We start from the raw sequence: 288,358 nt of genomic DNA, 5'->3' as shown, positions 1-288,358 counted from the left end.
ATGATGTTATGTAAGTTAACTAGGTTGGCTTCAGTTTCCTCAACTACAAAGCAGAGATTTCAATTGAAGTATCTGCTTCAATCAGTCACTTTGAGGATTAAATAAATAAGCATGTAAGAATCCTCAGAACAGAGTCCAGCAGGTTTTAGAATTCAAAAATTTTAGCTACCATTATTATTTGTCATTTCCTTCAAGATTTCTTTGAGCTAGAATGGGTTTCAAAGACCAATTTACTCATTTTAATCATTACTCTTTTCACATTCATTTTCTAAGACTGAAGAGTCCTAATCTTCTGGTTTTTCATGGAGGCATTCCATCATTTTGGCCATTTAAATTACATCTTCCTGAGCGGCTTCTGTCTACATTATATCTTTCATTTCACTAGCAATCACAAGACAGAATATTGCAGATGGGGCCTTGCAATAATTTCACAGTAGGATAAGCTTATGTTTGTGTTAGTTCCCTACCCTTCCTCATGCTTCCCAACCTTTTTGGTCTTTTTGTGCACATTAAAGGGGGGAAAAAGCTAAATCATTCAGTTTCTTTTTCCTAGATTGGAACTAAGAGCTCAGAACCCATCATATAAAAAAAATAGTGCTTACATTTGTTTTTTCTAAATGCATTATCCTAATTAAAATAATAACACTTTATATTCTCTTAGTGCTTTATGATTCATAAATTCCATTTGATCAGAAGCCATAAAGGTACCATTTCATTATGTATTTTTACTGGTATATAACATTTCTTAAGCACAATAACCACCCACACAGACATAAAGCCAAACCAATTTTACTCCTCATTCCAAATCTTACTCTACAACTAATATGAGGTATGATTTAGAAATGGCTTCTCTAGTGTGTATAACTTTTTATATATATAAAAAAGAATCTTTGCAGTATTTTTGAAATGTTAAGAATCAAATGTAATAAGTATCATCAACTACCAGTTTGGATTAAACCAAAATCTCCCAATAAACAGTTTCATTTGAAAAATTGTGCTCAACTAAGTCTTAGTAGAGCCATTGAGACCCCCCTGGACAGTTCAGCCAATATGGGTGGGTAGAGCAATGAACTCTGAGCACCCAAGCCCTCCAGCCCCTTTATCAAAACAGCCCAATTTCAATTGTTTTTATCTGGCTTGCAATTTTGCCTGAAAAAATGATATCATGCTTAAAACTGGATTGAAAACTTCTGTAGTGTATAATAGGTTTTTAAAAAATCTCCTTCCACAGAAATTAACAAAATCAACAAAAAATTTAATAAATCTAATTAACTGACAACACTAAATTCTCAGGGGCTTAAAACCATGAGATATATTCATCAGAGGGCTATTTTCCATTTTGCCCATGTTTAGAGATCTTCCTACAGCATCTATGTCTACTCTAACAGAGAAAGTGTTAGTCACTCAGTCACGTCTGACTCTTGCAACCCATGGACTGTAGCCCACCAGGTTTCTCTGTCCATGGAATTCTCCAGACAAGAATACTGGAGTGGGTAGCCATTCCCTTCTCCAAGGGACTTCCTGACCCAGTCTCCTGCATGGTAGATGGATTCTTTACCATCTGAGCCACCAGTGATAGGTGAATCTAACAGAGAAAGATAACATGGCAGAGTCACTACCTTCTAGGGATGACACTGCTGAGCACATCTGTGGGCTTTTCATAAGCCAAGCAAATAGCACAATCATGCCTAACTTCAAAGGATGTGAAAGTTGGCTCCTGTTCTGTACTATGATGGATGAAAACTGGGGGTATCAGCAAACAGAAATAATGACCACCACAAGAGCCAGCTTTCAGAGATTATGCTGAATAAAATGGAAAATATAAACGTCTTCACAATCCCTAGCCTCATATATCTTAGAGAAGTAAGCAATTCTGTTTATACAGGATTTATAGTTAAATCATGTGCATTTAATTATAACATGGACATATAGAAGCAGCAGAATATCAACTAGAGACAAGATTTTTGTTTTAAACAAGTGCTTCACTAGCTTTAAAAACCACACTCATGTTAACAATGTGTGTCTTAAGCAAGAAAATAATTGGCATTTTTTTCATACTGTCTATAAGCCTATTATTAGTCATTTATCATTTCCACAGATCTGAACCCAATGAACATGTTTTGTGATATCCAAGAAAAATTTTTAAGAGTCATTCATTGATCGAAACTTCTTCCAACATTCTTCTAATTACCAGACTTGAGGCAACAAATAATATAATTGAGCATGATGGATTTTTCTTACAAACAAATATCTCACATGAACTTACTACAAAATTTTAAGAAAGGGAAGTGTGATCTCAGGCAGTAGAGGAAGGGTACTTCTGCTGGTAAGTTTCAGCAGAACTTGAAGATTCAACTCTTTTTAGACTTGTCTATCTTCTCAGGGTTTCACATCCAAATCTTTGGGCTCCTTCCATGGCAGTGCCCAAATTTTAACACAAAAATCATGGCAAAGGTGAGCATTTTTGAGTTAGGTTTTAATTCCATGATCAGCCTAATTTAGTGGTGTGTCAGACTTTGAGTCTTACCTGCCTAACAGTGACAAACTAAAAAAAGATACTTCTTTAAGGCCACAGTGGAAAGTCTCTGTTGTTCTCCAATTTCTTGAGGTGAAATTCTGGGTTTATCTTTATCCTTTTTAAGGTCTTCACAATTGTCAGAAGCAGCCAACAGATACTTGACACCTCAAAGCTTTTCCCCATATTGACATTTAATCTTAAATAACTAAAAGTAATAATATGTGGCAAGCCATAGATAATAGCATTGCATTTTCCGTTAGGAAAAAAGCTCTTATGTGATCAAGCTCCAAGAGGAGAGAAATCCAATCTCCAAATCCCATGTTGAAAATCTCTTGTGGAACTATTCCTGGTACTAGGTCTTTATTAGTAAAGGCTTAATTAGCAAAACAGCCCATCCTAAGTAGCTCAATAGGATGAATTAATTACAAAGAGATAGATGTGCTGGAAAGCTGAAGGATGGTGAGGCAACCAAAAATAATTAACAGCAAGAGACCACAATCTCTTTGGATTTGGAGAAGCCAGAGCGGGAGATGGTGTGACCAGAGTCAGGGCCAGCTAGTGGAAACTGGAATTATGGTGGAGGCTGCTTGAGGAGGGCTGGAAAAAAGGAGGAGAAGCAGGAAGTACCGGCTATTTTCCCTCCTCAGATCCCCCAAACTCCTTGTTGTGTTTCTATTGGCCAAACGCACCTAGAAACCTCTTGGTAAATGATCCTTAGAGAATTTGAAGGATTCAGTGCCCATCAATGAAAATTAAGTTAGGACAAGTTCAAGAAACGGATTGAAAGCAAATGGGGGAGTTGATAGGCACACTCATTGTCATGACCATTCTTTGAAGAAGATAATAAGGAATTTGAGTTTGTAAGAGATGCCCAGATATAATTTTACATTGTTGTAAAATTATAATAATTTTATTATATTTTAATTATAAAATTAATAATTTAATTTTAAAAATCATTTCATGCTAGAAGGAAGATTGCTTCAAAACTTTCCTTGGTACTTAGTTACATGGTCTAATCACAGCTCCTTGAATCAAGAAGTTCTTAGTTCCATTTCTGATCCCTAATCATTTGAAACCAGTATCTATTATTCTCAGTTAAGAAAAATGATTATGAAACACAGCCATGTTCATTTTTATCCTTTAATTCTTTGTATTGGTACAGTAGTACTTTGCACACTTCCCTGATGTATGTGTCATATCTTAATATTGTGGAGGCTCCCATTTTCTCTCTAATGCTTTTCCTGAGCTATCTTTGATTTCCTATATTGATTCTAAATTAGAGTATCTGCCTTTATGAAACAGACATCACTTGCATGAAAATTTTCAAATGGTAGTTTCAGCTGGTCTTGCAACTTTGGAACATGGCAAAGCAGACTTACAACAGCTCAACATAATCATACTTTATGACAAGCCATCTCACTACTCTATAATGTTCATTAAAAGACATGTGAAAGGAAGCTCATAGCAGTGTTATTTGTGGTAGCTCAAAACTGGAAATTATCCAAATGTCCATTAGTGATAGAACAGATAAATTGATTTAGCAACACAATTTATTGTTCAACAGAATGAGTGAATTATCTATAATGATACAAAGCATGATAGATGAAGTGAATTGAAAGAAGCTGTAGATGAAAGAGCATGTGATATATGATTCCATTCATATACAATACAAGAGGAAAATGCTCAATCTATGCAAATAGAAATTAGCATAGATTTCCCTTGATGGTATAGGGGTAGTGGCAGGAAGGGAAAATAAGAAGGGTTTCTGTGGTGCTGGCAATGGTGTAGCTGTGCGTGAAAATTTTACTAAACTCTTCATATTGTTATAGACTGAATGGTGCCCCCTGTAAATTTATATATTGAGGCCCTATAATCTTTAGAGGTCTCAGAAGAAACCAAATCTGCCAACACCTTGATCTTCTAACTTCTAGAACTGTAAGAAAATATTAGGTTGTTTGAGCCACCCAGCCTATAGTATTTTGTTATGATAGCCCTAGCAATCTAATATACATGTGTTATTCTTTTATATTATACTGCGCTTTTAAAAAACTTATTATGACATGTATATCATTTACTATGTATTAATAATATTCATCAGAGTCTAGGGTAATACTCTGTTGCCATATTGACAAATCTATAGCAAACCATATAGCTATTCAGACTAAGTGGGATAAATAAAAATTACGAATAGCTTCACTTCTATTTGTGTCAGATTTAGCTGATCAGTGAGTTTTGGCATCAAACAAACAAAAAAAATTCCTTCAGTTTTAGAGCTCTGTGGTTTTGTAAATGTGGATAAGTCATTATGGAACTGATCTATAATAATTTAAAAATGTACGGTAATGTCTATTTCTAACTGCCGTTCTACACTACAGTAACATTAGTTGCCTTCTAAAATAATCTTGAAAATTTCACATTGTCATTTGAACTCCAGGACCTTTAAGATGTTTTGCAGCTTGAATTAGAGCACAGTAAATATAAACACAGGGTCTTTGTGAGGACTTAGGATCTACTGTGAATCTCATAGTGTAATACAGCCAATATATTAAAAAGGCCAATAAAGTAAGGTTGAAAGAATAAAATAACTTATGAAGTACCATGACATATGCCCTTGGAAATTATACTCCTATGAGTCCAACTTCAATTCCTAGTAAAACTGTGCATTAACATAAAGTTGTACTGGGATTACTAAATAAGTTTTAAAATATCATGAGTAAAATTTGATAGTCTTTCATAAAATTATAAAATGAAGCTGATAGAAAAATAAGACTTTTATACTTTTTCAGAAAGTCACTTGATGATGTCTCAGGGCAAATGTCCTGATCTTATTTCAGGCTAAAGGAGGCATATGCCATCCTAAGCACCAATAATTAATAAACCTTCTAGTTTTATTTTCACCTTACATGGTCAAATCCATGTGATATTGAAAACATTTTTAACTTTTTATTTACTTGACGTATGGTTCCTGTAGAAATAAAAAATTTCCACAAATCAAATCAGCATTTTTAACAAGATGCCAAATGCCTGTATGTCAGCTCACAAACTGTGTACTTTGCATTTCCTCTGGGAGGTGAGACAGTGTTGTAAATATCTGTGAAGACTATTCTAAAATAGACTTGTGTTTAACATGGGAGGAAAATACTAGAAATCTAAGTTAAAGAAAGTTTCAAGGGAGCAAATGACCTTTTGAGGAAGGGAGATGATATTGTGAAGTTTCATCTGATTTTTGTGACATTTTATTGAGAAGTTTATCTGCCCTCTTCAGTTCATGCATGAGACCACCATTCTTTGTAATAGGCATCTTTGAATGGCAAAATCAGAGTGTATGGTTATAGCAACAAATTTTTGGCTCAGATTTTAAAAGTTGAGCTCCAGATATAATATAAAAAATGTTGGGAGAATACACGATTAGGCAGAATCAAATAGCATATTCCTCCCGTATGTTTCATTTCGAACGGGGAAAACTTGACAGGAGTTGCCCTCCATACCACATAGATTGCTAATAACTGAGAAAGTTGTGAAGGCAGAGAACATTTTCCATCTTGCCCTGGTGAGAGAACAAACTACACATCTACAGTTGTATTCCCTGTTATGTGTACTATGTACTGTGCGTTGTGCCGAGAATTTACATAGAATATAAAATTTTATTTACATATAAAATATGGATATTTCAAATAATTAAGGCTTTGTCCATGTTTTCCAAGACTGTCACTGACAAATCTGGAATTTGAGCCTGGTTTTACTGTCTTTAAAACTCAAAAAAAAAAAAAAAACAAAAAACAAAAACTCATGATGAGAATATATATAAGAGGAGGAGGGCTATTTTTAAATAAAAAGCAGCTTATGGTACTCTGGAAAAGATAGCTATGGAGTCAGTTCTAGCAAAGTGAACAAGAAAGAAAATTCAAGTTGAGAAAACTCAACATCAGACACATTTGATCTCTAACAGAAACATTAGATCTATAAGAGTAAATTGAATTTGAAATGTAAAGATAATTGAGATATTCTTGACAATAAGGATTGCATCCTGTTTTATTCTATTTTTTCTGATACTCTTTGAATATTTCATGTTCTCGTGGAATGAATCAACAGGTTAGGAGTATTTCATTGGAATATCAGGCATATATTATAAAAACCTCTGGAGATGCTAAATATTAGACAATTTTAATGTTTCCCTTCCTTGGGATGAAATGCATTCTTGTTATTGTTAGAAATCAGAACATATTATTTCATGGTTTGAGTCTCTGAGAAACCTCACAAACCCCCAATTATAAGCTTCACTTATTTCTATATAGGTATCTAACGTCTATCTTAGCCTACTCTGTTTGGTGTCTTTTCTTCTATGTTACACTTTTGCCATCTCATTTATATTCCTAGTATGTAGAATACTTGCTGTATAGTAAATATTAAAACTATCCAGAATATGGCCTCTACTTTTTAAAGTATTCTCTTCCATATTTCCAGTTTATGGTATGGAAGAGGGGCAAGCGTAAATCTCTACAGAACTTCTGATTTGAAATGCAAATATAACTAAAAGAGGAAATGAATGAATTTGCTGAAGCCCTCACTTTTAGAAGGCTCTAGAAAAGAAGGAAGTACAAAAGGGGACGGGAAATTCTGATAGTGCGACCAAGAGAGGGAACTCCCAGTAGAGTGACAAAGAAGGTGGTGTTGGGAATTATAAAATCATAGCACACTGCCTACATTACAAGTATTTTAGAAAGTTGAAATATCTAGCTCAAGGTTATTAATGGATCATATGTTAGACTGCAAAACAAGTCTTAATAAATTTAAGAAGATTGAAATCATATCAGTCATCTTTTCCAACCTCATTGTTTCATGTTCTTGCAAATCTGTCCAACATTCAGCTTAATAGAAAATGAATAGAATCTCATATCTGCTTCCATCTCTTGGAATATCACACATCATAGAGTCTCAAGAAAACTCCATTATACATTTTTAGAAAATGAAAGATAAAATAGCAAATGACATCTCAGTACTTTTGTGAAATTAGTTTTGATTTATAAAAAGTTTTTACAGGCCCCTAAGGAACTCAGACATCACTTTGAGAACTACTTCTGTAGCAAATATTTTAAATAATTTTCTGGCACTTTTCTACTGCTCCTGGAGGAGGTTGTAGTCAAAAATGTTTTTTGTCTATATCTGACTTGTTTTACTTAGCTCAATGCTTGTAAGGTTCTTTCTTTGCACTTGAATTTTAGCAACTTCACCAAGATATGCTTTGCTGTTTTGTGTTCTTTATCAGTTTATCACTGGCTAAGCTCTGAACTTTTAAACAACAGTTGAAGGCCCTCTTTCATGCAAAACAATTATTCCTTTATTTTTCAATGTTATTCCTGTTCTGTTTGTACTTTTTTTCCCCAGGGACACAATTATATTTATGTCAGACATTCTCTGAATGTCATAGTTATTTAATCAAGAATTTCTGTTGATCTTTTAAATTTTCTATTATAATATTTTCCTCAAGTCTGTCATCTGTAAATTTGACTTTGCTGGCCATACATGTCTCTTTGCTTCTAGTGTGTGCTCATTTTGAAAATGAGGATGTTGTAATCTACAGTTTGATGAGCACTGGTTTCTGTTCTTGATCTTATTATGGCACTAATTTTTTTTGAAAAATATTTTATGGAATCAAAGGATGTATTATTTTCTGTAATTTTAAGAATGTAGGGTATTATATCTTTCTAAAATGTCATCTTTCCCTGGAAGAACTTTCTTTTTTTTTTTTTTTAAAGTGGTCTGTAATTTACGATCGACTTCCTTTTTCTCTTAGCATATAGTAGTAGGTATCACGTTCAATCCTTATGCTTATAACTCATGTACAAATAAGAGGGGTTTTAAACCAGTTTACTGAGATACCATTGAGGTATTACACAGGTAAAATGCTGAATGTACAGTTAATGCACACAGTCAATGACTTTGTGGATAAGGGTGTGTGTATGCGCTAGTGGCTCAGTCGTGTCCAACTCTTCGCAGCTCTTCTGTCCATGTGATTTTTCCAGGCAAGAATACTGGAGTAGGTTGCCATTTCCTTCTCCAGGGGATCTTCCTGGCCCAGGGATCACACCTGGGTCTCCTTCATTGTAGGCAGACTCTTTACCATCTGAGCTACCAGGGAAGCCCAGGGATAAGGATATGACCATAAAGTCATCACCACCATCAAGGCCATAAACACACATCACCTGCCAAAAATTTCTCCTATTCCCTTTATCATCATCCTCTCTATTGTTTCTGTGTGGTAAGAACACTTAACATAAGAAAGATCTATGCTCTTAAAACACCCATTCTACATGTACAAAACAACATTATCATTAACTATTTATCTTGCACAACTGAAACTTGTACCCTGTGACCATCACCTCCCCAGAAACCCTCCCCACAGCCCCTGGCAGCCATGATTCTAATCTCTGCTTCTGAAAGAAGCAGATTCTACATATAAGTAAGATTATGGTGTCCCTCTGTGTCTGATTATTTCACTTAGTATAATACCCTCCAGGTCCATCCATGCTGTTACAAATAGCAGAATTTCCTTCCTTTTAAATGTTGAATAATACTTTAGTTTCTCCTATTCCTCCTCTTATTATCATTATTAATATTATCATTATATTAATATTTCATTGTATTGTGCATGTAAACGTAAAAAGGTCTACAAACAATAAGTCCACAGATACCATCTTCCTCAACAGTGAAAAACTAAGAGATTTTACTCTAAGATTAGGAACAAGAGAAAGATACCCTGTCTGGCCACCTCTTGGTGTTCTCTGACCCACTGACTTGGATCAACAGATCAACAGGTGGGGGACTGACCACGTTTCTTTCTGTTTTGTACCTTTTTACCTTCAGCCTGATTCTCATGAATAACCATTTGAAGAGGGGAAAAATAGTATACCTATAGCAGTTCCAATTTTCAAGTTTGCAGTGAATTTAGCTGTTTTTCACCTAACTTCTCTCTCATATATCCCTACTGCTTATATCTAAAGTTATCTCTTTATATTTTTCAGAAATTAGTTTTATAAAAATTTCTAGACCTAGAAATCAAAGTGAAGTATATATTTTTATATTGATAAGATTGAATACACTGCATGTCTTTGTCTTTGCAAAAATTGTCAAACTATTCCATATGTCTTAAGGACAAGAATTGTAGTTATAGACACTTGAAGTCTACAAATATTGCAATTATTGAAACATAGTGTTTTCCTCTTGTTTGTTTCCAAAGTTCATTGCCAATGAGAAAATTACCTATCTATAACAGGGGTTAGAAAAGTACAGCTAATGGGCCAATCCTGATCATGCCTTTTTTTTTTTTTTATAGATAGGTTTATTGGTACACAGCAACGCATTTATTCACATGTCATCTATGGCTGTTTTTACTTTTACAACAGCACAAATTACTAACTGTGACAGACCCTATGGCTAGCAAAACCTACAGTATCATTATTTGGCCTGTAACAGAAAAAAAATTTGCTGACCCCTGATCTATGAAAAGTGAAAATGAAAAGTGATTAAAATTTCACACTCTTCTTATGCTCTGTTGAGCCTAAAAGTTTGTATGTCTAAGAAAGAGGAGAGCTTAAGATTTAGGGAAAACTTTTTAATAAAGTAAAAACAAGTAGACCGTTATAGGCAAAGATTCTAAGCATGCTGGGCAGAGATGAATGTATGTTGGAATTAAATTTGAAAGAATGTGCAAAAATAGAATATAAAAATGACTGAAATGTACAAATATAGCCAAGGTCAAAATGGAATCAGTGAGCTCTGAAATATCATCACAAAATAATTTTTTGTATAAAGAAACAGAAATAGCTAAATAAAATGCACAAAACATCTCACATATAGGATAATGTTTCTAAGACTTTCCTTAAGTTTCCAATGTCTCCTTAACAAACAAAAGCAAATTTTATTTCAGATGGAAAATATTTCAGAATTTTCCGAGATAAATAATAGGATTGTTTACAACAAAAAAAGGAATTCAATGGAAATGACAGGGTAAGTTTATTGTTTAAGGAAACAGAATAATTCTGCTCTTTAGAGGCTAAGTTTATAATTCATTCTTATTTTGCATGTAAAAAGCAGGAAAAAATAAAGTAAAATTCACATATATTTTATTATTAGACAGCCATGCCATATATGCATAATTTATAAGAACAGCAAAATATATTTTAAAATTCCAATATATGGGTATCAGATTGAAGTTTTTACTGAAAACAAAAGGCAACTTCAATGTTTTCAAAAACAATGTTGAGAACAAAAGGTGTTAAATGCTATTGGTGATAAAAACTCTGAAAACTTGGACTGCAAATATATATATTTAGCACAATTGATAATGCCAATATCAAGTTGCAATTACAGAAAAAATACCCAAATTGAGTATAAAAAATAGTAACCATTTACCAATGTGTTAGGAGACATCATTCTGTTGTATACTACAGAAATCCGACTCAAACTACTTTAAGCACACACAGAAAAAGATTCATTGACATGTAAATAAAATAACCCAAGATATTACTCGAAGTAATATGAAATACTGTAATTCTAGTGATGACATCAGAATTTAGATTATGTCTCTTTGTGTTAGATTTATTTTGCCCCCATAGGGAACCCTGGCTACTAAGGCTTATATGGCCATCTTGTTCCACCATATAAGAGAGCTTCTCCTTGTCAAGTTCCAGACAAGATCCTTACATTACTATAATTCCATCAAATTCCTGAAGTTTAAAGAATTAAAATTCTCAGTACTGGCTACAGCCTAACAAATTTCATTGTTTATGAGAATGGAAATTGGCGGAACCATTGCAGAGAGTAATTTGTCAGTATCTGAGAAGGAGGAAGGATATTATGAGGAATATGAGTAAATTTTTTGAAGTCAAATAGTATCTCTAAACGTAAGAATCTCTGGTCAAAATATCCAATTTCTGGAATGTAATCTTAAGAAATAATCAGAATAAAAATATTTTATTCATCAAAAGATTAATCAAAACCTTATTTATCATTAAATGAGAGAGTTTCAAAGATGTTTTTACTATTAATATTTTCAGTTATGCTTATAAAAAGTTATAAGCATCCAAAGTTATAAGCAAAATGTTATAAGCATCCAAAATATTTTTAACTTTATAAAGAACAAATAAATAATCATCTAAAATAAAAATGTTAATATCTTTAAATAAAATACCTCTAATTTCAAAAATCAGAAGCATTCAATAATATGAAAACTTTGTAGTATATACTTTCCAAAAAATCATCATAGCATTAAATATTATTTATCCTAATTTTAATTTTGCCATTTATCTAAATACATAGATATAGGTATATTTGTGTTGCCTTTTAATCCAATTCTGTAGTGTTATTTCTTTTATAACCTCCTTCCCTCTTGTGAATTTCTTTTCCCTCTTTCCCATATTTTCTGTATTATTGTATATTATGGAGCTCATCAAACAGAACTTCTTTTCTATTTAGAAGTAGATTATATTCTGAGATTTTTTTTTTTTTTAATATAGATTATCAAGTGCTTTGCCTGACATCTTTCCTCATAACCGTGGCACTTTTTGCTCAAGGACCATATGTTTTGTGTTTTTTTCTTTTCACTCATTATCAGTAAAGACAGTATTTGCCAAGAGAAAGCATGAAGAATTTTTTCTTCATCAGTCTTCACTTGTATGGGGGTCCTTTTTCAGAGCTACAGTTGAACTACTCAGTGGTCAGTCCTGCCACTTAGCAATTGCTGATTCAAAATGAGAAGCTTTTCTGGGTTTGGTTTTGTTATTTTTGTTTTTTAATTTGAAGTTTCTGCATGTGTGCGCAGTCATTTCCATGAGAGCTGAAAATAACTGCAGAAGGTTCACCATCTTCACCTAACAGTTGTTGAGGGATAGAAAGAAATACTTTGTTTTCCTGAGTTAAGAATTGACTCCCAACCATGTACAATATTTCCAGGTAATCTCTGTACATTAGTCTGTTTTTCTATGAAACAAACTACCTCAGAATCTCAGTGGTTTAAAGTAACATTTAATTCCCTTGCTCCTTGATTCATTGGTCAGCCGGGTGGTGCTGATTCAGGTCTGTTTCATCCTTGTACCTGGAACATGTCTTTCTCATGAGGACTAGTAGAAGTATAAAAGGAACAAGTGAAAACAGTATATTTCATAAGATCTAGGTTTAGAAGTGTCACACTGTTGTTAACTGTCCATTCACTGGCCAAGGCATGTTACATGGCTAAGTTTAAAAAAAAAAAAAATGGGGCAAAAAAAGATACTTTGACCATTCTAGTGAGAGCTACCTACTGCAAAGTCAACTAGGAACATGCATCAATTAATTCTATTACAGAGAGGAAGTGAAGAATTGGTAATAAATTGGCAACACCTATCACATTCTGTTTCATGAAGCAAACCCAGAGTTTATCATGTATTGAAGCATAAACAGATCTTATAGTTAATAAATTCAATCTGCTTTATAATGTACGTCAGTTTCTTTCATATTCTCTCATTAAATTATCTGTCAATCTGGGCTTTTTGCAATACAAGTTTTTATCTTATTCTGTGTCCAGTGGTATATTGGTGAGAAAATGAATGAGATCTTGTTAGAAAGCCATAGCTTGAACTGATAACTTGCATTCTGTTTTGCTTTTCAAAACTAAAGTTGAATTAGACTTCTATTTACAAAGGATACTAAAACAATTTTCAAGTTATATGTCAAAATATATAACTTTAATCCTATTGATAGTACAAAGCAACTTCGTAAACTTGGATAAGCCTGGATTCTCTCTCAGCTTCAGTAGTTTCATCTGTAGAGAAACAAAATTAGTTCTTAAAGTCAAACCTTGAATAACGGCATATTTTTCAGTAGTAAACAAAATATTTTACATGTGCTATCAAACAAATGAACAGACATTTTATCCTATATCTTTGAAAACAACTCACAATTTTTCAGTTAGGCTAGTTATTAAAATGTATTGAAATTAAAATTCTAATTAAAATTAAAATAACATTTCTGATTTATCTCATCTGGGAAGGGGCTGGAGAGAACCCTATAGGGTATGAAAATATTCTATGTCTTGATAGAGATGTGGGTTACATAGGTGTATGCATTTGTCAAAAAAAAGTACATTTAAAATTTGAATATTTCACTATCTTTAAATTTTACCATTTTAAAAGAACTACAAACAATTTAGAATGCCTTTAAAAGGCATTTAAAATTAACTTAAAAGTCTAGGATATTTTGAACATCAAAATATATAAATAACAATAAGAAATTAAAGTCCATTGAATAAAACAGGAATCCATGGTGCCATGCAGACAGGAGAGAAGGAAGGGTTATTCCTTGAAGTAGCCTGTTTACAAATAGAGGAAGTGATGGTCCAGAGGCAAAGGCATACTTGGCGAGCTTCACTCAGGCTACTGGTGTAGACTGTGAAATCCTGATTAGATGAAGTGAAGGTAAAGAGGTAGATAGTAGCCTAAAGTGTCCTATAATGTAATGTAATGTAAGTCACTTCAGTCGTGTCTGACTCTGTGCGACCCCATGGACTGGAGCCCACCAGGCTTCCCCGTCCCTGGGATTCTCCAGGCAAGAATACTGGAGTGGGTTGCCATTTCCTTCTCCAGTGTATGAAAAATGAAAATGAAGTTGCTCAGTCGTGTCCAATTCTTAGCGACCCCATGGACTGCAACCTACCAGGCTCCTCCGTCCATGGGATTTTCCAGGCAAGAGTACTGGAGTGAGGGGGCCATTGCCTTCTCCAAAAGTGTCTTATAGGCTGAGTTAAACATCCTGGACTTGTTTCCTTTAAGAGTCATGGAGACCCACTCTAGGACGTTAAGCAGGGCATTGGCATGATTAAGCCTGTACTTTGTTGTCATACAGTTGCTCAGTCGTGTCTGACTCTTTGCTAGCTAGCCCATGGACTGCAGCACACTCGGCTTCCCTGTCCTTCACCATCTCCCGGAGCTTGCTGAAACTCATGTCCATTGAGTCGGTGATGCCATCCAACCATCTTGTCCTCTGTTGTCTCCTTCTTCTCCTGCCTTAACTCTTTCCAGCATCAGGGCCTCTACTTTAGGATGTACAAATCTGTACTTTAGGATTACCATATTCATGTCAATGTGAAGCACAGAATATTTACTAAGCAGCTATGGCAGGAACATTGCTGATAGATGATAATGGCCCAAGTTAAACTAGCGGCAGTGTGAATGGGTACGTGGGGACATACTTTATGGCTGTTAGGCAGCTGGAATTTATAGGACATGGCATCTAATAGATGTAAGATAGCGGGAGAGATGTTAAAAATGTCTTTTGGTTTTCTGGTTTGGGCAGCTAGATGGACAGTGGTTACTACTCAAAAGATAAAAAACAGAGAAAAAGGAGTGTGTTTCTTAATCTGGTGCTTAATCTATAAGTTGCCATTGTTTTAATCATCTTGTAGGGTTGCCTGCACTACACTGAGACCTAAATCCCTGGCACAGAGATGTTTAATAAACAACCATTAGTTCTATGTACAAAGTTGCAGAGAAACAGGTAGCTGTAGGTGGTAGGAGACAGAATGGTTACTAAGCATGCCAGAAAGGCACGGAGTGCTATAGACAGGTGACAGGAAACCAAGGTGGATGCTTTTCCTCTGTGATCTCATAGTACCTAGGCATCCTTTCCTCTTTTCCTGTGAGATCTTTAGGACCAGGGTCTGTGGACTTACTCACTGCTGTATCTGTACCTAACACAGTGCCTCCACAGAATAATAATATGCAATAATCATTTGTTGAATGCCTGAAATGAATGGATGGATGAAAGCAAAACTAAAAATGCAGCTTGAAATATTACAAGAGAATGAATTTAGATCTTTATCATAGATGACTGATTGCCTTTGTCCTTTAGGTTAAAATACATTGTCCTTTCAATTCTCCAACAGTACCACACCTTCTCCAATTGCAGGGCCCATGCACCTGCCTGAAATGCTCTTTCCTCTCCCACCCAGAATTAATGCCCCCTTTTCCTTCAGATTTCAGATCAGTCATCCTTTCAGTAGGGAAGGATTCTTGCTAATGCAATCAGCCCCACTACTATATTACCCTCCTTGCACCAGGCATCTGCCCTGTGTCATTCTCACTGAAATAAAGCTCTATATTTATGTCTGTGACTGTTCATTTAGTAACCATTTCCTTCAGTAGACAGAAAACTTCAAAGGATAGAATCATGTCTGTTTTTTATTCACTAATCACCCAGGACCTAAAGTATAGTGCCTGACACACAAAATAGAAGTTTGTTAAATAGATACATTAATTTAAAACTGCCTCATCAGTAGATAGTTGGTTCCTCTCAGCACTGTGTATACAGTCGGGCTCAATAAGTAAGAGTTGCTTGTTAAATGAAAGGTTAGAATTGATTTTCTTTCTCAAGTTTGTAAACAGTTGTTGACTAGTATGCTTGAAGCAAATAAATTCATTCCTACAATTAAAAAAATAGAAATAGTGATGGAATTAGAAAAATCAGTGAGTATTTAAGTGATTGAGAGTACAATTTTGCTAAGAAAATGACATTAACATAATTTCAAAGTACTCCCCACAAAGTATTAATTATGAAGGGGAAAGGGAAATACAGTGACTTCATAGTAGATAAACTTTGAAGATAACCTTTTAACTATATAATCAAATTAATATCACATGCCTTTTACCTTCTGTGATATTTTGTGATGCCTTCTGTCATATTCCTGATTCCTGTGATATTCCTGACAAAAATGTAATAGATGAAACTTATCATAAACATCAAATTAATACTGAGATATTTCACAAGAGAATGACATATGTGTGTGTATAGGGAAGTATGTAAAATGTTAAATATCTTGGTCTTGATCATTAATCAATCATTATATAAGGGAATGTTTTTATTCTTAAGTTTTAAAAATTGAAGGATTTAGTGGTAAAATAACATGCTTTCAATGGATAAATAAGCTCTTACTTTATAGCACGGGGAAATATATCTAATATCCCATGATAAACCATAATGGAAAAGAATATAAAAAGAATATGTGAATATGTATAACTGAATCACTTTGCTGTGTAGCAAAAATTAGCACAAATTGTAAATCAACAATATTTCAATAAAAAAAGAACATGATTCCAATTGACACAAATACACCTGATTTATTCTGCTCTCCATGTTAGACAAGACCCATGGCTTATGGAATTTGAAGTAGTAGCAGAAACACAATTTACAGTTTCATTCCTCCTTTTCTCTGCAACTGGCAAGAAATGATCAGAAAGAGGGAGATGATAATGGTTGGCTAATGGTTGAGTGTGCCAGGGCTCACCATGTAGCCTTTTAACAAATCCTAAAAAGCAGTTATATCTCCAGCTGTTTGTTGGTCTCTTTAGAATATCTCTTTTCAACTGGGGCCCCATTTATCTACTAAGGAACAAGAGATAGCCCATTTATCGTTCTGTGATATCTTATGTCTCTAACATTCAAAATCATAATTATATCCTTATATAGTGTGGGTAAATATAGATTCTTTACTATCTTTACAATCTTGAACTCATTATTTACACTGACCGTTACCTAAACATCATTCTGCATTTCCTATATATGGATAATCAAATTGTCATCCTTGGACCTAGAAATGCTTCCTGAATTCTGTGCATGCAAGCGTGCTCAGTCGTGTCTCACTCTTTGCTACCCCATTGACTGTAGCACACCAGGCTCCTCTGTCCATGGGAATTTTCTGGCAAGAATACTAGAGTGGGTTGCCATTTCCTTCTCATTATACAAACATAAAAACAGTAAATCACATAAAAATGATTTAAGCTCTGTTTACATATTATATGCATACATGTGTGTGTGTGTGTGTGTGTGTGTGTGTGTATGCTTTATTTTTAAAATATACAACCTGGGTCTGGTATTTGAGTCAATTAACTCTGCTACTAGAAACCTTTATTCAGAAATGTATAAAGCAAAGTTTGTGCTTCTCCATAGACATTACATTTCCCAGATATTCTCATGGTCCTTGGAGAGCCGCTAGCAAAAAGCATTACAAAGTAGGAAGAAAGCTAAAGAAGTCACGAAGCATAGTGTCAGAGAGCTCTACATAAACAAGGAAAACAAAGATTTATACAGTAATTGTGGAAAGAGAATATGTGGGTGTGAAGAATAAAATTGGCCCTGGAGGTTTAACTACAAATATATTACCATCAATTTTTCTGGAGATAAGGTAGAAAATTGTCTGATGACATTAAAATGCAGTAGAGATTGAAAACAGCAAATGTGTAGGAGACCAAAATGACCCCCAGATAAAACTTTACCCCGTTCATAATGTTTATATCTATATAGCTGTGAACCAGCAATTCTCTTGCCAACTGCGTTTTCCTTTTGTAACCAGGTGATGTGTGTCATATAGACATCAAATTCCACCCAGAATTAAGTTATGTGACTTTACAATCAAATACTTAATATTTAGAGCAGAAGAGGTTATGTTTGTCTTACGTACAAAGAAAATAATGTTTCCCTGAAACAGTCATGCAATCATTTAGTATATAACATACAACAGCCATTGTGAAGAGAAAATGTGCTAAACAAATAGCTATTAAGGCAAGCAAAGTAATCTTTGAATTCTACCACTCATAATCCCAAGGTTGTAAACAATTAGCATTTCTTTCTCTTAGTACACTTATTTGTAAAGTAAGACAATATTTAGGGTCATTTTTGTCATTTCTAACAATTTTGAAATTCTGATTTCAAATACTTGTAGAAAATATCTTTCAGAGCCATATTCAAGAGAGAAAAACAGTTGATTTAAATTTTTTATGTCATCATTAGTCTACTACAAATAGAAACTGGTTTCTTCAAAATGTAAAATATGCAGACTCCTCAAATGCTGCAGTTACCTTTAAATATAATTCTGCCATTCTTAAAACCTTACTTTTCCTTGTTTCTAGAGAAATAACTAGGGGCAAGTCTCTGCAAGGCCTCACTAAAGAAATATCATGTCTAGGGAAGGGGATGGGTATGTAGTTATTTTCTTTTCCTTGCTCCATCTGTTGAGGAGATCTATAAGCAGTTATATACCAATAACAATAAAAACATATACAGGTAAAATATTTTGTTTAGTCCCTAAATTGTGTCCAACTCTTTGCGACCCCATGGACTATAGTCTGCCAGGCTCCTCTGTCCATGGGATTTTCCAGGCAAGAATACTGGAGAGGGTTGCCATTTCCTCCTCTAGGGGATCTTCCTGACCCAGGGGTCAATCCCAAACTTCTCTGCTTCTCCTGCATTGGCAGGTGGATTCTTTACTGCTGGGCCACCAGAGAAGCCCTACAAGTCAAATATTTGTTTCTAAATATAACTCTCCACTAAAAGGAACCTAGGCTCATTAAGGGGAAAAAACCTGATTTTAGGGCTGAGGAAGGGAAGGTACATGAGACTGGAACATTTTGTTATGCTAGAAAATAAGAAAGTATCCTGAGAATGATGTGGTGGTGGTGGTTTAATTGCCTAGTCGTATCTGACTCTTTGTGACCCCATGGACTCTAGCGTGCCAGGCTCCTCTGTCCATGGGATTCTCCAGGCAAGAATACTGGAGTGGGTTACCATTTCCTTCTCCAGGGGATCTTCCCAACCTAGGAATCGAACCCGGGTCTCCAGCATTGTAGGCAGATTCTTTACCAACTGAGATATGCAGGAAGGGACATCTCAAAAGGGCCCACCAACAGTGTAAGAGGGTTCCCTTTTCTCCACACCCTCTCCAGCATTTATTGCTTGTAGACTTTTGGATAGCAGCCATCCTGACTGGCGAGTAATGGTACCTCATTGTGGTTTTGATTTGCATTTCTCTAATAATGAGTGATGTTGAGCATCTTTTCATGTGTTTGTTAGCCATCTGTATGTCTTCTTTGGAGAAATGTCTGTTTAGTTCTTTGGCCCATTTTTTGATTGGGTCATTTATTTTTCTGGAATTGAGCTGCAGGAGTTGCTTGTATATTTTTGAGATTAATCCTTTGTCTGTTGCTTCGTTTGCTATTATTTTCTCCCAATCTGAGGGCTGTCTTTTCACCTTGCTTATAGTTTCCTTTGTAGTGCAAAAGCTTTTAAGTTTCATTAGGTCCCATTTGTTTATTTTTGCTTTTATTTCCAATATTCTGGGAGGTGGGTCATAGAGGATCCTGCTGTGATTTATGTCGAAGAGTGTTTTGCCTATGTTCTCCTCTAGGAGTTTTATAGTTTCTGTTCTTACATTTAGATCTTTAATCCATTTTGAGTTTATTTTTGTGTATGGTGTTAGAAAGTGTTCTAGTTTCATTCTTTTACAAGTGGTTGACCAGTTTTCCCAGCACCACTTGTTAAAGAGGTTGTCTTTTTTCCATTGTATATCCTTGCCTCCTTTGTCAAAGATAAGTTGGTGGGAATGCAAACTAGTATAGCCACTATGGAGAACAGTGTGGAGATTTCTTAAAAAACTGGAAATAGAACTGCCATATGACCCAGCAATCCCACTTCTGGGCATACACACCGAGGAAACCAGATCTGAAAGAGACACGTGCACCCCAATGTTCATCGCAGCACTGTTTATAATAGCCAGGATATGGAAGCAACCTAGATGCCCATCAGCAGATGAATGGATAAGGAAGCTGTGGTACATATACACAATGGAATATTACTCAGCCATTAAAAAGAATTCATTTGAATCAGTTCTAATGAGGTGGATGAAACTGGAGCCCATTATACAGAGTGAAGTAAGCCAGGAAGATAAAGAACATTATAGCATACTAACACATATATATGGAATTTAGAAAGATGGTAATGATAACCCAATATGCAAAACAGAAAAAGAGACACAGATGTACAGAACAGACTTTTGGACTCTGTGGGAGAAGGCGAGGGTGGGATGTTTCGAGAGAACAGCATCGAAACATGTATATTATCTATAGTGAAACAGATCACCAGCCCAGGTGGGATGCATGAGACAAGTGCTCGGGCCTGGTGCATTGGGAAGACCCAGAAGGATTGGGTAGAGAGGGAAGTGGGAGGGAGGATGGAGATGAGCAATACATATAAATCCATGGCTGATTCATGTCAATGTATGACAAAAACCACTACAATATTGTAAAGTAATTAGCCTCCAACAATAAAAATAAATGGAAAAAAAAAAAGGACCCAGGGTTTAGATTGGGGGGCTTACACTGGTCACTTTAGGAACATCAGAAAATAGTGATAACAATAGATTTTAACTTATTCAAGAAACCATGGTCCAAAAGATTGTACTGATTTACATGCAGGCATGGATGTGTATTTTATTAAAGCTAAAATGTCAAGTAAAAATATAGAAAAACTTGTTGCTGTGAGACCTCTACTTTTCACAAAAGTCAAATTCAGAAGAGATAAACCTGTGGAACTCTTTCAGAGTAATGGAGACTAAGTAGAAAGAATACCTAAATGCAATGTGTGTTCTTGCATTAGATTCTGGACTGGAAAATATAACAGCTATGAAAAGTATTACTGAGGCCACATTAAGAATAAGAAATATACTTATGGTCTCTGGATTATATAACAGAATTATATTACTGTCAATTTTTATTTTGAGAGTTATGGTTATTAAGAGAATGTCCTTGTTCTTAAAAAAAATAAACATCTATCATACCCAGAGTAACATAAATATTTTATCTCCAACTTACACTTAAATAATTCAGAAAAATTTCACACACACGGAGAGAGAAAGACTATAAAAATTCAGTGATAGCAAAATATAAACAATTGGGACAAACAAGAGAGCTTTATACCATCCTTGTAACTGTCTCTAAATTTTAAAACATATGTCATGATTTTAAAAATCAAAAGAGATCAAGAATGTAGATGATATATTTCGCTATACTAGAAAATAATGAAACCCTCCCCTAGTATTTACGGTTGTCTCTGTTCTCAGTTTGAGAGCCAGTCAGTTAAAGGGGTGGCTGGGTTTTCTGGAGGAAGAGCCCTACAACACCCAGCAAGTTTATGTAATACTGATCACTTCAGATTTCCCTAAGGGACCTACGGCAGTTTACCAGAGTAACTGTCTCTTTGTGAAAAGAAGATTGATCAGATCCTTCAAAGGCTATTGCTTATAAGAAATGAAGTGCTACACACACACACACACACACACACACACACACACACACGTGTATATATGTGTATGTACTTTTAAAAGGAAGAGAACAGGCAGTGGTGTACTGGTAGGCTAACTCTCAGGGGGAAAAAGAATCCTGATTTATAGTGTTTGCTGATTTCTGAGGCATATATCCCCTACCACGGCCAATTTCAAGCTACCAACAGTTTGACTTATGAATTTTTAAATGTTTTTCTAATTTTTCAAATGTTTTATTATTGAGGTATAATTGATGTAAGGTCTTCCCTGGTGGCTCAGTTGGTAAAGAATCTGTCTGTCCATGCATGAGACATGGGTTGCACGTCTGGGTCGGGAAGATTCCCCTGGAGAAGGAAATGGCAACCCATTCCAATATTCTTGCCGGGGAAATTCCATGGACAGAGGAGCCTTGTGGGCTACAGTCCACGGAATTGCAAAAGAGTTGGACATGACCGAGACTAAACAACATCAATAACTGACATAAACCACTGTTAGGTTCAGGTGTATGACATTAAGAATTGGATATGTGTAAATACAGCAAAATGATCCCCATAATAACTATAGCTGACATCCGTCTGCATACATAGTTCAAAGTGTTTCCTGTGATATCTTTTAAAATTAATTTTTACTAGAGCACAATTGATTTACAGTGTTGCATTAGCTTCTGCTAAACAGCAAAGTGAATCAGTTATACATTTACATATATCCACTCTTTCCTAGATTCTATTCTGATATAGGTATTATGTATTACATTACCTATATGTAATACCCACATAGGTATTACAGAGCATTGAGTAGAGTTCCCTGTGTATACAGCAGGTTCCTATCAGTTATCTATTTTATGTATAGTACTCTGTATATGTCAACCCCAGTCTCCCAATTTATCTTTCCCCCTCCCTTTCTCCTTGGTAATAAATTTATTTTCTTTATCTGTGAGTCTATATATATTTCCATTTTGTAAATAGATTCACTTGTAACTTTTTTTTTTTACTTATTTATTTTTTTTGTCATACATTGATATGAATCAGCCATAGATTTACACGTATTCCCCATCCCGATCCCACCTACAACCTCCCTCTCCACCCGATTCCTCCGGGTCTTCCCAGTGCACCAGGCCCGAGCACTTGTCTCATGCATCCCACCTGGGCTGGTGATCTGTTTCACCATAAATAGTATACATGCTGTTCTTTTGAAATATCCCACCCTCACATTCTCCCACAGAGTTCAAAAGTCTGTTCTGTATTTCTGTGCCTCTTTTTCCATTTTGCATATAGGGTTATCGTTACCATCTTTCTAAATTCCATATATATGTGTTAGTATGCTGTAATGTTCTTTATCTTTCTGGCTTACTTCACTCTGTATAAGGGGCTCCAGTTTCATCCATCTCATTAGAACTGATTCAAATGAATTCTTTTTAATGGCTGAGTAATATTCCATGGTGTATATGTACCACAGCTTCCTTATCCATTCATCTGCTGATGGGCATCTAGGTTGCTTCCATGTCCTGGCTATTATAAACAGTGCTGCGATGAACATTGGGGTGCACGTGTCTCTTTCAGATCTGGTTTCCTCAGTGTGTATGCCCAGAAGTGGGATTGCTGGGTCATATGGCAGTTCTATTTCCAGTTTTTTAAGAAATCTCCACACTGTTTTCCATAGCGGCTGTACTAGTTTGCATTCCCACCAACAGTGTAAGAGGGTTCCCTTTTCTCCACACCCTCTCCAGCATTTATTGCTTGTAGACTTTTGGATAGCAGCCATCCTGACTGGCGAGTAATGGTACCTCATTGTGGTTTTGATTTGCATTTCTCTAATAATGAGTGATGTTGAGCATCTTTTCATGTGTTTGTTAGCCATCTGTATGTCTTCTTTGGAGAAATGTCTGTTTAGTTCTTTGGCCCATTTTTTGATTGGGTCATTTATTTTTCTGGAATTGAGCTGCAGGAGTTGCTTGTATATTTTTGAGATTAATCCTTTGTCTGTTGCTTCGTTTGCTATTATTTTCTCCCAATCTGAGGGCTGTCTTTTCACCTTACTTATAGTTTCCTTTGTAGTGCAAAAGCTTTTAAGTTTCATTAGGTCCCATTTGTTTATTTTTGCTTTTATTTCCAATATTCTGGGAGGTGGGTCATAGAGGATCTTGCTGTGATTTATGTTGGAGAGTGTTTTGCCTATGTTCTCCTCTAGGAGTTTTATAGTTTCTGTTCTTACATTTAGATCTTTAATCCATTTTGAGTTTATTTTGTGTATGGTGTTAGAAAGTGTTCTAGTTTCATTCTTTTACAAGTGGTTGACCAGTTATCCCAGCACCACTTGTTAAAGAGGTTGTCTTTTTTCCATTGTATATCCTTGCCTCCTTTGTCAAAGATAAAGTGTCCATAGGTTTGTGGATTTATCTCTGGGCTTTCTATTCTGTTCCATTGATCTATATTTCTGTCTTTGTGCCAGTACCATACTGTCTTGATGACTGTGGCTTTGTAGTAGAGTCTGAAGTCAGGCAGGTTGATTCCTCCAGTTCCATTCTTCTTTCTCAAGATTACTTTGGCTATTCAAGGTTTTTTGTATTTCCATACAAATTGTGAAATTATTTGTTCTAGTTCTGTGAAAAAATACCGTTGGTAACTTGATAGGGATTGCATTGAATCTATAGATTGCTTTAGGTAGAATAGCCATTTTGACAATATTGATTCTTCCAATCCATGAACATGGTATATTTATCCATCTATTTGTGTCCTCTTTGATTTCTTTCATCAGTGTTTTATAGTTTTCTATGTATAGGTCCTTTGTTTCTTTAGGTAGATATACTCCTAAGTATTTTATTCTTTTTGTTGCAATGGTGAATGGTATTGTTTCCTTAATTTCTCTTTCTGTTTTTTCATTGTTAGTATATAGGAATGCAAGGGATTTCTGTGTGTTAATTTTATATCCTGCAACTTTACTATATTCATTGATTAGCTCTAGTAATTTTCTGGTAGAGTCTTTAGGGTTTTCTATATAGAGGATCATGTCATCTGCAAACAGTGAGAGTTTCACTTCTTCTTTTCCTATCTGGATTCCTTTTACTTCTTTTTCTGCTCTGATTGCTGTGGCCAGAACTTCCAACACTATGTTGAATAGTAGTGGTGAGAGTGGGCACCCTTGTCTTGTTCCTGATTTCAGGGGAAACGCCTTCAATTTTTCACCATTGAGGGTGATGCTTGCTGTGGGTTTGTCATATATAGCTTTTATTATGTTGAGGTATGTTCCTTCTATTCCTGCTTTTTGGATAGTTTTAATCATAAATGAGTATTGAATTTTGTCAAAGGCTTTCTCTGCATCTATTGAGATAATCATATGATTTTTATCTTTCAATTTGTTAATGTGGTGTATTACATTGATTGATTTGCAGATATTAAAGAATCCTTGCATTCCTGGGATAAAGCCCACTTGGTCATGGTGTATGATTTTTTTAATATGTTGTTGGATTCTGTTTGCTAGAATTTTGTTAAGGATTTTTGCATCTATGTTCATTAGTGATATTGGCCTGTAGTTTTCTTTTTTTGTGGCATCTTTGTTTGGTTTTGGAATTAGGGTGATGGTGGCCTCATAGAATGAGTTTGGAAGCTTACCTTCATCTGCAATTTTCTGGAAGAGTTTGAGTAAGATAGGTGTTAGCTCTTCTCTAAATTTTTGATAGAATTCAGCTGTGAAGCCATCTGGTCCTGGGCTTTTGTTTGCTGGAAGATTTTTGATGACAGTTTCGATTTCCTTGCTTGTGATGGGTCTGTTAAGATCTTCTATTTCTTCCTGGTTCAGTTTTGGAAAGTTATACTTTTCTAAGAATTTGTCCATTTCATCCAAGTTGTCCATTTTATTGGCATAGAGCTGCTGGTAGTAGTCTCTTATGATCCTTTGTATTTCAGTGCTGTCTGTTGTGATCTCTCCATTTTCATTTCTGATTTTGTTAATTTGGTTCTTCTCTCTTTGTTTCTTAATGAGTCTTGCTAATGGCTTGTCAATTTTGTTTATTTTTTCAAAAAACCAGCTTTTAGCTTTGTTGATTTTTGCTATGGTCTCTTTAGTTTCTTTTGCATTTATTTCTGCCCTGATTTTTAAGATTTCTTTCCTTCTGCTAACCCTGGGGTTCTTCATTTCTTCCTTCTCTAGTTGCTTTAGGTGTAGAGTTAGGTTATTTATTTGGTTTTTTTCTTGTTTCTTGAGGTAAACCTGTAATGCTATGAACCTTCCCCTTAGCACTGCTTTTACAGTGTCCCATAGGTTTTGGGTTGTTGTGTTTTCATTTTCACTCATTTCTATACATATTTTGATTTCTTTTTTGATTTCTTCTATGATTTGTTGGTTATTCAGAAGCGTGTTATTTAGCCTCCATATGTTTGAATTTTTAACAATTTTTTTCCTGTAATTGAGATCTAATCTTACTGCCCTTTGGTCAGAAAAGATGACTGGAATGATTTCAATTTTTTTGAATTTTCCAAGACCAGATTTATGGCCCAGGATGTGATCTATTCTGGAGAATGTTCCGTGTGCACTTGAGAAAAAGGTGAAGTTGATTGTTTTGGGGTGAAATGTCCTATAGATATCAATTAGGTCTAGCTGGTCCATTGTGTCATTTAAGGTTTGTGTTTCCTTGTTAATTTTCTGTTTAGTTGATTTATCCATAGGTGTGAGTGGGGTATTAAAGTCTCCCACTATTATTGTGTTACTATTAATTTCCTCTTTCATACTCGTTAGCATTTGCCTTACATATTGCGGTGCTCCTATGTTGGGTGCATATATATTTATAATTGTTATATCTTCTTCTTGGATTGATCCTTTGATCATTATATAGTGTCCTTCTTTGTCTCTTTTCACATCCTTTATTTGAAAGTCTATTTTATCTGATATGAGTATTGCGACTCCTGCTTTCTTTTGGTCTCCGTTTGCATGAAATATTTTTTTCCAACCCCTCACTTTTAGTCTGTATGTGTCTCTTGCTTTGAGGTGGGTCTCTTGTAGACAGCATATATAGGGGTCTTGTTTTTGTATCCATTCAGCCAATCTTTGTCTTTTGGTTGGGGCATTCAACCCATTTACATTTAGGGTAATTATTGATAGGTGTGGTCCCGTTGCCATTTACTTTGTTGTTTTGGGTTCACGTTTATACAACCTTTCTGCATTTCCTGTCTAGAGAAGATCCTTTAGCATTTGTTGAAGAGCTGGTTTGGTGGTGCTGAATTCTCTCAGCTTTTGCTTATCTGTAAAGCTTTTGAATTCTCCTTCATATCTGAATGAGATCCTTGCTGGATATAGTAATCTAGGTTGTAGGTTATTCTCTTTCATTACTTTCAGTACATCCTGCCATTCCCTTCTGGCCTGGAGGGTTTCTATTGATAGATCAGCTGTTATCCTTATGGGGATCCCTTTGTGTGTTATTTGTTGTTTCTCCCTTGTTGCTTTTAATATTTGTTCTTTGTGTTTGATCTTTGTTAATTTGATTAATATGTGTCTTGGGGTGTTTCGCCTTGGGTTTATCCTGTTTGGGACTCTCTGGGCTTCTTGGACTTGGGTGGCTATTTCCTTCCCCATTTTAGGGAAGTTTTCAGCTATTATCTCCTCGAGTATTTTCTCATGGCCTTTCTTTTTGTCTTCTTCTTCTGGAACTCCTATGATTTGAATGTTGGGGCATTTCACATTGTCCCAGAGGTCCCTGAGGTTGTCCTCATTTCTTTTGATCCTTTTTTCTTTTTTCCTCTCTGCTTCATTTATTTCCACCATTTTATCTTCTATCTCACTTATCCTATCTTCTGCTTCTGTTAGTCTACTCTTGGTTCCCTCCAAAGTGTTTTTGATCTCATTCATTGCATTATTCATTTTTAATTGACTCTTTTTTATTTCTTCTAGGTCTTTATTAAACATTTCTTGTATCTTTTCAATCTTTGTTTCCAGGCTATTTATCTGTAACTCCATTTTGTTTTCAAGATTTTGGATCATTTTTATTATCATTATTCTAAATTCTTTTTCAGGTAGATTCCCTATCTCCTCCTCTTTTGTTTGACTTGGTGGGCATTTTTCATGTTCCTTTACCTGTTGGGTATTTCTTTGCCTTTTCATCTTGTTTAGATTGCTGTGGCTGGAGTGGGCTTTCTGTATTCTGGAGGTCTGTGGTTACTTTTTATTGTGGAGGATTTACCCCGTGGGTGGGGTTAGATGATTGGCTTGTCAAGGTTTCCTGGTTAGGGAAGCTTGTGTCAGTGTACTGGTGCGTGGAACTTGATTTCTTCTTTTTGGAGAGCAGTGGAGTGCCCAGTAATGAGTTTTGAGATGGGTCTATGTGTTAGGTGTGTCCTTGGGCAGCCTGTATGTTGAAGTTCACGGCTATGTTCCTGCGTTGCTGGAGAATTTGCGTGGTATGTCTTGCTCTAAAACTTATTGGCTCTTGGGTGGTGGTTGGTTTCAGTGTAGGTATGGGGCTTTTGGACAGTCACTTATTACTTAAAGTTCCATGTAGTCAGGAGTTTTCTGGTGTTCTCAGGTTTTGGGCTTAAATCTCCTGCCTCTGGATTTCAGTTTTATTCTTCCTGTAGTCTCAGGACTTCTCCAACTATACAGCACTGATAAGAAAACTTCTAGGTTAATGGCGAAAATATTCTCCCCTGTTAGTGACACCCAGAGAGGTTCACAGAGTTACAGGAAGAAGAGGAGAGGGAGGAGGGAGATAGAGATGAGCAGGAGGAGAAAAAGGGGGACTCAAGAGGAGAGAGACAGATCTACGCAGCTGTCTGTTCCCAGAATGTTCTCCGTAGCCCAGTCACCTACAAAGATTCACAGAAGTGGATTGGGAAGAGAAGGGGAAAGGAGGAAATAGAGGTGTTCTGAGGTAGAAAACAGAGAGTCAAGATTGGGAGAGAATAATCTTCGGTTTAAAAATAGGGCTTCTCTTCTTTTTTTTTTTTTTGTAAGGTTATAGTGTATTGAAAATGAAAATTAAGGAGTAGTAGAGGAGTACTAGAGGACTTTAAAAGAAATAAGAGAAAAAGAAAAATAGAAAATAGAAGAGAAAAAGGAAAGAAAAAAAAATAAGAAAAAAAAAGAAAGAAAAAAAAAATTTTTTTTTCCCTAGTTAAAAAAATCGTAAAAATCTATGGAAATGAAAGTTAAGGAGTAATGGGGGAGTAATAGGGGATTTTAAAGGAAAATAAAAGAGAAAAAATAAAAAATAAAAAAAAGAAAAAAAAAAGATAGAGAGAAAAAAGTAAAATTATATCTAGGAGTTTCTCTGGAGCTGTTGCGGTCAGTGTGGGTTCGGCTCAGTTTCAGATAGCTCCTCGTTCCAGCTTACACTTCTCGATATCTATAGGCCCCTTCCGGTGTAGTCGGTGTTTTCTAGAGGGATTTTAATCTGTTGCACCAGTTCCTTCTGAGGCGGTTCCCTTTGTTTATTTGGCTTTTGTTTGCCGGTCTCTTCAGAGCCTCATTTCCGCCCTGACACAGGCGGGCGGAGGTGGACTCTTATTCAGGTAGCTAGTTCGGTTGCGCTGCTGGGAGGGGCTGACGCTGCGGGGAGGGGCTGGTGCTGAGGGGAGGGGCTTGTGCCGCGGGGACGGGCTGGCGCTGCCGGGAGGGGCTGGCGCTGCCGGGAGGGGCTGACGCTGCTTTCTCCGTCTGCGCTGCTCAGGCTCCCGGCTGTTCTATATGGAGCGCGCCCCGCGCTGCGCGAGGTTCCAGCCCTCGGGTGTTCCACAAAAGCGCGGAACGAAAAGCTGCGCCTGCTCTCTGTGCCTTCCCCGTCAGAGCGGTCCAGGCGGCCAGGGGCTTGGTGGGCGCACTCTACCCAGGTGCGGCGCGCCCACTCCCTTCCACGGACCCAGTTTCAGTTTCCTCTGGCACCAGTCGGGTGCGCGCACCTTCCGCCCTCCGCGTCCCCAGCCCCAGTCCCCGCCCGCGCCGGTCGGGTGCCTGCGCCCTGTGTCTCGCTGCGACCTTCCCCTCCCCCCTGCCTCCTGCCTCCGGCGGGGCTGGGCTGGTCCGCAGCCTGCGAGCTCTTCTCTGGATTTTCTCGGTCTCTTTGTTCTGCGAACTGCCGGCAGTGAGTTCCGGCCGGTTAATTTACTCTCTCTCCTTTGGTTTCCCACAGTTCAAGTTGGTAACTCACAGAAGCTCCCTCCGATTGCCCTCAGGGCACTCAGGCCCAGACCCTACTCCAAGCAATGCCGCCTAAAATTCCATTCTCGGGACGGATCTCCGTCCTTAGCTCTTTTGTCTCACTTTTAATCTTTTATATTTTGTCCTACCTCCTTTCGAAGACAATGGGCTGCTTTTCTGGGCGCCTGATGACCTCAGCTAGCGATCAGAAGTTGTTTTGCGAAGTTTGCTCTGCGTTCAGTTATTCTTTTGATGAATTTGTAGGAGAGAAAGTGGTCTCCCTGTCCTACTCCTCCTCCATCTTGGCTCCTCCTCCACTTGTAACATTTCTTTAGCATCCATTCTTCTTTCAGTCGCTCAGTCGTGTCCGATTCTTTGTGACCCCATGAATTGCAGCACGCCAGGCCTCCCTGTCCATCACCAGCTCCTGGAATTTACTCAAACTCATGCCCATCAAGTCAGTGATGCCATCCAGCCATCTCATCCTCTGTCGTCCCCTTCTCCTCCTGCCCCCAATCCCTCCCACCATCAGGGTCTTCTCCAATGAGTCAACTGCTCGCATGAGGTGACCAAAGTATTGGAGTTTCAGCTTCAGCATCAGTTCTTCCAATGAACATTCAGGACTTAGCTCCTTCAGGATGGACTGGTTGGATCTCCTTGCAGTCCAAGGGACTCTCAAGAGTCTTCTCCAACACTGCAGTTCAAAAGCATCAATTTTTCGGCACTCAGCTTTCTTCACAGTCCAACTCTCACATCCATACATGACCACTGGAAAAACCATAGCCTTGACTAGATGGACCTTGGTTGGCAAAGTAATGTCTTTGCTTTTTAATGTGCTATCTAGGTTGGTCATAACTTTCCTTCCAAGGAGTAAGCGTCTTTTAATTTCATGGCTGCAATCACCATCTGCAGTGATTTTGGAGCCCCCAAAAATAAAGTCTGACACTGTTTCCACTGTCTCCCCATCTATCTCCTATGAGGTGATGGCACCAGATGCCATGATCTTAGTTTTCTGAATGTTGAGCTTTAAGCCAACTTTTTCACTCTCCTCTTTCACTTTCATCAAGAGGCTTTTTAGCATCCATAGACAGGCGATATTATATAATATTTGCCTTTTTCTGTCTGACTTGCTTCACTTAGTATGACAATCTATAGGTTCATATATGTTGCTGCAAATGGCATTATTTTGTTCTTTTTTACAGCTGAGTAATCCATTGTATGGGAGAAGGAAATGGCAACCCCTCCAGTATTCTTGCCTGGAGAATCCCAGGGACAGAGGAGCCTGGTGGGCTGCCATCTATGGGGTCGCACAGAGTTGGACATGACTGAAGTGACTTAGCAGCAGCAGCAGCAGCAATCCACTGTATATATATACCATATCTTCATCTGTTCCTCTGTCAATGGACATTTAGATTGCTTCCATGTCCCGGGTATTGTAAATAGAGATGTAATGAATATTTGGGTATATGTATCTTTTCTAATTATGGTTTTCTCTGGATATATACCCAGGAGTGGGATTGCTGGGTCATATGGTAGCTTATCTTTAGGATTTCTTTTTTTTTGGCTTTTTTCCCCCCATTTATTTATATTAGTTGGAGGCTAACTACTTTTCAATGTTGTAGTGGTTTTTGCCATACCTTGATATGAATCAACCATGGATTTACAAGTCTTCCCCATCCTGAACCCCCCTCCCACATCCCTTGCCATCCCATCCCTCTGGGTCATCCTAGTGCACCATCCCTGAGCACTTGTCTCATGCACCAAACCTGACTGGTGATTTAAAACAAATTACTTATTTATTTTAATTGGAGGATAATTGCTTTATAATATCATGACAGCCCCTGCCATACATCAACATGAATTGGCCATAGGCATACCTGTGATCTTCCCTCCTGAAACCCCCTTCAACCTCCCTCCCTTCTCCATCCCTCCAGGTGGTCACAGAGCACCAGCATATGGTTTCCTATATCATACCTGAAACTTCCCGTGGTTATCTATTTTAGTTAATTAGTCTTAGTCACTCAGCCATTTCCCATTCTTTGTGACCCCATGGACTGTAGCCCACTAGGCTCCTCTGTCCATGAAAATTCTCCAGGCAAGAATATTGGGAGGGAGTAGCCATTTCCTTCTCAAGGGGATCTTCCCATCCTGGGTCTCCTGCATTGCCTCAGATGCTTTACCATCTGAGCCACCAGCAAAGCCCAGGGAAGTTATTTATTTTACATGTGGTAATAAGTTTCAATGCTATTCTCTCAAATCATCCCACTCTCTCCTTCCCCCATTATGTCCAAAAGTCTGTTTCTTATGTTGTGTCTCTTTTTGCCCTGCATGTAGGATTGTCAGTATTATCATCTGAGATTCCATCAGTTAAGTTCAGTCACTCAGTCATGTCCAACTGACTCTTTGTGACCCCATGGACTACAGTACACCAGGCTTTCCTGTCCATCACCAACTCCCAGAGCCTACTCAAATTCATGTTCATTGAGTCAGTGATGCCATCCAACCATCTCATCCTCTGTTGTCCCCTTCTCCTCCCACCTTCAATCTTCCCCAGCATCTGGATCTTTTCCAATGAGTTAGTTCTTCACATCAGGTGGCCAAAGTATTGGAGTTTCAGCTTCAGCATCAGTCTTTCCAATGAATATTTGGGATTAATTTCTTATAGAATGGACTGGTTGGATCTCCTAGCTGTCCAAGGGATCCCAAAAGGCTTCTCCGTCACTGCAGTTCAAAAGCATCAATTCTTTGGTGCTCAGCTTCATTTATTCTCCAACTCTCACGTCCATACACGACCACTGGAAAAAACATAGTTTGACTAGATAGACCTTTGTTGGCAAAGTAATGTCTCTGCTTTTTAATATGCTATTTGGGTTGGTCATAACTTTTCTTCCAAGGAGCAAGCATCTTAATTTCATGGCTGCAGTCACCATCTGCAGTGATTTTGGAGCTCAGAAAAATAAATTCAGCCACTGTTTCCCCATCTATTTGCCATGAAGTGATGGGACTGGATGCCATGATCTTAGTTTTCTGAATGTTGAGTTTTAAGCCAACTTTTCCACTCTCCTCTTTCACTTTCATCAAGAGGCTCTTTAGTTCTTCGCTTTCTGCCATAAGGGTTATGTCATCTGCATATCTGAGGTTACTGATGTTTCTCCTGGCAATCTTGATTCCAGCTTGTGCTTCATCCAGCCTGGCATTTCACATGATGTACTCTGCATATAAATTAAATAAGCAGGGTGACGATATACAGCCTTGATGTACTCCTTTCCCTATTTGGAACCAGTCTATTGTTCCATGTCCAGTTCTAACTGTTGCTTCTTGACCTGCATACAGATTCTCAGGAGGCAGGTTAGGTGGTCTGGTATTTCCATCTCTTGAAGAATTTTCCACAGTTTGTTGTGATCTGCACAGTCAAAGCCTGTGGCATAGTCAATAAAGCAGAAGTAGATGTTTTTCTGGGAACCCTCCCCTTCCAATAATCCAATGGATGTTGGCAATTCGATCTCTGGTTCCTCTGCCTTTTCTAAATCCAGCTTGAACATCTGGAAGTTCATGGTTCATGTACTTTTGAAGCCTGACTTGGAGAATTTTGAGCATTACTTTGCTAGTGTGTGGGATGAGTGCAATTGTGCGGTAGTTTGAGCATTCTTTGGCATTGCCTTTCTTTGGGATTGGAAGGAAAACTGACCTTTTCCAGTCCTGTGGTACTGCTGAGTTTTCCAAATTTGCTGGCATACTGAGTGCAGCACTTTTACAGCATCATCTTTTAGGATTTGAAATAGCTCAACTGGAATTCCATCACCTCCACTAGCTTTGTCCTTAGTGATGCTTCCTAAGTCCCACTTGACTTCACATTCCAGGATGTCTGGCTCTAGGTGAGTGATCACAGCATCATGATTATCTGAGTCTTGAAGATGTTTTTCATATACTTCTTCTGTGTATTCTTGCCACCTCTTCCATATATGTGCATTAATATATGATATTTGTCTTTCTTTTTCTGACTTACTTCACTCTGCATAATAGGCTCTAGTTTCATCCAATTCTAAAAACTGACTCAAATGCATTCCTTTTAGAGTTGAATAATATTCCATTGTGTATATGTACCACACTTTCCTTATCCATTTATCTGTTGATGGATGTCTAGATGGCTTCCATGCCCTAGTTATTGTAAACAGTGCTGCAATGAACAGATGAACATCAGGGTACATGTGTGTTTTTCAGTTATGGTTTCCTCAGGGTATATGCCCAACAGTGGGACTGCTGGGTCATATGGTAGTTTGATTCCTAATTTTTTAAAGACTCTCAATACTGTTCTTCATAGTGGTTGTGTCAGTTTACATTCCCTCCAACAGTGTAAGAAGGTTCCCTCTTTTCCACATCCAGTCTAGCATTTATTATTTGTAGACATTTTTCTGATGGCCATTCTGAGCAATGTGAGGTAATTCCTCACTGTAGTTTTGATTTGCATTTCTCTAGTAATGAGTGATGTTGAGCATCATTCATATGTTTAGTCATCTGTATGTCTTTTCTGGAGAAATTTTTGTCTAGGTCTTCTGCACATTTTTTTATTTGGTGGTTTGTTTTTCTGGTATTGAGCTGCATGAACTGCCTGTATATTTTGGAGATTAATTCTTTAAGTGTTTTGTTTGCTATTTTCTCCCATTCTTAGGGTTGTCTTTTCGCCTTGCTTGTAGTTTCCTTCATTGTGCAGAATTTTTTAAGTTTAATTAGTCACATTTGTTTATTTTTGTGTTTATTTTCTTCACTCTAGGAGGTAGATCATAGAGGATTTTACAGTGATTTATATTAAAGGATGCTCTGCCTATGCTTTCCTCTAAGAGTTTTATAGTTTCGGTCTTACCTTTGGGTCTTTAATCCATTTTGAGTTTATTTTTGTGTTTGGTCTTAGGAAGTTTTCTAATTTCATTCTCTTCCATGTAGTTGACCAGTTTTTCCAGCAAACCTTGTTGAAGAGGCTGTCTTTTCTACATTGTATATTGTTGCCTCCTTTGTCAAAGATAAACTGTTCATAGGTGCATAGGTTTATCTCTGGGCTTTCTATCTTGTTCCATTGGTCTATAGTCTGTTTTTGTGCCAGTACCACACTTTTTTTAAATTTATTTATTTTTAATTGAAGGTTAATTGCTTTACAGAATTTTGTTGTTTTCTGCCAAACGTAACCATGCATCAGCCATAGATATACAGATGTCCCTCTCCCTCTTGAAACTCCCTCTCATCTCCCTCCCCATCCACCCCCCCCCCCCCCAGGTTGTTACAGAGCCCCTGTTTGAGTTCCCTGAGTCATATAGCACATTCCCATTGGCTATCCATTTTACATATGCTAATGTAAGTTTGATGACTGTAGATCTATAGTATAGTCTGAAGTCGGGAGGCCTGATTCCTCCAGTTCCTTTTTTTTTTTTTAATTGCTTTGGTTATTCAGGGTCTTTTGTGTTTCCATACAAATTTGTGAAATTACTTGCTCTAGTTCTATGAAAAATACTGTTGTCAGTTTAATGGACATTGCATTGAATCAGTAGGTTGCTTTGGGTAATACAGTCATTTTCACTATATTGATTCTTCCAGTTCAAGAACATTGTATATCTTTCCATCTGTTTGTGTTGTCTTTGATTTCTTTCATCAGTGTCTTATAGTTTTCTGCATACAGGTCTTTTTTCTCCTTGGGTAAATTTATTCCTAAGTATTTTATTCTTTTTATTGTAATGGTAAATGGGATTATTTCCTTAATTTCTATTTCTGATGTTTCATTGTTATTGCATAGGAATGAAAGGGATTTCTGTGCATTAATTTTATATCATGTGACTTTACTATTTCATTGATTAGCTCTAATAATTTTTGGTGGCATCTTTAGGGTTTTCTGTGTAGAGAATCATGTCATCTGCAAAGAGTGAGAGTTTTACTTCTTCTTTTTTAATCTGGATTCCTTTTTTATCTTTATCTTCTCTGATTGCTATGGCTAAGACTTCCAAAACTATGTTAAATAGTAGTGGTGAGAGTGGGCAACCTTGTCTTGTTTGTGATTTAGAGGAAATGCTTTCAGTTTTTCACCCTTGAGGATGTTTGCTGTGGGGGGTTGTCATATATGGCCTTTATTATGTTGAGGCATGTTCCTTCTATATCTGTTTTCTGAGATTTTTTTTTTTAATCATAAATGGGTGTTGAAATTTGTCAAAGGCTTTCACTGCATCTTTTGAAATGATCATATGGTTTTTAACCTCTCAATTTGTTAATATGATGTATCACATTGATTGATTTGCATATATTGAAGAATCTTTGCATCCCTGGGATAAAATCAACTTGGTTTGATGTATGATCTTTTTAATATGCTTTTGGATTAATATGTTGTTGGATCCTGTTTGCTAGAATTTTGTTGAGTTTTTTGCACCTGTCTTCATCAGTGTTATTGGTCTGTAAATTTTTTGTGGCATCCTTGTCTGGTTTTGATATCAGGGTGATGGTGGCCTCAAAGAATGAGCTTGGGAGTTTTCCTTCCTCTCCAATTTTCTGGAAGAGTTTGAGCAGGATAGGTGTTAGCTCTTCTCTAAACTTTTGATAGAATTCCATTTGTGATGCCATCTGGTCCTGGGCTTTTGTTTGTTGGAGATCTTTTATTACAGTTTGGATTTCCATGCCTGTGGTTGGTCTGTTCATATTTCCTATTTCTTCCTGGTTCAGTTTTGGAAGGTTATACTTTTCTAAGAATTTGTCCATTTCTTCCAAGTTGTCCATTTTATTGGCATATAGTTTCTCCTGATAGTCTCTTATGTTTTGTATTTCTATGTTGTCTATTGTAACTCTCTCTCTTTTTTTTTTTTTTTCCTAATTTTACTGATTTGAATCATCTCCCTTTTTTTCTTGATGAGTCTGGCTAAACAATTTGTCAATGTTGTTTACCTTCTCAAAAAACCAGCTTTTAGCTTTATCGATCATTGTGTTTTTTAAGGTATCTCATACTGTGCTCCATAGTGGCTATACCAATTTATATTCCCACCAGTGGTATAATAGTGTTCCTGTTGCTCCACATCCTCTTCAGCATTTCTTGATTGTAGATTTTTTGATGGCCATTTTGACCTGTGTGAGGTGATACCTCATTGTAGTTTTGATTTGCATTTCTCTGATGAAGAGTGATGTTTATCACCTGTTCATGTGCTTTTATGGTCATCAGCATGTCTTCTTTGAAGAAATGTCTGTTTAGATCTTCTGCCTATTTTTTGATTGGGTTGTTTGCTTTTCTTTGATATGGACCTTCATAAGGTGTTTATTAATTTTAGAGACTAATACTTTGTTGGTCACATTGTTTGCAAATATTTTCTCCCATTCTGTGGATTGTCTATTTGTTTTGTTTATGGTTTCCTTTGCTGTGCAAAAGCTTTTAAGTTTAACTACGTCCCATTTGTTTATTTCTGTTTTTACTTCCTTTTCTCTAAAAGGTGGGTGAAAAAACAGCTTGCGGCAATTTATGTCAAAGAGTGTTCTGCCTATGCTTTCTTCTAGGCGTTTTATAGTGTTCAGTCTTACATTTAGGTGTTAAGTACATTTTGTGTTTATTTTTGTGTGTGGTGTTAGGGAGTATTCTAATTTCATTCTTTTACATATAGCCATCCAGTTTTCTGAGCACTACTTATTGAAAAGTCTGTCCTTTCTCCATTGTATTTTCTTGTCTCCTTTGCCATATATTAGGTGACCATAGGGACAGGGGTTTATCTCTGGGCTTTCTATCCTGTTCCACTGATCTATTTTTCTGTTTTTTTGCCATGACTATACTCTCTATACTCTTTATAATATTTTGAGTACTGAAGCTTTGTAGTATATCTGAAGTCAGGGATTTTAAGTCCTTCTGCTCCATTCTTTTTTCTCAAGATTGCTTTGGCTATTCAGGGTCTTTTGTGTTTCCCTACATATTGTAGAATTTTTGATCTAGCTCTGTGAAAAATGCTGTTGGTAATTTGATAGAGATTGCATTGAATCTATAGGTTGCTTTGGGTAGCATAGTCATTTTGACAATATTGATTCTTCCAATCCAAGAACATGGTAGATCTATCCATCTGTTTGTGTCTTCTTTGATTGTTTCATCAGTATCATAGTTTTCTAAGTACAGATCTTTTGCTTCATTAGCTAAGTTTATTCTTAGGTATTTTATTCTTCTGATGGTAAATAAGATTGTTTCCTTAATCTCTTCTGTGACTTTTCATTGTTAGTATATACAAGTACAAGAGATTTCTTTGTATTATTTTTGTGTCCTGAAACTTTACCAAATTCATTGATGAGTTCTAGTAGTTTTCTGATAGCATATTTAGGATTTTCTATATAAGGGTCATGTCATCTGCAAACAGTGACAGTTTACTTCTTTTCCAATTTGGATTCCTTTTATTGCCTTTTCTTCTGTAGTAGCTGTGGCCAGGACTTCCTAAACTAAGTTGAATAAAAGTGGCAAGAGTGGACATCCTTGTCTTGTTCCTGATCTTCAAGGAACAGCTCTCAGTTTTTCACCCTTAAGAATTACATTTGCTGTGGGTTTGTCCTGTATGGCTTTTATTATGTTGATTTATATTCCCTCTATGCCCACTTTTTGTCAAGTTTTCATCATAAATGGGTGTTGAAGTTTGTCAAACACATTTTCTAGGTAAATATTTTTAGATCCATCTCTTCAGTTCAGTTCAGTTGCTCAGTCATGTCCGACTATTTGAAACCCCATGGACTGCAGCACGCCAGGCCTCTCTGTCCATCACCAACTCCCAGAGCTTACTCAAACCCATGTCCATTGAGTCAGTGATACCATGATCAAGTTGGTGATGGTGATCCAACCATCTTGTCCTCTGTTGTCCCCTTCTCCTCCTGCCTTCAATCTTTCGCAGCATCAGGGCCTTTTCCAATGAGTCAGTACTTTGCATCAGGTGGCCAAACTATTGGAGTTTCAGCTACAGTATCAGTTCTTCCAATGAATAATAAGGACTGATTTCCTTAAGGGTGACTGGTTGGATCTCCTTGCAGTCCAGGGAACTCTCAAGTGTCTTCTCCAACACCACAGTTCAAAAGCATCAATTCTTCCATGCTCAGCTTCATTTATAGTCCAACTCTCACATCCATACATGACTACTGGAAAAACTATAGCCTTGACTAGACGACTTTTGTTGGCAATGTCTCTGCTTTTAAATATGCTCTCTAGGTTGGACATAGCTTTTCTTCCAAGGAGCAAGCATCTTTTAATTTCATGGCTGCAGTCACTATCTGCAGTGATTTTGGATCACCAAAAAATAAAGTATTGCACTGTTTCCATTGTTTCCCCATCTATTTGCCATGAAGTGATGGGACTGGATGGCATGATCTTAGTTTTCTGAATGTTGAGCTTTAAGCCAACTTTTTCACTCTCCTCTTTCACTTTCACCAAGAGGCTCTTTAGTTCTTCTTCACTTTCTGTCATATCTTAGCAACATTCTTTGCTTTCTGATCCATCTCTTAGGAACATTCAAATATGGTATAGCATATGGTATATACTATATATTGTATAGCATTACAGAATATTAAGTGAAGTTGACTCTTCTTGAACAACACAGTTTTAAAATATGTAGGCCTACTTATCCATGAATTTTTCAGTAGTAAGTGGAACAGTACTATGCCAATCTGCAGTTGGTCACATTGAAGAATGAGGAGCTAGGGATACAAGGAGCTACAGATATGAAGAGCTGAAGGCTATATGTGGATTTTGAACTGCATAGAGTTTTGGCACACATGCCCCCCACACTGTTCAAGAATCATCTTTTGTACTGTCACCATGCTATGCATTACATCACCATGGTTTATTTAATCACTGAAAGTTTCTGCCATTTGACTCTCTTGCTCTATTTTACTTAACCCCTATACTCCACCTCTGTGTCAGATGTTTGGTTTTTTAAGATTTCATATACGAGATCAGAATATATTTTTATGACTTTATCTGACATATCACTTGGCATAACACTCAAGGTCTATCCATGTTGTCACAAATGGCAAGATTTCCTTCTTATTATGACTGAATAATATTCCATCATATATACATGTCATAATTTTCTGTATCCATTCATAAAGTGATAAGTAATTTGTTATCTTGGCTCTTGTAAAACTAATACAAATTGTGACTGTGCATGTGTCCTTTAGAGTTAGTTTTTTCCATCTTATCCTGATACTCAGAAGTGTAATTGCATCATGTGGTAGTATCTATTTTTATTGAATTCTCATACTATTTTCCACAGTGGCTGCACCAATTTAAATTCCCACCATCAGTGCACAAGAGCTCCTTTCCTCCACATTTTCACTAATACCTACTGCTTCCTGATAGTAGCCATTTTAACCGGGTGAGGTAACATCTCATTGTGGTTTTGATTTGCATTTCTGTGAGGATTATGGATATTGAGCATCTTTTTTATGGCCCTTTTGGCCATATGTATTTCTTCTTTGGAGAAATGTCTATTCAGATCCTCTGCCTAATTTTTCATCATATTGTTGCTGCTGTTGATGTTATTGACTTAAATGAGTTCTTTGGATATCAATTCTTTATCATTATTTTCTCTCATTCAGTAAGGTTAACTTTTGAATTTGTCGATTATATCCTTTGGTGAGCTGTCTCAATTTCTTGAACTGAATATTAGAGCTATTATGATACAAAATCCAAGTGGAAATCCTTAAAATGGACATATTCCCTTTACCAAATAGTGAGTAAGAAGTACATCTGACTCTTAAACACCACAAGGGTTAATCCACACATAATGTAGAACTGGCCCTTCATATCTGCAGTTTCTCACATTTGCCAATTAGACCAACCACGGACTGTGTTGCACTGTAATATTTACTACTGAAAAAATCTGCATATAACTGGACCACGCAATTCATACCAACATTCAAAAGTCACCTGTGATATCATATTCCAGATATAATGGCAGAGATTTATCACCCTGTAAGGTGTCACTAATTATACATGGATAATTGTCCCTATCATCATCCTCTTAATTTGCTAGTATAAACCCTGCCGAAGCCAGAAGAATAATGGTGGTAATGGTGAACGTGTTAGATATTTACTGCTGCAAGGCAAATCTCCAAAAAACTAGTTTCTAAAACAACACACATGTATTATCCACTATTTCTGTCAGAAGTCTGGGCAGTTTAACTGGGTCTCCTGCTTCAGTCACAGGAGACTACAATCCACATGTAGGCTAGAGAATCGGTTGTGGAAATATCTGCTTTAGAGCTGCTTTAGGTTGCTGGCAATATTCAATTATTTGCATTACTGAGGTTTCAGTTTCTTGCTGGAGAATGCATTTGCACAAAAAGGCTACCCAGAGTTCTTTTGACATGGGATTTCTAACTTGGCCTTTACTTCATGGCAGCTTTAGGGTCTCTCTAGTACATTGGTTAGGGTTAGGGTTAGCCATGAAATTAAAAGACACTTTCTCCTTGGAAGGAAAGTTATGACCAAACTAGACAGCGTATTAAAAAGTGGAATTACTTTGCCAACAAAGGTCCTTCTAGTCAAGGCTATGGTTTTTCCAGTAGTCAGGTATGGATGTGAGAGTTGGACTGTGAAGAAAGCTGAGTGCTGAAGAATTGATGCTTTTGAACTGTGGTGTTGGAGAAGACTCTGGAGAGTCCCTTGGACAGCAACGAGATCCAACCAGTCCATCCTAAGGAGATCAGTCCTAGGTGTTCATTGGAAGGACTGATGTTGAAGCTGAAACTCCAATGCTTTGGCCACCTCATGCAAGGAGTTGACTCTGGAAAAGCCCCTGATGCTGGGAAAGATTGAATGCGAGGTGAGAGGGGATGACAGAGGATGAGATGGTTGGATGGCATCGCCGACTCAATGGACATGAGTTTGAGTAAACTCCCGGAGTTGGTGATAGACAGGGAGGCTTGGCATGCTGCAGTTCATGGCAGTTCATGGATGAACTGAACTGAAGTACATTGGTTAGTAAGATGGAATTCGCATACATCATAATTACAGTAGTGACATTACAATATCTTTGCCATGTTTCATTGATTATAAGCAGGTAGTGGGAAGAGATTGTATAAGATCATGAATAGCAGTAAGCAGGAAACACTGGGAGTCATCTTTGTGTCTGTTCCTTAGAGTGGACATCTGAAAACTTCATTATTCATAGCTGCTGTCATACTAGCTACAGTAAATTTACTCAAACAGATAGGGATATTTCAAAATAATAAAGGAATTTTCTTTTAGGAGGACGTTATTGTGCTAAATCTTTATGTACCTGATAACATAGCTTTAAGCTGAAACCCAAAATTCCTATAAACAACAGAATGGCTAAATTATGGCATAGTCACACAATGGAATACTACAATGCAAAGAGATTGAACAAACTCCAACGTGGCATACTTCAAAACGCTTCTAGAAACCTATCTAGAATTCTCACACATGTGTATTTTTATAGAAATGAGAGAACAAACACATTGACTTCATATGAAACAGAAATACAGACAAAAATTACATATACTTTATTTTTATTGCTAAAGTGATGGACTACCATGAATATTTATGTTTTATGACTCCAAACAGCTTCATGAGGACAGCAGCAGATTCAAAACATAATAGCTACAAGTACACCAGAATAAAACCAATTTGAATTTTAATTACTAGGATAATTTTAAAATGCTTTTAAACTTTTGGTTTAACAAATGGAAAAAAGAATGTTTCCTCACACATTGTCAAGCAAAACATACAAACAGAAAAGATAAAACATTGTAGAGAATATAGTAAATAATCATAAAACAAAATATCATGTTAAAAAAATAGTATTGTCACTTTCATTTAACTAAGAAATAAATGTTGAAATTTATTCTCTACAAATAAAGCATATTTAATTTATATCTTCCACTTAATGTGAGATTTAATTTTATAGTAAAACCACAAAGAAAATTTATGTCTAACATTTGAGCAGTATTTAATATGGGAGAAATTAAGTTGCATCCATAGACAAATATTTATAATATTATTGACAAATGTAATCATGAGCCCTTTAAAAGTGAAAATTATATCATGGTAACTACTAATATAGACGCTATAATTAATGGTATTTACATTTATCTTTTAAATCTTTTTCATATGGTTTAAAGCTATAAAAGAGTACACTTTAATCCATTATTTACTTAGTTTAATAATAGGTGGAGAAGAATAAACATAAGCAGTAAAAGAAGAAATGTAGGAGGAAGAATTGTGCTATGACTGATGCCAATAAACATCGCTCTGATGGGTACCCACACTAGGTCAGGCGCTGCAGCTTATGTGTGTGAATGTGATTAGTGAAAGTGTTAGTCACTCAGCTGTGTCCCACTCTCTGTGACCCCATGGACTGTAGCCTGCCAGGCTCCTCTGTCCATGGAACTCTCTAGGCAAGAATACCGGAGTGGGTAGCCATTCCCTTCTCCAGGGGATCTTTCCAACCCAAGGATTAAACCCAGGTCTCCTGAATTGCAGGCAGATATTTTACTGTCACCAGGGAAACCCCCAGTGTAGTTAGGGTCCCCCTGAAATGAGAAGAGAATGCCATAAGTATATAAGTTCAAACAAATATGCAGAAAATGTTAAATATCACTAGCAACGTAAAAATAAATACTAATATTTAACTACAAATAAGAACAAACTGCCTAATATTTCTATTTCTGTGAAAAATGACTTGGGGATTTTGAGAAGAATTGTTTTGAATCTGTATATTGCTTTTGGTAGTATGGACGTTTTCACAATATTAATTCTCCCAATCCGTGAACTCAGGATATCTTGTATATATGTCCTCTTCACTTTCTTTCATCAATGTCTTATAGTTTTCAGTGTACAGTTTTCATCTCCTTGGCTAAACTAATTCCAAGGTATTTTCTTTTATTTATGATGCAATGGTAAATGGAACTGTTTTCTTAATTTCTCTCTCTGATATTTCATTATTAGTATATATGTATGCAAAAGATTTTTATATAATGACTTAATCTTGCAACTTTACTGAATTCATCTTCTAATAGTTTTTTGCTGGAGTTTTTCTATATATAATATGCCATCAGCATAATGCTGGTTTTGTAAAATGAGTTTGGAACTGCTCCCTTTCCTTCTAATATTTGGAAGAGTTTGAAAAAAAATTGCTATTAATTATTTTCTAATGTTTGGTATAATTCATCAGTGAAGTCCTCTGGTTCTGGGCTTCAGTTTGTTGTGATAGTTTGATTACCAATTTAATTCCCTTACTAGTAATCAGTCTACTCAGATCTATTTCCTTATGATTATCTTGATAGGTTACATGTATCTAGAAATACACCTATTTCTCCTAGATTGTCCAATTTGTTATATATAATTGTTCATACCTGTCTCTGATGATCCTCTGTATATCTTTAGTGTCAGTTGTAATGTCTCCCCTTTCATTTCTGATTTTCAGTCTTATCTTTCTCTCTTGATGAGCTTAGTCAAAAGTGCCAATTTTATTTTTGCAGGAACCGGCTCTTAGTTTCATTGACCTTTTAACTGTCTTTTTAAAAAATTTGCACTGTGATCTTTATTTCCCTGATTAGTAAAGTTTACAGTTACCTTTAAATTTTCTTCCCTATCCTCACTCTCTTCTCCTTCTAGGACCCCTGTGGTGCAAATACTGTTTCATTTGACGTTGGCCCCTCAGCCCCTTAAGCTATTTTCACTCTTATTTTTTCCTTTTTGCTTCTCTGATTAGGTAAGTTCCCTGATTAGTTAATTGACAATGTTGAGTTAGTTTCCATTGTACAGCAAAGTGAATCAGTTATGCATATAGACACATCCACTCTTTTTCAGATTTCCTTCCCATTTAGGTCAACACAGAGCATTGAGTAGAATTCCCTGTGTTACACAGTAATTTCTCATTAGTTATATATTTTATATATTGTTCTTGTTGCTTAGTCACTAAGTTGCATCCAACTCTTTTGCCGTCTCATGGACTATAGCCTTCCAGATCCCTCTGCCCATGGGATTTCCCAGGCAGGAATACTAGAATGGGTCACCATTTCCAGCTCCAGAGGATCTTCCCAATCAGGGACTGAACCCACATCTCCTGCATTTTATATATAAGTAGTGTGAAGTGAAGTGAAATTTGCTCAGTCGTGGCCAACTCTGTGATCCCATGGGCTATACAGTCCATGGAATTCTCTAGGCCAGAATACTGGAGTGGGTAGCCTTTTCCTTCTCCAGGGGATCTTCCCAACCCAGGGATTGAACCCAGGTCTCCTACACTGCAGGTGGATTCTTTACCTGCATGTAGTCTATACATGTCAATTCCAGTCTCCCAATTTGTCACACACCTCATTCTCCCTTTGGTAACCATAGGCTTGTTTTCTATATCTGTGACTGTACTACTGCTTTGCAAATAAGTTAAGCTATACTACTTTTCTAGATTCCACATATAAGAAACATTGAATAATATTTGTATTTCTCACTCACGTCAATCTATATCGCAATCTCTAGATCCATCCATATTGCTTCAAATGTCCTTATTTCATTCTTTTTTTTTAATGGCTGAGTGATATTCCTTTGGATCATTGTACAGCATCATCTTTATTCCTACAATGATGGACATTTAGGTTACTTCCATGTCCTGGCTATTGTAAACAGTGTTACAATGAATATTGTGGTTCACGTATCTTTTCGAATTATGGTTTTCTCTGGATATATGTCTAAGAGTGGGATTGCTGGGTCATAGGGCTCTGTTTTCAGTTTTTTAGGGAGCCTCCATGCTACTCTCCAACAGTGGTTTAATGAATTTACATTCCCACCAACAGTGTAAGAGAGTTCACTTTTGCCCTTTTCCTTTCCAGCATTTATTTTTTATAGATTTTTAATCATAGGTATTCTGATAGGTGTGAGGTATTACTTCTTTGTAGTTTGATTTGCATTACCCTAATAAATGGTGATGTTGATCATAATTTCATGTTTTTGGCCATTTGTATATCTTTTATGGAGTAATGTATATTTCGGTCTTCTGTCCATTTTTTGATTTTTTGTTTAATATTGAGCTTCATGAGTTGTTTGTATATTTTGGAGATTAACCCCTTCTCAGTTGCTTTGTTTGCAAATACTTTCCCCCACCTTGAGGGTTGTCTTTTCATTCTGTTCATGGTTTCCTTTGTTGTGCAAAAGCTTTTAAGTTTAATTAGGCTACATTTATTTATTTTTGTTTCTATTTTCATTATTCTAGGCACTGGATCAAAAAATATCTTGCTGTGATTTATGTCAGAGTGTGTTATGCCTATTTGCTTCTAAGAGTTTTATAGTATCCAGAATTAAATTTAGATCCTTATTAGATTTTAAACTTATTTCTGCGTATGATGTTAGAGAGTGTTCTAATTTTATTCTTTTACATGTAGCTGTCTAGTTCTCCCAACACCACTTATTGAAGACTGTCTTCTCTCAGTTATATATTCTTGCTTCCTTTGCAGTATATTAGGTGGCCATAGTGTGTGGGCTTATCTCTGTACTGTCTATCCTGTCCCACTGATCTATATTTCTCTGGACTGTCCATCCTGTCCCACCGATCTGTATTTCTACTTTTGTACCACAGCCATACTCCTTGGATTACTGTAGTTTGTAGTCTGAAGTCAGGGAGCCTGAATGCTAAGGCGTTCAGTCCTTTCATTCACTCCTTTCTGAAGATGCTTTGGCTATTCAGGGTCTTTTGTGTTTCCATACAAATTGGAAAAGTTTTGTTCTAATTCTCTGGGTGGGGGGGGGGGGGGGGAATGCCTTTAGTAATTTGATAGAGATTGCATTCAATCTGTAGATAGTTTTGGGTAGTACGGTCATTTTCACAATATTGATTCTTCCAATCCAAGAACATGGTAGATCTTGCCATCTGTTTGTGTTGTCTTTGATTTCATTCATCAGTATCTTACAGTTTTCAAAGTATAGCTTGTCTCCTTCAGTTCAGTTGCTCAGTCATGTCCAATTATGTGCGACCCCATGGACTGCAACATCTGTCTAGTATTCCCATCTCTTTAAGAATTTTCCCCAGTTTGTTGTGATCCACAGTTAAAGGCTTTGGAATAATTAATAAAAAAAAAAAAAAAGTAGATTTTTTTTCTGAAATTCTGCTTTTTCTGCTTAGGTGGGATTATTCGTAGGCATTTTATTCTTTTTGGTGTCATGGTAAATGGGATTCTTTCTGTGATTTCTCTTTCTGATATTTTGTTGTTAGTGTACAGGAATGCAAGAGATTTCTGTGTATTAATTTTCTATCCTGCAACTTTACTAGCTTTATTAATGAACTCTAGCATTTTTCTGGTAACATCTTTAGTATTTTCTATGTATATATTGCATGTCATCTGCCAACAGTGAGAGTTTGACTTTTTAAAATTCTTTTACAGTTTGGATTACTGGCTATGGCTAGGACTTCTGAACCTACATTGAATAAAAGTAGTGAAAGTGGACATGCTTGTCTTGTTCCTAATTTTAGAGGAAATGTTTTCAGCTTTTCACCATTATGATGTTAGGTGTAAGTCTATCATATATGGTCTTTATTATATTGAGGTATATTCTCTCTATAACCATTTTCTGGAGGGTTTTTATCATAAATTGGTATTGAACTTTGTCAAATGCTTTTTCTGCATCTATTGAAGTGATCGTGTGGTTTTTATTCTTCAGCTTGTCAACTTGTATTACACTGATTGTTCATATATATTAAAGAATCCTTGCATTCCTGGTATAAATCTCACTTGAACATGCTATATGATCCTCTTAATGTGTTGTTGAATTTGATTTGCTAGTATTTTGTTGAGGGTTTTTGCATCTATGTTCACCTGAACTCTCACTCCTGTGGGAGAACCTCTGTGATATGATTTTTTTTCCAGTCTGTGGGTCACCCATCTGCCAACCGTTGTGAAAGCACCCATCCTATCATCTTGTTGTGGTTTCGTCTTTGCTTTTGGATGTAGAACATATTGTTTGGTAGTTTCCAGTCTTTTTATTGATGGTTGTTCAGCAGCTAGTTGTGATTTTGTGTTTTCATGAGTGGAGGTAGGCTCAAGTTCTACTCTGCCATCTTATCTCCCTTCCTCTCTTCTTTGGTACTCTCAGATTTTCTTTGCTAACCAACTTCTGCAGAAGAATGGATGAACTGTTTAATGGCTGTTATTTTAAATTTTTTGTCAGTTAATAACTTCTGTTTCATTGTTTTTTCTCTAAAATTTTATTCTCTTTCACACTTGATGATATATATGTTTCAATGCTATTCTCTCAGATCATCCCACCCTCACCTTCTCCCATAGAGTCCAAAAGTCTGTTCTATACATCTGTGTCTCTTTTTCTGTCTTGCATATAGGGTTATCCTTACCATCTTTCTAAATTCCATATATATGTGTTAGTATACTGTACTGGTGTTTATCTTTTTGGCTTACTTCACTCTGTATAATGGGCTCCAGTTACATCCATCTCATTAAAACTGGTTCAAATGTATTCTTTTTAATGGCTGAGTAATATTCCATTGTGTATATGTACCATAGCTTTCTAAGGGTCATTTTTTTATCAGTTGATTTTCTGTTCGTGACTTTCATTTTTCTATAAAATATTTGGTCTCTTTTCCTTCTATTTAAAAACTTATATATTAAGGATATTAGTCCTTTAATTGTGATATATATTGCAAATACTTTCTTCCAAATCCATTTATCTTTTTATCTTGCTTTTGGTCTATGTACAGATTTTATATTTATGTAGTTAAGTGTGAAACAGATCGCCAGTCCAGGTTGACCCAGAGGGATGGGATGGGGAGGGAGATGGGAGGGGGGTTCAGGATGGGGAACACATGTAAATCCATGGCTGATTCATGTCAATGTATGGCAAAAACCACTACAATATTGTAAAGTAATTAGCCTCCAACTAATAAAAATAAATGAAAAAAATAAATAAATAAAATTTTATTCTCTAGTTTGGAACACATTCCTCCATTTACTTTTCTTGACTTTATGTGGCTTATACGCATTAGTTAAAAGAGCCACCTCTCATAATTGAGAACAAGTGGTTTCATGTAGGATATAAACTTACCTTTCAGTGGCACCCTAGCTCTTGTTTGTCTTTTAAACCTCTGTGATTTTTCAAACAGTCCATTTATAGTGACTCCTAGTAGATGATGGTATGCCAAGACCTGTCAGTGTCCCAAAGGAGAGGATCTCAGTTAGTACCTAAGTTTCCTTTCTATATTTTCAAACTTATTATCAACAAATATTTACTATTAAAATATTTATTCCTTTAAATATATTCTTCCCATACACTAAATAAGATCTTCATTTTTGCTTAAATGCAAAAGACATTCACATACATTTACTGCTATTTTAATCTCAAACTACAAATAGTAATGTCTGTTTAATATAAAGATAATTATTGAAAATTAAAAGACACTTGCTCCTTGGAAGAAAAGCTATGACCAACCTAGACAGCATATTAAAAAGCAGAATTACTTTGCCGACAAAGGTCTGTCTAGTCAAAGTTATGGTTTTTCCAGTAGTCATGTATGGATGTGAGAGATGGACTATAAAGAAAGCTGAGCACTGAAGAATTGATGCTTTTGAACCGTGGTGTTGGAGAAGACTCTTGAGAGTCCCTTGGACTGCAAGAAGATCCAACCAGTCAATCCTAAAGGGAATCAGTCCTGAATATTCATTGGAAGGACTGATGCTGAAGCTGAAACTCCAATACTTTGGCCACCTGATGTGAAGAACTGACTCATTGGAAAAGACCCTGATGCTGGGAAAGATTGAAGGTGGGAGGAGAAGGGGACAGCAGATGATAAGATGGTTGGATGGCGTCACTAACTTGATGGAGATGAGTTTGAGCAAGCTCCAGGAGGTGGTGATGGACAGGGAGGCCTGGTGTACTGCAGTCAGTCTATGGGGTCGCAAAGAGTTGGACATGACTGAGTGACTGAACTGAACTGAACTTATTGACTCAAACACAGGTTTGCTATAAATGACTACATAGCACCTGACTTCTTTAACATAATATTCACTATGAAACTAAATTAACAACAAAACAGGACAAATTGGTTCATATCAGAAAGTACTAAAAATATCTAACATTATACTTACAAGAATGAGAACATTTCAATGTCACAAAACAACAGCCTTTTTTATTTGAAAGGTTTGCATTCTAGTAGGTAATTTATAAAATAAGTTATTTTCACCGTTAATAATATTTCCTTCCAAAGATATATCATTATCTTCAATATTCTTTAAGTACTCTGATATTAAAAATCCTTATCTATTTGGCTACAATACTCACTTGAGGAAGTGCTCATAGAATACCTTTAGAGTATTTAGCTATCAATAGGAAACTCAGGCTGAGCCCCTGAATTTCCTTTCTGATATAAAATTGTCAAGTCAGCAGGAGTAAATTTATGTCAACTAGGATGTGCCTTTATGCTTCCTCAGGGAACAGAAATAAAGACATCAAGTGTTAGCTATTTAAGGTATGTGAAAGAGAAGAATACTATCAGAGTTCCCTTTGACTCACTAATGGTTGCTTACATAAAAAAGATCTGATATATTTAGCTGCACAAAAAATAGATTAATTAGTCACATAATCTTGTTTCTAATACCTCACACCCAAAGGTAAGACACCAGTAACATTTTAGTTAAATCAATTGGAAAAACTTCAGTGGAAAACTCTGTACTTCAAGGAATATTAGTTATATTAGAGCAGATTAGATTCACTAGTAAAAATAATAATACTAATTATAGCTAATATTTGAGTGCCTACTATCTGCAGACATGATTATGTCTTACTATTACTTATTTAATCATTATCAAAAAAAGAAGAAGAAGAAGATATCATCAAGGTAAAAGGAAGTCAGAATCTGTCCCAGGTCACACAGCTTCAAACCTGAGCATATTCATTCCAAAGCTGGGTCTGAAAATGGGAATCCTACATACAAAGCTACAAAAACAGGATTATAAAACTTGGGTATAGAATAATATGATTTTTTCCCCTCAGTCTAATGGATTTTATATAGGGGAGTTGAAGATATAGGGATATAAGTTTGGCTGAGCTAACATTATGGTGAACCAATTATGGATTCTGGAAAATAATAGGGACCATGGAAAGCTTTCCAGCAGAGGAATAGCAAAACCTAAATGCCGCCTTAAGGAGAAAGAAGATTAACATTTAATGTCAACTATTAAACAGCTGTTAAACTATAACTGTGGAATTACATAAGATGTGGGAGTATTGAGTTTGCTTTAGAGAAACACCATTACTCCATGGTTCCACTCATAGATTTATAATGAGTAATGAATCCAGTTTTGGCATTTGTTAGGCATCTCATGAATAATCTGGGACTGTATAAATTACTTGGATGAACTGCTTGGGTAAGCAACATATAGTGTAAATTCAAACTAATAATAATATACTGATAACATTTTAAAATTTTTCTTAAAAAATTTAAATGTCCTAAAACTCCTATTGTTTTTCATTTCTATTATAACTAACCTAATTCAGGCTGCTACAACCTCATTCACCAAAACAGTGCATCAGTCTCCCTAGTAGCCTCTAAGGTTCAATTTACTATTTATCTCTGCAACTAAAAATCACACCATTCTCCTCAAAAGTTTTCAGTGACTCTTAATAACTTAACAGTGCAATTTAAAACTTGTCAATCTGGCATTTAAGACTTCCAAAGTGTCCCTCAACTTGTCTATTTAGTTTAATTACTATGTCATTGCTAGTTTACTCAATAAAGATGTTATCTTGCTTTCACTCCACAGAAAGGGAAGAAGGATAAAATTTAGGAATATACATGAGTTTGTTTCTCAGATATTTAACTTCTTGAACCACAGTTTGCCATTTTGTTAAAACAGGTTTTTCATACCTCACTCAACAAGGTATTATAAGGATTAAAATAAATTTACATAGTCAAATGAAAATATACTAAAAAACATGAATTTTTCCATCAAACACTGCTGTGTTCCAGGCTCTGGACTAGGCACTATAGCTGCAATGACAACATTCCAGAGACCAATCTATTAAAAAAAAATTAAGGACTGATGTTAGAATTTGAGATGATGTAATAACTATACCCATTTTCCCCTTCTAAACTCAAAACTAATTCAGATATAAAGAGATCAATATATTAATTTTGTTACTAATAAAGCAAGCCCAAAGACTAGTCCAACCATCCTCTGTACCTATAGGAATAAACACCAGATGACTATCCCATCTGAGGGATATTTTGCTTCTGGAAAGCAGACCTATTTGTCCAAGAAAGCTGTCTTCCATTATTGTGTGATGGACTATCCAGTCCTAGTGAGTACTACATGCAACCTAGGTATTAAAGCAGGGATATTTCACTGCTTTATAGGGATATTTCATATCCCTATAGGGATATTTCACTATGTTATGTTTAAATTTCTAGCAGAATCCAATACAAATAGAAAGAGTAGTAGATATTCACTGTTGATCTCAGTACTAATCTAGTTAATTTAGCCTTGTCCTAATCTATCCTTTTCTCTCCAGGAAGGAGTTAACTCCCAAGAATTACTTTCATCTTGCCTCAGTCAGTTCAGTTCAGTTCAGTTGCTCAGTTGTGTCCGACTCTTTGCAACCCCATGGACTGCAGCATGCCAGGCCTCCCTGTCCATCACCAACTCCTGGAGTTTACTCAAGCTCATGTCTATTGAGTCGGTGATGCCATCCAACCATTTCATCCTCTTGCCTATTTCCTTCCAAACAACTGTCTTTAAGTCCACAGGATAGTCTGTTTACTTCCTGATCTTTATCCTCTGATATGGGCATTAATACAATAATCTTATCATTTGCTTTATCTTTTGGCCTCTTTTACGTTTCTTGACATATACCAGAAAATGTAGAAAATCCTATCAACTGTATAAATTGTTCCAATATGCAGTTTTACACTGCCCACTGCCCTGTCTTTCAAGTGTTTAAGCCAAAATTTGTTTGCTAAATCTAAGTCCTTTCCCTAAGGACTTTCTATATTATAAATTTCCCATTTCAGTCTCTGGCTATCATGGAAGCAATATGGTTTGCTATGTGTTTTAAGTCCTCTCTAATTGTGTGATAACTACGTGACTTGTTTTCCAAAGAGGGACCCTTCAAAGAGTAAAACGGAAAGAAGAGTAAGACAAGACAGTCCCAAATTGGGACATATGATTGCCCTCCCTAAAACTGACTGTAAGTCTCTCAAGTCCCATTTAGCTCCTGTACAGATAAACTGCACTTCTATATATCCATTTCCATTATTCTTATGGTGTACTATGCTATTTATAGTTCATTTGACAGCCTCTTAGAAGTCCCACCTATAAAGGAACTGGTGAACTATCTAACATTTCCACTCAGACATGTTTCCTTTACATGATATTTAATTGAAATCTCTCTCAATTTCCCAGGACTTAATGACTCTGGATGCACAAGAAATGGGTATGACACATCTTCAACATCTATACATTTTTGTTGTACAAATCTATGATAATTTTTAAATCAACACAATTAGACCCCTAAAAATTATTAGGCTAAAAGGACCTCATAAATCAATATCCACCACATTCAAGTTTGCCAACAAAGGTCCATCTGGTCAAAGCTATGGTTTTTCCAGTAGTCATTTCCAGCACCCTAGATCTGGTCTGTTTCTGTCTCAATGTGTTTGCTATACAGTTGGATTCTCAATCCTTAAGGAAAAAAAAAACTGGTTTCACCTGAGTGGGAGGTAATTTATAATGACAAGTGTGTCCACTTATTACATATGCGTTTTTTGATATTTATTTCAGTACTACAAGATTCCTAGCTGCTTGAATTGGTATATGCATAACCAACTATAAATATATATATGGAATTTCCACTGCATTGAGGGTCAGTGTCTCAAACCCCAAATTGTTCAATTGTCAGTTGTATAGCAGATAATTAATTTCACAATATTTATAGCTTTAAAACATGGATCAGTCAGTTCAGTTCAGTTGCTCAGTCATGTCCGACTCTTTGTGGCCCCATGGACTGCAGCACACCAGGATTCCCTGTCCATCACCAACTCCCTGCGCTTACTAAAACTCTTCTCCATCGAGTCAGTGATACCATCCAACCATCTCATCCTCTGCAGTCCAATTCTCCTCCCGCCTTCAATCTTTCCCAGCATCACGGTCTTTTCCAATGAGTCAGTACCTCGCATCAGGTGGCCAAATTATTGGAGTTTCAGGTTCAGAATCTGTCCTTCCAATGAATATTCAGGACTGATTCCCTTTAGAATGGACTGCTAGGATCTTTTGCAGTCTACGGAACTCTCAAGTGTCTTCTCCAACACACAGTTCCAACGCATCAATTCTTCAGCCCTCAACTTTCTTTATAGTCCAACTCTCACATCCATACCTGACTACTGGAAAAACCATAGCTTTAACTAGACAAACCTTTGTTGGCAAAGTAATGTCTCTGCTTTTTACTATGCTGTCTAGGTTGGTCATAGTTTTTCTTCCAAGGAACTAGCATCTTTTAATTTAATGGCTGCAGTCACCATCTGCAGTGATTTTGGAGACCAAGAAAATAAAGTCTCTCACTGTTTCCATTGTTTCCCCATCTATTTGCCATGAAGTGATGGGACTGGATGCCATGATCTTAGTTTTCTGAATGCTGAGTTTTAAGCCAACTTTTTCACTCTCCTCCTTCACTTTCATCAAGAAGCTCTTCAGTTGCTCTTTGCTTTCTGCCCTAAGGGTGATGTCATCTGCATATCTGAGGTCTATTTCTCCCAGCAATCTTGATTCCAGCTTGTGCTTCATCCAGCCCAGCTTTTCTCATGATGCACTCTGCATATAAGTTAAATATGCAGGGTGACAATATACAGCCTTGACTTACTCCTTTTCCTATTTGGAACCAGTCTGTTGTTCCATGTCCTGTTCTAACTGTTGCTTCTCCCCTGCATACAGATTTCTCAGAAGGCAGGTCAGGTGGTCTGGTAGTCCCATCTCTTGAAGACTTTTCTACAGTTTTTTGTGATCCACACAGTCAAAGGCTTTGGCATAGTCAATAAAGCAGAAGTAGATAATTTTCTGGAATTACCTTGCTTTTTCAATGATCCAATTGATGTTGGCAATTTGATCTCTGGTTCCTCTGCCTTTTCTAAATCCAGCTTAGACATCTGGAAGTTCACAGTTCACATACTGTTGAAGCCTGGCTTGGAGAATTTTGAGCATTACTTTGCTCACATGTGAGATGAGTACAATTGTGCAGTAGTTTCAACATTATTTGGCATTGCCTTTATTTGGGATTGGAATGAAAAATGACCTTTTCCAGTCCTGTCGTCACTGATGAGTTTTCCAAATTTGCTAGTGTGTTGAGTGCAGCACTTTAGCAGCAGCATCTTTTAGGATTTTAAATAGCTCAACTGGGATTCTATCACCTCCACTAGCTTTATCTGTAGTGATGCTTCCTAAGGCCCACTTGACTTCACATTCCAGGATGTCTGGCTCTAGGTGAGTGATTACACCATCATGATTATCTGGGTCGTGAAGATCTTTTTTGTACAGTTCTTCTGTGTATTCTTGCCACCTTTTCTTAATATCTTCTGCTCCTGTTAGGTCCATACCATTTCTGTCCTTTACTGAGCCCATCTTTGCATGAAATATTCCCTTGTTATCTCTAATTTTCTTGAAGAGATCTCATCGTTCCCATTCTATTGTTTTCCTCTATTTCTTTGCATTGATCACTGAGGAAGGCTTCCTTATCTTTCTTTGCTATTCTTTGGAACTCTGCATTCAAATGGATATATCATTTTCCCTTTTCTCCTTTGCCTTTAGGTTCTCTTCTTCTCTCAGCTATATGTAAGGCCTCCTCAGACAACCATTTTGCATTTTTTGCATTTCTTTTCCTTGGGGATGGTCTTGACCACTGCCTCCTGTACAATGTCATGGACCTCTGTCCATAGTTCTTCAGGCACTCCATCTATCAGATCGAATGCCTTGAATCTATTTGTCACTTCCACTGTATAATTGTAAGGGATTTAATTTAGGTCATACCTGAATGGTCTGGTGGTTTTCCCTACTTTCTTCAATTTAAGTCTGAATTTGGCAATAAGAAGTTCATGATCTGAGCCACAGTCAGCTCCTGGTCTTGTTTTTGCTGATTGTAGAGAGCTTCTTCATCTTTGGCTGCAAAGAATATAATCAATATGATTTTGGTGTTGACCATCTGATGATGTTCATGTGTAGAGTCTTATCTTGTGTTGTTGGATGTGGGTGTTTACTATGACCAGTGCATTCTCTTGGCAAAACTCTCTTAGCCTTTGCCCTGCTTCGTTTTGTACTCCAAGGCCAAATTTGCCTGTTACTCCAGGTATCTATAATGAAAAGGACATTTTTGGGGGGTGTTAGTTCTAGAAGATCTTGTAGGTCTTCATAGAACCATTCATCTTCAGTTTCTTCAGCATTACTGGTGGGGGCATATACTTGGATTACTGTGATATTGAATGGTTTACCTTGTAAACGGACAGAGATCGTTTATTGTTTTTGAGATTGCAAGTACTGCATTTCAGACTGCATTTGTTGACTATGATGGCTACTCCATTTCTTCTAAGGGATTCTTGCCCACAGCAGTAGATATAGTAGTTATCTGAGTTAAATTTCAGTCCATTTTAGTTCACTGATTCCTAAAATTTTGACATTCACTCTTGCCATCTCCTGTTTGACCACTTCCAATTTGCCTTGATTCATGGACCTAACATTCCAGGCTCCTATGCAATATTTCTCTTTACAGCATCGGACTTTACTTCCATCACCAGTCACATCCACAACTGGGTGTCATTTTTGCTTTGGCTCCATCTCTTCATTCTTTCTGGAATTATTTCTCCACTGATCTCCAGTAGCATATTGGGCACATACTGACCTGGAGAGTTCATCTTTAAGTGTCCTATCTTTTTGCCTTTTCATACTGTTCATGGGGTTCTCAAGGCAAGAATACTGCACAGTTTTGCCATTCCCTTCTCTAGTGGACCACGTTTTGTCAAAACTCTACACCATGTCCCATCCATCTTAGGTGGCCCTACACAGCATGGCTCATAGTTTCATTGAGTTAGACAAGGCTGTGGTCCATGTGATCAGTTTGGTTAGCTTTCTGTTAATGTGGTTTGCATTCTGTCTGCCCTCTGATGGAGAAGGATAAGAGGCTTATGGAAGCTTCCTGATGGGAGAGATTGATTGAGGGGAAACTGGGTCTTGTTCTGATGGGTGGGGCCATGCTCAGTATCTTTAATCCAATTTTCTGTTGATGGGCGGGGCTGTGTTCCCTCCCTGTTGTTTGACCTGAGGCCAGACTATGGTGGAGGTGATGACTTTAATGGCCACAGCCTTCAGATGCTGCACTCCGTGCACCTTACCCTGCAGCAGGCCACCGCTGACCCACGCTTCTGCCAGAGACTCCTGGACATTCCTGGGCAAGACTGGGCCAGTCTCTCACTGGGTCGCTGCTCCTTTCTCCTGAGTCCTGGTGGGCACAAGGTTTTGTCTGTGCCCTCCAAGAGTCTGTTTCCCCAGTCCTGTGTAAGTTCTGGTGGCTCTATGGTGGGGTTAATGGCGACCTCCTCCAAGAAGGCTTATGCCATACCCAGGTCTGTTGCAACCAGAGCCCCTGCCTTTCTGGCAGGCCACTGCTGGCCCGTACCAGTGCTGGCCCATTCCTCCATTGAGGAAACACTCAAACCCAGTTCTGGCTCAGCCTCTGTGGGGTCTCTGGGTCCTGGTGCACACAAGCTTTTTTGAGCCCTCCGAGTGTCTCTGGCGTGTATGGGCTTTCTTTCTAGATGTGATTTCGCCCCTCATACTGTCCTGCTGGGGCTTCTCCTTTGCTCCTGGATGTGGGGTATCTTTTTGTGGTGAGACCCAACATTCTCCTTTCAACAGTTGTTCAGCAGTGAGTTGTGATTTTTGAGTTCTTGCAGGAGAAGATGAGCACACATCCTTCTACTCCACCATCTTGTAGTCCATCGTCTACTCCCAAATAGTGCTCTGACCTCATCCAAGCATTCATGACCATCTTCAGTTTCCCAAGGCCCCTGAATTCCATCATTTTTATCCCTCGTCCCTTGGAAGGCATCTTTACATGTCATCTTTAGAGTCTCTCTGATCTATATTCCCACTCTCTACTTAGAAACTTGGCCATGCTTATATTCTTAATTTCTACTCAAAAGTGAAAGTCACTCAATTGTGTCTCACTCTTTGAGACCAGATGGACTATAGCCTGCCAGGCTCCTCTGTCCATGGGATTCTCCAGTCAAGTGGGTAGCCATTCCCTTCTCCAGAGAATCTTCCTGACCCAGGGATCAAACCCAGGTCCCCCTCTTTTTCATCTGAGTCACCAGGGAATCCCTAATTTCTATTTATCAACCCATAAATATTATTTCAACATACGTTTCCAAATTTAACCATATAGAGTTGGTAAAAGTAAGCAATTTAAAATGAGTTCTGCATTACCTGAGAGTATTCATTTTGAGCAACATTAGAGGACAGTTCAGAAGTGGCATAAGTTACTTTCACTTTGGTTAACTACTCAAGCATCAACAAGAAATGCACATCATATATAAAATGTGAACACAGCACCCCAGTACATCCCCAGGTCTTTATAGAAATGTGCCAAAGTCTAACAGTAAATGATCTGACTCTGAGTAAACAGCCAGAGCAGAAGTATGAAGAATACAGTCACAACTTCTTACACCATTATACTAGGTGATTGCATCTCAGTTCTTTGTTTTACTTCTAATGCCTTATGAGGTCAACACCTGGTCTGGCCATGAACTACCACTCATAGTTCAAAAATATCTTACCTCTCCTGGGTAATTATTTCATCTAGAGGATATTCCCTCATTCCAAAATCTAGCCCAGCATTTATTTCTACTAACTGGGGCCTTGCCCATTTCCCCTTTAGTTTTGTATCATGCATTCATGACCTCTCTTAGGTTTCTAATTTTTTTTTAATTTTTATTAAAGTATAGTTGCTTTACAATGCTATGTTAATTTCTGTGGTATAACAAAGCAAAATCAGCCTAACATGTACATCTATCCCCTCTTTGTTTGATTTCCTTCCCATTTAGGTCACCACAGAGCACTGAGTAAGGTTTCCTGAGCTATACCGTAGGTTCTCATTACTTACCTAATTTATATATAGTATTAATAGTGCATATATATCAATCCCAATTCATTCCAACTCCTCCCTTTCCTGTTTGGTGTCTACAAGTTTGTTCTCTACATCTGTGTCTCTATTTCTGTTTTGCAAATAACATAATCTCTACCATATATATACCATATATATATATAAATATATATATATATATACTCCACATATATATGTTAATATACAGTTTTTATCTTTCTATTTCTGACTTACTTTACTCTATATGATAGTCTCTAGGTCCATCCACATTTCTACAAACCTTGTTCATTTTTATGGCTGAGTAATATTCCAAAGTATTAATATACATGTACGACATCTTCTTTATCCATTTCTTTAGTGGACATTTAGGCTGCTTCCATGTCCTGGGTATTATAAATAGTGCTGCAATGAACACTGGGGTACATGTGTCTTTTTGAATTATGGTTTTCTCCAGGTATATGACTAGGAGTGGGATTGCTGGATTATACGGTAGCTCTATTTCAGTTTTTTAAGGAACCTCTGTACTCTTTTCCAATTCCACAAACTTCCCAGAACTTTCTCCTCCTTGGCACAAGCAACATCTGAATTTCAATGACTAAGTCACCTTGAAACTCAATAATTCTTTCAGTATGTTAAGTTGTCCAAATTTTCTGTATTCATATTAAGGGCTTCCCTGGTGGCTCAGCTGGTAAAGAATCCGCCTGCAATGCAGGAGACCTGGGTTGGGAAGATCCCCTGGAGAAGGGAGTATTCTGGTCTGGAGAATTCCATGGACTGAATAGTCCACAGGGTTGCAAAGAGTCCGACATGACTGAGCAACTTTCACATATTCTATAGATGTCCCAATCTTCAAACCGTCTCTTATGAATCTTCTACTTAAAATCTGATACAATAAACATGAATTTTGGAGGCCCTGTGTTTTTCTTGGTTGCTTATTCCAGACTTCCATGGGATCTCCCCTTTCTTATTTGTTGGACTCTGCATTATCATTGACTTCCCTAACTGAACAACCATTAAAATTACTTCTTTCTAATGATAAGACAATTTAGGAGTTACTATTCAAAATGTATAAATAGCCCATAAAACTCAATATCAAAAAAGCAAACATCCCACTTAAACAATGGGCAGAAGACCTGAATATTTGCCAAAGAGGACATACCTACGGTCAATAGTCACATGAAAAGATGCTCTTCACAGCTAATCATCAGAGGAATGAAAACCAAAGCTACAGTAAGATACCATCTCACACCAGGCAGAATGGTAGCATCAAAAAGAACACAAATATTAAATGCTGGCAAGGATGTGTAGAAAAGGGAACCCCTTATGCACTACTGGTGGGAATGTAAATTGTTGCAGCCCCTAGGAAAAAAAAGTATCAAGAGTCTTTAAAAAACTAAAACTAGAGTTACTATATGATCCAGCAATCCCATTCCTGAGCACATATCTGAAGAAAACAAAAACAGTAATTTGAAAAGATATGTACACCCCAATGTTTTTTAGCAGCATTATTTACAGTGCCAATATAAGGAAGCAACCTAAGTGTCTATCAATATTTGAACAGATAAAGAAGATTGGTATATATTTATATACACATGATGCAACACTACCAGTCATACAAAAGAATTTAGTGTTGCCATTTGGGCTTCCCTTGTAGCTCAGTTGGTAAATAATCTGTCTGCAATACAGGAGACTCAGGTTCAATTTCTGGGTTGGGAAGATCCCCTCCAGAAGGAAATGGTGACTTACTCCAGTATTCTTGCCTGGAGAATCCCATGGACAGAGGAGACTGCTGGGTCCATGGGGTCACATGAGTCAGACACAGCTTAGTGACTAAACCACCATTTGCCACAACATGGATGAACCAGGAAGGTTTTATACTTAGTGAATGAAGTCAAACAGGTTATATAAAAATAAGGCAAAATAATATAACAACAACAATAAAGAAAGAGACTCACAGATATAGAGAACAAACTAGTGATTACCAGTGCAGAGGGGCAAGATAGGGGCTTAAGAGGCCTACACTACTATGAATAAAATATATAAACTACAAAGATACATTGTATAGCACAGGAAATATAACCAATATTTTATAATAACTTTAAATGTAGAATAATGTATAAATAATTTGAGTCACTATGTTGTATACCTTAAATTAATACTCACAAATCAACTGTGTGTGTGTCAAGTCACTTCAGTCATGTCTGACTCTTTGCAGCCCTATGGACTGTAGCCCACCATACTCCTCTGCCCATGTGATTTTCCAGGCAAGAAAATTGGAGTGGGTTGCCATGCCCATCTCCAGGGGATCTTCACAACCCAGGTTGGAACCCACACCTCTTGAGTCTCCAGCATTGGCAGGCAGGTTCTTTACCACTAGCACTGTGTGGGAAGCCTATAATTCAATTTAAAAATCTGAGGTACAGTTGATACCACCTGGAATCATTTGTACTTCAATTTTTTAAAAGCATCATAAGAAATGAATCTTAAAACTTTTTATATCTTGCTAGCATTATTTCTAAGATTATACCTGCTGCTGCTGCTAAGTCACTTCAGTAGTGTCCGACTCTGTGTGACCGCATCCCTGGGATTCTCCAGGCAAGAACACTGGAGTGGGTTGCCATTTCCTTCTCCAATGCATAAAAGTGAAAAGTGAAAGTGAAGTCGCTCAGCCATGTCTGACTGTTAGTGACCCCATGGACTGCAGTCTACCAGGCTCCTCCGTCCATGGGATTTTCCAGGCAAGAGTACTGGAATGGGGTGCCATTACCTTCTCCAAAATTATACCTAGGTATCTCTTTTTAAAAAAGTATGCATTTGTATTAAAACATAGGATTGATTCATTTTAAAATCTGAACTCTTCTATAATGTTTATCAGTTTTTTTTCTATATTCCTCAGTTCCTCCCAAATATATTCTTTATTATTTCCAGAGCAAAAACATTTGATAATATTATTCTAACATATGCCAACAAATCTGGAAAACTCAACAGTGGCCACAGGACTGGAAAAGATTAGTTTTCATTTCAATCCCAAAGAAAGGCAATGACAAAAAATGCTCAAACTATTGCACAATTGCACTAACCTCATACGCTGGCAAAGTAATGCTCAAAATTCTCCAAGCCAGGCTTCAACAGTACGTGAGCCATGAACTTCCAGATGTCTAAGCTGGATTTAGAAAAGGCAGAGGAACCAGAGATCAAATTGCCAACACACATTGGATCATCAAAAAAGGAAGAGAGTTCCAGAAAAACATCTATTTCTGCTTTATTGACTATGCCAAAGCCTTTGACTGTGTGGACCACAACAAACTGTGGAAAATTCTTCAAGAGATGGGCATATCAGACCACCTGACCTGCCTCTTGAGAAATCTGTATGCAGGTCAGGAAGCAACAGTTAGAACTGGACATGGACCAACAGATTGGTTCCAAATAGGAAAAGGAGTACATCAACGCTGTATATTGTCACCCCGCTTATTTAACTTATATGCAGAGTACATCATGAGAAACGCTGGGCTGGAGGAAGCACAAGCTGTAATCAAGATTGCCAGGAGAAATATCAATAACCTCAGATATGCAGATGGCACCACCCTTATGGCAGAAAGTGAACAAGAAATAAAGAGCCTCTTGATGAAAATATAAGAAGAGTGAAAAAGTTGGCTTAAAACTCAACATTCAGACAACTAAGATCATGGCATCTGGTCCTATCACTTCATGGCAAATAGATGGGGAAACAGTGGAAACAGTGGCTGACTTTATTTTTCTGGGCTCCAAAATCACTGTGGATGGTGATTGCAGCCATGAAATTAAAAGACGCTTACTCCTTGGAAGGAAAGTTATGACCAACCTAGACAGCATATTAAAAAACAGAGACATTACTTTGTCAGCAAAGGTCCATCTAGTCAAAGCTATGGTTTTTCCAGTGGTCATGTATGGATGTGAGAGTTGGACTATAAAGAAAGCTGAGTATGGAAGAATTAATGCTTTTAAATTGTGGTGTTGGAGAAGACTCTTGAGAGTCACTTGGACTGCAAGGAGATCCAACCAGTCCATCCTAAAGGAAATCAGTCCTGAATATTCATTGGAAGGACTGATGTTGAAGCTGAAGCTCCAATACATTGGCCACCTGATAAGAGCTGACTCATTGGAAAAGACCCTGATGCTGAGAATGATTGAAGGTGGGAGGAAAAGGGGACGACAGACGATGAGGTGGTTGGATGACATCACCAATTCAATGGACTTGTATTTGAGCAAACTCTGGGAGTTGGTGATGGACAGGGAGGCCTGGTGTGCTGCAGTCTGTGGGGTCGTGAAGAGTTGGACATGACTGAGCAACTGAACTGAAGTGAACTGAACTGAACAGCCATTCTATTTAATTAAAAGTAGTGCTCCTCAGGGCTTCCTAGGTGGTGTAGTGGTGAACAACCTGCCTGCTAATTCAAGAGACATAAGAGATGCAAGTTTGATCCCTGGATCAGTAAGATCCCCTGGATGAGGAAATGGTAATCCACTCCACTATTTGCCAGGAGAATCCCAAGGACAGAGGAGCTTGGCGGACTATAGCTGGTGGGATTTCAGATAGTCAGACATGACTGAGGTGACTGAGCACACACTCACAGAGTTCTTCAACCTTGGGAGGTGACTGGAAACACAGGAGACACTTCTGATTGCCAGAATGACTGAGAGAATGTTTGGGAGATTGGAGTATACTATCAAATTTATTATCAGAAATAGGATTATCCCTCACATTGAGACCCTTTCCTGCCTAAAATGCCAGTACCACGTATACATCCATTAAAAAAACACTACTCTGAAAATAATCAGAATTTTTATCTTCTAATATATGCATATTCATTTCTTGTATGACATTCTAAATTCCCAAACTGAGTTATCCCATTTACAGGCATATTTCAGGTACTTGTTTTGCACTTTGGTTTGTAACAATTTAGCTCCCTTTTTACCAGTGTTCTAATAAGAAAATGCTCTCAATGATATAGGATTTCAAGGTTGCTTATTTGTAGTTAATAAAGTCTTCTATATTTATTTAGGTAAAGCCACAATCAAGTTTCCTAATTATACAACCACTGTTTACAAAGAGTTAATAGTAAAGTCTCAAAAAGAATAGACATTTGAGCCTGTAATTTCTATATGTCTATTCATCTTAAAAGAAAATGAACATTTAATGAAAGAAATATCTTGTAGTACAAGAGACATGACTGAAAAACACAACCACAGAAACCAAATTGTTCTATCATTGAATTTTTAGAAACTCACAAGCAAATTTTAAATGTGTCTTACCAACTTTGGATGTCAAAATCAGAAGTATACCAAGAAGAGGATTCTGAAAAGATGGCAGAGTAGGAAGCACAAGACAAGGATGCCCACTCTCACTGCTTTTATTCAACATAATTTTGGAAATCCTAGCCAGAGAAATCAGAGAAGAAAAAAGGAAACCAAGTTGGAAAGGAGGAATCAAACTGTCACTGCAGACATGATACTAAGAAAATCTGAAGGACAATACTAGGAAACTACTAGAGCACATCAGTGAATTTGGTAAAGTTGCAGGATATAAATTAATACACAGAAATTGTTGTACTTCTATACACTTTATAATAAAACATTAATCTTTATTAAGAAAATGATTCCATTTTAATTGGTTTATAACTCCAAAGTTTGTTTTCTGTGTAATTTAAGAGACATTTAAGAGAAATATTAGTTTATATATGGGACCACATAGAGTATAAAGATGTAATTTTTTCATGTCAATAACCAAAGGATGTGGCAAATGAGCTGTAAAGGAGCCAAATTTTTGTTTGTTACTGAAGTTAAACTGGTACAATTCATATTAGAGTCTCGTAATCTCCATGGAAACTACAAAGAAAATAGCTATAAAATTATATACAAAAGAGTATGAGAAATCAATTTAAACATCTCACTAAAAAAATTAACCAAACAAATATGCAGGACAGTATGCAGAGAATGACATAAAAAATTGTATAAAGTATATTAAAAAAAAAAACCTGCACAATAACAGAAATAAGAAATTACTATAAATACTATATAAATTGACTAAATCTTTCTATCAAAAGTCAGAGTTTGGTAGGTATAACTATAAACATGTATGAACCTAATAACAGATCATCATAGCATATGAAACAAAACTGATGGATTTGAAGAGAGAAATAGGCACTGCTATAATAAGTTGGAGCCATCAATATCTCAATCACAATAAAGGATTGAACAACCAGACAGAAAATAAAAAAGAAAACAGAGGACTTAACAATATATACCAAATATAACTGACAAATAGAGAACACTCTACCACAGCAAATACATATTCTTCTCAAGTGTGCATAGGACATTTTCATGATAGACCTCAATATATTTGAGATATTTAAAACATTAAAATAAATATAAATACTGACATGTTAGCCTCAATAGACTTAAGAAGATAAATATGCAGAGTATCTTCTCTGATCACCTTGGAACAAACTTTGAAATCAATAACTAAGGGAAAAGTGGAAAATTCACAGCTTTGTAGAAATTAAAGGACACCCTTTAAAATAATCTATGGGTCAAAGAGACAAATAAAAATGAGAACAAAATATACCAAAACTTATGGAACAGAGTAAAAGTGATGCCAAGCTGGGAATCTATAGCTGTAAATCCTTACAATAAAAAATAAGAAAGATCTAAAATGAATAACCTAACTTTACAACATAAGGAATTAGAATAAGAACAAACAAAACCCAAAAGTGGCAGAAGGAAGAAAATAATAGAAAAAAAATATACAAATCACTGAAACCAAAAGTTGTTTCTTAAAAAAAAAAAAAAATCAACAGACTTTCAGCCAGACAAAGATAAGAGAGAAAATGCAATTATTAAAATTAGAAATGAAAATGGGGATGTTACTACCAATTCTAGAGAAATAAGATATTATTAGAAAGTATTATGAACATATGTATACCCACAAATTAGATAACATAGATGGAATAGACAAATTCCTAGGAAAACAAAATCTACCAAGATTAAATCAGGAAGAAATAGAAAATCTAAATATATGTATATTTAATAAGAAGGCTGAATCAGTAATCAAAAATTTCTCAACAAAGCCACTGGTTTCACTGGAGAATTCTACAACATATTTAAAATCTAATGCCAATCTATCTCAAATATTTCTAAAATATTGAAGAGGAGGAAGCAAGTCCTAAGTGATTCTATGGAGCCAGCATTAATTCTGAAACCAAAGCTAGAGAAAGATACTTCAAGGGGGGGAAAAAAAAACAGCTGTAGATCAATGGTCAAATGATTTTTGGCAATGATGGCAAGACCATTCAATGAAGAAAGAACAGTTTTTTCAGCAAATAGTATGGGGAAATTTTGATATGTTAATGCAGAAAAGTGAAATTGGATCCTTCCTTATAACCATACACAAAAATTAACTTAAAATGTAAGACCAAAGAATATAAAATGGAGAAAAGACAACCTCTTTAACAAGTGGTGCTGGGAAAACTGGTCAACCACTTGTAAAAGAATGAAACTAGAACACTTTCTAACACCATACACAAAAATAACTCAAAATGGATTAAAATCTGAATGTAAGACCAGAAACTATAAAACTCCTAGAGGAGAACATAGGCAAAACAATCTGACATAAATCACAGCAAGATCCTTTATGACCCACCTCCCAGAATATTGGAAATAAAAGCAAAAATAAACAAATGGGACCTAATGAAACTTAAAAGCTTTTGCACAACAAAGGAAACTATAAGCAAGGTGAAAAGACAGCCTTCAGAATGGTAGAAAATAGCAGCAAACGAAGCAACAAAGAATTAATCTCAAAAATATACAAGCAACTCCTGCAGCTCAATTCCAGAAAAATAAACAACCCAATCAAAAAATGGGCCAAAGAACTAGACAGACATTTCTCTAAAGAAGACATACAGATGGCTAACAAAAACATGAAAAGATGCTCAACATCACTCATTATCAGAGAAATGCAAATCAAAACCACAATGAGGTACCATTGTGGTACCGCTGGCTGCTCTTCAAAAGTCTACAAGCAATGAATGCTGGAGAGGCTGTGGAGAAAAGGGAACCCTCTTACACTGTTGGTAGGAATGCAAACTAGTACAGCCACTATGGAGAACAGTGTGGAGATTCCTTAAAAAAACTGGAAATAGAACTGCCATATGACCCAGCAATCCCACTCCTGGGCACACACACTGAGGAAACCAGATCTGAAAGAGACACATGCACCCCAATGTTCATCGCATCACTGTTTATAATAGCCAGGACATGGAAGCAACTTAGATGCCCATCAGCAGATGAGTGGATAAGAAAGCTGTGGTACTTATACACAATGGAATATTACTCATCCATTAAAAAGAATACATAAGAATCAGTTCTAATGAGGTGGATGAAACTGGAGCCCATTATACAGAGTGAAGTAAGCCGGAAGGATAAAGACCAATACAGTATACTAATGCATATATGTGGAATCTAGAAAGATGGTAATGATAACCCTATATGCAAGATAGAAAAAGAGACACAGATGTATAGAATAGACTTTTGAACTGTGGGAGAAGTGAGGTGTGGATGATCTGAGAGAACAGCATTGAAATATATATATTATCAATCGTGAAACAGATCGCCAGTCCAGGTTGGATGCATGAGACAAGTGCTCAGGGCTGGTGCACTAGGATGATCCAGAAGGATGGGATGGGGAGGGAGGTGGGAGAGGGGTTCAGGATGGGGAACATACGTAAATCCATGGCTGATTCATGTCAATGTATGGCAAAAACCACTACAATATTGTAAAGTAATTAGCCTCCAACTAATATAAATAAATAAATAAATATTAAAAAAATAAAGTGATTCCTAAAGGCAATGGGAAGCAATAAAATACTTCTATGCAAATGAAAAAAAAATATAAGACCAAAATAATATAGCACTGAGAAAAAGCATAGCATAAAAGTTTCATGGTGCTGATTTGGCAAATTCTTGGATATGGTACCAAAACTATAGTAGACAAAAGAAAAACTAACAAAATGGACTTTATAAAAATTAAAAATAATTTATCCACAGAATAAAAGGCAACATCCAGAATGTGATAAAATATTTGCAAATAATATAAGGGATTAATATCCAGACTATATAAAGGACACTTAAAATTCAACAACAAAATACAAACAATTCAATTAAAAAATGGACAAGAGAGACATTTCTCCTAAGAGAATGTTTTTCTCTTATTTCTCTTATTTTGTTTCTCTTATTAATGTTTCTCTTATTAATGTTTTTCTCTTATTTCTCTCCCTTAAGCATAAATAATGGGGATGTAAAATGGTACAGTCATTCTAGAAAACAGTATGGTGGTTCCTGAAAAAAATTGAAAATAGAACAAGAGCATGGTTCAGCAATTCCACTTCTGGTTATATATCCATGAGAATTGAAAATGTCTTAAAGTGATATGTGTACACCTATATTTATAGCAGTGTTGCTCACAACAGCTCAAATAAGGATGCAACACAAATGGCCATGGACAGATAAATGGATAAGCAAATTGTGGCATATATATATATTCAGCCTTAAAAGGAAGAAAATTTTGCAATGATTACAACAATGATGAACTTTGAGAACATTATGCTATGTGAAATAAGCAAGTCACAAAAAGGCAAGTACTGATGTCATTTATAAGAGATACTTAGGGAGGTCAAATTACAGAGTACAATGAAAGTACAATGGTAGTTATCAGGGCTCAGGGAAGGGAGATTTGTAAGTTATTGTTTAATGGATATAGAGTTTCAGAAAATAATTATGGGGATGGATGGTGGTGATGGTTGCACAACAATGTGAATGCTTTTAAAATCACTGAATTGTATACTTTAAAATGGTTAAGATGGTACATTTTATGTTAAGTGTATTTTTACCACAATGAAAAATAATAGGAAGAACACATTCACATATACTCTACATTCTACAAGGACAGAAGCTTCCATGTTCAGGTCCTTTCCGGACTGTGTCTTATGTTTTACTTCATCTGTCTATTCTTTATCCTTTAAAGTATCTTTTTACAATAAACTAGTAATATAGCAGGTTAAAGAAAGAAAAAAATAGTATATTCAAACATACCCATCCATTTAAATTTACCTGCTGTACCTCTAAACAATGCGTCTATTTCTAAGAGCTATTTGGTCTCTCAATTTTGTTCTGGCTCTATTTCTCAGGTTTCCCTCATGGTTCAGCTGGTAAAGAATCTATCTGCAATGTGGGAGACCTGGCTTTGATCCCTGGGTTGGGAAGATCCCATGGAGAATGGAATGGCTACCTACTCTAGTATTCTGACCTGGACAATTCCATGGACTATATAGTCTATGGGGTTGCAAAGAGTTAGACATGACTGAGCTACTTTCACTATTTCTCAGACATTAAGAACCCACCTGCCAATGCAGAAGACACAAGACACACAGGTTCAATCCCTGAGTCAGAATGATCCCCTAGAGAAGGAAATGGCAACCCACTCCAGTATTCTTGCCTGGAAAATTGCATGGACAGAAGAGCCTGGTGGGCTACAGTCCATGAGGTCGCAGAGTCAGACATGACTGAGCACACACACATACATAATGAATATACCAAATGTTGGAAGTAAATATTTTTTCAGAACCAGTTGAGAGAGAAAGAGAAAAATGAACATGTATTTTCTTTTCTCCTATTAAGTTGTTGAGAACACAGTGAGACTCATATGAGTTAGCTGGCTCTTCTTGAAACACTCATCAATTTAAAAATAGCCACAGGAAATCTTGGCTTCATAGAGCAAACATACATAGCCAGAGTGACTGCTCACACTAATCTGAGATGGAAAGGGAGGTCAGAGACCAAATGCATAATGCAGATATGTATTTTTTATACAAATTAGCTCCACCCAAGTGAAAAAATATGTACTGATACTTTTCATTTCACAACTAAGAAAGTCACTCCTTCATGAGGAGGAGTAAAAGTGGAGCTAGAAGTTCTGAGTGCGGGTTTATTGCATGTTAAAAAAGGCTTTCTATCTTAAAAGCTGTGAAAGACGAATGCTTGTTGCAAATTTGAAATAAAGTTACAAATGATACATTTTGGGAGGGTGCACCAAAGTACTAGGTCCATCAGATGGACAAAGAGAAGAGTCCTTCACCGAAAAAAAATTGACATGGGCCAAGTATGGAAGCACAAAACAGTCTGTCCATGGCCCACTCTAAGTAATTTTGCATGACTGTGAGTTAAACACACAATTGGCAGAAAGCTTTGGCAGAAATGCATTAAGACAGGCAGGAAAGAAGCCAGATCATTTAAGGCCTTACATGCCAGCTAAAGAGTTTTAGTATTATTGTGAAGGCTATAGAGAACAATTAGGGGTTTTAAGGTGGCTTAGAAATCAAATTTCAATATTAGATCATTTCAATTCCATTGTGAATAAGGGATGGAAGGTTTGGAGGACTGAAAGTACAATAACGAAAGGAGAATACTAACAGGGACCAGGGAGAAATGATGAGAGTCTGGATAATTCACTGTTGATAGGAGTTACATTTTAAGAACTGTTTAGGAGGTGGCATAAGACTTGATGATTTGAACAAGATAAGTAAGAGGAAGAAGTCCTGGCTGACTTCTTTGATTTCATTATTTATGATTGATTGAATGCCAGTGCCTATGAGCATAATAAGGAGAAATGGAAAAATGTGGGGAAAGTACAATGAGTTTGTGAATAAAGCTATTGACTTTCAAATGCTTAAGTAAATGCAAGAAAAGATACTCAGTAAGGATTTGATTATATCATTCTGGATCTCAGAAGTTGGGACCCTGGTGGAAATATAGATTTATGAGTTATTAGCATATGGGGTTTATGAGAGATAATTTGGAGAAAACATACAGAATGAAAATGGAACGTAACTAAGAAAACATTATCATTTAAGAATGTGGTTAGCAACACACAATGTAATTGAATACCCAATAAATAGTAACATTTAAAATGGTTTCCAAATTTACAAATAATAAATCCTAGGGAGGATGTGGAGAAAAGGGAATCTTCTTGCAGTGTTACTGGGGATGTAAATTTATACAGCCACTATGAAAAACAGTATGGAGTTTCCTTAAACAATTAAAAATAGAACTACCATATAACCTAGCAATCCCAGAACTGGGGATATACCCAGAGAAAAAAAAAATCCAAACACACACATGTACCCCGATGTTCATAGCAGCACTGTTTAGAATAGCTAGGACATGGAAGCAACCTAAATGTTCATCAAAAGATTGATGGATAAAGATGTTATGTGTGTGTATATATATGAAAGTGAAAGTGAAGTCACTCAGTCATGTCTGACTCTTTGCGACCCCATGGACTATAGCCTACCAGGCTGCTCCATCCATGGGATTTTCCAAGCAAGAGTACTGGAGTGGGTTGACATTTCCCTCTCCAGGAGATATTCCCGACCCAGGGATTGAACCCAGATCTCCCGCATTGTAGGCGGATTATTTACTATCTGAGCTACCAGCGAAGCCTCGTGTGTGTATATATATATATATATGTGTGTGTGTGTGTGTATATATATATATATATATATATATATATATATATGTATGTATGTATGCATATATATGTAATATATATGCACATATATGATTGGTGTATATATACATATATAATTGGTATAAATATATATACAACATTCCATTGTACAATGGAACATTACTCAATCATTACAAAGAGTGAAATAATACCATTTGCAATAACAGGGATGGACCTAGAGATTATCATATTAAGTGAAATAAGTCAAAAAGAGAAAAAAATACCATATTGTGTCACTTATATGTGGATTCTAAAATATGACACAAATGAATATATCTACAAAACAGACTCACAGACATGGAGAACAGATTTGTGGTTGCCAAGAGTAGGGCCTGGGGTAGAATTGATTGGGAATTTAGGATTAACAGATACAACCTATTATTTATAGGATGGATAAACAAAGTTCAACTGTAATATTCAACATCTTGTGATAAACATAAGGAAAAAGAATATGAAATATGTATGTGTATATTTATTAATATATATATGTGTGTATAACTCAGTCACTTTGTTACACAGCAAAAATTAACATTTTAAATCAATGTTATACTTCAGTAAAATGAAAACATTTTAAGGAGGCTTCCCTAACTAGAAATCCAGAGGCCACTACTCCAGGGATTTTGCAATGGTTTACCACCACCTTCAAGAACCTGACTTGTCTCTGTGTCTCTACTCTGCACCGACCAGTATGTTGGCTTTCGTGTTCACACTGCTCCTTGACGGCTATAAGATGGCACTGCTCCTCTGTCTCATCTCCACATTGTACACAGAAGGAGCAAGACAGAGAGAGACGCTTTCAATATAGGAAAGGGAAAACACTTTTTTAACAACTCTAAGACACACTTCATTAACCAAAATCGTCACATAACTGTACCCGAAAGAAAGGAAAGCCCTGTATTTACATCTCAGCAGACTGCTACTCCAAGCTACTTCCTTTAGTAAGGAAAAGAGTAGGTCGTGCTCATGGTAGGCAATTCACAGGCTCCAAAAAAAAAACAGAAGTCTGCTCCAAGAACTACCAGAAGAGGTAGCACTTATGAAGCATATTGGAGAGGAGTGGCCCAAGAGACCATGAGCGTCTTCAGATAATGATATCCAAATCAAACAAGTAGGAAGTAAGCAGCAGTGTGTGTATGTGGGGCGGGGGGAGGAGTTCATGTACAAGAGAAATGACGAAAATAGATGAAGATACTCTGAAAACATCAGCTCCTTGTTGTCTTGCTTGCTTTATTTAACTTGCACATGAATTGCTCTTCACTTTGAAAACTCCTCTTTTGTCTCTATATTATGGGCTTCCCCTGTGGCTCAGCTGGTAAAGAGTCTGCCTGCAATGCAGGAGGCCTGGGTTCCATCCCTGGGTTGGGAAGATTCCCCTGGAGAAGGGAAAGGCTGTCCACTCCAGTATTCTGGCCTGAAGAATTCCATGGACTGTATAGTCCATGGGGTCACAAAGAGTTGGACACGACTGAGCGACTTTCGCTTTCACTTATCTCTATTTTATAAATCCAGCATATTTTCAGGTTCTGTTCCACTTGTTTCTTTATCTATGATGAAGTTGACTTATCCAATGTCTTAGTGAACTAAATATATTTAATCATGTGGGTCCTCAGAATTGCTTCTTATACCTTTGAAACACTTTGATAATTTATTTCTATCATCTGATCTTGAAAATAAGAGCAGAGTGGAAAATGTGGAGCCTCTTAGGACTAAAACACATGTCCATCCTGATGCTGAGAAGGTAACTGAGATTGAGACAGACATGACTTTTATCTGAAAAGCGCTGCCTCCCGCAAGGGAGCTTGCTTTCAGCGCTTCATGTGGGCTGTAAATACTCCCTCTATCCTGGATCCATTTCTAGATCTCTACAGTGCCAACTCAGCTACAAGGGTCTTCATGGAATCACAGACTGGCTTCTCCCTTGACCTAATACTTCTTTCTTCACCTGACTCCCAGGAGTTTACCCTGAGAGTACTCTCCGTGAACTTCCTAACCATTACTCTTCACCTCAGACTCTGCTTTCTGGGGAACACGTAAGTATTTCATTGATCTTAAAAATATATACTAGTCTCTTCCTTCATTCATCTAATACATATATGCATCTCTGTCAGGCAAAATTATTTTGCAATAAGGAAAGAATAACACAAATGACATCTCTATCTTGTGATTTTTTTTTTAAGTAGAGGCATACAGACAGTAAATAAAATATGGCTGTACCGTCTGTCTAGATTGTCAGGCAATGAGACACACTTTGGATGCCATTGCTGTGAGCTGAGATAATATTAGGTAGCCAAGTATAAAAGTTATATAGGCAATTGGATAAACAAATCTGGAGTTCAGGGTGAGATCTTTATTGATGTGTATTTGAGAGTCAGCAGCACACAGATGGGATTTAAAACCAAAAGAGTAAATATTAATAGATGTCTGAATATTGAGTCTTGGGTCATCATCATCTGCAGAGAATAGGGAGATGAAGAAGAATCAGCAAGAGAGACTCAGAAGAGTGACTAGTGAAATAGAAAGAGAACCAAGACAGAGTCTTTGGTCTAGAAGGCAAGTGTAAAGACTGACAGGTGAGTGGAATATAAAAACATATATGGATGAAGAGCAAGGTGGTAAAATGGATTAGAAATAATCATGAAATTATTATTCTCTGATAGTAAGCAGTTGGAGAAAGGGAGAGTAAGTGGAACTGGAAAGATGTGAGAAATAATGTGAGAAATAAATTGATGAATCTTAAATTTGGATTGAATTTTGGATAAGAGGGTGAGAAATGAGTTAAGCCTTAATTGCTTTTATGTGTTCTGCTTCGCATACCCTTTTGGTCAACCTGGGTAGGTGATGAGTACTTGTAGAATCTCCCTCTTCAAACAGTTCTACCTCTAACTTTCCCATTTTGGTTAATGATTTATTTGCCACAAAACACTCATTAATAAAAATGGGAGAATTGGAGGTACAGCTATTCTTTCATTATGCCATACCACCTTTAAATCAGAATGTGAGTCTGTATATTCTCCAGAGGAAGAGATGGTATTCATTTGGATACATCAGGAAGGGGTCAGGAATTAAGAAAATGTTCCTAAGTTACCACAGCTGTGTTTACACTTACCTTTGCATTTTTCTATTAAAATGTTTAATCAATTCTATACTAAACTTTAAATAAACCTTTGAAATATCATACTTGTGGCTTCTTAAATTTTTCTATCAAGACATTGAGACATCAAAGGAATGTGAGAGGGTAAACCCAGGACCCACTACAAGTATCAAACTTGTTTCAAGTCAATGTTTGGTTTTGAAAAATGCATATATTCTTTCATCTTTATGACTATAAGTATAAAATTTTGCTTTTAAAAAATGAACATATCTCTAGCAAGATGTATTATGCTTCGCCTTGGTGTCTCATATGCCTTGCTAGCTCTCTCTCTCTCTCTCCGCTTTAAGCTCTTTATTTTATATTGGTGTACAGCTGATTAATAATATTGTGATAGTTTCAGATGGACAGCAAAGGGACTCAGCCATACATATACATATATCCATTCTCCTGCAAACTCCCCTTCCATCCAGGCTTCTATATAACATTGAGCAGAGTTCCCTGTGCTATAAGCAGGACCTTATTGGTTATCCACTTTAAATATAGCAATGTGTACATGTTGGTCTCAAATTTCCTGTTTCCCTTCCCCTCTGGCAACCATAAACTCATTTGCAACAGCCAAGACCTGGAAGCAACCTAAAAGGCCATCAACAGAGGAATGGATAAAGACAATGTGGTACATATATACAATGGAATATTATTCAGCCATTTAAGAGAAAGAAATAATTTACCAAACAGAAACAGACTCACAAGCTGCTGCTGCTGCTGCTGCTAAGTCGCTTCAGTCGTGTCCGACTCTGTGCGACCCCATAGATGGCAGCCCACCAGGCTCCCCCGTCCCTGGGATTCTCCAGGCAAGAACACTGGAGTGGGTTGCCATTTCCTTCTCCAATGCAGGAAAGTGAAAAGTGAAAGGACTCACAAGCTAGCTCCCTTTTAATGCAAGAGTTACATTTTCCATAACTGGAAGAAAACCCAGTTGAGTAACCAGTCAGAGAGCCTTGCAAAGTTCAAGGTATTAGAAGTTGATTACAATTCAAATGAGCTTATCTGTCAGTGATCAAGAGTCCATTGTTGTCATCTGAGTTTGGGCTGTATTAATAATTAAAATTAGTTTAATTGGGAAGCAAATTAAGTTTCCTCAGAAAATGATCCACACAGTTTAAATAACATGAATTACAAAAGTTGGATTGAGGTTTGAATAAAACATTTATCTGTGATATTTTGATCTCTTTCTGTGTGGGGCAGGAAGCATGACACACTTGTATTTTATCCCCTCTTAACACTCCTTAAAAAAATTCTCATCCTGAATGGAAAAAAAGTTCTCAGCAAAAGGAGTTTATTTTGTTTCTGTCTGAGTTTTGAGGGAGATGTCTAGTTGTGTTTATTGTTTCTAAAAGTTTTGGCAGAACAAAGAAAAGCATTTCTGCTTATGAAAACCATAGTAGAAATTTGAATTAATACAAAGAGAATGAGAGCAAGTTTAGGCCATTCCTTTGAAGCTGGCTAGGCGATTCAAAGTCATAGGGCAGGGCATCAAAGAACCATTGCCCAGGAAGGCCTCTCTCCACCCCACATCAAGCTCTGATATATTTGGGATAAATTGTGTATCTAGTCCAACAGGCTTAAAATGTTTTATTTCAGATTGGCTGAGGTTGGAGTTATTGTCCTTTTTATGACTTCAACATCATTTGTCTTTGTGTCTTTTTCCTCCCTGGTTGCCCTAGCTGATCTTTTCCAAATCCCCTCCACATAAATGTATCCTTCTCCAAGTATCTTCCCTCTCATTTCTACTACCTCTGCCTTCTGATATTTTTTCTGTCACTGATCTAACTCACAGAATGATATGCACACATTATCATATACACAGCCTCCCACACACCACTGTGTTGGTAAATTTGACACAGCAATCCATCAAAAAAAGCAAGAAGAAAAGCAGCATATATTTTTTTAGCTTTAAAAGATGATGTGTTCAAGAAAACAGTCTGTAAATCTGTGTTCTGTCAAGTGTTCTAATCCACTCGGCATTTTATATTAACTGTGTATATTAAAATTGGGTAATGAAAATTACAACAGATACAAAACTTCTTCTGACCTTCCCTTCAGATTCTAAGGCCCCTCATAGAGGGATATAACATAAAAAGGTCAGAGAAAAATTCCTAGAGGGAGTGATGTGTGAACTCAAATTTGTAGGATGAGTAGAAAATATCTAGTTAAGGGTAGAAGGCGGCAGAAAATACCTAGTTAAGAGTAGGGAAAAGGAGCAATAGTGAGTATGAAGGGTGGGAAGAGGCCCAGTGGGGCTGCATGAGGAAGTTGGCAGACAAGGAAGGCAGAGCAGAGCTACAGGTTGCATCACACAGGGTGTTAAGGCCAAGGTGAGAATCCTGCTTTTTCTCCTGAAAGCAACATGCATCATTAAAGGGTAGTTAGCAGATGAGGAACATGATCAGGAATGGATTCTGACAGATCACTCTGCAATAAAGTATGGACAACTGATTAAAGAAAAGTTCAGAGGAGTTTGGGGAAATTAGTTTATAGGCTATTGAGAATCCCAAGATTGCAATAAGTACAGAAGGAAATGTTGTGTTGGCCATGCACATGAAAAAATAATATGAGGAATATTTAGGAAATGTGACTGACAGGACTTAGTAATGCTTCAGTTATGGAAGATGAGGAAGAATGCTATGTCCAAGATGAGCTTTGTTATTTCCTTGTAAAAATAAAAGGATTAGAGTGCCATTCACAGAGATCAGGAAAGCTGAGAAAGGAAGAGAACTGTGGGAGAATACTATGAGTTTATTATTTTTCATATCTTCTGTTTGAGATGCTTTATAGGTTGCCAGGAAGGGGTATCAGAGAAGGGGCCAGGTAAGTGCATCTGTTCTCTCTGTATAGCTAATAATGATTGAAGTCATAAAAGTGAATAAAAACATAAGAGATGAGAATAGGATTCTACCACTAAGTGTAACTTCAGAACTTAATGGCCTATAGTAATGAGCCTGAGAACAAACACAGTGAGGTAGGAAGAAAACCAAAGGGTGCTATTGCAAGAAATTCAAAAGATGAGAATTTTGCAATTCAAGAAAGTAGACGATAGAGCTGAATGTTACTGAGAAGCACAGTAAGAAGGGTATAAAAAATATTCTTTGAATTTAGAGACAGGAATGTGATTACTGATCTTATCAGTAGCTATTTTGATATAGACATGCTTGATGCCAGATCAGTTTGAGAAGTAAAAGATAATAAAGGAATGCAGCTATCATATACATCTTTTTTGAGAAAATTGTATTAGGATGTTCTTCCTCTATATTTTGGTGAAATGACACAAAAACTCATACCCAGATCAGAAACATGAGTGTTAAGCTAGATTGATACTTCTAATTTACTATTCTACTCTAAGAACAAACTTTGCAGATTTCAAAGCAAACGTAAAGACTTTCATAGCAAGCAGCATCTTAGACTAGAAGGAATTTAAGCCATGGATCTGAATCCCAAATTTATCAGTGACTAACTCTAAACTCTGAATAAGCTACTAAGCATCTCTAAGCCCTTATTACCTCATTATAAAATACCATGAATAAAATCTTTTGCAGAGAGCTTTTTTACAAATTAGATTACTGTAAAGTGCTTATAAAATGATAGCCATTTTAAATACTAAGACTAGACATCCTTTATCTTTGTCTCCTTTTCTTTCCCCTATCAATACTTATGTTTGGGTTTTTATCAGCTTTTGCCCAAATACTTCACTTTTTTTCCTAACTAGCCTTTCTTCTCTTCCAGACTGTTGCCAAGATGAACTTTCTAAAAGGTGAGTATATTCATATTGCAGAATATGAACCTTGAAATGTTTCAATAGCTCCCCCCTAGCTTCCAAAATAAAGTTCAGATTTCTTAGACTGTCATTATGTTGTGATACCTGCCCCCAAATCCTAGCTCTGTTTACTGCCATTTCCTCACATGAACACTTCTAATCAAGCCCCCAGAACTTCTTGCCATTCTCAAACACATAGAGTATATTCTTCACATTATCACAGAGGGTGTCCCCACTGTTCAAAGAGCTCTTCTTTCTGTCCCCTCTTCAAAACTAAACTGAATCTTCACTGTAGTGATTTTCCTAAATCGGATTGGCATGGGTTTTCCCTATGCTCCAATAACATCTGTGTATTTTCTTCTCTTACATAGTGGGTTAAGGCATAGACATTGGCATAGATTGCCCTTGTTCAAATATTGGCTCTGATATTACTTGTATGCCTCGAAGCTAATTACTCTACTCTTTCTGTGACCCACTTTTCTAATCTATAAAATTAGGATCACTTTAAAAGAGTCACCTTTCTGATTTGTTATTAGAAATATGAGCTAATACATGTAAAGCATTTAACACTCAAATGTTAGATGTTAATATGAAGGTGGCATGAGAGCTGTTAACACAGAGGTCATGATAGCCTACTATTCTATGAGCGCCTTGGATCAAAGGTCTTCTATTGTTTGCTTTTATAATACCAACATGTCACAATTGTTCCAAAGACTACTGCTGCTCAAGTAATACTGAATAATGAAGTAGATACAATAAAAAATAAATTTCAGAACATTGCATCTGAGATCTGAAAGTGCCAATATGAAACAAGGATTAGTATGGACACAGAAAAATCTCTCCTAATAAATTAAGGAAAAGTATCGTTCTAGGGTGGCCATATGTTTATATCCCACAATTTACTGTTTGCTGAAGAAATGAACTATAGTAAATATTAGTAATAAACATTCCTTGAAGAGATACAAATTACACGTTATGGGAATTTGAATATGTCTTAATTGTAAATGTACTTTTTATTAACAGAGTAAATAATCATTTCTTAAAGCATCAGTTATTCCTATAAACTAGGTATATTTTAATAAAAAATACTAATTTCTATTTTTAAAAGATATTCTATTACAGTATTAAATTTTGTAGTGTGGTCTTATGAAATATTAAGGTGTTAATTAAGCATATTATGAATAGCCCAAAATACGGTATACATTGTGGTCAATAATATCAGTGTACTTACTGTTATAAGAATAAATAGAATAAAAAATACATTTGTTTGGTTTCCTAACTTATTTTATATAATCTGAATTCAGCCCAGCAGCTAAGAACATATTCTCTAATTTCCAGTTAATCAATTTCAACAATCTGCCACTCTTCACAACAAGGTCGGTTCTCAGAAATCAGAATTATTTTCCTTACAAATTACAAGAATAATTCATAAGTGACCGTCTTAGAAGATTTTTGCTTCCTCCAAATAAAACAAACTATTAAGTGACCATGAGCAAACTTACCTGTGTAAAGCATAGTAAATACTTCTCAGTTCCTCCTTTATAACTGTCTTTTGTCATTCTAGAAAATTCTGCAAAGGAACAACATGGTTCCAAAGTTTTTCATTTGAGAGAAGAGAATCATGATCCACACAGAACAGTAACACAAACATTTTTTTAAATGGTCAGTTATCAATATAGAATCTGAGGCCACTTAAAACCTTTTGAAGATCATTTTTCTCCAAATAATTTTTCTATTCTAATACTACCTATAACCTGGTTGACATGGACTCTTGCTTCAAAATCATAATCCACTGAGAAAAGAAAAGTCTTGACCTCCTTACCTTGTTCATGGCCAAGTCCTGGTATTTTCTTTACTCTTGAGTTCCTGAACCTTCTAATCAACTTCATTTTTTATCACTCACTTCACGTACTATTAGTTGTTCTATATCAGCTTTCATATCTAACAATAAACATTACTACCCTGGTAATGACCAAAATTCCCAAATATGACTCACCTTGCTCCTTGGAACTGTGCCTGCTGTGGTCACTTATCTAGCAAGCAGCCTTGCAGAACTTCAGCCCTGGGAATAAAGATCAGATAATTTTAAAAAACAGGGAATAGAGTTTTGAATATTCATATGTTTCTGGACAAAAATATATTAAATTAACTTTCTCCAAGTTTGAAATATGCTGATTTTAGCGTTAATACCAAAATGCAAGTTTAGATTTTAATATTCACCTTGGGTATCAAAATGCATATTTAAAAAAAATAACTTGCAGGAATTTGAAAAATTAAGAATTCTAAGGTATGATCTAAGGCTACATAAATATAAAAATAGATATTCCACCTATATATTCATCAAATACAGAACCTGAGCAAAGGAAATATTAAAACTGAAAAATTAGACACAAAAAGTATTTGAAAAAGTATTCAAATCAGTGTTTCAGCTCTGCTAAGCTGAGCCAGCTAGACCTAGCCTTTATGGGTATGTGGCTTCAAATTATACTCCATAATATTCACCAAGTGTTTTATATTTCTGAATAGGAAAAAATAACCATATAAGTCACTTTAAAATGTGTGTTCTTTACTAACCAGGAACAAAAGCTATTCTTGGTTAGAAGCATGGATAGTGGAAGCATGTATATTAATATAAATAATTCTGTTCTAAAATATAAAATTATTCATATTTTATCATAATAGGTATAATGTGAGAAAATTTATCCTGATTCCATTTTTCACAATGTTAATCTAAAACTATTATATTAGTAATAATAACATTAATTATTCACTTCTAATGCATATTTTTATCCCAAGAAAATTCTGCAGTATCTTATTACAATATTTTGAACTTTACTCAAGCACCCACTGAATTTTGAATACATAGTCTAAGTATGCCATGGACATATACAACTGTTTACAGTCAAAAATGATAAGAACTCACAGGAAACATGGTTTAGGGAGTGTGATATTTCAGTTATTTTTCAATTAATACTAATGGAGTAATACTAATCACTCAAACTAGTGATTTGAGTAAATCACATAATTATTAATATTAAGCATGTTCATTGTTTCCAACTCAAAATCACCTTATGATTTTAAAAGAATCATCAAAATCTTTTCCTGAATTAGTTAAATTTTGACATCAGCAGAAGTAAGACCACGGCAGCCAAAATGGATTGAGATTACCTGCTTATTTTTACAGGCAGAACCAGATTCCATTTCTGGGATAATGTGGTCTTTAAATTTAGATACTGGAATATATTTAAGAACCAAACTGGTTCAATAAAATATTATAGGCCAGGTGTACATTTTTATCTTCTGTCAAGGAGCTCTTTATCTATTTGTATGATGAAAACAGTGGTTAACACATTATAAGTAGAGACCTATCATTTTCCATTGTTCTTGAGCCTAATGCTTTAGGGTAACTTGTAGCCAAAGAGAGAAAGCCAGAGGATAAGCAAAGAAAGACCAAGGAGAGATATATGTTATATGTTACATATTAACATAATATATATGTTATAAATATAATCACAGTGACTGAAATTGAAAAGCAGTAAACACTCCAGCAGAGGAAACTCAAAATAACAACTCACCTCTAACTACAGCTATTTTCTTATAAAAAGTTTAGTTTGAACAATATGAAACATGCTCTGACTAAAATAAAGCAGGATGTGATGAACTTGATTCTCAGACCAACACAAGTTCTATTATCAACTCTGACTATATTTTGTCAGACAGATTATTAAATATGAAAGAGTTTCAGTCCCCTTCATCTGACCAATAAGAATAAAGTTGCCTGAAGATATAGGAGAAGATTAATATGAAGGTATTTAGCCTAAATCTGGCAGCAACTTGGTATTTTACGACTGTAACTTTTTACCATTAGTCAATCCTGGCTTAAATATGGGATCTTGGGCATATTTTCATTCATTACACCCTCTGTGTCAACTTCTTTTGTGGTAAATACAAACTAAATAGTAAAAAGTTCCCAAAATCAGATGTGTAAAACACAACTTTATTTTTAACTGCAATTATTGTTAATGAGATCCCCATTCTATGGATATCAAAAGTGTTTAACTCTACCAATTCATGGTAATTAAATTATTTCTGTTTTAATAGTCTCAGAATTTCACCTCTCACACACACCACCACCATCAGCATGCACACACAAACATACACAGGCGTGGTTCGCCTTAGTTTCTCCCAGAGTCATCACAGTCCTAGGGTGGAGTTATGTGTCATCCCAGCATTAGAAGAGAGGCATCTGGTCCTTATGCCAGTCCCTGGCTCCTCCGGTTCACATGGAAATGTAGTTCATGTTCCTCTGGCCCTCACTACTCTATTACCTTAAAGGACCCAGTTCATGTCTGCTTTCATTGTCAGAACCATGTTATCCATATCCTCTTTGTCCTAAACACAAGTCTTCTTCTGGTACCTTGATCCTGCTAAAAATTCTGAACATTTGCTGGGGACTGGTTGCTCAGAAATATTGGTTATCTTCCCACACTATTCTGGGAGTTCATGGTTTTGTGTAGTTGACCTCATACTGATTTAAAACTCCTTCAATCATGGCTAGTCTAATCCTGGGTGCCAACTGGGCATTGGGTTTTCCCATAAGACTTGCAGAATTCTACATTATACTGTGGGAAGCCAAGCAGCTAGTCTTTTCTTCTCATATCTGGGGGTTTGTCTAGTCTACTCTCTGGGGCTTGGTTGAAAAATAAAGGGATGGGCACTTCCCTGAGAACCATTGTTCCTAAGGTCTAGCTACATTCCTTTGTGATCTCTCTTCCCATAAGCTAATCAGTCTAAACCTCCCTTTCCTACTCTAAGATATCAGTTCTTGGCTCCAGTTCCAGCAGGCACTAGTTCTTCATAATTAAATGGAGCTTCCAAAAGTGAAAGAAAAAGGCACAAATTTCTTACAGTTAAAAGTCCAGTCTTTTTAAAACATCGTCTCCGCCACAGGTTTACAGACATTTAGGGAACCAAGAATTTGACTCCTTGATTGTTTGCCTTTTGTTTTATTCTTATCATCTCTGCTTTGAAGATACAGTTTATAGAAACCCTTCCTGCTCCCTCAGAGGCTGAGCCCATGAGAAAGTAATGGAAAAATATGGTTTCAACATCAAAACTTTGCTCAGGGCACTTGCCACTGCCAAAGATAGTTAGACTAGACTCCAGAGCCTAGTGTTGAATAGCCCACTCACATGTGGCTTTCTGCCTCGGTAGTACTTCACATGGTTCCTTCAAGTTCTTCCCTCCAGGTTTGTATATTCAAATCTGTGGCATCCTAAGCTCAGTTCAAAGTGCTGCCTCTTCCAGGAAGCATCTCTAGTCAACAGAAATAGTAAAGATGGTCTCTTCTTCACTAGAAATTCTTACAGAGTCATATCTGTACCACTGTCATGAAGTAGAAAACTTCTCATTTATATTGGAATATTTCTGTTATATATTTTATTAGTGATATTTTAAGTCCCCAAAATGTATTTCTTCTATCTGAGTCCTATATTTATCACTAGCTAGTGATTGTATCTGAATGAGATATTACATCAGTTTAATTTATAAACTGATCAAACCATTTAGCTTTCTCTAGGGTTTATTATTGGAGAAGGCAATGGCACCCCACTCCAATATTCTTGCCTGGAAAATCCCATGGATGGAGGAGTAGGCTCCATCCTAGGCTGGTAGGCTGCAGTCCATGGGGTCGCGAGGAGTTGGACACCACTGAGCGACTTCACTTTCACTTTTCACTTTCTTGCTTTGGAGAAGGAAATGGCAACCCACACCAGTGTTCTTGCCTGGAGAATCCCAGGGATGGGGGAGCCTAGTGGGCTGACATCTATGGGGTCGCACAGAGTCGGACACGACTGAAGTGACTTAGCAGCAGTAGCAGCAGCAGGGTTTATTAAAATATGTAACATGTATTCTAATATTAAAATACTTAATTACATGTTAGTTTCCTAGCACTGCTGTTGCAGAGTGCCACAGACTGGATGACTTAAAAGAACAGAAATTTATGCTCTCAAAAGATCTGGAGACAAGAGGCCAAAATCAAGGTGTTAGCAAGGCCATACGTCCTCTGAAACCTGTAAGGGAGAAATCCTTCCTTATCTGTTAGTTTCTATTGGTGGCTATTAATCCATAGTGTGGCTGGGCTTGCAACTGCATTACTTTAATCTCTACCTTTGTTGTCACATGGCTTCACCTATATCTGTTCCTGTCCTGATGTGGCTGGCTGTCCTCCTTCTTGTGTGTGTCTGTGTCTGAATTTCTCTCTTTGTATAAGGACACTGGTCATCTGAATCAGGGCCTACCCTAATGACCTGGGGGCTTCCCAGGTGGTGCTCGAGGTAAAAAACCTGTCTGCCAACTCAGGAGATTCGAGTTAGATTCCTGGATCAGGAAGATCCCCTGGAAGAGGGCATGGCCACCCACTTGAGTTTTCTTGCCTGGAGAATTTCATGGACAGAGAAGACTGGCAGACTACAGTCCATAGGGTCACACAGAGTTGTACATGGCTGAAGCACTTAGCAGGCACGCACTAATGACCTGATCTTAATTCTATTACATCTACAAAGACCCTATTTTAAATAAGTTCACATTACATAGGAACTGTGGATTTGGACTTCAACATACCTTTATGGGAATTTAACCCATAATAATAGCTGGTAATGGTTGACAAATAGTAAAATACTTAAAACAGGACTTGTCTTTAGTTCACATGATTAAAGAATCCACCTGCAATGTAGGAGACCTGGGAGGGAAGCCAAGAGATACCTGGAGTAACAGGCAAGTTTGGCCTTGGAGTCAAAATGAAGCAGGTCAAAGGCTAATGGAGTTTTGCAGCACTAAATATGCCAGCAAATTTGGAAAACTCAGCAGTGGCCACAGGTCTGGAAAAGGTCAGTTTTCATTCCAATCCCAAAGAAAGGCAATGCCAAAGAATGTTCAAACTACCACACAATTGCCCTCATTTCACACGCTAGCCAAGTAATGCTCAAAATTCTCCAAGCCAGGCTTCAACAAAATATAAACCAAGAACTTCCAGATGTTCAAGCTGGATTTATAAAAGGGAGAAGAACCAGAGGTCAAATTGCCAAAATCTGTTGAATCATAGAAAAAGCAAGAGAGTTCCAGGAAAAAATCTACTTCTGCTTCATTGACTTAGTAAAGCCTTTGACTGTGTGGATAAAACAAACTGGAAAATTCTTTAAAAAATGGAAATGCCAGACCACCTGACCTGTCTCCTGAAAAACCTGTATGCAGATCAAGAAGCAACAGTTAAAATGGGACATGGAACAACAGACTGGTTCAAAACGGGGAAATGAGTACATCAAGGCTATGTATTGTCACCCTGCTTATTAAACTTAGACGCAGAGTACATCATGCGAAATGTAGGGCTGGATGAAGCACAAGCTGGAATCAAGATTGCAAGGAGAAATATCAATAACCTCAGATACACAGATGACACAGCCCTTAAGGCAGAAAACAAAGAGGAATTTTAGAGAGTGAAGAGCCTCTTGATGAAGGTGAAAGAGGAAAATGAAAAAGCTGGCTTAAAGCTCAACATTAAAAAAGCAAAGATCATGACATCTGGTTCCATCACTTCACAGCAAATAGATGGGAAACAATGGAAACAGTGAGAAACTTTATTTTCTTGGGCTCCAAAATCACTGCAGATGGTGAGTGTAGCCATGAAATTAAAAGATGTTACTAATTGGAAGAAAAGTGATGGCCAACCTAGACAGCATATTATAAAGCAGAGATGTTACTTTGCCAACAATGGTGCATTTAATCAAATCTATGGCTTTTCTGCCAAGAGAATGCACTGGTCATAGCAAACACCCTCTTCTAACAACACAAGAGAAGACCCTACACATGGACATCACCAGATGGTCAACACCAAAATCAGATTGATTGTATTCTTTGCAGCCAAAGATGGAGAAGCTCTATACAGTCAGCAAAAACAAGACCAGGAACTGACTGTGGCTCAGATCATGAACTCCTTATTGCCAAATTCAGATTTAAATTGAAGAAAGTAGGGAAAACCACTAGACCATTCAGGTATGACCTAAATCAAATCCCTTATGACTATACAGTGGAAGTGAGAAATAGATTTAAGGGACTAGATCTGATAGAGTACCTGATGAACTATGGATGGAGGTTTGTGAAATTGTACAGGAGACAGGGATCAAGACCATCCCCATGAAAAAGAAATGCAAAAAAGCAAAACAGCTGTCTGAGGAGGCCTTACAAATAGCTGTGAAAAGAAGAGTAGCAAAAAGCAAAGGAGAAAAGATATTTCCATTTGAATGCAGAGTTCCAAAGAATGGCAAGGAGAGATAAGAAAGCTTTCCTCAGTGATCAGTGCAAAGAAATAGAGGAAAAGAATAGAATGGGAAAGACTAGAGATCTCTTCAAGAAAATAGAGATAGCAAGGGAACATTTCATGCAAAGATGGGCTCAGTAAAGGACAGAAATGGTATGGACCTAACAGAAGCAGAAGATATTAAGAAGAGGTGGCAAGAATACACAGAAGGACTGTACAAGAAAGATCTTCATGACCCAGATAATCAGGATGGTGTGATCACTCACCTAGAGCCAGATATCCTGGAATATGAAGTCAAGTGGGCTTAGGAAGCATCACTATGAACAAAGCTAGTGGTAATGATGGAATCCCAGTAGAGCTATTTCAAATCCTAAAAGATGATGCTGTGAAAGTGCTGCATTTAATATGTCAGCAAATTTGGAAAACTCAGCAGTGGCCACAGGACTGGAAAAGGTCAGTTTTCATTCTAATCCCTAAGAAAGGCAATGCCAAAGAATGTTCAAACCACCACACAATTGCACTCATCTCATATTCTAGTAAAGTAATGCTCAAAATTCTTCAAGCCTGGCTTCAACAGTACATGAACCATGAACTTCCAGATGTTCAAGCTGGTTTTAGAAAAGGTAGAGGAACCAGAGATCAAATTGCCCTCATCTGCTGGATCATCGATGAAGCAAGAGAGTTCCAGAAAAACATCTATTTCTGCTTTATTGACTATGCCAAAGCCTTTGACTGTGTGGATCATAATAAATTGTGGAAAATTCTTAAAGAGATGGGAATAACAGACCACCTAACCTGCCTCTTGAGAAACCTATATGAAGGTCAGGAAGCAACAGTTAGAACTGGACATGGAAAAACAGACTGGTTGACTGGTTCCAAAATACATCAAGGCTATATATTGCCACCATGCTTATTTAACTTATATGCAGAGTACATCATTAGAAACACTGGACTGGATGAAGCACAAGCTGGAATCAAGATTGCTGTGAGAAATATCCATAACCTCAGATATGCAGATGACACCACTCTTATGGCAGAAAGTGAAGAGGAACTAAAAAGCCTATTGATGAAAGTGAAAGAGGAGAGTGAAAAAGTTGGCTTAAAGTTCAACATTCAGAAAACAAAGACCATAGCATGTGGTCCCATCACTTCATGGGAAATAGATGGAGAAACAGTGGAAACAGTGTCAGACTTTATTATTTTGGGCTCCAAATCACTGCAGATAGTGACTGCAGCCATGAAATAAAAAGGTGCTTACTCCCTTGAAGAAAAGTTATGACTAACCTAGACAGCATATTAAAAAGCAGAGACATTACTTTGCCAACAAAGTCCATCTTGTCAAGGCTATGTGTTTTCCAGTAGTCATGTATGGATGTGAGAGTTTGACTATAAAGAAAGCTGAGCACCGAAGAATTGATACTTTTGAACTGTCGTGTTGGAGAAGACTCTTGGGAGTCCTTTGGACTGCAAGGAGATCCAACTAGTCCATCCTGAGGGAAATCAGTCCTGAATGTTCATTGGAAGGACTGATGTTGAAGCTGAAACTCCAATACTTTGGCCACCTGATGAGAAGAGCTGACTCATTTGAAAAGACCCTGATGCTGGGAAAGATTGAACGTCAGAGGAAAAGGCGATGACAGAGTATGAGATAGTTGGATTGCATCACTGACTCAATGGACATTAGTTTGAGTAAACTCCAGGAGCTGGTGATGGACAGGTAGGCCTGACATGCTGCAGTCCATGGGGTCACAAAGATTCGGACACAACTGAGTGACTGAACTGAACTGAACGGATGGTTTTTCCAGTAGTCACATATGGATGTAAGAGTTGGACTGTAAAGAAGGCTGAACACCAAAGAATTGATGCTTTTGAACTGTGGGGTGTTGGAGAAGACTCTTGAAGGTTCTTTGGACTGCAATGAGATCAAACCAGTCAATCCTGAAGAAATTCAACCCTGAATATTCATTGAAAGGACTGATGCTGAAGTTGATGCTCCAATACTTAGGCCACCTGTCACGAAGAGCTGACTCATTAGAAAAGACCCTGATTTGGGAAAGATTAAAGGCAGGAGAAGGGGACAACAGGAGATGAGATGGTTGGATGGCATCAGTGAGTCAATCAACATGAGTTTGAGCAAGCTCTGGGAGTTGGTGATGGACAGGGAAACCTGGCGTGCTGCAGTCCGTAAGGTTGCAAAGAGTCAGACATAACTGAGTGACTGAACAGCAACAACATACTTAAAATATATTTGAATAAAAAAGTTGTTCTTAACATGAGATGTTCTCATTAACAGTACCTACTTTATATGTACCAGCTCATCAGCAACATGTAGCAGCATGATCCTTGCATTAATCAAATAATCCATCTGAATTTAAACAAGTCTGCCTCTATATTACTGCCTAGTAGTTCTCTTTCTCTCTGAAACCATCCTTCATTTTTATTTTAAAGCTTTTGCTCTGAAGCTGACTGCTATTGTGACTTTCCTGTTAAAGGTCCAAATCAAATCCATTTAATCAGTAATGAAATTGGGCCCATTAATCTAGTTCATTACACATCACAGAGAAAAATCAAACTGAAAAGAAATAAAAAATGACACTGTACAATATATTCACTTTCCTCTCTTAACCCAAGCCCTTGGGTTAGCTGTTCAATTTCATTGCAAATGATTTAAGATAATTCATATTTATCAACCTCACACTGTGTCTAGATAGTTGTTGAAGCATCTCTATGGGATATGCCACTGTATTGATATAAAAATATTAAAAACCTAACTCTGAAAACTGAACAGCACTGCACCACATGAATTGTGTGTGTAATTATTAATAATTACATAAAAATTCAAGGCTGAGCCATTAATATTATAGATCAAATGATATCTGATTGGTGATTGCAACTAAAATTGCTTTCAACAAAAGAGTGAATGATTACATTTTATCACATTCCTACTGCAAAATACTAAACTCCCAGAATATCGTTTTTTTAATTGTATCACTTACATTTCATGTTATTTTAAAGTGCCATTCAAAATACTTTATAGCCATGGCGAGAGATCCATAATGGCATTTTCAACATAATGCATGAGAAAGTAACACAGAGATAATGTTTGATGTAAATAATTTTGAAAGCATTTCCATCTGAAATATGTCTTTTAAAAAATCCCACAAAGTGTCTTGAATTTTCACATAAATGCTATATCTTAGTGAGAAAATATACTGGTAAAGAATGAAAAAAGAAGAATTACTCATAAATACATTTCATGACAACTATGAACTTTGTCATACTACAATACAAAATAAATGACTACATGTTTCTAAATACCTCATTTCAATTCACAAAGTATATATTGCTATTCAGCATTGTAAAATTTGAGACTTTTAATGAAAAACAACTGAAGTCTCTTGCTGTGTGAAGAAGAAACTTGCCTTGTCCTGCTTTCTCCATCTCCAGCCTCTTCACTGTCCTTTCTTGGGTGATCCATCACTTTTGGCACACTTGTCTCTGTACCTTGTCTGTATAAATTATCACTTTTTAACAAGCATGACTTTCAGGCATTTTCACCTTATAAAGTAAAAACTTCACCTAAAACCAACCAGAGTGTGTATGCTTTTTGTTTGTTGTTTGTTTCTTTTCCTAAGCAATACTCTGTTCTAACAATGGCTCAGATATTTATTAACATTTTATCATTAGATAGCTTATCCTGTTTGAGTCTAAGTTACTTCATGTGCAATATTAATCATTCATGCATTAGTGTAAAGATATTATAAATCAACAAAGTCAACAAAAGGCTAGCACATAGTATATAATGAACAAATGATAGTTTGTTTTCAGTTGCTTCTAATTCAAAACACACTTCAGAGAAAATTGCCTAATCATGTTGAATGGCTCTACTGAAGATGGATAACATCCATTCCCTTCTCACTCCAAGTTGATCCTGGGCAGCAGTCTCACTCATCCCTAGTTTGTGCCCATTTTCTTTCCCACAAAGACTCTTACATGTTTTGGCAGCTTCCATACATTTTCAACCCATCCTCAAGTGAAATGTTAACATCCTATTTCACTAACAAATCTAGACATGCACATTTTACCTTAAAATTCTATTTTTTACCCATCTTCATCCTCTTTCCTCAGTTACCTGATGAGTAACTGGCCCTCCTGGAATCCATCTCCTTAGAATACACTTCTAGTTACATCCCTACAGCATTCTGTCATCTCATTTAAAACTTTGCTCAGACATCATCTGTTCAATGAGGCCTAACTGGATCCTCCTATTTAAATGTTAACTCATTCATCTCCTTCATGGATCACAGCCTTGTGTGGAAAAGGGGGTTGTGCAACTCAATAAAGCTATGAGCTGTGCTGTGCAGAGTCACCCAAGATGTACAGGTCATGATGAAGAGTTCTGATGGAACCTGGTCCACGAGAGGAGGAAATGGCAACCCACTCCAGTATTCTTGCCTGGAGAATCCCATGGACAGTAGGAAAAGGCAAAAAAACATGACACTGGAAGATGAGCCCCCAGGTCGGTAGTTATCCAGCATGCTACTGGGGAAGAGCATAGGGCAATTACTAATAGCACCAGAAAGAATGAAGCAGTTTGCTCCAAGTAGAAATGATGTTTAATTGTGGACTTGTCTGGTGGTGAAACTAAAGCTCAATGCTATAAAGAACAATATTGCATAGGAATGTGGAATGTTAGGTCCATGAATCAAGGTAAACTGATGTGGTCAAGCAGAAGATGGCAAGAGTAAATATCAAAATCTTAGCAATCAATGAACTAAAATGAATGGAAATGAGCAATTTACTTCAGATGACTATTATATCTACAACTATGGGCAAGAATCACTTAGAAGAAATGGAGAATCCCTCATAGGCAAAAAAAAAAAAAAAGAGTCCAAAATGGCAACTTCAAAAATGACAGAATGATCTCGTTTGTTTCCAAAGCAAACCATTCAACATCACAGTAATCCAAATCTATGCCACTATCATTGATGCTAAAGAAGCTGAAGCTGACTAGTTCTATGAAGACATACAACACCTTCTAAAATTAACACCAAAAAAGCTGTATTTTTCACCATAGAGGACTAGGATGCAAAAGTAGGAAGTCAAGAGATACCCAGGAAAGCAGGCAAGTTTGACCTTGGAGTACAGAAGAAAGCAGGGCAAAGGTTAACAGAGCTTTGTCCAGAGAACATGCTGGTCATAGCAAACACCCTTTTCCAATAACTGAAGACAATTGTACACATGGACATCAGCAGATAGTCAAACCAGAAACCAGATTGATTATGTTCTTTGCAGCCAAAGCTGGAGAAGTTCCATACAGTCAGCAAAAACAAGACCTGGAGATGACTGTGGTTCAGATCATGAGCTCCTTATTGAAAAATCCAGGCTTAAATTAAAGAAAGTAAGGAAATTTTATTTAGTTCAGATATGAACTAGGCCAAATTCCTTATGATTATATGATGGAGGTGACAAATAGATTCAAGGGATTAGATCTCAAAGAAAAAAAAAAAAAAAACGTGCCTGAAGAACTATGGACTAAAGTCCATAACACTGTACAGGAGATGGTGACCAAAATCATCCCAAAGAAAAAATGCAAGAAGGCAAAGTGGTTATCTGAGGAGGCTTTACAAATCTCTGAGGAAACAAGGGAAGCAAAAGGCAAGGGAGAAAGGGAAAGATATCCAACTGAATGCAGAGTTCCAGAGAACAGCAAAGAGATATAAGAGGGACTTCTTAAATGAACAATGCAAAGAAATAGAAGAAAACAATAGAATGGAAAAAACTAGTGATCTCTTCAAGAAAATTTGAGTGATCAAGAGAGTATTTCATGCAAGGATGGACACCATAAAGGACAGAAATGGTTAGGACCTAACAGGAGCACAATAGATTAGAATAGGTGGCAAGAATACAAAGGAAGAATATAAGAAAGATCTTAATGATGAGAATAACCACGATGGTATGGATCCTCATCTAGAGCCAGACATACTGGAGTGTGAAGTCAAGTGAGCCTTAGGAAGCATTACCACAAACAAATCTAGTGGAAGTAATGGAACTGCAGCTGAGCTATTTCAAATCCTAAAAGATGATGCTGTTAAAGTGCTGCACTCGATATGTCAGCAAATTTGGAAAACTCAGTAGTGGCTACAGGAAAGGAAAAGGTCAGCTTCCATTCTAATACCAAATAGGGGCAAAGGCAAAGAATGTTCAAACTACTGCACAATTACATTCATTCAACACGCTATCAAGGTCATCCACAAAATCCTTCAAGCTAGGCTTCAGTAGAACATGAATCAAGAACTTAGATGTGCAAGCTGGGTTTCGAAGAGGCAGAGGAACCAGAGATCAAATTACCATTAATTGCTGGGTCATGGAGAAAGTGTGGGAGTTTCAGAAAAGTATCTACTTCTTGCTTCATTAACTATGCTAAAGCCTTTAACTGTGTGGATCACAACAAACTGCAGAAAATTCTTAAAGGGATAGGAATACCAGACAACCTTACCTGTCACCTAAGAAACCTGTATCTGGGTCAATAAACAATAGTTAGAACCAGACATGGTTCCAAATTGACAAAGGAGTACAACAAGCTGTTTACTGTCACCCTGCTTCTTTGACTTCTATGCAGAGTACATCATGTGAAATGCAGGGCTGGATGAATCCCAAGCTGGAATCAAGATTGCTGGGAGAAGTATCAACCATCTCAGATATGCAAATGATACTGTTCTAATGGAAGAAAATAAAGAGGAACTAAAGAGCCTCTTGATTAGGGTGAAAGAGGAGAGTGAAAAAACTGGCCTGAAACTCAACATTCAAAAAACTAAAATCATAGCATCTGGTCCCATCACTTCATGTCAAATAGAAGGGGAAATAGAGGAAGCAATGAAAGATTTAATTTTCTTGAGTTCCAAAATCACTGCAGACTGTGATTGCAGCCATGAAATTAAAAGACACTTGCTCCTTGGAAGGAAAGCTATGACAAACCTGGATAGCATATTAAAAAGCAGAGACACCACTTTACCAACAAAGGTCCGTCTAGTCAAAGCTAGTCATGTATGGATGTGAGAGTCTGACTGTAAAGAAAGCTTAGTTCTTGATGCTTTTAAACTGTCATATTGGAGAAGACTCTTGAGAAGTCTCTTGGACTGCAAGGAGATCAAGCCAGTCAATCCTAAAGGAAATCAGTCCTGAATATTCATTGGAAGGACTGATGCTGAAGCTCCAATATTTTGGCCACCTGATGCAAAGAGCCAACTCATCGGAAAGGGCCCTGAGAAAGATTGAAGGCAAAAGGAGAAGGGGGTATCAGAGGGTGAGATGGTTAGATAGTATCACCAACTCAATGGGCATGAATATGAGCAAACTCCGGGAGTTAGTAGAGGACAGAGGAGCCTGGAATGCTGCAGTCCATGTGGGCACAAAGGTTCAGACAGGACTCAACAACTGAATAACAACAACAAAGTCATTCATAGGCTCTTAGCACACTCTATTTTTGTTCCATGCCAGGTTTTAGCCGTAGACTAACTACACAGTTTGCTTATTCAGTTGGTCTATGATGTGTTCTTTAAGAAAAAATCAGCTCCTCCACATAACAGGCATTCTTTTATATTTTTTCAGTAAAGACACTGTGAACTATATATATATATATATATGCATTCCATATATATTCAGTCGATAAATGAATGAATGTCTTCCTCTAAATCTACCAAACAACCTTTTGTCTACTCCTTAGAAAATAAATCTTTAACCCTTTTATTTTATAAAAACTTAAAATAGAGAAAATATTTTTTTAAGTGTGTATTTGTCTTAAAAGTTTAAATGAACTCAATTGAAGTCTTTAAAATCCAAAAGAACTAGAGAAAGGAGAGAGAAAGAGACATAGGTATATGTTTGTATGGGGAGGGAGGGAGGGAAATGGGGGAGGAAGGGAGAGAGGAGGAGGGATTGAGATTTTAGGCTTGGAAATTTAAAAGGCAAAATCTAAACATATAAAAAGAAAACCTATAAAACAAAGTGATTTAGAGATTTAAAAGAAAATAAGTGCAGTATTTTATGATGCTGTTTAAAACAAACAAACAGAGGATTCGGGACTTATAAAACAGAATCAAATTCAAGAAAGATGGAGGGCTAAGAGGCTGCAACATTCATCTCCCCTACAAAAACAAAAAAATAAAATTAAAAAATAAACAACTACAGCCTGATGAAAATAGTTCTAGGAAAACTCTGGACTACAAAGCAGCAGCAATAGTCATCCTGCAAAGCTCATAAACCAAGAATAGCCACATAGAAAAGAACAGGAAGTTTTTATATGTGTTATTTTCCACTTGTCCAGAGCACCTTTGTGCCAAGAGGGGTCCACTCCAAGGGAGCTCACTTCATAGGGTAAAGAAGAGCAGAGAGCTGTGAGCACCAGCAAGCCTCACCACCATGGACATTTGCAGCCTTTGTGATCAAGAAATCCCACAGTCTTCTGCAATACTAGACCCAGCTGACAGCTGCCCAGAATCCCCACTGGTTTTTTCTCTTCCACTTCTGGGGGCAAGAGCTCTGTCTCTGTAGGTAGATCTGCCTACAGGCTCATTAGTCACTGCTTTGCTCTGTTCTCCAATAACAGGAGAGGCCTCAGTGCCTCGTCCTCTACAAGACAACAGATGCTTCTCTATGCCCAGCTCCCACGTCTCAAATTGTGACTCTGACTGGCCGTTCCCAGACGGAAGATTTCCCTGCTCTGCATCCCTCCCTTGGGTCTTAAGTCAGGGTTCTGACCCACATCACAGGCTGCACCGCAGGAGCTCTTTGCAGACCCCAGGGTTCTCACTGATGTCTTTGACCTGCCATTACCAGAGTTGCACTGCTTCTCCTCTGTGCCATGTCCCCTGGTGCCAGAGTTGGGACTTGGACCCACCATGCTCTTACCTTGCCCACTGGGCCCAAAACACTGCTTGTCATCCTGTTATCCAAGAACCCATGCCACGTCTATGCCCTGCCCCTGGGACCTGAATCACTTCAGCGAGCCGCATAGACCAAGAATCCAATCCCGCAGCAGATCTGTCTACTGTGGCAGTAGTGGATCCATGCTCCAGGACCAAGGAACTCTTACAGTTTTGCCAGTACCTGATTTTAGGACCCTGGCTCTGCCGCTGCTCTCGAGCGCCAGTCTGCCAAATCTGCCGTTGAGAAGGACCAAGTCAGTTAGAATTTCTTCTCAAGGGCAAAAATGGAGAAGAGGAGGACACCAAGAGACTTAACCTCTGAGGACCACCACAACATGAGCCACTAATGCCAGCCACAGAAAGTCCGCAGTCTTGACCACAAAAGAGCCCATAGTCTTTGCTGACGTTGCCCTCAATAGACGGAGCTGCAGAAACTTCACCACTGTGCCTTCCCAGGAAGAGTATCACTTCACTCCTCCTAGCTGGCACCCTCACAGCCACCATCAGGTGCAAATCTTTCCACATCGAAGACAGTTTGAGAAGATTGAAGGAGAAGACTGCTCCCTCAAATGCACAGACATCAATGCACAGAAATACACGAAAAAGGAAAAACAAGACACTACCAAGAAAGACAATACTTTTCAGTAATTGAACACCAAAAGAATGGAGACCTATGTGTTATCTGAAAAAGAGTTCAAAATTATTATGTTGAGGAAGTCCAGTGAAATTCAATAGAACACAGACAACTCAATGAACTCAGAAAAACAATGCATGAACAAAATAAGAGGTTCAACAGAGAAATCACACACACACACACAAAAATTTGACTTCAAGAATACAATGCATAAAATTAAAAATACAACAGAGAGCTTCAATAGCAGGCTCAATCAGATAGAAGGAAAAATTGCAAAATTGAAGATAGCTCTCTAGACAGAGAAAATCTCTGATCAGATCTCTGGTTGGGGGGAAAATAATAATGAAAAGGAATGGTTTTCTCTTCAAAATATTGAGAGAAGAGGGTCCTGAAATCACCTTCTCCCATGGGCATGCCGAATTTACAGTTAACTATGGAATGACTACCTCTGAAAGAAATCCAAAGTTCCAAAGTAGCTCAGCCACTCAGGTGAATGAGGAAAAAAACAAACAAACAAACCAAAAAAAAAAAAAAAAAAAACCAAAAAAAAAAAAAACACTGAAATGGGTAAGAGAGGCTAAGACACATAACTGGTAAGGAAATTATAACTGCCAGCTTCTCCCTAAGTGGGGAAGGATTTGGACCACTCTTCTGACTCCCCATCTTTTTTAAATCTTCTACATGATAGACAGGACCCCAAAACATCTAGATCTGAAGATCAGTGGAGCTTGCATCCATGAGATGATAATGGTATAGTGAACTAAGAAAAAGTTCTTAAAAAACTTCCAAGGATTCACCATGATTTTCCCCCCAGTGTTCAGTGAGAAGGAGAAGACTGAAATGGCCAGTCTTTCTTTTGAAAGAAGCCTAATTTCTTATCTTAAAAGCTGAAGCCTGAGGAGTAGGCTTCTAATTTAATCACAGTGAGGAGGAATTAAAGAGCTTCTTGATGAAGGTGAAAGAGGAGAGGGAAAAACCTGACTTAAAACTCAACATTCAAAAAATGAAGATCATGGCATCTGGTCCCATCACTTCATGGCATATAGATGGGGAAAAATTAGAAACAGTGTCAGATTTCATTTTCTTGGGCTCTAAAATCACTGCAGATGATGACTGTAGCCACAAAATTAAAAGACACTTGCTCCTTGGAAGGAAAGCTATGACAAACCTAGACAGCATATGAAAAATCAGAGACATCACTTTGCCAGCAAAGGTCCATTTGGTCAAAGCTATGGTTTTTTCCAGTAGTCATGTATGGATGTGAGAGTTGGACTATAAAGAAAGCTGAGTTCCGAAGAACTGATGCTTCTGAACTGTGGTGTTGGAGAAGACTCCTCTTGAGAGTCCCTTGGACTTCAAGGAGATCAAACCTGTCAATCTTAAAGGAAATCACCTCTGAATATTGCTTGGAGGGACTTGTGCTGAAACTGAAGCTCCAATACTTTGCCAACCTGATGCAAAGAACTGACTCACTGGAAAAGACTGTGATGCTAGGAAAAAACTGAAAGCAAGAGGAATAGGGGGCAACAGAGGATGAGATGGTCAGATGGCATCACTGATTCAATGGACATGAGTTTGAGCAAACTCAAGGAGACAGTGAAGGACAGGGAAGCCTGGCATGCTGCAGTCCATGGGGTCACAAAAAGTTGGACATGACTTAGTGACTGAACAATAACAAAGGGCTGATTACAATACTCTCCAGAGGCAGGAGAAGCTAGTAGCTACCAACTTCATACTTTTTCTCTGTCATACTCCACGTAGCCAGAGAGAAGTTTGTGTACATGTCTGATGCCTTAGCTTTTATGGTTGTTGCCCAGAGTATGCATCCCTTCATCACCTAATTCTGGCGACCAGTGGGGGTACATTTTTGAGTCCCACATGCCAAGACCTCTTGTAAAAGAAACCTGTTTTGCTGACTTTAAAAGTTATAGACTCAGGTCAGACTTCTAATTTATCACACATCTAAGAGCTGATTAAAATCCTCCCTAGAGAACAAGAAGGCCAGCAGATGTCATTTCTGTGCTGTCCCTCTGCCCCACACCAGATCGCAGGTGTCTCTTTGAAAGGGGTTTGTGCACATGTCTGGCACCTCAGCTCTTCTGGCGGCCATCCAAATTACACAGACTTTGATTGTCTGGCTCTGGTGGCCAACAGGACTTGTATTCATGGGTTCAATGGGGTAGTAGCAAACAAAAAAACACTTCTTAACTGGCTTTTCCCTCAGGCTCCATGTAGCTGGAGCAGGTGGAAAAGCTAATCTCCTAAAACAGAGATGTCCTCAGTCTTCTGAAAAGGCTATTTGCATACTACAAAATCTGCTCCCTGAGGGTCTGAGTTTCAATAAGCCTGCATCTAAGTATTGATGGAGACTTTGTTCCATGGGTGATTGACCAGTCTTGGAACACAGTCAACCATAAGAATCATTGAGAGAAAAGAAGTCTGCTTGAACAATTCAAGGTTTCAGAGACAACCAAGAATGAGGGCAGAATTCAATGATAAGACTTATTTCCTACACAGGGGCACTCATTCAAGAGTGAGAGAGAACTATTTTATCTAATTCACAGAAAATCAACAAAAATGAAGAAACAATGGGGTATATTCCAAATAAAAGAATAATATAAATGTTATAAATATATATCTCATATAACATATATTCATATGAAATATGAATACATGTGATTTACCTGAAAAAGAGTTCAAAATAATGATTGTAAAGATGATCACTAAGGTTAGGAGAAACAATGCATGAAAAAAACATGAGAATTTCAACCAAGAGGAAATTTAAGATTTCTGTACCAAACAGAAATTACAATGTTGCAGAATAACTGACCTCAAAAATTCAACAGAGGGGTTCAAGAGTAAATTAAATGAAGCAGTACTAAGGGTTAGTGAACTTGAGAAAAGAGCAAATTGGAGGATCAAAAAGTAAAAGGAATGAAAAAAAAAAGGATGACGATAGCTTAAAGGATTTAAAAGACAATATAAAGAAAATCAATATTCATGTTATACGGATTCAAGAAAGCAAAGGGCAAGAGAAAAGGGATAGAAGGCTTATTGGAAGAAATAATGGATGAAAATCTCTCCTAACCCAGGGAAGGAAATAGACACCCAGATCCAGAAAGCCCATAGATTCCAAATAAGATGAATGCAAAGGCCTTCAGACTAAGATATAATTAAAATCTTGAAAGTTAAAGACAAGAAGAGAATGTTGAAAACAGCAAGAGAAAAATAAATTAAGTACAAGGAAACCATGAGAATCTGAGCAGATTTTCCAGCAGAAATTTGCAGACCAGAAGAGAATGATATGATATATTCAAATTTCTGAAAGGAAAAAAGGAAAAACTACCAGCCAAGAATACATTGCCTGGTAAAGCTGTCATTCAAGAATGAAGAGAGAATGAATTTTTCATATAACTGAAAGCTGAAGAAGTCTTCATGACTAGCCTAGACTTACCAGAAATATAAAAGAGGTGTTTTTTTTTTTTTTTTTTTAAGCTGAAATAAGATAGTAATCAGTAAGTAAAACATATTAAAGTGCAAACTGACTGGTAAAGGTAAATACATAATTAAATTCAGAAAAAACTATAATGGCGTGATGGTGGTGACTAATAACATATATCTATATAAAGGTTCGGAGAAGGCAATGGCACCCCACTCCAGTACTCTTGCCTGGAAAATCTCATGGACAGAGGAGCCTGCTGGGCTGCAGTCCATGGGGTCCTGAAGAGTCGGACACGACTGAGCGACTTCACTTTCACTTTTCACTTTCATGCATTGAAGGAAATGGCAACCCACTCCTGTGTTCTTGCCTGGAGAATCCCAGGGACAGGGGAGCCTGGTGGACTGCCATCTATGGTGTCGCACAGAGTCGGACACGACTGAAGCGACTTAGCAGCAGCAGCAGCATATGAAGGTTAAAAGACAAAAGCAGGGGCTTCCCTGGTGGCTCAGTGGTAAAGAATCTGCCTGCCATTTTCAGACATGGGTCTAATCAGACATGGGTTTGTTCACTGGTCCAGGAACATGGACATGAACATGCTGTGGAGCGACTAAGTCTATGCACCACACGCCTACTAAACCTGTGTTCTAGAGCCTGGGAACTGCGACTACTGAAGCCCTGAGCCCTAGAGCCCATGCTCCACCATCAGAGAGGCCTCCACGATGAGAAGGCCATACATCACAATGAAGAGCAGCCCCTATTTGCCTCGACTAGAGAAAGGCCCACACAACAATGAAGACCTAGCACAGCCAAAAATTAAAACAAAAAAAGACAAAAGCAGTAAAAATAACTATTATTACAATCGGTCATCAATGAATGCAAAAGAAAAAGGTGTAAATTGTGATATCAAAACATAAACAAGAGAGTGGGAATAAAAATGTATTTCTAGAATATGAGTGTAAGTTGTTATCAACTTATAATGTTATAACCCTAAGACAGTTTATGTAAGCCTCATGGTGACCACCAAGCAGAAAGTATAGTAGATAAACAAATTTAAAGAAATAACCATCTAAGCATGTGTGTTAAGTTGTTTCAGTCATGTCCAACTTTCTGCAACCCCGCCAGGCTCCTCTGTCCATGGGTTTTTCCAGGCAAGAATACTGGAGTCAGTTGCCCTTTCCTTCTCCAGGGAATCAGTTCACACCTAACAAGAATTAGTTAAAGTGTAAATGGCTAAATTCTCAAATAGAAAGACACAGAGTGGCTGGACACATAAAAAACAAGACCCAACTAGTCCTGTCTTGTCTACAAGAGACTCACTTCAGATGTAAGCACACACATAGACTGAAAGTAAAGAGATAAAGAAAGATATTCTGTACAGATGGAAACCAAAGGAAAGCTGGGGTAGTTACGGCAGACAAATCGGACTTACAAGACAAATATGGTAATAAGACACAGATAAGGTTCTTATATAAAGATAAAGGTGTCAACAAGAGCATATATTATTTATAAATATTTATGCACCCAACATATAAGAACCCAAATATATAAAGCAAATATGACATGCCTTACAGGAGAAATAGACATCAGTAGAATAATTGTAAGGGGCTTAAATACCCCCAACCCCTTAACCAGTGGATGACCATCCAGGCACAAAAAGGATAACAAAATATTGGACATAGACTAAGTGTTAGACCAGATGGCTTTAACAGACATCTAGAAAGCATTCCCTCCAAAAGCAATAAAATACACATTCTTCTCAAGTGCACATGGAATATTCTCCAGGATAAATCATACGTAGGGCCACAAAAACAAGGTCATGATAAATTTAAGAAGGTTGAACTCATATCAAGCATCTTTTCAGATCACAATGATATAAACTAAAAATCAATTATAAGAAGAAAACTGGAAAATTCACAAATATTAAGCAAAATGCAACTAAATAACCAGTAGTCAAAGAAGAAATCAAAAGAGAAAGCAAAAAAGAAAATCCTGAAAAAATGAAAATACAACATATCAAAACTTATGGGAGGCAGTAAAAGTAGTTCTAAATAGAAATTTATAGCAATAAACATCTGCAGTAAGAAACAAGAAAGATCTGTGTGTGTGCTTGGCTGCTCAGTCATGTCTGACTCTTTGTGACCCTATGGACTGTAGCCCGCCAAGCTCCTCTGTCCTTGAGGATTCTCCAGGCAACAATACTGGAATGGGTTGCCATGTCCTCCTCCAGGGGTTCTTCCCAACCCAGGGATCGAACCCAGGTCTCCTAAAATGCAGGCAGTTTCTTTACCATCTGAGCCACTGGGGAAGCCCAGGAATACTGGAATGGGTAGCCCGTCCCTTCTCCAGGGGCTCTTCCTGACCCAGGAATCAAACCAGGGTCTCCTGCATTGCAGGCAGATTCTTTACCAGCTGAGCTACCAGAGAAGCCCAAGAAAGATCTCAAATAACCTAATTTTATACCTCAAAAACCACAAAATGAATAACAAACTAAGACTACAGCTAGTAGGAGGAAGGAAATAAAAAACAGAGTTGAGATAAATGAAATAGAGACTAAAGACAGTAGAAAATATCAATGAACCTGAGTTTTTTTTTTTAAAGATAAACAAAATTGGCAAATATTTAGCTATATTCATCAAGAAAAAAAGAAAGAGAAGTCAAAATTAGAAAAAGACATAAATACTGTTACCATAGACATTAAAGGATCTAAACGACTGCTATGAACAACTATATGCCAATATTTTAGACAAATAGAGAACTGGACAAATTCCTAGAAGTATGCAACCTATGAAACTGAACCATGGAAAAAAAAGTCTGAACAAACCAATTACTAGTAAGGAGAATGAATCAGTAATTAAAGTCCTCCAAAAAAACAAAAATACGAGTTCAGGACAAGATAGCTTTACTGGTGAATTCTACTAGGCCTTTAAAAAGGAATTAATATCAATCCATCTCAAATTTTTCCACAAAAGAGAAAAGGGACACTTAAGGCCACGTTATGCTTACACTAAAAGCAGACAAAAAAAGTACAAGAAAAAAACATAACTGGTCATAGCTCTGAGGAACACAAATGCAAACACTGTCAACAAAACACTAGTAAACTGAATTCAAAGCCACCTATTAATAAAAATCATGATGAAATGGGACATATCTCTTGAATGCAAGGATGGTTCAACACACTCAAATCATTAAATGTTATACACCACATTAACAGAAGAATGGATCGAATTCATATGATTGTTTCAACAGATACAAAAAACTTGCTAAAATTCAGCAGTCTTAATAAAAACTCACAAGGCAGGTATAGAAGGAATGTATCTCAATATAATAAAGGCCATAATAAAGACTACAGCTAATATCACACTCAGTGGTGAAACTTAGAAGCCTTTCCTCTGAGATCAGTATGAAGACAAGAATGCTTGCTCTTAGTACTTCAGTTAACAAAGTACTGGAACCTAGCCCCAGTAGTTCAGCAAGAATAAGGTAAAAAGCACCCAAATCAAAAAGAAAGAAGCAAAATTATCCCTCTTTGTAGAAGATATAGTACTAAATATAGAAAACTTTAAATATTCCATCAAAAACTTTTATAACTAATAAAAAATTAATAAAGTTGTAGGATACAAAATAGCATTCAAAAACTGCATTTCTATTTGCTAACAATGAACTATGTAAAAGAGAAATTAAGAAAACAGTCACATCAAAAACAATAAAACACTTAGGAATAAGTTAATCAAGTAGGTAAAGGAACTGTACACTGAAAACTATAAGATATTGATAAAGGAAATTAAAGAAAACACAAATAAATGTAAAGATATTCTATTCATTTCACTTAGAAGAGTCAATATTATTAAAATATTATATTTCTATATGACCCAAAACAATCTACACAATCAGTGAAACCCCTATCAAAATTCCAATGCATTTTCCACAAAATTAAAACAAAGAGTCCTAAAATTTGTGTGGAACTACAAAATACCTTAAATAGCCAAAGCAATCCTTTTTGTTTTTTTTTTTTTAGCCAAAGCAATCTTAAGAGAACAGAACAAAGCTTGAGACACCCCACTTCCTGATTTCAAACTATATTACAAGTTTATAGTATTCACAACAGTATGCTTTTGGCCTAAGAACAGGTATAAAGACAAGTGGAACATCAAGAAGCCCAGAACTAACCCTACATGTATAGGGTCAACTGATTTTTGACAATGATACCAAAAATGCACAATGGGTAAAGGATAGTCTCTTCAATAAATGGTGTTGGGGAAACTGAATATTCATATGCAAAAGAATGAAACTGGGCTCCTATATTATACTACTTAAAAAAATTAATTCAAAATAGATTAAAGACTTGAACATAAGACCTGAAACCATAAAACTCCTAGAAGAAATCACAAGGAAACAGGTCACTGACATCAATCTTACAAATGATTTCTTGGATAAGACCAAGTACAGGCAACAAAAGCTAAAATAACTAATTAGAAGTACATCAAACTTAGGAGCTTCTGCACAGCTAAGGAAAATATCAACAAAAAGAAAAGACAACCTATGGAATAGGGGAAAAATATTTGCAAGTCCTATATATGATAATGGATAAACAGTCAAATTATATAAGAACTCAATAGTAAAAAGTCAACTAATCCAATTAAAAAATAGGCAAAGGACCTGAATACTTGAAAAGGCAATTTTCCAAAGAAGACATAAAGATGACTAACAAGTACATATACTCAACATCACTAATACCAGGGAAACACAAGTCAAAACCACAAATACTTATCATTTAACATTTTTTTGCAGGACACCCTGGTTGGATTCCTGGGTCAGGAAGATCCGCTGGAGAAGGGATAGGCTACCCATTCCAGTATTCTTGGGTTTCCCTGGTGGCTCAGCTGGTAAAGAATTCACCTGCAATGCAGGAGACCTGGGTTCAATCCCTGGGTTAGGAAGATTCACCTGGAGAAAGGAAAGGTTACCCACTTCAGTATTCTGGCCTGGAGAATTCCATAGACTGTATAGTCCATGGGGTCACAAAGAGTCGGACATGACTAAGCGACTTTCACTTTCACTTTCAGAATGGCTGTAGTCAAAATTATGAAATAAGAATATGAATATTCAATATACCTTGTTGGTGGGAATGTTAATTAAGTAGCCATTATGGAAAACAGTATGGAGCTTCCTAAAAAAATTAAAAATAGAATTAACATATAATCTAATAATTCCCATCCTGTGAATATATTCAAAAGAAATGAAATAACAATCTCAAAATATCTCTCCTATTCATTGCAGTACTATTTACATAGCCAAGATATGGAAACAATCTTGATGCTCTTAAGCAGATGAACTGATAAAGAAATTGTGGTACCTATACACATGGAATATTAATTGGACATTTTTAAAAAAAGGAAATGCTGCCTTTGCATCAACATGGGTAAACCTAGAGGCAATTATGCTAAGTAAATAAACCACCAAAAGAAAGACAAATAATACATGGTAACATTTATATGTGGAAAATAAAAACAAATACAAGCTAATTTCACAGAAACAGAGGATAGAACCAGCAGCTGAGGGGAGGGGAAATTGGGAGATGCAGGTCAAAGGTTAAGCATATTCAATTTTAAGAAGAATAACTCCTGAGGATCTAATGTAGAGTATTGTGACTATAAAGAAAGCTGAGCGCCAAAGAACTGATGCTTTTGAACTGTGGTGTTGGAGAAGACTCTTGAGAGGCCCTTGGACTGCAAGGAGATCCAACCAGTCCATCCTAAAGGAAATCAGTCCTGAATATTCGTTGTAAGGACTGATGCTGAGGCTGAAACTCCAGTACTTTGGCCACCTGATTTGAAGAACTGACTCACTGGAAAAGACCCTGATGCTGGGAAAGATTGAAGGCGGGAGGAGAAGGGGACAACAGAGGATGAGATGGTTGGATGGCATCACCAACTCGATGGACATGAGTTTGAGTAAGCTCTGTGAGTTGGTGGTGGACAGGGAAGCCTGGTGTACTGCGGTCCAAGGGGTCACAAAGAGTCTGAGCGACTGAACTAAACTGAACTGATGATGACTATGTGTGTATGCACAGTCCCTCAGTTGTGTCCAACTCTTTAGGGTCCCATGGACTGTAGTATGCCTGGTTCTTCTGTCCATAGAATTCTCCAGGCAAGAATACTGGAGTGGGTTGCCATTTCCTATTCCAGAGGATTTTCCCAACCCAGGGATCAAACCCGCATCTCTTGCATCTTCTGCATTGGCACTCAGATTCTTTACCACTGTACCACCTGGGAAGCCCATGGTGACTGTACTTAATAATGCTGTATACTTGAAAGTTGCTGAGAGTAGATCTTCTTAATTTTTCTTATCAAACGCACACACAAATATTACCTGTATGAGGTGATGAATATATTAATCACTTTGATATTGATAAACATTATGTAATGTAAATCAATATCAAATCACATTTTACACTTTTAAATATATAATTATAATGACAGCTATTAACAATGAAGTTATAATGGAGTATTTATGTACTAAGAATAACAAAGTAAATATTATAAAGTAAAACTATAGAAGAAAAATGAGTATTAGAAAACTCCTAGTATGAGGAAACAATTTATTTCTTTAGTCCAGACAGGTAAGTCGACACAGTAAATAATACCAATGGGAAAAATAATCAAAAGTAAAGACAGGGGACCTAACAGAATGAGATAGACTGCATTGAAATATATAGAACTTGACATGTAAAAATGTTCCCTAATGCTCATAAAACAATAAACATGACTAGAATCTTAACTACAAAAAAAGTACCATAGATCCTAAAATATAAATATTGTACCAATATCATTATCTGATTAAAGGAAACTAAAAAATTTAAAAAAAAAATATCTTACCAAATAAAAATAAATAAATTTTCCTTAAACAATCTTCTACTAAAGAAGTAAATCAAATCTACATGTTGTAAAATCTGGAAAATATTTTTTTTTTTTTTGGAAAATATTTAAATGGAAACATTCCCTATTGAAATCTATAGAATACACCTAACACCATATTAAGATAATTCACAGCTACAAATTTTGTGTCAATAAAAATAACGAAAACAAACTATATGATTCAAAACATTAGAAAACAAATCACAAATTAAGCCAAAGGAAAAGAGGGAATAATTATTAATGCTAAAAACAGAAGTTATTTATAAATCTGAAAATAATAGTGAAATTCAAATTGAGTTTTCAAAATAACTATACAGGCATTAAACTATTAACCAAAATAGTCATGAAAAAAAATTTTATAAAAAAATCCCTAAAATTAAAAAATATCAAAAACTGAGAAATGAAGAAAAACAAAAACAATGGGATGAATGAAAATTTTTTCTAGAAAAATGGAAACTGAATTTGCAACCAAAACTAAATATGTCAATTCCCACAGAAGAAATGATGTTTGTAAACTGATATCTCTCTCTAAAAGCACTAGGCATAGATCATTTTTCATACTGTTCATGGGGTTCTTATTAAGGAACTAAAGAGTTTCTCAATGAAAGTGAAAGAGGTGAGTGAAAAACCAGGCTTAAAACTCAACTTCATTCCAAAAAATGAAGATCATGGCATCCAGTCCCATCACTTCATGGCAGATAGATGGGGAAATAATGGAAACAGAGACAGACTTTGTTTTCTTTGGCTCCAAAATCACTGCAAATGGTGACTGCAGCCATGACATTGAAAAACGCTTGCTCGTTGGAAGGAAAGCTATGACCAACCTAGTCAGCATATTAAAAATTAGAGATATTACTTTTCTAACAAAGGTCTGTCTAGTCAAAGCTATGGTTTTTCCAATAGTCATGTATGGATGTGAGAGCTGAACTATAAAGAAGGCTGAGCACCAAAGAATTGATGCTTTTGAACTGTGGTGTTGGAGAAGACTCTTGAGGGTCCCTTGGACTGCAAGGAGATCCAACCAGTCAATCCTGAAGGAAATCAGGCCAGAATATTCATTGGAAGGACTGATGCTGAAGCTGAAGCTCTAATACTTTCACCACCTGATGTGAAGAACTAACTCATTGGAAAAGATCTGAGGCTGGGAAAGATTGAAGGCAGGAGGAGAAGGGGACAGCAGAGGATAAGATGGTTGGATGGCATCACCAACTCGATGGATATGAGTTTGAGTAAGCTCCAGGAGTTGGTGATGGACAGGGAAGCCTGATGTGCTGAAGTCCATGGGGCGGCAAAGAGTCGGACACGACTGAGCAACCAAACTGAACTGAACTAGATCATTTTACATGAAAAATTTATAAAATCCTTGACAAATAGATCATTTCAAAGCTATTTAAACTCCACTCATGTGGTGCTACTGGTAAAGAACACAATTGCCAGTGCAAGTAGACATGAGAGACGCAGGTTCAATCCTGGGTCAAGAAGATCCCCTGAAGAAGGGCATGACAGCCCACTCCAGTGTTCTTGCCTGGAGAATCCTGTGGACATAGGAGCCTGGCGGGCTGCAGTCAGCAGGGTTGCACAGAATTGGACATGACTGAAGCAACTTAGCATGCATGAACGCACCGTATATTAAAAAAACAAACTAAAAACCCTGAATTCTGTTTTTTCAAAGCAAACATAAAATTACTAAGTGCTGCACAAAACCTGTCAAGAACTGTATAAAGCTAGTAAGATCAATATCATTTATGAATTATGAGACATTTATTATAAAAATTTTGCAAACAAAATTCTGATCATTATATGAGTAAAATGTCATTTTTCAAGAGATTTTATTCTAGATAGAAGGATTGCTAAACATTATCTAAGTTATTAATATACTTAACATATTAATAAGCCTATAGAGAAATATATTATCCATAGATATTAATTAAATATAAAAATATTTGATATTTTACATTTACAGATATTGTCTTAAAATGATAAATACACTTATTCTTAGTTCAAAAGTCTTAATAGAGAAGCAATAAATATTCACCCTAGTAAAGTCAAGGACAAGATAAGGCTGTCCTCTGTCACATTAGTTCTAACATTTTACTTTAGCTACCTGCCAAAATATTTTGATACAAGAAAAACTAGAGATATAAGATTTAGAAATAAAGTGGCCTCTTTACATGATATGTTTAAATACCTGAAAATATAAGTGAATCAATAAAAATTATTCTATAAGAAATAAAATAACTCAGCATAGTATGGCATAAAACAGAATATTCATAAACAAGCACTCAAATAAAATAGTTTGAACCATATTGGAGAATTATTTTTGCTAATCAAAATCCATAAAAACATCAGCAATTCAATTAAACACTACTAACAGCAACTGGTAAAGTAAAAAAGATAAGTTTATAGTAGAAGAAAAGATCCCACTTGTAACAATACAAAAGAGGTACAGTGCCTATAAATAAACTTAACCAGAAATGAATAAATATTTTTTTTGACTAGAAACTGTAAAACACTCATGAAAGAAGATTCAACAATTTATAATGTAATGTGGTATCAAATAAAAAAAAATTTTAACTAAACAGGCAATCTCAAAGCTCAGATGGAAAATAAAGGTGAATATCCAGGAAAATTCTTTAATAAAAACAAGGTCGATGGAGGCCATTAGCCCATTAATATACAATATAAAGCTTTCATAAATAAAACAAAATAGTACAATAATAGACTATTGGAACAGAAGAAAACAGAAATATACATACAAACATGTACATAATATTATAATATATGAAAATGTTTGGATCTCAAGTTAGGAAAGAAAAAAATTGCTCATTCTATAAAAGGTTTGGGGAAAACTGGGTAACCATCAATGCACAAATAAATTTGGAACTGTATTTCATGTCACACATTAGAAAAAAATTGCAAAATGAATCAAATATGGAAATGTCAAATTTTAACAAAGGCATGCAGTACAGTTGTGAAATGAATGACCCTAATTTGATCTTGCAAAGCCAGAATGACCTAATTACAGAATCTAATTTCCTAATCCTTGATCCACTGGACATATTTGAACATTTTGCAGGTGTTCATTTCCATTTAAAACCCTCCAGTCTTTGGCTTGAGTGACTTCAGGGTTCAATGCAGACTCAGGTCAGACAGACAGTTATAGTTACAAAATGCCAGTTCAGTTCAGTTCAATTCAGTCGCTCAGTCGTGTCTGACACTTTGCGACCCATGGACTGCAGCATGCCAGGCCTCCCTGTCTATCACCAACTCCTGGAGCTTACTCACACTCATATCCATTCAGTCAGTGATGCCATACAACCATCTCATCCTCTGTCATCCCCTTCTGCTCCCGCCTTCAATCTTTCCCAGCATCAGGGTCTTTTCAAATGAGTCAGCTCTTCACATCAGGCACAAGATACCAATATATAAATAAAACTAAAGTGAATAAACTGAATAAGTGGTGAGAAGAAAAATGAATTCCCAAGATATTTCCTAGGTATATTATTGGTTAAATGACTTCAGTCATTCTTCCCTGACTCACCTTCCATAAGCAATTTTTGTAGAGGTAGGTTTTTAAACTCCAAGGTTTTGCTCTGCTTAGGGTTAGGCAATCAGAGGCATGTCTTTTCCAATATCCTCCCACGCAAGATTTTAGCTTCTTTGAATAAATGAGCAACAGCCACTTAGAGAGTAACATTGAAATGGACATCCAACTACTGGTTTGTTCTGTAGACACTAAATCATCATGTCTACCTGGCCCTTTAAAGTCTTCTTCCCTGGGATCTTTCATGTTTTAAAATATTATTGTTTTCACCAATTGGGTCCTCCCCATCAGAGATATTATCTACTCTCATAATTCAAAAAAAGAAAGAAAAAGAAAAAATTGATGACTCTAAAGCCTTTGGCTTTAAATCATATCTTTAAAAAAACCTTTGGCTCCAGACCATTATTACCAATTTCCTATAAATTGTTGTCTCAAGTCAGAGAGAACCACATGAAGGCAGCTTAACATAGTAGTTAAGAGCATTGGGGGGAGGGGGGCAGGGGGGGCCGGTTCCCTGGAGGCTCAGTGGTAAAGAACCCATCTGCCAAACAGGAGACTTGGGTTTGATCCCTGGGTTGGAAAGACCCCCCCAGGGAAGGAAATGGCAACCCACTTCAGTATTCTTGCCTGAGAAATCCCATGGACAGTAGGAGCCTGGCAGCTACCGTCTAGGGGTCACAAAAGAGTCAGACACAGCTTAGTGACTAAACAACAACATTAACAGCATTGGAGCCACAATGCCTGGGTTCAAATCCCAAGTTTGTCAATTACCATTTTAAATACATGGTCCTGCAAGGCTGCTCAGTTTCACTGTGGTTCCGTTTCTCCAGATAGCTAAATTATTTAATATTTATCAAACATGTATAAGAGGATATAAGACAGATCAAGCTATTTAGGTGTTAAGTAAATATAAATAATAATAAATGAGGGAAATTTACAGTGGGGATGTTTCCTCCAAGGAACTTATCCATGTGCTTCATTAGAAAGCAAATAATTAGACATCTCTCCCCCAGGAGTGTGATGATCTATCGGCCTTAACCAGGAAAGTAAGGTATTTGACAATAAAGAGTACTGTTCCTGCAAGAAACTTGTTCCTCTCCTCTCTCTCTCTTTCTAGAGCAGCCAGAGATACAAAAGCCTAAGACAGAAGTTGAGGAGGTGGCCTAGAGAGATATACTATCACCTTCTGTGTGACTCCTGGTGATAATAAGGAAATGAGACCACTACACTTCCTCCCTGCTCCAAGTCCTTTGGCCCCAAAGCAGGTCTGAATTGTGATGGGGGCAGGATATGAGATTAGAATTGTAAATTAGACTAGGCTTTTTAATAACTTTAAGTTGAGAGAAGTTCTAGAATCTGCCCAAGACATCATTAAGAGATTTGCTACCATCAGAGAAGGAAGATTTGACATAGCCACAGTTGGGGCACTGATTAGACAAAATATAAATCCTTTTCAAGTGTGTACCCTACAAAGCTCAAACTCTCCAATAAACCTGTTATTATATATGTGGCTATAAGAGCTTTGACATATGAGAGGCAAGCTGTAGCACTCAGATAGCTCTGGCTGGAAAAGCTTCGGCAAAACTTAAAATATTATCGTCAAGTCAAAAATATCAGTAACATTTGACAGAAACCAGGAGTCATTTAAAATGGCTTATACTATAGCTGATTTTATTGCCATAACCAAAAAAGTTTAATATTAAAAATGACTTATTGCCCAATATAATTTCATTAAACTCAGGAATTTCTAAAGATGAAATGTCTTAACACATACAATCACACACAAACATAGTCAAAATTAAGTCACATTTTTAGCAAAGTAAAAATTATGTCCTTAAATATACCCCTCTTCACTAGTTGTTTCATATGATTTAGACTATATAAGGAGAATATAAATAAAACTGACCAAGAAAAAGGCAGGCAACAAAGAAAGAGTGGACAACTACCTCCCCAGTACTGTCTGAAGAATGCTAAAACATCTACAGATGCAGAATTATATTTTTGCCAACCTATTTGTTGACTAACAAGTTGATTTCCTCATCTTTCAACGTTGCTGTTAATACCAGCCAGGGATTAGAATAATAAACCTAAGGTGGGAGAGCCATTATTTCAAAAAGACAAATTAAATCAGGTCGTGAACATATAAAATACTTAGCAGTGTAACAAACAGTAAATATATGTAGCAAGCATTGAATATACGTAAACTTATAAAAAGACCTCTAAACATAATGGAGATGGAAGATCTTTGCTTTATGTTTATTTCTTTAGGTCTCTCGCATGCCCCCAGTACTGTTGATCCTTGAACAACACTGATTTGAACTGTGCAGGTCCACTTATATGTGAGATTTTTTCACTAAATACATACTATAGTACTACCTAGTCCAGGGCTGGTTGAATCAGCAAATGTAGAAGCAAAGATATAGAAGGCTTACTGTAAAGTTATATGTGGATATTTGACTGTGCATGAGGTGGTGATGGGGAGGCAGTCAATGCCCCTAACACTGTCATTGTTCAAGAATCAACTGCCAATCTTTCTAAATCTGAATCCATAAATACCATATAAAATTCACTGTAAACACCAACTTTTCCAAACCAGCTTCAGCTGCTTCCTTCAGGCATTTCAGGCATTCTGTATGGTTTTAGAATTTCTACATATGTCAGCATTCCAGTTGTTTCAAATCCCCTCCCCCTTCTTCTTCCACCTTCCAGTCCATCTCCCTATTCTAGCTTTGTCTCTATCTCTACCTCTTTTATTATTGCTGCTCTTTTCTCATTTTTTTTTTTTTCAAATTTTAAGTTTGAAACACTGCTCGGAAAACTCTTCAGGACACTTTTTCTGACAACTGCTCACTTCTCCAACTAGTATACCCAGCTAGGAGGGCTCCGGGTCCCACTCATTAACTTGCTGTATACAAAACTGCAAAGTTTACACAAGGTTCTCTCTCCCAAGGTCCCTCTGAAAGAAAGTCAAGACAAAAGGAGCTGGCTATCATCCAGATGTTCTGTAGACATGTAGTTCTCAAACTGTGCTCCAGACTAGCAGAATCAGTAATATCTGAAGGCAAGTGAGAAGTGCAAGATTTCTAACCATACTCCAGACCTGCTAAATAGAAACCCTGGGGTTGAGGTCCTGCCATTTTGCATAAGCTCTTCAGGTGATTCTGATTCATGCTACAGTTTGAGAATTACTGCTCTAGATGATGTCCAACAAAGTAACTCTCCATGTAAGAAAGCTACTTTGCTGCTGAGTCATGAGAGTGATCTAGAAATAAATCAACATGGTTAATTAAGAGAGAAACAGTAGGAAAAAAAAAAAAAGCTAGACCTAATGTACTGTAGTTCCTTTCCTGATGTTTATTCAAATGGTTCACAGAGGTAAAAGGAGAAATTGTACTTAGAATAAGTAAAAGGATTGTTATCGACTGGTTATGATGGAGATGTAAAATTTTATTTATGGTTTGACTTAGTCATGTGTTTATTCAGCAAATGTTTCTTGAAACTTTTTCTAGACAATCAGAATACTGCAGTTTGGAAGACAGGGACTTTATACTTCATGAAGTTAAATTCTAGTATGTGTAAGAAGTCTCATTTGCCCTCTTTGAGTCCCTGACTAGGCCTAAGAATTAAACTGCGTATTTAATGCAGAGTAAAAGCATACAAGTTTAGTCAAAGTTTTACATATGCATGGAAGCCTTTACATGGGAATGAAAACCTGAAGAAGTTCCCGGAACGAAAAGCTTTTATACCCTTTAGACAAAGAAAAGACATCTGTGAAGAATCCATAAAACAAAGGATGTGGGGCTGCAATAACAAACTGTTGAGAAGTGATCAGGAAGTGAGGGTTAATTTAACAAGGCTGGTTTGCACAGATTTTTCAGCCTCAATTCCCCATCTCTGGTGATATAACAATGTCTTCCTTTCTTGTGGCACAGGAAGGGTACCTTTCACATGGGAGCTTTATCTCTGACTTTCAGGAAGAGGAAGAGAGGGTCAGTGTACCTTTCCTGTACCTGCTGTTTCTAAGTGCCTTTACATTATGACAAGATAGCATATTTGGGGGTTACATGTTCTGAATTCCTTCAAAGGGAAGAAAGAAAAAACTAAATATTGTATCATAATTTTAGGACACTTTAAGAGTGATAAAGAAAAGGAAACTTTGTAAGGGATTAGTAATGACTGGAACTAAATGATGGATGAGCAAAAAAAGAGGAATATTAAACAAGAAAATGAATGAAATTTGGGAAGTAGACATCAACCTGGGGACAATAGATTCTGGCAAAGAGAACAGAAAAATGCAAATATCTTGGGCTGAACTTGAACATTTCAAAAATTAGCAAGAAGGCCAGTGTGGCTGCAGCATAGTGAACAGAAGGGGAAGTAGGAGACAGAAGTAGAGGAAAGGCCTGACTCTTTGAGGACATCACCAGGATGTCAGGTTGTGTTCCAAATTTTGTGTGAACTCACTGGAAATTTTTCAATGGGAAAATTGACATGATTTGCTCAACTGCTGTGTAAAGAAGCTGTAAATGGGGCAAGAGTAGAATAAAGGTAAAACTAGTTAGAAGTCTAGAGTAGAGGTCAAAACAAGAGTAGATGGTAATTTGGATGAGAGTGGTAGCAGATAAGATAAAAGGGATAGTCAGATTATAGAGGTACTTTAAAACTAATAGAATTTATGGGTGAATTGAATGTGAAGTGTGATAGAACTAGGATACAAGGATTACTTGTAGATTTAGGAGCTGAAAAACTGCAAAAGTGGTGGTGCCTTTTATTGTGCTGGGAAACAGTGTGGCAGCAGCAGGCTTGGAAAGGGATACTGACGTCATGTTTGGCACATTAAATGTGTCTGTCCAAGTAGAAAGTTAGATATATCATGCTTGTGCTGAGGGGAAAGACAAGATTAGTGAGAAAAACTGGGGAGGAATTCATGATATGAGAGAGAATACTTCTGAAGACTACACAGTTCATAGGAGGAAAGGAAGGAAAGTTTTCAGGTGATTAAGAAGATACTGAAATTTTTGGTGCAAAAGCAAATGTTCACCAAGAAACTAAAAGGCAGGATTTCAGGTAAGCTCCCCAAAATATTTGTTGACATCTGTTCAGATGTGTGACTCTGTTTACAAACGTGTGTCTGGGTAGTTTGATAAATTACTAAATCAACAGGACTCCAGATTTTCTTTCCATGATCACCTTTCAGTGAGCTGCAAAAATTCACAGAGATTTTCTACCAATTAATGAGAGTTGGTAATATTTTAATACAAAGACAAAATAGGGAAGGGAAATTGCCTCAAAGGAAAAATAGTCAAATTTTACATGTGCTGGTTTTTATGTACAAAAGGACTAGAAGAGAATATTTGTAGCAAATATACTATTGTTCATAGCAGAAAAATACCTACAAAACCTTGTAGATTCACAGCCAAGCTTTAACAATTTATTTAATGTATTATATATTGTCAAGAGTTTAATAATTGTGTTCTCTTGCTCATTAATAGAGTATGCAGAAACAAAATGATTTAATGTATTTTCTTAAAATGTTTCTATATATCTTCCTGGCAAGATATTAAAATAACTTGTAGCTCTAAATATTTCTTCCATTATAGCCTAAAGTCACAGAACCTATTTTCATAATCTTGTTAACATGTACATATTAAACAACTCTAATATTTGTTTTTGAAAAAATGAATGAATATTTGTCCTAAATGGTATGGTATTTGAAGATGGTATTTGAAGATTATAATTTCAAATAGCTGACTTTTGCATCTAAGGTAGAAAAAATTTATGGTAACCATAAAGAAAAACCCAGAAAGTATAAATACTATAGCTAGATAAGAAAGCAATAAACTAATAGCCAAATAGTGAAAGGTCCAGTTAACATCATGGCTTTTTCCAATAGGACTAGTAGAATAGGTAAGTCAGCTTTTTTTTTTTTAACTGACGAGGAAAAAATTTTTTTTGTAAACAATACTTTTTGGTTACTAATTCACACTAGCAATTTCATAGCAAATGTATAACACGTGTACCACCATGAAGACAGGGCATGCTGTAATCAGACTGCTTTGTGAATTTACTATAACAAAATGATTAGACACTGGATTCAATCATGCCACGTCTGGGATTTGGCATTCTAACAACTGCAGCCCAGCTGCCAGCCCTGCCAGTGGTAGAAACTTACCAGTCCTTTGTAATAAGGTTGTCTGGAGCTATTCCTTTGATTACTTTCGAGAGAGAGAAAAAGGACTATGTATATCTTCTACATGTGTAGAGATGGCATGACTCATCTGTGGTTGGAGGCTTTTCTTACATATCTTACTACTCAATGGTATCCATATGAGTGATCACTGCCATGAACTCAGGAAATGAATATCTTGATAGTTTTCATGATGAAACTAATAAATTATTCTAATGAATTCTGAGGAGCAGGAACTAATATAATAATTTCAAAATTTCCAGTTCATGTTGGAGTAGAGAATAGCATGCTACAGCCTTAGCCAGTGCCTTTCCAAATTCTAAAGAGATATATTATGAATATTTTAATAATAAGGAATTTTATTTTGCTGCCAAATCATATCTACTACATGCAATGTAACAGTTGAATATATCAAATACCTTTAAAAGAGTTACTTCTCCTGTGGTCAGATTTTGAAATGCCCCTGTTCTCAATCTCACCAAAATCCCAAACTAGAAAGAATACACCATATTGTCCTTTTTGACAATTAATTTCTAGAATGATGTTGATAACAGAAATGTTACAAAGAAGAATGGATTTGAGTGGAATATTAAGATTCTATTTTGAGGCTTTAGATATATTATACAGATGAAGATTGAGGAGATAATTCGCAATTATCTTGCCTGTAAGCCCAAAATAAAGTAAATGATGTCAGTGGCTGTAATAACTAATCTGAAAATCTTAGCAGCTTCCTATAGTACATGTATTCCTTGATCCAATGGAGATATTCCTATTGGCAAGCATTTCAGGTGATTATTCAGGGGCAGGTACTTTATATTTCGTTGCTCATACTGTGTTCAGTATCTCCATTCATTTGCTGAATAAAGATAAGGAAGGTCAAATATTTTGTAAGAAAGATTTCTAGAAGCTGGGTATTGAAGTGACATACATGAATCACCTTTGTCCACATTCCACTGTGTAAAACTGTAAGGAGGCTGGAATATATAGTCTGCTTGTATGTCTAGGAGTAAAAGGTGAATACACATAATCTCTGCCATATTTTGCTTGGTTAAAGGTGAGGAATTGTGATGTGAACCTGAGCAGCAGAATGGAAATGACCATGAAAACTTGACGATAAGTGGATATTTTGAAAAACTATGTGTACCTGAAAAAGTATGTGTACATGAAAAATCAATGAATATTGATCCTAAGCAGTATTTGAATATTATAATTTCAAACAGGTGACTTTGGCATCTAAGGCAGAAAAAATTTATAGTAACTGTAAAGAAAAACCCAGAAGACATAAATATTATAGCTAAATAAGAAGCAAAAAACTAATAGTAAAATAGTGAAAGTTCCAATTAATATCATGGCTTTTTCCAATAGGACTAATGGAATATGAAAATCAGTTTTGTTTATTTTTTATTACCTGAAGAGGAAAAAAATCCTTCTGTAAACAATACTTTGTGGTTGTTTGGCTTTTCGATTTTTTTTTTTTAATTTATTTATTTTAATTGGAGGCTAATTACTTTACAATATTATGGTGGTTTTTCCATACATTGACATGAATCAGCCATGGGTTTACATGTGTTCCCCACCCTGAACCCCCCTCCCATCTCCCTCCCCATCCCATCCCTCTGGATCTTCCCAGTGCACCAGCCCTGAGCACTTGTCTCATGCATCGAACCTGGACTGGCGATCTGTTTCACACTTGATAATATACATGATTCAATGCTATTCTCTCAAATCATCCCATGCTTGCCTTCTCCCACAGAGTCCAAAAGTCTGTTCTTCACATCTGAGTCTCTTTTGCTGTCTTGCATATAGGGGTATCGTTACCATTTTATAAATTCCATATATATGTGTTAATATACTGTATTGGTGTTTTTCTTTCTGACTTACTTCACTCTGTATAATAGGCTCCAGTTCCATCCACCTCATTAGAGCTGATTCAAATGTATTCTTTTTAATGGCTGAGTAATATTCCATGGTGTATATGTACCACAGCTTTCTTATCCATGCATCTGCTGATGGGCATCTAAGTTGCTTCCATGTCCTGGCTATTATAAACAGTGCTGTGATGAACATTGGGGTGCATGTGTCTCTTTCAGATCTGGTTTCCTCAGTGTGTATGCCCAGCAACGGGATTGCTGGGTCATATGGCAGTTCTCTTTCCAGTTTCTTAAGAAATCTCCACACTGTTCTCCATAGCGGCTATACTAGTTTGCATTCCCACCAACAGTGTAAGAGGGTTCCCTTTTCTCCACACCCTCTCCAGCATTTATTACTTGTAGACATTTAATAGCAGTCATTTTGAGTGGCATGAGATGGCACTTCATTGTGGTTTTGATTTGCATTTCTCTGATAATGAGTGATGTTGAGCATCTTTTCATGTGTTTGTTAGCCATCTGTATGCCTTCTTTCAAGAAAATGGATTAAATATCTAAATGTAAGACCAGAAACTATAAAACTCCTACAGGAAAACATAGGCAAAACACTCTCTGACATAAATCACAGCAGGATCCTCTATGACCCACCTCCCAGAGTATTGGAAATAAAAGCAAAAATAAACAAATGGGACCTAATTAAACTTAAAAGCTTTTGCACAATGAAAGAAACTAAAAGCAAGGTGAAAAGACAGCCTTCAGAATGGGTGAAAATAATAGCAAATGAAGCAACTGACAAAGAATTAATCTCAAAAATATACGAGCAGCTCCTAAAGCTCAATTCCAGAAAAATAAATGAGCCAATCAAAGAATGTAAACAATACTTTTTGGTTACAAATTCACACAAGCACTTTCACAGCATCTTATATTACTTTGGAATATATAGGGAAAGAGTAAATAAAAATTTTAAAGTATATTAGTATAAAGTATATTGGGATTCCCTGGTGGCTCAGATGGTAATGAATCTGCCTGCAATGCAGAAGACCTGGGTTCGATCCCTGGGTTGGCAATTTCCCTTGGAGAAGAAATGGCAACCCACTTCAGTTTTCTTGCCTGGAGAATCCCCATGGACAGCAGAGCTGGCAGGCCACAGTCCATGGGGTCAAAAAGAGTCGGACACGACTGAATGACTAAGCACAGCACCTTCACAGTATTAACCTAATTCTTGTAAATTGTTGTTGTGGTTTTTCAATCACTCAGTCGTGTCCAGCTATTTGTGACCCCATGAACTGCAGCCCACCAGGCTTCCCTGTCCTTCATACATCCCAGACTTTCCTCAAACTCATGTCCATCAAGTCAATGATGCCATCCAGCCATCTCATCCTCTGTCATCCCCACCTCTGGCCTTCAATCTTTCCCAGCACCAGGGGCTTTTTCAATGAGTCTCCACTTCACATCAGGTGGTGAAAGTATTGGGGCTTCAGCTTCAGCATCAGTCTTTCCAATGAATATTCAGGGTTGATTTCCTTTAGGACTGACTGGTTTGATATCCTTGCTGTCCAAGGGACTCTCAAGAGTGTTCTCCAGCACCACAGTCCAAAAGTATCAGTTCCTTGGCAATCAGCTTTCTTTACAGTCCAACTCTCACATCCATTCATGTCTACTGGGAAAACCATAGCTTTGACTAGATGGACCTTTGTTGGCAAATTAATGTCTCTGCTTTTTAATACACTGTCTAATCTTTTCTTCCAAGGAACAAGCATCTTTTAAGTCCATGGCTGCAGTCATGTCTGTAGTGATTTTGGAGCCCAAGAAAATAAAATCTGTCACTGTTTCCTTTGTTTACCCACCTATTTGCCATGAAGTGATGAGACCAGATTAGTTCTCTGAATGCTGTTTTAATTCATCGCTTTCACTCTCCTCTTTCACATTCATCAAGATGCTCTTTAGTTCCTCTTTGTTTTCTGCCATAAGGGTGGTGTCATCTGCATATCTGAGGTTATTGATATTTCTCTTGGCAATCTTGATTTCAGCTTGTTATTCATTCAGCCTGGTATTTCACTCGATGTATTCTGCATAAAAGTTAAATAAGTAGGGTGACAATATACAGCCTTGACATATTCCTTTCCAAATTTGGAACCAGTTCGTTGTTCCATGTCTGGTTCTAACTGTTGCTTCTTCACCTAAATACAGATTTCTCAGGAGGCAGGTCAGGTGGTCTGGTATTCCCATCTCTTTAAGAATTTTCCACAGTTTGTTGTGATCTACACAGTCAATGGCTTTAGCATAGTCAGTGAAGCAGATGTTTTTCTGCAGTTCTTTTGTTTTTTTGATGATCCAATGGATGTTCACAATTTGATGTCTGGTTCCTCTGCCTTTTCTAAATCCAGCTTGAACATCTGGAAGTTCTCAGTTCATGTACTGTTGAATCCCAGCTTGGAGAATTTTTAGGATTTCCTTGCTAGCATGTGAAATGAGTACATTTGTAGAGTAGTTTGAACATTTTTTGGCATTGCCCTTCTTTGGGACTGGAATTGAAAACTGACCTTTTCCCATCCTGTGGCCACTCCTGAGTTTTCCAAATTTGCTGGCATATTGAGTGCAGCACTTTCACAGCATCATCTTTTAAGATCTGAAGTAGCTCAGCTGGAATTCCATCACCTCCACTAGCTTTGTTCCTAAGGCCCACTTGACTTTGCATTCCAGGATGTTTGGCTCTAGGTGAGTGATCACAACACTGAGGTTATCCAGGTCATGAAGATCTTTTTCGTATAGTTCTTCTGCGTATTCTTGCCACCTCTTCTTAATATCTTCTGCTTCTGTTAGGTCCATACCATTTCTGTCCTTTATTGAGCCCATCTTTGCATGAAATTTTCTCTTGGTATCTCCAATTTTCTTAAAGAAATTTCTAGTCTTTTCCAGTCTATTTTTTTCCCTCTATTTCTTTGCATTGTTCACTTAGGGAGGCTTTCTTATTTCTCCTTGCTATTCTTTGGAACTCAGCATTCAGATTGGTATATCTTTCCTTTTCTCCTTTGCCTTCACTTCTCTTTTTTTCTCAGCTATTTGCGAGGCCTTCTCAGATAACCATTTTGACCTTTTGCCTTTTGTAAACAGGAATTATATTAACTAAGTATTTCTGCCAATAGGATAAATGAGATCAACATATTGAACTGGTAGAAGAGATCCAAGTTATTGTCTTTAGTTTTGTTCATCCTTTGATGCAAATTGTGGAAAAACATTAAGGGTTTTTTCAAAATCAAACTTTTTTTTTTCTAGTTTGAGCCTCTATAGAGATACATCTTCATGTTAGATCTGCACAAGAGGACTCTAAATCCCACTTTCTGGATTATTAAATACCTCTCCTATGCTTTTTTCATAGATAATGGTATAGTCCTTGCTGGATTAAATCAAAACTCTGCAAAATAAGAGGCTAGCCATATTGTTTGGTAAGGCACACCAATAGAATCCATAAATAGATATATTCAACATTTTAAGTTAAATGTCATATAAAAGTGGACTGTGCCTACAGTGTGGTACTATATTCTACACACATTATGGTATATATTATGAACTGAGATTTATAGTGGAAATTTACCTCGAAGTCTGGTTGTTTTTTTTAAATAGTATATTTTCCAGTAAATGGGTGGATTTTTTAATTGGCACATTTTAATATCATCAATGTTTATTTCAATTATAGACATGTTACTCCGACAGATGTTTCCAAAGGAAATGTTTATTTCAATATTAGCAGAGAAACATCTGCTGTTGGAAGGAGAAAGACTGCCATTTTATTTCTAAAACTTACAAAGGCCAGTGGCTCATCACCAAAACCATCTACCATCCATCTTAAGCAAACATATTTATATTATTAGGAATGAGCAACAATTTCCTTAATATTTCCTGGAACTCCAACTGTGTTCTGCTGAGATACATGAAACTGTTTCTTTGTGATTCTATAATCTTTTTATTTGCCTATATTCATACAACCCAAAACTAATAAAGGTAAGATAGACTTATAACTCAGTTAAAAATTATTACAAATTGAGTAATGGAAAGAGAACACCGATTAATACAATATAAAGGGCAATCAATCATTTTACTTATTCATCTGAAAATAACTTCAAACTTGGAAGAGGTTTCTCTCATTATAAAGAGACACATCTGGTGTTTTCTTGAGTTCTGTGGTTAGAGAGAGAGATTTTATCTTGACTTGGATTTTATCTCCTGAGAAGCTTTAAAGGAAATGGAATGGAATTGCATAACCTATGACATACACCTTCCCATCACTACTTTTTAGTAGAAAATCAGATTTGGTAAGCTTTTATTTAGTGAATACCTTACAAGTAATGAGCAATTTTTAATACGTAAAACCTAAGGTTCCAATCTAAAGGCTCTTAAATATGACTGTTAACTCTCTAATGAACTGTGACATAATACTACAGAGGAAAAGTTTACATTTATCATTGCTTCCAGCAGTAGAAATCTGAGCATAACAGAAGTAATAGCTGTATTGATTTAGGTTCACATGTTTTTGTCTAAGCCAAAGAAAAATTAATAAGTTCATTTTTGCAAAGTAAAAATTATTCTTCCAACCAAAGTAAATATGATGATTATATCTCTTTAAATAACATATTATTTCCCCTCAGAGTTACAACTAGCCCCCAAGAAACCTAGAGGATAAGAATTGCTTGGAACATTGAATAGAGAAATTAACAACTGGTTTAATTTCACAACAACCATAGGGTACCTACTACACGCATATTATAGATAAGGATCTTGAGATCGCACAGAATTTAATGGTCTCATTGAGTTCACCCAACTGGTAAAATGACAGGGCCAGAATTCACATCTCCGCCCTTATTCACTACACTAGCTATTGCAAAGTGAGTGAGAGGTTTCTTCCTAGAAATCCGTATACTCTGCGTAGTTTTGTTCTTCTTGTTGGTTTTACGCTGAGTGCTATCTTCTCCCTCAGGGAACCATTCTCTATTTTACCCCAAATCAAAAACCAAAATTTTTAACCATGCAATTGGTTCTCAAACCTCCCTGCACATTGGATTAACCCTTAAAAAATACTAATGTACTGTTCCTACCAACAGAAATTATGATTTAATTGGTCTGAGTTATTGCCTGGGTATTGAATTTTTAAAGCCCCATGGATGATTTCAATGTATTGTGAAGGCTGATAACCAATGAACTAAGAAATAAATGACTGCTTGGGTGATGTTTAAACTAGGGATCAGAAATATAAATTAAGGGATTATGTTTATATAATTTGAAAAAGCATACTGAAAAATAATAAAAATTTTAAATTCAGTTTTATAAAAATTATTTGCAGTATTTCTATAAAGATTAGAAATATAATTGATTACATGTTATTCATAAAATAATGTGATTGATTAAACATATAATTGCTTAACTATATAAATGATTAAAATATTTTATTATTATTGAAAGATTTACCAAAAGACACAAAACTTCCCTATATAATTTATATGCTCTATGACTTGAAACTAAACATTAAAAAAATGAAGATCATGGCAACCAATCCCATCACTTCGTGGCAAGTAGAGGGGGAAAAAGTGAAAACAGTTTCAGATTTCATTTTCTCAGCTCCAAAATCTATGTGGATGGTGACTGAGGCCATTAAATTAAAAGAGGCTTGTTTTTGGAAGAAAAGCTATGATAAACCAAGATAGTGTATTAAAAAGCAGAGATATCTCTTTGCTGACAGAGTCCATATAGCCAAAGCTATGATTTTTCTGGTAGTCATGTGCGGATGTGAGAGTTGGACCATAAAGAATGCTGAGTGCCAAAGAATTGATGCTTTCAAATTGTGGTGCTGGAGAAGACTCTTGAGAGTCCATCCCTTGGACTGCAAGGAGATCCAACCAGTCCATCCTAAAGGAAATCAACCCTGAATAGTCGTTGGAAGGACTGAATGTGAAGCTGAAGCCCCAGTACTTTGGCCACCTGATGCAAATAGCCGATTCATTGGAAAAGACCCTGATGCTGGGAAAGACTGAGGGCAGGAGGAGAAGGGGCTGACAGAGGATGGGATGGTTGACATCACCAACTCAGTGGACATGAATTTGAGCAAAGTCCAGGAGATAGTGAAGGACAGGGAAGCCTGGTGTGCTGCAGTCCATGGGGTCACAAAGAGTCGGACATGACTTAGTGACCGAACAGCAACAACAACCATTAGACTGTCCACAAATTAGCTTCTGCCTTCACACACATTTCAAACTTCGTATTTCTTGTACTGTACACATTTTTTGGCACTAAGAGGCACTGAAAGAGTTTATGGATTTCAGTCCAGCCTCTATCCCTGTCAGTATGCCCTGGTAGATGTGCATTATAGGCAGCACAGATATTCATGAATGCTATTCATAACTGGCTCAGCTAGCAATTATTTGGCTGTACACCAAAGATACCATGAACCATTCAATTGCATCTTACTAAATCCCAAATACATTTATCCCCAACTCAATTTCCCTAGTGTCAGTCACTCAGTTGTGTCTGACTTTTTGTGATCCCATGGACTGTAGCCCACCAGGCTCCTCTGTCCATGCAATTCTCCCGGCAAGAATCCTGGAGTGGGTTGCCATGTTCTTCTCGGGCGATCTTCCTGACCGAGTTATCGAACCTGGGTCCCCTGCATTATAGGCAGATTCTTTACTGTCTGAGCCACCAGTCACCCTACTAGGGGAAGTGTGATGGAGTGGAAAGCCATGTAGTGAGGAGACAATGTTCTCAATGACTCTAGTTATAATATTACTTTTAAAAATCTTGCTAAAATTTCATAACCCTTAAGAGACCTGTCAAAGCGAGGGATCCTGAAGATTAAGCTTTACAATATTCATGGCAAATCCATTTCTAAATATTAGCCATGGTTATTGTCAGTAGCATCTCCATCATTTCAATACAGGGTAATGATCTGGTTAGAACATGTAGATAAGTAACTAATGCTATTAATTTCTATTTTAATCATTTCACAGACATTAATGTGTTTAAGCCTCACAGGAACTTTCTGTAAGTACTATTATGATCACCAGCTCTCAGCTGAGGCAGGTGAGGCCCAAAAGCTCAGTGACCTTAACTCGCAAAGTGAGTACATGGTAGATGTGAACACCAGGCAGCCTGATTCTTGAGGGCATGTTAGGGATCTCTTTGAAGCTCAGTCTCTTAGATTATTCTTAAAGCTGAAAATGCATAATCATTTACCCTAGTATGAGGAACCATCAAATATTTATTTTAAATCACTGAATAGGGAATACAGGAGCTGATGAAAATTACAGAAAACTGACCGCTTGAATGAAAGATAGGTGGGTCTATGGAGTCAGGATGGGAGTCTGCCCTATACTGTTGAGGCAGTTTGCATACTCCATAGAGGAAAACTTTAAAGTGGGCCTGACAAGAGAAAAGAGAACCACTGATAGAAACACCAAGCAAAATGAAAATTGAGTCAACTTCCAACTACGTGTCAAAGCAAAAGCCCAAAGCAAAGAGCATTTACAATGTGATTTACAAAGATACACATGATCAATTAGCAAGACAAGGTACCTATTTACTATTAACATAGATACATTATAATATAAAGGCATTACACATTCAATCAAAGAGCTTACAAAAAATACAATGCAGTGGCAATTGTGTTTCACCCAGTAAGAAACCAAAAAGGAGTGTGTGTGGACAACTGTATCTGAAAATGTGTAATGGTCGTACTATGTGGTGTGAAAAGGCAAGAGAGGAACTGGGACTAAACTGAAGATCAGTGTTACTCTGACAAGTCAGACTAATTCCCATTCACTGTGATTCAGTTTAGACATCAAGAAACAAAATCAGAAACACCAAACCCTGACATACTACACATTCCTTGCAATCATTTCAGTTCTTATTTATTTGCCTATCTCCTCCAAAACATAGTGACCTCATTACTGGAAGATCTTATTATTTTTTTTTTTTACTTCTGTGTTCTAGTTTTGTCACCTTGGAACTGTTCCGTACACCATAGAATGATGAGTGAACACATGAATGTGGGAGGGAAGAAATGTGTCACATCCTGCTTACTATGCGTCACAAGGTTTTTAATTCAGCACGACAGAACACAGCACTGAGCAATGGCCAGGAATGTGACTCACACAACTTTCTACAAACATTGTGCACTCCCACCCACCCTTTGAACACTTGGAACACTTTTATCCTCATAATATCTACCATATCCATTCTCCAAAATATATATATTTGTATATTATACATATATATGTTGAGTACAACCATGTGATAGACAGTATTTAAAGCAATAGTATAAGAGTGCTGAACAAAATGATACTACTTTGTGTTCTATTTACAGAAGTTTTCTTCCTGTCCGGTTCCTGTATATTAAAAAACAAACTTATGGTCGACTCAGTTCTGTATCACCTATGGTGGTGGTGGTTTAGCCACTAAGTCGCAGCTGACTCTTACAACCCCAGGGACCGTAGCCCACCAGTTTCCTCTGTCCGTCGGATTTCCCAGGCAGGAATACTGGAGTGTGTTGCCATTTTCCCCCTCCAATATCACATATAATACTCGGCCATTCATTTAAACCAGGGGCGCCCCTGGTGGCTCAGACGGTAAAGAGTCTGTCTGGGTCGGGAAGATCCCTTGGAGACTGGAACGGCTACCCACTCCAGTATTCTTGTCTGGAGAATTCCATGGACCTAGGATGGCGGGCTACTGTTCATGGGGTCACAAACAAAGCGTAGGACACACCTGAGCGACTGACACTTGCACTTTTCACAGTCCTACTTTTTAATTGCTAAATATTTACAGTATATAAAAAGTACAAAAAAGTACAACTTTGTGTTCAAATCTTGTAAGCTACATTCTTAGTGAATGAATATAACTAAGTCATCCCTAGTTTCATTGGAAACTACTGATGCAGGAGAGTCTTTCCTGAGGAATGTGTGTGTGTTCATTGCTTCTACTAAATCAGAACCTATGACTTAACAGAAGATATGACCTTACAGAAACACTCTTCTGAGATATCACCCCATCAACATGCAAAGATCCTTGATTGGCAGATACTGAGGTAGCCAAACACCAAATAATGTGGTATAATTTTTGAATATCTCCTAGTGCAAACAATAACTTACTCACTAAGTCTGTGGAATCAGAATACATCATCTCCTGTTATAACAGATATGAAATTCCGATTTCTCCATCAATTTAAATAATTGATATCTAGGCTATGAAACAGTCTGATTATACTTTTAAAATCCTTTTGTTTTGTTTCAATAGTGTTTTTAAAAAAAGGATTGTGAGTTTTTTATTTAAAAAAATTGCTACATTTAAAAGTGCACTTTCAAGCATTCAAACTCTTGATCAACTTAACAGCACTCTCTCAACGTTCCTGCCACTCAAGTCATGCCAAATGCTCTTTTGTTTGTTCTTTGAGAAATGAACACTGTCTTCTCTGACAGGACCAAAAAGTTTTTCTATGAAGTCAGTGTTTATTTTACTGTTTTGACTTTACCTCCCCACTTCCCCCAAATGCAAATATAGTTTTAGAATGTTATTTATATTTAGTTTTGTTTGTTTCTTCCAGGAATTATACATGGAAAAAACAAGGTCAAAAAAGTATATGTTTTAAAAGTAACTAACTATTGTTAGGAATTTAGAAGACTAAGAAACACAAACTCTGAAACATTTTAATTCTTACCATCCCTCCTTTTTTGAAAACATATAGTATACTATGTAATTCTATTGAGAAAATTGTTCTTTCTGTGTGGTAAAGCTTTTGACACTAATTAACTCCTTACATGTCTATAGATATAAATTTTAGTAACTTTCCTTTCCATAGAGAAAATTAAGCAAATTGAGTCTAGTCTAAAGATAAGAGGTTCTACAACACCTTATCTACTTCATATTTCTTAGTAATTATTCTTTCTTAAAATACTTCCAAATTATCGTTATTTTAAAGAAAGATGAGATATTTTAATGTACGAATTTGGGCAATCGGCAGGCTTTTCAAAGTCAAGCTTAACTCATATCCTCTCATCCACTCATTTTAATTCCAACTATATTCCTTTATGTGCCTACAAATTCCACTAAAATTAAAGTGTGTCAGTTCATATCTATTTATCTCTATTAATTTCAGTATCTTTACCTAATGAAAAGTTAACCTCATGGTTTTGATATTGCTAAAATCATAATTAGTTTAGGCCATATATAACATTATAAAAGTCAGAAGTATGTCTACTTTACTCATTGCTTGAAAAAGACAGCAATTACTCAGCAGTAGCAAAGGTGAAATTTACTTCTTCACTATGAGTTAAGATATAAAGCTCATTTTTCATATTGCAATACATGAATCAAAAATGCTAATAAAATTCCTTAAGATGATTCTACAAGTAATAAAACTTCTAGAATTTAATAAGATATTTAACATTCTGTGAAAAGAAAGAGGTCAGAATGTCAAAAAAAAAAAAAAGAAAAAACAGGTCAAATTCAAGTCATACACTAAAATGGTACCCTGAAGAAATCACTTGTACTGTTATCATTTAGAAAGGTCTAAGTTCATAGTGAAAGTGAAAGTCACTCAGACCTGTCCAACTCTTTGTGACCTCATGGACTTTATAGTCCATGGAATTCTCCAGGCCAGAATACTGGAGTGGGTAGCCTTTCTCTTCTCCAGGGGATCTGCTCAAGCCAGGGATCAAACCCAGGTCTCCCGCATTGCTGGCGGATTCTTCACCAGCTGGAAACCCAAGAGTACAGGAGTGGGTAGCCTATCCCTTCTCCAGCAGATCTTCCCGATCCAGGATTGAACCGGGATCTCCTGCACTGCAGGCAGATTCTTTACCAACTGAGCTATGAGGGAAGCCAAATTCATAGTAAGCAAATATTAATAACAAACTTCCATACTGTGCTCAAGAACAGCTCAAAGACTATCTTATACAACATACTGCTATGTCAGACTGAAATCCACAGTTAACATGTGCTTCGTTTTCAAACTAGAAGATGCAAAAACATAAATGCAAAATTAAAATATTACTTTACTGGCTGCCTCAGTTAGCAAATTGTTTTGCTCCAAGGGAGAAAATAAAATGTGTGGGTTTTGTATAGCTTTCTTTCAAATCTCTTTACATTCTAACCTATTTTAGCATCACTTCAACTTTAATATTACTGTACCACTAAAGTAATGCTTAAATAATACTACTAAAGTAGATTTACTTTAGACTGGCGGGGCGGGTGGGGGGGCGGTGGGGAGTTTCCTAATAGTTCATTAGTAAAGAATCTGCCTGCCAATGCAGGAGACAAAGGTTCAATCCCACGTGATACCACATGCCAGGGAGCAACTAAGCCTGTGCACCCCAACTATTGAGCCTGTGCTCCAGAGCACGGGGACTGAGACTATCAAGTCCAGCGGCCACAATAAGAGAAGCCACACAAGGAGAAACCCACTCACCACAACTAAAGAGTAGCCCCTGCTCTCCGCAACAGAGAAAAGCCCACGCAGCAACTAAGACCCGGCACAGCAAAAAAACAAATAAATAATAACAGATTAAGATTTGGGCATGACTAATTACATGGGTTTCCCTGGTGGCTCAGATGGTAAAGAATCCTCCTGCAGTGCGGGAGACCTGGGTTCGATCCCTAGGTCGGGAAGATCCCCTGGAGGAGGGCATGGCAACCCACTCCAGTATTGCCCGGAGAATCCCCATGGACAGAGGAGCCTGGCGGGCTACAGTCCATGGGGTCACCAAGAGTTGGACACGACTGAGTGACTAAGCCCAGCACAGCACAACTAAGTATCTGGTCATTAAAATCTTGAAAACAAATGCAATCCCTTAGACAGACTGAAAAAAGCATGGTGAGAAAAGGGGTGGAAGGAAAAATTTGGGGAAAACTATTTTTAGAGGTCAGACAAAACAACAGAAAAGGAGAAATAGCTAAAGAGCCAACAGAGAGGGCCAAAGAGTTTGAAGATATAGAGAAAAAAAGCAGTTGATTCAGAAATGTTTGGATATGGAAAGGACAGTGTTCTAGTTATGGGAGCCAGAGAATAAAGTGCAGAGATTAACCTTGACTAGAAAGAGAAATGCCTCATCTGCACAGAAAATGTTTCAGTATGGATGGATTTGGATGCAGATGTTGCCTTGCAGGAATAGTAATGGAAGAATTTTTTTAAAGTCACATATTGTCTTGTTGGTGACAGTTAATTTTAAATACAAAGAATTTTAAAACAGGTTAATGTGCTTTTCTCACGCACAAATCATCATACTTGATCTTCCTCCATTCAACCACAAGTACCTTGGAGAGAATTAAGATTGAAAAGGAAAGGAAAAAGTTAATGAACAACTTTACCTTTTAAACTGGCTTGTGAAGCTCATTTCATAGATGGGCATGTAACAGCAAGAAAGAAAAAAAAAAATCCAAAACTTTTAAATTTGCAACAGCAGAGATCATCCAGAAGGAAAAACAAGATGAGGATTGAGGGTCAAAAATCAAATCCCTGAAGGAACTTGATTCATAAACAGAGTTTCAAGAGGTAGATGAAGAGCATATTTTATAGTCATTTTTTGATAGTGTTATTTCTGGCTGAAAGATCAGGAAAGTCCATAAAGCATAAAAGAAAGAGTCACCCCAACCTAATAGACCATTCTTGTTAAGCATTCCCACTTCTTCCAAGAGCAAGTATTGTCTAAGCCAGTGAGAGGGAGACATTGCCTTTCTGAGAAGCAATGTAAGCAATCCTTCAAACTGCAGGTAGTAAGCGAAAGGTAGCCTTTGTAGAGATCTACATGGTGTTGATCAATCTTCAGTAGGATAAATTCCCTCCACAACTCTTCCCATTGGACAAGCTATTCTTCAGTGTCCTAAGACTCATGCTCTCCAAATAGGATAAGGTCCTGGATAACCAGGCAGACACTTGAAAATAGACAGAAGGACAAAGCTCCATGACCCTAGACTTGGAGGGGGATAAACAGAGTCAGTTCCAGTCTGTCCCAACAGAGGCAGACTTGAGGTCTATTCCAACTACACTTTTTGACAATTGATACAAAAAGATCTTAGGAGGGACAATATAGTCAAGAGCAAAGATATATGCCAAGCCACATATAAGGAAATAAGAATTCTTATTCTGAGGTGGGAATCAAGGGGAATTAAAATACAGAGGAGCAAATAAGGAAAAGTGAGGGGACTATATTCAAATAAATATAGAGGAATAGATAATTTATAAAGAGATGGTCCTGGGAGGATGGTGTGGCCACGTTTCAGGATTTGAGAAATTTAGGGAATATTGGATAATATGACATGCTTCAGATAGAAAGAAAAAGAAAAGAAAGAAAGAAATTTATACTTTAAAATATCAACTAATTACCAAATTATAGCAACATTCACCATGATTCAATTTATTTGGGTTTAATTTATTTTCCCAGTAACAGATGTCCATGTTACTTGCTAGCTGCCAAACCACATGACTCTGTTTTGATAATTGAGGAGCTTATTTAAAAATATGATTTGTTTTATTAACTATAAAGTGAATATTTAAATGTCATGAAGTAAAAAAAAAAAATTTAAAAACTAAGACTACAGAATTCCAGTGAAATTACTCATGCTTCTCCCATCTGTTATGTAAAAAAAAAAAACGTACTGGCTAAAAAAATTTATATAAACACTTGCCATCCAGCATCTGCCTATATACTATGATTTACTAAATTGTTACTTTAAATGAACAGAAAGAATACAATGAAAAGTGGAACCAGCAGGAAGAGACAAGTTTTATTAGCCCAGAGAGGCATTATACAGAAATGTCAAACTGACCACCTACTGAAAATGGCTGGAACCCTCACTTCTTTCTAAATGTCACCAACTGCTCAAAATAAACACTACAGATGATGTATTAACAGCCTTACATGATGTTCTTTTACAGTTATCCATACTTTATTCACTCTTGTTTGTCCTCCAAACTTCAAGTGACACTGCGTTTTTGTTTTTCTTTTTCCCTGGCAGCCTGTCATAAAACTCTTGCTTTCCTCTCCTAGATGGACTTCCTCTGGACCAGGCTTCAATAAACCCTTCCAATTCTTCCAGGCCCCACTCCAGCTCAACATGAAAAGGGCACAACTTTTCAAGTCAGAAGACTCAAGTTCAGCATCTGCTCTATGCTTTGGATACGTCTCACTCCATCTGGACTGCAGTCTCCTCCTCTGGAAAATGAAAGGATTCTGAGTCTTGTCCTTCAACCTTTACCATTCTGTGATTCAGATAGATAACCCATTAATACTGAGAAGCTCAGGGAAGCAGCAGTAGTAGATTATACAACCAAGGATCAAAAAGGATGCCAAAACTGTCAAAGAAGGCATAACTAGGCTTCTACATCAATACTTTTCAACCAAATTCCCCAGATGTCCCATTTGGGGTTCAAATTTTCAAGTAAGTGAGAGTATCACTGATACTGTCAGAAAGAAAAGACTGAATTTGCGTGTGTTTGTGTGTATATGCATGTGTGTGTACAATAAAAGTGTATATATATGTATGTGTGTGTGAGTACTTTTATATATATTTTATTTTATTTTATATATATATATATATATTTTAGAAACCTTCACACAGTTCATTAACATTAGAAGGCATTCACAAAGTACTAGTTGGAGATATTAAGATTTGCTTACTTGATAAACTATATCCAACCATATGATTGCTAGGAAAGCAGTCATATAAAAACATGAGATATGTTATTTGTATTTTAAAAAACATGCTTTAAGTCACAAGAACAAACTAGTGCCAGGAACTTGCTATGACCCTAAATATTTAAAATTATTTTGATGAGAGTATATGCCATTTAGGAAATTATAATACATGTGCAATTACATTAAATTTTTTTTATCTCTGAAATAAAGCTAGCTATTTTGTTTACTATCAACAAGGGATGTTTACAGTCTTTTTCAGAAATAAGTTCAATGAATTTGCCATTTAGCTTCTACTAAAGTTTCTACACAAAGAATCATTTTAAATGCTCATATTCATATAAACATGTGAGTAAAATAAGTGATAACAATGCAACATTTTCAAACTCCCATACCTTCTTAATATTTCAAAACATTAAGGTATTAACTCAATACCTTCAGTTATTTCCAGGTATTGAAAATGTATTTTAGAGTAAAAATGGAGAATTATAGCAAAATTTTAATGTGCTATTTTTGAAGCTTATAAACGCATAAAAGCTATATGCAAGGCCAAAGGCAAGTTTATGAAGATCACTAAGATAAAATTAAACAGGATAAATCAAATCAATTCCAAGAATCATTTTGCACTGATAAGATATTGGCTAAAACCCTGTATAAAAATTATAGAAACTTGCTAAATCATCTTTTATTGCATTGACTTCATGCATGCCAATGTTTTTAGCACACCACATATAAAGACAAGCTTGAACATTAATCCTCTAAGTTTTATGACTTCAGTAAAAATTATTCAAAATTGACCTACGGACTAGATTTTTAAAAATCACATAAATACAGAATACCTCAATGAAGGGCCATTTACACAAGAGTATAAATTTTTACCTTTGTCATCATTTTGGTGTATACAAATGCCATTCCAAAAAGAAGTTTCAATTTTTCCATCACTCAGCATGTCACATGACACACGAATTGCACATCCATCTTTTTCAATTATTAATATGAGAAAAAAAGAATGTTACACCTCAGAGCAGGTAGCTGCAGTGGCAGGTCCAGCTGCTTATGACTCAAGTATCCTGTAATAGCTAACTGACAATATTCTTCTATTTCAAAGCACTATCTTTTCAGGTCATTTACTCTAATCATCAGTCCCACTCCAATAGCTCTTCAATCCAGGGGGACCACTGATCCATTGATTTATCACTTTTTCATTGGCAACCAGCCCCTCATTTTCTCATTAAAAAAATCCAGTTTAGATTCCCTATCCACAATTCTCATCTAGTCTTTGAATAAAACTTGAGCTCCTGTACTCTCTTACCCGTACCTATTTGAAGAAACAAACAAACAAAAAAAACAACCCTTAATCCTCACGTAATCCAAGTCTCTTAGCACACTATGTTTGCACCGAACTGCTCAACATGACCGTAGAAAGTATACATAACCACGTGGGCTAGTCTGACTTCATATCCAGGATCACTTATCTCACTCAGGACCGCAGCAGTGCTCTGGGATTCTACTATATGTCCCCAAGTGAGTTCAGTCTCCTAATTACAAAAAATATTATCTTATACCATCTTGCATCTCCTCAAATTTTCAGCACCCACTTCTCCCCACTCAAGTAAGAACCAGATCTTAGTTCACTGAGCAAACTGAAGCAACCAAATCAGAACTTCTCCTCCCACCTCATCTGCCATCACGTCTGTGCCTCTGTGGGTGAACTCAAGATCCTTTCTGTTACACTGGATGACAGATCTCTACATCTATCTAAGGTCAACCCATTCACTTACACGCATTTCAACCTTGTCTCCATCTCAGGCTTTGTTCCTTTAATTATCATTTCCCTCTCAAACAAATTTTACTTCTCAAATTATTGGATTGTTTCTATTTGCATACCAACCTTCTCTAATAACTTTCACTGAAGAAAAAAGAAAGCTATACATATGTGCCATTTAGTTACTCCTTAAATTCTCTGCTTTCATCTTGGCAAAATTTCTCAAAGGGTTTGTTTACGCTTGCTGCCTCCATCTGATCTCTTAGTGCTTTGATCACAACCATTCCACTGGAATTGTTTTACTCAAGGATAATGACAATTTCCATGTTGGTAAATTCTATGGTTATATGGTCTATATTTAGTTTTAATTCTACTCAACATTTCAGCAGTGTTTGACTAGACATTTACCTCCTTCTTGAAACATTTCCTTCTTTTTAATTCCATGACATTGCATAATCCTGGTTTCATTTTACTGTTTCTGTTCAGACTCATTCTCTATATTTTCTTCTTCTTCCTGACTATTAAGCCCTGGAATGACCTGGAAATCAAATCTTTGCCTCTGCTTTCTCTACCCATCCCCACTTCTTAAGTAATGTCATCTAGTCTCAGGGCTTTGGAAACCATCTACATCATTTGATAATTCCTAAATTTACATACTCATCTTAGAACAGCCCCACTATCTCTTGACTGTTCATCTGACTGCCAAATCTCTCTCCTCACTTAGCTCTTTAACAGACATCTCACACTTAATGTTTCTAAAATAGAAATGTGAGTATTACTATCCCTTCAAACTTGTCACCACCAGTTGCTCTGGTCAAAGCTTTGGAGTATTTTATTTCTTACATCCAAAATTCAACACCTAAATCATGAACAATTAGTTATATTGTGCTCAGTCTTCAGAATATATCTGAATTGGATTACTTTTTTTAACTTCCGCTGCTAGCACTTTATTCTAAGGTGTCACTATCCACCTAGCTGGAGTTATTTTAATTTTTAAAAATCTGATTATAACATTCTCATTGTCAAAAACTCCCAATGGCTTACCTCATGGCCTTGTAGAGTCTCCATACCTTCCTCTTACATGTCTATTTAATCTCATCTCCTAGTGCTCCTCCTATATTTTCTAATTCAACATATTTACACTTACTTCCTCATTTAAATTTTTTCTTCCATATATTGAGAAGACTTATTCATACACTTTATCCAGGTCTTTTGTCAAATTTACCTCCTTAGAGAATCCTTTCATGAATATCTTTTCTAAAATAACCTTCCCCTTTAACTCATTACATTTAATCTGCTTTATTTTTCTTTATAACACTATTTCCAAGAAATATCATAATAGTAGCATATATAGTAATATATATTTGCTTATTTATTGACTACCTCTACCAATGGACTATAGACTTATAAGGACTTACTTTCAGTTTTACTAATTCTTCTATCCCTAACATAGTACTCAACAGTGAGACCAAAATAGGTATGGAATGAATGAATGATGAGAAAACTAATGAATTTAGATAAATCCATGACAAAATTATACAATTTAAACTTTTCATTCTATTTAAGATTTTATTACCTATTCTCTTGTATCATAAACAGTGCATCCTTGGTGGCTTAAACAGAATGTTCTTTAGTATTTTTATTATAAACTATGAATTTCAAATATAGGAGTGGTCAAGAGTTTCTTTAGTCTCACGATTTTAGTATGATATTCAAAGATGAATCCCATTCAAATACTGAATTGGCCAAAAGGTTCTTTCAGGTATTTCCAAAAGATCCTATGCAAAATCTGAAAAAAACTTTTGGCCAGTCCAATATAATCACACTCACTCTAGGGTCTCCTAGAACCTTTCCTTGTTCTAGAATAGTATTTCATTGTAGTTTTGAGTCAAACTGTCTGACCAATAGTTAACTCATTATTAGTTGTGCAACGTTAAAAGATTTAATCCTCCATTCTGTATAATGGAGAAAATTCTCATAAAATAAACAAAATATTAAGAGATATAATACATATAAAGTACCTACAGATAGTACCTGATTCCCAACTTGCATTAAAAAAAATGTCAGTTTTTAACACACAAATTTCAGAAAGCCCTGATTGCTTTTTGAAAGCAGCATACCTGGCTTAAGGTAAAATATTGGGAAAACCAAAAAATTCATTTGTTTTTCCATAAGATGTTACAGAAAAACCTGAATGAACTTTTTGGCCAACTCAATATTTCTGGGGATACTGACTTCCTTCTCATTGTAAATTATTTTATGAGCATGTGTGGTAGACAAAGACTGAAAAAAGAAATCAGGAATTCTAGGATTAGAACTTGCCAGTATTATTTGGTTATGATATGAGGTTCTGACAGATCCCCAGATTCTGAATTGTGCTCACCCTCCTAGATTTCAGAGATCAGCTGACTTCTCTCTACTTAGGAGCCCTCCCAGGCTTGCCTGCTGCTGCTGCTAAGTCGCTTCAGTCCTGTCCGACTCTGTGCGACCCCATAGACGGCAGCCCACCAGGCTCCCCCGTCCCTGGGATTCTCCAGGCAAGAACACTGGAGTGGGTTGCCATTTCCTTCTCCAATGCATGAAAGTGAAAAGTGAAAGTGAAGTCGCTCAGTCATGTCCGACTCTTTGCGACCCCATGGACTGCAGCCTACCAGGCTCCTCCGTCCGTGGGATTTTCCAGGCAAGAGGACTGGAGTGGGGTGCCATTGCCTTCTCCGCCAGGTTTGCCTACTTACCTTTATTACTGACTACTTACTTGGTAGTCAGACACCACTGTCTTCCATTTGCCAGATCCTTGTGCATCTTAAATCTAGCACCTTTCTCTCTCTGCCATAGACTTTGTAAATCATAATTCAAAGCTATGTTTCTGCCTATGTTTCATTACAAGTTTGTGTATTTATTCTGATAGGTTAATATGACATACTTCTAGCATAACTATTTCATGCTCTTTGGAAAATTTAGTCAAAGATAGAATAACAACAGAATTCAAACTAATGTCAGCATCAGTATTAATGTTTCTTCATGTATTTTACTTTTCATAGGATTCTTTTCTCCTTTTACATATATTTTATCCCTCTAAAAGTCTCTGAATGTTCTTTATTGAATAGACAATAATTCCCATGATTAAAAATCAAGATGATTTTTCTATTAAAATGGATTTGTTTTTTTCAAAAGTATTTTAAGAGAGGGGAGTTATCGCAACCAATTAGTTTCTCCTAAAATCTAGTACATGCTAATATGTTGTGGTATACTTCTTGATTTAAACTCTAACCTAGAAGTAAAATAAATAAAATGTTATAGGTTATTTACTAAATTAAAATGCAATCTTCCGGAATATATTTTTATCGCTACTCTTAAAGTTCAACAACTCTATCTTATGGATAGATGTGAAACATTCCATTAGAACAGGTAATAAAAGAGCAATAAATGGGCCAATATTTTTCATGTCTAAATGAGCATATGACTTGAAAATCTGCAGTCCAAAAAGACTTTAGCATATCTGCTTCTATGGATATACTAACCACTGATGCTTTTCTCTAAATTTTAAAACTGTTTACATATTTATACATTTGAAGATACAAAAAAGTAATGTAAACTTTAAGAAAAATAAGAATAAAATTCACCATAATATTACACTAAGATTTAATACCTTCATAATGCAAAATTACAGGGTGAAAATGCTGGCATTTTATACTTTAACTGGATTAGCAAACAAGATACAGACAACAAAAATGAAACTGAATGTATATCAAACACAATACCTAAGTAAATAATTAAGAGAAACAATGTGTTGTAAATCTCCCCAAATGAAACTGACATACTGAAGGTCATGCTGATTCACATGCTAAATAAATATAAATCAATGGTGTGATTCAGCTATTAAAGATAATGAGTTATTAAGGTGCTTTTACAGTAGAATAGCAGCACGGATATAAAATGAAGCTTTCTAAATTACCTAAGCATTGAAAAGCACATAAGGGTTAGGAAGGATTCAGAGCAATGATCTAGAATAAGTTTGAGACATTAGAAAGGCTTCATAATACATCAGAGAATCATGAAAAATTGTCCCCAAAGTAGATTGTGGAATAAACAAGACATAGGATAAAGGAGTAGCACAAGATAGTCATATAGTGAAATATTTTGACAGTAAGGATAGTTAAACACAAGACTAACTTCAAGTTGGGAAGTAATTTGCTTAGAGAGATTTCAGTATGGACTAGGTCTTCATAGATGACATGGTTGAAACATAGGTCTTTCAAAAACACTAAAATATTCATGGGACTGCTATGATTATCTCCCAAACATGATTATTAAAGGACAAACCAGACACTTCACTTGGCATTTAATAAAAACTCTTTTGCCTGGCATCTGTCTTAAACTGTACTTGGCTGTTCTTAATGAGCTTAGAATTCGGTTGCAATTCCAAAAAAAAAAAAAAATCAGGATCAGAAAACCTGATTCTGAATTCTAGCTGAATCAGAGTTTCTTCTTACTTATCATGGCCAAAGTATAAAGAAATAAAGCTGTTTGCTAGTAAGAAGAATGAACCCATACATGCATACTTATGTCAAGGAGAGAGACAGACATACACAACCAGGAAGCCACAGCCACTAGCATTCATTAAAAAATATTCAATATATCTAAATTTTAATATTTTCAAAAACAAGCTCCCAGTTTTTGTGACATGCAAATTTGATAGGAAGGACACATAGTCTTCTATGTAAATCACAAATAATGTCTCATTATTTCATTAATATGTATTTATTAATTAGTTGGTAGCTCAGCCATATCCAACTCTTTGTGACCCCACTGACTGAAGCCTCTGTCCATAGAATTCTCCAGGCAAGAATACTGGAGAGAGTAGGCATTCTCTTCTCCAGAGCATTAATTAAATACATAAGAATAATACAGAATTTAAACATGATTATTAATCGACCAAATTCAAAAGTAGGTATCCCATTCCAGAAAATAATAGTTGTGAGATTCAGAAGAGGATAAAGCAGAATTTGAAGGCATAATCTCCGTCATACCAGAAGTGGGAACAGTCCCTTAGTTCCAAGGTTAATAACTGTAAGTACTTTCCAGGTGAAAGGAGACTAGAAATTGATCTCAGAAACCCATCTATAGGCATAGTTGTTCATCATGATACCTAAGTAGAAAATACACTTATTTCTTATTCCTTAATGAACTCAGTCATTGCTAACAAATCTTTTTGTCATCTTCAATAAACCCTAAATCTAAAAAGGAAAAAAATACTCCCTAGCTATTGCTATACAAATCTCCATGGGTTAGATTATCTGTTTCCAAATATTTTAACCTGAAGTAAAAACATAATAACAAAAGGTAAATACTCTTTAAGAAGACCATCTTTAAGAGGCTTAATTATTTTCAAGATAATCTACAAGTAACAAATTAAGATTAGTAGTTTCCAGATTTGATAAATATCTGAAGAATTTAGAAATAACTATAAAGCTTTATTTAAAATACCAAGATTCAGTATTCAGTACCAGAAAGTTTTAAGATTACAAATATGGGATGGCAATCTTTAATGTTTACTGTATAACTCCCAGAAGTTTGTGATATACAATTAACATTTATAAATACAAATAAATATATATTTAAAATTAAAACCATAAAGGAGAATTACTCAAGGATTGGAAAATTTATTTACTAATCTCTTCTCAAATATCATGTTGAACTATATGAAATTGTCATTTTTGTAGGACAGAAGTTGTTGAATATTGGCCATTTCATGTCATTAAACTTAATAGTTATTCAATCATACATGTGTTTAAGGATCAGTTACAGACACTAAGGATACAATGTGAACCAGATTAGAATCTGATGTGTAAATAAATTAATCCTCTACAGTTTTCATGGCCTTTTAGTATATCTATATATCACACAGATGACTGTTCTCAGTCAATCCATCCATAGATTCATCCATATATTCATTTTATAATGTTTACTTGGCACTTGATGTATGCCGGGTATTTGCCTCAGTAATAAGAACACATTCATTATAAAAAAAAAAAAGGAATAAAAAATTCAACACAATCTCTGCTCTAATGAAGAGTACAATCTCTGCTCTTAAATCTTATAAAAAGAGACATCAAAACCAACAAACAACCTTTACAATATTATGAAAGTAAACACTGTAATAAGTTTATTAAAGAACATGTATAAATGGCTTAATGGAAAAGTAACCATGAAGATCTTGTCTGATTTTTGAGTTTCCATATTTTGTCATCCGCAGTCCATATTTTTGAGGCATCTCAAGAATACAAGGGGGGAAGCTATAATAATGCTTGATAGCTGATGTAACTTGGACTAAATGCTTAACTTGTTTTCTCATTTAATCACCACAGCAAAAGCAGACACAACTCTAGCCCCCATTTTACTGTGTGAAAGTCATTCAGTCATGTCCAACTCTTTGTGACCCCAGGGACTGTAGCCTGTCAGACTCTTCTGTCCATGGAGTTCTTCAGGCAAGAGTACTGGAGTGGATAACCGTTCCCTTCTCCAGGGGATCTTCCCAACCCAGGGGAACCCAGGTCTCCCTCACTGCAGGCAGATTCTTTATTGTCTGAGCCACCAGGGAAGCCCCCATTTTACTGATCAGGAACCAGATTTTCATGGATTAAGTAACTTGCCTAAGAACACAAAGCTAAAGAATGATCTCAGAGTTTGGTCTCCAGGAGCCTCTCTCTCCACTATCTCAGTTTTCAGCCTTTGCTTATGCTGCTTCCTAAGCTCAATTCTGATTTATACAGGGCTAATATAACACAGAAATGGTATGGACCTAACAGAAGCAGAAGATATTAAGAAGAGGTGGCAAGAATACACAGAAGAACTGTACAAAAAAGATCTTCACTACCCAGATAATCACGATGGTGTGATCACTCATCTAGAGCCAGACATCCTGGAATGAGAAGTCAAGTGGGCTTTAGAAAGCATCACTATGAACAAAGCTAGTGGAGGTGATGGAATTTCAGTTGAGCTATTTCAAATCCTAAAAGATTATGCTGGGAAAGTGCTGCACTCAATATGCCAGCAAATTTGGAACACTCAGCAGTGGCCACAGGACTGGAAAAAGTCAGTTTTCATTCCAATCCAAAAGAAAGGCAATCCCAAAGAATGCTCAAACTACCTCACAATTGCACACATCTCACACACTTGCAAAGTAATACTCAAAATTCCCCAAACCAGGCTTCAGCAATACATGAACCATGAACTTCCAGATGTTCAAGCTGGTTTCAGAAAAGGCAGAGGAACCAGAGATCAAATTGCCAACATCTGCTGGATCATCGAAAAAGCAAGAGAGTTCTGGAAAAACATCTATTTCTACTTTACTGACTATGCCAAAGCCTTCGACTGTGTGGATCACAATAAACTGTGGAAAATTCTGAAAGAGATGGGAATATCAGACCACCTGACCTGCCTCTTGAGAAACCTATATGCAGGTCTGGAAGCAACAGTTAAAACTGGACATGGAACAACAGACTGGTTCCAAATAGGAAAAGGAGTATGTCAAGGCTGTATATTGTTACCCTGCTTATTTAACTTATATGCAGGGTACATCATGAGAAACGCTTGGCTGGAAGAAGCACAAGCTGGAATCAAGATTGTGGGGAGAAATATCAATAACCTCAGATATGCAGATGACACCACCCTTATGGCAGAAACTGAAGAGGAACTAAAAAGCCTCTTGATGAAAGTGAAAGAGGAAAATGAAAAAGTTGGCTTAAAGTTCAACATTCAGAAAACTAAGATCATGGCATCTGGTCCCATCACTTCATGGCAAATAGATGGGGAAACAGGGGAAACAGTGTCAGACTTTATTTTGGGGGGGGGGGGGGCTCCAGAATCACTGCAGATGGTGATTGCAGCCATGAAATTAAAAGACACTTACTCCTTGGAAGGAAAGTGATGACCAACCTAGATAGCATATTAAAAAGCAGGGACATTACTTTGCCAATAAAGGTCCATCTGGTCAAGGCTATGGTTTTTCCAGTGGTCATGTATGGACGTGTGAGTTGGACTGTGAAGAAAGCTGAGCGCCGAAAAATTGATGCTTTTGAACTGTGGTGTTGGAGAAGACTCTTGAGAGTCCCTTGGACTGCAAGGAGATCCAAGCAGTCCATCCTGAAGGAGATCAGTCCTGGGTGTTCATTGGAAGGACTGATGCTGAAGCTGAAACTCCAGTGCTTTGGCCACCTCATGGGAAGAGTTGACTCATTAGAAAAGACCCTGATGCTGGGAGGGATTGGGGGCAGGAGGAGAAGGGGATGACAGAGGATGAGATGGCTGGATGACGTCACCGACTCAATGGACATGAGTTTGAGTAAACTCCGGGAGTTAGTGATGGACAGGGAGGCCTGACGTGCTACACTTCATGGGGTCGCAAAGAGTTGGACACGACTGAGTGTCTGAACTGAACTGAATATAACATCCCAGGACACAAGTTTTTTTTAAAAAAATCCCTAGGATTTTTCAACTAAGCCCCTTTCTTTGTGTGCTGAGACGTAAATGTGAAACTCAGGGCAGGAGAAGGGTGACAGCTGATGGCATGGTCAGTCAGCCGAGGAACAACTGAAGCTAAGGCAGCTGAAGTAGCTATCATCTCTGTTCACGTAATCCTGTGAAATGTGATCTGAAATTCCACTTTAGTTTTGGACTGATACCTGATATTCAACAGTTGTGCACTGAAGCAACCTTTACCCAACTCCACACAGGCATACTCCAAAGAAGCTAAAATTTACAAATAATTGTAACATAAAAGTCTCAGAATCGTCCAATATCTCTCCACGTACAGTTGAGATGGGGAAAAAAAAGAGTCAATTCCAAATTTCAGTAGACAGGGTTAAAACTTAAGAACTAAGTGAAATACGCAATGCAAATAAATCCTTAAGCAACTTTAACAGAATTTGGATGGGTGAAATACATCTCAGAACAACTAACAGGAGTTTTTCTATTTAATTTCATGGTAATTGACCCTTTTTTACCTCTTTTCATTATTCCTGATAAAAGAGTCATACTGTGAACACTACCATTTAGTGCACTTGATCTGAAATACAACATTAAAAATAGCGCTATGATTACAGTCAGTAAACACCAACTATAGAAGACAAGATGTCCTGCCGCACCAAATTCCCTCTCTTTGATTATCCAGCTCTCTATGTGGCTAAAGAATAGAGATATCATCCCTAACACTTTCCACTAGGTCTCGTTTATAAGAAACATTTTAAACTTCCCCTATGTCCAGAAATCATAAATACATATTTTTATGGATGTCTTCATCTTTATGTAGCTACTGAGTTTATTTTGAAATCTACCACACTCAACATAGTAAAATGAAACACAGAACTCTGGTTTGGCCAATTCCAGAGACTATACATGTGAACATAATGCCATGTATGTGATTCACATTAAATATTACATGAAAACTAATAAATATATTGGGTGGCTACCATTTTAGTTTATGGTGGCATTAATTATATACAAAATTAGAAAATATCAAAGGAATCCGTAGATAGCTAGATAGCCTCATGTTAATTGTTCAGTCGGGTCTGACTTGTGATCCCATGGTCTGTAGCCTGCCAGACTACTCTGTCCACGGAATTCTATACCTCCTAATGCAGAAATGGCCAAAAACCAAAACGAAGAGCATTCTCCAGCAGGAAACTGAAACCTCAGTAATGCAAATACTGAATATTGCCTGCAACCTAAAGCAGCTCTAAAACAGATATTTCCACAACCAGTTCTCTAGCCTACATGTGGATTGTAGTCTCCTGTGACTGAAGCAGGAAACCCAGTTAAACTGCCCAGACTTCTGACACAAATTGTGGATAATACATGTGTGTTGTTTTTAGAAACTAAGTTTTTGATGATTTGTCTTGCAGTAATAAATATCTAACACATTCACCATTACCACCATTATTCTTCTGGCTTTGGCAGGGTTTATCTTTCTAGATAAAGATTTTTAGATCCATCTCTTCAGTTCAATTCAGTTCAGTCACTCAGTGGTGTCTGACTATTTGCAACCCCATGGACTGCAGCATACCAGGCCTCCCTGTCCATCACTAACACCCAGAGCTTACTCAAACTCATGTCCATTGAGTCGGTGATGCCATCCACCATCCCATCCTCTGTTGTCCCCTTCTCCTCCCACCTTCAGTCTTTCCCAGCAACAGGGTCTTTTCCAATGAGTCAGTTCTTCACATCAGGTAGTGAAAGTATTGGAGTTTCAGCTTCAGCATCAGTACTTCCAATGAATATTCAGGACTGATTTCCTTTAGAATTTCTGCCATACAAACATAACTCATTACTTCTGCTTTCAGTTTAGACCCGTTTTCACCCGGGGCGGGGGGGGGGGGGGGGGGGGGGGGGAGGCATAAACTTAAGTGATTTGCTACTAATAGTGGCAGGCACAGAGAAATGGCTTCCTAAATGCCTGATGACACTATTTTTTGTTCATATCACACCTGTTCTCCTATTAAGTAGTTCCCAAAGTTTATACAGTTTCCATTTGCAGAAAGCAGGAAAAATGAAATCCTACAATGCCAAGTGTAATGACATAAAGCCGAATGGATATTCCTGCTCCAGCATACCTAGAAGTCGCACACCTGTGAGCAGCAGCCCCTTATATATATTTGACAAAGAGGAACCCCCAGTGAAGTCCTCACATTGATTTTATCATTACACTTATGGGGCCTGTCACTGTGATGCCACCTCTTAGGTAGAGGAAGAGGTCATTTCCTAAAATCCAAGCCTTCAGTGAAAGCCATATGTAGGCAACCATTACCCTGGGGGAAAAGACTTAATACCCATGACTTAACAATATACATATTTTTTATGTGTGTGCTCTTATAAAATAATTGTTCTACACACTAAAATTTGATAAAGTTTAAACTAGTATAAGAAGAAAATCTAGGTATAGCAGCTAGAAATTCAGTTTTGACTTATATATTGATCACATTCCCAGTAGCAAATGAATAAAGCAGATTGATAACTATGAAATATCCCTGATTGTCTCAATTTATTTTCAATGTTAAACCTCTAAAATGTAATCTATTCACTTGATATGATTTTATGAAATAGTGTGTTCACATACTAGAGAGTGAAATCAGTTACTAAGACAGTATGAAATGAAATGAATTCCTGACAGACAGAGGTCTTATGATGATGTTATCATATTGTTGAGCTCTAAGGAAACCCTGGAAAGAAGGCAGTGTATCCCCTGCCTATTGTTCACATATCCCCTAAACTTCTCCTCACATGACTAAAAATTTAATAGGAAATGCAAATTCTGAGCCTGAAACCACAATTGTCATTATAAATAAATCAATTTTTTCCATGGCCAAACACTCCAGTACATAAATCTGAGGGCTCTGTAATCCAGACCCACTGGGAAGATATGTAATATAAAGAATACGTGCTGGAGTACATGAAAAAAAATCTAAGTCAAAATCTAAAAATCTTCTGAATTCTGAGACCCACCTGAGCCCAAAGATTTCAGATAAGGAATGACATACTCTTGCTATTTAGGCTCCTCTGTCCATGAGATTCCCCAGGCAAGAATACTGGAGTGGGTTGTCATTACCTTCTCCAGGGGATCTTCCCAACTCAGGGATCAAACCCAGGTCTCCAGCATTGCAGGCAGACTTTTTACCAACTGAGCCACCAAGGAAGCCCAGTAAATTTTACAAGTGCATTTTTAAAAGAACATAGTATTAGATTGATGAAATTACTCTTTGTGTAAATTAAAATAATTCAATATTAGCACTTCTATATGGTTTAGCTTAGTTGTCCCTCATTCCTCATACTTTCAAAGACTGGTGTAACAGGATATTAAAATGTGCTTGGTTCTCAGGCTTAACTGAGGTTCCAATAATGAGTTTGGGTCAGACTTACCTAACCACTCACCCAAAGGGAATCTGGCATAGGAATGCAACAAAACCCATTCCACGGTCCTTGGGATCCCTGATCCAGATCAAAGATATTTATAAAAGGTGAGAGAAGGGAGGGCTGCTTAAAAGTCATGAAATCCTACTTCTAATTCCTAGTGTTAGTAAGAGGAGATGGGGCTTCAATTCCCCTACCTAGGAAAATTGTTTCTGAAGTAAGTTTGCTGAAATTGTTCGATACAGAGAGAGCTAGTACTTGGTTCAAGTTTGAGAAATCTAAACTGTAAGTGTGATCTGACTCTTGCCTATGAGAAACACGCTCCATGTTTGCTTAGATGATGAATCCAGGAGAGTGCGACTGTGGAAGGATTCACTTGCACTTCAGAGTATGATAGGCTATGAGATCCAAAAGAAGTGTTTCCTACAGACCAGTGAAGGCCATACCAAGGAAAGAGTCTTATAGGGCCTTTCCCTATAAGACTGCCTGGAGGAAGCAGAGACCTCTGGAGAAAGCGTTCCGAGTTGTAGCAGCAGATGCTCAGAGCCTAAAAATGGCACTTAAGGGACCTTTCTCAAGAGAGATGCTTCCTCCACAGAAAAGGGGGACCAGGAACAAACCTGGGCAGAACCCCAAAGCATACCCCATTGTCCAAGTCACAGTGCAGGACCAAGCTTATTATCAGATTGCACCAACCGAAAGTTGTTCTTATCCTTGCCCCTGACTAAAACTTCCTTCCCCTTATTGAGGTCTAAACAGCAATTATGAGGAGAAACCCATCTGACTGACCATCGCTCTGCCCTTTTTCCTGATAATTTCCAGTCTGAAACAGACTGTTTTAACAGGGGGGTTGAGGGGAAGAAAAGCTTTAATGAAGGCAAATTCAGTGTTTAATTATAGACACTGAACATTCTAATTTGAGTTGAGATTAAATGCAATTTAAAGGACTAAAATCTAAGCTGAAAACTCCGAGATTTAATGGAGTTTTCATCCAGAAGAAGGGAAGATTAGTGTACTGAGAAAAGCCTACAGGGATGGGAGAAACAATCCATTGTTTGATGTCCTGATTATATCATGAGGGGTGTTTCTTAAGCACACTGATTTATATTTATAAAGCAAGACATAAAAGGAAAAATAAGAGCTCTGTGTGTGTGTGTGCGCTCAGTCATGTCTGACTCTCTGTGATCCCCTGGACTTAGTCTAGCAGGTCCCTCTGTCCATGGAATTTCAAGGCAAGAATACTAGAGTGGGTTCCCATTTCCTACTCTTTCTGACTCAGACATAGAACTCACCATCTATTGTCTCCTGCATTGGCAGGCAGATTCTTTACCACTGTGCTGCCTAGGAAGCACAATAATAATTATATCATGGACTAATCCCATGAATATATAGACAAACTTTAATTTTTTCCTAAATAACATTTCCCTGTGCATAAAGAACTAAAAGTACACACAGTACATTTTCTGTGAAAGCAAGAGAAACTCCAAGAAATGCTGCATTAATATTATTTTTAAAATAATGATTATTAGGAGTAGAAATATGCATAATTACAAATATCAACCTTAATCCCATAACTACTTTAAATATGAAATTATCATAAAATATTGGTCATGCAGTCCATGGAGTTGCAAAGAGTCAGACACAACTGAGCAACTGAACTGAACTTATCAATCATGAGTCAAATGTTTTAAATGTGTCTTTTAAAAAGATTTAGTAAGGCTTTGTATCAAAAAATAAACACAAAGTAATTCAGACTAGAAATTTATTTCTTATTAAGTTATAAACTTCTATGAGAAATAACATATATTTCAAGCTCACAGCTTTAGAATTTTTATATTTATCTGCACTCAGAGGTACTGTGTTTATGTATATAATCTTCTCAACTAATATCTCACTTTCATTATTTCATTTTACACATACTCTGAATACCTACTTATATTTCAGATGTTCAAGGGTAGGTAAGTAATAATAAACTAGACATAAATGTCTAGACTGTTCTCAGGAAGCTTTGCACAATTAATAACAAACATGGCACATGGCACAAAATGGCAGGAAGCATAAGACCACTTCAAGGAGTGATGAGTAGTTCTACAGTAGAGCAAGTGAGGGTACAGTGAAGCTCATTATTTTTGTGCAAAGTTAGAAATGTGGTCACTGCAATGTGTTCATATACTCTTAACATGACAATCAAAACATAATAAATTGTGGTGCTGATAAAAAATAAAGAATATATGGGACTAAATGAGCCTCGTGATGAAGGTGAAAGAGGAGAGTAAAAAAGCTGGCTTATAACTCAACATTTGATAAACTAAGATCATGGCATCTGGACCCAACACGTCATGGCAAATAGATGGGGAAAAAGTGACAGATGGAAGATGGAAACAGTGACAGACTTTATTTTCTTGGGCTCCAAAATCACTGTGGACAGTGACTGAAGCCATAAAATTTAAAGACGCTTGCTCCTTGAAAGAAAAGCTATGACAAACCTAGACAGCATATTAAAATGCAGAGACATTACTTTATAGACAAAGCTCCATGTAGTCAAAGCTATGGTTTTTCCAGTAGTCATTTATGGATGTGAGAGTTGAACCATAAAGAAGGCTGAATGCTGAAGAATTGATGCTTTTGAACTGTGGTGCTGGAGAAGACTCTTGAGAGTCCCATGGACTGCAAGGAGATCAAACCAGTCCATCCTAAAGGAAATCAAGCTGAATATTCATTGGAAGGACAGATGCTGAAGCTCCAATACTTTGGCCACCTGATATAAAGAGCTGACTCATTGGAAAAGACCAGATGCCTGGAAAGATTGAGGGCAGGAGGAGAAAGGGGCACAGAGGATGAGATGGTTGGATGGCCTCACTGACTCATTGGACATGAGTTTGAGCAAACTCGGGGAGACAGTGAAGAAGAGAGAAACCAGGAGAGCTGCAGTCCATGGGGTTGCAAAGAGTCAGACACGACTAAGGGACTGAACAACAAATGAATGGATTCAAGTCTATTCTGGGGATTATTTTCAAAATATATTTTCAAAGGTGGCTCTGTCTTATGTATCCTGCATTGGCAAGCAGATTCTTTACCACTAGCACCACCTGGGAAGCCCCAAGGCTAGCTCTGCATGCTATGCTGTGCTTAGTCACTCAGTCGTGTCTGACTTTTTGCGATTCTATGGACTGTAGCTTGCCAGGCACCTTTGTCCATGGGGATTTTCCAGGTAGGAATTCTGGAGAGGTTTTCCATGCCCTCCTCCAACAGATCTTCCCAATCCCGGTATTGAGTCCAGGTCTCCTGCACTGCAGGAGGATTCTTATCATCTGGGCTACAAGAGAAATTTCAAAAGAAATTCAGTTGACCCTTCAACAACATGGGTTGTAGAGGTGTCCCTGGTGGCTCAGTGGTAAAGAATCCATCTGCCAATGCAGGAGACGTGAGTTTGATCCCTGATCCAGGAAGATCCCATATTCCAAGTAGCAACTAAACTGTGTGCCCTAACTACTGAGCCTGTGCCCTGGAGCCCAGGAGCCACAACTACTGAGCTCATATGCTGCAACTCCGGAAGCCCAAACACCCTAGAGCCTGTGTTCTGCAAAAAGAGAAGCCTCAGCAATAGGAAACCAGTGCACCACAACTAGAGAATAGCCCACACTTACCACACTAGAGAAAAGCCCAGACAGCAACAAAGACCCAGCACAGCCAAAATAATAAGATAAATTTTAAAAATTTTAAAAAAATGGGTTGTGTAACTACTCAAATCTACTTAGAAGTGAATTTTTTTCAACTGTAAATACTACAGAACCACATGATCCACAGTTGTTTGAATCCATGGATGTGGAACCATTTCATGGGAAAAACATGTATAAGGAGGGCCAATTCTGTTATATTCAAATTCTCAACTCCAGGGAGGTCAGACCCTAACAGCTACCTTGTGCAAGGGTCAATTGTATTTAGTTATTCATCCTGTGTGATGTCACAGAAATTTTACTAGGAGAAACATATGCCTTTATCTCACAATAGTTCATCCATACTATTATCCTCATTGCTGATCCAACTTTTCCAGATGCTTCTGTATTATTTTTGTTTTGTTTTTTCCTTAAATCATCTAAACATATGACTATGATCAGCAGTTTTTTACTGTCCATCTCAGTGACAGAATTAGAAGATAAATAAAGAACTGAATACCAAATATGCATCCACTCAAAATATCTCAAAGGAGTCATATTTTTAAAAGGGACCCCCAGGCACATGGGAAGCTAATTTTGGATTTGAAAATACTACTTCAGAAAAGCAATAATGTTTATTTGGAAGAAAATTTAAACGAAAAGAACAATGGGTTGGGTGGAGAACAAAACAATGTACTATAAAAATAAGCATCAAAGAAAAAAGTAAAAATATGCCATGTGGAAAAACATATTTCCCCAATGCGTCGTGAAAAGTAACAAATACTACTAAATTATACTGAGGAAGAGACATTTCGTCATAGTGATTTTCTACAGATGTCGGCTGTGGCAGGCCACTAATTTATGTTCAGAGCAATAAATAAGCAAAGGTTTAGTTGAAGTTTTAGGCTTGATGCTTTAAGCTTTCTTGGAAGGATCATTGGAGTTATTTTATATGCATAAAGAATACTTATAAACTACATACTCTGAGTAATCTTACTTGTTATAGGAAGGCAGTAATAATCTGTAAAAGGTGCATTCATCACTACGGTAATAAAAACAATCAACCTCAGTCTTTCTTCTCATCCTTTCTTACCCTGCACTCACACAGTAATTATTCATTTTCCTGTTTCTATTCATGGTACCACTATTTTCCTGCCTCCCAATGTGGAAAGCAGCTATTCGGATCGCAACTTTGGAATTAGACAACCACCTGAGGCCAAGCTCTGACCAAGCCAGTTAACCTTGAGCCAACTGCTTAACTTCTCTGCTCCCCATTTCTTTTCTCTACATGATAGAGATAACAGTGTCTTGCTCACTCCATTTTTGCCAAGATCACAATACATGCAGGCATTCATGATGTGCACTGGTATCCCTATCACCATGGTCATCCACCTTCCTCAGCATCATGTTGATATCTAGCCTTCCTTCCCCTTTCCTATTCATCTTCATTCCAACACTGAGCCTCTGACACTCACTTTCTACTGTCTCTAACTACATCTCCCAGTGTTCTACTTTCTTGGTTGCAAACCCATGTTCTACCCTCCTCATAAATAAAACCAAAACAAAAAGAACATTCCTCTTTTGTACACCTGGTTTTTGCATAAAAACAACATTCCCCTTCCCTCCTCTTGCAAAGCCTGCACAAATGTTAACATACCAGCTGCATGAATCACAGGCTAATAGGCTATCCAGCCTAAAATGTTTTCAGATGGGGACAACTAGAATCACCACCTATCCTATCTGGTAAGCAGAGTCTTGTTTCTTCTGAACAAGATAACTCTCTAAACTAAGACATTTAACCTCTGTCATTATCTTTCATCAGAAGTTCACCAGACCTTCCCTCATAGAAGCCCTGAGGCTCATTGTAAAGACAACCTGAGCAAAGAAAAAGGGAGTTTCTCCTTTTCCATCGATAATACAATCTCAACACGTATGCTGAAAGTTCCTGGTGCTTCCTTGCCACAACCTCCTTGGAGGACGAAAGGTCGTGTTGCACTTCGCGTTTTTTCCTTCCCTTTCTTTCCATTTCCCTCCCCTCTCAGCCTCTTCCTCTTCTTCCCTCCCTCTTGACCTCTACTTATCCTTTCTCTCCCCCATTCTTCCTCTCCCTCTTCATTATACCTGGATGCCTAATGTTTTTTCAGATTATCCTAGATATGTTTGAGTACATCAAGGTGCATCTGGCTTGAGCAATACTGTGTCAATTGCCAGCAGAGCATCTAGAATCTCCTGTTCTACATGGATGACATAAAATAGCATGAGGTATAAATATTCAGCCAGTTTGGATAAGTGGAATTTAACTCTTTCTATGTTATTTCTGCCTTAACTGTCTTAGAAGGACAAAACCCATTCTAAGAACAACAAAGTATAAGGGGCATGGCCAGCTCCTATATTTTAGAATAATATGAAAATATACCACCTCACTTCTAGACAGAGAATAATGCCTACACATTAAAGGCTCCTGAGCTCCAGTGAAACCCACGAGAGGTCTAGGAGGAAGAGTACTACAGATATAGAGGATGTAATAAACCCATGCATGCTGCTTCCTCATATTTATCTGTGGCAAAATGTCAATGTCACTTTAGAATATGATTGTGATCTACTGAATATAGTCTACTGGGAATTGTGTTGTTCCGGCTTTCCATAATACACTTTTCCATATGCCATCACTTCCATCATCTGAAGGATAATCCCAGGCAACCAAGGGGACCACTAGATTCTACAAAGCACTTGAGTACCTATGAAACACCATTCAACTACATTCTCCTTCCATACCTTCCTTCACCCTACCTGTTATCTATTTCCTCTTAATCATAAGTGCTTCCCCCTGCCTGGGATTATTTCCATCAAATAAACATTCTAAAATATCTCCCATCTCAACACAAAATAAAAACCCTTCTGTGATGTTTGTACTCTCCTTCAGAAAACATCTTGTGTCTGTGTTCCTCTTTTAGTAAAAAATATGTAAAATGTTTTTAATCATCTCTGTTCTCTCATTCTCTCTAGTCCAATCAGGTTTCATCTTTGCTAGCCACTGAAACAACAGTTGACATATCTAGTAATTATCTCCATTGTGGCTAAATACTGTGGTTGGTTTTTGGGTCTTATTTGTCTTGGTTGTTTTTGGGGTCTTCTTATTTGTGTTAGTGGCACCATTTGACGGAGTTGATTATGGTCTCCTTCTCATAACAGTTCCTCATCTTAGCCCTCCATGACATCACTCTTTCTGGATCCAACTCAGATTTCATTGAGAGTCCTTAACAGTTTACTCTGCTGATTCTCCTTACCTTCTCAAATTCTAAATTTTGGGTTTCTCCTAGGTATAATTTTTAGGCTCTGCCTCTTGTCTTGTGATTTTATTTCAGCTATATCCTGCTAATCCTAAATGTATATCTGCAGACCATATCCATCCCCCACAAATTTATTCCATGAAATAAAATATTTCAAGCCTGTTTTAAACTATTTTAAGTACAGTTATTTCTCTACTCTATGCAGTTTATTCACCTATTATTGGAAACAATATCTACATTTTAGGGCTATTGCAAAGTTGAAATAAAATACCTTAAGTGGAAACATATAATTTTCATTTTAAAGCATTAAAACATAAAGGGTTAAAAATTAGAAAATAGCTTTAATGTTACTTCTCAAAATGCCCAGATATTAAAAATTTTAGTGACACATTCAATATATAATGAACCTATCTTATAAGAATATGCATTTTCCATGGAGTTTATTAGAATAAATTGTGTACTAACTTTTAATATGTATCATGCAACCATCTTTATTTTCTCTGAATTGATCCTTCAGGGGAAAAAAAAAAGTATCCTTCAAAAAAATTTATGTTACTAATGAAATAACAGTTCATGGGGTTCTCAAAGCAAGAATACTGGAGTGGTTTGCCATTTCCTTCCCAGTGGAACACATTTTGTCATGAAAAGGCAAAAAGTTAGGACAATGAAAGATGAACTCCCCAGGTCAGTAGGTGCCTAATATGCTACTGGAGATCAGTGGAGAAATAACTCCAGAAAGAATGAAGAGACAGAGCCAAGGCAAAAACAACATCCAGTTGTGGATGTGACTGGTGATGGAAGTAAAGTCTGATGCTTTAAAGACCAATACTGCATAGGAACCTGGAATGTTAGGTCCATGAATCAAGGCATTGGAAGTGGGCAAATAGGAGATGGCAAGAGTGAACGTCAACATTTTAGGAATCAGTGAACTAAATAGACCAAATGGGTGACTTTAACTCAGGTGACCATTATATCTATTACTGTGGGCAAGAATCCCTTAGAAGAAATGGAGTAGCCAGCATAGTCAACAAGAGAGTCCAAAATGCAACTTGGATGCAATCTCAAAAATGACAGAATGATCTCTGTTTGTTTCCAAGGCAATTCAGTATTGCCTTGGAAATCATTCAATATCATGGTAATCCAAGTGTATGCCCTGACTAGTAAAGATGAAGAAGCTCAAGTTGAATGGTTCTATGAAGACCTACAAGATCTTCTAAAACTAACATCCAAAAAACTTATCCTTTTCATTATAGGGGACTGGAATGCAAAAGTAGGAAGTCAAGTGATACCTGGAGTAACAGGCAAATTTGGCCTTGGAGTACAGAATGAAGCAGGGCAAAGGCTAACGGTTTTGCCAAGAGAATGTGCTGGTCATAGTGAACATCTTCTTCCAACAAGAGAAGACTCTACAAACGGACATCACCAGACAGTCAATACTGAAATCAGATGGATTATATTCTTTGCAGCCAAATATGGAGAAGCTCTATACAGTCAGCAAAAACAAGACCGGGAGCTGACTATGGCTCAGATCATGAACTCCTTAATGACAAATTCAGACCTAAATTGAAGAAAGTAGGGAAAAACCACTAGACCATTCAGATATGACCAAAATCAAACCCCTTATGATTATACAGCAGAAGTGAGAAGTAGATTCAAGGGATTAGATTTGATATACAGAGTTTCTGATGAACTATGGACAGAAGCTTATGACATTGTACATTAGACAATGACCAAGACCATCCCCAAGGAAAAAAAACCAAAAAAAGGCAAAATGCTTGTCTGAGGAGGCCTTACAAATAGCTGAGAAAAGAACAGAAGCGAAAGGCAAAGGAGAAAAGGGAAGATATATCCACCTGAATGCAGAGTTTAAGGAATAGCAAGGAGAGACAAGAAAGCCTTCCTCAGTGATCAGTGTAAAGAAATAGAGGAAAACAATAGAATGTGAAGGACTAGAGATCTCTTCCAAATAAATTAGCGATACCAAGGGAACATTTCATGCAAAGATGGGCACAATTAAGTTCAGAAATGGTATGAACTTAACAGAAGCAGAAGATATTAAGGAGGTGGCAAGAATACACAAAAGAAATATACAAAAAAGATCTCCATGACCCAGATAACCATGACAGTGTGATCACTCACCTAGAGACAGACATCCTGGAATGCAAAGTCAAGTGGGCCTAAGGAAGCATCACTATGAACAAAGCTAGTGGAAGTGATGGAATTCCAGTTGAGCTATTTCAATCCTAATAGATGATGCTGTGACAGTGCTACACTCAATACACCAGCAAATTTGGAAAACTCAGCAGTGGCCACAGGACTGGAAAAGGTCAGTTTTCATTCCAATTGCAAAGAAAGGCAATGCCAAAAAATGCTCAAACTACTGCACAATTGCACTCATCTCACACACTAGCAAAGTAAAGCTCAAAATTCTCCAAGCCAGGCTTCAACAGTACATGAACCATGAAATCCCAGATGTTCAAGCTGTATTTAGAAAAGGCAGAGGAACCAGATATCAAATTGCCAACATCACAAAAGCAAGAGAGTTCCAGAAAAACATCTGCTTCTGTTTTATTGACTATGAAAAAACCTTTGACTGTGTGGATCACAAAAAAACTGTGGAAAATTCTTAAAAAATGGGAATACAGACCACCTGACCCGCCTCCTGAGAAATCTGTATGCAGGTCAAGAAGCAACAGTTAGAACTGAACATGAAATAACAGGCTTTTTCCAAATCAGGAAAGGAATACGTCAAGGCTGTATATTGTCACCCTATTTATTTAACTTATATGTAGAGTACCTTATATGAAATGTTGGACTGGATGAAACACACACTGGAATCAAGATTGCCGGGAGAAATATCAATAACCTCAGATATGCAGATGACACCACCCTTATGACAGAAAGCAAAGAAGAACTAAAGAATATCTTGATAAAAGTGAAAGAGGAGAGTGAAAAAGTTGGCTTAAAACTCAACATTCAGAAAACTAAGATCATGGCATCTAGTCCCATCACTTCATGGCAAATAGATGGGGAAATAATGGAAAAAGTGGCACACTTTGTTTTTGGGGACTCCAAAATCACTGCAGCTGGTGACTGAAGCCATGAAATTAAAAGGAGCTTGCTCCTTGGAAGAAAAGCTATGATCAACCTAGACAGTATATTAAAAAACATACATTCCTTTGCCAACAAAGTTTCATCTAGTCAAAGCCATGGTTTTTCCAGTAGTGATATATGGATGTGAGAGTTAGACTATAAAGAAAGCTGAGTGCCAAAGAATTGATGCTTTTCAACTGTGGTGTTGGAGAAGACTCTTGAGAGTCCCTTGGACTGCAAGGAGATCCAACCAGTCCATCCTAAAGGAGATCAGTCTTGAATATTCATTAGAAGGACTGATGCTGAAGCTGAAACTCCAATACTTTGGCCACCTGATGCAAAGAACTGACTCCTTGGAAAAGACCCTGATGCTGGAAAAGATTGAAGGTGGGCAGAGAAGGGGATGACAGAGGATGAGATGGTTGGATGTCATCACCGATTCAATGGACATGAGTTTGAGTAAGCTCCGGGAGTTGGACTGGGAAACCCGGTGTGCTACAGTCCATCGGGTCTCAGAGTCAGACAATACTTAGCAGCTGAGCTGAACTGAACTGAATGAAATAACACCAGATCTCCCAGTAAGATAAAATATTCATAATATTTACTTTCTGATTAGTCTTTGTAGAAAATTTCAAGGGAAAAATCTAACTAAATAGTTCATTTATTAAAACAATCAAGAAAATTGATACTTTTTAAAACCTTAAAGTTCAAACAGGAGTTGAATGAATTTTTACATTTTCAAACAGTTATTATGATGACACAAAGACATGGGAACAGTGGCTGCTTCAAGATATTCTTGTTCTCTAAGTCTAATTATACAAGGTTGCTCTCAAATACAAAAAGAGGTCAGCAGAGGACACGGTTGACTAATAAATGTGGATGAGATTAAAGCAAGCGGTACAAACCAAATACTATTTTTGCAGCCTAATGATTTTTGAAAACTATTTGCTAGGTAATTATGATTAATCCAAAAGAAAACCTGGCATCCAGTGCTTTTAATTCAATTTATGAATGATTAGGACATTGAGAAGGTAAGATAATAACTCTCTTAATGGGGTGGCTTTTAAGCACAAAATTACCTTTTGAATGCTTAAAGAAAAAACATTTCAAGATTTAAAGAACCTTGCTGTGATTATTAAAACCTATGACAGGCATTCTCGATGCTCTAATAATCAAACAAAATAAAGGTTCTTTGTCCTACTTGGCTTTACCCTTTCAATTTAGGTCAGCAGACCCACCCACACTGCCACATCTTCAACCTCATCTTCGTTGCAAGCTCTGTAATCTAAACTTACTTTCTTCCTCTGAGCACAACTTCCTGTCCTTTCCCATTACCAATTCTTTAATATTACAGAATCTGATCATCAACCTCAGTAAGATCCCTCATCCCTCTACTTATTTTTATTATCCTTGACTCTATTTCACTTAACTCTACTTCTTAAACCTCTCTACCATAGACATACATTTCCATCAAATTCTCACCATACTTGGCTTGAGAGCCTTCTAGAAGATGCAAAGAGAACATTCAGAGACTTAATGGATAGTACCAAGCTAACTGGCAAAAGGTCATTATGATTGTAAAACAAGGAGAAATGGACACTAATAAGAGTAGCAAGGCAACGTGAAATACTGGGATAGAAATGCTCCAGGACAAATGACCAAAAAAGAGCAGAAAAAAACAGTTCAACAGGATATAGATCTGGGTGAATATAAGATCCCTGCGGCATATGTGCAAAGATCAGTTCAGTTCAGTCACTCAGTCATGTCTGACTCTGCGATGTCATGGACTGCAGCATTGTCCAGGCTTCCCTGTCCATCCCAACTCCCAGTGCTTGCTCAAACTCATGTCCATCAAGTCCATGATGCCATCCAACCATCTCATCCTCTGTCGTCCCCTTCTCCTCCTGCCTTCAAACTTTCCCAGCATCAGAGTCTTTTCCAAGAAGTAGGTTCTTCACATCGGGTGGCCAAAGTATTGGAGTTTCAGCTTCAGCATCAGTCCTTCAAATGAATATTCTGTACTGATTTCCTTTAGGACTGACTGGTTGGATCTCATTGTAGTCCAAGAGACTCTCAAGAGTCTTCTCCAACACCACAGTTCAAAGGCATCAATTCTTTGGTACTCAGCTTTCTTTATAGTCCAACCCTCACATCCATACAGGACTACTGGAAAAACCATAGCTTTGACTAGACAAACTTTTGTTGGCAAAGTAATGTCTCTGCTTTTTAGTATGCTGTCTAGGTTGATCATAGCTTTTCTTCCAAGGAGCAAGCTTCTTTTAATTTCATGGCTGCAGTCACCATGTGCAGTGATTTTGGAGCCCCCCAAAATAAAGTCTGTCACTGTTTCTATTGTTTCCCCATCTATTTGCCATGAAGTGATGGGACCAGATGCCATAATCTTAGTTTTCTGAATATTGAGATTTCAACCAACTTTTTCACTCTCCTCTTTCACTTTCATCAAGAGGCTCTTTAGTTCTTTGCTTTCTGCCATAAGGGTGGTGTCATCTGCATATCTGAGGTTATTGATGTTTCTCCCAGCAATCTTGATTCCAGCTTGTGCTTCATCCAGCCTGGCATTTCACATGATGTACTCTGCATAGAAGTTGAATAAGCAGGGTGACAATATACAGCCTTGATGTACTCCTTTCCCAGTTTTGAACCAGTCTGTTGTTCCATGTCCCATTCCAACTTTTGCTTCTTGACCTGCATACAGATTTCTCATGAGGCAGGTCAGGTATTCTGGTATTCCCATCTCTTCAAGAGTTTTCCACAATTTGTTGTGATCCACACAGTCAAAGGCTTTGGCACAGTCAATAAAGCTGAAGTAGATATTTTTCTGGAACTCTTGCTTTTTTGACGATCTAGTGGATACTGGCAATTTGATCTCTGGTTCCTCTGCCTTTTCTAAATCTAGCTTGAACACTGGAAGTTTACGGTTCATGTACCCTTGAAGCCTGGCTTGGATAATTTTAAGCATTACTTTGCTAGCATGTCAGATGTGCAAAGCTGGCTGCATTCAAAAAACCAAGGATGGAAAAGATTCTATTATCCATACTGGGCCTCTTTCTGTGCCTTTGAGTTCACCTGATGAAAATTTTTGGCATAGCTGGTACATTTATCTGGTGGGCTGTGGCCTCCTGAGGTCACTATTCTGATGCTTATATCTTATCTAACAAGTTATTAGATTTATTTATAACTCCAATAGCTATAAATAGTTACCAGATATCATTAATGGTGTGCACACATGCGTGCTAAGTTGCTTCAGTCATGTCCTACTCTTTGCAACTGTATGGACTGTAGCCTTCCAGGCTCCTCTGGCCATGAACTTCTCCAGGCAAGAATATTGGAGTGGACTGCTATGCCCTCCTCCAGGGGATCTTCCCAACCCAGGGATAAAAGGTGTGTCTCTTACATTTCTTGCACTGACAGGCAGGTTCTTTACCACTAGCACCACCTGGGAAGCCCATTCATTGTGTCAGATTGAATCTTATTATATGGTATATGTTTCAGGGAGCAACAACCCTGAAGCCATCTCTCCTCCTTAAAGATGCACACAGTACAATGTTGAGAATATACATATCACAATAACAATTAAGACAAGGTATGACTGATATGGGCTCAGACATGAACAAGGCCTCTCATTTTCCCTAAGTAGAAATAATATACACAACCAGTTAGGGCTAGCTTCATAGTGTGTGACTTGGGTTATCACAAAAGAGTCCCATGCCCTGAAGGGACCTAGCTTGCTTTAATGTTCTGTTGTTGCCTCTTCAAATTCCTAATAATTGTGTCTTTGAACTTGTGTTTTGCTAGTGAAGACTGATCGGAAAACAGAGCACGGATGTTATTTGAAAACATATTCACAACATACATGTCCATCACTGCTCCTGGTCACGCCATTTGCAATACTCCATGACACACAGTTCTGGTGGACACACAATATGTGGAGTTCCATGAGACTCAGAGTTAGCGCAAGGTACCTGTGTTATAGCCACAGTTGAATAAGGAGGGTAGGCCAGCCCTGAAAGGTCACGCTTAACTATCAGAACCAGAATTTGCTTCAAATACAGACCAAAGGCAATGGAATTCTAAAAGATGATCTAAGAACTCCTACGGCATCCTTTCATACTTCTGTTACTTCCATGTATTAGCTAAACATTTGCATTGAAAATGATGACATGGGGGAAGAAAAGCAGAAAGGTAGAACAACCTATAGTTCTTTTTACTTCCTTACTCAGAGAGCTGAACATAGTACATTGATACAATGTGTGCATATCATAACCTAAAATAAGAACAAATTTTGTACAGCCTTTCCATATGTATGAAATTATGATTTGTATACATTTAGTGGTTTGAAGAAGTTAAATGTTGCTATATTTGCATAAAAACTGGTGTTGTGTAATAGAAAAATGAACAGTAAAATTCAAGCTCATAATTTAAAAAATTTTTTAACTTATAATGACATTATATAACCAATACAAAATACAATGGCAAGTCAAGAGACTGTGGAAGAAAAAGTTTCATGTTCTGTTACTTTTAGAGATATTTTTCCTCCTTTTTGAATAGGGGGTCCTGCATTTTGACTTTGCACTGGATTCCACAAATTATGTAGTCAACCCTAAAACCAGTTTAAAAAAAGAGAGGATTCAGCATGTTTAATTATGTGTGAAAGAGAAAAAAGGAAAATATGGCTAGACTTATCCTTGGATTTAACCTTGCTTGATTATATATTTGGACATAGGAAGGTAGGATGCACAAAATATGCTTATGTGGTCACAGAATTTTAATATACATGCTCAGAAAGTTTCCAAATTGGACAGATGAAAGCCATGGGATGACACAATAGTTTTCCTCTGTTCCCTATCCAGTTTCCCCTCCTCCCACTTTTGAGAGTAAAGTGAAGTGTTTCCCTGATGGCTCAGATGGTAAAGAAACTGCCTGCAATGCAGGAGACCTGGTTACAATCCCCGGTCAGGAAGATCTCCTGGAGAAGGAAACGGCAACCCACTCCAGTATTCTTGCCTGGAGAGTTCCATGGATGGAAGAGCCTGGTGGGCTCTATGGAGTCGCAAAGAGGTGGACACAACAAAATGATTAGCACTTCCACTTTCATTATAATTTGTAGAAATTTTAAGAGATTATTAATTATATTATTTAAAATAACGTAACATAGGAAACCTCAGTTCCGTTCAGTCCAGTTCAGTCGCTCAGTCGTGTCCGCCTCTTTGCGACCCCGTGAATCACAGCAGGCCAGGCCTCCCTGTCCATCACTAACTTCCGGAGTTTACTCAAACTCATGTCCATCGAGTCGGTGATGCCATCCAGCCATCTCATCCTCTGTCATCCCCTTCTCCTCCTGCCCCCAATCCCTCCCAGCATCAGGGTCTTTTCCAATGAGTCAGCTCTTCGCATGAGGTGGCCAAACTACTGGAGTTTCAGCTTCAGCATCAGTCCCTCCAGTGAACACCCAGGACTGATCTCCTTTAGGATGGACTGTGGATCTCCTTGCAGTCCAAGGGACTCTCAAGAGTTTTCTCCAACACCACAGTTCAAAAGCATCGACCTAACCTTTTGTAAAAAATCTGCTAGCTAACATTATACTCCAATCTATAGGAGAAACACAGCGTTAGAGGGATTATGCAAAACAGCCGGTAATTCTCTTTATTTCATTCCTCTTCAATATTGGCTATTGGCTTTTTCAGGTTTTGCCGGGTACAGATGCTTATTATAAATGATTGTTGTGCCACTTAATGGTTTTCTATGATGCACACTCTAGGCATAAAAAACTTCCCAGAGTTTAATCAATTATGTTGTCCTTCATTCATCCCACCACCATTGCTCAACATTTAAGCTAATCTTTATTCATTTGTTTTGACATCTCTTTCTTTTACTCAGCACAGATGGAAATAAGTGCTTTTAGAACTGGGAACAAACTTTAATTCCTATTGGCTAAAGAAAAAATACAAAACACTGCAATTTCTACTACATTTAGAAATGGGCAAAAACTATTTTTTTTCTTTTCAAGTTTAGTTCCTTAATGCAAGTAGGCCATATTTTTCTATCAAAATAAGGTAATTAATAGTGGAAATGATTAACATTTGCATGCAAACTGTCCTTTCAAATCTCTCTTATTTTTTTCTCACACAAATCAAGTTGGTACTCAGTAACTGCACCTGTGGAAACCTTAAAATATTGTAGCATTTCAACATGCTTCTCTTTGCTTCTGATGATTACATAGATGCGTTGGCTCATAGGTGCTCTGTTGAAGTGTGTTTGTTTCTGAAGTTTCAGATTATTTTTATAATCATGTCAAAGTATTTTGTTTTCAGAAAAGAAAAAAAAGTACTGACTTTGTTTAGAGTTACGTGTATATCATTAGTTTTCTTTCCCTGAAGTTCTTCACCATCACTAGTTAGTTTTGGACTCAGACTTAAACTTTTGGAAGGTGACAAAGTAAACACTCTTTAAGAAACAATTTGGCTAGTTTTTCTTTGCCTTTTATTTCCTAAAAGATATAAGACAAATTTCTCATCTTTCTATGGTTCTATAAAACATTATTTGTAATATATTTGTCATATTTATTTTAAATATTATTATAAAAAATAATGTGTCCTCCCTCAAAACTCTGAGTTTTTGGCAGGAGCCAGTAGGGTAGGATAAACAGAAATTATTTCTTGTTCATTAGATATTCTTAGTACTTTGCAAGTTAACTTATATACTGAGCATTTAATAAATGTTTGTTGAATACAAAAATTGGTTGAATTTTAACCTAGATTTCCCCAGGGAGATCACATTCAGAGTTATAATCCAGTTGTCACTGGTCTGCTCTATTCACTCCCCTAATGCAGGAGTTTCAGCTTCTTCTTGTGGTGTGTGGTTTTACGTGAAGGTGACTAACATGGGCTCATAAACAATGCTGCTGTTGCCTTCCTTTAAAAATTATTTGAGATGAAAGCCACATGCTGGCAGGACATTATGGACACCACTCACAGGGACAGTCTTCTTGCTTAGGGCAGTGATTTCCCAAAGCTCAACCTTGAAGCTCCCAAAGGAGCACCAGTTTCACTCCAGTCAGTGCTGGTCAGGTGCTCTGCTGTTTTCCATGTAAAAATGAGGACTCTGTTGTCTCCAATTGAATGACAGACACTGTCATCATTAACTCCTGTATTCAATTAATAAATCTGTGGTGCATGTTTTCTATATGCTAAATACTACTCAAGGCACTGGAGATCAAACAACATACGAGATGGTAAAGGTAAAATAATGAACAAGGTAGCAAATGTACCTATTAACGTGGCATTTCAACATAAGTGAGACAAGAGATGATAAATACTTGACAAGTCTGTCATTTTAGTGTTAGAGCATAGCCTATGTGCCATATCTCAAATGCCTCATTTCTTTCCATCTGCGTCACAAGTTGCCTTCATAGTTAAAGGCTCTGAAATCAGGATGTCTATTACACTGATATTAGATTTAATGTGGTGCATCCTTTTAAGTTGTTTTCTGTGAAAGTGTGTTATTAATAGTGCTTGTGATGAAGAATGGCTTCTTAGGATGAAGGAAATACTGCAATCCTTTCTGACACCACTTTTAAGTTCTGCCTGCTACACCTCCTATGGAGCATTGAAAACTAGTTCTTTCAACTGAGCTGAGAACTATACAGCACACTGATCACCAATCATCTTTCCACTAAGGTCCTATATTCAAACATTCTCCATAAAGACCCACCGCATCCCTCTCAATCAGCTCATGAGATATATTCTTAATGGGCCTGCACGACCTCTTCACTAGATATATTCAGACATGCCTCAGACTTAACCACAGGCTATACTTAATTTCCATCAGTAAAATGTTACAGCTTGAGTCTATCTCAGCCAATCCTCTCCTTTTACAGCTAAGAAAAGTCTCAGATGTTAGGTAAGATGTTCAAAGTCTTCTCCAGTGTCAGGATTGGAGCCTATGAACTCCCAACTTGGAATCCATTTAGCTTTCCACAAGACTATGCTACCACACCACTACTTTAAATACTTTAAAAATTCTTTCACCTTGCCTCTAGACATTATTCTTCCTAAGTAACATGTGAAATCTTCAAAATAAAAATAAAAGTATACAAGACCTTGAAACAAGCTTAGAAGAAAATATCCCCAGATGCCTCCTCTCTGGTGGGCCTATAGGATATATGAGAATGTGTAAGAAGCTGCTTAAGCCCTTGAGAGTCATGGGCTTATGCTCAACTGAATAGGAAATATTATAATTTATGATCATCTTCAAACAATGCTTGCTCAAGAAGAATATCTGAGTGTCAGACTAATAATTTCTATTTAACAACTTAAAATGATTGTCAGTTGCTGGTCCTACCTAGGCTGGATCCTATTAAACTCAGAGGACACTATAAATTCCGGCTGATTTATTAGTGTAGGCTCCATGTTTGATGATAAAGAAGAAGAGTTATATAAAATGCACTGCAGGGGACTTTATCCCACTCTTTCTCTAAAATTCATTTCCAGTCAGGAAGTGGTAAAGCTAACAAATTCTCCCTTTATGGAAAGGCCAAGAGTCATATCTATTTATTCTTCCCTAATAGGCTACATGTACCAAAGCATCAGTGGGGAATAATGGTGGGAGGTTTTGTTCAAATAAAAGATGATTTACTTTTCTGAGAGTGATATGAGAAAAAACTATGTGAAAGACTTCAGTCTGTGATTTATATTTTACAGGCATTGAATATGAATAATATTGTACTTTTATAAAAGGTAGGAGGATGACAATGCTTAGTACTGAAAGGGTTTTAGAAGAACCCTTCACTGTTAACCATTCTTTAATCTTGATTTTAGAATCGTGAGTTTCATTAAATATCACCCTAGTATTACATACATCATCAAGCAAATATTTGATACAAAGCCTTGGAAAAGAAATCTATGTTTCCAGGCCTTATTTACTGAACTTGGAATACTACTTAACACTCCTCCTGAAGACATACTAAGAGAATACAGGTGAAGGGGGCAGTAGCTAATTAAACAATGGAACATAATACATTTCTTTCCTAAAGATTAACACACATATTAGCAAATATCCTACTTTACTGTGTTAGTGTGAGTCGCTCAGTCACGTCCAACTCTTTTGCGATCCCATGGACTATAGGCACCCACCAGGCTCCTCTGCCCATGGAATTCTCCAGGCAAGAATACTAGAGTGTGTTGCCATTTCCTTCTACTTCACTAGAGCTGCCCTAACAGTACCACAGGCTGGGTGTTTTAAAACAACAGAAATTCACTATCTCACGGCTCTGAAGCCGGAAGTCTAAACCTAAGTTATCAGGATGCCGTGATCCCCCTCAAGGGGTAGGGTGGGATCTATTGCAGGCCTCTCTCCTAAGCTTCTGGGGGGCAGTCCTTGGCTTGTGGCAGCATCACTCCAATCCTCACATGGTATTACCATTGCATGCACATCTGTGTCCAAAGTCCCCTTTCACAAGGACACAGTCACATTGGATTAGGTGTCCTTTGCACTCTGGGATGACCTTCTTCAGTGTAACCAACATATGCAATAACCCTACTTCCAAATAAATCCATATTCTGAGGTCCTAGGGATTAGAATATCAACAAATAAATTTTTAGGGAACACAATTCAATCAAACAGCACAATAAAATCTTTTGGGATACCATTAAAGAATAGCATTTTATTTTGATCATATTGAAGAATTCTTTTTTTAATTGTTTTTTTTTTAAGAATAGAACACTTTATTACTATATTCCTGTCAGCATCTTCCCTGGTCGCTCAAATGGTTAAGAATCTGCCTGTAATGCAGGAGACCCAGGTTCAATCCCTGGGTCAGGAAAATCCCCTGGGAAGGAAATGACCACTCACTCCATTATTTCTGCCTGGAGAATCCCCTGGACAGAGGAGCCTGCTGGGCGGCTACATTCCATAGGGTTGCAAAGAGTCGGACACAACTGAATGACTTTCACTTTCACTTTGTCAGCATCTTATAAAGCAGTATAAGGAAGAGGCAAAAGAGAAAATTAAGGTATGATGTGTAAAAAAATACCTGAATTTAAGGTAGTGCCGATGTGAATGGAAAAGGTAACTTGAGAAGGAAGCTGTGTAAATAGTTGCTGCAGAAGTGGAAAGACAGAAAAGTACAATGGATATAAAGGGAAGGACAGAGTCAACTAAAGAGGGTATATTCAGCTGGAATCCAACCTGTACCAAGTGGTTTCTGCTACTAAACAGATCACCCCAGATCTCAATGGCTTAAAACAGTAAACATGTATTTCTCACATGTAGAATTCAGCTGCTGTCTATACTGAATTTGGCAGTTCCCTGCTTATTCACTCACGCATCTGTGGGTTGGCTTTGTTCTATGCGTCCCTCAATCTCCTCCTGGGATTAATAGGTGAGCCAAGATATCCTCTTTAGTTCGATGGCAGGGGTAAAAAAGGCAAGTGGAAATATCCAAGGCCTTTTGAGGACTGAACTTAGAAATGCATAGCTCTGCTTCTGCCTCATTCTCTTGGCAAACCCAAATCATATAATTGAGCCAGAATTAGGGCGAGAGAACATTCATCTTCACATTGACCATCCCACCCAAAAGCTAGAAGCCAAAGGAAGCTTATGAGCTCAGTCCTGCCACCCACAGATGCATCAACTGCATGATCTTTACATTTTTAATTTACCTCTTCAACCTGGAATGCCTCCTTTCAGTAGCAATTATATGCTTTTTTGATGCGAAAGCCAACATCTGTAGAATCGAAAAGCTGCCCAAAGGAATATCTGGGGTATAAGTTCATTTTTAACAGTGGTATAAATAAAGTGGATGTGAATGCGTACTGAGCTGCAATACATATAGGTATATATACAACACTCAACACACACATTCATTCGGCACACTGACAGACTAAAGCCTTGACCTCTTCAGTGTAACCTCCCGCTTTATTCCCTGAGTCTACCTTTATGCTTTTTGGTACAGCCAACGTCTTTCACTTCTTCTTGTTGGACCATATTTTCTGATAAACAAGAAACAGTTCAATGAACCGAGATATAAAACCTGAGACTATCACTGAAGATGTATACAACTTTTCTGAATATATGGTCACATTTTATTTGCATAAAATTAGCTATGACATGGAAATGGAAAATTCAATGCATTACAAATTAGGATAACTATGCATTCATCTAATATTTATTGAATGCCTATTGTATATCAAGAATTGTTTTAGCTCTGGAGAGAAACTTTATATCACTAAAACCATCTATTTCATAGGACTTTCTATCATATCACATTAAATCAGCTCTGAAACAAGAAAAATTCAATACATAATAGAGTTGATACTTGTTGCTTCACCTAATATTTACTGAAGGCCTATTATGTTTCATTCACTATCCTAGGCTCTAGAAATATTTCAGTAAATAGCTTACTTTTCAGTGGTAGTTACAGCAAATAAACAAACAAATATAAAAATAATTCCAGGTTATTCTAAGTGCTATGCAGAAAAGCTAAAGCAGAGTTAAAGTGTAGGTGCTATTTTATATGGATATAGCCAAGATGACTTCTTTAACCAGAGACATCTAAGCAAAGGAAATATTAAACAGAAAGAGAGAGAGCCAGGAGAACACCCCCCCCCAAAAAAAAAAGACTCTACTATCAGAGACAACTGCAGATACAAAAGTCTTATAGTGGCATTATGTTTGAAATATTCAAGAATATAAAGAATGAGGCTAGGGTGGCTTTCAAAAAGGTAGCCAGCATCCAGATCAGGTAGGGCATCCATTAGCAGCCTTGCCACGATTTGGGATTTCATTCTAAGTGTTAGGAAAAGTCAATGGAGGGTTTCAAATAGGGGTTGTAGGAGGATAGTGAGTCATTATTTTTGCTATTAATGCATGCTTTTACTCTGTCCACCCAAGTTCTACAATCTGGAACCAATCAATCTACCTCCCTGACTTAACATTATTTCATAAATCCTAATTCTCTAGGAAAAGATCCTGTCATCATTTCCCATTATTTCTGTCATTGCTTATCAAAATCTACTCATCTTTCAAGGCCTCCAAGGATAAATGCCACCTCCTTTTACAAAGGAACATTTCTGATTGGAATAATTTCTCTATCCTTCATCTTTTTATCTTTTTGATCTCTCCATGAGATTTTTACTTCCCTAGAAGCTCTATTATTCAACACAACTGTCAGGTAATCAGTCAAATAGTTGGAAAGGATTATAAAAATGTGAAATTGTTAACAAAGACATTCATATCATATTTTATAGTAAATTAAAATATGTAACTGCACACTCATGGATATTTTAGTGTAAGGTTAAGACCTTTTCTTTGAGTGTCGATCTGCAGATTATAGTTTTAGATAATGCTCTCTCCTAAAGAATGCTCATAATGCTTTGTCTACTGATCTTAATTTTAGTTAGTACTGAGCAGCAACTTAAAGAAACCTATATATATTAATCTCAAGGTAAAAATCCTTGAATGTTTATTAGTTTTCTGTCTTTTAGTCTTTTCCTTGCTGCTCAAGGTATAGTTCACAACCAACACCCTCATCATCATACCCTGGAATTCATTACGAATACAGAATCTCAGGATCTGTACCAGAATTAATTTAATATGAATCCATACTGCAACAAAATCTTCAAGTGATTCTTATAAAAGATGCATAAATAATGGTCTAAGCACTGCTCCAATTCAACTTCAATTTATAAAAAACTCGCCTTTATTAAACCTCTTCAAAATATTGAGCTTGCTTTTCCTAGACACAACTGTCTCTCTTGATCTCTTTTTTTCTGCATTCATATTTCATTGATGTATAAATCTGCAAAAAAGACTTAACATAGCAGGTCTGAGACTGTTCTTAGAAAGTCCTGCTTGCAAAGTTGGCCCTTGGCTGGTGCCAGGGAACCTGCCTAGGAAACAATTTTCTATATTGGTATAAAGTTGTCTTGAAACAGTCAAAGTGCCTCTCTGTGTCAATGATGTAGTTTATGTTGAACACTTGTGCTCCTTCTGAGAGTCTGGAATTTTGGTGTTTGCTAAGCAGAGAAGGCCTATATGACTGAATCTCAAAAACCCTGAACCCCTATGCTCATATAGGCTTCCCTGGTAGCTAACACTTCACGTGGGTTGCCAAAACTGGTTGCAAGAGGACTTAAGTGTATTTTGTGTGATTCCCCTGGGAGAGGACTCTTGGAAATCGGCACCAGATCTTCTAACCCTGCATTGCACACTTTTCTGTTTGCTGATTCTGCTTCATGTCCTTCCCTGTAATAAATCTTAGGTGTAATTACAACTATATAGGAAATCCTTCTAGCAAATCACCCGAGTTGGGAGCAATCTTGGTGACTCAAAACACAAAGTAATTCTAAATTAAATTACCACATTACTAAAACAAATAGAGCTGATTTTGGAATACACATAGCTGATTTTTAGTAAGTACACAACCCAGTTAGTGAGAGTGAAAGTACATGAATACTCAAGATTCACCAAAGGCAATTAGAACATTTCAGATATCACTCAGCATATTTTCAGAGAGATGATGTGGTATTAGTCAATTCTCCAAGGATATAAAGCTCTCCTTAAGGCAAGATCCAAGCTTAACAGGTTTATTTTCCTCCACAGAATATAACACTGTGCCCTCCACATAATAAGTTATCAGGAAGCATTTATTAAAAAATTATTTACCCATTTAAATATTTGACTAAATTATATTTTAAGCAAGGTAAAAGAACCACTAAGCTTTTTTTAAAAAAATAAAGGGAATGTAAATGATGTACAGGTAAATCCAATTTCCCTTAAATATTTTTAACAAAAGAAAAACATACTATATTTCCAGTTTTTCATTATCAACTTAATATGAGTAGATGTCAGTAGTTTTTTCTCAGCATAAAGCAAAGTACTGTGCTTTTATGTTAGTAAATTTGGCTGTCTATTTCAGGTTTTATGGGTTCTATTCTAGATCACTACGGCCTTCTAAAAATCCCAGGGGTGTTCCTGATCCAAAACAAATCTGACATTCCCCAAAGCCATCATTCTCCTTAACTTGTCAACAGATTCAGTTCAATTTGTTGTATTGATATAAAACTTGAACTCTGAAAACTAAATACCCCAGGAAGCTATGATCCTTCCATGCTAGTTTGAAGGGCTTTGCCATTTAGACAAGTAAATGACTCCATTTAGAAACCATTATGAAAATCAAGAACAATTGTTAAAATGTTGATTTATCATAATGTAGGTAAATTGCTTCATTTTGTGGCTAACATGATTTCTCACAGCCTTTGGTCACCCAGAGAGAGTTAACTTTAAAAACATTAACTTAGAATGGTCTCTGATATACATGTGCTAAAAATCATCTCATTATCATTTTTTTTTTTTCTGAATTAGAACCCTTTGAATACCTAGACATCTGGTACCAACCAAGTCTATGTGATCATAATTTTATCTGAATCCTCAAAATTACTGGTCAACTTCAACTTGTACTGGGCTGACATAAGTAACCCTGTGAAATGGAATACTATTAAGTACAATTTTCCGCCTATTCTGATGCAGAATCTTTTGTACTCATCTTATATAAAGGGTCACAAAATAAAGACATTTAGAACATTTATGGACAAGGGAAACTAATTATAAATTATAGATTCCATTTTAAGTTGACTAAAGCTATATCTTTCTATAGGATTTTTCTCCTGGCCCTTAACCATAGATTTCACAAAAATCTTAGCATGCTGAAACAATTTGAAATATTTATAAGGGCAAAGAAAAGGGTTTTCTGTTATCCTAAGAAAAAAATAAGGTGGCTTTTACATGAGCCACTTTTCATTTATAGGCTCAGTTTGGAACAATTAAACAATTCTGGAATTGTTAAATTTAAATATTTAAAATCTACTGAGCACCATGAGCACCATTCTGCAATACACGCACACACACACACACACACGCACACACACACACTCACCTATGTATACATGTCTATACATATTTTATTCAAATGTGGAATATAATATATTGATTCAGAGACCAGTCGAGTAGTTGATGTACATAGGAACTAAATAAACATCTCTTGAATTAAAAACATAAATAAATAAATGAAAGCATTAACAAATAAAAGAGTAAATAGGTGAATTAGTGAGATTATTAGAGAAGTAGATCCTGACCTCTCTGAAACTACAAAATCTAAAGAAGAGACCTCTACATATAGCACTTTTTGGCTTCTAACATATTGTTAAAATATTAATAACAACACACATTGAGATTAGGGGAACAAAATATCATGTATACAGTAATTCTTTCTGATGCATGATTTACCCCCTCAGTTCTTAATACCTAAATCAAATAAGAAGCTGACATAACATCTAATCATGGGTTTATTTACCAACCTCCATTAACAGTATTAAAAGTATTTATAGAACATGTATGTGTATATCACAATTCCCAATTTTTTTTTCCATTTATTTTTAAGTTGGAGGCTAATTACTTTACAATATTATAGTGGTTTTTGCCATACATTGACATAAATCAGCCATGGATTTACATGTGTTCCCCATCCCGATCCCCCCTCCCACCTCCCTCCCCACCCCATCCCTCTGGGTCTTCCCAGTGCACCAGCCCTGAGCACTTGTCTCATGCATCCAACCTGGGCTGGTGATCTGTTTCACCCTGGATAGTATACTTGTTTCAATGCTGTTCTTTCTGAACATCCTACCCTCGCCTTCTCCCACAGGGTCTAAAATGTATTTTCCTAAATCCTTGTACCCTTACAAGGGTTGCCAATCACTAAACTCACTTTTAAAATCAGAAAATTGGAGATGAGGTAATTATATCACTTCCAAAAAGATTTAAATCAAGTAAGTAAAAATTCATGCAGTAAAATAATTTTATGCAATAAAACCATAAAGTGTAATGCAGTGGTGTTGGCTGTTCTTTCGTGTGCAATGTTTTAAGTTTATTTTTAATTGGAGGACAATTGCTTTACAATGCTATGTTGGTTTCTTCCATACATTAACATGAATCAGCCACAGGCATACATATGGCCCCTGCATTCTCCCTTCCACTCCCTACCCCATCCCACATTTCTAGGTTGTCACAGAGCACTGGATGGAGCTCTCTGCCTCGTGAAGCAAATTCCTACTGGCTATCTATTTTACATATGGTAATGTAAATGTTTCAGAGTTATTCTCTCAATTCATGCTACGCTCTCCTTCCCCCGCTGAGTCCACAAGTCTGTTGTCTGTTCTCTATATCTGCATCTCTATTGCTGCCCTGCAAACAGGCTCACCAGTATCATTTTTCTAGGTTCCATATATAGGCCTAAATGTAAGACAAGAAATATTCAAACTCTTAGAGGAAAACAGAATACTCTCTGACATAAATCACGGCACGATCCTCTATGACCCACCTCTTAGAGTAATGGAAACATAGATAAACAAATAGGACTTAATTAAAGGCATTGGCTCAGCAAAGGAAACTATAAACAAGAGGAAAAGACAACCCTCAGAATGGTAAAAAAAAAAAAAAAAAAAAACCTGCAAATGAACCAAATTACAATGGTGAACTATTCTTATAGTCATCAATGATATAGTGAAATAACAGATTCCAAATGTTAAATTTGGAATTTTTAAAAGTTTGGGTTTTGATTCTATTGAGAGACAAATGCACCAACAATCAAGGTTAAACTAAATGGAAGTTCTTTTGTCAAAGAAGACGAAACAAAATGCCAGGAGACTGTCTTTGAAAAATACAATTAAACCACAGGCCTGAAAGTATGTAGAGAATGAGATGTGTTTTGCTCTGATTTCTGAAGCCTGAGATCTGCATATAAAATATCAGCTTTGATTTATTTCCATTCCTTGACTTCTTCAAATTCCTGGTACCTAATCCTGATGTTTTCTTCCAAAATTAGTATTTTAATGTCCTTATATCCTTTATATGAGGGCTGTTTCCATCATAATAATTTTCTAGTGGAAGAGAAAGATGTGATTCAGTCTGTGCCTTGGGATGTTCCTTCATCATTTGTCTTCCCTTTCAGTATAAACTATGTTTTAAAATGTTCACTTTGGTGCCTGAATGGAAACCCTGGAGTATTTATTATAAATATATGAAGTGAATATATGAAAAAAAATTGTAAATAATTGTCATAAAAAGAAGGATTATTCCTCAAACTATGCTAGAAAACTGGTAATTTAAAACATACATTTAAAAATTGTATATGTTATATGTCAAAATAAAATTGTATGCAGTATATAAGTGATGTGATTGGAATATCAGTAATCAGGATTCTTGGCAAGGAAGGAGGCCTACAAGTTTGCAGGACTCAGGTCTTAAAACTATCAGGGGTGTCTCCTTCATTCTCATCTCGGCATTTCTTTGCATGGTGGCTTAATTTTCCCTTGCTACTAAGGCACGTCTTCTGCCAGTCAAGGGCATGGCATCAACACATATTGGGCTTAAATGTTCACACCTTAGTGACAGAACTAAAAAAGCTCTTCCTCCATCAAAAGTTAGAAATTTCCAGTGAAGGGGTATGACTGACTGGACTCGGGTTCATGGCCATTTCTCGAATCACTGCCATGTCTAGGTAGCAAGTTCCATGGAAAATATGTCAGTTCCCATTTGGACCACAAGGTAAAATTAAGACAGAGTTATCAATACCTTGCCCAATAGAGGAGGAGACGCTGGAAATCAAAACAATGTAATTACAACATACATGTCCAGCATTATTTAGATTAACTATTAGCAACAAAAATGTAAAATAAATCGCCCATGAACAAAATTAAAATGTAGTGTTATATATAAATGCTCACAGAACAAATGAATATAATCAAATTATTTTACTTCTCTAAGTCTCCTTTTTTTCACTGCCAATTACGATTCATATTTTTTTCTAAAAGGATTGTTCTGAAATTAAAATACAAAATAACTTTAAAATAACAAGGGCTTAGTGAAAGTTGCTCAGTCATGTCTGACTCTTTGAGACCCCAGATACTGTATAGTCCATGGAATTCTCCAGGCCAGCATACTGGAGTGGGTAACCATTCCCTTCTCCTAAGGATCTTCCCAACCCAGGGATCAAACCCAGGTCTCCTGCATTGCAGGTGGATTCTTTACTAGCTGAGCCATCAGGGAAGGCCAACAAGGGCTTAACATCACATGAAATTCATGACTCATAATTTGTTCCTAACTGTTCAAAATTGAAATGGTCACAATCTCTATTCCCTTTGAAAGAATTCTGCTAATCTTCCATAACTATTATTGTCAAAACAATATGCTTTGGGGTTATTATTTTCATTAATAATAATACCATTTATCATTTTGATATTCTGAGCTATACTGACATTTGCATCTGTATAATATCAGCAGAAATGAATACATGTATGATAGATAGGTATTGTGAAGTGTTAATGTAAGGAAAAAAATCACACACAAGTTACTGTCTTTTACAAATGATATACATTTCTTCTACCAAGGTTTACATTTAGAATGGTGCTTTTAGAAGTAATCTACATTCATAGTTTCTCTCTAGAGGCTATCACCTCAGAAAACCAATTGTATTTGAAATAATTACTCTGCAGCAATATTGTGATCTTCTACATTAGCTGGGCTGAGTGAAGATAAAGAACCTTGCCTTTCAGTCAATGAAACAAGCAAAACTTTCCACAACTCAATATTTCCGAAAGGAAGGACTCTGTACAACTCAATTACTTGAGTACAAAGTTGTGATGTGTTTGACTTTTATAAAACCTGTCTATAATTTCCGATTTTCTCTGCATTTCCTCAGTTTGCTTTTCACCAAAGAGTGTTTCATAGGATAACTTCCCTAAACTTAAATTAAGAAGATAATTTTTGTAAGTACATAATGACCAACCATGTACCAAGAACTTAACTGTCACCTCAAAGCCACACCAGCCCAAGAACTGAAATGGGAATTATTACCAGTAAAAAGTTCTATTCATTGTTTGCTACCTCCATATACCAAAGTGCAGTCAGTCCCCTAGTGCCCTCAAGATTAGTCTCCATGAAGAGTTATGGTGAATTCCCATGCAATAGCTGAGCCTATTTCTTGAACAAATTTAGGAACTTCCTACCCATAATTTCTGTAGCTGTACTGTAAATCCTTCACATAGAGTTGTTCCCAGTAGGTAATATTAACCTGTTCCAGACACAACTATTTTCTTTGTATCTGTAAAAGTCCAGTGATTATCAACTCTAGCTCAACTGCTGACTCTGCTTCCAGTTACTCTTAGTCATAGCTATGACACCTTGTGGGCAGTAACAAAGTTCTCAGGCACTATCTGTTCAAGAAATTGTGACCAAAAAATACAAAATTTCACAATGTCCATTAGTGTTACACACTGAGCCAGGTTTTTTGGGGTCTTTTTTGAACCAAGTTCTAAAGCCATGCTTAGTAACAGGTATCACCACTCCAGAACTTACAATGCACTAGGCATTCTACTAAATCACCTCATACAATGTTCATTATTTGAAAATTAAAATCTGAAGCTAAAGCCATTGAGTAAATTGAGTAAACTCAAGATCACTCAGTAAGCAGCAGTGCAGATTTCCCCATCTACATCTGACTCCAAAACACAGGTTATAAACCATGCCTCTATATATTTATAGAGGTTTCATGGAAAATTTCTCTCAGCTTTTACTTAAAGCCCTTTCTTAACCCTTAGGATCTGGTAATGAATCTATGAGCTGCTGAACTGTGAGAAACCCAAAAGAAACCACTGTGTTCTCTATGCAAAACCATTCTCTCTCAACAACTCTGATGTGTAACAGAGCTAAGCCTCTTGTATCTGATTTTCTCTTTGGAACAAGTTTCTTCCCAAGATGGAATTACTTTGCTCAATACAGTGGGAGATGCTGGCAATTAAAACAATGCAATTACAACATAAATGTTTAGCATTATTTATGTTAACTATTAGCAATAGAAATGTAAAACTAATTGCCTATAACAAAATTAAAATAAAGCATTAGGTAACTTTCCTGGGTGGTGGGGTTGGGGGGGAGGTAGGGGGGGTTGGGCAGTGGCCAAGACTCTCCCATTTCAGGGTGAAATGAGACTGATCCCAGGTCAAGGAAGTAGATCCCACCTAGACATGTTTCAGTGGATAACTCTTTCCTAAAGTTTAACTAAGAAGATAATTTTTGTAAGTACATAATGCCAACCATGTACCAATAACTTAACTGTCGCCTCAAGCCACACACCACCACAAAGACTGAAGATCCTGCATGGATCTATTGCAGACAAATGAATATATATTTTTAAAAATCTAAAGCATTTAAATATAAATGCTCAGATGTATGAACTGCCTAAACATCTTATGTAAATAAATATCAGTTCTAAACCTGCCTGAAAGTATCTTAGCCCAGCAATAGAGAAAGTTGGTATCTATGTATTTTGTGTCATTGGATGTACAGTAAAAATTCTCTAACTTTATAGCCTCAGGACATTTGACTTGCTTAAAAATTACTGAAGACCCCAAAGAACTTTAATTTTTGAGTTATGTCAGTGTATATTTAACATATTATGCAATTTTAAAATGTAATATCTTAAACAGGACCACAAATTCTTTTCCCGTTCCTTCAAACAATAGAGTTCACTTCCCAACTTTGAAATTTTTTTTGGCTTGCTTTGGTCAAAATAATGGAGCAGAAGCAACATTGTATGACTTCCAAGACTAAGTCTTAGTACACTTTGTAGCTTGTGCTTTTGCTTTTTTGGAATTCCAAAATCACTATGCTCTAAGGAAACCACATCTAATTTACTGGGTTGGAGACTTCATGGAGAGGAATTGAGGTTCCCCAGCTTACAGGCAGACCTATGACTCAGAACATCCTGTACATTGTAGCCCAACCCAAACCTCAGCAGATTGCAGCTTCATTATTGAGCTTAGAGAAAACCAAGAAAAGAAACTCTCATTCATAACAAATAATATGGAGAAATAATAAATCACTGTTGTTTTAAACCATTGAATTTGGGGTGAATTTTAACACAGAAATAGACAACTGTTATGGAAATCTTATGCAGTTTTAGGGTTGTTTTGGATACCTAAAAATTACAGAATTTGAATCAAAAAGAAAATTAGATTCTAGTTAATGAAAGAAATAAAATACTACTTTAAATGTAATTTACCCAAAGTGCTTTTTTCAGCTTAGTTCCATTTTCCCTAAACCTCTGTTTGTTGGATTTTTTGAAAATAATTTGAAAAGACAACCTACACAGTGGGAAAGAATATTTGCAAATGTGACCAATAAGCAGGTAATTATCAAAATATACAAATAGCTCATACAGCACAATATCAAAAAAAAAAAAAAAGCCAATCAAGAAATGGGCAGAAGATCTTAGTATACGTTCTCCAAAGAAGACAGATAGCCAACATCTGAAAAAATGTTCAACATCACTAATTATTAGAGAAATGAACATAAAAACTGCAATGGGATATCGCTTCACTCCAGTCAGAATGACCATCATCCAAATGTGTACAGATAAAATAAATGCTGGAGAGGGTATAGGGGAAAAAGGAATACTCCAACACTGTTGGTGGGAATGTAAGTTGGTACAGCTACTATGGAGAACAGTATAGAGATTGCTCAAAAAACTAAAAATAGAAATATCATATGATCCTGCAATGCCACTCCTGGGCCTATATCTAGAAAAAACTATAAACTGAAAAGACACATGCATGCCAATGTTCACTGCAGCACTATTTACAATAGTCAAGACATGGAAGCAACCTACATGTCCATCAACAAAGGAATGTGTAAAGTAGATGTGATGCATATATACAGTGGAATATTACTCAGCTGTTAAAAATGAATTAATGTTATTTGCAATAACATGGAAGGATCTAGAGATTATCATACTAAGTAAAGTGAGCCAAAGAGAAATAAATGATATTGCTTATACATGGAATCTGAAGGAGGGGGGATGAATTAACAAAACAAAAATAGATCCCACAGACATAGAAAACAAATTTATGGTTACCAAATGGAAAGAGATGCAAGGGAGGTGGATAAATTAAATGGTTGAGATTAACATATATATACTACTATATATAAAATAGATAACCAACAAGGAAATACTGTATACCATGGGGAACTATACTCAATATTTTGTAATTACCTATAAAGGAAAAGAATATGAAAAAGAATCTAAGTCACTGAGCTGTACAGCTGGAACAAAACACTGCAAATATAGTATCAGTCAGTTCAGTTCAGTCACCCAATCGTGTCCAACTCTTTGCGACCCCATGGACTGTCCATCACCAACTCCCTGTCCATTATCAACTTCCAGAGCTTGCTCAAACTCATGTCCATCGAGTTGGTGATACTATCCAACCATCTCTATGTATAGAATATATATAATAAGAATATACTATACTTCAATTTTAAAAATTAATTAATCAATCAAACAAACTCGATTTATTTACACAGTAGACTTCTGGAGGGTTTAAAAAATCTCCCAACAGTAGACTTCTGGAGTGTTTAAAAAACACTCCCAACAATTTTCCTTCAAATTCTGTGTGTGTGCATGCAAGCATATGCGCTCAATAGTCAAAATTTTGGCAACTATTACTGATGATTCCGACAGCTGAAATTTTACTGGCCCTTTTGTATATGTGCCAAGAGTTCCTAATGATTACATTAATACATTTTTCAGTGTATTCTAGTTTTAAGTGAAATGTACAGATTCTTTGACACTGAGACTTTGTAAGAATAGGTCTAAATTAAATAGAGGGTTGAGACAATTATCTGCCTAGTCAATTATCAATCTCTATTATTAGGAAAAAGCAGAAGTTTAAGGTTTAAAATTTTCAGACTGGTTGTCTACATTGAGTCATCCAGCTTTCCATTATCCTTTTTATGGAACTATGATTCAACTCTGTTTGATACAGGATACCTTAAATACATCTATATCCATAGAGCAAAATGGAGTGAAGTAGTTACCTATTTAACTTGGTCTGATAACAACAGCTGTGTATTTCTCTTTAAAATATAGAAGAAAATTCCTCCATTTGGTGCTTTGCTTTGAAAACATGTCACATTAGGCTGGTATTATATAAATTCAATTTAAAAACAAACATTTGACAGGGTTAAGATTTCTTATGAATGATGATAAAGGAACTAGAAGCCACTAGAGAATAGTAGATAACATATATTGGAACATGACCAATCTCTAACCTGAGAATTACCTTCTAAGAGAGGAATAATAATGGCTATAGCATTGACTATCTGCTGTTAGATTCTTAAAGCACAATATTGGTCTTCATTATAACTGAAGCACACTGTAGCTCCCAAGCCCCTGTTTTTCTAATGAAGTTTCAGTGACAAGCAATTTGTAGTTATCTATTGATTTATTGAGGGCTTCCCCAGTGGCTCAGAAGGTAAAGAATCTGCCTGCCGTGCGGGAGACCTGGGTTCAATCTCTGGGCTGGGAAGATCCCCTGGAGAAGGGAACGGCTACCCACTCCAGTATTCTGGCCTGGAGAATTCCATGGACTGTATAGTCCATGGAGTCACAGAGTCGGACACGACTGAGTGACTTTCACACTTGCACATTGATTTATTGAAAGAAAGGAAAAACCTTTATCTTTACTTTCTAACATTTTCCACACCTACATCTTCTACCAACAGATGAATCCCCTTTAAAAGATTATAATCACAGCAAGATCCTCTATGACCCACCTCCCAGAATATTGGAAATAAAAGCAAAACTAAACAAATGGGACCTAATTAAACTTAAAAGCTTTTGCACTACAAAGGAAACTATAAGCAAGGTGAAAAGACAGCCCTCAGATTGGGAGAAAATAATAGCAAATGAAGCAACAGACAAAGGATTAATCTCAAAAATATACAAGCAACTCCTGCAGCTCAATTCCAGAAAAATAAATGACCCAATCAAAAAGTGGGCCAAAGAACTAAACAGACATTTCTCCAAAGAAGACATACAGATGGCTAACAAACACATGAAAAGATGCTCAACATCACTCATTATTAGAGAAATGCAAATCAAAACCACAATGAGGTACCATTACACGCCAGTCAGGATGGCTGCTATCCAAAAGTCTACAAGCAATAAATGCTGGAGAGGGTGTGGAGAAAAGGGAACCCTCTTACACTGTTGGTGGGAATGCAAACTAGTACAGCCGCTATGGAAAACAGTGTGGAGATTTCTTAAAAAACTGGAAATAGAACTGCCATATGACCCAGCAATCCCACTTCTGGGCATACACACTGAGGAAGCCAGATCTGAAAGAGACACGTGCACCCCAATGTTCATCGCAGCACTGTTTATAATAGCCAGGACATGGAAGCAACCTAGATGCCCATCAGCAGATGAATGGATAAGGAAGCTGTGGTACATATACACCATGGAATATTACTCAGCCATTAAAAAGAATTCATTTGAACCAGTCCTAATGAGATGGATGAAGCTGGAGCCCATTATACAGAGTGAAGTAAGCCAGAAAGATAAAGAACATTACAGCATACTAACACATATATATGGAATTTAGAAAGGTGATAACGATAACCCTATATGCAAAACAGAAAAAGAGACACAGAAATACAGAACAAACTTTTGAACTCTGTGGGAGAATGTGAGGGTGGGATATTTCAAAAGAACAGCATGTATACTATCTATGGTGAAACAGATCACCAGCCCAGGTGGGATGCATGAGACAAGTGCTCCGGCCTGGTGCACTGGGAAGACCCAGAGGAATCGGGTGGAGAGGGAGGTGGGAGGGGGGATAGGGATTGGGAACACATGTAAATCCATGGCTGATTCATATCAATGTATGACAAAACCCACTGGAAAAAAATAAAAATAAAAATAAAAAATAAAAAAAAAAAATAAAAGATTATAAGAGAAAGGTTACAGTGACAGCAAAACCTGTAACTTTCATTCACTTAGATCAGACTCTTTCTGGTGATTATCAGTGGTGACTATACATCTTGATTTAACTGAAAGAAACATAATTTGTGACTGCTATAGCAGAATAAATATTAATCACCTCCCCTTTCATTATCAAAAAAGCATTCAAGTTTGGATAATAACATAGAAGATAACCCTCAGGGAATACCTTTTCCCCTGGTGCCCTCTCACTCGTGAATATATGTCTCCTTTCAGAAACTCTCTTCAGTCTGAAGGAGGAGAGCAGGTCAATGGTCCTGTGATTTTCCCCCATGTCTTCCTTCTTCTTTTTCTCTCAACCAATTATACTGTCCATCTCTCCCTTGTTTATTTATTTTTCAAGGAAAGGTCAGCTATATCCTTGGCTTTATAGCCTCTTGCCTTATAATGGAAACAGTATTATTTAACCAGCAGGTGAGGATGAGCTCTTGAGCTAGAGTCAGCCTAGATTGAGCTTTTTAAGACTTTAGTTTTCTCACATGTAAAGAGAAAATAGTAAACTATCTGTCTCATGAGTGTGAGTGTGAAGTCACTCAGTTGTGTCCGACTCTTTGCATCCCCATGGGCTGTAGCCCACCAGGCTCCTCTGTCCATGGAATTTTTCAGGCAAGAGTACTGGAGTGGGTTGCCATTTCCTTCTCCAGGGGCTCTTCCAGGAAGTGGTAATAAACTTGTTTTAAAACTAAATTATGAAAATGCATATACTCTAATTTATGTTACAAACTAAAGTGAACTTGAGAGGGGAAAAAAAGTATTTCTCCAGTACTAATTTTCTAGAAATTAAGCATTCTTTAAGTTATTTTTCAGAATTATGATAAGTAAACTGTTAGGTTTTAAAATAAATTTTTCAGATTTCTGAGACTTACAGAATATAAGCATCAGAAGGGACCCTAAATGTTAGAAGTGGGGGGGAACAAAAGGAAGAAAAGGGAAGGGAAAGAATGAAGGAAGGACAAAAGAAAATAAAAGGAAAAGAAAACAAAGAACTATCATACCCAGAAAAATAATAGGAATAAATCTCAAGCTGAAATCCCAATAATTGAACGATAAAAGCTTACAGGATAAAGACACATTTTTTTTCATGTAAGAACTAAAAATAAACTTGAAAAAGACACACAGGGGTAAATTCTCAAAGATTTATGGAAGGATGACTGATACATAATGGCCTCGAGGATCAATCAGTACAGTTCCTTCATTACATCTGAAGTTTTGCTTCATATTTTATACTTTGAGCATAATAAACTCTCTAAACATGTTTGTAGTCAAATGATATAAAACTGTCTTAGCTAGAGGGAAGGTTAACAAAAAATGTACCAACAGAAAAATGCAGCAAAGTGGACTTCAACATTTTGATATAGCATTATTTAAAACTGATTTATTCAAATCGCCAATATTTCATATCTTCAAATCAACAAATAGTTGATGCTCTAAATCAACTATATATAAGACAATTTATAAAAAATAGTCACTGCCACACAAAGTGTATAGAGCTAAGTTGAAAAGAAAGAACATTTATATAGAAGGATGTTTTAAAAAATGAGATGAGATTTATCCTTCTGAAACAATTTGGAGTTTAATCAGGGGCTAGATTTATCCTCCTGTCTAAAACCACATGGAAAACAAGAAAAAATATAGGAAACTGTTTTTAAAACATTGGACATACAGTGACAAAAGGTAATATGATCTCTGAGAGGTGAGCAACAGACAAGGTGAGCCTCAGGCCTGCCCCCGCATCCTCTCCTCAGTCATCCCAGACCCTGAGACAGAGACAGTGATCCAGATGCAGCCCAACAGTCTCCCTCAACTGCAGGAATGGAGCTGAAAGCCACGGGGACCACAGTGCTGGAAGCCACAGGGCAAAGTGCTGGTTAGGGGAAAGCTGCACGGAATAAACACCCCAGAGATCGGCAGAGGCCCCCACTTTGAGTATTCCACCGAGTACTGAGCAGCGCATGTGTGTGAAGAAATGACTCAAAGTCAGGAAAAAGCCACTCAAAAGGATTAAAGGAAACAGTATTCAGAGCACACACAGGAACAGAAATAATGTGTGTCCCTTTGCCAGAATGAAAGCCTGTAACTCATAGGACACTGGAGATTATACTCGGAAAGATCTTGCCTCAGTAACAGGGAATAAATAATTAGCCATACACTAAAGACTGCTCTGGTTCTACCTAATAAATCTTAGAGGCGAGACCTCAAAGTGTCAGTTTTCCAAGTAACTCAGCCATATGCCAGAGGAAAGCCCAAGAATACTTTCAGGAATACAAACAATACCAATATCCAACAAGGCAGAATTCATAATATCTGTACCTAAAGCAATATACTGAAGAGCACTCAAATACTGTGTTGGTAAATGCTTTTTTTTTTCATTTAAAAAATTTACTTAAAAGAAAAAAACTGGACTTCTGCTTCCAAGAAGATTTAGTAGAAGTACTTTTGTTTATTCCCTTGCTAAGTACAACTAACAATTCTGAATGTTATATTAAAAAAAAAAGGAAGTCTTCAAAAGGTAGAGAAAAATCAGACTGGTAGGGAAAAAGCGATCCAGGGAATGAGGTGGTGGTGCACTCCCTGGGTTTTCTTCTTGCCTTAACATCACAAACACAGAGTTGTAGAAGCCAGCAACCCACAGAAAGGGTATTTATATAGTCGTCTAAAAAAGATGCACAACTTGAGAGTTGCAAGTTAATTTTATTTGGGGCAAAATGAGGACTGCAGCCCAGGAGGCAGCACCTCAGATAGCGCTGAGAGACTGCTCCAAAGCAGCAGTGGAGGAAGGTCAATATATAAGGTTTTGGTGAAGTGGGAGCTCAGTATCCTAAGCACTCATTTTACAAAAGTGTTTTGTTAGTCACCAGGATCTGATGTTACCATGAAGGGATTTAGTGCTTCTCTAGATATGAGGAGATGCAAGGATTAAGATCATAAAATCGGTTCTGAAAAACATCCAGTTATCCAAGATCTGTCCCACCAGATTCAAGACCTGCCTCACCAACATCCAACACCTGCCCCACCAGATTCCCTGGAGCACGGAGTGCCTCACTCCCCCCTAAACGCCCTCAGGGGGTGTTGAAGGTCAACAGCTCCAGCAGCACAGGGTTCAACCTCCACAGAAAGTGAGAGTGAAGTCGCCCAGTCGTGTTGACTCTTTGAGACCCCATGGCCTGTAGCCTACCAGGCTCCTCTGTCCATGGACTTTTCCAAGCAAGAATGCTGGAGTGGGTTGCCATTTCCTTCCCCAGGGGATCTTCCCGGCCCAGGGATCAAACCCTGGTCTCTCACATTGCAGGCAGACACTTTACAATCTGAGCCACCAGGGAAGCCAGACAGATGGCAAATGCCCTTGTTGCAGTTGTGTCCGACTCTTTGTGACTCCATGGACTGTACAGTCCATGGAGTTCTCCAGGCCAGAATACTAGAGTGGATAGCCTTTCCCTTCTCCAGGGGATCTTCCTGGCCCAAGGATGGAACCCAGGTCTCCCGCATTGCAGGCAGATTCTTTACCAGAGGGGCCACAGGCAGTGCTGTTGGCAAGTGCCAGTTTGTAGTTGACAACAGAAAGTTATTATTTTTGAAAAAGTAAGATAAGATTTATTTCTCTGGCTAGTATGGCCCCAAAACACATGAAAAATGATCAGAATATAAGAAACAGTGATTTTTAATGACATTGAAAGTCAAGTATCAAAGATATTTAAGTGTGATAACACACATACCTGTGTGTTCTAGTGATAAGACAGAGAAAAGGGGCAGCCTAGTAAGACAGAAAAGTTTTAGACAATTACTGTTCTACTCCAGCCAAATATCAAATATGATGGGGAAAAAAAAAATTACCAAACTGTGCTTACCTATCACTGACTCCAGGAAAGGCTGAATGCAGTATCAGAATCTAGACTTCTAACCTAGCCAGGATGTAATGAGTCATGCCAGCCCCTCCCCACAGCCAGGGTGGTGTCAGATAAAACCAGGATTTTTATCCTTTCTAGGTGGTAAAAAGCCTCCACCCAAAATGGTATCAATGCAAACTACCAGAGAAGCAGTAACAAGAGACTCCCGTCTCTCCAGCCAGGCTGATACCAATGGGGCTCCAGTGGGGGCTAGAACTCCAACTTCCATGCAGCAATCATTAGGATACTTTTCCTTTGGTGTCAAGAGGCTGTGTGGGGAGCTTCAGTTTAAGCCTCATCCTGCATAAAGAGTTGATGCCCTCTTGCGTGCTGAAGTGAGGTCAGCAGAGAAAGCAAGTTAAAATGGAAGGTTTAAACAAGATCTAGATACTCATTACAAAGCATTCAGATTCCAGCTGAAAATTATCTGTCATACCAAAACCCAGAAAAATTTCTACTTGAATGGAAAAAGAAACACACACAAATCAATAGATGCCAAGATTAATTTGACAGATTATTTAGAGTTATATAACAAAGATTTTAAACAGCCATTATACAAATACTTCAATGAGAAAACATAAACATGCCTAAGAGCAAATAAAAAACAAAACAAAACAAATTCTAAAAAAAAAATTAGAAGTATCATCAAGAAGGAGAAAAACATAGTAGATATTAAAAAGATATTAATAGAAATTTTAGAACTGAAAAATACAAAAACAAAACCCCAGTGGAGGGGATTGTAAATAAAATAGAGATGAATGAATCAGTAATTTGAAAAGGTATCTGCATTTCCATGTTCAGTAGCATTGTTTACAAAAGCTAAGATATGGAAACAACCTAAGTATCTGTTCATAGATTAATGGATAAACAAAACATGGTATGTATACTCAAACTTAAAAAAGAAAATCCTGCTATTTGCAACAACATGAATGAACCTGGAAGACATTATCCTAAGTGAAATAAGTCAGATGCAGGGGGAAAAAAAAGCATGATCACACTTATGTGTGAAATCTAAAAATTAATCAAAAACATAGAAGCAAAGGGAAGAATGGTGGTTACAACAGACAAGGAGGTGGGGGAACAGGAGATGTTGATCAACGGGTACAAAATTGCAGTTATGCAGCATGAATAATTATAGATATCTATCATATCATACAATATGATAACTATAATTAATAATAGTGTGCTGAATAATGGAAATCTGCTGAGAGTAGATTTTAAGTGCTCTCATTACACACACACACACACAAATGGTAGTTATGTGATGAGAAGATACAATAATTAGCTTGACTGTAGTGATAATTTTGCTGTGTATGTGTTCATATATATAAAATTATCATATCTAAACCTTAAGTATATTCAATTTTATAAAAAATTAAATATAAAACAACACTTGACTAAGTTATTATTGGAAGATTTTTTAAAAGTATTTTTGGGCAACTTGATTTCTGAAAATTCTCTTACAAAACCTATGAAAGCTGGTATGTCTGATTCAAGTTCCTAACTGTAGATGTTGCAACGGTGAAATACTGGACTAAGAAGGTCATTATGAGGAAAACTCTAACACACCTTATTCATGATTCTGACATGTATTATATTTCAAACTGACAATATTCTGGATTTTCTGAGTTAACTAAAAATGTTATGAAAAAGTAACCATAATGTTATATTAATATAAGTGACTTTAAAACCTTCAAATAAAATATAGAAATTGTCAAACTGAATAAAAGAGAAAGTTCCAACCATTAGAAATCCTCTTTTAATATAAAGACATATAGGTAACAGGTGTAAGAATGGATAAAGATATAACATGACAATAATAATCCAAGTAAAGGAGAGTTTCAGTGGAGTCTCAGTGGTGATACCAGCCAAGTGGTGGTGGTTTAGTCGCTAAGTCACGTCTGACTCTTGCGACCCCATGGACTGTGGGCTCCTCTGTCCATGGGATTTTCCAGGCAAGAATACTGGAGTGGGTTGCCATTTCCTTCTCCAATCAGCCAAATAGATCAGAGCTAAGAATATCATCAGGGATGAAGACAGTTACTTCATAATGATAAAGGAGTCAGTTAATCAAAAGAACATAACAATGTTCTTTATGCAGCCAATAACACAATATTTATGCACCCAATACCACAGCATTGATATGCATGAAGCAAAAACTGGAAGAGCAAGGAGACAAAAATAAATCAGAACTACAGAGGGAGACTTCAAAAATCCTCTCTCAATAAGTGATGGAAGAAGGGCACAAAATATCTGAAAGAACATATAATACTTGGTTTTTTAAAATATACTTAAAATTAAGAGATTAGCAACTTAAAATAATCATATATTTATACTGCTCATTAACATAAATAGATTTGGTATTAAAAGATGCTTGCTTCTTGGAAGGAAAGTTATGACCAAACTAGACAGCTTATTAAAAAGCAGAGACATTACATTGCCAACAAAGGTCCGTCTAGTCAAAGCTATGGTTTTTCCAGTAGACATTATGGATGTGAGAGTTGGACTATAAAGAAAGCTGAGCACCAAAGAATTGATGCTTTTGAACTGTGGTGTTGGAGAAGACTCTTGAGAGTCCCTTGGACTGCAAGGAGATCCAACCAGTCCATCCTAAAGGAGATCAGTCCTGGCTGTTCATTGGAAGGACTGATGCTGAAGCTGAAACTCCAATACTTTGGCCACTTGATGTGAAGAGCTGACTTATTTGAAAAGACCCCGATGCTGGGAATGATTGAAGGCAGTAGGAGAAGCGGATGACAGAGGACGAGATGGTTGGATGGCATCACTGACTCAATGCACATGAGTTTGAGTAAATTCTGGGAGCTGGTGATGGACAAGGAGGCCTGATGTGCTGCGGTTCATGGGGTCACAAAGAATCAGACACGACTGAGCGACTGAACTGGAGTGTTACTCAGTCACAAAAAGGAGGCAGATTTGACCATTTACAATAATGTGCATGGATCTACAGAGTGTTAGCTTAGTGAAATAAGTCAGACAGAGAAAGACAAACACTCTTTTTTGATTTTGCTTGTTTTCCATGTTCTGAAAACAGTGAACGTCTGGCAATGCTGGGCACATTTTCCCCCAGGGAAATACCTTGGTCACTTTTTCAACTAAGGCAGTTACATTGGCCAGTTCCACAGTAGCTACTTTGTTCACTGAGTATCAATTGCCATCTACTATCATAAATAGTCACATTATTATATTTCTTTCAGTAAAGAGGAAAAAAAATTATTTCTTGTGATGTTCATTCACTTAGATTCTCTGCTTTGGCCCTAGGGCATTTTACTTTGAAGGCCTGCTATATAGACTGTCACTAAGATCTTAACTGATTAAAACTGGTTTTTCTTGGTCTTCTTAGGGTAATATACCCAATGGCAAGCATATTAATCAGCCATCTGTACCCGTGGGTTCCACATCTGTAGACACAATCAAACACAGGACAAAAATGTCCAGAATAAAAATTTAAGAAAGTTCCAAATATCAAAACTTGAATTTTCCATGTATTTGTAAACAGTTACGTAGCATTTACGTCATATTAGGTATTGCAAGTAACCCAGAGATGATTTAAAGTATACCAGAGGATGAGCATAGCTTATAGGCAAATATATCTTTTTATATAAGGGAGTTGAGCATTCATGGATTCTGGTACTTGAGGAAGATTCTGGGACTAATCCCCACTGGATTCTGAGGGACAACTTTATATTTAAACTAGCATTGCTAAGTGGGAAAGATGCAAACTAAACTGGTACCCTTGAAAGTATACTGCTGTTGCTCCATAGGAGACCTATATTCTGCTTTGGGATTCAGAAACATCATTTCTTTCTTGACAAATGGAGCAAAAATAATACAAGCTCTCCCTTTGCCCCTCTGTGTTGTAAAATTGAATCAGCAGACAGAAATTGTGGCTAGCAAGTAAAGAACAGGAAGTCAGTATTTGAAAAGATGTATTAGAGGGAAGAAAGTCATTCTCAGGAAACAAAAGATAGTCAATGCAAATTAGACTTTAAACAATGGCAAAAAAAAAATAATAAATGCTTACTGTGAAACATAATTTGGCTCCTGAGGTGACAATGATAAATCTGAGAGATATTTTTAAATATCAGTGCTTTGAAAAATAATTGAGACCAGAAAGCAGTAAGAGAACCCTTGATCAGAGTGGCATTTGAATCCTTTATTAAAAATAAGTCTAACATTTATATGAGCTAGGAACTGTGCTGATCCTCAGAGAAATTCTCTTAGGTATAATTTCTTCATTATTCACGTGAAGAAACGGAGACACAAAAGGGTAAAGAAAACCTATGCCAATTTGTTGTTTTTCAGGTTCTAAGTCATGCCTGAATTTTTGCAACCCCAGGGACTACAGCATGCCAGGACTCTGTGCCCTTCACTGTCTCCTGGAGTTTGCTCATGTCCATTGACTTGGTGATGCCATCCAACCATCTCATCCTCTGTCATCCCCTTCTCTTCCCACCTTCAATCTTTCCCAGTATCAGGGTCTTTTCCAATGAGCTGGCTCTTCACATCAGGTGGCCAAAGTACTGGAGCTTCAGCATTAGTCCTTTCAATGAATATTTAGGGTTGATTTTCTTTATTGACTGGTTTAATCTCCTTCCAGTCCAAGGGACTCTCAAGAGTCTTCCTCAGCACAACTTAAAAGCATCATCATTTCTTCAGCATTCAGCCTTCTTCGTGGTCCAACTCTCACATCCATACATGACTACTGGAAAAACCATTGCTTTGACTCTACAGACATTTGTTGGCTAAGTGATGTGTCTGCTTTTTAATATGCTGTCTACATTTGTCATAAATTTTCTTCCAAGGAGCTAGCATCTTTTAATTTCTTGGCTGCAGTCACCATCAGTGTGATTTTTGGTGCCTCAGAAAATAAAATCCGCCACTGTTTCCACTTTTCCCCATCTATTTACCATGAAGTAATGGGACCAGATGCCATGATCTTCATTTTTTGAATGTTGAGTTTTAAGCCAGCTTTTTCACTCTCCTCTTTCACTCTCATTAAGAGGCTCTTTAATTCCTCTTCATTTTCTGCCATTAGAGTGGCAATGTGTGCCAATATGCAGATTTAAATCCCTACGATCCCAGAGCTCTGGATCCTGTCCACTTCATAGTACATTTCTATTCCCTTCATGTCAAGGAACCAAACGGTGAAACAAGAATTCTAAAGTACACTGTTTATCTCTGCTGTGTGTGTTTATTTATACATAAATTGATATACAACCATCAAATCTTTATATTCTTTCTATGGAAAGATTGATCTTCTCTGGAGAGATCCATTACAAAGAACAGACTCCAGGATCAGTCTAAAAACAACCTTGGACAAGTAGATGCAAAGTTGTCAAATCAAGCCTGGAAACCAGGAACATTCAGATAACTCCATTTATTTATGGCCCTGTATCTGGAGACAAACATTGTTTATACTCTCAGATTCCCTCATTTGCTTCATTCTTCTTCTACAAAGCCTATAGGACTCAGACAAAACATCACACCAAGGGTTATATGTGGAGTTTGTATGTGGAGTTTAACAGCTCCACTGGTATATGTGGAGCACGTGCACCACAACTATTGATCCTGTGTTCTAAAACCCAGGAGCTGCGACTACTGAGGTCACGCACCACAACAACTGAAGCCCTTGCGCCCTAGATCCCGTTGCTCCTCCACAAGAGAAGCCACAGCAATAAGAAGCCCGTGCACCACAGCGAGAGAGGAACCCCTTCTCACCACGACTAGAGAAGTCCACACAGCTATGAAGACGCAGCACAGCCAACAATAAATAAAATAAAAGTATAAAAAAAAAAAAAACCCACAATTTTCCCATACTTTAACTGCCTGTCAACATCTTCCATCTATTCCTAAGTTTCAAAAAGATCTGCTGGTCTTGAATACAGTATTTTCTTTCTCAGATGCCACCTAACCTTCTTTTCATAATTCTGAGGTAAGTCACTGAATCACTGAGTGTTCAAGTTAAAATCCTCAATGCTCCCTTAGTAGCCACTGATCCCCAAAATGTTTGAAATATCTGTGATTGGTAGGCCAATTTCAATTAGTGAGGGTAATATACTTTTAAGCATTGGTGCTCAACAAATGTTTAAATATTATCAACACTATATTTCATGAAAGTGTGGAATAATTCATACCTAAATCTACAGACATCATAAATCTATATGCTATTAGAAAACTAGCACCTATAACAGCTTTGCTCTGTTCTAGTATCTTACTATGTTATTTAAGTAAACAACACTTTAAAAATTCATATCTCAAAGTTAAAACTAATAAAATTTAGATTAATAAATTATAAGAGAAAGATTTTTTGGGTAGTGGTAGTGGAGGTTTTTGCTTGCTTAGTTATACTCATTAGTCATTGGGTATCTGCTAAAAATCATGTCAGTGCAACACTGGCTTCTGGATCACTAGTAAAGAGTTCAAAGCATCTTAAATTCAGGGTATGATGTGTTCATTCACCTTAATGCAATTCTGATTTGTCTGGTTCTTTTTCCTGCACCACCATTAATGGAGATTTCACTGCTAAACTGAAGTTTTTCCCTAACAAAAAAATTAGAAAATCTTTCTAACAGAACAAAAATGAAAACAGAATTTACCAGAAATTGTTATATGCAGCTGAAAGTTGTTCAATGCAACTAAGTACAATGTGGAATCATTAATAAGGTATGGAAAAACATAATGGACAATAGCCTAAAATTTTTACAAAATTTGAGCAAACTCTCTACTTTAGTTAATAATACTGTATCACATGTGAATTTTTTTTTTTTTAACAACAGAGTATTTCTTTATATTCTCAGAATTGGATTAGAAGTTTCAAGCCTCATTCAATTTTTTTCTTAATCATTAAGATAATAAACTTTCTAAACGTTAAGCAGCAATAGTACACGCCAAAATACATGGAACTATATCAATGTTCTGAGTGAATATAAATTAGAAATCTAGTATTCTATTTATACTAAGTCAAATGAGTGGAATCAAAATGCCATAAATATTTTAGTTAGGCAACATTTCATAAGTTTTGCAAAAGAAATATATAGATATTCTATATCTATTATTTTCTATAATATATATATATTATATATCCTCTCTATGTATACAAAAGCTTTTCTACTACACTTGATAAAGGTTTGAGAAAGAACAACAAAACAGAGACAAATTGGAAAACATAAACTGAATGAAATGGGAGCACTGAATATGAAATAGAGAAAGTGAAACAAACTAGATAAAAGTAAAAGATTATCATATAGTCATATAGTACAGTTGTTTTTAAACATGGCTGCTCATCAGAAACACATTGGGAACTTTGGAGAGAAAAAGCAATACCTGGGCACTTGTATTTTTCAAAATCTTCCAAGATAATTCTGATATGTGCATCTGTATTTTAAAAAGTGATTACAGGTTTTTCTACTAAATTGTAGTTTTAGTGATATTACTTTATTATTTTTTGTAGACCAATCATGATACAATGGTATTAAGCAAATAATAGTTACATACTCACAATAATAAGAGATGCTTATCAGTTTTTACAATCAATAGCCAAACAAAAATAAAAGATAATTATAGTCACAAGGCATAATGGAAACATGATTAACCTAAGAAACAACATAATTACATACACTTTGGGGGGTTAAGTACAGTGATATGGGTAAGTGTATCAACTGCAAATTTTCAATGTGTTTCCTCACCCTCTTGATTTCAAACAATGCGATATCCCTAGAGTTCTCTCCAAATTTATTAAATTTATTCAACTCTATCCTATATTTCCTCATGGAAAGAGAAGTCATTTCTTATGGCTTGGAGTCTCTTCCATAGATTTTCCTTCCACTCTGAACCTATTGAGGAGGCTTCCAAAATCAGTTTGTAAGCTTTTGCATGAGGAATACTCCAGGTACCATTCATGATGAGAGTGAATTAAGGGATAATGACTCATCTATTTGTTTTGCTTCTCTTGCATTAGTACACAGAATGTGGAAAGAAAGGGCATCCACTTATTGGATGTCTTCCTGCTGCTGACAGAGTTGAACAAGCACTTAAAAAATAATCTTGGAATTCACTGCAATCAGAAGTGTCTGTGCGTCTGAACTCTTTCCAAGTCTGGGCATGGAAGTGTGGCAGTATCTACCTACTGAATGCTGCTATTATCCAGTAAGGAAATTCCAATTAAATGATACCATTACCTAGATATGGATGGGTTCCAGAGTCTCAGCATAAAGAGAAGGGGAAAGAAAAACAAAATCAAGTGTAAATCTAGAGATGTCACGTATGTTTTTGAGAAAGAACTAATACTGCTCCCTGAGGCCACAGGGTTTTTTCCCTTCACTGTCCTGCTTTACTGCTTGGGTTCATGATAACGTATCAAGGTGTTATATTTCAAGTATCTCCCCTGGGCTGTCTGAAACATGTAACACTACCATTAGAAACCACATATGCTTTGATATATTCTCACTGGCAGTAGTAGGTTTAGATCTTGGCCAGTGTCATTTCCACATGCTGTTCTAGTGAGTTTTTTTTTTTAAACATTCTCTCAACTTGCCTTCAGCTTCTGCCTCCTTTTCTTCTTTGATCAGCTTTAATAATTAAGAAAAAAGTTGTTGGGGGGGCAATCATATTCTACTTAGAACAATTTATATTTGGGGAAACTTGGGCTTGAATTGATCCAGAAAACATTTGAACTCAAATTCATATTCCACAGATTTTTTTAGGTAGTAAAGATATATTTCTCCCATCATTCTGGGAAGTTATTTAGCAATTAGCTAGAACAGCCCTCTACCTCTCTACTCACCAAAATGCCCACTTGAAGGCATTTACACATCTGCCACTGTCACTGACTTGCTTGGTTTTTTGTTGTTGTTATTTGTTTTGGTTTGGACTAGCACTCAATTACAGAGTTTTCTAACTCTTACTTTTGTATCTAGCAACAACTCTAGGAAACATGCTGGTGCTAGGATACGATTTCCTGAAAACAATCCCAGCTTTTCGTTATGGCATCTTCCAGTAAAAGAGGAAATAATTATCCTTCCTGGTGCCAAGAGGCATTCATCAGTTTAACAATTATTAATATTTTCTGATTCCTTCAAATTACCTTTCAGGCTCTCTCCTTTTTTAAAGGATGCATGAGGAAAAAAAAAATCACTTTTTATTGGACCCCCAACTAACTTCCTACAACCTTTCTTTACTGTAATAAGCTAGCACACAAGATAAGATAATTGCATAGAAACTATTCCCTTTGGTACAGTCTTCCTAAGTAACCATGTCTAATATGATTTTAATGATGTTTTCAACAACCCATAGATCCTGCTCACAGTTGGTCACTGTTCCTATCATCAGAAATGTGAAAATCAGGTTGACCTTTATCCCTATGCATTATTCCTATATAAACCTGGTGTTTAAAAAGGAGAGATATATTTAATTCCAGCTTAGAGGTACTGTTACACCTGTGAAGTAATTCAGGTTTCTGAATCACTCAGGACTTTCTACATCATGGTGGGCAAATGTGTAAATCACCTAAGAAGAAGATGGGAAGACAGACCAAAAGAGACAGGGCCGACAGGTTTTATCTGGTTCATGGCAAGGTTATTATATCTGTGTATCATAGAAGGGCTCCACCAAATTAAAGGGGATGGTGCTGACTTGGTTCCAAGACTTCCCAGCCAACTCTAGTTACAATAAGGCTTTCATGTCACATCACTGTTGTAAGTGGATTTGCTTTCTCCCCGTGTTTTCTAAGTAGAATATACAGTAGAATTTAGTATCAAATCATCATTCCTCTGGGATAGTGGATTATCACAAGCCCTGAGATCTCTGAAAGACCACCCATGTCCATTACCCTCTACTACCTATGCTGTGGTACTCCATTGTGATAATGGAGTGCCAATCATCTTGACCCAGTTGTTACAGGAGAATTGCTGCCACAATAATGATTCTTGGTTCTCATTCTCACTAACTGAGACCTACATGCTGTTGTCAGGTCCCTACCCACCTGCAATGCAGGAGACACTGGTTTGATCTCTGGGTCAGATCCCCTGGAGGAAGAAATAACCCACTCCAGTGTTCTGGCCAGGAAAATCCCGTGGGCAGAGAAGCCTGGCAAGCTACAGTCCGTGGGATCGCAAAGAGTCAGACACGATTGAGCGCAGCACACAGCACTCTAATGCCATCAAGTCTGCCTCTGAACCCTGACCCAGGGCAGTAACAGTGTCCCCTGAATAAACCTCAGATGATCTCTGTAGGTCTACCTGGATTATAGGTATCACCAGTAATACGCAGGTGTGATGGCTACGTTTATGTGTCAACTTGGCTAAGGTAGGCCCAGATAATTGGTAAACTATTATTTCTGGGTGTGTTTGTGGGGGTCCTTTTAGAATAAATTAGCACTTGAATTGGTTAACTGAATAAAGAAGATCACCCTCACCAATTATGTTAGGTATCATTCTATTCATGAAGGGCCTGAACAGGAATAAAAAAAAAAAAAATAGATGAAGGATGAATGTGCTTCCTGCTTGAACTGGGATATCATCATTTCCTGTCTTAAGACTTGGCACTCCAGGTTTTCAGGCTTTTAAGTTTGGACTAGAATTATAACCACAGACTTTCACAGGCCTCCAGCTAGCAATGGGCAGATCTTGATTTTCTCAGCCTTCATAATCACGTCGTGACTTGTAATATAAACCAATTTCTATAAATATTCCTACTATGGCCTGTTGAAATCTACCAATGTATCATTACTGAATGCAGAGTTGTGCACTGGGGGCTGGCATGAGCAGACAAAATCAGCTCCAGCACACCTATCTTGATTACCTGTGAGTCTTTTCTTCATCTTGGAAATTCTGTCAATTATTTTACTTGAACTATAAATGTGAACAACTTGTAGACTGTGGAATCCACCCAACCCACCTCCAACAAAATGTCTGTGTGTGAAAGTAAACTTCCCTGTTCAAGTAGGCCATCCACATTGCCACACCTGTTCTCAGAATATGCTTATCTAAAACCCACACCTACAGGTTTAGTGCCAGACCCCTCATCCTAGATATCCCATCAATACATCACTGAAGAATTCTGAAAAGCAACAGGACAAAATCAAGAATGCTAGAATACATTCCGGATATTTGTATTTTAGGTCAATTAACATCAAATTAAATTGATTACCAATTACCCATTAATTGTTTCATACTAATAGCATGAGAACATGACTTCATGCTATGAATTTATCAGAAGTACTTATATGAAAGGTACAGAGTTTCAAATTCTTTGGCTACCATTTGTCATTAAATAGCCTAGCAGGTGGTCTTATTTCTGAGCTGTGCAGTGAGTAGCCTAATTGAGAGCTCAGCTGTTCTTGTGTAATTTGTCACTGGCTCTCTCTGAATATACTACGTACTGAGTTTCTTTTCTCTGACATTATCTAAATTAAAGTAAATCAAAAAAGATGCACACGTGAGAGGGCTAACAGAGTGAGTAGAATTCTAAATCAACTAATTAAACAAATGGAAGCCATCTGGTAAAACAAAAATGTAGTAGAGAAATACGGTTAAGATCTTGACTTCTTGATCCAGAGATGTGTTTCCATCCCCACATCTTCCAATATCAGTTGTATGATATTGAACAAGTTACTAAACATCTGTTGGCAGAGGCTGCCAGCTGATCATCATAATGACTTTTACTTCTCCTAGGTTCCCTGCTAGACTATATATCTCAACATTTCTTGCAGTGAATTGTGGCCATCTGACCAGTTTTACCAATGGAATATGAACAGAAAAGCAGCAGATGTTACTTTGGGGATAAGGGTTTTATGAAGCTAGTATTCATCCTCCATTCTCCATTTTCAATACAGACCGAAATACAGATTCATATGACAATAAAGACTCTGATGCACAGTGAAACAAGCTGGAACAAGCCTGGCTCCTTGAATTACCACAAGGAGAAGAGTTTCCTGTAGAACAAGGCCATCATTTTGATTTTTCCATGACTGCATTGTCTTTGAACTTCAAAGCATGTTCAGCCTACCCGAAAGAATACATCTCTTTAAAGAAAATGATAATACCACTACCTGACTTAATTAACATTGTTTTGGTTGGGAGTAGCAAAACTTCACTGCAGCTACACTAAGTTAAATGAAGAAATTTCCCATAATAAACTGGTAGAGTTCAGGAAAACAGCTGGTTTTTAAGAGAAGATGGAGACAATCGGGAAAGCCATCTAAAAACCAAGAAGTAGCTTTAAAATATCTTATCTCTCTACACATACATTATTTTATCTTTCCATGTAAATTTCAATTCACAGTTGGATTTTACACACCCATGTTCCGGAAAGTAATATCTCTCAATTGCAATTTCAAGCCCAAAGAGACAGAATCTATTTGACTCATCTTAGGCCAAGTGTTCACCATTTGTCCACTTTAAAACAAAGCCATGAGATCACAGAATGCTAACCTCATTGCCGAAGGCTCACACCTCTGTGTGAAGTAAAGAGAGGTGGTTCTCAAAGTAAAGAGGTTTTGGGCAGATAGATTCAAAATAGGTCAAGTACACTACCTCATGAATGACCATAAAAATTAAATGAAACACTCCTGAAAGCCTTAGCAAAATTCTTATGCACAGTAAGAATTCCAGGCAACTTGTTATTCCTATGATTAGTATTGTTAGACTTTGTACTAGTTCTGTTGCCATAGCAATTTATCACAAACACAGCAACTTAAACAGCATCCAATAAACAACATCCATCTATTATCTCACTGTTTCCATGGGTCAGAAGTCTGGGGATGGCACAGCTCAGTTCGTTCCCCTGGTCCAGGTCTCACAAGAACCAAGATCAAGATGTTGGCAGGATTGTGTTCCTTTCTAGAGACAGATATTTGTAGGGACTTCAAAGCCCTTTTAATTTGCTGGCAGAACTGTTCCTTGTACTTATAAGGAAAAGTTTCCTTTTTCTTGAAGATTGCTAGTTATGGGCTGTCTTTTATCTCCCAGGGCCTGTCTCTGGTCCTTGCATTTGGCCTCCTGAGCTCAGGACCAGCAATGACGCATTGAATCCTCACTTGGAATCTCTGCCTTCCCCAGGGCAGCATCTTTCCTGCTTTCTCTTCCATCACATCTCTCTGACTCAAGCCAGAGAAGACTGTCTTTTAAAACTTGCATGATTAAATTAGACCTGCCCAAATTATCCAGAATAATCTTCCTACAGTAAGGTTCAAAACTTTGTTTAGTTGCTCAGTCATGTCCGACTCTTTTGCGACCTCATAGACTGTAGCCCCCTAGGCTCCTCTGTCCATGGGATTGCCCAGGCAAAAATTCGGGAGGGGGTTGTCATTTCCTTCTCCAGAGTATCTTCCAGAGACAGGGATTAAACCTGTGCCTCTGTCTCCTGCATTGGCAGGCGGATTCTTTACACTAGCAAATACTTTCTTTATATATATTTAAAATTCATGATTATTGTAACCTTGTTTATTTAACTTATATGCAGAGTACATCATGCAAAATACCAGGCTCAATGAAGCACAAGCTGGAATCAAGATTGCCGGGAGAAACATTAATAACCTCAGATATGCAGATGACACCACCCTTATGGCAGAAAGCAAATAGGAACTAAAGAGTCCCTTGATGAAAATGAAAGAAGAGAATGAAAAAGCTGGCTTAAAACTCAACAGTCAAAAAACAAAGATCATGGCATCCAGTCCCATAATTTCATGGCAAATAGATGGGGAAACAATGGAAACAGTGAGAGACTTTATTTTCTTGGGCTTCAAAATCACTGTGGATGATGACTGCATTCATGAAATTAAAAATACTTGCTCCTTGGAAGAAAAGCTCTGACAAACCTTGAGAGTGTATTAAAAAGCAGAGACAATACTTTGCCAACAAAGGTCTGTATAGTCAAAGCTATGGTTTTTCCAGTAGTCATATATTGATGTGAGAGTTGGACCATAAAGAAAAGCTGAGCACCAAAGAATTGTTTTGAACTGTGGTGTTGGAGAAGACTCTTGAGAGTCCCCTGGCCTGCAAGAAGACCAAACCAGTCAGTCTTAAAGGAAATCAACCCTGAATAGTCCTTGAAAGAACCGATGCTGAAGCTGAAGCTTCAATACTTTGGCCACCTGATGTGAAGAGCTCACTCATTGTAAAAGACCCTGATGCTGGGGAAAATAGAAGGCAGGAGGAGAAGGGGATGTCAGAGGATGAGATGGTGGGATAGCATCAATGACTCGATGGACATGAGTTTTAGCAAGCTCCGGAAGATGGAGAAGGACTGGGAGGCCTGGTGTGCTTCAGTCCATGGTGTTGAAAAAAGTTGGACACTTTTTTTAGTGTCCAACTCAGTGTCCAATTCAGCTCAGTAGACTGAGATACTGAACAACAACAACAATTCTCTTTGTTAAGTAACATATATACTCTGATTTATATATTTATTTCACTTTTTTTTAATGTGCTCACAACTTCAAGTGCTGAAGATACAGTCCTAACCAGCACAGTTTAAAGTCCTGCGCCATGAAGGAGCCTGTACACTAATACCAAGAGACAAGCAATAAGCAAGTTAACACTTAAAATATCAAGGTAATTTTCAGATGATGATAAAACAGTTAAGTGATAGAGAGGGCCAGAGAAAAGGCAACTATATTTTAGATTGGCTGGTTAGGGAAGATCTCCCTAAAGAGGTAGGATTTGAACCTTCCAGGTAGAAGATACAATAGAAGAATAGATTCATGGGGATGGGAACCAGTTTGAAGTGCTGTGGCAATAAGGTTGAAAAAAAAATAATCAATGAGAGAAAGGTACTAGATGAATTCAGCAGGGGTGCGGGGGACAGAGATCAAATCACTTGCCTAACACTTTTAAATTCTAATTGTCAAGATAGGTACATAAAAATTGCAATCTAGGGCTTCCCCGCTGGCTCAGTGGTAAAGAATCCACTGTCAGTGCAGGAGATGTGGGTTCGATCCCTGATCCCGGAAGATCCCACATGCCACAGAGCAACTAAGCTGGTATGCAATTGAGCCTACAGGCTAGCACCGGGGAACCACACCCACTGAGGCCACACGCTATGGCTACTGAAGCCTGTGCACCCCAGAGCCCGTGCTCCACACGAGAGGCCATGGCAATGAGAAGCCACAGCAACTAGAGACTAGCTTCCACTTGTCGCAACTAGAGAAAAGCCTGTGCAGCAAAGATCCACAACAGCCAAAATAAATAGATATATACATATATTTTTTTTTTAATTGCAATCTTATTTTAAAGCTGTTAAAACATACAAATACACAGTTCAAACTAAACTTCGCCAAATTGGCCTGTTTGGAAACAGTATTTCAAATCAAATATAGAATTATAGTTAAGAAAAAGTTACAATGGATAATTTCACCCTGATATTCCCCAATCCATGTAGCCCTATGAAATCATTCTTATCCCTCAAGTGTAAATAAAACACGTGTTTCTTCATGAAAAAGAGGCCCATATAGCATCTGCAGTGGGAGAACTAAGAATCCTTCTTCCTCAGACCCTTTTGCAAGAATCTTTAGAGTTCATGTTTCTTCAAGTCAGATTGCCCTAATTGACTGTTTCTGCTAAATTTTAATCTCAATTGTATCTGTCTTCCATTTTTTCCTTCCTCCCAAATTAGGAAAATAATTTGTTTTCCTTCAGTTCAGTTCAGTTCAGTTGCTCAGTCCTGTCCGACTCTTTGCAAACCCATGAATCGCAGCACGCCAGGCCTCCCTGTCCATCACCAACTCCTGGAGCTTACTCAAACCCATGTCCATTGCGTCAGTGATTCCATCCAAACATCTCATCTTCTGTTGTCCCCTTCTCCTCCTGCCCTCAATCTTTCCCCACATCAGTGTCTTTTCCAATGAGTCAGTTTTTCACATCAGGTGGCCAAAGTACTGGAGTTTCAGCTTCAGCATCAGTCCTTCCAATGAACAGCCAGGACTGATCTCCTTTAGGATGGACTGGTTGGATCTCCTTGCAGTCCAAGGGACTCTCAAGAGTCTTCTCCAACACCAGTGTTCAAAAGCATCAGTTCTTCGGTGCTCAGCTTTCTTCACAGTGCAACTCTCACATCCATATATCTCCTTCAAATTCTTCCCCCACAATAGTTATACATAATTGTATGACATTGTCTATTCCCATCTGGGGGATGGGGTGTTCATAATGTTCTCTTCGTCTTCAACAATGTTGCACTCTGGTTTCTTTATTACTCTTTATCACCTTAGCCCCTTACTCAAGATTGTCAAAGGAAACTTGAAATCAACTATCCCCGTGGATGCCAGGTCACAAGAATACCTCAAAATTTTTTCTTAAATGATATTTGTATCTTGCACAGGAATTGTGCTGTTGGATTGCTTTTACTCATTGTTTTAAAAACTATGAAAACTTTTTTGAAAAACATAATTTACTTTTTCCTTTAGGCATTAACTTTCTTCATTATGACGCACATGCCACACACACACACACACTTTCAGAGGAAACATGCTCTATAAATGCAAAAAAGATAATGATAATTATTCATAATTTCTTATGATATATACTAGAATTCATCTGTTAAATGATCTGTTGCTGAGAGATGGACAGAATGAGAGATATTTAAAACCTTAGCTGGAAAAAAAGACGTAGTTAAAATGTGTAAAATCTTATTTTATTCAGCAACCCAACTTAAAAATGGTATTGTTAAAAAGGCTGTATTCAAATTTTCAGTGAACACAGATCTAAATTTAATTATTCTGTTGGCTTGAGAACTTTGAGAACTTTTTATCATTCTTACAGAGTCCTAAAATATGGTCTTTAAGCAGCCCTGGACTTTTTTGTACATTTAAACCATATGCCTCTTGTTCAGACTCCCACTTTTTAACTCTATATAGTCTGATGCCTTAAGTACCTAGGGGAAAAGGAGAAGGAACGCAGAATTCTGACTCTTATAAATCAAATGATAAACACTTCAAGTTGTTAAATGATGACTGACAACCAACATCTTAATATAAATGCTGTGACCATTATGTAGAGAAATGTGTATTCAAATAATTTATGAAATTTCCTCGTTGTTTTGACAAGGGACAGTGTAAGATCAAGAAGGCCCAGCTCTGTCTGGGTATTAATTTCAGTTATGTCATTTACTAGTAAGTCATTTCATTCTTTGTGCTTCAGTCTTCTCTTCACTTAAGTGGGTAATCATTCATACAGTTATGTAAGAATTCAATGAGTTAAACAAGTAAAGTTCTTAAATCAATGTCTGGCATGAGACAGTATTTTTAAAAGATTAGCTATTAAGATAAAAATATATAATGATATAAAATTATTAAACTTCACAGAAGTGGGGAAATGAAAGTATTTGTCCTACTGAGAAAATATTAAATTAGTAGGTTATCCAAAACTTTGCCCATAAGTGCCAACTGGACTAAACTTCTTAACTGATAGATCGAAGTATGAAGAAAAAAATGCATGACATATTGGGAAAAGTTTACTGTGTCAAAATTATTTTATAATACCGTTAGCTTTCAGTGATTCCCTTCATGGATCACTGCCTTGTTGTGGTGAGGGGGCTTACATAATTCAATGAAGCTATGAGTCATGCCAGGTAGGGCCACCCAAGATGGACAGGTCATAGTGGACAGCTCTGACAAAACGTGATCCACCAGAGGAGGGAATGGCAAACCCCCAGTATACTAGCCATGAGTACCCCAAGAACTGTATAAACAGGCAAAAAGATATGACACTGAAAGATGAGCCCCCTCAGGTCAGAAGGTGTCCAGTATGCCCCTGGGGGAGAGCGGAGAACAACTACTAATAGCTCCAGAAGAATGAAGAAGCTGGGCTGAAGTGGAAATGATGCTAAGTTGTGGATGTGGCTGGTGATGAAAGCAAAATCTGATGCTGTAAAAAAAACATATTGCATAGGAACCTGGAATGTTGGGTCCATGAATCAAGGTAAATTGGACATGGTCAAGCAGGAGATGACAAGAGTAAACATCAACATCTTAGGAATCAATGAACTAAAATGGACAGGCATAGGTGAATTAAATTCAGATGAACCTTATATCTACTACTGTGGGCAAGAATTGCATAGAAGAAATGGAGTAACCCTCAAAATCAACAAGAATTCAAAATGCAGTACTTGGGTGCAACCTCAAAAATGACAAAATTATCTCAGTTCATTTCTGAGGCAGACCATTCAACATCACAGTCACCCAAGTCTATGCCCCAACCACGGATGCTAAAGAAACTGAAGTTGATCGGTTCTATGAAGACCTACAAGACTTCCTAGAACTAACACCAAAAAAAAAAAGATGTCCTATTCATCATAGGGGATTGGAATATAATAGTCGGAAGTCAAGAAATACCTGGAGTAACAGGCAACTTTGGCTTTGGAGTACAAAACGAAGCAAGGCAAAGCCTAAAAGAATTCTGCCGAGAGAAAGTACTGGTCATAGAAAACACCCTTTTTCAACAGCACAAGAGACGACTTTACACATAGACATCACCAAAAGGTCAATATTGAAATCAGATTGATTACATTCTCTGTTGCCAAAGATGGAGAAACTGTATACAATCAGAAAAAACAAGACCTGGAGCTGACTGTGGCTCAGATCATCAGCTCCTCATAGCAAAATTCAGGCTTAAACTAAAGCAACTGGGGAAAACCACTAGGCCAGTCAGGTACGACTTAAATTAAATCCCCTAGGAATGTACAGTGGAGATGATGAATAGATTCAAGGGATTAGATCTGATAGACAGAATGCCTGAAGAACTGTGGACAGAGGTTCATAATATTGTACAGGAGGCAGCGAGCAAACCTATCCCAAAGATAAAGAAATGCAAGAAGTAAAGTGGTCATCTGAGGAGGCCTTACAAAGACACAGAAAGAAAAAGAAAAAGACAAAGACAAAGAACAGAAGACACACGAAAAGGAAGGGAGAAAGGGAAAGGTACACCTGACTAAATGCAGAGTTCCAGAGAATATTAAGGAGAGCAAAGAAGGCCTTCTTCAATGAACAAGGCAGAGAAATAGAGGAAAACAGCAAAAAGGGTAAGACTAGAGATCTCTTCAAGAAAATTGGAACTATCAAAGGAATGTTTCATCCAAAGATGGGCACAATAAAGGACAGAAGTGGTAAAGACCTAATACAAGCAGAAGATATCAAGAAGAGATGGAAAGAACACACAGAAGAACTGGATCAAGAAAAGATCTTAAAGATCCAGATAACTAAGTCCAGTCTCTCACTCAGAGCCAGACATTTTGGAGAGTGAAGTCAAGTGGGCCTTAGCAAGTGCTAAGTGGCAGCGCTACTGCTGCCAGAAAAGACAGTGAAGGTGATGGAATTCCAGCAGAGCTATTTGAACCCCTAAAAGATGATGCTAATAAAGTGCTGCACTCAATACGTCAGCAGATTTGGAAAACCCAGCAGTGGCCACAGGACTAGAAAAGATCAATCCTCATCCCAATTCCCAAGAAGGACAGTGCTAAAGAATGGTCAGACCACAAGAAAATTCCACTCATCTCCCATGCTAATAAGGTTATGCTCAAAATCCTCCAAGCTAGGCGTCAGCATTACATGAACCAAGGAATTTCCAGATGTTCAAACTGGGTTTCAAAAAAGGCAGAGGAACTCGACATCAAATTGCAAACATTTGCTGGATCATAGAGAAAGCAAGGGAATTCCGGAAAAACATCTACCTCTGTTTCATTGACTACATTAAAGCTTTGGATCATAACAAGCTGTGGAAAACTCTCAAAGAGATGGGAATACTAGACCATCTTACCTGTCTCCTGAGCAACGTGTATACAAGTCAAGAAGCAACAGTTAGAACTCTTGTTAAGCAAATTAGACAAATAGTCTTGTTTAGGCTTCAGAGAGAAAGCACAGCAGGCCTCTGAATTTGCTTCTAACCTGCCTGGACACTGCCCTGAATGAGTGACTGCCTGCTATCAGTGAAAGTCTTGCAGCACCATAGATAAGATAGGGGATGAATTTGGAGATTGTTGAGCCCCTGGAGTGGGGCTGGCCAACCAAGTCTTGGGCTTAACAAAATTCCAAGTTTTATGCATTAACATGAAGTCAGAGCTACTATTTGCTCACAGATTGGTGATGATATCAGTCTGTGTCCTGAGATTATAAACTGGAACTCTGAACTGGAATCTTTTGAAAGGTTGTTTCTGAATCACGCAAAGATGCCGGGGTTCTTGGCCTCCGGAGGAGAAGAATTCAATCCAGGACCAGAGACGAGGCTGGATCGCTCAGAGCTTTTGTGCAATAAAGTTTTATTAAAGTATAAAGGAGATAGAGAAAGCTTCTGACATAGACATCAGAAGGGGGTAGAAAGAGTACCCGCTTGCTAGTGTTAGCAATGGAGTTATATACTCTCCAATGAATCCAAAGAATGTCTGGAGGTTGTAAAGACCTCACCAGACCTACTCCCATAATTTACATTTTAAGATAACAGTTGGCCAGAAGGTTTAATCCAAAGACTGTCCTCAGGCAGGATACATCCTTGTAAAGACCAGACCTACTCCCATAATTTATGTTTTAAGATAACAGAATTAGCCAGAAGGTTTAATCCAAAGACTGTCCTCAGGCAGGATACATTATTGTTATATAATCCTAAGGAATGTAGAGGAAAAAAGTAAAAAGTTTGTCCTTTCTTCCTCCTTGAATATTCCAGACCTCTCTCTCCTTGGGGACCCCTAGACTTCCTATCAACCTGCCTAGGAAATGACTCTTTCACTTTGAAGCCTTACTCAAGGAGCAGACACACTGCCTGGGACCTTTTCCCAACTGGGACTTTAGATGTGCTGTGTCATGGGACTTCCTAGTGCTGTTTGAGTCTGGATGTTGGTCAAAACCCAATTTGGTGATGTCTCCTCTGCTCTTTCTATTTCTCTTTCCTTTTAATGTTCAGTTCAGTTCAGTCACTCCGTCGTGTCCAACTCTCTGCGACCCCATGAATCACAGCACGCCAGGCCTCCCTGTCCGTCACCAACTCCCAGAGTTTACTCAAAGTCCTGTCCATTGAGTCGGTGATGCCATCCAGCCATCTCATCCTCTGTCATCCCCTTCTCCTCCTCCCCCCAATCCCTCCCAGCATCAGTGTCTTTTCCAATGAGTCAACTCTTCGCATGAGGTGGCCAAAGTTAGTATTTTGAAAATATGCCAGATAATTCTCTAATAAGTATTGGTATTATTTATTTGTATAGAACGAGTGGCTTATTTTGTTAACAAATCCTTTGAGCCTGAGATGAAACTGAAAACTTTTGGCAAAACAACCCTGTATGGAACTGACTGGTTTAGGATTGAGAGAGGAGTATGACCAGGCTGTTTGTTGTCACCCCGTTTATTTAACTTTTATGCAGAGCACATCATGTGAAATGCTGGACTGGAAGAGTTACAGGCTGGAATCAAGACTGTCAGGAGAAACGTCAATAACCTGGGAGATGCAGATGATACTACTCTAATGGCAGAAAGCAAAGAGGAACTGAAGAGTCTCTTGATGAGGGTGAAAGAGGAGAGTGAAAAAACCAGCTGGAAACTCAATATTATAAAACTAAGATCATGACGTCTGGTCCCATCGCTTCATGACAAATTAAAGGGGAAAAGGTGGAAGCAGTGACAGATTTCCTCTTCTTGGGCTCTAAACTCCCTGTGGATGGTCTCTGCAGCCATGAAATGAGAAGATGGCTGCTTCTTGGCAGGAAAGCTGTGACAAACCTAGACAGTGTGTTAAAAAGCAAAGACATCACTTTGCTGACAAAGGTCTACTTTCAGTAGTCATGTACAGATGTGAGAGTAGGACAGTAAAGAAGGCAGAGCATTGAAGAATTGATGCTTTTGAACTGTGGTACTGGAGAAGACTCTTGAGAGTCCCTTGGACAGCGAGGAGATCAAACCAGTCGGTCTTAAAGGAAATCAACCCCGAATACTCTTTGGAAGGACTGATGCTGAAGCTGAAGTTCCAATATTTTGGCCACCTGACGTGAACAACTTACTCACTGGAAAAGACCCTGATACTGGGAAAGACCAAAGACAGAAGGAGAACAGGGCAACAGAGGATGAGATAGGTCGGATGGTATCAGCGATTCAATAGACATGAACTTGGGAAAACTCCAGGAGATGGTGATGGACAGGGAAGCCTGGCGTGCTGCAGTCCATGGGGTCGTGAAGAGTTGGACAGGATTTGGAGACAACAATCACAACATCTCTCAGGAGACAAGTCATACCATCATTCACATCAAACCAATCTCTTAACAGTAAATAAAAAAGAATTCATTACTGGATTTCTTCTTAATTCACTTAATTTTTCCCTATGCTTATTTCAACATCAATATATTCTTTAAAATAAAGTGACTTCTTTGTATGCCCAAATTAAAATGCATTAGCAAGCTATTCATGTCCTTCACAATTTTTAGGCCATCTAGAGTTGTTGTTGTTGTTGTTGTTGTTGTTTTTTCTCTCTCTTCCTGGGATTCCCAAGTCAGTGACATGCTTCTCTTTCTTCAGGGATAAAACAAATTTTATTATCTTCACTTGCAAGTAACTTTGCCTTTCACACATTATAATCTATAATATAACTCTGTTTTAAAGGTAAGCTAAACTTAAGAAATTCTGATGATTGTTTTGAGCATTTTAGTTTTTAAATGTCCTCTGGCCTTTTTCTCAGATTATCCATGATTGTCAGTGAAGATTTGTAAGCATCAAAATTTTAAAAGGATGAAAAACATAAAATGAGATAAGCAGTCATGTCACTAAAGCTACAAGGTTAAGACTAATAGTGACACAAACCATTCATATGTTCCCTGCCTACTGTCTACCTCCTGGAAATGTGTGACACAGGAGAGAAATTCAGGGAATGTAGGGAAAGGAAGAGGACTTAAACCAACTCTGACATTTTTTTGGTAGAGGTAAGGATCCCCATGGCTCACAGAGAAAATGTGAATAGTTCAAGTATACAAATGGGTCAGACTTTTTACATCTGGAATTAACTTCACAAAACGAGAGATCTTTTACTATTCTCTCTTGCGCCCATAAAAGAGAAAATTTTATGTGGCTTTACCCTGCTCCCCTGGTGGGTCAGATGATAAAGAATCCGCCTGCAATGTGGGAGACCTGGGTTTGATCCCTGGGTTGGGAAGATCCCCTGGTGAAGGAAATGGCTACCCACTCTAGTATTCTTGCCTGGAGAATTCCATGAACAGAGGAGCCTGACAGGTTATAGTACAAGGGATCGCAAAGAGTCAGACATGACTGAGAGACTTTCACTTCACTACCCTGGAAAAAGATGTTGCTTCAGTCTTGTTTTCACTTCCTTTCTTCCTCCCTTCTTCCCTTCTTTCATTCCTCTTTCACTTGTTCACATATACATAGATATACAGACATACATATAAATTTTAAACAAACAAGTGAAAGCTGATCAGTCGTGTCTGACTCTTTGCGACCCCATGGACTATACAGTCCATGGATTCTTCAGATCAGAATACTGGAGTGGGTAGCCTTTCCCTTATCCAGGGGATCTTCCCAACCCAGGAATGGAACCCAGATCTCCCGCATTGCAGGTGGATTCTTTACCAGCTGAGCCAGAAGGGAAGCCCAAGAATACTGGAGTGGGTAGCCTATCCCTTCTCCAGTGGATCTTCCAAACACAGGAATCGAACCGGTGTCTCCCAAATTGAAGGTGGATTCTTTACCAACTGAGCTATCGGGGAAGCCCTTTAAACAAACACATAACATTAAAAGTCACAGCTCTTTTAAATACTATGTTACCTTTTCCTCTCTTTGTTTGGCCCTTGTTTTATCACCACTTGAAATTACCATGATTTTTTATGTGTTATAATGTTTATATTTTCTTTTCCTCTCTCTCTTCTTGTCACACAATCTCCCTTCAAAGACTTTACTGGTATGAATCATTCCATATTTTCCTCTTGTTAGAATAACCACACACAATGTGAACACAAAAACTGAACTGGGTGCATGAAGGCAAATGGATTTGTATAGGCATATATGGGATTTTCTGTCATTTAAAGTTTGCTAAAACTCACCAGTTAATCTACTTAGTCATTTTATTGATTGATACTGAATCACCTTTCCTTTATTTCCAGGCTAATGTATTTACTAAAGTTTTCTACTTCTTCCTGGGCAATTTTGGCATTTTTTAATTTGCTGGGCAATCATCCACTTCTTCTAGGTTACAAAATAGATTTGCCTGCCATAACCTCTTCGAATTCTGTTCATCTTTTCTGTATTTGGAAATTATGCTTTTCCTCTCATTCCTAAGGTTTCTCATTTCTTCATATTTGATTAATCAAATGAACAAAGAGTTTGTTCTGGTTATACATCTTTTAAAAGTATTGGCCTTTATAAAATTTAATATCTGTACTATTATTTACAGGATTTTTTCATTCATTATGGTTTCTAATCCTAGTTAAAAATAACCACTGTTTTAGAAATAATCACTGTTATTTTCTAGATGACCACCTCAGAAACCCTTAAGAAAATAGCATTAGCAAGAGAGTTAATGTATAATTGCCTTTAACCAAATCATAGATGTACATTTGTGCAAATTATTAGGTATTGAATATCTGAGAATAAACATGTGTTTATGTCCTTTACAATTGTTTTTATTATAGAGTTATACTTTAATGCCATTTTGGATTAAAAGAAACAAATTTAAAACTATTAAATCTAAATATTTCAGAAGGTTTTTATATCCAAAATAATTTACTGTGTTCTACATTCATGATTTTCTTCAAGATCAAGCATGCTTTATGTGATTCTTAACTATTACTTTTGAATTATAGACAACTAGGAGTTGTTTTCTGTCTTTTCTAAATAAGGATATGGCAGAAGTGACATATGTAAAAAGGCTTTAATTTTCTTTAAGATAAAAGTATGTTGTTTGTTGTAACTTGTAGTATTAGGTTTTTGCAAATATTTGTTGGATACATAAGATGTTATTTAATCTTTATGATGATTCTAGAGATCAAGTAAATGAAAAGGCAGCTTTATATTATCATTATATGAGAGGTCATATAGATTAAAAAATGAATAAATTAATTCAGGGAATAACAGTGAACCACTCATGTAGCATAAGAAATTTAAAAACTGATTAAAAATCCAGTATGAAGTGAAGGAATTAAATATGCTTAAGACTTATTTATCAACAAGCTCTGAGAATCATGATAAACTTTCATATGAGAGACAAAAAAAGGAAATAATCATTAATTGAACATGCACAGTTTTCAAAAATAAAAACCCCTGGATTTTCTAAAAAGAAACTAAGACTACAGATCCTTTTTAGGTTAAACTTGAGATACTGTTACTCTTGACTGTACTTGGTCTTGCCTTTATAATCAAATTATTTCCTGAACAGCTCTTAGACTCTGAACCATAGGCTTTTCACAGAGAATAAGCCAATCCACCCAGAGTTCTGTGGACAAGATCCAGAATGCCACCTCTTGTGAAAAGTCCCCCATGTCAGCAATTTAGGAGAGCATTTGCAGGAGAAATATATTTAAGAAATACCAGGAGACAAAGAAACCAGTTTATCTTTTAGAGAATGCTAATTCAAGACCATTTTTAATTTTTTAAAAACAAGAATAAACACAGGCCAATTCTATCTGCCCTCTAAGACAATTAATGTATGTCTTAACACTTAATTTCTTTTTAAAAAGCATTTGATCCACCTTTATTATTGTTGTTTAGTCGCAAAGTCGTGTCTGATTCTTTGCGACCTCATGGAGTGTAGCCCGCCAGGCTTCTCTGTCCATGGGATTTCCCAGACAAGAATACTGGAGTGGGTTGCCATTTCCTCCTCCAATCTGCCTTCATTATCTACATGTAATTAGAAACATGTAAAGTATTTTCTCATAAGATGATTCTGATGCCAGCTATAGTTTCTGTTCTGTTTAAAACAAGGAGGGAAGGGAAAGAATGAAGGCGTGAGGAAGGGAAAGAAGAGGAAAAAAAAAATTCCACAAGTTACTCTGAGCTTTGAATTGTGTCTTAATCATCTGTAGCAAATTAAACTAAATCATCAGGACCTGTGACTCTCCTTGGAAATGTGATTAAGGTTTCAGAAATCAGCTTGGTATGAATCATCTTGGATTGAGAAAAGCATTCTGCTTAAATAGGAGGAATTATAAAGAATTTAAGTATCTTTAATCTCAAAAATCTGAATTAAAAAAATCAAAGTATAATTGTCACCTTTGAAACATTAGTTTTGCTATATCTTTGGAAGGCAAATTTTGAACAAGAACAATTCTTACTTTAATTTTACTACAACCCCTACTGAAAGAAGAGGACCTATCAATAGAATCATTTCTTTTCTGAATTTAAGTCTCTATTTTTTAATGTTTAATAATTTATTAAAATGAAGAAAAATCTGTTTTTATAAGCCCTAGTGTGAGAACATTGGCATGATAATTCCTCATTAATATTTGTGAGACTACTATGAAAAAAATTCATTATTGAAAATGTTTTAAAGCCACATGTGTTATTGTGCTAGTCAATCCATAGTTTTTTTAAAAGAATTTTCTTTAGTTTTCCTCACTTTACAGACATGAAAGCTCTTAATTGAACAGCTGGAGACTTTACAAATGGTTGATTTTGCTTCACAAATGCCTGATTTTGCATCACGAATCACATTGTCTCTCCCATTAAAAGAGAGTGGAACCTGTATAATTCATTGCTGTTCTGATATTTTATGATTTATTATATCACAATGTATTGTTTTACTTAACTACATTCAGAATTTTGTCCATGTTTTGCAATTTATACATAATGCTCAGTTTTGTTTGCAATTATTTTACAGATGTTCATACTAACATTTTAAGGTCTCAGTATCAAATTCCACAAGTCTCCATGATGCTGTTCCCATAGTCCAAATAAAAGGCAACATACAACAAATTTGAGAGCGGGCAATTTGGTTAAATGTTTCATTGCCAATTATGAAGCTCTAACTAAACAACTTTTCTTTTTTAAGCCAAGACTTCATCATAATTAAAGATGTTATAGAAATCCGACTCAGCAAGCTTAGAAGTAATTTAGGAAAGCAAAATAAAAAAAACCATAAATGAGCAATTTGCATGTTTTTCTTCTCTATTTCATTGCCATAGTGGTGGGAAAATAGACAGTTTATGGATTATGGCGGTCTCATCATTTCTAGTGAGTCAACTGACTGACCAAAGTCTCCAGAAAGTTTCATGGTTCATGAAGTTTTAAATTACAAATTACAAATTCTCACATCATCCATCTTTCAATTTATAGCAGCTGGAGCAAAAATCTTGTTCTAAACAATTAGTTCAGAAAGTGCTGGCCCCTTTTCGCTTGATTCCATCAGTATCATTCTTGAATGTGAATCCTCAGTCTCTAAGCCAATTCCTTCCTCCAGTTGACAACCCACTTATTAAAAGGGCTCCAAATACTTGCTTTCTTGGACTCATGATTCACCGACAGATATTTTGATAGCATTAGCTTACACTGACCACAAATGTTTCATAGCTCTTGTGTTTTTGTGTCTTGACTTTGTTTGAGAGAGAAACACTGCAGTTAATTACAGGAAAAATAAATATATCAGATAGTAATTGACTGTCTATTAAGCAAATTAAAGCATAGGAACTCAAGGGCATGCTCTAATTTGCTGCTTATTTATTGGTTTGTAACGTATGTCCTGAAAGGGTCAATATAAGACAGTTGTTGCTTAGATATGAAGAATGTATATTGATTATTGTGTCCTCAGTTTATGTGATGTCTCAAAAAAGTTTCATCCTAATAACCAATCCTTACTCCCTAAAATACTCTTTTCTCTTCTGTGATATATTTTCTTAAATTTTCCTGGGGCTTTCTACTTTACCAGTTACTCTAGCTGCTCCTTCCCTACCATGATCTGTCACTGAGTTTCTCTGTGTTTGATATTGAACCCTCTACCTGGAAGTTGTACCTGTTCTGATAGTTTTCAGGATTATCTCTTTGCTGGTGATGCCAATACTATTCCAGGCACTCATATCCAATTTTCTGTACAGTCTATTTAACCAAATGCTTCACAGGCATCTCAAGTAAGTCTCACACCAAAGTCTTATCTCTCTGTCTTCTGCAAATCGTTCCCTCCCAGTCTTTTCTAGGCATACAGGGTACCATCACATGTCCAAACTGCTGAAAGTGGTATCACGTAGGTGATACTAAAAAAAAAAAAAGGAATTATCCTTAATCCCTTCCTCTTTCTCATCACTTACATTCAACCTACAGGCATTTCCCAAGAGTTCTGCCTCAAAAGTATATCTTGATTATGTCTGTTTTTCTCCAGCTAATCTCCTACCACCTTTTTGAAACTCCTTCTAGGGCCACTAAAATAGCCTCATTACTGGTGTCTCGGGTTTGCCTGTGGTCTTCATCCATCCTATTATTACACAACAGCCAATTAAACATGAACCAGATCAGGTCAGGCCTCTTTGTAAAAATCCTTTAACATTTACCCATTGCATTTCAAATCAAAAGTTCTAAAGTTGGCCTACATGTGTTTGAAAAGTCTGACTCTTATGTCAGAGATTATGTCAAACTTGACAGATGTCTCTAATTTTAAGTATAAATATATAAAATAAGTATATATTTATATTATATGTAAAATGTCTATATTTATATTATGTACAAATATATAAAATAAGTATATAAAAATATATGAGTAAATTATATATATATAATGTTTTATATGTAATTGTATATATAATAAATATAAAGTATATATTTATTATATATAAAATAATAATATTCTCAATTATTATTAGCATCACTTCATCTCCAAGAATATGCCACTTTTCCTCCCTACTTAGGGACATAGTACATATGTTTCAGGACTACCTTGGTGGCCCAGCTGGTAAAGAATCTGCCTGCAATGCAGGAGAGCCTTGTTCGATTCCTGGGTTGGGAAGATGCCCTGGAAAAGGGAAAGACTGCGCACGCCAGTACTCTGGCCTGGAGAAGCCCATGGATGGTGTAGACTCTCACTTTCACTTATGCCTCATGACACCTGAAATGCTCTTGTTCCCCAGGTTCTGAACGTGGCTGGCTCCATCACGTCTTTCAAGTCTCAATTTAAATGTCGCCTCATCAATGCTCTCCCAGCAGTCTCTAGTCAGGTCAGCTTAGGCATGAAGTTGACAGGCTCTGCCTGAGCTCACATCTCAGCCTTGCCTCTTCTCACCCTGGACAACTCACTTGTCCTCTTTGGACCTCATTCCCTCATTTGCAGAGAACAAATGACGATGGTACCTACCTCCTACGTTACTAGGAAGATTAATGAGAACTGGTTCTGGCACTGTCTGTTACTGTTCAATTCATGTTAGTTTTCTTCATAGCACTTAACAATTTGCAATTACTTTTTGGTTGGCTTGGTTTGTTTCATTTTATAGGCCTGGTCCTTTAGAAGACTAAGAACTCTTTTAAGCAGGGTATGTTTATGTGCCTTGTTTTTTATAACATCTTATCAGTGACAAATGTAATATCGGGCATGCAGTAGATATGCAACAAGCAATTACTGAATCAAGAAATTATTTTTGAATGGGTTTAAAAACTCACACTTAAAGGCACATATATCTGGTTTTGTTTTTCCTTTGACTATGGGGAAAAAAATGTGTGGTACCTTTAACCATTCACTGATGATTAACATAGACATACATGTAAAGAATTATATTATTCAATCATGCTCCTTTTCTTTTTAATCATAATTCATTCTTACTAAACTTAAAATGTTTTAGCCATGAGTCATCAGATCGACTTGCATATCATTTGCTCTTTATTGTCTACTTTTAATAAACCTTATCTTTAAAATTTGAGGCTTCTGTATTTTCTGTAGCACCAGGGGCTTTCTGTGTAGGCTTTGAGACCACATCTGATCTTCAGATACACAAATATTATAGTTTAAAGACCTCTGAAATTTAGGCAAGAGTTCTGTGTTACTGCTGTGGTTACTGTTGAAACTGTAACACTTTCTCTTGACCTCTGCATACTTGAGCTCTGCAGACGGATGCTTTAGATTACACTTTTTGTTTTTGTTTTTTTTCCCACTCTTTATTTTCTTCTATATTTACTTTGAAGTTTGTCTTTGTCCATCTCCTATCCTGAGATAGATCTCAGGGTCTCCAGTCTTCTAAAGGACTGAGCCTTAGCCTTATGTCTAATGCATGACCGGTCTTCCTTGGGGCTTCCTGAAAACATTGGCTACATTCACCCCTTGTCATGCCCTGAAAAATCTATATCAAGCCTCTTAGTGACACATCAAGTCTGGCTCAGACTGTAACACCATATCGCTGCTTTATTTTAATCTTTAGTTTTCCTTATTTGATAAAGTAATAAGTAACAGGAGTCAGACGTCATGGTAAAATAAAACAAACAAACAAAAAAATTGCCCTGGAAATAACTCGCTTCCTTCCTATAGTCCCTTTATCTCATCTGATTATCAAGACATAATCTCATCCATGCATTGGCAAAGTTTTATCTTCACGTTATATAGAATTTAGATATATCTAAGAGGCAGCACAGTGGTAAAGAGTATGCCTAACTGCAGCAGACACAAGAGACACTAGTTTGATCTATGGGTCGGGAAGATACCCTGGAGAAGGGGCAACGCACTCCAGTATTCTTGCCTGGAAAATTCCATTGACAGAGGAGCCTGGTGGGCTACATTCCAGAGGGTCGCAAAGAGTTGGACACGACTAAGCACACACACACACAAGCTTATTTTTTGCAATTCTATTATGCCATTTGCTTTGTCACAATTAGGAAACCACATATGAAAGATCACAGTAAAGGAAACACAAATTATAAATAGAAAAAAAAAAAAAAAACCTGCCTGCCTATAGTTCTTAAAGAAATAGCTGTTGAAACAACAGGGTTCAAATCTTCACATATTTGATTGAAAAGATTATTTATTACTTTTCTTTTTTTTTGGCCATGCCATGTGGCATGTGGGATCTTAGAGGATCAAAACTATGTACCCTTCAGTGAAAGCACAGATTTTTAACCATTGGACTTCCAGGAGTCTCAAGATTATTAAGTCTGATGAAACCTACAATGAACACAAGTATGCATTATTGGCTGAAGTATAATTTGAAGTACTTGTTGTGGGAAAAAATTTGGAAATACCAAGGAAAAGTGAAAATATATACATACATTTACCCAGCATTAGTACTTCTAACAATTTATCCAGCAAATAGCAAAATACACAAGACAACAAAGATACATCCACAAGGAACTGGTAAGCATTTTTTCCTGTGCCATCTACGACCATAGTCCATGTACTTTCAGTACGGCTCATATCCTATCCTCCAAAAGCAGCATGTGACCCAAAACTGAATAATTGGAGAATCACTTTCCATGACCACAGCAACAGGTCAAGAGAAAAACTCATGAATCAGTCACTCCCAAACAGAGTAATTCTCACCAACTTTGCTTGAGGAAACAGAAGAGAGTGTCTCTCTTTGCTGCAGGTTTCCTGGGACAAGACTCCCAGTCTGAAACTGCTGGCAGCCATTCTACCATCTTAAAATGAGATCCAGCTAAATGAGAGAATCAGCCAAGAGGGGAAGCATGCCAAAGGATGGAGAGAAACAGTTACAGATCACATTAATTGAGATTCTAGAGCCAATTACACTCAAAGTTAGCTCTTTTTGAGCTGTAATGGCAAACAAATTTCCTTTTTTGTTTAAGCCAATTTTAATTGGGCTTTTATAACACTTTATAATCAAAAAGCTCAATAAAAATATAGCATTTTAGCACATAAATGGGAAAAATAATCTCTGTACAGAATTTTAATTATGACAGTTGTGACACACTTCAATGGAATACTAAAGAACTATTAAAGAGAATAAAATATAGCTATGGATATTTCTATAGACAGACACGCAAGACATATCCAGGATATAGTAAAGTTCTAGAAACAAAAATATATTTCAGTGCCATTAAAAAATGTTAAAATCTACATACACGCATATTTACACAGCCTTGTATAGAAAATGGCTGAAAGAGTGAATAGTGGTTACTTTCATGATTTCTCATTTAATGGCATATCTTTATTTTATATTCATTTATTTAAATATTTTACCATAAGAAATACTTATGTTTATAATAAAGGTACATTATATATGTTTTAAAAAAGAAAGACATAGAAGCAGCAAGATAAGGAAGTACTATTTTTTCTACCTCAGTCAAGGTAAAATCAATCTACCAGAGAAGACGTAGTAAGATCTAATACCATTTACCATTTCTTTCTCTGCTCAGGAATCAGTGATGTATATATCACACAATTGTGGCAAATTGAAACAGAAAATGAGGAAAGATATCAATGCATCAAGCCAAAATGGTTTTACTTTTCTTACTGTAGTGGACATAACTGATGTGGTGTATAGGACAGCTTCTAAGGTGGTCCCCTTGATTCCATTGTGTTCTTTCCCTTGAGTATGGCTTTCTTCTAACTAATAGAATGTGGCAAATGTGACAGAATGTCACTCCCATGACTCTGTTACCTTATATGGGAAAGGGGGCTTCCCAGATGGCGGAGTGGTGAAAACTCTGCCTACCAACGCAGGAGAGGGAGACACAGAGATGCAAGAGAAGCAGGGTGGGTTCAACCCCTGGATCAGGAAGATCCCGTGGAATAGGAAATGACAACCCACTCCAGTATTTTTGCCTGGAGAATTCCTCGGACAGAGGAGCCTGGTGGGCTATAGTCCATGGAGTTGCAAAGAGTCAGACAGCGACTGAGCACACACACTCATAGGGGAAAGGGGATGGAGTGGCACTTCTGTGACTCTTTAAGACTCAGTCTTACTAGTCAACTCATTCTCAGATCTCAGCAGCTCCCTCTCTGTCTCTGTCATTGGTTTCAAAAAAGCAAGCTATTAATAATATGGATCCTATAGTCACAAGGAAATGATTACGACTAAACATTACAACTACAAACAAGAAGTAAAAAAAACTTAGAAGCTGATTCTTTCTTAGTAGGCCTTCCAAATGAGAACCAGCTAAGCCATTTCTGAGCTTCTGACCCATGGAAATTGTCAGATGATAAACTTGGTGTCTTAAGTCACCACATTTGTGGTAATCTGTTACACACCACAGAAAGTATTATGGATGAAACAGCCTTGAATTTTAAATTCCATCAAAATTTTGAGACTCTTCTATTTTAAGATGAAAATCTCATCACATACCTGCTTGAGAACAGATCAATAAGAAAGCTCAATATTTTTAAGCTATATATTAATTAAAAGGGGACATAAACAGCAAGGAAAAGAGAAGACACTAGGAAAAAGTTATATTTCCTTTTGGGAATATATAAAGCACAAATTTGCTGTGCTGGTTCCTGGAATAAAATTATATTCAACATTATTTTTCAGATTTCAAAGCCAAAAACATAAAATGGTGCCTTCTACCAAAAAAAGGTACTTACACCCATTACAAAAAATGGGGTGGTGGAAGAGGATAAAATTAATGTGTATACACAAAAGAGAGGTGTGCAAATAGTTTGGCTTACATAAATATCATTTAATATAATTTAAATCTTTGGCTAATAAGTAATGCAAATTTAATAAATTTATAATAAATTTAATATTTAATATTAATATTTAATAAATTCAATAAATTGTGCTTGCATATGTAATGTCTAAATTATCCATCTAAAAAGCAACAACAAAAAATTATCTATAATTATAGATACATTTGAATGTGTTCTCTCTAATATTTAGTAAACTACAGACATAAACACTGATTTTAAAACATAAAATAAGATCCTTCCCAATTTTGAATGGATTTTAATCAAGTCAATCCCCACACAAAGTCCCTCATAAAGAAATATTTTTCTGAAAATAATTTTCTTCAGTAGAATTCACATAAATAAAGCTTCACAGACATTTTAGTAATTGTGGCAAAAAAAAAATTGTGGATTGGGAATTTATTTTTTCTTATAGCTTGTATACATTTCTTCTTCTTGGATTGTCTATCTGGTAGTTGGGGAATTTAAACAATTCTTTAAACAAAGGTAACAGAATCAGAGGTCAAAAGTTTCCAAGCATGGACTAAACCTAAATGGCAAGAAAAATATCAAAATGTATGCAAAAATATACAGAAATCTTACTGACCTCATAAAAGCAAAACATACCAGAAAATCGCCTTAAGAAAACAAAGCTTATTTTGTCTTAGAAAACCTTATCAAAAAGGAGGTATTAATCACATCAATCAGTCCATTCAGTCACTAAGTCATGTCTGACACTTTGCAACCCGATGGACTGCAGCACGCCATGCTTCCCTATCCATCACCAACTACCGGAGCTTGCTCAGACTTATATGTTCATTGAGTCAGTGATACCATCCAACCACTTCATCCTCAATTATCCCCTTTTCCTCCTGTCTTCAATTTTTTCCAGCATCAGGGTCTTTTCCAATGAGTCAGTTCTTTCCAACAGGTGGCCACAATATTGGAGCTTTAGCTTCAGCATTAGTCCTTCCAAGGAATATTCAGGATTGATTACCTTTAGGATTGATTGGTTTGATCTCCTTACAGTCCAAGGGACTCACGAGAGTCTTCTCCAACACCACAATTCAAAAGCATCAATTCTTCAGTGCTCAGCTTGTTTATGGTCCAGCTATCACATCCATACATGACTACTGGAAAAACCATACCCTTGACTAGATGGAACTTTGTCAGCAAAGTAATGTCTCCGCTTTTTAATGTGCCATCTAGATTGGTCATAGCTTTTCTTTCAAGGAGCAAGCATCTTTTAATTTCACGGCTGCAGTTACCATCTGAAGTGATTTTGGAGCCCAAGGAAATAAAGTCTGTCACTGTTTCCACTGTTTCCCCATCTATTTGCCAGGAAGTGATGGGACCAGATGTCATGATCTTCGTTTCTTGGATGTTGAGTTTTAAGCCAGCTTTTTCATGCTCCTCTTTCAATTTCAACAAGAGGCCCTTTAGACTCCTGCAGCTAAATTCCAGAAAAATAAATGACCCAATCAAAAAATGGGCCAAAGAACTAAACAGACATTTCTCCAAAGAAGACATACAGATGGCTAACAAACACATGAAAAGATGCTCAACATCACTCATTATCAGAGAAATGCAAATCAAAACCACAATGAGGTACCATTACATGCCAGTCAGAATGGCTGCTATCCAAAAGTCTACAAGCAATAAATGCTGGAGAGGGTGTGGAGAAAAGGGAACCCTCTTACACTGTTGGTGGGAATGCAAACTAGTACAGTCACTATGGAGAACTGTGTGGAGATTCTTTAAAAAACTGGAAATAGAACTGCCATATGACCCAGCAATCCCACTTCTGGACATACACACTGAGGAAGCCAGATCTGAAAGAGACACGTGCACCCCAATGTTCATCGCAGCACTGTTTATAATAGCCAGGACATGGAAGCAACCTAGATGCCCATCAGCAGACGAATGGATAAGAAAGCTGTGGTACATATACACCATGGAATATTACTCAGCCATTAAAAAGAATACATTTGAATCAGTTCTAATGAGATGGATGAAACTGGAGCCCATTATACAGAGTGAAGTAAGCCAGAAAGATAAACACCAATACAGTATACTAACGCACATATATGGAATTTAGAAAGATGGTAATGATAACCCTATATGCAAGACAGAAAAAGAGACACAGAAGTATAGAACAGGATTTTGGACTCTATGGGAGAAGGCAAAGGTGGGATGATCTGAGAGAACAGCATGAAACATGTATATTATCAAGTGTGAAACAGATCGCCAGTCCAGGTTGGATGCATAAGACAAGTGCTCGGGGCTGGCGCACTGGGATGACCCAGAGGGATGGGATAGGGAGGGAGGTGGGAGGGGGGTTCAGAATGGGGAACACATGTAAATCCATGGCTGATTCATGTCAATGTATGGCAAAAACCACTACAATATTGTAAAGTAATTAGCCTCCAAATAATAAAAATAAATGGAAAAAAAAAAAGGCCCTTTAGTTCCTCTTCAATTTCAACCATAAAGATGGTATCATCTGCATATCTTAGGCTATTATTATTTCTCCCAGCAGTCTTGATTCCAGGTTGTACTTCACCCAGCCTGGCATTTATCACGATGTACTCTGCATATAAGCTAAACAAGCAATAGATAGCCTTGACGTAGTCCTTTCCCAATTTTTAACCCATCCATTATTACATGTCCAGTTCTAACTGTTGCTTCTTGACCTGCTTACAGATTTATCAGGAAGCAGGTAAGGTGGTCTGGTATTCCCATCTCTTTAAGAATTTTCCATAGTTTGTTGTGATACTCACAATCAAAGGCTTTGGCATAGTCAATAAAGCTGATGCTTCTCTGGAATTCTCTTGTTTTTTTCTATGATCAAGCAGATGTTTGCAGTTTGATTTTGGGTTCCCCTGCTTTTATAGATCCAGTTTGAACACCTGGAAGTTCTTGGTTCCTGTACTATTGAAGCCTAGTTTGGAGAAGTTTTAGCATTACTTTGCTAACATGTGAGATGAGTGCAATTGTGCAATATTTTGAACATTCTTTGGCATTACCTTTATTTGGAATTGGAATGAACACTGACCTTTTCCAGTCCTGTGGCCACTGCTGAGTTTTCCAAGCTTGCTGGCCTAGTGAGTGCAACACTTTAACAGCATTATCTTTGAAGATTTGAAATAGCTCAGCCAGAATTTCAACACCTCCACTAGCATTGTTCTTAGTGATGCCTCCTAAGGTCCACTTGACTTCAGACTCCAGGGTGTCTATCTCTAGGTGAGTGATTGCACCATCGTGGTTATCTGGTCATGAAGACTTTTTTGTATAGTTCTTCTGTGTATTCTTGCCACGTCTTAATATCTTCTGCTTCTGTTAGGTCCATACCATTTCTGTCCTTTATTGTGTCCATCTTTGCATGAAATGTTCCCTTGGTATCTCTAATTTTCTTGACGAGATCTCCAGTCTTTACCATTCTATTTTTTTCCCCTATATTTCTTTGCATTTATCACTTAGAAAGGCTTTCTTGTCTCTCCTTGCTACTCTTTGGAACTTTGCATTCATATGGATATATCTTTCCTTTTCTCCTTTGCCTTCAGCTTCTCTTCTTTTCTCAGCGATTTGTAAGGCCTCCTCAGACAACCATTTTGCCTTTTTGCATTTCTTTTTCTTGGGGATGGTTATGATCACTGCCTCTTGTACAATGTCATGAACCTCTGTCCATAGTTCTTCAGGTACTCTGTCAGATCTAATTCCTTCAATCTATTTGTCACTTCCACTGTATAATTGGAATAGATTTGATTTAGATCATACCTGAATGGTCTGGCTTAAAACTCAACATTCAGAAAACTAAGATCATGGCCTCTGGTCCCATCACTTAATGGCAAATAGATGGGGAAACAGTGGAAACAGTGACAGACTTTATTTCCTAGGGCTCCAAAATCACTTCAGATGGAGACTGTATCCATGAAATTAAGATGCTTGCTCCTTAGAAGAAAAGTTATGACCAACCTAGACAGCTTATTAAAAAGCATAGACATTACTTTGCCAACAAGAGTTCATCTAGTAAAAGCTATGGTTTTCTAGTAGTCGTGTATGAATGTGAGAGTTGGACTATAAAGAAATCTGCCTGCCAAAGAATTGATGCTTTTGAACTGTGGTGTTGGAAAAAACACTTGAGAGTCCCTTGGACAGCAAGGAGATGGACAGCGCCATTCTATCCTAAAGAAATCAGTCCTGAATATTCATTGGAAGGACTGATGCTGAAGCTGAAACTCCAATACTTTGGCCACCTGATGTGAAGAACTGACTCATTGGAAAAGACCCTCATGCTGGGAAAGATTGAAGGTGGGAGGAGAAGGGGAAGACAGAGGATGAGATGCTTGGATGGCATCTCATCAATCAATGGACATGAGTTTGAGTAAACTCCGGGTGATGGACAGGGAGGCCTGGCATGCTGCAGTCCATGGGGTTGGAAAGAGTCAGACACAACTAACGGAATGAACTGACTGACTGACTGGTCTAGTGATTTTCCTTAGTTTCTTAAATTTAAGCCTAAGTTTTTCTATAAGGAGTTCATGATCTGGGCCACAGTCAGCTCCTGGTCTTGTTTTGCCAACTGTATAGACCTTCTCCATCTTTGGCTGCAAAGAATATAATCAATCTGATTTTGGTGTTGATCATCTGGTGATGTCCATGTGTAAAGTTGTCTCTTGTGTTGTTGGAAGAGGGTGTTTGCTATGACCAGTGCGTTCTCTTGGCAAAACTGTTAGCCTTTTGCCCTGCTTCATTTTGTACTTCAAGGCCAAACTTGTTTGTTACTTCAGGTATCGCTTGCCTTCCTACTTTTGCATTCGAGTCCCCTATGATGAAAAGGACTTTTTTTTTTTTTTTTTGGTGTTAGTTCTAGAAGGTCTTGTAGGTCTTCACAGAACCGTTCAACTTCAAGCTACTTCAGCATTAATGGTTGGGGCATAAACTTGGATTACTGTGCTATTGAATGGTTTGCCTTGGAAATGAACAGAGATCATTCTGTCATTTTTGAGATTGCATCCAAGTACTGCATTTTGGACTCTTTTGTTGATTATGATGGCTACTCCATGTCTTCAAAGGGATTCTTGCCCACAGTAGTAGATATAATGGTCATCTGAATTAAATCTACCCTTTCCAGTCCATTTTAGTTCACTGATTCCTAAAATGTCAATGTTCACTTTTGCCATCTGTTGACTACTTCCAATTTACCTTGATTCATTGACTTAACATCCAGGTTCCTATGCAATATTGCTCTTTACAGCATTGGAATTTACTTCCATCACCATGAGTGGTGATGAGCCAGTCATTGATAACTTACTTCCATCCACAACTGGGTGTTGTTTTTGCTTTGGCCCTATCTCTTCATTCTTTCTGGAGTTATTTCTCCACTCTTCTCCAGTAGCATATTGGGCACCTACTGATCTGGGGAGTTCATCTTTCAGTGCCATATCTTGCTGCCTTTTCATGCTGTTCATGGGGTTTCATGGCAAGGAGACTGAAGAGGTTTGCCATTCCCTTCTCCCATGGACCAGGTTTTGTCAGAACTCTCCACCATGACCCATCCATCTTTGGTGGCCCTAAATGGCATGGCTCATAGTTTCATTGAGCTAGACAAGGCTTTGGTCCATGTGATCAGTTTGGTTAGTTTTTTGTGATTGTGGTTTGCATTCTCTCTGCCCTCTGGTGGATAAGAGGCTTGTAGAAGCTTCCTGATGGGACAGACTGGCTGTGGGGGAATATGGGTTTTCTTCTGATGTTCAGGGCCATGCTCAGCAAATCTTTAATCCAATTTTCTGTTGATGGGTGGGTCTGTGTTCCTCCCTGTTGTTTGGCCTGAGACCAGACTAAGGTAGGGGTAATGGAGACCTCCTTCAAAAGGAGTTATGCCAACACTGTTGCAGTCAGTGCCTCGACCCACACCTCTGCCAGGGACTCCTGGACACTCACAGGCAAGTCTGACTCAGTCTCTTCTGGGGTCACTGCTCCCTTCTCCTGGCTCCTGATATGTACAGGTTTGTTTGTGTCCTCCAAGAGTCTGTTTCCCCAGTCAGGTGGAAGTTCTACAATCAAATGCCACTGGCCTCCAAAGCCAAATCCCTGGGGGATCTCAGCCTCTTTGCCAGATCCCCAAGTTGGGAAATCTGTTGTACATCCTAGAACTTTCATAACAGTGTAAGAACTTCTTTGGTATAATTGTTCTCTAGTTTGTGGGTCGTCTGCTCAGTGGCTCTATGGTGGGGCTAATGGTGACACATAAACTAAGCTGACTTAAAAATTTTGTTTTTAAAAGAGCCATTTCCATAGAATGAATAGTATCAGTCCAAGAAAAAAAAAAAGAATGTCCTGTTAAGAACGATAAAAATGGAGAAATAGATAGTGGCCAGTCTAATTTAGGAAATGGAACCCAGTCAAATGGAAAAATTGAGAATCAAAAATTTTTTAAAATTGAACTAATGCTGTGTATAAACATTTCTAGAATAAAATGAAGAATTGAAGTAATCATCTGGATAACTAAAGCACAAAAATGTAAATGTTTCTGTTCCTCTGTTTAGGTATTTCGGCAAAGTTTTACTTGGAATGTTCACTTTATATAACTGTGCAGCAGACATGAATTAGCATTTCTCCACAAAAAGGCTGAGTAAAGACTTTACTCAAGGGTTGAGAGTAATTAAAGAAAACATAGATTCATGGATATCTTAAACTTCATAATTCACATAGCTTCATAGGCCTTTGAAAGCCTTCTAAGAAATTGGGGTTCATCCTAAGGCTAAAAGAAGCCATCCATACAATCATAATTGTATTTGAAAAAATGTACTCTGGATACAGTGTGGAGAATTTGTCAGAACAAAGGAGGAAGGCAATAATATAGCTGCCACAGTAACAAGAGGTGAATGTGCTACTTCCTTTGTTCTGTAATTCAACTTTTTTCTCTGTCTCCTTTTCTCTTTGTTTATATTTTCAGTTCAAGTGTCATCCTTTTAAGGAACAACTTCGTAAATTCCAACCTATTCTATAAAGTCATCCATCCCTGCTTTTGTGCCCCATTAAACTCAGAATACATTTCTACCCTTTTACATAAACCATTGAATTGTGTGCTTATTTGTATCCATTCTTATCCTGGCCAGTGAATTCTTAATGGAAGTTATTTTCTGTTCCCAGGATCTAACACAATGTTTGGACTTGTGCTTATCAACAAAGATCTGATTGACATAAGAAACAGTTTGGTACTGTTTTCCATATCTTCCCTAGAGACCACTCTTAAAAAGACATTTTGAAAATAGCCATTTTGGTAAATACTACTGAGTTACTTTAACAGCACTGTAATTTGTTTAAGGAAGATATCTTGTCTGTTGTTCATACCACATCCCCTGGGCCTAGACCAATGTCGGCATACGGTAGGCACTCAATAAATATTTAAAGAATAAATAAAAGAGAAACTTTTTAAATTCAAGTATCAGCTTCCCCCTTCATTTGAAAAGGGTCTTCCACCAGTGGTATATGTAAAAAACATAATTCACATCTACTTTTAGGGTCTTCAATTATTTACCTATCATAAGTTGGAAACACTGACTAAGATAACCATCAGTAATGGTGGTTCAACACCTGAAGGGTTAGTGTTGAGCAGGTTCTCTCCTGCCACAAAGTCTTCAAAGTGGAAAAATGGTAGACTTCATACTCTAGCTGCCTTGGTCCAAAAGAAATGCAATCATAAATATGAAACCTTTCAAAGGGGCATTGTATTGTAGATGCACCTCCTTTCCTTGACCTTGATCACCTTTTTTCATTCAATATATTCTTGTTATATTTTCAAACCTGACTAGTGCAAATTCAATATCCTTTATGTAAATCATGTCCTTTATACTATTTGATTTGGTATTTGCCACCCTATCTCACCAGGCCATATGTGGATCTTAGCAAGTAATATCTTCTCCAAAGTCCCAAGAGTTCATTGCTTGTTCTAAACCAACAGTGGGAGGGAGGGTGGAGAAGGATGGGTTTTGGCAATCAGACTAGTCTCCTTCCAGAACTCTGTGTCCCTCTCTCTCTCCTTTCTTCCCATCTTCTCTCTCTCTCTGTCTCTCTCTCTCTCTCTCTCACACACACACACACACACAAACCATATGGCTCTGAAAGAAAACACAATCCATGTTCACAAGCTAAACAATCAAGGTCTGACTTAGAGAGGAACACACACCTGAAAAACCCAGGCAACAATATGACAACATCACTACAATATTATGCAGACCCCACCCCTACCCATCTGTATTATTAATAGTTTCCTGGGGCTGATGTAACAAATTACCACAAAATGCATGATCTCAAACAACAGGATTTACTCTGTCAAAGTTCTAGAAGGTGAAAGTCTGACAATGAGATATCAGCAAGGCCATGCTCTCTGAAGGTTCTAGGGAAAATCCCTTCTTAAAGATTCTAGGGAAATTCTCTTCCTACATTCTGTTGGTTGTTGGCAATCTTTGATGTTTCCTAGTTTGTGAATTCATCACTCACATCCATGCCTCCCTTGTTACACAGTGTCCGCCTTCCCTCTGTGTATATTTGTCTTTATATCTCTCCCCCCTCTTTTTATAAGGACACTAATCATATTGGATAAAGGGCCCATCCTAATCCAGTGTGACCTCACCTTAGATAATTATATCCTCACAATCCTATTTTGAAATAAAGTCAATTCTAAAATTCTGGAAAGATACAAATTTGGTGGTGAGGAGGGTGCTATTCAACTTAATACACCACTTTGGATAAACCTCTGTCTAAGCTATGCTGTGGGCATGGTACTGACCTGTAATAGCAAATGGAATCAGTACTAGAATTTTCTATTACAACAATCTGCAGAAGCTTTAAAATCACAGCATTAGTTTTCCTGAATTCAATATGAGGCTAGTATCTTCTTACCCTGAAAGTCTGATACTGTATGTAAGTGATAACATTCATGGAAAATTCATAATTTTTTCACATGGAGGCTGTTGCAAAGCTCCCTGTTTTAACACATAGTATTTCTATCACTTCTCTCTTAGCAGCTTCAATGTAATTTTTTCTTACATAGTTGTCCATATTTCTGAAACAACTGCACTAAAGGAAATTTAGTAAAAGGCATGGTTTTCCTTTATAACATCAATTATAAAGAAAACATGAATGATCAAATCTACACTATCCCCAGCTTCCTGCCCCATGAGCAGTCTGGATAAAACACTCAACACTATTTCTACCTGTGCTAATTACAATAATGATTTTTATACATTTACTTATAAAGGACACTATTTCCTTTCATTTTTTCTCTAGCTTTAAGAAAGATTCAGATGCCCATGTAGAAATACTTTATACATAATGAATATGACTGCTGTTGGTTTCTATCAGTTTTTCCTCATTTATTCTCCCTCATCTCTTTCCTTGACCACATAAATTATTCATCTTAAATTCTGTGATTATTTCCTTTATACAAAGTAAATGGACACTTTCATAATATTTTAGAAGCAAATAGGGTTTATTAGAGATAACTGAAGATGATTCCCGGTTTTATTTCTGTTACTCTGATGACGCCGGCAGCCATGAGGACCACATTGACTATGGAATAATGCTTTTGTTTCTCTGAGGAGGAGCTCAAATTCCATTTCTAATCATAAGCTAGTTTGTGGTACACTCTCTTATAAACATTTACAGAATTCAGATTATTTTCCCTTAACCTTGCTCACATGTAGACTTTATGAAACTGCTATTTCCCCTGTCTTGAGAGATCCCCCTGCAGCTGTACACTAATTAAAAGGGCATTTTGTTAAGCATAGGGAGTCCAGAACATATGGAGGTTGGGAGTATTTGTGGTCTTGCCCTTTTCCCAGATTAGGTTAAATAAATCCGGGTCCACCAGCATCAGAGGAGGACTCTACTATTTATTCTTATCTTTGTAGGAAAGTGCCTGTTCATCCCTGTTTTCTGTCACTAAGCTAATTCTCTATCCATGACTAAACAATTCCTCCCTGGATTCATTGCAATTTCACAGTAACTCACATTCTTAGAAAATAGCCCTTGATGAGGAACTTTGCCAAAATCTAAATGAAGTCTAAATAACACATATTCCCTAGCCCTCACTAATTCATTATTTTAGTTACCCACTCAAAGATCTATAATAGTCAAGCATGATTTCATTTTACAAAAACCAGGTTCATTTCCTACTAGAAGGGCATATTTATTTATTCTTTCAGCATTCTGACTTTTTATCATAGATTCTACTGGCTTATTGGCTCCAAACTTTGTACCAGATAAAACATAAACAGTCCTAAAGAATTATTTACATTTAAAATGTCAATAGAGATTTTACATTATATGTGTATGTTACTACATATTATTCACATAAGCCTTATAAAAAGATATTTCAAGAAAGAAAAGTAAAATAGCCCCATAGTTTCCTCAGTCAAAACCAAGGTATGACAAAAACTAACTAAATAAAATGTTCATGACCACATAGATTGTTCAGAGAAAGAACTGAAAGACAGAACCATCAGTACTAAGAATAAATTCCCAAAGACTAGAGATATTCAAGTATATAGTATAGATAAAGCGTCCCAGAAGATGGACAAAGTGAGAATGAGAAAGAAAGAGTAGTCAAGTGTGTTTGCTCACCTGTACAGTTCTGAGATGTTGTGGTTCTATTAAATTATTTGCTATTATCTCTAGAATCTAGTTATTTCACAAGAGCTTGACACTCTCCTTACAAAACAAAAACCAAACCAAAGGGGGGACTATGGTATTTTATTTTGTTATATAGACCATGTAATAAAGGCTTGACTCTTTTCTAGGAAACTCGATTTTACATGTGTTTTCTTATTTAGTAGTGTTGAATATACTACTACTATCCTAGGTTATGTTTAAAGAATAATGTTCTATATTTTTAAACCATGGCAGTTAACATATCCTCAAGGGTTGAAATCATTCCATGAGTCGTGGCAGGTCAAAATTGGCAGAAAATGGAACAAATAGCTCTTTTTCATTTCATAATTAAATTTTGGTGCGATTTTTCTTATATACATGCCGGAAAAGGGCATCTGTAGTTTTGTGACTTAGCCTGAATACTCTAAAATATTATTTCTCTTTCCAAACCCCTTGATAACAACTGAACTAACCAATTACTCTGTACAGTAAGAATTTAGAAATTAACATTTGCATTTGCCAATAACTTATCATTTCTTTCCTTCCAACTCTTTCTGTTACTTGAAATTTGCTTTCATTTCTTTGATTTTGATTTTACAATTATCCTTCCACATGGCATTTTTTAAAACAACACTCAATACAAAGTGATAATAGAGAGTCTAATAACTGCCTGAGATATTTAAAATCAATTTCTTTTCCTCTTTTATAAGGGTAATACTAGGTTAACATACATTTTTTTTTTTTACTGTTCCAGTGGCCAGTTTTCCTTCTGTATCATTATTCTTTCAGTTATACATGAGTAAAATTCTCATTAAAAACATTACAGCAAAAACTAAAATTCCTTTCACATCATTATCAATTCCACTCCCCAGATGTAACCATCATTTTTACATAGATACTCTTGCATTTTGTGCATTTACACCCATATATGCACCCACAGAAAATACATAGTATGATAATGTAGGTTAAAAAAAAATTACAGTGCCTTAGACATCTATCATATTACCTATCTCTTTTTAATTCTAACATATATTCCACACAGTGGATATATCACTATTTATTCTCTCATAGGTGGGCATTTAGTCATTTAAAAATGTGTATCAATAGTGCTATAGTGAACATCCTTATATCTGCTTTCTTAAACACACAGCACTTAGTATTCCTTCCTTTCTATTCCTTACCTGATTCAACTTCTATTAAATGTCATTCAGGGTATCTCAAATATTACTAATCTCTGAAATTCTACATAATAGTATTCTTTTTTTGACTATCCTTAGAATATGGTTGACGTTTAATTTTGACACAATATAGCCTAGTTTATTTTACAGTTACTTGTCAACTCCTTGGAATATCCAGGTAATTTTCACCCATTAATCAAATCTTTATAAGTATATTCTATGTCACAAAATATTGCTCTAAGTACTAGGAATGTACAAGAGACAAAACACTAGAGGTTCTGCCCATATGAAAAAGAAAGGATTATCTGGCATATCTTGATTCTCTTTCAGTGCTGAGCATATCATAACTGATAGAAATGTTCAATAAATCTTTTGCTAAGGCTGACTTATACTATGACATAAATAAATGAGCTGAAGATAACTATATACATAGTGTGATAGTTAATTTTATGTGTCAACTTGTTTGGGCCATGGTGCCCAGCTCTGCAGTCAAACATTATTCTGGTTGTTTCTACAAGGATATTTTTAGCTGAAATTAACATTTAAATCAGTGGATTTTGAGTCGGGTAGATTGCCTTTATAACATGAAGACCTGAATAGAACAAAAAGCCTGACATCCCCTGAGCAAGAGAAGATTCTGCCAGTAAGATGGCCTCTGAACTTAAACTGCAGCAAGTGCTTTTCCCTAAGTCCTCAGAGTAGTGACATCTGAGCTTGAATAGGATATTTTGAGCATGTCAGCCTCCATAATAACATGAGTCAATGCTTAAAACATGCACATGTGCACACTCACCCACAAACACAGATACCATATTGGTTCTGTTTCTCTGGAGAACCCTGACTAATGCACAGAGGGAAAACAGTGAAACAATTTAGTTCTTACTCTGGGACCATGGAGAGTTTTTGTAGTAACCTCTATTATCCCTACCCCCCACTTTCTGAGGACTGCCAGCATCAGACTTGACTGTGTACAGAGTAGGAACCCTTTTCAGCGGAAAATTGTACTTCTCCACTCTATCAACAAAATAAAGCTTGCAGATGTGACTTTGACCAAATGTGTATTGCTTATGCTATTTGAAAGTATATTCTTTGCTACACAAGCGGCATGTTATGACAGTGTGAAAGATGGTTCCTTCATACAGAACCCCAGAGGGAAAAGGCATAGAGACTACAGCTATGACTAATTTACAAGTGCTGAACATAAATGTGAACAAGAGATAGACCTTGCTTGTTTTAATGATTTTTAAACTTCATTACTACAGCAAAAGTAGCCTTAATGGACTAGTACAGTTGACCCTCGAACAATGAGGTCATTAGGTACATCAATCTTTTGTACAGCCAAAATTCCACATATAATTTAGTCAGCCCTCCACATATGTGGTTCCTCCATATCTGCAGTTCCATATCCATGGATTCAGCCAGACATAGATTGTGTAGAACTATCATATTTTATTGAAAAACAAATCTTTGTAAAAGTGGACCCTTATGGTTCAAACTCATGTTGTTCAAGGGTCAATTGTACTGTCTCAATGGATTATTGAACTAATGCCTTCACCCATCTCCAAAAAAATTTATAAACAATACTTAGTGTGTGAATGGATGAATAAAGAAGGGTACTCCTCCCCCTTGTCTGCTACATTTAAAGTGGAAAACCAACAAGGACCTGCTGTATAGCACATAGGACTGCTCGGTACAATGTGGCAGCCTGGATGGGAGGAGAGTTTGGGGGAGAATCGATACATACGTCAGGAAGTATGTAATTTCCTCGGCTCTGTCTCGCTGAAGCATAAATTTGCAGCAGTGGACCAATGTTACAGCTCTGTTACACCTCAGTTTTATTTGGCAAGCAAAGGACAATACATCCTCAAGGCGTGAGGGCAGGCCAACCCAGAACAGGCATGCAGCTCAATTTTGGCTCCTCTTTTTTCATGTTTATTTCTCCTCATCCTGAGCCTGCCCTATGTAAATGGGGTGAGCCAGGAGGGCTGTTTGCATCACCTGAGGTTCTCACTCTGGTCCTTGGAGCTTCCTTTGTCCTATTTTTGTGGGCTTTTTCCTTTCTTTGTCTTTTAACCACCACTATTTTGGACTCCTTTTTCCTATTCTAACTACCTAAAATTCCCCCTCAAGAGATGGGAGGCCCAATTCCTTGGGAGTAGGGGTGTAAAGGTCTCTTTGGCTGCTTCCTGCTGAGCTGGGACAGCAAGGGGCACTGAGCCTCCCCCTCTTGCTCATCTCAAGCCTCAGAATCCTTATAGCAGTGTCCATCTCAAAGGTAAGTGATATTTTCCGTGTTTGGCTATAGTTTTATATAGCCTTGTTAAACTGGCACTACATGTTGTAGCTTGTCAACCTGGGCAGAGACAAAATGGGTTAGACAATTGATAATACATGGAGCAATCATAAGCACCATCAATATGGTGATAACAGGGTTTAGTAGGGGCATTAAAAGTGAAGTGAGTGAAGTCGCTCAGTCGTGTCTGACTCTTTGTGACCCCATGGACTGTAGCCTACCACGCTCTTCCATTCATGGAATTTTCCAAGCAAGAATACTGGAGTGGGCTGCCATTTCCTTCTCCAGAGGATCTTCCTGACCCAGGGATTGAACCTGGGTCTCCTGCATTGTAGGCAGACACTTTACTGTCTGAGCCACCATGGAAGGGGCATTAGCCACTCTAAATTCCCCTTCACCAGGAGAAGAATCCTCCAAAGAAAGATTGTAGCCACAAATTCTCCAGCTCATTCTTAGAGGCCCTATAGGGTCTGAATGAGGGCTTCCCTGGTGGTTCAGACGGTAAAGCGTCTGTCTGCAATGCTGGAGACCCAGATTCGATCCCTGGGTTGGGAAGATCCTCTGGAGAAGGAAATGGCAACCCATTCCAGTATTCTTGCCTGGAAAGTCCCATGGACAGAGGAGCCTGGTAGGCTACAGTCCGTGTGGTTGCAAAGGGTCGGACACGACTGAGTGACTTTACTTTACTTTACTTTAGGGTCTGAATGGAGAAGGAAATGGCAACCAACTCCATTACTCTTGCCTAGAGAATCCTGTGGACAGAGGAGCCTGGTGGGCTGCTGTCCACAGGGTCGCACAGAGTTGGACACGGCTGAAGCGACTTAGCATGTATGCATGCATTGGAGAAGGAAATGGCAACCCACTGCAGTATTCTTGCCTGGAGAACCCCAGGGACAGAGGAGCCTGGTGGCTTGCCATCTATGGGGTCGCACAGAGTTGGACATGACTGAAGCAATTTAGCAGCAGCAAGATTTGAATGTTTTTCTTGAAGGCTGAGAGATTTTTTTTTAACTTAGCTGGAGGTATTTACCCAGAAACAACACTTCTCTTTCAAGATGGCTCAAGTCTCTCCTTGTTCAGGGATCAGATCTATCTCCTGTCTATTTTGTGTTGTCATTGCCAAGCTGTGTTGGCTCTTTAGTACTATCCTGAGATAGCTATCCCCAGAAACTTGATTTTGGGGGTGTTCATTGAAATGGCACTCATTTGTAGTCCTGAATAGGTATCTGAGATCTCCCAATGGCTCACAGGTGTATTGAGTGTCCTCTTCTGTTTTCTTCCATGGATTGACTCATGAGTAGTGAATCTAGGCGTCATGTCCTGGTACCTTGACCACTGTGGGAGTAGAAAATATTACAGGGTAGGGGCCCTTCCATGTGGGCTGGAGTTGAGCCTTTGGGGACCCACCTTTCCAGACTTTAATTAGGACTTGAGTCCCTGGAGCATATATTGGTGGCTCTTTAGAATCTTTTGGGTCCTGGTTGACACCCCACAAGCATATAACCTGCTGGAATTGCCCAATGGCCATGGTATAAGACCAGAGGGTCTGAGTCTCTGGATCTAGGAAGAGGTCCTTGACATAAACAAAAGGTCTCCCATATAGCATCTCATAAGGACTAAAACCAACCTGTTCCTTAAGGGCAATACAGGTGTGGATGAGAGCTATTGACAAAGCCTTCTTCCATCCCACGGTGGTCTCCTAGGTTATCTTTTTTATCACTGATTTTAAGAGTTGGTTGGCTCTTTCTACTTTTCCTGAAGACTGAGGCCTCCAGGCACAATGGAGATAATAAGTAATGCCCAATGCTTTAGAGACCCCTTGGATGACCTTAGAAATAAATGATGTCCCATTGTCACTTTGTAATGACCTGGGCAGACCAAATCTCAGAATGATTTCATGGAGCAGTTTCTTTCTTTTTTTTTTTTTTTTATAAATCCTCAGCCTTCTCAGTCAGGGTAGGAAAGTTTTCAATCAATCCTGTGAATGTATTTATCATGACTAATATGTATATATACCCTTGAAAAACTGGCATCTGGGTGAAGTCCATCTGTCAGTCCTCTCCTGGGCAGATCCCACATCGTTGGACAGGCTGGGCCAGTTGGGATCTTCAAGTTCCTTTGGGTTTACTTAATTGGAAAGTGGGACAAGAGGAGACCACTTGCTGTTTGGAGTCTGTTTGGAGGCCTGTTCCTCTGAAGGACCTTTCTAGTAATCTTTGGAGAGCCTTTTCTCCTAAATCAGTGGTGATATGTAAGGAGTTAACCAACTTCCACTGGAGATTCCCAGGCAGAAAAAGGAGTTCCTTCTTTTGGAACCACCCCATATGATCTTAGAAGCCCTCATTCTTAGCTTTAAGAGTCTCACCTTCAGTATATGAAGGAGTTTCTGACAAATTGATCTGTGGAACTAAGGAGGCAACTCCTATCAGGTCATCGTTCTGTAATGCTGCTCTCTTAGCTGCCTGATCAGCTGCTTGGTTCCCTCATTCCACTTCCATGCTCCCTTTTTGGTGTCCTTTACAGTGGGAGCCTGAAACCTCAGCGGGTAGATGGACTGCCTCCAAGAACCTAAGGATTTGATCACCATATTTGATTGGGGACCCTCGGGTGGTCAAGTGGCCACTTTCTTTCCAAATAGCAGCATATGCATGTAGCACGAGAAAGGCACACTTGGAGTCAGTGTAAATGGCTATTCTTTTTCCTTTTCCCAGCTCTAAAGCTCAAGTCAGGGCTATAAGCTCAGCTAATTGGGCTGAAGTATCTAGTGGCAAAGGTTTAGCCCCTATGGTCTCAAAATTGGAGACTACTGCATATCTGGCTCTTCTTTTTCCACCCAAGACAAAGCTGCTTCCATCAGTGTACTGGATTTCCTCAGGGTTGGTCAGAGGATCTTCTGACAGTCCCTCTCGGGCTTTTGTCCAGCGGTCCAAGGTTTCTGGGCAAGATTGAAAGGGGAGAGAGCCCTCAGGAGTAGGCTGGAGGGTAGCTGGGTTAAGAACCTCACGTGGGGATATAGGCCCCATCAGCACTACTTGATACCTGAGGATCATTTGATCAGACATCCACAAATGTCCTCTCCCATTCAGGAGTTGCTTCAGTTGGTGGATGGTAAAAATAGTTTGTCCCCAAAAGAGAGTTTTAAAGCATCTTCTTTCAGGACTGCAACAGCTTCGAGTTTTTTAAGGTAGGGAGGCCAGCCTTTTGCAGTTGGGTTGAGCCTCTTGGATAAGTAAGCTACAGATTGGGGCTCAGGTCGCAACCTTTGAGCTAACACTCCCAAGGCTATTTCCTCCTTTTCATGGACATAAAATTGGAATGCTTTTTCTGGGTCTGGCAACCTCAAGGCGGGTGCTTGAGGTAAGGCATGTTTTACTGTAGCCTCTGTCTTCTTTTGAGGAGTTCTCCACATCAATGGGATTGAATCATCCTGTCTTTTCAAGCTTTCATATAAGGGCTGGGCAATTAGATCATAGTTGGGTATCCAGATTCTATAATACCCAGTTGGCCCCAGGAAAGCTCACAATTGCTTTCAAGTTGGGGGGTGGCAACTGGAGGATTCCTTATACTCAGAGGACAGCCTCCTGGACCTGTGTGTAATCTGAACTCCCAGGTAAGAGACCTTTGTCTCGATCATCTGTGCCTTAGCACGGGAGACTTTATATCCCCTCTCTGCCAAAAAGTTTAGAACCTGAATTGTATGTTTCTGGGCATTTTCCTCATCTGGAGAGCAGATTAGTAGATCATGTATTGTAATATTGTAATATTATTTTCCCACTAGGTCCCAGGTCCAGATCTAGGAGATTTTGGCTAAAATCCTTCCCAAACAGGTGGGGGCTATCTCTTAACCCCTGAGGAAATATTGTCCAAGTCATCTGTTGTTGTTTTTCTCCTGGAGCCTCCCACTCAAAGGCAAAAAGATATTGGGATTCTTTAGCCACTTGTATGCAAAAGAATGCATCTTTGAGATCCAGGACTGTAAACCACTTGGCACTGGGTGGGATTTCTCCCAAGATTACATAGGGATTGGGCACTGTGGGATGGAGTGGGACTACAGCTTCATTTATGATCAGGAGATCTTGAACCATTTGTCAGCTCCCGTCCTTTTTCTTTACAGGGAGGATCGGGGTTTTACATGGTGAATTGCTGGGGACCAATAGCCCACAGGCAAGGAATTTATTTATTAGAGGCTGCAGTCCTTCATGAGCTTCTCTTCTGTGGGGGTATTGTTTCTGGTTTGGAAACTGACTGGGACCTCAGAGGACAATGATAACCAGTTCAGTTTGGTGGGCTTGTCCAGGAGTCCCCTGGTCCCACACCTGGGGGTTAATTTTGTCCTCCCATAGTTTTTGGTCCCTCCCTATTGGAGAGGGTGTAATGGGTTCTTCAGTAGTAACCAGAAGCTGTAGGGCTCTAGGGGCTAAAAAGCTTACCATCACAAGGGTGGTCCCAATTTAGTGAGTATATCTCTTCCCAATGAGGGAGTAGGACACTCAGGGGCCACGAAAAACTGACTGGAAAATATTTGTCCCTCCCAGAAACAAATAAGTGCTTGGGTGAATATTTTTGTAGTTGTTTTTCCTGGAGCACCCTAATGGTACAGGGTTGGGAGGAGAAATAGGAGGTCAGGACAGAGTAGGTAGCCTGTGTGTCAACCAAAAAATTCTCAGATCTACTCGTCACATCCAGTTGCACCCTTGGCTCCAGCCCCATGATGGTTATCTGTGACAGGCAGGCTGGCTGGAGCAGGTTGCTTCAGTCCTGATGAACATCATGAGGGAAGGCTTGGTGCTCGACTTTGAGGCTCTTGGGTCCCAATGGCACAGTGCTGCCCAATGTCTAAACTGATGGCATTTGCAGCAAGTCGTTTTAGGAGAGTTGTCACAGTTGGGACACTCTTTGGCCTAAAATCCCGCCTATCTACAGATTAGGCATTTGCCTCGTGCCTTGTCCTTCAAGGAACTGGGGTGTGCCATAGGGCTTGCCTGGAGGGCAGCCAGTGTTTGGGCATGCCTTGTCTCTTTCCTTTTCTCCCTTTCCTGGGCCTTGGTCTTCCTCTCCTGTTCTCTGTTATAAAACGTTTTGGTGGCTGTCTGGACCATCTCATCTAAAGAGGCAGCAGGGCCCTGCTGCTCTAGCTGTTGTAACTTTATCCTGATGTCTGAAGCACATTGGGACAGGAATTTGTCCTTTAAAATCACCTGTCCCTCGTAAGAGTCTAAGTCCAGATTTGTAAACTTTTGGAGGGCCTCTTTTTCCCTTTCCAGAAAGGCAATGGGGATCTCATTGGGCTCCTGTGTTATTGCTGAGACCCGGGCATAGCTGATTACTTTTTGCTGGGCTGCTTTCAGTCCTGTCTTTACACAGATCAGAAAATAATCCCTTTCCCAGATGTGCTCAGGGCGATTATAATTTCAATTAGGATCTGAGGAGGGGACTGCAGTTTCCCCCACTGCATATTTATCACCTGTGAAGATGATATGTGAAGGTGACATGTGAAGCCCCATAGCATACCTTTGGGCTTCCTTTAAGACTTTAGTATACTCAGGGTCAGATAAAGTTTGACTAAATATGACCTTGACATCCTTCCATGTCAAGTCAAAGGCCAAGATAATGTGTTGGAATGTATCCATATATTTTCCTGGATCATCTGTATAGCTTCGCAGATTTTGTTTGGTCTGTCTTAGCTCTAAGAGGGAGAAGGGCTTATGGACCCGGGTTGATCCAAATTCTCCTCTTGTTTCAACTAAGGGTCATACTTGAGTTGGCTTTTTTTTGGGGGGGGGGGGTCCCAGATATGGGGGCATGTTTGGATACAAGGAAGCAGGACCACACAACTCGGGAGCCATGGGAAGTGAGCCTTCATGGTGGGGGGTGGGGGGGCTTCCCTCTCTTGGTTGTCTGTGCCTAACACTAGTTGCCTAGTATGCTCACTTTTAGGGCATACAACAATCCCGTACTTAAAACAGAGTTCCTTCATATCTCTTAGTCAGAAGGAAATTTGGACATAGGGGATCTCAGTCCATTTCCCTTGTCTTTTGCAGAATAAGTCTAGCTGCAGGATGGTATTGTAATTTAAACTCCCATCCTCACACCAGTGTTCCTTATCCCCCAGAGGATATCATGGCCATGCCCTGGTACAAAAGAATTGTCAGCTACTTCTCCTTAGAGTTAGAGGATTGAACAGCTTCCAGTTAACAAGGATGCATCTCAAGGGCATCTGTCAGGAAACGGATTGGTTATTTCCCACCTGAAATACAGTGATGACATGGAGGAAAAGAAAAAAACTAATAGGCACCCTTCTATTTTTATGGGTTGGCTTCCTTAGGGGTGAGTCTTTCTGAAGCTTATCCTACCCAGTACTGTTGCAATCTGAGAGCCAGGAGTCCCTGGGTCAGAGTGAAGATCCCCAGACAGACTGAAGCGTGACAGCCTCCTGGAGATAGAATCCCCAGGCAGATCAAGGCAGGTCATCCTCCCGAGAATTGGGTCCCTGGGAGGTCAAGGCATGCTGACTTTCTGGGACCAGCAGATCCCTGAGCAGGTTGAGGTGTGATAACCTCTCAAGGATCAGATCCCTAGGCAGGTTGAGGCATGTTGAACTCCTAGGACCTTGGGCTGGTGGATCCCTGAGCAGGCTGAGGCATGACAACCTCCTGGGGACTGGATCCCTAGGCAGGTCAAGGCAGGTTGACCTCCTGGGACGCCCAGGCTAGAGTTGGCCATCCCCAAAGTCTCCAGCATGACCATTGCTGGGTAGGATTAAGGGGGTGTAATCTAAACTCACTACTGGTTTGTCCACTGTGAGTGAGAATAGATACCATGATATAAAGCAGTCCAAACCTGTGCCCTGAGACTGGGAACCTGGTGAAATAGCCATAAGCCTTATCCTCTTATTGCTCTGAGGGAATGTAAGTCACTGATTTCCTCCCCTAGTCCTCCATAAGAGCAGTTTAGGATGTTTTCAATGGTAAACATTTCGTGTCATAGACCCACACTAGGTAATAACAGAAGTAATGACAAAGGGGTAGGTTATCTGGTCCTGTTAGGGGCATTAAGAGTATTTTAATAATAAATGGGATGGAGGGATATTGCCTACAAAGGGGCAGAGTCCTGGTTGTAGGAGTTAGTTGGTGGCTTAAAAACAAATTGATAAGAGGCAACAGAGCAGATGTTCCATAAAAGTGGAGTAGAGATTTGATCCAGGGGTATGTTTGTAAATTTAGAAGGGTAGTAGGGTTTGGGCTCAAACACCCTGCAGGGCTAACTCTCAAAGTGGCAACCATTATTCCTGGAAGCCCAATTTCCCTTGAAGGGATTTCACCAACAGATGGACTTCTAGCAGGCATTATGTGCCTGTCACCCACCCTAGCGGGTCCACAGAGAGATACTGTTGTTGCACATGTTGTAGGAAACATGGAAGATGAAGGCCTGAATATCTAGTGGGATTGGATATTATACAATATTTCCCTCTTAAGGGCCAGCTATTTTCTTGTTGTCCCTCAAGAAGATTGTAGAGGCAACACTGTGCGCCTGGACAGGGCTCAGGAAAAGAGCATGAAACAGGAGGGAAGGGGGCATAGCACAACTTTTGAAAGAATGAGATAGCCCAAGGGCATAACACAAACCAATTAAAATCAAATGGGTCCAAGATGACAGACAAGTTAATTTCAACTAAACCTTGGTTCTCAATCTGCAAGCTAAATGACACAATTGGAATTCCAAGGCACTATCAAAAGACCAAGGTAGTTTCCCAAATGTTGGAATGATCCTCCCACTCATTAGCACATGAAACTCCCAGCTCATGAAAACTAACCACACCACATTCCATGGCCACACTCACCCTCTGTGATGCCTACACCCTTGGAGTGTGCTTCTCTCTAAATCCAAACAATCCACCTCTTACCTATGACTGTGACTCTCACTGAATTTTTTGCAATGAGATATCAAGAACCTGAGCTTCACTGGGTCCTGAAACGAGGTACCATGGGTTTAGGACAGGCTCAAGTCCCAATCAGATACAACTGAGTGACTAAGCATAGCAGAGAGTCCCTGCCACATGGGTTTTTTGTTTGTTTGTTTGTTTGTTTTTTCATTTATTTTTATTAGTTGGAGGCTAATTACTTCACAACATTGCAGTGGGTTTTGTCATACATTGACATGAATCAGCCATGGAGTTACATGTATTCCCCATCCCGACCCCCCCTCCCACCTCCCTCTCCACAAGATTCCTCTGGGTCTTCCCAGTGCACCAGGCCTGAACACTTGTCTCATGCATCCCACCTGGGCCGGTGGTCTGTTTCATCATAGATAATATACATGCTGTTCTCTCGAAACATCCCACCCTCGCCTTCTCCCACAGAGTTCAAAAGTCTGTTCTGTACATCTGTGTCTCTTTTTCTGTTTTTCATATAGGGTTATCATTACCATCTTTCTAAATTCCATATATATGTGTTAGTATGTTCTTTATCTTTCTGGCTTACTTCACTCTGTATAATGGGCTCCAGTTTCATCCATCTCATTAGAACTGATTCAAATGAATTCTTTTTAATGGCTGAGTAATATTCCATGGTGTATCTGTACCACAGCTTCCTTATCCATTTGTCTCCTGATGGGCATCTAGGTTGCTTCCATGTCCTGGCTATTATAAACAGGCACAAGACAAGGGTGCCCACTCTCACCACTACTATTCAACATAGTTTTGGAAGTTTTGGCCATAGCAATCAGAGCAGAAAAAGAAGTAAAAGGAATCCAGATAGGAAAAGAAGAAGTGAAACTCTCACTGTTTGCAGATGACATGATCCTCTACATAGAAAACCCTAAAGAGTCTACCAGAAAATTATTAGAGCTAATCAATGAATATAGTAAAGTTGCAGGATATAAAATTAACACACAGAAATCCCTTGCATTCCTGTACACTAACAATGAGAAAACAGAAAGAGAAATTAAGGAAACAATACCATTCACCATTGCAACAAAAAGAATAAAATACCTAGGAGTATATCTACCTAAAGAAACAAAAGACCTATACATAGAAAACTATAAAACACTGATGAAAGAAATCAAAGAGGACACAAAAAGATGGAGAAACATACCGTGTTCATGGATTGGAAGAATCAATATTGTCAAAATGGCTATACTACCCAAAGCAATCTATAGATTCAATGCAATCCCTATCAAGCTACCAACGGTATTTTTCACAGAACTAGAACAAATAATTTCACAATTTGTATGGAAATGCAAAAAACCTCAATAACCAAAGTAATCTTGAGAAAGAAGAATGGAACTGGAGGAATCAACCTGCCTGACTTCAGACTCTACTACAAAGCCACAGTCATCAAGACAGTATGGTACTGGCACAAAGACAGAAATATAGATCAATGGAACAGAATAGAAAGCCCAGAGATAAATCCACAAACCTATGGACACCTTATCTTCGACAAAAGAGGCAAGGATATACAATGGAAAAAAGACAACCTCTTTAACAAGTGGTGCTGGGAAAACTGGTCAACCACTTGTAAAAGAATGAAACTAGAACACTTTCTAACACCATACAGATGGGTTTGAGTTCCAATCTTAGGTAAACAGTTTTAAACACAACTTTCAGAAATGGGAAGATGATCTGCCCAATACTTTGTGTGCAGTGGCACAGATGGAGAGAAGAGCTGAAGGACAAGAGGAAAAAGCAGTGGGGAAAATATGCCAAGGAATCCGCTTCATAACCTGCTGGAAAATCTGCTAAATATCTGACCTGTGCTCACAGTTTTTATTGGCACAAAGAAGATTAAAGACAGAAGACCTTCACCTACTAGGGCAACAGCTACCAAGGCCCAAAAGATAGTGGAGGTTTTGGGAGGCACTGGGAAGTAGCCCCCTGGCAGAGCCCCTCAATTGCACCCACTGCCACTTGCCTGTTCACAGGGAGTTCAAGGAAACAAGAAATAAGAGACAGCAAAGGAATTAAGATTAACTTGTTAGCCATATCCTTCCAGCCATTGGGGTGAGGACCTCCTACTTTAACCAGAGGTCTTCTGGAATCTGAGACTGAGCTGTGTGAGCTTTCTACCTAGTTTATTTTTGCTGTCCCAGGTTCCAGCACTCTGGGCTTCCTGTCACTTCCACTGTGCTGGGTTTTCTTCACATTCAGCTTCTACTACATAAGCATTTGCCGAGTTGGGCTTCTGCTGTGCTTGGCATTTGCCTCATGGGGGCCGAGCCAAGGTTGTTTCAACCAGGTTAAATCCAAGTCACGGCACCAGATATGTCAGAGGAGTATGTAATTTCCTCAGTCCTGTCTTGCCACATCAAAAATTTGAAGTCCCTTTCTTTGTCTTTTAGCCACTGCTAATTTGGACTCCTTTTTCCTATTCTAACTACCTAATCCCAAGGGAATATTTCATGCAAAGATGGGCTCAGTAAAGGACAGAAATGGTATGGACCTAACAGAAGCAGAAGATATTAAGAAGAGGTGACAAGAATACAGAAGAATACAGAACTGAACAAAAAAGATCTCCATGACCAGATAATCACAATGGTGTGATCTCTCACCTAGAGCCAGATACCCTGGAATATGAAGTCATGTGGGCCTTGGGAAGCATCACTGTGAACAAAGCTAGTGGAGATGATGGAATTCCAGTTGAGCTATTTCAAATCCTAAAGATGATATTGTGAAAGTGCTGCACTCAATATGTCAGCAAATTTGGAAAACTCCGCAGTGGCCACAGGCCTGGAAAAGGTCAGTTTTCATTCCAATCCCAAAGAAAGGCAATGCCAACGAATGCTCAAACTACTGCATAATTGCACTCATCTCACATGCTAGTGAAGTAATGCTCAAAATTCTCCAAGCCAGGCTTCAGCAATACGTGAACCGTGAACTTTCAGATGTTCAAGCTGGTTTTAGAAAAAGCAGAGGAACCAGAGATCAAATTGCCAACATCCACTAGATCATTGAAAAGCAAGAGAGTTCCAGAAAAACATATATTTCTGCTTTATTGACTATGCCAAAGCCTTTGGCTGCGTGGATCACAACAAACTGTGGAAAATTCTGAAAAAGGTGGGAATACCAGACCACCTGACCTGCCTCTTGAGAAACCTGTATGCAGGTCAGGAAGCAACAGTTAGAACTGGACATGAAACAACAGACTGGTTCCAAATAGGAAAAGGAGTACATCAAGGCTGTATGTTGATTATACACCCTGCTTATTTAACGTATATTTAGAGTACATCATGAGAAATGCTGGGCTGGATGAAGCACAAGCTGGAATCAAGATTTCTGGGAGAAATATCAATAACCTCAGATATGCAGATGACACCACCCTTATGGCAGAAAGTGAAGAAGAACTAAAGTGTCTCTTGAAAATGAAAGAGCAGAGTGAAACAGTTGGCTTGACATTAAAGCTTGACATTCAGAAAACTAAGATCATGGCATCTGGTCCCATCAATTCATGGCAAATAGATGGGGAAACAGTGGAAACAGTGGCTGACTTTATTTGTGTGGGCTCCAAAATTACTGCAGATGGTGACTGCAGCCATGAAATTAAGAGACATTTATTCCTTGTAAGTAAAGTTATGACCAACCTAGACATCATATTAAAAAGCAGAGACATTACTTTGCCAACAAAGATCTGTCTAGTCAAAGCTGTGGTTTTTCCAGTAGTCATGTGAGGATATGAGAGTTGGACTATAAAGGAAGCTGAGCACCAAAGAATTGATGCTTTTGAACTGTGGTATTGGAAAAGACTCTTGAGAGTCTCTTGGACTGCAAGGAGATCCAACCAGTCCATCCTAAAGGAGATCAGTCCTTAGTGTTCATTGGAAGGATTGATGCTGAAGCTGAAACTCCAATACTTTGGCCACCTGATTTGAAGAGCTGACTCATTGGAAAAGACCTTGATGCTGGGAAGGATTGGGGGCAGGAGGAGAAGGGGATGATAGAGGATGAGATGGCTGGATGGCATCACCGTCTCAGTGGACATGAGTTTGAGTAAACTCCAGGAGTTGGTGATGGACAGGGAGGCCTGGCGTCCTGTGGTGCATGGGGTCGCAAAGAGTCAGACACGACTGAGTGACTGAACTGAACTGAATATATATATATGCATGCCTGAGCCGTTTTGCTGTTTACCTGAAACTACTACATTTTTAGTCAGCTATACCCCAATACAAAATAAAAGCTTAAAAAAATAAAAGAAAAAAAAAGATTTTGTGTGTGGATGGATGGATAAAGAAATGTATTACTCCTCCCCCTCTAGTGATAGGGTCCACATATATCTCAGTGAATTCTCAAATAGTTTTTGTATTTAAAAAGGTTAATAATCACTGCAAAATACACAATGGAAAAGAAGATGTTCACAGTAAGTTGCGACAAGTATTCTAAGAAAGAAGCCTTCAGTAGATTTCTGCATTAATCTGATATACTCTGTATTTTAGAATTTCTCATATGAGGGAGAAAAAAGATTACTCTTCTGCTTAAGATGTCCAGCTCTAAGACAGAATTCATTCATTAAATAAAATATATATCAAACACCAACTCTGCCAGAGCATATAGGAGGCACTGGTGACAAGGGAGACACGGTATCTGCACTATTGGAGCTTATATTCTAGAGAAAGACTATAGCAATCTAGGTGTTTCTTTAAAAGCATAGTAAATAAAGTAATTAATGCATCTAAATGGCAGCCTTCCTAGGAGTAGTATATATTAAATTAAAATCTTGATATTTCTTGTCAACTCTGCCCATCAACTCTTACCCCTTACCAATGGCCAGATTGTGAGCTGGATGGATGAAGACTACTTTGGCATTGCTTAATATGAAAAAAAAAAAACAAATATTATAAACTTTCAATAAAAACATGTTTGCTAATATTTATATATATGCAATTTCTGTATCTTTGAAAACTACTGTGTTGAACTTATAATACATACTTGTTGTTCTCAAATAAATTTTATTCTTCATTCACACATCAAGTCCCTGAGAATAATACTTAGCAAGCTAGGTATTGGTTTGCCTCAATGACAGAGTTAGAATCCCAAGAATATAATGCATGTGAAAGGAACATGTAAACTGTGAATCACCAGTTCTCACAGACAGCAATAATAGCATAGATAATTCTAAATAAATAGTGGAGATTCCACTTATACCATTTATTCATTCATTCATTCCTCAGGGGAGGGGTAAGGTAATCCTCAAGGCATTACCAAAACAGTAAAGAACTGCTGGCAAGTACTTGGTTGCCTAAAGCTGCTATTTAAGTGAGGGCATTAAGAGTCTTACTGGGAATTTTAAAGGAAATCCTAGAGAACCACATAACAAGCCAACTTTGAAAATCTCTAACAGGACATATTTTGGAGTTTTGGAAGCACACATGTTCAGGAGAGACCTAGGAGAGAAGAAGGCACCAATTGCTCAACTATAGTTGACACTGAGGCTCACATAAGCACTGTGATAACCCAAGGCTATCCTGTAAAATTTGAGAAGCTTGAGGTGAACCTTCTTACACAGAACCCTTTGACAAATGGTAGAAAGCATACAGGTAAGATCCTATGGAGAAGCAAATGGCAACCCATGCCATTATTCTTGCCTAGAGAATCCATGGACAGAGGAACCTGACAGGCTCCAGTCCATGGGATCACCAAGAGTTGGACATGACTAAAGGAAATTAGCACACAGTACACAAGGCCTTTAAGGAAGATTGACTGATGACTGACAGACCATTAAATTATACTGACCTAGAGTTTATCTCTAGAAAGCAGGCTTAAAAATAAAAACTAGAACTTAGAAACAAAAAGCTAGTAGAAAATTCAGTGTCCACACACCACACAAAATACAGAAAGAATAGAATTAGTCCAGGAAGGTTGTTAAACAATAAGCAGCAACAAGGGGAAAAAAAAGCAACAACAGCAAGTGCTAGAGAGTGAAGCAATTCCATGCCAGAGTAAATACACTTCTAAAATGCCCCATTTTCAACCAAAACTTATGAGACATGCAAACAAAAAGGAAAGTAGGCCAGATGTACAGAAATGGGAGATACAGCTGTGGTGACCCAAGGATGAAAGAGCAGATAAAACCAAGGAGGGTCTTGGAATGCAGGAACAGAAAAACCAGACCCCTGTCATCCTTCCCTCTCCCATGTTGTAACTATTAATGGATTTCAGGTCCTCCTGAGCAGTATAACTTCCCTCCCCTCCTACCCCATAGGGAGAAGGTAATTTTGCCTTACTCTTTCCCCACTCAGGATATATGCTTCATCCAATCAACAAATGACCCACAAGACCCCTATCCCACTTCTTGTACCCTGGGTATAAATGTGGACTAAAGACCACTGCTCATCATCAGTTCTCCCTTGAACTAGCCCGCTGTTCTGACAGTGTCTCCCACTCTAATAAGCTTTATTTCCCTCTCATTCTGTCTCATGTCTGGAAATTCTTTTTCAACCTGCACATGGACCATGACAGCAGCCAAAAGAAAATGTCCCAGAGGAAGACAGATATTGGAATTACTGGACAAAAATTTTTATAAGCTACTACAAACATGCTTTAAATTTTTTTTTTAAGGAAATGACTAAAGAATGAATGAAAAGTAGGAGCATGATATCTTGTCCAAATAGAGAATATCGCCATCAATAAAGAGTAAGTTATAAAATTACCAAATAAAAATTCTGGAGTAGCAAGTACAATAACTGAAATGGAAAATTGACTGGAGAGATTCAGCAAAAGATCTGAACTTATAGAAAAAGAATCTCTGAACTTGAAAGAAGTGAGTTTAGACTTATCAGTCTGAGGAACAGAATCAAAGAATAATGAAGAAAAATGTAGAAACCTTCAGCAAGCTATTGGTTACCACCAAGTATACCAACATACACCTGTTGAGAATTCTAGAAGGAGACAAAAAAAAGTGAAAAAAAATGAAATAGTAGCTAAAGAATTCACAAACTTAGTGAAAAATATTAGTCTACTCATTCAACAATTATAAAAAATGGAAGAGATCCACACATCTTAGGCAAATTGGCATCTTGAAAGCAGCAAGTGAATAATGACTGAAGTCGCCTCAATAAGATTAACAGCTCATGTCTCATCAGAAACTACTGAACCAAGAAGACAATGGGAGGATAATATCCTTATAGTTTTCAAAGAAAAACTGTCATTAAGAATTCTACTTGCAGCTAATGTTTTCTTCAAAAACTAAGCATAAATTAAACATTTCCAGATAAAGTATTCATCGCTAATAAATGTGCCCTATAAGAATATTAAAGGGAGTCCTTAGGCTGAAATGAAACGGCATTTGATGGTAATTCAAATCCACACAAAGACACAGAGTACCATAGAAGTAACTGCATAGTTATTAAGATAATCAGTTTAGCATATTGATTTTTCCTCTTTCCATCTATTAAAAAAAAAACTATATAAATCAAATAGCTATAAAGCTTTTCATATAATGATGCAATTCATTTGAAAATTCTACAAATGAGGAAAGGCAGAATTATAACTAAGTTTCTCTGTATTATTGAAAATAATAATCTGTACTAGATAACATACTGAGCACTGAATATATAATAACAAATTGATGAATGTAACTTATTCCTGATAAACTTACAATTGAAGGAGGAAACAGATGTTATGTTTAATATAGCTTAAATATATTTTAATCTTGCCTCTGCAGATTTAGTTCATTTTTTAAAATATTTACTAAATAATCTAGTTGGCAAAACCAGTTCATGTTGTAAAATCAGTCAAGTCTTACTTTAGGTTAGGAAAAAATATGCTAACTTTATTTTTCAATTCTAGTTTAGTGAATTTTACAAAATACACCAAAATAATTAGAAGTAGTCAGCTAGATAACATATAGTAGTAAAAAGCATTATGTCAAAAACAGTGCTACAGATCTAGTACAGTTAATTTATTTTTGCAATTTAGAAAACTGATAAATTAGTATGTTGTTTCTTATTATTTTACTAATAAATCAATATGATGAATAGCAAATATTAAAAGTTATTTATGAGGACAGGAATTCCTTTGGGGTATGAATTTTGGCACATGCATTTATTCCTCACAAGTTGAGTTGAGCTTTTTTGAATAAGTAAGAAACAAGAACAAAAATTTAGTATCAATTTCATCCTATATGACTGTACTTTTCTAGTATTCATTTTATTTTATTGTAGTAAGAACACTTAACCTGAGACCTACTCTCTTAAAATTGTTAAGCATACAATGTATTATTTTTGACTATGACACAGTGTACATAGATCTCTAGAGTTTATCTTACTTAACTGAAACTTTATGCCCCCCTTGACAAGCAACTCCTCCTTTCCTTCAACCAGCCCCTGCAATCACCATTTTGCTCTGGTGCTATAAACTGTTTTACACCTCATATAAATAGAATTATGAAATATCTGTCTTTCTGTAACTTTTAAACTTTATTAGCATAATGTTCACCAATGTTGTGCCATATATCCGAATCTTTTAAGGCAAAATGACATTCCCTTATATGCATATACAACATTTTCTTTGTCCATTAATCTGTTTGTGGGCATAGAGATGGTTTCCACCTCTTGGCTACTGTGAACAGTGGTGCAACGAACATGGGAGTGCTAATAGGAGTACTAATATTTTGGGGGGATTCTGATTTCAATTTTTTTGGATAAATACCCAGAAGTAGGATTGCTGGTTCTATCTGACAGTTCTCCTTTTAATTTTTTGAGGAACCTCATATTATTTTCTATAGCAACTGCATTATTTTGAATTACCACCAACAATATCAACACTTGGTCAACACTTTTCTTTTCTCTAACAGTCATCCTGACATGGATGAATAGATACCTCACTGTGGTATGAATTTGCATTTCCCGAAAGGCTAGTAACTCTGAACATTTTTTCACATACCTTTTGATCATTTGTATGTATTTTCTGGAGAAATGTATGGTCAGATCCATAGACCACTTTTTAATCCAGTTTAAAAATTTTTCCCTATTGAGTTGTCAGATTTCCTTGTATTGTTTGGGTATTAACTTCTTATATATGGTTTGCAAATATCTCCTCCCATTCCATAAGTTTACTTTTCACTCTGCTGCTTCCTTTGCTGTGAAGAACTAATTTAATTTGATATGATCCTGCTTGCTTACTTCTGTCTTTGTTGCCTCTGCTTTTGGTGTCATAACTATGTAATCACTTCCCAGACCAAAATCTGGAAGCTTCCTCCCTGTTTTCTTCTAGAAACTTTACAGTTTAAAGTCTTCCATTTAAATCTTTAATCCATTTTGGGTTGTGTGTAGTTTAAAGCCCAATTTCATTCTTTGCATATGATTTTCCATTTATTTTTTCAACCGTTTATCAAAAAGACTATCCTTTTCCCATTGGGTTTTCTTACCACTCTTGAAGATCCATTGACCTTATTGTTAGGCTAGTCTTATACCATTTTGATTACTATGGCTTTGCAAGATATTAATAGCTTAAAATTAGGCAGCATGATGCCTCCAGCTTTGCTCTTCTTTAAGAATTATTTGGCTATTTGTGAACTTTTATGGTTCTACATAAATTACTTATCTGTTAATAAAAGCCATTGGAATTATGACACGGGCTGCTTTAAATCCATAGATCACTCTGATAGTATATATTTGAACATATTAAATCTTCCAATTCACGAGCACAGCAGTTTTTTTTTTTCAGTTTGTTTTTGTCTTTTCTAATTTCTTTCATCAATGTTTTATAGTTTTCAACATATAGGTCTCTCACCTCCTTGATTAAGTTTATTCTAAAGTATTTTAGTCTTTTCAATGCTAGTGAAAATGAAATTAGTTTTCTAATTCCCTTTTTAGGTAGTCTGTTGTTAGTGCAACTAATTCTTGTGTGTTGATTTTGTATCCTGCATCTTTACTCAATTTGTTATCAGCTTTAACAGTTTATCTTTCATTATGGAGTTTTTAGGGGTTTCTATATATAAGAGCATGCCATCTGCAAACATGGACAGTTTTACTTCTTCCTTTCCAATTTGGATGCCTTTTCTTTTCTTGTCTAGTTTCCCCAGTTATGATTTCTAGTCCTATGTTGAATAGGAGTGAAAGTAAGCATCTTGTCTCATCCCCGATTTTGGAAAAAATTTTTCAGCATTTTACCACTGAGTATGATGTTAGCAATGTGATTTTCATATATGGCCTATACTGAGATAATTCTCTTCTATTCCTAGTTTGTGAGTTTTTATCATGAAAAGTATTGAATTTTGTCAAATGATTTCTTCTTTTGCATCTACTGAAATGTGATTTAATTCCTTATTCTGTTAAGATCAATTAACATGATATACTATCCTAATTTGAGAAGGAAATGGCAACCCACTCCAGTGTTCTTGCCTGGAGAATCCCAGGGACCGGGGAGCCTGGTGGGCTGCCGTCTGTGGGGTCACACAGAGTCGACACGACTGACTTAGCAGCAGCGGCAGCATCCTAATATGTTGAGCCAATTTTGCACCCCAGGGATAAAGTTCACTAGGTCATGCTGTGTGATCCTCATGGATACTGGCCTGCAATTTTATTTTCTTTGGCATCTTTGTTTGGCTCTGGTATTAGGGTAATCCTGGACTCATAAAATGAATTTGGAACAGTTCCTTACTCTTCAATTTTTTGGAAGAATATGAAGAGGATTGGCATCAATTTCTCTTTAAATGTTTGATAGAATTCACCAGTGAAGCCAACTAGCCCTAGGCTTTTCTTTGTTAGAAGGCTTTGACAGCTGGTTTATTCTCTACATCAGCTATAGGTCTATTCATACTTTCTATTTCTTCATGAATTGACCTCTCTAAGTTGTGTATTTCTAGGAATTTAACCATTTCTTCTAGGAAATCTAAATTGTTGACATAATAGTTCATAGTAGTCACTCATGATCCTTTTTATCTCTGTGGAATTAGTTGTAATGTCTCCTCTTTTATTTATGATTCTAGGTGTTCTTTTCCTTAATTTAGGTAATGGTTTGTCAATTTGGTTTTATTTTGAAAAGCTAACTCTTGATTTTGTCTATTATTTTTCTATTTTGTTTATTTTTGCCCTCATCTATTGTTTCCTTCCTTCTGATAAATCTAGATTAGTTTGTTCTTTCTTTAGTTCTTTGGGGTATAAATTTAGGTTGTCTGATTAAGATTTTTTTTAAGTAAGCACTTATTACAAACTCTTCTTAGTACTACTTTTTGTTGTATCTCTTATGTTTTTTATGTTGTATTTTCATTTTGGTTTGCCCCAGGGTATTTTCTAATTTCCTTTTCAATGTCTTCTTTGACTCAATGGTTGGTCAAGCATGTGTTGTTAAATTTCTACATAGTTGTAAATTTTCCAATTTTCTTTTGCTATTGATATCCAGTTTCACTCCACTGCGGTCAGAAAAGACACTTGGTATAATGTTAATCTTCTTAAATTTTAAAATTCTTAACTTGGTTAGCTAAAATTCATCTTGTGAGCTAATATGAAATTTAACCTGAAGAAAGTTCCATAGGCATTTAAGAATGTGTAATTTTCTGCTGTTGGGTGAAATTATCTGTATATATCTATAGATCTGATTTGTCTATGTTATTTATATTCTCATATAAGTTGATTCCCTATTGACCTGTCTAGATGTTCTAGTTTTCTCCTTTCAACCAAACAAAAAGGCATAATGTATTGAAAATTGTGTTTAGTACCTACTATTTTTATTGGTAAAAGTCATATTTTAAAAGAAAGCATAAAAGACTAAGCATTTTGTGGAAAGAAAATGAGGGAAGGCTTGACTGTGATTCAGACATATTCCATATGATTTGATAGAGATACTTTTTCCTACCTTTTAAAAATATACATTAAGTCTTGAAAAAATAACATACACATTTTATCTTTGGATTTTATCCAACATACCTAGATTATTTTTGCAGACCTAGAAAATGCTTTAGTGATGCTTTTTTAAAAAACTTATTCTTCTTCAACTTTTATGACTGTTTTTATTGCCAACTAATTACACATTCCACAGAGGAGGGGCTAGAATAGTTGAGAAGAATTGCTTATGATTAAATACATGAAAATGCCACTTTTAAGTAGTTACTTTTACTCTGAAGGAGACTTCCATTAGGAAAAAAAAATACGTTTTTAAAAAGGAGGGAATGGAAGTGGAAGTAAGGATACAGAAACAAATCATTAAAAAGAGAGTTGACCTCATATTCAAGACCATATATGACCATATATTTAAATTCAGAATATTTCAAAAGATGGAAAGAAATCTAGCTTGTAAAAACCATGCTTAATTTTGAAAATGATATATACATGAAAATATCTCATTTTGAAAAAAGATATATACACAAGGAGAGGAAAAATGGGGAAGCACTCAGGTTTAGGATACCTCGAGGAGCCGTTAAAGGATACCTCCATTTGTCTGAACCCCAGAGTTTGTTATATATAGGAGCAGTGCCCCATAGCAAAATTGGGAGCACTAAAAGGAATGGTCAGAGGATTGAGGATTATCTTACATTTGTAAAGGAAAAGTGCCATTGTGAGTCCAGGAATATCTCAGGCAGAATGATTTTAGGAAAGAGAATATAAGGTTGATGTAAATTACCTATGTAACTTTTTGGAACCCTCAGTTTGATAACCAGTGATTTAAAAACAAATTTCTGAGCCACCAGGGAAGCCCCTCGGAAATGGGAAAAGCCAATAAAAGAGGGAAGAGAAGAGAAACAAGAAGGAAAGAGTCAATGACTTAATTTGACAATACATCACAGTCTAGTAGAAAGCTGCACAGGGAGGAATTAATGATACAGGAGTGGTCAAGAATTTTTAGCATTATGGTGGTTGGTTTCCAGGGATTCTCACATTTTGATATGCATGTACTTGTGTAAATTATCTTTCTGAGTAAATACTAGACCTCAGTTCAGGTCAGTCACTCAGTTGTGTCCAACTCTTTGTGACCCCATGGACTGCAGAATGCCAGGTTTCCCTGTCCTTCACCAAATCCTGGAGCTTGCTCAAACTCATGTCCATCAAGTCAGTGATGCCATCCAACCATCTCATCCTCTGTCGTCCTCTTCTCCTCCTGCCTTCAATCTTGCCCAGCATCAGGGTCTTTTCCAATGAGTTGGCTCTTCTCATCAGATGGCCATCATATTGGAGCTTCAGCATCTGTCCTTCCAATAAATATTCAGGGTTGATTTCCTTTAGGATTGACCAGTTGGATCTCCATGCTGTCCAAGGGACTCTCAAGAGTCTTCTCCAACAGCTCAGTTCAAAAGCATCAATTCTTCATCACTCAGCTTTCTTGATGGTCCAACTCTCACATCTATACATGACTACTGGAAAAATCATAGCTTTGACTAGATGGACTTTAGTTAGCAAAGTAATGTCTCTGCTTTATAATAGACTGTCTAGGTTTGTCATAGCTTTTCTTCCAAGGAGTAAGCTTCTATTAATTTCATGGCTGCAGTCATGATCTGCAGTGATTTTGGAGCCCAAGAAAATAAAGTCTGCCACTCGACCTATGGACTTGCTTTTAACAAGTAATATTACGAAACTGATTAGATGTCAATTCTAAGATTAGATACAAAAAAGACATAATTTCAGCTCCTGTCTCTCCCTCTCACCCTTATGTACCTCACCTTGCCAGAAGGCAGGGGGAGTCTGAAGGTGGAGGGATAAACTGCCTTGTTAGTAACTTCATGCAGAGGTCTTCACGGCAAACAACTGAGATTTCCCACCAACAAACAACCATACCCGAGGCCTACTAACAGCCATGTGAATGACCTTGAAGGCTCTGCTACTGGGGTAACTGTAGCCCCAGCCCATCCCTTGCATTGCAAACATGTGAGAAACTCTGAGTCAAAAGCACATAGCTAAGCTGTACATAGATTCTTGACCCCAGAAACTATGAGACAATAAATGTTTGCTGTTTGAAGCTACTAGGTTTTGAGGTAATTTGGTATACAGTGATAGATAACTAATACAGACGTGATTACTCAAGTAAGAAACAAAAGACTAGTATAGAATCCTTAAGAATCAGATTCAGAAGTCTTATGATATTAACAATAATACATAGATGCACACACATTTATGGGCTTCCCTGGTAGTTCAGACTGTAAAGAATCTGCCTGCAAGGCAGGAGACCCTGGTTCAAGCCCTGTGTCAAGAAGACTCCCTGGAGAAAGGGATGGCTACCCACTCTAGTACTCTGAAGAATTTCTAGTGCCTGAAGAATTTTGAGGACAGAGGAGCCTGGGGGCTACAGTCCACGGGGTCCCAAAGAGTTGGACATGACTGACTGGCTAACACTTTTGCTTTCTTTCACACATATTTACAAAAAATAAAATTAATTCAGAAAGTAAAAATCTCTGATAAGCCTTTTTAATTCCCAGCTGAAGTGAACTTTCTTCACCTTCTGTTCATTCCCATCTCGTGTACATGTCCACTCCCATTTCCCGCAATGTAGACCACATGCCTATGTAGGCACACACACTGGAGAAGCAGGTTATATCACTAGTTAGACTTACTGTTGCTCTCCGATAAAGATTAGGCACTTTATGAAGTGCCTGAGGTGATCGGACATAACTAAGCGACCGAACTGAACTGAGGTGAGTCACACCATAATACAAATTTAGAAAAAATTTGCCGTTTTTGGTTATTTTCTGCAACCATCCTGACTCATGAAAACTAATCTAAATAATCCATGCCACTCTTCCACCTATTTTTTAACCTATATAATAAAATCACGTATTTGCCATCTGAAGAATTCAGTTACAGAAAAAATGACTACGGTTAATAAAGCTGATGAGAACTCTCCGTACAGTATATTTGACTTCTGATTTCTCAGTTTTGATGAAATAGCATTTCTGAGCCACAGCAGGAGCTTTCTTTTCATAAGCTTCCAGCAAAATGTCAGCACCCCCCATGAAGATAGATGTCAATATTACATCCAGGGCAGAGATACTGAAAACGACTGGGTTATCTATTTTAAGGCTTCAAAAATACTGTGAGGTAACATTCATTCCACGTATCTTAAGAATGGTTTTATTTATTCATATACTTGAACCTTTTCATAACACTGTCCTCAGATTCCTTGTTTCAAATTGCATCACTTTATAACTTTTCTTTCTGACTTTTAAGTAGTTCATACAGAATCCACCACACACTCATTCCACACTCCATTTCATACAAAAGGTAACAATTTTTTAATCCAGAAATATACTTTAACATATACACTTATTATGAAAGAATTTCTCCTCTTGTGGAAGTGTATACTCTACACAAACTAAACCACATTACTCACACTGAGTCTATGCATCCATTTGGAATACGCTTATGTAGAAGAATTTTTCCATCAAATAAAAAAGAGCCATATATTTTGTTCTTAACAAAAGAATCCATTATACATTTAAGTAAATCTGACTCTGCTTAAATAGTCTCAATGCTTTTTAAAATTAAACTAGGCTTATTGTTTGTTTTCCAGGGTGATCATTAAAGGACAAAGCAAAATGTTAGAACAAAGCGTTACTGACAAGCTTTGCTTGTTTGCATCTCTCTGTAAATGAGCAGCCAGTGGAACTTCTGTGCTTGTGACAGTGTTCCAAGCAAACCATCTCTACCAGCCTAACATCCTTTCAACCATTAAAGTCTTATTTATCATCAGTTCATCCTGTTCTCTTCACGTCCATTGCTGCTGCTCTACTTGAGACTCTAATCACATTTTCCTTTCTCTTAAATGTTAATGGTTCATATTTTGAAATAATTTCAAACATACAGAAGAGTAGCCAGAACTCCCATATCCCCTTAAATCAGAACAGCCAATTGTTAACATTTTACCACATTTGCCCCACTGTGCCCTGCTCCATATACATATACACACACACATTTATACGCATAGACAAAGTGTATATATACATGTACATAAATCTATGCAACCCATGGACTGTAGCCTGCCAGGATCCTCCCTCCATGGAATTCTCCAGGCAAGAATACTAGAGTGGGTTGCCATTTCCTTCTCCAGGTATCTTCCTGACCCCAGGATCAAACCCAGGTCTCCCACATCGCAGGCAGATTCTTTACCATCTGAGATACCAGGGAAATCCTAAATACACACACTCACACACACACTCACACACACACACACATCTAAGTCCTTTCCAGAACAATTTTTTTTTTTAATTAAAGGATAATTGCTTTACACTATTGTGTTGGTTTCTGCCATAGAAGAACGTGAATCAGCCATAAGTATGTGTGTGTGTATATATATGTATCCTCTCCCTCTTGAACCTCCATCCCACCCTATCCCACCCTCTAGATGTCACAAAGCACCTGGTTGAGCTCCCACTACCTATCTTACATATGGTAATGCATATGTTTCAATGCTATGACAGTAAGCTACAAATGTAACACCCCATTATCCTTAAACTAAAAGACACATCTATATAAACTACTCTATAACCCTTCAACTCAGTTATTCAAAACTGTTAACACCACCACCTTCTCAGACCCCATTCTAAATTTGCTTACCATACCAATGTCGTAGACCAAAGATAACTGCGATGATGTCACTGTTTCTCCCACGGATTTGTGTCATCTAATTACTCTTCCCTTGAATCAGGATTGACACTAATAATTGCTCACCAAGATTATGCATGGTGTCTTGAGCTGCCATAGAAAGAAGTCTGACGTCCTGACACCACTATGCTGGAGCGTCTACAGCTAAGCAGTTCCTTTGAAAGACCCAACTGAACCCAGTCTTTTGACCATCTCTGCCAAGGCCTTAGAAATGTGATTGAGGCTACAGTGGGCTCTTCATTCCTGCCTACGTGCACCTGTTCAATACCACACTATAGAGAAAATTGTTCGGGTAAGCCTAGCCCAAATTCCTGACCTAAAATGACATGAAATATAGCACAATAACTATTGCTTTATGTCACTACATTATGGGGAACCCTTTTGCCCAGAAATAGATAAAACATCTCCAGTGTGTCTTTTCTTTTTCGTCTAATATACTAGAAACATGATTATGCTGCTGCTAAGTAGCTTCAGTTGTGTCCGACTCTGTGCGACCCCATAGACGGCAGCCCACCTGGTTCCACCATCCCTGGGATTCTCCAGACAAGAACACTGGAGTGGGTTGCCATTTCCTTCTCCAATACATGAAAGTGAAAAGTGAAAGTGAAATCGCTCAGTCATGTCCAATGCTTTGTGATCCCATGGACTGCAGCCCACCAGGCTCCTCCATCCATGGGATTTTCCAGGCAAGAGTACTGGAGTGGGTTGCCATTGCCTTCTCCAGAAATATGATTATATTTAGTGTGTAATACAGACCTCTTCAATCTGGAACAATTCTTGAGTCCTTCTCAGTCTTTCATGTCCTCACAGTTATAAAGAGAACAGGTCTTACAGTCTGAAGGGTGGGTTTTGAGCTGGGCCCATCAAGAGAGCCTTCGGGGGCCAGACTCAGACCATGCATTCTTGGCAGGAAAACCACAGAAATGACAGTATTCTTTGTGGTGCATTACATCAGGAAACACACAATGTCAACTTGTTCCAGCATGAGTGATATCAGTGCTGATGACCTGGCCTGTGGTGTCTAGCAGCTTTCTCCACCTTAACTTCACAACTTTTCTGATTGTAATTGAATAGTGTTTGGTGAGGAGGTATTATGCTAATAACCTGTTCCTCAAATTCTACCTACCAGTCTTAGCATCCCTGCATAGTTTCCAACTTAATCAAACTCATCTGATGGCTGTTAAATGGTGAATCTCTATTTCCAACAATTTTTGGAGCTCTGAGGAATAGCTTTCCATTTCTCTGCATTTACCTTCTTGCTTTCTTAATTAATGTATATGAAGATACTGATACATTAATAGATTTTTTTTTAATAAATAATGAATGACTGTCACTATTTTAATACTCAAGTCCTCCTCTATTCATCCATTGAGACTGCCTTGAAACTAGTTATTTTATTCTTTTGCAACATTTTATTTTAGAGGACTTACTTTTTGTGAACAAGATGAACAAGACTTTGGACCTTCTCTGCCACAACCTGTCATCAGTCATTTCTCCTTTAAAGGAGGGTGATATTTAGAAAGCAAATTTTGGGCATGTGGGTCACTCACTGCTCCTGAGACATCATTGTCTCTAAGCCTACTAAGAACTAGGAAACATTTGTGCTGCATCTAACATGATGCTACATATGTAATACATGCACATATTAGTTTACCCTGATGTCCCATTATCTAACAACCAACAGCTATTCCAAGTCTTCCTCATATCCATGATTATACTATATCCCCTCCAGATCTGAGAAACAACTCAATATATTCATTCATTTCTTCAATTTACTGATTTGTCTACTTTAACCCATCTTCCAGCATATAAGCCATCTCCTCCTGTTGCTACTACTGCAGCTGTCCCTTATGGCCCTGTGTCCTCTTTTCCCAGGTCTGTCATCTCATGCCACTATGGAGGAGCTCCTCACCTCAAGACTGATTCTTCATCTGATCCACATCCCTCCCTCATTGTTCCACATCTTTGATTGCTATACTGACCATTCCAGGAAGGAGGCAGAAGAGAGTAAAAAGTGGGGAAATGGGAAGCGAGCAGATGCCCTTGTTCTCCCTTGTGACACAATACCTTTAAAAAAAAAATTACTGGCATATAGTTGATTTACAATGTTGTGTAAGCTTATGAAAACAAAAATGAACATAAGCCAGTGGGATCAAATGAAACTGAAAAGCTTTTGCACAGCAAAGGAAACCATAAAGAAAAATGTTTGCAAGTGAAGCAACTGACAATGGATTAATCTCCAAAATATACAAACAGCTCAAGCAGCTCAATAACAAAAAAGCAAATAGCTCAATCAAAAAATGGGTGCAAGATCTAAATAGACATTTCTCCAAAAAAGACACAAAGATGGCCAAAAGACACATGAAAGATGATCAACATCATTTATTATTAGAGAAAGGAATACCTTCTTAACAGTTCTTCTTGCACTGATCCATCCCCTATCTCATCTCTCTTCTATTCCACAAACTGCAGACAGATTATTCTTAGAAAGAATGTGATGTATAGTGAAAAAAATAGGAAGTTGAAAATAAACAATCCAATTATGTATTCTTACTCTTTCACTTACTTGTATTACTATGGACTTTTGAGTTATCAGGGTCTCAGTTTAAAATAAGGAAATAGTGCTTATCTAGAAGATGTGTTGCAAAGTTTCAGGCTGAAAATGCAGAGTGCCAAGAACATAATTGTTGCTGTTGTGGCAGTTATTATGATGAAAAATTCTAACATAATTCTGAAACTCTGGTTCAAAACATTTTAATGTAGAATCCAATAAAAAACCTAAAGCCTTTAAATACACCTCATCACCTACAGAATAAAATCTAAACTCTTGTGTTATCTTAAGCGATTTTCCATGACCTGGCTTCAGCTCACACCTCCAGCCTCACTTCTCAACTCACTCCAATTGTCGCTTACACCACAGTCAACTTAACAGTCTTGTGTTTCCTTGACTTTAGTGTTTTCCTCTTTGTATGCTTTGAACATACTATTACTTCAACTGAAATAGATTTTTTCCTAAATATCCAACTATTGCTACATTTTTACTTATACTTTACTTACACTTATTTGAAGTTAAGTTCATCTCCCTCTGGAAACCTCCCTTGACTGTATGCAAAATATAATAAATAGAATTAACTCTTCCATTCATCAGGCCAAGACTTAGGTGCCTTTATTATGTGTAACACTTGTCACACATGTGGCAACTATATACGTATACTAGATTGTGAACTCATTGAGGATAGAGAGTACATCTTGCTCATTTTGACATTCCCAAGACATTTTCTGATGAATAGTTCAGTCTCACCAATAATAAATCTCAGTAAATATTTAATAAAAAATCCTTATAATACTTATTTTAATAATTAGAATAACCAATAATTATTGATCACATATTAACTATTAATTACTCAGTACTGTACTAAAGCACTATCAATATTTTTATATAAAAAGAAATAGCATAAAACTCTTTTATGATCATTCTAGACGATCTCTGCCCTATAAGGAAGAAAAATAAGGCTCAGTAGAGTCACTAATCTGGAATCAAGATTGCCGGGAGAAATATCCATAACCTCAGATATGCAGATGACACCACCCTTATGGCAGAAAGTGAAGAGGAACTAAAAAGCCTCTTGATGAAAGTGAAAGAGGAGAGTGAAAAAGTTGGCTTAAAGCTCACCATTCATAAAACTAAGATCATGGCATCTGGTCCCATCACCTCATGGGAAATAGATGGGGAGACAGTGGAAACAGTGTCAGACTTAATTTTGGGGGGCTCCAAAATCACTGCAGATGATGACTGCAGCCATGAAATTAAAGCACTTACTCCTTGGAAGGAAAGTTATGACCAACCTAGATAGCATATTAAAAAGCAGAAACATTACTTTGCCAACAAAGGTCCGTCTGGTCAAGGTTATGGTTTTTCCAGTAGTCATGTATGGATGTGAGAGTTGGACTGTGAAGAAAGCTGAGCGCTGAACATTTGATGCTTTTGAACTGTGGTGTTGGAGAAGACTCTTGAGAGTCGCTTGGACTGCAAGGAGATCCAACTAGTCCATCCTAAAGGAGATCAGTCCTGGGTGTTCATTGGAAGGACTGATGTTGAAGCTGAAACTCCAGTACTTGGGCCGCCTCATGTGAAGAATTGACTCATTGGAAAAGACCCTGATGCTGGGAGGGATTGGGGGCAGTAGGAGAAGGGGCTGACAGAGGATGAGATGGTTGGATGGCATCACCGACTCAATGGACATGAGTTTGAGTAAACTCCGGGAGTTGGTGATGGACAGGGAGGCCTGGCATGCTGCGATTCATGGGGTCACAAAGAGTCAGACATGACTGAGCGACTGAACTGAACTAAACTGAACTGAGAGTCACTAATTTGTATAAGTTTGTAGCATCTAGTAGAACTGACATCAGAGCCTAAGCTATTAATACATCTCTAATGCAAAAGATACACAGTATCTTCACAATATAAACATGAATATTCATCATACATACATGAATATCAAGGTAAATATAAAGAAACTATCATTTTAAAATAGGCGTGTCACATTTATATCTCATTTTTACTCTGAGACAATGAAAGTGAGGTGAAAGTGAAAGTTGCTCAGTTGTATCCAACTCTTTGTGACCCCATGGACTATACAGTCCATCGAATTCTCCAGGCCAGAATAATGGAGTGGGTAGCTGTTCCCTTCTCCAGGGAATCTTCCCAACCCAGGGATCAAACCCAGGTCTCCTGCATGGCAGGTGGATTCTTTACCAGCTGAGCCACCAGCAAAGCTTAAGAATACTGGAATGGGTAACTTATCTCTTCTCCAGTGGATCTTCCTGACCCAGGAATTGAACTGGAGTCTCCTGCATTGTAGGCAGATTCTTTACCAGCTGAGCTATCAAGAAAGCCTTTGACGCAAGAAATCATAAAGTAGCTTAGCTAAACCTTTAATATTTACTTTTATTATTTTTGACACAATAAATCATTAAAAGCTACTTTATAATATTGTATTATAACATAATACATAAGCTACTTTATAAGCTTGCGTCCTTGCTAACCAAGTAGCTTACAGAGGATCTGAACTGACACTAGCCCCTCCCTGGAGCACATGCCCCAGATAAATAGCCTGAAGAGTCACAAATACAGGTAAGTTCATAATAAAACTCCTCTAATGGCCCTTGTGACAAACAGTTTCCCCACTTTGCAGAGTCTTCCTTCATTGTGCTCCTTAGATGAGATACTCAAGAAGCCTATCAAGTTCCTACTCTTTTTGGTTTCAACTGATTAATCTGGACTTACCTTAAGAAGCCCAAAATTCTCCAGCCATGGACTTTATTAAAGTCATATGCCCCATGTCCTGCAATTTCTCTGCTTGCATCCTGCCTCAACCTCCCCATGAGGCCCCTTAAGGTATGCTATGTACGTTGTCCAGGAAATAATAAACTTCTGTATCTCAATTACCTTGTAATCTGCTGTTAAACCAAGGCTCACCATATAGGACCTCAGGGCTCTATGTTAAAAATGATAATTTAACAAGGTCACAAAGGTGGATCATATGCCAAGAAAATGAGCTAAACATCTTATATGCATGAACTCATTTGAGTCACAGATAAGAGAAATGATGTCCAGAGAATCTGAATGCCATTCACACAGTCAGTGAATGGCAGAGCTGAAAATTTTCTGTTCTAATTTATAGTTTATTTTACTGAACCACTTTGCAACCCTAGAACTTTCAAAATATAAAATACAGCCATCCTTTGTATCCATGAAGACAACACAAAACATAGATTTGGGTACCAAAAAATTAGACTGGAAATAAACTTTAGAAAGAGGAATTACTAACATGATAAGGTGGGGGTTGATAGCTTTTTTTCTGAAAAAGACCATATAGTAAATATTGTAGGGTTTGTGAGCCATTAAGTTCCTGTCACGACTATTCAGTTCTATGGTCATAGCAATAAAGCAGTCAAAGGCAATACATAAATGAATGACTGTGGCTGTATTTCAATAACATTTTATTTACAAAAGTAGGTAGTAGACCATAGACTGCAGTTCCCTGGACTAAAGAACAAAATATTTTTAATCAAAAAAAAATATTGAAAAACTATTGAGGCATTTTACTTCAAGGCCTATATTTCAAAGGAGTAGTAGGTAGTATAGAAATGACATAATACAAGGAAAGAACACAAGTGCAAGGCAAATGTGAAAACTGTTGGCTTTACTGAAAATGCCAAAAACAAAAACTACCATGAGGCAGGTAATATATAAGATATTGCAGGGGCTTCCCTGCTGGCGCAGATGGTAAAGAATCTGCCTACAATGCAGAAGACCTGAGTTTGACCCCTGAGTTAGGAAGAACCCCTGCAGAAGGGAATGCAACCCACTCCAGTGTTCTGGCCTGGAGAATTCCACGGACAGAGGAAACTGGTGGGCTAAAATGAATGGGGAAGCAAAGAGTCAGACACGACTGAGCAACTAACCTGTATAAACTTTATGGAAAGAGTTTCTCAGAAACATGTGTTCACTAGTTTACAATCATTGGGAAATCAGAAGTAAATATTGTATCTCTAGATATATGTACTCATGTAGAATTATTTTGCTGTGAAAGAATCTTTTAGCATCTAAGACCTTTCTGAAAACTGTTCTCATAAATATTGTTATAAGTAAGAGTCAGACAGTTCAATAGCTCAGTCGTGTGTGACTCTTTGCGACCCCATGGACTGGAGCACTCCAGGCCTCCCTGTCCATCACCAACTCCCATAGCTTACTCAAACTCATGTCCATCAAGTCGGTGATGCCATCCAACCAACTCATCCTCTGTCATCCCCTTCTCCTCTGCCTTCAATCTTTTCCAGCATCAGGGTCTTTTCAAATGAGTCAGTTCTTCGCATCAGGTGGCCAAAGTAATGGTGTTTCATCTTCAGCATCAGCCCTTCCAATGAATATTCAGGATTGATCTCCCTTAGGATGGATAGGTTGGATCTCCTTGCAGTCCAAGGGACTCTCAAGAATCTTCTCCAACACCACAGTTAAAAAGCATCAATTCTTTAGCGCTCAGTCTTCTTTATGGTCCAATTCTCACATCCATACACGACTACTGGAAAAACCATAGCTTTGACTAGATGGAACTTTGTCAGCAAAGTAATGTCTCTGCTTTTTAATATGCTGTCTATGTTGGTCAAGACTAAGAGTAATCGACCTCAAATATTAGTGGACACTAAAATCACTTGAAATATTCATTAAACATGTTTACACCAGTATCTCCAAGTCTTGGATAGAGCACCCCAAGTTATTTTCATGGGGATGATCCAGAACCATGCATGAGAAGTTCTTAACTAAAGCAAGGATTCCATGTATGGCATGTATTATACCAAAGAGGAGCTTTTGGGAAGCAGAAAGTAGATTCTACTGGCCACCAGGGATAGTAAACAACCAGTAATAGATTTGAAAATAACACTGCTTACCTTCTAAGATGGGATATGGTTCTCAAGAGAGAGAGTTTTTCTGGGAAGTTTTGTGTTTAGGAATTGGGAGATTAAGAAACTGCACTTATCCAGATTGATGGTAAACCAGGGACCTGATCATTTAGCAATGGGGCCTTCTGAGTTTCTCAATGTGTTCATTTCCTACTGCTTCTATAACAAATTACAACAAACTTAATGGTTTAAAAATCAAAACAATTTACAGATTTGCAGATCCACAGGTACAGTCTGGAAAAGGTTTTATTGGACTAGAACCAAGGTTTTGACAGGGCTGTGTTCCTTCTGAAGACATTAAAGACAATTTCCTTGCCTATTTTAACTTCCAGAGGTCACCTACACTTCTGTGATCCCTTCAGCCATCTTCAAATCCAGTATCAGAACATCTTCTCATCTTTGATTCTAACTCTTCTGCCTGCTTCTTCCACCTTAAAGGGATATTGTACTTATATTAGGCCTAGTCAAATAATTCCAAATAATCTCATTTAAAAATCAACTGGTGAGCAACCTTCATTTCATCTGTAATTTAATTCCCTATTGCCATGTAACATATTTACAGGTTGTTGGGATTAAGGCTCAGACACCTTGCAGAGGAGAGAGTACCCATAATTCTTTCTACCACACCCAGAGAGAAGCTTTTTCTCCAACCACAAGAAAATAAGGAGTAGGAAAAAAGAGATTCTATAAGAAACAGTAGACTCTTCCGAATGTTAGGGTATTGAAGGTGCCATGTAAAGCAGCACCATACACAGAGTGTAAGTTGCAGCCTAGTACAATTCAGCAGCAGAAAAAGTAGAAGGAGGGAAGCAACACAACACATGAAGCTACAGAGGGAAATAATACGGTCACAGAGCATGAAATGAAAGACCTGTTGTCAGAAAGGAAAATAAAAGTGTGTTACAGTCTGAAGGTTTGTATCCTGCCCCCCATCGTTCATGCATCAAAACCCTAACCCCCAGTGTGCTATATTTAGAGATGATACTCCAAGGAAATAATTAAGGTTAAATGAGTTCATAAAGGTGGGGCCCTGTTGCAATAGGATTAGTGTCCTTTTGAGAAGAGACACCCGAGATCTTTCTCAACCTCCCCATGTAAACACACCAAGAAACAGCCGTGTGAGGACACAGAAGGAAGGTGACCTCCTGCAAGTCAGAAAGAGATCCTTCACCAGAAACCAAAGGTGCCAGAACCTCTGTCTTGAACTTCAAGCCTCCAAAACTGTGAGAAAATAAGCATCTGTGCCCCCCTCACCCCACAACCCAGCCTGTGATACTTTATGACAGCTTGAGCAGACTAACACAGGAGGGGAAAAGGACAAAAGTCACGGCAAAGAACTATGGGCCCAAGCAAGAATACAGATTCATGTAGATAATTTATAGATCTCAAAGTCTGGAAAATGCATTCCTACAATTAAGTTACTAAGTCAAACCTAATGCCGGGTCAACTGTCAATTTATTCTTTTTTAAATAAATGTTTATAAATATCCCCTGGAAAATATTTTTATAATAATATTAAGATTAATATTTTTCATTCTTTTAATAAAACTTATTTAGGATAAAATCAGATATTTTGGAATATTTATTGTATATTTATCCTTTTGGTTACTAATGTATAAAATATATAAATGTGGATAAATCTATATATTTAGATGCGTTCACTTTATAGTTAATTGCAATGCATTTATTCAATAAGAGAAAAAATTACTCCAAGTTGCAAATTAAGAATTGAAGCCTCACTGAAAAATAAAATTCCATTTGCCTCCACAGGTCACTCATTTTGTATTCACAAGTCAATCATTCTCTTTGCTTGAGTAAATTTGTTTTCAAAACTAAGTATTTAATATGCATTACACCTTTCACTATATGTAAGGTCAAATAATCATAGAACTTTAGAATCTGAAAATAAGATATTTCATTTTCCAAATCCTTCAATTTATTACTAAAGAAATAAGCATTCATAAAACAGACAAAAATATCCTTGTAACCTATAACCCTCTGGTTTTCCCCTTGCCTATAATTTTGTTTCATGCTAGAAAGTATAGCATCTACATCAAAAGCATGATGGTTTGGGTAGGCAATTGCTTAGAAAGGGTTTATGGGAAATGGGCTAACTGGAATCCTGTTTGAACTTGAATGATTACGACTTTGCAGGTATCATTGAATCTAGTAAGCTGAGCTTGAACATGTCAGAACTACATAAAATATGTGGAATAAAAGTCTATGAACATTGGCCATCTGTTGGATATTCTTTTTACACAGTGTCTAGCAACTTTTACCAAGAAGTCACAGTCATAGTAAACAGGATATGCTGAGCTCAAGGGAAACAGTGATTAAAGAAGTAACACTAATCTATAGTAGTCTACTTAGAGATTCAAACACATCTGAAACAATGAAATAAAAACTTCACATATTTTTATTTGTATGTAAAAAAATGCAGCGTAGTAGAAGAGCTTACTGCTGAGACATTCCCTGCTTACAGTCAACTTCAAGAGAAGATTCTAAAATACAATACTTGAGGTAAATTGGGCAGTACTATTCTTTTTTTTTCTTTTTTTTTTTATTTATTTATTTTTTTTTTTCAGTGGGTTTTGTCATACATTGACATGAATCAGCAATAGATTTACACGTATTCCCCATCCCGATCCCCCCTCCCCCCTCCCTCTCCACCCGATTCCTCTGGGTCTTCCCAGTGCACCAGGCCCGAGCACTTGTCTCATGCATCTCACCTGGGCTGGTGATCTGTTTCACCATAGATAATATACATGCTGTTCTTTTGCAACATCCCACCCTCACCTTCTCCCACAGAGTTCAAAAGTCTGTTCTGTACTTCTGTGTCTCTTTTTCTGTTTTGCATATAGGGTTGTCGTTACCATCTTTCTAAATTCCATATATATGTGTTAGTATGCTGTAATGTTCTTTATCTTTCTGGCTTACTTCACTCTGTATAATGGGCTCCAGTTTCATCCATCTCATTAGAACTGGTTCAAATGAATTCTTTTTAACGGCTGAGTAATATTCCATGGTGTATATGTACCACAGCTTCTTTATCCATTCATTTGCTGTTGGGCATCTAGGTTGCTTCCATGTCCTGGCTATTATAAACAGTGCTGCGATGAACATTGGGGTGCACGTGTCTCTTTCAGATCTGGTTTCCTCAGTGTGTATGCCCAGGAGTGGTATTTCTGGGTCATATGGCAGTACTATTCTTATTAACTTATTCACTTTTGGTACTAAGAGTTTTGATTAAGAGTGACACATACTCCTTTAAAATGTTCAAGATTTGGACAGAATGAGAATCGTGCCAGTAATTGAGAATGATTGTACAAGTTAATGCCAAAACTGCAGCCTTTTTATACACAACGCTAAGCATAGGAAAGGGTAGGGGGAAGCTAACAACTGATTTTCTCTCTCTCCTTGACAAGCAAAAGGAAATCCCTAAACTCAGCCATTCACATAGTCCTGGATGTGCAACTGCATAGTAACTGAACTTTATACTCTGTAACCTTTGAAACTACAGATTTGGATTTGACGACCAAGAAAAACCACACAATCCTTTATGAAATTTGCTTCTTTCTTTACCAATTAATTTAATAAGCCACATTAGTCAAACTAGTCAACCCACCTGCCATTATAGACAGCTCCCAATCTACACTATTAGAGCACTGCCAAACTTGTCTCTCATTTGCTTCTCCTCTTGATTCTTACTACATTTTAATGAGGTTAAAGGTAGAAAAATAATCATTCACACTTATACAACCAGCTCATTCTTATCATTCAAAAGAACAAGTCAATAGAGAAATCCTAGTGAAAACACTAATGAGTAACAGGAGTCAACCCTAAATTGAAAAATAAGATGCATAATTGAGGGAAAAAATCAGATTTCATTAATATCTTAATGTAAACTCATGAGTAAAAGCTATCTACTAGCTTTTTCAGCATTCTAATGATATATGAATATTTAAGAATGTAAATAATACACATGATACATAATCATTGAAAATAAGGTAGTTAGCAGTTCTCCAGCCAGAAGTGATCGGATAAAATAAAAAAGAGAAATCACAGGTATATATCAAGTAAATCTGCTCATTGTATTACAAAAATTTCAAAGGATATGTACATGCCTTGTAACTTCTGTAACATTAGCCTGAGAATAGTCATGAGGAAGACTGTATAAGCCTGCATCAGTTATCACCAACTTGATATCCAGATATTAGGATGGAAAAACCACGTCAACACTAACCTAGTCCCCTGAGGCAATTAAAAGGCTATTAGCATAGACTATCCTCAGGCTTCTTCCATTTCAAACTTACTACAGCACCACCTGAGAACTTTACATACAAAAGCCCAAGAATTTGGCCATCTTGTGTTTCATCAGGATGCCAAGTCATTGCTGCTTTGTTTTCTTAGAATATTTTTTAAAAATCACTAGCAAACATTATTTCTAAAAACACACCAACTACAATAATAGTCAGATAAGCTCTAACTCAGGAAAAACTCCACAGGGACTACAAGGTAGAAGAGTATGCAGTTGTTTAAAGAATAAGAAGGACTAGGGTAAATTAAGAAGTGAAATTTAAGAGTGAAATCCATGCAGGAAGATGGTGGAGAATGTTTTAGAAATGTGTCTGGAAGAGAACAAAAACCCAGCCTCTCTAGAGAAGAAAATAGTAGAAATTAAGTAAAAGGCAGAGTGGAGGGAGACAAAGTTGATGTTCAGTATTTAGAGGTTTGTTTTTAACCCACATTTCCAAACCTTAGTTTCAGTATCAACAAGCAAATAATCTAAAGTCCTAGACATGGATATGAGGGTGGGGGAAATAATCTGAACAACAACTACAGCAAAACCTAAAAGACGGTCAAAAAGTGGGTTCACTCCAGAAAATTTTTATCACATTTCCTAGCTTACAGCTCAACAGTAGGAAATGTTTCCAGGTATTGGGAACAATTGCAGGATTTTAAGCACAGTGACCATTTAAATGATGCATTAAAATTCTTATTCATATATGTTATATCACTTAATCTCTCAGGAAAGGATGGTATAGGCAAAGCAGTGTTATGGAAAATTTATCTGGGTAGAACTTTAAAAAATCTATTAGAAAAAGTAGGAGATACATTAGAAGGCTATTACTTAGAACAACAACAACAAAAAGAAAATTACTAAGAAGATTGTGAAGGAAGAAATCTGGTACACTTCAGAGAAATTAAGAAATTTAAAGTTACCTTCAGAACCGGAGCATAAATTCAGCCAAACTGAGAAGCATGGTGGACTTAACGTTGACTCCCTGAGGAGGGGATTAGTACACACCTCTTGCTTAGCTTTCCACTGATCCAGAAGATAAAAATACAAAGAAATTCCAAACCATTAGGCTCAGAAACAGGTACCTTCAGGTCTGAAGAAGAAGAGAAAGCAGATGCTATAAGCCAAACAAGGTAAGCCAATGCTTCTCAAAACTACTCTGTCAGCATGACCTGAGAACTGTTAGCTATTGAAATCACTGCCTCATCTACTAAACTACTTACTCCTGAGGTAGAGACTGAGTCTGTGATTTAACAAGCTGTCCAGGTGAGTCTGATCTACGCCCAAGTTTAAGAGCCAAAGGTATAGCTAATGTTATCAGGGAATAAAATTACTGAATTCAGCTCAAGACTTGAGAGAGCAGCTTCTTGACAAAAGAAATCTAGTCAAAAATCTAACTGGTTCATTCCAGGGGGTAATTAAGTACTTCAGTTTGCACATGTCCAAATCACTCAATCTTGTTAGAAATGATGCCCCTGAAAATGCACAGAAGCGTAAATTGAACACAAAAATCAAAGTCATTAGTATTTTATAAGACCAAATCAATTTGATTTTTCATTTAGCTCTCTTTGGAATTGCCCAATGCCAGCTCCTCCTCCTAAGCACACAATCTGCTCTATTAAAATGATAGAACTTATAAACCCAGGGAAAGGAAGGTATTTGACAAAGTTTTGTTCTATCATAACATGTAGTAATATGTTCCTGCAGATTCATATTCAACTGAAGAATATATACTATAGTAGTTCATTTAATAATATATTTTATTACTATTATATTCAGAATTGCTCCTTTCCTAGGTTTTTTTTTTTTTTCCAGCACATGCCTGGCAAACTGTTTCTAAACTACTTAGACAAATGCAGTAGAAATAAAAATTTAAAAAGCCCATCTCATAGTACCTATAAATCTTTACTATGAGATGATCAATATTATATTCTTAACTAATATATGATTTTATTTTGAAGTGTCAATTGTTCTAGTTTCCCCATAGAACAGCCTTTCCAAGAAAAAAGGGGGGAAAAAAGGGAGAGAGAGAAACTAAAGTCATTAAAGCTTTGATCTCTTACTTATTTCACTCATTTTCAAAGTCAGGCTAGTTATAAAAGTTCTAGACATGCCACATTATGTTTTATTTCTGCATTATTACTTTACTTTTATATAGAATTTGGGAATCATATCAAAGCAAATATTTTAAATCATTCCAGACTCTAGGTTAGTACGATGCAGCTTGTATTTATTTATGAAATTTCCCATCCTATAACTATCCAAGTTTCATTAAATGTGGTGATCTGAAAAAGAAGAGTCAGTTACCAAATACACCCAAATTGTGAAAGTTTACATAAAAAGATTTATCCTTCTGCTCTGAGCTAATTGTTTGGTTTATGGAAATCCCCATAAAATTAGTCAAAGAAAACCTGTGCTTAAATAGTGTGTTTTCAAGCTCTTCTGTTGGGAGCAGAGATGCTCAGAAATCCCTTCATGAGAATCATCCTTTCATTGGCAAGCAAATTACTCCTGTTGTCAATTAAGTTTTGCTATATCTTGAGATTAGATCTTTTACCTTCTACCAAGAAAAAAGATGGAAAACATCTATTATCATTACAATTGTTGTCCCACATAGCCATCAAAACTTAAGAAGCCTTCAAAATGTGTTTTTGTTGTTTAGTCACTAGTCATGTCCAACTCTCTGCGACCCCACAGACTGCAGCACGTCAGAATCCTCTGTCTTCCACTGTCTCCTGGGGTTTGCTCAAGTTCATGTCCATTGAGTCAGCGATGCTATCTAATCAAAACGTGTAGATGTCACTAAAATGATATTTGTGCTTTCCTGATGGGACAGGGTTATTGAAATGGTTTACATATAGAGAACATTATTACAGTCATTCAATTTTAAGTTTGTTATGCACATAAACAGTGGAAAGGAGAAATGAGATTTTAGAACTCCATATTTCTGTAGTACACAGCCATATTGAGTAGCTGAACCTTGCTATTATACAAGTGATATAGATACCTAAGGAACAGCCATATTTTCATTTAAAATCATGTCAAATTTAAAATTGTTACCTGAATATAGTTCTCTCAGACTCATACTTACCAAATTTATTGTTTCCCCCATTCTAATTCTAGAGGGAAAGTTAGAGGTCTTATAAAAGCATTGTTTCCAACATTTAAAATTTACTATCTTTTTATCCTGGATGGACATGGGTTTGGGTGGACTGTGGGACTTGGTGATAGAGAGGGAGGCCTAGCGTGCTGCAGTTCATGGGGTCACAAAGAATCAGACATGACTGAGCAACTGAACTGAACTGAACTGATCCTCCTTCCTTTCCAACAAAAGAAGAGGAGAGGTCAAATAACTGAGTTTTCCAAATTAGAAACACACACATGCATACATGTAGGAGCCAGGACATATATCACTTCAAACATTCAAGTAAGCAAGATACCAGGCAATATTCAATGGCATTATGTTAAGTAATAAATGAGTGATAGATAATCTCTGAATCTGGATGGCAAGACTAAGTATTATCAATTTCTCCACATTAAATTTTATATATTTTACAAATCCACCTAATTACAATTAAAATCCAAGGAGATTCTCTTATAAAACTCAGTAAGATGATGTTGGTGCAGAGCTATACTAGATAATGTGGGACAATACAACAGATACAGGAAAAAGACAACAACCCTATTTAAAATGGAGAAAATTAAACAGAGAGCAATTAGCAGAAAAAGAAACAAATAGAATATCCTTAGATTTGTCAGTGATCAGAGAATGGTACATTAAAATAATAATGAAATATCATTTTTCCATCCAATTGGTCAAAAGAAAAAAAAAATCCCCAATAACTGATCCTAATAGAGGTATGGTGAAATAAGGTAATGTTCCACAGTTCAGTTCAGTTCAGTCACTCAGTCGTGTCTGATGCTTTGAGACCCCATGAATCACAGCACACCCTGTCCATCACCAACTCCCGGAGTTTGTTCATCAAACTCATGTCCATTAAGTCGGTGATGCCATCCAGCCATCTCATTCTCTGTCCTCCCCTTCTCCTCCTGCGCCCAATCCCTCCCAGCATCAGGGTCTTTTCCAATGAGTCAACTCTTCACATTAGGTGGCCAAAGTACTGGAGTTTCAGCTTCAGCATCAGTCCTTCCAATGAACACCCAGGACTGATCTCCTTTAGGATGGACTGGTTGGATCTCCTTGCAGTCCAGGGGACTCTCAAGAGTCTTCTCCAACACCACATTTCAAAAGCATCAATTTTCTGGTGCTCACCTTTCTTCACAGTCCAACTCTCACATCCATACATGACCACTGGAAAAACCATAGCCTTGACTAGACAGACCTTTGCTTGAAAAGTAATGTCTCTGCTTTTTAATATGATGTCTAGGTTGGTCATAACTTTACTTGCAAGGAGTAAGCATCTTTTAATTTCATGTCTGCAATCACCATCTTCTGTGATTTTGGAGCCCCAAAAAATAAAGTCTGACACTGTTTCCCCATCTATTTCCCATGAAGTGATGGGACCAGATGCCATGATCTGAGTTTTCTGAATGTTGAACTTTAAGCCAACTTTTTCACTCCCCTCTTTCACTTTCATCAAGAGGCTCTTTAGTTCTTCACTTTCTGCCATAAGGGTGGTGTCATCTGCATATCTGAGGTTATTGACATTTCTCCCGGCAATCTTGATTCTGACTTGTGCTTCCTCCAGCCCAGCATTTCTCATGATGTACTCTGCATATACGTTAAATAAGGAGGGTGACAATACACAGCCTTGATGTACTCTTTTTCCTATTTGAAACCAGTCTGTTGTTCCATGTCCAGTTCTAACTGTTGCTTCCTGACCTGCATACAGGTTTCCTAAGAGGCAGGTCAGGTGGTCTGGTATGCCCATCTCTTTCAGAATTTTCCACAGTTTATTGTGATCCACACAGTCAAAGGTTTTGGCATAGTCAATAAAGCAGATGTTTTTCTGGAACTCTCTTGCTTTTTTGATGATCCAGTGGATGTTGACAATTTGATATCTGTTTCCTCTGCCTTTTCTAAAACCAGCTTGAATATCTGGAAGTTCATGGTTCACATATTGCTGAAGCCTGGCTTGGAGAATTTTGAGCATTACTTTACTAGTGTGTGAGAGGAGTGTAATTGTGCTGTAGTTTGGGCATTCTTTGGCATTACCTTTCTTTGGGATTGGAATGAAAACTGACCTTTTCCAGTCCTGTGACCACTGCGGAGTTTTCCAAATTTGCTGACATATTGAGTGCAGCACTTTCAAGCATCATCTTATAGGATTTCAAATAGCTCAACTAGAATTTCATCACCTCCACTAGCTTTGTTCGTAGTGATGTTTCCTAAGGCCTGCTTAACTTCACATTCCAGAATGTCTGGCTCCAGGTGAGTGATCACACCATCGTAATTATCTGGGTCATGAAGATCTTTTTTGCATAGTTCTTCTGTGTATTCTTGCCACCTCTTCTTAATATCTTCTGCTTCTCTTAGGTCCATACTATTTCTGTCCTTTATGGAACCCATCTTTGCATGAAATGTTCCCTTGGTATCTCTAATTTTCTTGAAGAGATCTCTAGTCTTTCCCGTTCTGTTGTTTTCCTCTATTTCTTTGCATTGATCCCTGAGGAAGGCTTTCTTATCTCTCCTTGCTATTCTTTGGAACTCTGCATTCAAATGAGAATATCTTTCCTTTTCTCCTTGGCTTTTTGCTTCTCTTCTTTTCACAGCTATTTGTAAGGCCTCCTCAAACAACCGTTTTGCCTTTTTGCATTTCTTTTCCATGGGGATGGTCTTGATCCCTGTCTCCTGTACAATGTCATGAACCTCTGTCCATAGAGGAGCTACCCCACACTGGAGGTCAGGGGCAGCTGCCAAGAGGAGCAACCCCACGTCCAAGGAGCGGGGCTGCGCCGGCGAAGGAGGGCCGAGAGGAGCTATTCCATGTTCAAGGTCAGGAGGGCGACTGTGAGGAAATACCCCTTGTCCAAGGTAAGGAGCAGTGGCTGCGCTTTGCTGGAGCAGCTGTTAAGAGATACCCACGTACAAGTTAAGAGAAACCCAAATAAGACAGTAGGTGCTGTGAGAGGGCATCAGAGGGCATGCACACTGAAACCATAATCATAGAAAACTAGCCAATCTGATCACAGGACCACAGCCTTGTCTAACTCAATGAAACTAAGCCATGCCATGTAGGGCCACCCAAGACGGACCGGTCATGGTGGAGAGGTCTGACAGAATGTGGTCCCCTGGAAAAGGGAATGGCAAACCACTTCAGTATTCTTGCTTTGAGAACCCCATGAACAGTAGGAAAAAGCAAAATGTTCAACAGTAGTACCTATCAAACTCTAAAATATTTACAAGTTTTGATAAAGCAAATTTTACTAAGACTACATCCTTCAGAAATATCTAAACAGAAAAAAGAATATAAGAGTATATTCATGATAACATTTTCACAGCAAAGCATCAGAATCATAAAGTCCCATGTTTGACATGGGATGAGTATGTGCTAACAATATATTGATTGTTTGTATTACATTTTCAAAAAGAAATATTATGTGCATATATGTAATGATATGCAGGCTATTAAAAAGTTTATAAATAAATGGGAAAAATCTGAAAGGATGTTAACAATAATGTAATCAAAATAATAAAAATAACCAATACTGAATAATCACTATATGCCAGGTACTGTGTTATGTATTTTTATAAACTATCTTGGTTAGTCCTCTTATCAACCATGTGACTATGTGGTACTATTTCACAAATATGAACCTGAAGATAAACATCAAAGTTTCAATAATATTACATGGTGGAGTGGAAATAGGGATGAGTGTGGCTACTCAAATGAAGGTAGATTTATCATTTTCACTATTATAATGTATCATCAGAATTTTAAAGAAACCATGCATATGTTAGTTTACTAATTAAAACTTAAAAAAAACCCAAATAGTTATACTACAACAGAGAACATGTTAAATACTATAAGCTATAACATGGTAATTAGGTTTCACAGAGAGACAAAATTCTGATTGAATAAGAAATATCATTTATGAAGGAAGCAACATTTGAGATAGGCCATGAAAGATAGGTAGTTTCAAAAGGTGCTTCCACAGAGCTTCAAAAGGAATAACAGAAGGGCAAAAAAGTAAGTACAAAATGAATCCAATCCAGGAAATAGCAAAGAACTGCTTAATGGGTTCTGAAGAAGTATTTAACAGAATAACAAGAGAGAGAGCTATAGGAGGGCTTGTGTGTGCTCAGTCGTGTCCGACTCTTTGTGACCCACGGACTGTAACCCGCCAGACTTCTCTGTCCATGGAATTCTCTAGGCAAGAATACTGGAGTGGATTGCCATTCACTTCTCCAGAAACAGGAGGGCTTAAATGAATCGTACATGTCCAAGAAACAACGAAGTAAAGTAGGAGATAAAGCTGAAGAGCCAGGAGGGTTTAAAGCATTTTGCTTTACTTAAGAAATGACTAGAAAGTCAACCCTTTGGATTAAACTAACACACAGATTCTTCAAAGAGGCAATTCCCCACCTATGGGCCACAGATCCTTGGAATTAGGCAAGCTTTATGCAGGAGGTTCACAAATCCACATACTTAGGAAATTTTTTTTTTAATGTCTATAGTATAAGGTCTTGAATATTCACAGTGGGTCTGCTTCCAGGCTGGCTGCCACAATAGAAAAGGTGATGGGGTCTGTTTCTTCTTTTTTTCCCCCATCTGAAGCTCTCATTTCTGTTTTCCCCTACCATGGGCCATTCCTAAGTTCTCAGGATTAAAACAGGGGAAGAAAAAGAGGCAAAGGACAAGAAAACCTCCCTTGACTGACACAGGTATAATTTGGTTTTAGTTTCCCTTAAGCTGGCCAGTTCAAACAAAAACAAACAAAAAAACCCTTTCTTTTTACAGGAGATTATTTACGGGTTCTTCAGAGCACTTCCATTGCTGGGGACTCACTAGCAGTGTCCTTAGCCAAGGCTTCTCATGCTGTCAGTATAGTTCAAGAAACTATAAAAAAGATTTTATTTGGGAGTTACCTTGTTCCTCTTGAACAAGGGCTTCCATTTTTCCTGGAAAATGGATCATCCTTGTCCTGAAATAACTCTGGGCACACAAAGTATTTCAAAAGCTACCATGTCTCATTCTATTATACAGGTTGCTCTCTGGTTACACTCTCAGGTGTGGATATAAAACCATGTTCATCCAGCCAACTGGAGACATAGGTGAAGTTATTCAATTTGTCTCCTTGAAGACCCTCTAGGCTCATGCAAGGAGGAAGCCAACTCTTCAAGGTGGAAGAAAGGGTCAACAGCATACTAGCATTCTTTCCATAGAACCACCCCCCTGACACACACACACACACACACCAAATTTGAACAGTTCTATGCCAACTCTTTAATAAACTTGAACTAGGTGAGGAGCTGAGGATTACAAAGCATATAATGGACCATCTCTCCATCCTCCTTTGCAGGTCCTGATGAGATTCCATCCTTGCTTGAGAATGAAGAGATATTTGGCAGGAAAAGTCTTGGATCTTCTAGAAACTAATGTTGAGTCCTCATTTAACATCAAGTTACAGACCTAAGTAATCTAGAAGTCTGAAATTAAACCTAGAAAAATTAAAATTGCACTCTCCATGTTGTTTCTTGTCTCCTCCAAACCTCTGCACACGCTCTTCTTTCTACATAAATTAATGAGCCTGAACAATGTATACTGTGTAACTACCATGCCAATCAAAATATCAACATTCACTTTGCACTAGAAAATTCTCTCCTGCTCCTTAGCAATGAATTTTCCACCCTAACGCCACCTTAGGTTACCACTATTTTGAATTCTATCTCTATAGGTTAGTTTTGCCTGTTTCTGAACTTCATATAAATAAATTCATACAGCAAGGGTTGGCAAACTATGGCTCATGGGCAAACCAACCTTAACACCTATTTTAGAAAGTAGTCTTCTTAGAACATAGCCTCATTTTCACCTTGTTTATTACTGATTTCATGCTATCATGGCAGAGCAGAGTAGTTGTGATAGAGACTATATAGCTCAGAAAACCTAAAGGATTTACAAATTCTACAGAAAAAGTTTGCCAACCCTCATCATACAACATTAACTCTTTGTGTCTGGCTTCTGCCCCTAAGCTTTTTTAAAAGATTCATCCATGTTGTTACATATCTCTATTTTTTTTCAATTAATCATCCCTTATTATTGCTGAGTAGTATTCCACTATGTGAATATAACAATTTGTTTATCAAATCCTTTGTGGATTAAAATTTGTAAAAGTCTTGGCTATTAAAAATAATAAATCTAATATAACGTATATATTACAAATAATACAAAGAGTGCTGTAATATAAACAGAATGGCTTTTTAAAAGCATTGTTGTTGTTGTTCAGTCATTTAGTCATGTATGACTCTTTGCGACCCCATGGACTGAAGCATGCCAGGTTTCCCTGTCCTTCACTATCTCCCAGAATTTGCTCAAACTCATGTCCATTGAACTGATGATGCCATCCACCCATCTCATCTTCTGACACTCCCTTCTCCTCCTGCCCTCAATCTTTCCCACCATCAGGGTGTCTTCCAATGAGTCATCTCTTTGCATCAGGTGGCCAAAGTATTGAAGCTTCAGCTTAAACATCAGTCCTTCCAATGACTGTTCAAAAATAAACACTTAATTTTGCCAAAGCTCAATTTATCATTTTTTAATGCTTTATGTGGCCAAAGGAATCTGCCTACTCCAAGGTTATAAAGAATCTCTACTATTTTATACAAATATATTTATTTTGGGTTTACATTTATGTCTATAGCCCATAGTGAATGCATTATATTTAAAGCACTAAGTCAGGTTTTAGGGTTTTTTTTTTTCTTTTTTTCAATGCAGACATTCAGTTGTCTCAGCATCACTTGTTGAAAATTATCATTTCTCACAAAGACTTCCCTCAGTAACTTTGTTGAAAATCAACTAATATACTACGTGTGGGTCTATTTCTGGAATCTCTCTTCTATTCCATCAATTTATAAGTCAAGTAGAAAAATTATTCATTTTTTCCCTTTGTAAAAATTGTTTTAGCTATTCTAGATCCTTAGCATTTTCATGTAAATTTTAAATTATTGTTAAAATTTCAACAAAAAGAACAAAAAGGATCTGCTGGAATTTTTATTGTTATTCCCTTGACTCTTCAGATGAATTGAGAGAGAATGGACATCTTGATAATGTTGAGGTTTCCAATCTATGAATTTGGTATATCTCTTCACCTGTTTGCATTTTCTGTCATTTCTCTAGACAATGTTTAGTTTTCAGTTCACAGATCTTGAACATCTTCTGTTTGCTTGTATATATTTTATACTTTTTATTTTATTGGAAATACCTCTCTATTTTATTTTCTGTTCCTTAGTTGCAGAATTTAAAAATACTATCATTTTTATATTGATCTTCTATCATGTGAATTTGCTTCTTAATTCCATCACTATTTTAGAAATGTCTTATGATGTTCTACAGAGAAAATTTTCTGTTCTGTTTATGTAGAAAGTTTTAATTATTCTATTCCAATATTTATGTCTCTTTTTTCCCTTGCATTCCTGGAGTGGCTAGACAATTTTATTATGTCATTATTTGTCCTCCAAGTTATCCATTGTACATTTTATTGAAAATACAGGTCACTCTTTGTCCAGATTCCTGTTTCCTCCCTAGCCAACAATAAATGAAATGATATATATTTTTGGCTCTGGGTTTGGGCAGTACATCATTTCCAGTATCAATTTCCCTGTGAGTCAAGTATGCTCCAATTACAAACAACTCCAACCTCTCAGTGACTTACTACAAATATTTTTTTGTTCATGCTATATAAGAGCTGCTGGTTAACTGAAACTCTATTCCAGCTGTGGTTCAATTACATATATTCTTTATCCTGATCCAGGTTGAAAGAGTAGTTTCAATTTGGCAAATATCCATTTCAGTATCCTGTACTATCCATCTGTTAAGCTTAAAACTGTTTTCCAGAATCTATTTCCCTCTAAAACTTCATATTAGAGTTGATCATAAGACAATTTTGCTTTATATATACAAGGCAGAAGTGAACCAGTGACCATTACTGCCTGAGGAACATCAGAGTAAGATATCATGACGAACAGATGAGAAAGTCAAAAGTTTATGGACTCAACACAGATAAGACTATTTACACATAGACTCGGTGCACTGTAATTTAGTCTTGTTCTTTTCTGCTCTGCATTTAAGTATCCTTTTTGAATGCTATCTTATTGACCAATAGTGGGTCAGGAATACTAGGTTGCCTTATCTGTCTCCTAAGAAACGTGTATGCAGGTCAAGAAGCAACAGTTAGAACCAGGCATGGAACAAGGACTAGTTCAAAACTGGGAAAGAAGTACGTCAAGGCTGTATATTGTCACCCTACTTATTTAACCTATATGCAGAGTACATCATGTGAAATGTCAGGTTGGATGACGCACAAGCTTGACTCAAGACTACCGAGAGAAATATCAACAACCTCAGATATGCAGATGATACCACGCTAATAGCAGAAAGCAAAGAGGAACTAAAGAGCCTCTAGATGAGGGTGAAAAAGGAGAGTGAAAAAGCTGACTCAGAACTCAACATTCAAAAACCTAAAACCATAGCATCCAGTCCCATCAATTCATGGCACATAGATGGGGAAAAAATGGTAACAGTAACAGATTTTATTTTCTTGGGCTCCTAAGTCACTGTGGACAGTGACTGTAGCCATGAAATTAAAAGACACTTCCTCCTTGGAAGAAAAGCTATGACAAACCTAGACTGCTACGACAAACCTATTAAAAAGCAATGACATCATTTTGCCAACAAAGGCCCATCTAATGAAAGCTATGGTTTTTCTAATAGTCACGTATGGATGTGAGAGTTGGACCATAAAGAAGGCTGAGCACTGAAGAATTGATGCTTTCAAATTGTGGTGCTGAAGAAGACTTTTGAGAGTTCCTTCAACAGCAAGGAGATCAAACCAGTCAATCCTAAAGGAAATCAACCCTGAATATTCATTGGAAGGACTGAAGCTAAGGCTGCAATACTTTGGCCACCTGATGCGAAGAGTCAGCTCATTGGAAAAGATGCTAATGTTGGGAAAGATTGAGGGCAGGAGGAGAAAGGGAGAATAGAGGATGAGTTGGTTGGATGGCATCACTAACTCAATGGACATGAGTTTGAGTAAACTCAGGAATAGTGAGGGACAGAGAAGCTTTGCATGCTAGAGTCCATGGGGTCACAAAGAGTTGGACACGACTCAGCCACTGAACAACTCACCAGTAAATGTTTGGCTGTCGGTGCACATAGCAAAATACCTCCCCACAAACTTTTCTTTCTTTGCTTAACTTCTGAGATTCATTAATGATTTCTCTGATATTCAAAATCTCTGTCTATGTCTTCATCTCTTTTGACATGTAAGTTCTAATTCTCAAAATAAATTTCTCATCCTATAAAACTCATCATAATTGTTCCCCTTGTAATTCCTGACTGATAACATCCATCTTCTGACACACAGGACATTTAAAGTAATCTCTTGGATATGGCATAAATCATCACTCTTCATATACCATTGGCATTGGCTGAAACATGTTACATTTACCATTATAAATTAGTGATATGAATAGGAACATGAAGGCATAAACATTTGTCAAAATAATATAATCTACCATTATTATGTATCCTTGAAGCAAGCACTAGGGTATATGTTTGGAATAACCATTGAGAGCCCTCAGAAAGGTTTGAGGATGGACAAAAGCATATTCAAATTACATGACTGACTATATGGAAAGGGTATTTTGCACAGTCAACTCAAGATATAGCTATAAGAAGACAAAGGAAATCTGTAAGTAGTGATTCACAGGTGTTCACCATGATAAACTGGCAGCAAAGCAAGTAATTGTTCAAATTAAAGTTTCAACTATCCTTAAATAATCTTTCCATATTCCTTTTTTAAAATCCAGAATCAAAGCACTCCTTGGAGTGATGTCAGCAACAAAGCCAAATAAAACATCTCTCATTTGTACCCCTTCCTCAACAATAATTTGGCATCCACCCACAGTACCTTGATGGAGGTATGAGATTCAACACAAGATGCCACAGGACCCATAAAAAGCCTTGCCCATCTGTGTATTGCGTAAGAGGATACAGATCTCAGTACTAGCTGTGGATCCTGCAGTGTCCTGTGAACCAGCTCCAGCCCCTCTCCACCACAGTCCAGGAGACTTCAGAGAACACCGTCTTAGCCAGTCACCCACAGACGAAAGAGCTTTTGGGGAAGTAAAGCTTTCCAGTGGAGAAGTTCCAGAAGACCACTGGAAGGGGGGGGGGGAGCCCCACAAATTTGGACACATTAAAGAGAGAAACAGGAAGAGTTTGATTTTATCTGAATTATCCTCTCCCCCAACATGGTACTGCTCAGTGTCAAGAGAGATCATCTCAGTCTATGGTTCTCCTACAGGGAAAAGTAAAAGTGTGTGAGTGAGTCCCTGCCTTCCTCAGCTGCACAAAATGCAGCCAAAGAAGCCCATTTCTCTCACCTCTTCCATGACTTATACAACTGGGGAGTGAGAAGAGACTGAGGCAGCAGATAGAATCTTCAGAAGGTCTTAAAGGGACATGGATCTTACCAACTACACTGCTGACTCTATGAATAAGCCAGATCATGAGCCACTGGGGATGCCTTGCACATAGATCCCAAACCAGCCAACTGTCACCCCTCTTGCTCTACACATTTTACCCACTTATATCCCCATCCTGTAGCCAGCTCCTTGTACATACTCCCAACAGTAATGACAGAAAGCTTTGACAGATAGCTAGTGAGCATTCACAGAAATTCTGCCAGAATCTCTGGGTCAGGGAAAACCAGCAAGTTTGAGCTTTACTTCTGACCTTGGAAAACTAAAAGGAAGACTGTCAGCACCCAGGCTGATGCTTTGCAGAATCAAGGAAAGTCATATAATCTTAAGAATTTTGTCACAAGAGTGAGCAAGAAACATCAAGCAGGCATATCCACAGAAGTTCTGAGAAAGCCTCAGAATTTCTAGTGGCTGATAGGAGGTATTTTTTTTCCAAAGTTAGTTGATAGAGACTAGGAAAGATGATTGCTACTTCAAATGTGAAGACAGCAACACAAACCTGAAAGAAAATGAAGAATTCATTCAAGAAAAGTGAAAAATCAAAGAATCAACACACCACCAAAAGATCACAGTAGTCTTCCAATAATTGACCACAAAGACATGGAGATATACAGTTTACTCAATAAAGAATTCAAAATACCTCATTTAAGGAAAGTAAAGGAGATCAGTCCTGGGTGTTCACTGGAAGGACTGATGTTGAAGCTGAAACTCCAGTACTTTGGTCACCTGATGCGAAGAGCTGACTCATTTGAAAAGAGCCTGATGCTGGGAAAGATTGAGGGCAGGAGGAGAAGGGGACAACAGGGGATGAGATGGTTGGATGGCATCACCGACTTAATGGACATGGGTTTGGGTGGACTCGGGGAGTTGGTGATGGACAGGGAGGCCTGGCGTGCTGCGGTTCATGGGGTCGCAAAGAGTTGGACATGACTGAGCGACTGAACTGAACTGAATGAGCATCACAATTCCTAATTTAAAACTTACTATGAAGCTATAATAATCAAAACAGTATGATACTGGCATAAAAATAAAAACATAAATCAATGGAACAGAATCAACAGCCCAGAAATAAATCCTCCTATATACGGTCAACTTGACAAGGGAGCCAAGTATTGTTGGCAAAAAAAATACCCAATCAAAAGACATTCAGTGTCCTAATTATCCATCAACAAGTGAATGGATAAAGACAATGTGGTGTGTGTGTGTGTGTGTGTGTGTGTATTTGTATATATAATGGAGTATTACTTGGCCATTAAAAAAAATAATACCATTTGTAGCAACATAGATGAACTTGAGATTATCATACTGAGTCAAGTAAGTCAGACAGAGAAAGATCAGTATCACATGATATTGTTTATAGATAGAATCTTAAAAATGATAAAAATGAACTTATTTATAAAACAGATTCACAGACTTAGAGAATGAACTTATAGTTATCAGGGGGAGGGTTGTGGGGGAAGGATAGATTGGGAATTTGGGATTGACATGTACACGCTTGCTGTATTTAAAATAGAAAACCAACAGGGACATACTATAAAAATACATTTTTTAAAATACAAAAAATACAAATGAAATAGATAACTAATAAAGACCTAAATCTAGTATATAGTACAGACAACTGTACTCAATACTCTGTGAGTACCTGTATGGAAAGAGAATCTGAAAAAGAGTGAACATATGTATTATACAACTGATTCACTTTACAGTACAGCAGAAACTAACAAAACATTGTAATTCACCTATACTCCATTCAGTTCAGTTCAGTCGCTCAGTCATGTCCGACTCTTTGAGACCCCATGAACCGCAGCACGCCAGGCCTCCCTGTCCATCACCAACTCCCAGAGTCTACCCAAACCCATGTCCATTGAATCAGTGATGCCATCCAGCCATCTCATCCTCTGTCGTCTCCTTCTCCTCCTGCCCTCAATCTTTCCCAGCATCAGGGTCTTTTCAAATGAGTCAACGCTTCACATCAGGTGGCCAAAATTTATACCCCACTAAATTTTTTAAAAATTCTTTTGGAAAAATTGGACAATCACATGCAGAAGAATGAATTGGACCCCTGCCTTATAGCATACATAAAAATTCACTCAAAATGTATAAAAGACTTAAATGTAAAGCCCAGATCTATAAATCTCCTAGGAGAAAACATAAGGGAAAATTTATTGATATAGATTTTGGCTGTAATTTTTTTGATATGACATCAAATGCACAAATAACAAAAGCAAAATGAAAAAACGGGACTACATCAGATTAAAAAGTTTTTGCACAGCAAAAGAAACAAACAACAAAATGGCAACATACAGAATGAGAGAAAATACTTGTAGTTCACATAAATGGCCAGGGATAAATGCCCAAAACATATAAAGAAAACACACACACAATCTAATGGTTGGATGCATGAGACAAGTGCTCAGGGCTGGTGCACTGGGAAGACCCAGAGGGATGGGATGGGAGGCAGGTGGGAGGGGGGATCAGGATGGGGAACACATGTAAATCCATGGCTGATTCATGTCAATGTATGGCAAAAATCACTACAATATTGTAAAGTAATTAGCCTTCAACTAATAAAAATAAATAAAAAAAATTAAAAATGCCATTACGATCAGAAAAAAAAAAAAATGGACCTAATAACTATATAGGCATTTTCCCAAAGAAAACATACCATACAAATAGCCAACAGGTATGTGGAAAGATGCTCAACATTAGTAATCATAAGGGAAATGCAAATCAAAATAAAAATAAGATATTCAGTTCAGTCACTCAGTCATGTCTGACCCTTTGCGAACCCATGGACAGCAGCACGCCAGGCTTCCTCGCATCACCAACTCTCAGAGCTTGCTCAAACTCATGTCCATCAAGTCGGTGATGCCATTCAACCATCTCATCCCCTTCTCCTCCTGCCTTCAATCTTTCCAGCATAAGGGTGTTTTACAACGAGTCAGCTATTTGCATCAGATGACCAAAGTATTGGAGCTTCAGCATCAGTCCTACCAATGGATATTCAGGATTGATTTCCTTTAAGTTGACTGGTTGGATCTCCTTGCAATCCAAGGGACTCTCAAGAGTCTTCTCCAACACCACAGTTCAAAAGCATCAATTCTTTGGCACTCAGTTTTCTTTGTGGACCAACTCTCACATCCATTCATGACTATTGGAAAAACCATAGCTTTGACTAGATGGACTTCTGTCAGCAAAGTAATGTCTCTGCTTTTTAATATGCTGTCTAGGTTGGTCATAGCTTTTCTTCCAAGGAACAAGTGTCTTTTACTTTCATGGCTGCAGTCATGATCTGCAGTGATTTTGGAACCCAAGAATATAAAGTCCGTCATGGTATCCATTGCTTCCCCATCTATGAAGTGATGGGAGCAGATGCCATGATCTTAGTTTTTTGAATGTTGAGTTTTAAGCCTCTTTCACTTTCATCAAGAGTCTCTTTAGTTCCTCTTCGGTTTCTGCCATAAGTGTGCTGTCACCTGAATATCTGAGGTTATTGATATTTCTCCTGGCAATCTTGATTCCAGCTAGTGCTTCTTCCAGCCCAGTGTTTCATATAATGGACTCTGCATATAAGTTAAATAAGCAGGGTGACAATATACAGTCTTAATGTGAGTGCAGTGCAAGTTCAGTGCAAATTTGCTTTAGTTGTGTCCAACTTGTTGCCACCCCATGGACTGTAGCCCACCAGGCTCCTCTGTCCACAGGGATTCTCCAGGCAAAAATACTGGAGTGGGTTGCCTTGCCCTTTTCCAGATCTTCTCAACCCAAAGATTGAACCCACATCTCTTACTTCTGCATTTCTAGGCGGGTTCTTTCCCTGTAGTGCCACCTGGGAAGCCCAGCCTTGATGTACTCCTTTCACAATTTTGAACCAGTCCATTGTTCCATGTCTGGTTCTAACTGCTGCTTCTTCACCTGAATATAGATTTTTCAGGAGGCAGGTAAGGTGGTCTGGTATTCCCATCTCTTTAAGAATTTCCAGTTTGTTGTGATCCACACAGTCAAAGGCTTTAGCATAGTCAATGAAGTAGAAGTAGATGTTTTTCTGAAATTCACTTGCATTTTCAATGATCCAATGGATGTTGGTAATTCGATCTCTGGTTCCTCTGCCTTTTCTAAATTCAGTTTGAATATCTGTAAGGTTTTGGTTCATGTACTGTTGAAGCATAGCTTGGCAAATTTCAAGCATTACTTTGCTAGTATGTGAAATAAGTGCAGTTGTGTGGTAGTCTGAACATTATTTGGCATTGCTTTTCTTTGGGATTGGAATGAAAACTGACCTTTTCCAGCCCTGTGGCCACTGCTGAATTTTCCAAATTTGCTGGATTAATGAGTGCAGCATTTCACAGCACCATCTTTTAGGATTTGAAATAGTTTCAGCTGGAATTCCATCACCTCCACTAGCTTTGTTCATAGTGATGCTTCTTAAGGCACACTTGACTTTGCACTCCAGGATGTCTGGGTCTAGGTGAGTGATAACACCATCATGGTTGTCTGGGTCTTTAATAATTTTTTTGTATAGTTCTTCTGTGTATTCTCCATGTTATTGCAAATGGCAATAGTTCCTTCATTTTCATGACTGCATAATACTCCATTATATTTATCTTCTTATCTATCTTCCATCTTCTTTATCTATTCATCTGAAGAGGGTTACTTAGGTTGTATCCATGTCCTGGCTATTGCAAACAATGCTGCAGTGAATGTGGAAGTGCAGATATCTCTTCAAGTTCCTGATTTCAATAATTTTGGCTAAATATCCAAAAGTAGATTGCTGAATCATAGCATAACTTTACTTTTATTTTATTTTTTTTAGGAACATCTACACAGTTTTCCTGAGTGACCATACCAATTTACATTCCCATCAAGAGTACACAAGGATTTACTTTTATCCACATCTTCTCTGATATTTTCTGTCTCTTTTTGATAATAATCACCTAATAGGTATGAGGTTCAGATGAATAAATAAAGAAGATGGAAGATCAATAAGTAGACAGACATAACAGAGTGTTATCCAGTCATAAAAATGAAGGAAATACTGACATTTGTAATAACATGGATAGATTTTGAGGGCATTATGCAATGAAATAAGACAGTGAATGTGAATGTGAATTTGAAATAAGACAATGAAAAGCAACAGTATATGATATCACTGATATGTGAAATTTAGAAAAATAAAACAAAAATCAAACTCATAGAAACAGACAGTAGAAAAGTAGGTGCCAGGGGCTGGAGGGTAGGGGAGATAAACTGTCAATCAATAGATGCAAACTTCCAGTTATAAGAAGAATATGAAGAAGTTGCTCAGTTGTGTCCAACTCTTTGCAAGTCCATGGACTGTAGCCCACTAGGCTCCTCTGTCCATGAAATTCTTCAGGCA

At 37.4% G+C, this 288,358-nt stretch overlaps 2 long non-coding RNA genes across 2 annotated transcripts; both read right to left on the bottom strand.

Moving 5' to 3' along the window:
- Window positions 1-3,537: 3,537 nt before the first annotated feature.
- Window positions 3,538-16,235, bottom strand: LOC122679796. The gene is made up of 3 exons (XR_006336549.1): window positions 16,197-16,235; window positions 13,202-13,316; window positions 3,538-3,600 (listed from the first exon to the last, which is right to left on the bottom strand). It is a non-coding gene; the product is annotated as an uncharacterized LOC122679796 (long non-coding RNA).
- Window positions 16,236-48,824: 32,589 nt separating this feature from the next.
- On the bottom strand, window positions 48,825-270,532 carry LOC122679785. Its single transcript, XR_006336548.1, has 4 exons — window positions 270,239-270,532; window positions 80,390-80,455; window positions 79,896-79,963; window positions 48,825-48,904 (listed from the first exon to the last, which is right to left on the bottom strand). It is a non-coding gene; the product is annotated as an uncharacterized LOC122679785 (long non-coding RNA).
- Window positions 270,533-288,358: the final 17,826 nt, after the last annotated feature.

This window comes from Cervus elaphus, chromosome 3 (genome assembly GCF_910594005.1).
Source record: "Cervus elaphus chromosome 3, mCerEla1.1, whole genome shotgun sequence".
Lineage (NCBI taxonomy): Eukaryota > Metazoa > Chordata > Mammalia > Artiodactyla > Cervidae > Cervus > Cervus elaphus.
The sequence above is the reverse complement of the archived record's forward strand: the minus strand, read 5'-3'. Positions and strand labels throughout refer to the sequence as shown.